This window comes from Corythoichthys intestinalis, chromosome 1 (assembly GCF_030265065.1).
Source record: "Corythoichthys intestinalis isolate RoL2023-P3 chromosome 1, ASM3026506v1, whole genome shotgun sequence".
NCBI classification, from domain to species: Eukaryota; Metazoa; Chordata; class Actinopteri; order Syngnathiformes; family Syngnathidae; genus Corythoichthys; species Corythoichthys intestinalis.
Genome location: NC_080395.1, coordinates 37,364,272 through 37,652,629, shown reverse-complemented (window position 1 = coordinate 37,652,629; position 288,358 = coordinate 37,364,272). Strand labels below are relative to the sequence as shown.

The following is a 288,358-nucleotide window of genomic DNA, read 5'->3' as shown; positions in this document are numbered from 1 at the left end:
GGTATCTGCTAGGCCTGAACGATATATCGTTTAAACATCGCCATCGCGATGTGCGCATGTGCAATAGTCCCATCGCAAGGACGTGCGATAGTTTTTTAATTTCATTTTTTTTAATCCACAAACGTTTGTTTTGAGGAAGGAGAGGGGAAAAAAGCGCAGTTTCTCTTTCTCTCCAGCAAGTCATCGGCTCCTCCCCCTCCCCCTGCAACAGCGGAGTGGAGGGAGGAGGGGCCGAACAGCAGAGCGGAGGGAGGAGGGCCCGTTCTCAAAGTGAAAGCAAGCAATCAACACGTTGGAGGAGCAAGGAAGACTGTATCCAAAAGGAGTTTTGGAAGTATTTTGGCAAGAACAAGACTATAAGGGACAAAAAACAGCCCTGTCGACAGTGCCTCGCCATGGTTGCCTCAACAAGAAGTAATCTGTCAAACATGTGGGACCATTTAAAACGCAGGTATCTATGCATTCCTGCTACGAGCTCCCCATCAGAGGCTTTTTAGCACAGGTGGGAACATTGTTAAATGCCAACGTTCTTGTCTCAAGCCTGCTATAGTGGATAAACTAATAGTCTTGGCCAAAAACCTATGAGACCCAGCTGAGAATTGCTGAGCAAGGAAGGTGGACGATATGCAGACAAATACATAACACAGCTGAAGGAATGTCTTTTCTTTTTATTCATGTGACAGCTATCAGGAAGGCAGGAAATTTGGGAGTTAAAATGGTTCTGTTATTCATCAGTTATTTGCAGTTATTCAGTTCAATTATTTACAAGTTCAATTGAGTTTGTTTCTTTTATATTTAAATTTATTGTAAACCGTATTTTTCAAATAACTATATATAGTACAGCTGCACATAAAGTTTTGATACTTAATATTTTTGTTGAAATATTTTTACAACTTTGTTGCCGTTTTGCAGTTTTATATTGTTATATTTTGTGTAAACAACTCAGGGGACTAATGCACTTGCACTTTTATTAGTCAGATTTAATATTTAAGTTCAAATATGTTGACAACTTTGTTGTTTAACTGAGGTTTTTATGTATTGTTATAGTTTGTGAACTCTTTTGTCATATTTAATATTTTTGTTCAAATATGTTGACAACTTTGTTGTTTTACTGAGGTTTTTATTTATTGTTATAGTTTGTGAACAACTCTTTTATTTGTCATATTTAATATTTTTGTTCAAATATGTTGACAACTTTGTTGTTATTTTACAGAAGTTTTTATTTATTGTTATATTTTGTCAAAAACTTAGGAGACTAATGCACCTGCTCTTTTATTTATCATTTAATGTATTTGCTGCTGTTGAAGTGTAAAATATTGTATTCAATAAATGATCTATTTTGTGCAGACATGACTTCCTGGATACCTTCATACAGAAATCTTCATCATTCACAAATTAAACGGTATTATATGAATACACTGTGGTCACGGTGTGTTATGTAAAGTATTTCCAAACAGCTATTCAAGTCATTTATTGAAAATTTCTTTAAAAAAGATAGATCTTTTTTTTTTTTAATATCGCAATATAATATCGCAATATATTGCAAACCTAAAAAAAATCGCAACAATAGTTTTTTCCAATATCGTTCAGGCCTAGTATCTGCACAAGACCTGAGACTGGGACGGAGATTTATCTTCCAACAGGACAATGATCCAAAACATAAAGCCAAATCTACAATGGAATGGTTAAAAAATAAACGTATCCAGGTGTTAGAATGGCCAAGTCAAAGTCCAGACCTGAATCCAATCGAGAATCTGTGGAAAGAGCTGAAGACTGCTGTTCACAAACACTCTCCATCCAACCTCACTGAGCTCGAGCTGTTTTGCAAACAAGAATGGGCAAGAATGTCAGTCTCTCGATGTGCAAAACATACCCCAAGCGACTTGCAGCTGTAATTGGAGCAAAAGGTGGCGCTACAAAGTATTAACGCAAGGGGGCCGAATAATATTGCACGCCCCACTTTTCAGTTTTTTATTTGTTAAAAAAGTTTAAATTATCCAATAAATTTTGTTCCACTTCACGATTGTGTCCCACTTGTTGTTGATTCTTGACAAAAAATTAAAATTTTATATCTTTATGTTTGAAGCTTGAAATGTGGCGAAAGGTTGCAAGGTTCAAGGGGGCCGAATACTTTTGCAAGGCACTGTATATATATTATATATACAGTATATATGGCGGAAAACACAGACAAAACTGAAAAAGCAGTTTCTGCTCTTACACCCTTCTTTAAAATAAACTGCTGCATTTTAAGCCAAAACAACTGTTGTGTTTGATAGAACAATATGTCTATATGCTGCCATAGCAGATTCATGGCGCACTAAGCCTCCGAACTATTTTTAATTTTTTCCATTTTACCCTGAAAACCCCCGTTTACAGATGTCGCGCAACCGCTTTTGTTTCAACCTAACCACAAAAAGAAGGTAAGTAATCATATTTATTATTCAAAATGTCTGACATTTTTAGCTTAGACTCATTAATTGATGTCTAATATTTGGTTTAAAAAAAAAAGAAAAGAAAAAAAGACTTTAAAAAATTATTCACTTGCATATTTTAAACTTTTAAACAAATTACCCCACAATGAAAAATTTGGCATCTGTAAAAAAGTCACAGATATCTACCTCATAACTATCGCTTAATCGTTTTTTTTTTTTTTTTGTTACTGTTGCATTTTCCCCGAAATGTTGATTGATGATAAATAATTGATCCAAACATACAAAAATTGAAAAATAACATTTAAAAGGGTAACTATATGAAAAAAAAATCTCAACCACTCCTTGTTGTCTGCGATTTTTGGATATCTTGTTATATTACCACGTTTCACCCATAAAATCCCCCCAAAATCCAGTTGTGTCCATTCACAGCTGTGTCTTGACATTCAGTGATACATGCTACATGGAGTTTTTGGATCGAAACAAGGTAAGTATGCCATAATATCTCATTAAAATTGTGGCGTCTTTAATTCTGCTCTCGCGTGCTCTCGCCTAGGGTTAGGGTTTTGCTGTTTAAATTTTTTTTTTTTTTAAATGCCCCCCTGTTCAAAAATTTTCTTCCCCCAGAAAATTGAGATTTTAAGCTTTCCAATGATGTATCACACATGCATATCGGACAATTTTGAGGTTGGCCAAATTGGGGGTCTCAGAGCGGAACTTCAAGTCACCTGAGTGTTTTCTGCTATATTCCGCTAGATGTATGTATATATATATATATATATATATATATATATATATATATATATATATATATATATTTTTTTTTTTTTTTTAAATAACCAAAAATAGGCACTTGCCCTAAACTTTTCGAAAGTTTTCGGCCCCCTTGAACTTTTCAACCTTTCGCCACATTTCAAGCTTCAAACATATGGGTATAAAATTTAATTTTTTTTGTCAGGAATCAACAACAATTGGGACACAATCGTGAAGTGGAATAAAATTCATTGGATGTGTTATACTATACGGATTCAATATTGAGTCAATATAGAGTCAATATTTTCGTACGTCAAAAAAAAAAAAATGTCGATGCATTCGTATGTAGAGGTATCACTGTATAAACAAAAGACATAGTAAAATTAAAGAATAAAAACTGAGTAACAGGTCTAAGTATAAGTAAGAGTATAGTATGAATAAATCTGATTTATTGAGCATGAAAATTGTATGACACAGCAATTGTATTGCACATGGTATGCCTCGAGTTTGTGTTGCGCAGTAACAAATTGTTTTACAAACAGCTGTAGGTTAAAGCGGTCTGCAAATCAGTTACCATAAAATCAATTCCCTGACTGCCACCATCCATCATGTTCATTTGGAACTTTCAGCAAACTACACTTTGAACTCTCTTTATAGGTGTGATCGCATTATTTGGGTCACGGGTCTTCAATTTTGACTCGTTGTATTGATGTGAAATGAAGTCAGAGGTGTTCATTGTTTCATGTTTCGCTGGTTGTAGCAAGCATTTTGCATTGTATGAGCTTAAATTTGAGAATATGAGTCCTTTGCAACTTGTGTTTAAGCAATGCAAAATTTATTTAGAATTATGAGAAAGGAGGATTGTGTTCTGTGAATTCAGTCTTCATGGGAAATGTTTTTGTGGTATTGAAAGATGGGTGCTCTTTTTATTAAATGTGTTTAGGAGAGCTGTGATAAAAGCATTTTAAAATGATATTGAATAATATAGACATCGGTTTTTCATTATTGGTTTTGTGCCAATATGCAAATGGCAGTGCGGCCATGTCCATGTATTGCCTCCCTCTGCTTCTGGGGTTTTGTCACCCCCTGCTGGTGCTGAGGTGTAATTAATTTTGATAGGTTTCAGCACTTTCTGCTGACGCAATCCTATGTCAACGTGAGACCATTGTGAATAGAGAGAGATAAATATACGACTTAACATATGCAGACAATGTACCAAAGCAATTCTTGCCATCTCACCACTTTGCTTGTGCCATATACAAGCATCGGTTTAAGTTATAATATTTGTTTTATATTCATAAGCATTGTGTGGTATACTATAGATGTGTATATTTGGTTTTGTTTACATTTGTGGTCAAATATGGTTACATTATTTCATTGCCAGTTACTATTCAAACTGACACATAATGTGTATATTTTACATTATTTTGTGACTTTATTTCATTTATTGACACATTTTGTTGTTTTCAGTTTTCAAAAAACTAGCAGTGCTCTTGTCAAGAGAAAGATGACCACAGCTAAGCCAATTCAACTTTATTCCAGCGTCTGACCTCTTTTTAGAGCCTTATTTGTTCGCTATCAGTCGATTTGTGTACCCACACACACATTGAGGACAGAATAAGTGCCTTATTGGCACTTTGCACTTGCACTCGATCCCAAAAATTGATGTCTGCACTCTTTTGATTTCAATAATAAATGTATTGGTGCAATATAGGCGATTAAAGGAATCTGACCGTCTAGTCAGACCGCCGGCGTTGCACCAGCCGAAACGCCAGACCCGCGCTGGTGCAGCTCTAACGACCTGGGCTGGCAGGACCCCGGCAAACCGGCCAGAAGGGCAAACTCTGCGCCTTCACCTTAGTCTAACCCTTTGTACTAAGTTTTGAAAGGTTTAAAGAAGGCTCACCCAAAACAAGTTGACAATTTATTCAGGTCGACAGCGATCAAAACGGCAAGGCAAAACAGACACAGACTCAGGCGAGGAGGCAAACTCGTTCCAAGGTCACCATACCAGAAGTCAGCAAAAGGTTCCCGAGAAAAATGACAATGATTAGTTAAATATTCAGTCTTTTGAAGACTCTCGCGGGCCGGGCCGTGGGCAGGAAGAAGGGTGTGTTTGGGATTATTGTCTGTTCATGGATTGGACTCGGGAGTTACTGTTGTCAGGGCAAAGAGGGTTGTGGATTCTGCCACTTCAGCGTCAAAGGGGCTCTTGGAGTCTTATCAGTTGAATACTGGTTGTTCTCCAGTGTTCCTTGTGTTAGGACAGAGCGTCCCGCCATTTGTTCTGGACTGTCTGGGAGAACTGATTGCGAGAGTTGGTCTTACTCAGTCAGTTGTATGACGCACGTGCTCTGCTTCTATGATGAGAATGCATTGTTTATCTCTTATGCCCTATATTCTGCTTGTATTCCTTAGACTATGGCATAAATGCTATTTATTTTATATTGGGTGTGTTACAGTCATACAAACACTTAGACGGTGCCTACGAGAAAAGGTACGATCTCCTTCACACTTTTTTCATAACTTCAGTTGAAGTTGTTCTCTTATTTTTCACAGAATGTTTATTTGGAAAACCTTGAAATTGTTACATTTATCATTATTAAAACATCCAGTAGGGCATCACGATACAATAAGTCATTATATGTTAAGTCCACTATCATTATTAAAACATCCAGTAGAGCATCACAATACAATTAGCTCATTTGGTTTAGTGAGTTGCATTTTGGGTTTTCGCAATTGTGAAAAACTGGAAAACCCAGAAATGCCCTGAAATCAACAGAAAATGATCCAAAATGTACAGGAAGTAACCCCGGAATTCTTTAAAATGTGCACGAAGTAACCCAAACACAACAGGAAGAGTGCCCTGTACATACCAAAAATTAATAAGGAAGTGACCCAAAATCTCCCCGCCAATGACAGCAATAGACATCCAATATATTTAAACTGGGTCGACTAGCTCTGAAAGCTCACATTTCAGTGCCAGTGACGGCACCAAACGTTCAATCCATTTTGACTGGGAGGGGGCAAATGAACGTTCGACACCCTATGCCAATTAGAAAGGGACCTAAAAATCCCACAGAATTAACAGGGAGTAACCCATGGGGGAGAGTATTGCATGTTCTACTTTACTTATTTCATCTTCCTCTACTTGATTAATTATTATTTTTTACACGTCTCCTGTTCGAGAAGCCCAACAATTTATATCGTAAATTAGAAGCACGACATATAGTTACAAACGATTGGAGATACAAATCACATCCATCCCCCTCATATGATGACAAGGTGTTCTACCACTATTATTATATCAATCAATTGATTGCCAACTGAATGCAATAAATTGGATGAACGAGAATATTCACGGACATATACCGTACCACATACGTAACGTGCCATTATAGCAATTAACAAATCCCTGTCTTTTAAGTGTTTTATTCCAAACTATCTATCTATTCTAGTTGGTAGTATTAATCCATTTTCTTTACTTCCATCCATCCTCATTATCTGGACTAGCCAGAGATGATTCAAGCAAGCACAGGGAGAACTTGCACACTTCACAGGAAAGAAATGGTAATGAGATTCAGAACTAGGGCTGCAAGATAGACGTGTGACCATCCGTCTACCATGCTCCCAGTTTTAGTCCCAGAGAGGAGTTGTAGTTTTAAAAACTGTTATTTGTGCTGTACTGTTGTAGACCAATAAAAAAAAAAGATAACTTCTTTAATTTCCAGCCTACAAAGAACACCTGACTATAAACTGCCCCGCCCAAATATCTTTAAGTCTATGATGTATAGAAAACATACCATGACATATAATGGAATAATAGTAGTATTTTACAGTGCATGGCATACAACACATTTTTTACATGCAAAAAGTATTATGGATTCATTTATGTCTCCGTTTTAGACTCAAAACCCCCCACCACCTGTGAACATCTCAGCACCATGAGCACTCACACATACAAACACACCCCCACATACACGAATGCCTTCAAGTGTGTGTACGCTGTGTTTGCGCAGCTCTGTGACTCTCAGGTGGATGCAAGATCTGCAAGCCGCACATTCCAGGAGCGGGTCCGAAAGAGAGAGTGAGCAAGAGAGTGAGTGGGGGCGTCTTGATGGATAGGTTCTGGTTATCCATCGCACCAAGGGACACTTAATTCTTGGCAGTAATTTGGAAGCAACTGGACAGACTGGATGACAGACTGCCCTGTTCTTGGCCATTAATACAAAGGTAAGAAAAACATTGCACTAATTTATCATGTGTTGATTGCTACCAAATAATTGCTGTGCACCTTGCAAAGACATTATGCTCACCAGAGAACGTATGAATGAATGAATGTTGTTTTAAAAATGCAATTATTCCAAAGTGATAATAGTAGAAAATGGATTTAATGATGTTTATTATAGGTTTTTTTTTTGCACATTTTATTGCACAACATTTTGGTTGACGGATATCAGTTTGAGACAGTGTGGATTTGCTTCAGTATTTACCCATTGGGAAGTAAGATGTTCGATGCAGCTTTTGTCTCGAAGCTAATTAGATGATTACCTAATGTTGTGACCAGTTCTCCAGTGATTTTCAGATGACCAGATGGGAGCAAAAGAATGTTGTAAAATGATTGCAAATTACAACACTAATCAAATAAATGATATTCTGAAATTCTAATTAATTCATTCACTGCTAGTCATAGAAATCAAATCCATTGAGTGCTCATGTTTCACTGCCATTGACAGCCATAGATGTCCAATCCGTTTTATCTGCCCTCCTAGTCACAATGGATTGGACGTCAATCGCATTCAGTGGCAGCCAGTGAGTTAATGTCATAAGTGATTACATTCAAATTACATTTTTTTTAATAACAATATATATCCTATTATATTGAGATTCCACCTGTGTTATAGAAGTGGCTTGAAATTGCTGAATGAGTGAGTTAATGGTTTGCAATGCATTGAAAGGAGTTTATTCTGCAATATACTGTAAATTGACGTGAGCAAAGAAAATGCTTGTCAAGAGGGCTATTATTTAAGCACCATGGACAGAGCTGCACACTCAAACGCTCCCTTAAGCAGTGCAATGTACAAGGCAGAAGCAATGTCCTGGATTTATTATTTTTTTTAACCAATTGCCTCATTATGCATGCTTCAATTTGTGAGAATCAGTAACCGTTTTTTTTTCATAGAGGCTTAATAAGTCCTACAATACCTATAGAATGTCGTTAGCTTTTGGAATGATTGTTACAGCCTGTTGTGAAACCAGAATGTTAAAAAAAGGGTACTTAAAACATTGACTCCTGAATTTACATTTTACATATATACAGTAAATAAAATAAACATGACATAAATACATGAAAATAGTAATAATAATTTTAAAAATGTATACATAGAAAATTGAATTGAAAAATACACTTAAAAATGGGGAAATCCTAAATTAAAAAAAAAAATCATTAAAAAAAAATTTATAGGGCAAAAAATATGGGAAATTCTTTTAAAAAATAAAATGGAATGGAAATAAATAAAAAGACTAATTTAATCACAATTCCATCTTATTTCTTTTATTTTTTTTTTGAATATAAGATTAATTTTAATAAATTTTCTTTTCTTTTATTGTTTCTTGATATTTCTTAACTTTTGGTTTTATTTCTGGATTTCCTCATACTTAGCTATATTTTTTTCATTTTCATTTTCTATATTTAGTATTTTTATATTACTCGTATTGGCCCGAATATAAGACGGCGTTTTTTGCATTGAAACAAGATTGAAAAAGTGGGGGTCGTCTTATATTCGCGGTCTAGACGTTATACCCGTTCACAACGCTAGATGACGCCAGATATCATTGAAGCGATGTTCTGTCATGACAGATCTCAGCTACTGTCAAGTTTAACCAGTTTTCATTATTTTATTGCAATGTTTTTCCTTATTCTGATTTGTTTCAAGACTACAGTTACAGTTAGACTTCACTTTGATGGTTGATGCAGTTTTTGCAATTTTGTCAATAGATTGGTTTGTTTACATTTCAAAAACCAGAAGCCATTCATTTACAAATGTGATTGCACTTTAGTTTACATATTTAAATGTTCAGATATTAAGAATTGAATGAGGCAAAATAACATGCTTTTTCTCTCAAATATATTGTTATAATCATTTGTTTCAAATGTGCTGTAATTACTTTCTGTATGAAAAATAATTTGGTGTTCCAAAAGTCTTTTTTCAAACTTGAGTCTTGAAAAAGAGGGGGTCGTCGTATAATCAGGGCCGTCTTATATTCGGGCCAATACGTAACACCATTTTTATGTAATTAAAGTTTTCTTACAATGTTTTATATATTTGCAATTGTTTGTTTGTTGTCAGCTTCAAGCCAGGCATCAAGGAGTTAAATGGTCTGCCACTCCAGTGACCACTCTAGAAAGTGGGCTGCCCAATATGAATCAAAATAGTGTAATAGTTATTAACTTTTTTTACTCTTCAGACCCAACATGTGAAATTAAAATTCAATTAGAAACTTACAAAAAATAGCATATGTGATTACCATAGAAATAAAATATTATATTAAAAATAAAATAATATATTAAAATGTTTACATCAAATAATATATAATAACATCATAATATATATAATAATATTAGTAGTATATAGGCATGTGCCGGTATAATATTCTAACGGTATGATAACCTTGAGCCAAAATATTACGGTTTCACGGTATTGTAATCACAGCTCTAAAATCTGTTACTTTGAGCCATCTGGGTTTAAAAAAAAAAAAAAATTCCATTGAATATGATTTTTATTTTTTAAAACATACTAGCAAATTGGAACATAAGCATAATGTTAATTTAAAATGAATTTTGAACAAAATATTCTAAATAAAATTAAAATAAATGCAGTCCTTTAGGTGAGCGTGAACCCACAGCCACACTATTTTTTACAACTATTTTTCCATAAAAAGCACATGCGTATGACCCGTATCAAGTTTACATTATACACACTCTCTCTTTCTCAAAACAGACAGTTGCCAGAGAGAAAAAAACACCACATGTTTTATCACCGCTAGACACACTAAACATGCTGGATTTAAATCTCGTAGCTGGTGGGAAACATTCATGACAGTGTTTACTAACATTTAATTTTGGGTAAATGCAAAATCATATTGGAGGTATTGCCTCCTCGGCAGCCACCCTCCGCAAACATGTTTTACACGTCAGTTGCCCCTACTCTAGGCCACAGCTGTCAGTAACTCTTCTGTAGCCGAAGTATTTCCATACCAGCTATTTCGTTTTCTTCGATGGGAGAAAAATTTCAGGAGTTTCACCTCCTCCAGCCATCGGGGAGCACAGCTGACTCACTGACACTAAGCAACAACCGGTGGAGGAGGGTTGAGCCTTGCAGCTGCAAGCGAGGGATTTCTCCCTGCATTTTTGGGACATAAAAAATGGCTAATACCTTAGGGACGGTATGACAGGAAATTTTTGCGGATTTGAAACCTTGACGATTTCATACCACTGTATACCTTGAAACCGGTAATCGGCACATGTATCACCCAAACAGGAAAACAATATCAGTGACAATACCTTTGAATCCTCATATTAATATGATTCTATTTTAACCAATTTTGAGTCATTTGTAGACCAGTTGTTGAAAAAATAAAATTTATTCTTCCTCTGTCCAAAACGCACCCTCCCAGTCTGACTAACTGTATATGGCCTCTGAATAAAACCGGACAGACACACAGAATAAGAGACAGTTTTTTATGTGATTCCATCCATCGCATAAGCCTGTTCACCAAACATGTTTTTGTGATGTACAGTGTATCACAAAAGTGAGTACACCCCTCGCATTTCTGCAGTATATCTTTTCATGGGACAACACTGACAAAATGACACTTTAACACAATAACAAGTAGTCTGTGTGCAGCTTATATTATAGTTAATTTATTTTCCCCTCAAAATAACTCAAAATATAGCCATTAATATCTAAACCCCTGGCAACAAAAGTGAGTACACCCCTTAGAAACTCGGTACATCACTAAATGTCCAAATTGAATACTGCTTGTCATTTTCCCTCCAAAATGTCATGTGACTCGTTACAGGAGTGCTGTCAGCATTGCTGCAGAGATTGAAGAGGTGGGGGGTCAGCCTGTTAGTGCTCAGACCATACGCCGCACTCTACATCAAATTGGTGTGCATGGCTGTCACCCCAGGAGGAAGCCTCTTCTGAAGATGGTACACAAGAAAGCCCGCAAACAGTTTGCTGAACACATGTCAACAAAGCACATGGATTACTGGAACCATGTCCTATGGTCTGAAGAGACGAAGATTCATTTGTTTGGTTTTGATGATCTCAAGCATGTGTGGTGGCGACCGTGTTTGAGTTCAATTGAAATCGAACACTAATGTAAATTTTTCCACCAGGGACACCAATAGACATTTAAATGCACTTCTATTTTGTGACAGTCAGTTTCCTACTGTGTGTCAACAGGTGAGGGATGCGAACATGGACACTGATAATCTGATTGAGCGAATTGAGCTACAGCTGAAGGGCACTTCATTTCCACTGCTCGTCACCAGAGACACGCTGGAGGATGCAAATGAGACCACAGGGAATCAATTTCAGCAGCCTGACTGGCAGGTAGAAAGCAATTCTTGTCTCAGGCTGAGCTCAGAGCAAGAAAGTTCTATCGATGATCAAAAAAAGTATCTCATTTCTTTTGCTCGTTGACCTCAGGTGGCACTGTGGGCATTGGCATACTCACTCATCATCCTGGTGTCAGTCACCGGGAACGTGACGGTCATATGGATCATCCTGGCACACCGACGCATGAGGACCGTCACCAACTACTTCATCGTCAACCTGGCTTTCTCCGACGTTTCAATGGCAACCTTTAACACCCTGTTTAACTTTGTCTACGCATTGCACAACGACTGGTACTTTGGCTTGGGCTACTGTCGATTCCAGAATTTCTTCCCTATCACTGCGATGTTCTCTTCTATTTACTCCATGGCTGCCATTGCGGTGGACAGGTAAGGGCAGGCGTTGTGTACCAGCATGTTATACATGCACAATTTTGCTGAATTGTGACGTTTTTGAGAAGCGCTGTGCAATACGACAGTATATAGCACATCTCCAAAATGATAGAGAATTTACAATCGAAATAATTTCCATCTATCATTACTATCGACATTTAGTCAGCGTAGATCATTTTGTGCTGACTACAGTGCTACAGTGAGGAGAGAATTCTATATGTTACAGTGGTACCACTAGACAGCCTCCAAATGTATCTTATCTCTCTGAAACTGGTCCTGCATGTTCTTTATTTACCTACCTTTGGTTGAAATTGTACCGCTGTATATTTAGATTGGAACGGCTGAATTTTCCCACAGTCATCACAGCACATTGAGGCAGATTCCAATTTAAACAGGTTGCTGATAATCCCCCAGACTCTGGCATTAGGTGGCAAATGATCTCAGACTGCCTGCTGCTAAAGCAGGCAAATCTACTGATATACCACAACCGAAACATTACTGACTCATGGTGCAGATTTAAAACAGTGGCTGACAATAAATTATGATGTGGGTGGCCAAGGGCGTAGGTTTGCATAGGGAAGGTAGGGACCAACTTTTCAGGATGCTCAAATTGTCCCCAACAACTTTTAAGCAACCTTATGTGCATGATTTAATGATTTCATATACTAGTAGGTGATTTAGATTGCCTTCCCATATATTGTAAGGCTAGCATATACCCTACCATAATTAAATGAACTATTTTCATTATGTTCAAACTTACATTTACACCTTTTCACTTGCTGAATATGTCAGTCCATTTTTCCCCCTCAAATGCACGTTTGATTGACTGGTGACTTGACCCACCCTGGACACACACACACATGCTCACACTCACAAAGTTTTTTTTCGTCCAGCAGCAGCAGCTACTTTAAGTAATCTAAAAAGACACCAATGTTGTGGAGGTAGGAAACACACCACTAATTTTGTTACTGAAAGTCCGACCTACATAAGAGTCAGCATAACATTAAACTGTGTGAGCTTGCTAACCTGTAAAACTCAAGTAGGAAGCTTCTTAGAAGTGTCCTCCTCTATGTGTTCTGTTAATGTTAATTAAACTGTGAGAAATCTAGTGAACTCTGATAGAAACTATAGAACTAGAAAAACGTGAGCAAGAAGCTGCTTAGAGATAGACCGGTGCTGCATAACCTCATATGTTGCTCACACAATGCAACATAATCATAATTAACAATGTACATAAAATATATATATTTTGGGGGGGATGCCGCGAGCTACCCACACTAGCGTTGTGATTTACTGGTCAATCGCGATCGGGGTAATGAGCACCCTTGATTTAGCCTATCAATTAATTAGGTTCATACAGAGGGGCAAATAAGTATTTAGTCAACCATCAATTGTGCTAGTTCTCCTACTTGAAAAGATAAGTGAGGCCTGGAACAGAAAATCACATTGTTTGATTTTTAAAGAATTTATTTCCAAATTAGAGTGGAAAATAAGTATTTGGTCACCTACAAACAAGCAAGATTTCTGGCTGTCAAAGAGGTCTAACTTCTTCTAACGAGGTCTAACGAGGCTCCACTCGTTACCTGTATTAATGGCATCTGTTTTAACTCATTATCTGTATAAAAGACACCTGTCCACAACCTCAGTCAGTCACACTCTAAACTCCACTATGGCCAAGACCAAAGAGCTGTCGAAGGACACCAGAGACAAAATTGTAGACCTGCACCAGGCTGGGAAGACTGAATCTGCAATAGGTAAAACGCTTGGTGTAAAGAAATCAACTGTGGGAGCAATTATTAGAAAATGGAAGACGTACAAGACCACTGATAATCTCCCTCGATCTGGCTCCATGCAAGATCTCACTCCGTGGCGTCAAAATGATAACAAGAACGGTGAGCAAAAATCCCAGAACCACACCATCCATCTATTTATCCATTATCTTCCGCCTAGTCCGTCAGAACCACACCATTCATGAGAAATGTAGCCTTTCCGAGCAAAAAGTGTGCAGGTTTTGCTGTTGTATCGTCCCCACCAATGTTGAGACCAAACCTACGCCCTTGTGGGTGACACATATCGACTACTACAAATACATTTTATAAATAATTAGCTACTAATAAAATGAATAATACGTGTAACATGAATACAGTACTTAGTACACAAATGGCCGCAATGCATTTTGGGGATTGGGGATAAGTGAATGATGCATTTCAATCATGAGAAACAGCAGTGTTAAAGCATAGAAAGACATGCAATCCACACAGAACACAGACAACCTAATTCAAGCCAATTTTTAAATTGATTAATCATGATATTGCGCCAACGTATATAGTCTCAAACACTAAAAACACAAGTATTGGTGGATAATTAGATATCTTACATTTTTGCAAGAATACAGTATGATTGCTACCAGGGCCGGCCCAGCCTATACGCAGACTATGCAGCTGCTTAGGGCCCCTGACCACTTGGGGGCCCCCAATCTGGCAATTGTTTTTTTTTGTTGTTTGTTTTTTTTACTAAAGCTTGCTTTATATGACTTTTGTGAGTTTTGATACTTTATTACAAGCTTTAAAAAAATAAAAGTTCTTCCTTAACTTCTTTCTTTCCTCTTAGAAAAAGGTTTGGCGCTATATATTGTAACTACTGACAATCATTTGGGGGGAAAAGTTTTAAGTATACAGTGCAACAAAATCTGATTAATATACAAAATATGGACGTATGGGTTGGATTGCATGTATGGGTTTCACAGTATACTGTGACAAAATGGCGGGCCAAAAATATGGGCCCCTTTGCATTATTTTGCTTATGGACCCCCAAATGGCCTGGGCCAGCCCTGTTGCTACTCTTCTGCTTCTATTCACATTGAATAGATTTACAGTGCCTTGCAAAAGTATTCGGCCCCCTTGAACCTTGCAACCTTTCGCCACATTTCAGGCTTCAAACATAAAGATATAAAATTTTAATTTTTTGTCAAGAATCAACAACAAGTGGGACACAATCGTGAAGTGGAACAAAATTTATTGGATGATTTAAACTTTTTTAACAAATAAAAAACTGAAAAGTGGGGCGTGCAATATTATTCGGCCCCCTTGCGTTAATACTTTGTAGCGCCACCTTTTGCTCCAATTACAGCTGCAAGTCGCTTGGGGTATGTTTCTATCAGTTTTGCACATCGAGAGACTGACATTCTTCCTTGCAAAACAGCTCGAGCTCAGTGAGGTTGGATGGAGAGTGTTTGTGAACAGCAGTCTTCAGCTCTTTCCACAGATTCTCGATTGGATTCAGGTCTGGACTTTGACTTGGCCATTCTAACACCTGGATATGTTTATTTTTGAACCATTCCATTGTAGATTTGGCTTTATGTTTTGGATCATCGTCCTGTTGGAAGATAAATCTCCGTCCCAGTCTCAGGTCTTGTGCAGATACCAACAGGTTTTCTTCCAGAATGTTCCTGTATTTGGCTGCATCCATCTTCCCGTCAATTTTAACCATCTTCCCTGTCCCTGCTGAAGAAAAGCAGGCCCAAACCATGATGCTGCCACCACCACATTTGACAGTGGGGATGGTGTGTTCAGGGTGATGAGCTGTGTTGCTTTTACGCCAAACATATCGTTTTGCATTGTGGCCAAAAAGTTCAATTTTGGTTTCATCTGACCAGAGCACCTTCTTCCACATGTTTGGTGTGTCTCCTAGGTGGCTTGTGGCAAACTTTAAACGAGACTTTTTATGGATATCTTTGAGAAATGGCTTTCTTCTTGCCACTCTTCCATAAAGGCCAGATTTGTGCAGTGTACGACTGATTGTTGTCCTATGGACAGACTCTCTCACCTCAGCTGTAGATCTCTGCAGTTCATCCAGAGTGATCATGGGCCTCTTGGCTGCATCTCTGATCAGTTTTCTCCTTGTTTGAGAAGAAAGTTTGGAAGGACGGCCGGGTCTTGGTAGATTTGCGGTGGTCTGATGCTCCTTCCATTGCAATATGATGGCTTGCACAGTGCTCCTTGAGATGTTTAAAGCTTGGGAAATCTTTTTGTATCCAAATCCGACTTTAAACTTCTCCACAACAGTATCTCGGACCTGCCTGGTGTGTTCCTTGGTTTTCATAATGCTCTCTGCACGTTAAACAGAACCCTGAGACTATCACAGAGCAGGTGCATTTATACGGAGACTTGATTACACACAGGTGGATTTATATTTATCATCATCGGTCATTTAGGACAACATTGGATCATTCAGAGATCCTCACTGAACTTCTGGAGTGAGTTTGCTGCACTGAAAGTAAAGGGGCCGAATAATATTGCATGCCCCACTTTTCAGTTTTTTATTTGTTAAAAAAGTTTAAATTATCCAATAAATGTTGTTCCACTTCACGATTGTGTCCCACTTGTTGTTGATTCTTGACAAAAAAATTAAATTTCATATCTTTATGTTTGAAGCCTGAAATGTGGCGAAAGGTTGCAAGATTCAAGGGGGCCGAATACTTTTGCAAGGCACTGTATGTTGCAGCATTACTTGATGCATTTAACATTTGTGACAGATTTGTATCATTTCAATTCAAAATGAAGTAGGGAGCAAAGCTGTATAATTGTGGTATCATTTTTCACCAAATAATTCAAATGTATTATATTGTGGCATGTTGCTATTTAAGTGGACCATATCGTGATGAGATTTTTTTTTCCATGTCACGCAGCACTTTTTGTTTGTAAAAGTAGACGAGATTACCTTTAAGTGAGTAGGTATTTGTCTTCTGACATTTCTGTCTGTTGGCGTGCCATTAGATTACTCGAATGGTAAACATGTACCTTGGCTCAATAAAGGCTTTCATAAGGTGAATAGTGAGTGAGAGAGGAAAGCAGAAAATGATGCACACAGAGCTCTACAAATAAACATACTTGCGCCAAATACTGTAATTTTTGAACAATGGCTATGTCTATGACACCTGACTATGAGATGCACCCACCAAATTTTACTAAACTAAATTGAAACTCTTGAAATGAGGTAATCACTAGAAGGCGTCCAATTCATTAGAGCTGAGTGGAGTGGCAGGGAATGAACTTAATTCCGCTGCCAACCCACCCATTTGTAGCTGTAACTTGTAGTTCCCGCACATAATTATTCATGTTTTTCCACCCCCACCCCGCAACCTCTAAACGCCCGCAAACCAGGCCCCCTAGACGGGTGCTGTAGGATGCGGCCTCCCTCACAGCACCCCCTAAGTTCTGCCCTTGATTCTTTGCTCGAATTCCATTGAAGTATACTGTACACACTCTCACTTCAGAACTTTGCATTCTCAAAAGTTGATAAAGTATTACTTGATTGATGATTTGTCGTTAGCTAAATATAACCCCCCCAAATTACATGTACTGTAGTATAATTACTACCTTGCATGTGGAACTCCTACCAATTGGTACGGATTCTTTTATTGTTCACAAAGTTGAATCATTCTGTTATCAAAGCAAATTATAATTAATAACCGTTGAATATTCCCACTCCTGTGGTGCTAAATGATTCAGCTGAATGATTCATGATTGTATTTGTTACACATATTAAGAGCAATGTTGGTAGGCACCAAGCTCTTGAAATGAGATCTTGCGATATATTATCCACTTGAGAAGAATAGAAAAATCATTCATGTAATAATGATGACAGACATAAACTGTATTGTTTCCTCTGTCTCATTATATGAATAGAACATAATATCCCAGGGTGTTTTAAAACCAGAATCTTTGATGAAAATTATCTGAAGCATATTTTAACTAATCCAGCTATTACACTGTCGCACAGACTTCATTCACAAGTCAATGTGATAATTCGTTCAAAAGTAAGAAAGCCTACATTCATTAAAATTTGCCTGGATGACATAGGAAAATACAATAGGCCTTTGAATAGCTGTTAGATAAAATGAGCCTTTCAGAAGACATTCAAAGATAAAAGTAATCATGCCACAGGTTGGCCCTCTACCATCAAAGAAAAAGCCAACAGTGGAAGTGTGATTCCTTAAGAAGGCTGTAGCCGTCCTTCGATCCCCATCATCTGGGTCACTGATTCTGAATAAAGGCTTGTCAAGATTGCAGGTTTCTCGGGTTGTAACAGGATTTTCACATTAATCAAAATCATGCACCAAGGTCTCCAAGGATTCCATTCACCCATTCAAAGGCTTTTGAAGTGTGCCGAGTACATTTTTATCATGATGAAAACCATTATTGAGCCGGGCTATAAATTACAGGTGCAGGATATTAGGACTGGTCGTAGGACTCTGCAAGAACCTCATTGAACCTCTGCTCGGGAAAAAAAATACACAGACAAGGGAAAGCCTTTAAACTCTTTAATGTTTCCAAATTCCGAGAGAGAATAAAATTCCATTCATGCTTTTTGCCAACAAATGAACTATGACAACCCGACTCGCTCCCTGAACATCTCATCAGCCCAGAGAAATTGGTCATGATAAGCTTACCCAAACAGTGTGTGGAGACACACATGCTTTACTGGCTAACTTGTAACCTACAGCCAACAATAAGTCTCCAATTAATCGATCTAATTAATCAGCCTTATAGTGCCTGTGACAGCATTATAAAAATCTGAAACGGCATTATTATGTGAATTAGAATGATATTTTGAGACGAATCGACTGTATACAACATTATGGCAAAGCGCAGATGACGAGAAATTAGTCCTTTAATCTGCCATTTAGCCCCGCCTGTCATTATAGCGCTCTCACGTCCCCAGCTTGAGGATGATGTCGGCAGGGTCACGATTTCATCTGATTTAGAATTCAGCCCATTGATGGGGAATTATTCAGAATGAACAAAACGCGACAAAGAGAGCAGCAAAATGTCATTGTTTCAATCTCTCTACTTCAATATTTTTACATGATCTTCTTTTCATCTAAGTATTTATCCTAATTGCTAAATAAATGGTATGGTCATGACAAATAACAGTCTTGCGCTAAATGGAATATGAAATATTCAAAATGCATGTATTCAGTAAGACGTATGAAAAATTACTCCATAATGGTTAAAACTGTCGACTTCTTGCACCTTCCGAACGATATTTTATGCCACCAGAGTTAGTCCGGCTTTTGTCATTTCCCTGCCACGGCTTCGGATAGAGTAAACAAACCAGGAGGCGTGACAGCTAGCTGACAGGATAACTCGAACGGAGCTGCATTTCAAAGTGTTATTCTCGCCTTTCGAAGCAAAAAATAATAACACAAAACTACCCCGGATCATATCACACTGCGGCGGGGTTGTCGATTGTCTTCACCGATCAGCAACCCCCCAGCTGCGGACAAGTTACAGCTCGTCGTTCCCCTTCTGCGGGCAGGAGAGCTCGTTTGGCGGGGAAGTAGCTGGAGAATGACTGCCGAACAAACCGGCCAACGTCGGAGGAGCACGTAGCTGCCCGAGCCCAACCCGAGGATAGTGGTCTATTGCCGGGCACACGAAGAGGGTAGAGGGGGCTGGATGTCTGGATGATAAGGAGAACCACACAAGCATAATCCAAGTATAGCGCTCTACAGGCGGGCACGCGAAGAGGATCGAGGGGGGTGTGCGACATGCCGCCGGTCGTCGGCCGAGTGGCATTCTTGGTGGACAAGTAGCATTGTCAGCAACCAAATGCAAGTCACCTCCGAATTAAAACGTGTGCCATGATCCCAGTATTTGACAGAATACAAAACATGATGTTTACTCACTTCCTCGTAAGTCCAATTGTCCCACAATTGTTGGACATGTTTTGGCCAATCTCGGGTTAAACAGGAACTTTTTGAAACCCAAAAAGGCTTACATGCCTCTCCCTGGTGCAGCAACAAAACTCTGCTGCCGGCTGGCGTGATGCGAAAAATAAACGAATTAATCCGCAAAATCGGCTGAATCCGCAGTCCATCTGCAGGCTATAAAGCAATGCTGTATTGTGAGATGCTGACCCGGGTGACATCACATTTGCATTCCTCCTCAATCCAGGAAGTCACTCATTTTTATGGCACAGGATTAAAAAATTGAATACACAAATCGATCGTTTCCACACACATCAAAGCGGTCCATTTCATTAAGGAGCAAAAATTACTGCGTGAAATTTGAAGTAAACATGCTTTTTGCTGTCATAGGCACTAAAATAAAATAAAATAAAAATGGCTATATGAGGATCGATGTGTATACATCCCTACACTGTACCAATCATTTTTTTATTCTGATCCATCCACGAATATCAGAGGAGTAGCAATTTTAGTTAGTGTGATCACCAACAAGAAGAACAACAGCAAAAAGAATATAGTAAGTGAGACCTTGAGCCTTCTCTCCAGGCAGTCTAAAAATGGCGCCAAAGCACCTAAACATCTGTATAGAAGCTTCCAGTTGAAGAAGTACCGTAATTTTCTGACTATAAGCCGCTACTATTTTCCCTCATTTTAAATCCTGCGATTTATAGTCCAATGCGGCTTATTTATTGATTTATTTGGGTTAACAGATAACACTTGTTTGACAGCGGCATCATAAGACCTTAATAAATATGACATGACACTATCATGGGCATTACTGAATGCTTATGACAGATGTCATTAGGTGTCATCCGGAAAATTATTACACTATCTCCATTTATGTCCAGCTCAGATCTTTTACATCCATTCAAAAGTGAGACACAGTTGTGGTCAAAAGTTTACATACACTTGTGAAGAACATAATGTCATGGCTCTCTTGAGTTTCCAGTTATTTCTACAACTCTGATTTTTCTCCGATAGAGTGATTGGAACAGATACTTCTTTGTCACAAAAACATTCATGAAGTTTGGTTCTTTTATGACTTTATTATGGGTTAACAGAAAAAGTGATCAAATCTGCTGGGTCAAAAATATACATACATGGATCTGAAAAAGCGAATCATTGACTTGAACAAGTCAGGAAAGTCACTTGGAGCCAGTTCAAAGCAGCTGCAGGTCCCAAGAGCAACAGTGCAAACAATTGTGTGTAAGTATAAAGTGCATGGCACTGTTTTGTCACTGCCACGATCAGGAAGAAAACGCAAGCTATCACCTGCTGCTGAGAGAAAATTGGTCAGGAGGGTGAAGATTCAACCGAGAATCACCAAAAAGCAGATCTGCCAAGAATTAGAAGCTGCTGGAACACAGGTGTCAGTGTCCACAGTCAAGCGTGTTTTGCATCTCCATGGACTGAGAGGCTGCCGTGCAAGAAGGAAGTCCTTGCTCCAAAAGCGGCACCTTAAGGCTCAACTGAAGTTTGCTGCTGATCACATGGACAAAGATAAGACCTTCTGGAGGAAAGTTCTGTGGTCAGACGAAACAAAAATCGAGCTGTTTGGCCACAATGCCCAGCAATATGTTTGGAGGAGAAAAGGTGAGGCCTTTAACCTCAAGTACACCATGCCTATCGTCAAGCATGGCGGTGGTAGTATTATGCTGTGGGGCTGTTTTGCTACCAATGGAACTGGTGCTTTACAGAGAGTAAATGGGATAATGAAGAAGTGGGATTACCTTCAAATTCTTCAAGATAACCTAACGTCATCAGCCCGAAGATGGGGTCTTGGGCGCAGTTGGGTGTTCCAACAGGACAATGACCCAAAACACACATCAAAAGTGGTAATGGAATGGCTAAATCAGGCTAGAATTAAGGTTTTCGAATGGCCTTCCCAAAGTCCCATTGAGAACTTGTGGACAATGCTGAAGAAACAAGTCCATGTCAGAAAGCCATCAAATTTAACTGAACTACACCAATTCTGTCAAGAGGAGTGGTCAAAGACTCAACCAGAAGCTTGCCAGAAGCTTGTGGATGGCTACCAAAAGCGCCTAATTGAAGTGAAAATGGCCAAGGGACATGTTACCAATTATTAGCCCTACTGTATGTATATTTTTGACCCAGCAGATTTGATCACTCTTTTCTGTTCACCCATAATAAAGTCATAAAAGAACCAAACTTCATGAATGTTTTTTGTGACAAAGAAGTATCTGTTCCAATCACTTTATCAGAGAAAAATCAAGAGTTGTAGAAATAACTGGAAACTCAAGAGAGCCATGACATTATGTTCTTCACATGTGTATGTAAACTTTTGACCACAACTGTAATTTTCTGGATGACATTACATAACATCTGCATTAAAGCTCATGATAGTGTCATGTCATAATTATGAATGTCTTATGGCGCCACTGTCAAATAAAGTGTTACCAAATACCATAACTAGCAATTAATGAAACAACTGGAACAGTAACTGAAGAAATAATTAGCACAGGAGATGAATGTTGATTGTTATTTATATCTGTACCGCTCAAATACATGCTAGGAGGCATGTTTGATGACAACAGTATTGACAGCAGGTGGCAGCGGAGGTTGACGCCTAGAGGAGCAGTGATGGCCAAATGAAGCTTCTTGAAGCAATGAAGCTTTGCAGCTAATTGGTTCAAAGCTTCATGGTGGTTCATTTGATCTTCTGACAGTTTTATGATGCCGCTGTCAAATAGTGTAAAAAAGTGTTACCGATTATTATTTTTTGGTGTAATACATTGAGGACAGTTGCGACTTATAGTCCAGTGCGGCTTATCTATGAACAAATGTTGTTTTCGAGTGAAATTTTGTGGATGGCGGCATATACTCAGGTGCGCCTTATTAACGTAATTTTCGTACTATATCATAAATAGTATGACCGTAATGACCAAGTGCTCCAAGAAACAACAAACTCCAGGGTTCTCTTGAATTTCCGAAGAGCACGGACACAAAAAGATCCCCATCATTTAAATAAAAAAAATTCTTTAAAAGAACTAAGACCACTGTGGGCATCAGGAGCAACTAATTGTCATTGAAGGCGACAAACAAACCAGAGTTGTTCTAAAAATGTGCTGTTTTACATTAACCACACAGTAACTTTGTCAAAGCACCACTTATAACACTGAAACTAAGGAAACAAATAAACAATCTTCCTACTGTTCTAACAGCTTCAACATTTTTTATAAATCACTCCACTTTCTGTGATTGAGGGGTTGCAGCGGTCGACCGATCGATGGATTGGATATATGAAATGGATTGGACATCTATCATCGTCAACAACAAAGAAACAAGATCCTACAATGCCAACCATCCTAGGTCAACTGGATTTGATGTTTATCGCTGTCAATAGCAGTGAATGACTTAAGTGTTTGACCTTCAACAAGACATAGTCAATGATCACAAGAAAACCCACCCACTGATCAAAGCGAAGCAAGTAAGAAAGATTTCAAAGGCTGCGTCAATTCTAGCTTGAAAAGTGGTTCTATCGATTGGACCAACTACAGAGGGCAGGACAAAGACTGTGGCACCTGGGGAATTTGTGAAAAACAGGAACTCCAACACACACAAAAAAGGGTGACACTGTAATAAAAACCACTAGAAAACAGATCGCCGGAGGCTACCTGACACCATGTCATGTATCGAAGAGAAGGATAAAATATATAATAGTATAAATATGCAGTAGATGATCACTTCAAGCCTGAGTAATAGATTACTTTATCAGCGCTCTCATACATGTTGCACTTGTGCGTGAGTAGTGTCTGCTCAGAACGCTTAAGAATTAATTAACCTTTCCGTACTGGTTTAGATACATGGCCATCATCCACCCTTTGAAGCCTCGCCTGTCCTCCACCTCGACCAAGGTTGTAATCGCAGTCATTTGGACTGTGGCTGTCTTGCTCGCATTCCCGCAGTGCTACTACAGCGTGACCAGATTTTACTACCCCAGGACTGTTTGCATGGTCGACTGGCCAGACGACTACGGGGGAACACATCAACTCAGGTAGAACATTAAGGCATAGATTCCATAGTGATATAGAAGGGACACATTCCCCAGACACTGCGCAACGCCTTCAAGTAGGGGGCCTTCCCACACTCCGCTTCAGTCAGTCGAAGTCTGTCGCAGTTATCCTCAAACACATGCAGCGATCCAATGCCAGATTTAAGTTGAAAAGTACGAAAGCTATACCGCATACAAACAGGAAGGATTGTCTCAGAAATGATTTGTTCAAGGATTCAAGGTACTTATTATATTTTTCGTACCATGCATACATTTTGAAACATTGTGAAAAAAATCAATGGGAGAAATTAACCACTACGGCATTGGCATCATAATTTGCAATATTCACGTAAAATAAATGCTAACTACCCGTTTTTTTGCTTTTAACCAAGAATCGAGACTATTGTACGTTTATACACAGCATATATATATATATATATATATATATATATATATATATATATATATATATATATATATATATAAAGAATTCAGGTATTTAAGCATTTATTCACAAGAATTTTCAATGTAAAAAGCTCTTTGTGGTGATAAGGTGGCACCACAGTGGCTGAAAGACTAGCTGCATATTCGACCTATTTACGTAAAATAAATGCTAACTGCCCGTTTTGTTTTTCTTTTTTGCTTTTAACCAAGAATCGAGACTGTTTTACGTCCATATCTATAAAGAATTCAGGGATTTAAGCATTTATACACAATAATTTTCAATGTTAGAAGCTCTTTGTGGTGATAAGGCGGCGCCACAGTAGCTTAAAGAGCATACGACACGAGAAAAAAAGTCTTAAATTGCATTATTATGTGAATTAGAATCATATTTTGAGAAGATTCGACTATATACAACAATTTAGCAAAGCGCAGATGACGAGAAATTAGTCTTTTAATCTGCCGGTTAGCCACGCCTACCATTATAGGGCTTTAGCGTCCCCAACAGGTGGATGACGTCAGTGGTAGACTGGGCTCATCGGTTTTACTATTCAGCCCATTGAGGGGGAATTATTCAGAACGAGGAAAACGCGACGAAGAGAGCCGCAAAATGTCATTGTTTCAGTCTCTCTACTCCAATATTTTTACAGGATATTCTTTTTATCCAAGTATTTTTCCCCAATAGCTATATAAATGGCTTGAGAAGGACCAGTCAGCCCGTCGAGGGGGAACTATTCACAACGAGGAAAACGCGACGAAGAGAGCGGCAAAATGTCATTGTTTCTGTCTCTTTACTTCAATATTTTTATATGATATTCTTTTTATCCAAGTATTTTCCCCAATTACTAAATAAATGGCATGGTCATGACAAATAACAGTCTTGTGCTGAATGGAATATGAAATAATAAAAATGCATTTATTCAGGACGACATGGCAAAATTACTCCATAATGGTCAAAACTGTCGACTTCACCTTTACTGTCGCACCTCCCGAACGATATTTTATGACACCTAAATCGGACATACGTCATTTCCCTTCCCCGGCTTCGGAGAATGTAAACAAACCAGAAGGCGTGACAGCTAGCCGACATGCTAACCTGAACCGAGTGATGTTTCAAAGTCTTCGAAGCGGAAAATCACACATAACTAGCCTGGATTATTTGACATGACGACCCGGTTGTCGATTGTCTTTGCGGATCGGCAAACCGCCCGGCGGAGAGCAATTTACAGTTCGTTCCACGGAGGAGAGTGGCTGGAGTTGTTGTGCAGCTAACGTGCTGCTAATGAGCATGAGGAGAGCTTTTTACATGCCTATCAATGATCAAACGTAAGTAGTCCTTTATTTAAAGGAAGTTTGTAGTATTTACTTTGTAATCGCTGTATTCGTATTTGACATAATACAAAACAAGATGTTTACTCACTTCCTCGTAAGTCCAATGGTCCCATAGTAAAAATATCCACGGTGAATGGGAACCTTTTGAAACTCCAAAAAGGCGCATACGCCTCTCCCTCATACAGAATGATTTTTCTGCAGCCTTTTGGCTGGCGTGATGCGAAAAATAAACGTATTAATCCGCAAAATCAGCTGAATCCTTCATCCTCATACACAACAGTACACTGTATAGTGAAGAGGACGTCTTCTACCGTACACGTCACATCGCCCTCCTCAATGCAAGACCGAAGCCGGAAGTCAATCATTTTCATGGCACGGGATTAAAAAAAATAAATAAATATAGCGATCGCTTCCACACACATCCAAGCGGTCCATATCATTCAGGGGCATAAAATACCGCGTGTATTATGAAATAAACATGCTTTTTCGTGTCACAGGCACTTTAAAGACTAGCAGCACATTCGACATATTTACGTAAAATAAATGCTAACTGCCCGGTTTTTTTTGCTCTTAACCAAAAATCGAGACTGTTTTACGTCCATATCTATAAAGAATTCAAGGATTAAAGCATTTATTCACTAAAATTTTCAACGAAAAAAGCTCTGTCTGTGTTTCCACTCGGTCAGCTTTGACGGAGATAGGCCCCCTATTAATCGGCCACGCACCCCGTCTATATATTATGAAGTCTATGATTGAGGTGTGGCAAAAATGATTTATTTGTTTTTGGGGTACAGTGAGAATTAAAAGGAAATCATTAATAAAATCAACATGTTATTGTATTGTGTTGGGTCACTGGCAGCCATACTGTCACAAATTTAATGGAAATCAAGTTCACGTGTACTCCTGCTAACAAATAAACCTCTTACCTTGTAGCTACCAGTTTGCAGTGATATTGCTGATCTACTTGCTCCCCTTGCTGGTGATGCTTGTGACCTACAGTTTAGTGGGGCAGACCCTATGGGGGGGCCACATCCCAGGAGAGGCATCAGACCACTACCACAGCCAGATAACTGCAAAGAGAAAGGTCACTTTTTCTCACTTTATTACTGCCATCCATCCCACTGCAATCTAAATAAAATTTGTCAGGTGGGTTGACATATGCACCTTTGTCTCTTAGGTAGTAAAGATGATGGTTGTTGTGGTGGTGACCTTCGCGCTCTGCTGGTTACCTTACCATATCTACTTTATACTGGGATCAATCAACACGGACATTTACAAGCAACATTACATCCAACAGGTCAGCAATTTCCATTGTGTCAATATTGATCTATACAAAATGTTTTCAATTCTGTGTGAATGCGCAGTGAAGAAAATAAATATTTGAACACCCTGCTATTTTGCAAGTTCTCCCGCTTAGAAATCATGAAGGGGTCTGAAATTTTTATCACAGGTGCATGTCCACTGTGATGGAGATAATCTAAAAAGAAATATCCAGAAATCGCAAAGTATGATTTTTACCAACATATTTGTGTGATACAGCTGCAAATAAGTATTTGAACACCTGAGAAAACAAATGTTAATATTTGGTACAGTACACTTTGTTTGTAAAAACATAGGTAAAACTAGAGATGTCGATCCGATCACGTCATTTTCAAAGTATCGGAATCGGCAAAAAAATATCGGCCATGCCTTTTTTAAAATTTTTAATTAAATTGTTTTCTAATTGTATTTAACGTTACAGACATAATATGTTACACTCATCCAGAGTCTTTAGTTTAGGCTTAAGATAGGGTTATCAAATTTATCCCGATAACGGCTGTAATTAATTTTTTGAAAAATGTATCACGTTAAAATATTCAGCACAACTAATGCATGCGCTGCACGACCCACTCACGCACTGTCGCGCTAAATCTGTAATGGTGCCGTTTTACCCATATAGAGAGATAAAAGGCAGCGTAAAATGAGTAGAGTGAATTTTGGCAGCCTCTGGAGCCTTTTTTTAATTGACTAAAGCCTTACAATCTCTCTCCCTACGATTAGAAATATCATGGGAAGCATTGTGGGGAAGCAAGGTAAGAATTGATCTTTTTCTTAACACCTTATGTTATTTCCAAACGCAGAGAAAATATATCAATTGGTAGCACTACGCACAGTCATGGTTCCACTTCCCATCATGCATTTGGGCATGGCCACAGTATCATTTACTGAAAGCTCAACAAATACACTAGATGGCAATATTTAGTCACAATATACAAAGTCACAAGTCTTTCTATCCATGGATCCCTCTCACAGAAAGAATGTTAATAATGTAAATGTCTTGAGGATTTATTGTCATAATAAACAAATACAGTACTTATGTACTGTATGTTGAATGTATATATTCGTCCGAGTTTTATTCATTTTTTTTCTTAATGCATTGCGAAAATGTATATGATCGGGAAAAATTATCGGGAACGATTGGAATTGAATCGGGAGCAAAAAAAAAAGCAATCGGATCGGGAAATATCAGGATTGGCAGATACTCAAACTAAAACGATCGGGATCGGATCGGTAGCAAAAAAACATGATCGGAACAACCCTAGGTAAAACGTTTCCTGTAGTTTTTTACCAGGTTTGCACACACTGCAGGAGGGATATTGGCCCACCCATCAGTCAGGTTTCAGGTCCCAGTCATCCTCACTTTAATACAGTGCACCCGTCCTGTCCCATGCACAGAAAAACACCCCCAAACGTGATGCTACCACCCCCATGCTTCACAGTAGGGATGGTGTTGTTGAGATAGTACTCATCATTCTTTTTCCTCCAAACACTCTTAGTGGAATTATGACCAATAAATAAGTTCTATTTTACTCTAACCTGACCACAAAACCTGGTCCCATGACTCGTCTGCATTATCCAAATAGTCATAGGCAAACTCAGGATGGGGCCTTGACATGTGCTGGTTTAAGCAGGGGAACCTTCCATTCCATTCATGATTTCAAACCATGACGTCTGGGCGGTAAACCGAAAATTTACCGTCACCGAAATTCTTCACGATGACCGACGTAATTTTGACCATGTCGGTAAATTCGGTAAATTAATAAAACAAGAAAATAGTCTTTTCATCCCGCTTTGACTCTGTTGTTCGTCTATGCTCATTCCCCTTTAAGAAAGCAGTGAATGTACTTACGTAGGGAGTCACGTGATCATCAGGAAGCCAATCAAACAGAAGCCCGGTAAGCTAACGCTAGCAGCTAATGCTACAAGCAAAACGTGATGGAGTGTGGCTTAAGGGAGGCTCGCCAAACTTTCACCCGACATCTAATAGACTCTTGGTGGCATCCAGACGGGCTTTCACCAGTTGTCCTCCCTTGTTCTCACAATTTCCGGAGATGGTGCTTTCAGTGCTTTCTACCGGTAGCCAGGCCACAGGCTAACGCTAGCCGCTAACGCTAGCGGCTAACGCTACAAATGAACGTGATGGAGTCGGATAGCGGCTCTAACCTTGTCGAAACGGCTGAATTTAATGAGTGGATTGGGCATGGACTGCATCTAGCAATTACTATGTCGCGTTATTTTGTATCTGACTGTGTGTGATTTCTCTGATAGCTTTTGTGATGGTAAAGCATTCAGCATAAAGCACAAATGGCCCCAGCTATTTTTCTGTATGTGCTTAATTCTGTGTCATTATTGCTATCATAAAATCTTAAGTGTTTCATTTGCAGAAGATCAATATAGCTTTAATGTGTGTGTGTGTGTGTCTGTCTGTCTGTCTGTTTGGGGGTTCATGTATGTGTGCATTTATTTAAAAATGCACTGGGGGGGGGAGACCCTGAAACCATAAAGTAAACACTTGTATTGAATAATTATGTCACAGCAGCCATTAACAATAAATTGTCTTTTTGAAGTGTACTGTTCGAGCTGCAAGTCATTTGTGTTACAATGACATGTTTGCACAAGCATATCGATTTTGACAATGTACATTGTTCAAGCCATACACTCTGTTATAAATGCTCATACTTGAATTCTTATTGTTTACAATTCATTTGTATAAACCTAATGTCTAGACTGCATGTACATTTGTTAAATATATCAAATTGAATGCTGGTAACTAAATCAACAAGAAACTGTTAATCTGTATTTCATGCATTGATTCAGATTTTCAAATTATATAACAGTCCGCTTGGACGACTTTATCGTCATTTATCGTTATCGAGATAAATCTGCTCCATTTATCGTGATACATGTTTAAGGCCATATCGCCCACCCCTACCGGTCTTAGTGTATTACCATTAGTAACCTTGGAAACAGTGGTCCCAGCTCTTTTCAGGTCCTTGACCACTCCTGTCGTGTAGTTCTGGGCTGATACCTCACCTTTCTTGGATCATTGAGACCCCACGAGGTGATATCTTACATGTGGGTCTACTCCAATTGAGATTGACTGTCATGGATAGGTTCTCAATTTTCTAATGATTGCCCAAACAGTGAACCTTTTTTCACCAAGCTACTTGGCAATTGGTCCGTAACCCTTTCCAGCCTTGTGGAGGTGAACAATTTTGTCTCTGGTGTCCTTGGACAGCTCTTTGTTCTTGACCATGTTACAAGTTTGAGTCTTACTGATTGTATGAGGTGGACAGGTGTCGACCTCAAACAGGGACATCTGATTCAGGATAACAAATCGAGAGGGGATGGACTTTTATTAAGCGGACTAACTGGTCTTTCAGGGTCAGAATTCTAGCTGATAGACAGCTGTTCAAACTTATTTGCAGTGGTATTACACAAATAAATTGTTAAAAGATCATGCGTTGTGATTTCTGGATTTTTCTTTTTAGATTATACCTCTCACAGTGGACATGCACCTACGATGAAAATTTCAGACTCCTTGTGATTTCTAAGTGGGAGAATTTGCAAAATAGCAGGGTGTTCAAATACTTATTTTCCTCACTGTTCTTCACGGTTCTTCTGCTTTCTCTTCTAATGTCTAAAAAGAGCTGCAGTCATCTGTGGGAATAACTGAAAAATGAAGTAGAACTAATGTTAAATTGTTGAGTGAAAAGTTATACAGAAGCTGAATACTGAACTCCGGACTACCACAGTATCGTGTTAGTTTATCTGTTGTTAGCTTGCCGTGGTAGCTAGCAGGCTAGTTCTTAATTCATCGAGAATGATGTAAAACATTGTCATTGGATGGGCATTAACATTATTAATTAACATTTTTTTAGGGCTGTCAAAATTATCACGTTAACGGGCGGTAATTTTTTAAATTAATCACATTAAAATATTTGACAAAATTAACACACATGCCCCGCTAAAAAGGATTAAAATGTCATGTCCATTTGTTACTTGTGTTTTATTGTGTTTTGTTGCTCTCTGCTGGCGCTTCGGTGCGACTGATTTTATGGCTTTCAGCACCATCCATGAGCATTGTGTAATTATTGACATCAACAATGGCAAGCTACTAGTTTATTTTTGTTTGAAAATTTTAAAAATTTTATTAAAACGAAAACATTAAGAGGGGTTTTAATATAAAATTTCTATAACTTGTACTAACATTTATCTTTTAAGAACTACAAGTCTTTCTATCCATGGATCGCTTTAACAATGTTAAGAATGTTAATGCCATCTAGTTGATATATTGTTATAATAAACAAATACAGTACTTAGTATGTACAGTATGCTGAATGTATATATCCGTCTTGTGTCTTATCTTTCCATTCCAACAATAATTTACAGAAAATATGTATAATTAATCAGGCCTGATACAAAAAAACAAATCTAAAAATCAGGCGCAAAGGATCGATGCATATACATCGCTGGAATATACTACCAAATTCCATTGTAATCCATCCATGAAAAACAGAGGTGTAGATCAAAATGATGTTGTGTACACATGGCCAACAACAATAACATGCGTGGCACTTGACAAGCCTTCGGCCTGGAATAAGAAATGGGCTTAGTCTAGCCTACTTTGAGTGTAAAAATAGTTTCTTCACCCTTGAGTTAGTCTGGTGTCATGTGACTCATTAGTGTGACAAAGAGGTTGTTCAGACTCGCAGCCAAAATCCAATTTTTAGCCCATCTAGATTGAAATTGGATGGCTCTTTTGTAGTCTCAACAGTCACAAAGCACAGAAATCCAATTTTTGCGAGGCGGATTGAAACCACATTCAGGAGGTAGTTTCATATCAGATATGGACAAGATGCTTCTCAGTCTGAACAGCTCAGATGGGTTTTGACGTTACTCAATGTTGGATGACGCCTTCGTTGCCACGGCAACCTATCAGGTTGGTCAATAATGTGGCCCTGTCTGAACAGGTCCAGATCTGATTCTGACACTTGCTAAAAATAATGCAATCAGTCAGCCGTAAAAATCAAAGTTGAGGACGTATCCGACTGGAATCGGATATGCCTGTAGTCTAAACGCACCCAAAGTCTCAAGTGTGAACAAGGAGCAGGTGTGTAAAATTTGGTATTGACATGACAGACATGTTTGTACACACTAAGGACCAGGATCTATTAAGATGATTATGGGGGTAATTGTGGCCTGGCATTTCACAATATAGAAAACCAGGGGTCCCCAACCATTTTTGCACCACGGACCGGTGTGATTTGGGTCTTTTTTTTCACGGACCGGTGTTCCGTCAAATTTTGCACACTTTTTGCACACTTTTCTGGCAGTGAAAAAGTCCTCTTTTATATTCAGTTGGACTGTTATCCAACGGTGCTAAAAAAAACTATTTACATCATAAACATACATGTGCAACACGAAAATGGCGTAAATTAATGCTTAACGACACGGCGAAGTCGTTAAGTGAGAGAGCTGCGTGCATTTGTTGTGTGCAGCTAACATGGCAAAAGTTAGTTAATATCCCTTTCTTTAAAGAGAGTTTGTAGTGTTTACTTTGGAATCGCTGCATTCGAATCGCGGCCATTTTTAACGTTAAGTTTTAACGCGCATGCAAAATTTGTCAGAACACCAGCAATGTGCAGCAGAAAAATACAGCAAATAAAAAATAACATTTGTTTTTAGCCCCGTCGTGTTAAGTGCAGGGAAAATATAACTCACCCGCTGAATCAGTGGGAGGCTTGAGCTTGTTTCGTTGCGATGGGATGGTCCCATCAAGAAGCCCGCTTCACAAAGATACGATGTTGGAAATTGTAGCATGGTTTTCAATGCTCTCCTAGCGATGTCAGGATACTCCGGAATGACTTTAATCCAAAACCTCGGCAGAGTTGATGTCTCAAATGTACGTTTAAGGTCACCGTCATTTGTGATCTCTACAAGCTAATATTCTTGTTGCACAGAAATGCTCGAATCACTTGGTTTATTCACAAACGGGTCACGAATCCACTCCTTCGCAGTTTGTAGGTCTTTAGTGATTGGGAAGTTGCGTAGATTTTGTTTTCTCCAAGGTTGTAGGCTCATCTTCTGGCTCGTCAGGTGCCCTTTTCCCCGTAAAAAATTTGTCCAAAGACAAATGTGATTCGCCCGCCCTATGTCCGACATTATTATCGAGGACAAGCGCACATGGATATACAAAACAAGATGTTGACAAACTGCTAGCAGTCTAATCAATGGATTTCTATGACGACATTCCATCTTGTAGTATTATATCTAGAGTAGACAGGGATAAGGCCAAAAGTTAATTTGGCCATTATGCAGTTGTTAATAAATTATTATTTCTTTCGCGGCCTGGTATCAAATGCACCACGGACCAGCACCGGTCTGCGGCCCGGCGGTTCGAGATCCTGTTGTAGACTATTTACAACAGATACAATATTATAATTCTTAACACTTCACGATCATCTTATGTTTTTTTTTTTTATGAATTGATGTCATTATATTCCTTTATAGTAAAGGGAAAGGAACTTGCTTTCATTGACAAGCTCTAAATGTCCTCTGTAGATGACAAAATAGGTTAACTTTGTATAGTTACATACAGCCGGCGTGAAATATAAGAAAGGTTGTCTCTGGAATTTGAAAAGTTGCCAGAAGGGTTAAAACGGTGTCATCTCAAGAGAACGGCTTCATATTATCATTTATGGTCATAGGCGGACTTTAAGGGGGGGCCAGGTCAGGCCCTGCTGGTGGCCAAAAAGTGTCATTGCATGAAATTGACTTTCCTATACCAGTATATAAAAGATGTAAAGCAATAAAACTGCAACAAAAATGAATGAAATGAACAAAAAAATATATTTTTATAATGGGTCAAAATGATTTTTCGAACAGATCATGTGACTAGCACCTTAGACGATCATTATATAAGTTAAAAATAATAATAATAATAATAATAATTAGGGGAGGGCAATTATATTTTTCTAATGATTTTTTTCTTTGATTGAAAATATTTTTTTTTTATTGAAGCACCTTTTTTGGGATTGAATGATTTAGACACAAATGTAATACGGCCCAAACACAAAAAGGATTGCTTCAATCAAAGAAAACTTTTTCAATGAAAAATTAAGTGTTCAAATGCAAATTTTTCAATCTCGAATATTTTTTTCACATTCAAAAACGTTTTCTGTGATTGAATTTTTTTCTTTTGATTTAAGGGATTTTTCTTTTGCAAAATATATATTTTTGGAAGCAACTTATTTTTGATTGAATAATAAAGACAAAAATGTCCTAGCCAAAATGTGGCTCAAACACAAATCAACATTACTTCAATCAAAAACGTTGTTTCAATGAAAAAAAAAAAAAACAAAACAAAAAAAAAAAAACCCGACTCCAATCAAAAAAAAGATCATTTTTGCATTCCAACAACTTTTTTTTTTTGATTGAAGCGACTTTTTTTTAATTGAAAATATATGTTTTGATTGAAACAACTGTTTTTTTTAATTGAATAATAAAGACACAAATCTACCTCCATATGGCTCCGCCCAGGGGATACAATTTTTGACTGGGGTAACGACATTGGCACGACACCGGCGGGCGTACCATATTTCATGGATGACGATCTTGGCAAAAAGTATTGCCTAAGCAGCCTGATTTAGAATTCCCCTAAAGAATGATGGGAAACAAAAAAACGCTTATTGTCAATTTATATTTTTTAAGTTAATTTTATTGCTGACACTGCATTTTGGGGTCATCAACATGCTGTGCCCCCCCTGCCCCAAAAGTCAAACTCCGCCTATGTTTATCGTGGGTTAACAAATATGGATAATTTGCCAACAATGTATTTATACCACATATGTATCATATCTTGACAGGTTTACCTGGCCATATTCTGGTTAGCAATGAGTTCGACCATGTACAACCCTATCATTTACTGCTGTCTAAATCAAAGGTAAAGCTAGCAATTCCATTCCTATTTCGACACGCCTCTCACCTTAGTAGAACTGAATAATTTGAAACTTTCCTCCTCTGTTGCAGGTTCCGTGCTGGTTTCCGCCACGCCTTTTCCTGGTGTCCCTTCATCAAAGTTTCAGAGGAAGACAAGCTAGAGCTTCAGCAGACACACACCTTCAGAGTAACCATGACACGCAGCCTTTGCAAAAACAGTGAGCATGCCTCCACCCATGCAAATAGCACAATTAGTGCAAACAAAAATTCTGGGCCAGGTTGATGCCAACACGACTACGTGGACATTCATGGTACAATGAAGGTGTTTGTGCTCTCATGCTTACTCATTTGCTGCTATTGATCGGGATAGACGCTCAATCCATTTGAGGTACTGTTTGTTGTGAAGAGTCCATTTCAGACAAAATTAAGCAAAATGAATAATTTCCCTCAGTCCTGCTATACAAAGCATGAATTGAACAAAAGTCTAATCATTGTGGGTAGCTTTTGTGGAAGGCATATTATCAGTCGTATTAGCCACAGACGAGCACACATCACAAAAGACGTGCTGTTACTCTACCAATTTTGTGGCCATTGAATGCAAGAAGACATTTTCACATTGGCTATTGTCATCACTGTGGTTAAAACCATGCTTTTATTCCTAGTAATGTATCCACCACAGTCTCTATTAGCAGACGACACTAACTCCTTGATGTGTGAATTTACATCAAATATACATCAATACGCATTGGGGAACAGATGAGTACATGAAAATAATAATATAGAAATTTTAATTGAAAAATCGGAAAATCCTAAATAAAAAATCCAAATAGATTTTAAATATATATGGCGGAAAACACACAGTTGACTTGAAGTTCCGCTCTAACACCCCCAATTTGGCCAAATTTAGAAAACTGTCCTACAGTGGGGAGAACAAGTATTTGATACACTGCCGATTTTGCTGGTTTTCCCACTTGCAAAGCATGTAGAGGTCAGTAATTTGTATCATAAGTTCTTTTCAACTGTGAGGGACGGTATTTGATACATCACAAAAATCGAACTTAATATTTGGTACAGAAACCTTTGTTTGCTATTACAGATACCAAACATTTCGGGTAGTCCTTGACAATGTTTGCACACACTGCAGCAGGGATTTTGGCCCACTCCTCCATGCAGATCTTCTCTAGAGCCTTCAGGTTTCGGGGCTGCTGCCGGGCAACACGGACTTTCAGCTCCCTCCATAGAATTTCTATCGGGTTCAGATCTGGTGACTGGCTAGGCCACTCCAGGACCTTAACATGCTTCTTACGGAGCCACTCTTTGGTTGCCTTGGCTGTGTGCTTTGGGTCGTTGTCATGCTGGAAGACAGCCACGACCCTTCAGGGCTCTCACTGAAGGAAGGAGGTTGTCAGCCAAGATCTGGCGATACATAGCCCCATCCATGCTCCCCTCAATACGGTGCAGTCGTCCTGTGCCCTTGGCAGAGAAGCAGCCCCAAAAAATGATGTTTCTTCCTCCATGTTTCACGATTGGGATGGTGTTTTTGGGGTTGTACTCATCCTTCTTTTTCCTCCAAACACGACGAGCAGAGATTAGACCAAAAAGTTCCATTTTGGTCTCACCCGACCACATGACCTTCTCCCATTGCTCCTCTGGATCATCCAGATGATCAGTGGCAAACTTCAGACGTGTCTGGACATGCACTGGCTTCAGCAGCGGGACCTTGCAGGATTTTAATCCATGACGGCGTAATGTGTTTCCAATGGTTTTCTTCGAGACTGTGGTTCCAGCTCTCTTCAGGTCATTGACCAGCTCCTGCCGTGTAGTTCTGGGCTAATCCCTCAACTTCCTCATGATCAATGATGCCCCACGAGGTGGGATCTTGCATGGAGCCCCAGAACGAGGCAGATTGACCATCAACTTGAACTTCTTCCATTTTCTAATAATCGCTCCAACAGTTGTTACCTTCTCACCAAGCTGTGTACTTATTTTCCTGAAGCCCATCCCAGCCTTGAGCAGGTCTATTATTTTATCCTTGATGTCCTTACACAGCTCTTTGGTCTTGGCCATTGTGGAGAGGTTGGAGTTTGTTTGTTTGAGCATGTGAACAGGTGTCTTTTATACAGGTAACAAGTTCAAACAGGTGCAGTTACTTCCGGTAATGAGTGGAGAACAGGAGGGGTTCTTAAAAAAGAACTAAGAGCCGAAATATTTACTAGTTGGTAATGTATCAAATACTTATTTCATGCAGTTAAATACAAATTTATTATTTAAAAATTATACAATATGATTTTCTGGATTTTTGTATTAGATTCCGTCCCTCACAGTTGAAGAGAATTTATGATACAAATTACAGACCTCTAATGGCTTGCAAGTGGGAAAACCAGCAAAATCGGCAGGCAGTGTATCAAATACTTGTTCTCCCCACTGTATATGCATATGTGTGACATCATTGGAGAGCTTAAAATATTTTCTGGGAAAGAACATTTTTGAACAGGAGGGCATTTTTTGACACCTCAAAAGTTGGCCAAATCAGTTGAGTGAAAAATAGAGATTTTTGAGACCTATGAAATTATAGTTTCTCATTTACAAAAAAAAAAAGGTTTTGGACACCCATCTTGGTACACAATAAATAATGAACACCTCAAGATGATCCCCCTTTGTCTACTCAAGTCTTTAATAATCAATATGCATGCACTAAGACATGTGGGTGGATGTACAGTAATAAAGGAAATTGGTGTGTGAGTAAATGCAGATTTAATTTAGCCCTGTTTTATTTCGTGAATAAACATGGCTAAACGGGGAGTTAGCTGTATAGTTAATCATAACTTTACTGCATACAGTTTTTGATTTGACTTCATTTAATTTGTGCAAAGAATACACATTTCCAGTGGAATTTTAGGGGTTAAACTATCCCATAATATTTTAATTTTTGCAGTGGGCTTTTAAAATATTTTTCAATTATGATTAAAGAGTGTGAATGCGAGATACTGAGAATAAAAGGCTCCATATGCATAAAGGGAACATACAAATGTGAGTACATAACACAATTTATTGTATAAGTATTTAGCCTTCAAGTCTAGGACCTACGCTTTATGATTTATCATCCTATAATAAGCAATCCCAAATGGCAACAAAGGTCGAAAAGATAATGGACAGCATGCTAGTCAGTTAGCCTGCTATGTCCATAATTGTCGCGCTGGCGTTCAATTTCAATGTATATCTGTTTGTGGCCATGTTTTTAACGAGATATTATCACATACTTGTTTCGATCCAAAAATTCCGTGTAGCATGTGTCAAGACACAACTGTGAATGGCCACAGCCGGACTTTGTGGGGATTTTATGGGTGGAACACTGTAATATAACAAGGGTCGCGATGCAGAATTCGCAGACAACAAGGAGTGGTCGAGATTTTCTTTTTCAAATACCCCTTTAAATGTTTTTTTCCCCAATTTTTCTTTGTTTGGATCGATTATTTATCATCTAAAATATCCGGGAAAATGCTACAGTAACAAAAAAAAAACAAACAAAAAAAATACAATTAAGCAATAGTTACGGGGTAGATATCCGTGACGTATTTACAGACACAATTTTTTTAATTGTGACATAAAATGTTAAAATATGCGAGTGAATAATTTTTTTGTCGTTTTTTTTTTTTTTTAACTAAATATTATCCATCGATCCATTAATTAATGATTCACAGCTAAAAATGATACACATTTTGAATAATACGTGTAATTACTAACCTTTTTATGGCTGGATTGAAACAAAAGCGGTTGCGCAGTGTTTATAAACAGGGGTATACAGGGTAAAACAGACAAATTAAAAATTTTCCGGGGGCGTAATGCGCCATGAAACTACTATGGCAGGATATAGACATAATGTTCTATCAAACACAACAGTTCTTTTGGGCTAGAATACAGCAGTTTATTTTAAAGACGATTGCAAGAGCAGAAACTGCTTTTTCAGCCTTGTCTGTGTTTTCCTTCATAATATATATATATATATATATACACAGTGGGGAAATAAGTATTTAGTCAACCACCAAATGTGCAAGTTCTCCTGCTTGAAAAGATTAGAGAGGCCTGTAATTGTCAACATGGGTAAACCTCAACCATAAGAGACAGAATGTGGGGAAAAAAAAAAAAAAAAACAGAAAATCACATTGTTTGATTTTAAAGAATTTATTTCCAAATTAGAGTGGAAAATAAGTATTTGGTCACCTACAAACAAGCAAGATTTATGGCTGTCAAAGTCAACTTCTTCTAACAAGGTCTAACGAGGCTTGACTCGTTACCTGTATTAATGGCACCTGTTTTAACTTATTATCGGTATAAAAGACACCTGTCCACAAACTCAGTCAGTCACACTCCAAACTCCACTATGGCCAAGACCAAAGAGCTGTCGAAGAACACCAGAGACAAAATTGTAGACCTGCACCAGGCTGGGAAGACTGAATCTGCAATAGGTAAAACACTTGGTGTAAAGAAATCAACTGTGGGAGAAATTATTAGAAAATGGAAGACATACAAGACCACTGATAATCTCCCTCGATCTGGGGCTCCATGCAAGATCTCACCCCGTGGCGTCAAAATGATAACAAGAACGGTGGGAAAAAATCCCAGAACCACACGGGGGGACCTAGTGAATGACCTACAGAGGGCTGGGACCACAGTAACAAAGGCTACTATCAGTAACACAATGCGCCGCCAGGGACTCAAATCCTGCACTGCCAGACGTGTCCCCCTGCTGAACTTGCACAATTGGTGGTTGACTAAATACTTATTTGCCCCACTGCGTGTATATATATATATATATATATATATATATATATATATATATATATATATAAAATATAGAAAATAAAATTTAAAATTACAAAAAAAAAATTTTTTTTTTTATATATTTGACCAAAATAAAAAGATTTTAAAAACTAATAGGAAAATATACAAAATATAAATAAAAAATTAAAATAAAACACTGAAAAAATGTAATATTCTTGGAGGGGTTTCTTTCAATAAACAAGGAGGAAGTTATCCTTCCTTTTAAATTTGTAATTTTTTAAAAATTAAAATACATATATACAGTATATAAAGTAATTGTCTATGCAATATTTTCTTTCTTAAACCCTTTTCACACACATAAATTCCCATGTAAGGTGACACGGGATTTACCCGCGTCATTGATTTCACACAATGAGATATCCCGGGAATGACGCGGGTTGGACGCTTTCACAAACTCTTCCCGTTTTGCCGACTCGGCGCTCTCTGTGCAGGGAGGGCTGCTGGCGTGATTTTATAACCCGGATATTATGTCATTTTTGGGAGGCATTGGCTGTCACATTGTGCACAGTGCCCTATGACTGACAGGCGACCAGTATAGGGTGTAGTCTGCCTTTCTCATGAAGTCAGCTGGGATATGCTTTCACGGCCCTAACAACGGTATGGATGGATTTTTAAAAATCTTATGAGTTTGTAATTTTATATTTTAAGACTTTAGTATTTAGAAGTTTATTTTTAAATTTATTTTTACATTTTTGTTAACTCTTTGGCTATCATCGACAGCGCTAGACAAATGTGGTAGGATTTGCAGTGAATGAACAAATTTTCATTCGCTGCCACCCTCCCTCTTCAAATGGATTGAACGTCTAATAAGGATAAACACATTTCAATTCACAGAAGAAGGATGATTGGACAACACTTGATTAAACAACAAGCATAATCACATTGAAAGACTTACTGGTGAATGTAAATTCAGCCATCAAGCAGTTAAATATTGTGTACATTCCATTTAAGGCAGAATCAAGATCGCAATCATTGGTGTAAATGTATGCAGTTATCAATATCAAGTAAAATGTGAAAAGTATCCTCTCATTTCCACACAATACTTTCCTTTCGCTCACTCAGCACTTTTCTTCTTTACGCTGTGCTTGGGAAGCAAAAGATGTGTATTAATGTAAAACAAATGCATTTCTGTCATGGTGTGAAGAAATCAATGGTTATTACCCTGAACTGATTAAAAGTATTCTCAACATTGTCAACAATTTTTGTCAGTGGTTGAAGGCATCAACATCGTTCATGTATCTAATAAATGTGAGTATTTTACAGTAAACTGAATATTGTGGTTTTTATTTTGGCTCGGGAACTCTGTGAACCCATTACAAAGACCAAAGAGTCAGTCATTTAGACATCAGTTTAATTGTATTTCGTGGATGATTGACAGTGTTGGACAGAGACAGTAAAGGAATTCAAGTGTTTATGTCATCAATACTGACAAGAGTAATAATGGAGTGATTATTTGGTTGACTTTTACTTTTGGGTGCTCACTGGTATTTGGTTGGGATTCTCCTGCCCACATAAACCTGATTTTATACTTATGTACATTACTGTAGCAGCTTTACATGTTCTAAAATTAAAAGCATGTACATTAAACCTCAGTATGTCTCTTCTTGAAATCTTACAATACTTAATTTTTTTTTTTATATATATCTTTGATATTGTGAAAGCGGACTCACCAACTGCATAATAATTCCAAACGACTATGGACCAAAAATTGACCCCTGAGGGACACCAGCGGTGGTCAACATAAACGGGAAACAAAGAAAAAAAAAACATACAACTTTTTAAATACCATGATCCTGAGATTCAGGAAGTGGGGATATTTAAAAGCCTCTTCAGCAGAAGCTTTTAAAATCTATTTAAAGTTTCTGAGAGCATAATTTGCCACTGGCACCCTTGATAACACCTCAAACACTTCCATTGCTCTAGCTAATTAACTGATGGATTCCCTCTGTGTAGGATGCAACAGTGCACATATACTTTGGAAAATACAAGTGTTCTTTGGAGATTTTTACAGTAGAGTACAGGAGATTACAGAATAGTGATCATGTCACCGCAGCAGAGATTGAATGTTCCGTGTTCATGAATACAGGAATGAGATGATTAAAAAAGAAAAAAAAAAAAAGGTTTCACCATGTGCCTCTGTGGGTGTGCGTGCATCATTATTGCAGCATTTAATCATCTCCAGATATAAAAATAAAATAAATAACAGCACTACATGTGTCAAATCTGTTGTATGTGTTAAATCTGTTGTATCCTGAAATAACATCTGAAAAGCTTTAAATCAACAACAACAAAATTCCCTTTTACATATTGTGTTCATGTCTTTTTAGGCTGACATATTCTTACTTTGGTACAGAATGTTCAAATGATCCTGCAGCTACTAAAAATCACCCTGGAATCAGACATTCTTTACTGTTCCCAGCCTGCCATTAACTGGAAAATCCTGATGGTGGCAACATTACACACCACAGAGCAGAATTTCAGGAGACATGTACGAGCCATTATCATTTCTGTATTGTTTAATATTATGGTGATTGTAGTCTATTTTTCTACATTAAAATAGCTCCTGGACTTTGACGTTTGAGTGGGTAAGAGCATCAAGGGGCCATTTAGCATTCAAGTGAAGAGGTCATAGAGCAACAATTATTAGCTGTTGAGCTCTTGTCTCAAGCGGACTCCCACGGCCGTGATGAGCGCTGCCCCTTTGCCGCTGCCGTCCTCCGACAGCAGGAAGTTGACATGGCAGTGAGGGGCCAGTTCCTTGACAGTTTGGTGCATTATCCGAGAGAAGCTACACACATAAGGTTAGTTAGTTGGGATAATGTTAAGTGCAAAGTTTTGAAAACATGCAATTTAACAGAGCACTAATTTAACTCGTTGGCTGCCGTTGACGGCGATCGATGTTCAATCCATTTTAACTAAGTTAACAGGTATCATTTGATCAATGTCAACCCTCTCACCTCAAATGGATTGGACATCAGTGGCAGTGAAACATGATTACTCAATGCCAGCCTTCCCAGCTGAAATACATTTGATATCTAGAACTTTCACTGGCAGTGAATGAGTTAAGGGCTAAAAGCAACAAAATAATCCAAAAGTATAAGGATATTTCAACTTAGTAAATACAGTGCCTTGCAAAAGTATTCAGCCCCCTTGAATCTTGCAACCTTTCGCCACATTTCAGGCTTCAAACATAAAGATATGAAATTTTATTTTTTTGTCAAGAATCAACAACAAGTGGGACACAATCGTGAAGTGGAACAACATTTATTGGATAATTTAAACTTTTTTAACAAATAAAAAACTGAAAAGTGGGGCGTGCAATATTATTCGGCCCCTTTACTTTCAGTGCAGCAAACTCACTCCAGAAGTTCAGTGAGGATCTCTGAATGATCCAATGTTGTCCTAAATGACCCATGATGATAAATAGAATCCACCTGTGTGTAATCAAGTCTCCGTATAAATGCACCTGCTCTGTGATAGTCTCAGGGTTCTGTTTAAAGTGCAGAGAGCATTATGAAAACCAAGGAACACACCAGGCAGGTCCGAGATACTGTTGTGGAGAAGTTTAAAGCTGGATTTGGATACAAAAAGATTTCCCAAGCTTTAAACATCTCAAGGAGCACTGTGCAAGCCATCATATTGAAATAGAAGGAGCGTCAGACCACTGCAAATCTACCAAGACCCGGCCGTCCTTCCAAACTTTCTTCTCAAACAAGGAGAAAACTGATCAGAGATGCAGCCAAGAGGCCCATGATCACTCTGGATGAACTGCAGAGATCTACAGCTGAGGTGGGAGAGTCTGTCCATAGGACAACAAGCAGTCGTACACTGCACAAATCTGGCCTTTATGGAAGAGTGGCGAGAAGAAAGCCATTTCTCAAAGATATCCATAAAAAGTCTCGTTTAAAGTTTGCCAAAAGCCACCTGGGAGACACACCAAACATGTGGAAGAAGGTGCTCTGGTCAGATGAAACCAAAATGGAACTTTTTGGCCACAATGCAAAACGATATGTTTGGCGTAAAAGCAACACAGCTCATCACCCTGAACACACCATCCCCACTGTCAAACATGGTGGTGGCAGCATCATGGTTTGGGCCTGCTTTTCTTCAGCAGGGACAGGGAAGATGGTTAAAATTGACGGGAAGATGGATGCAGCCAAATACAGGAACATTCTGGAGGAAAACCTGTTGGTATCTGCACAAGACCTGAGACTGGGACGGAGATTTATCTTCCAACAGAACAATGATCCAAGACATAAAGCCAAATCTACAATGGAATGGTTCAAAAATAAACGTATCCAGGTGTTAGAATGGCCAAGTCAAAGTCCAGACCTGAATCCAATCGAGAATCTGTGGAAAGAGCTGAAGACTGCTGTTCACACACTCTCCATCCAACCTCACTGAGCTGGAGCTGTTTTGCAAGGAAGAATGGGCAAGAATGTCAGTCTCTCGATGTGCCAAACTGATAGGAACATACCCCCAAAAGACTTGCAGCTGTAATTGGAGCAAAAAGTGGCGCTACAAAGTATTAACGCAAGGGGGCCGAATAATATTGCACGCCCCACTTTTCAGTTTTTTATTTGTTAAAAAAGTTTAAATTATCCAATAAATTTTGTTCCACTTCACGATTGTGTCCCACTTGTTGTTGATTCTTGACAAAAAATAAAAATTTTATATCTTTATGTTTGAAGCCTAAAATGTGGCGAAAGGTTGCAAGGTTCAAGGGGGCCGAATACTTTTGCAAGGCACTGTATATACACCAGGGATGTCCCTGATAAGATGCTAGCTGCCACGCGAAGATAATGTTAGATAGCATTATGCAAGAGTCATAATGTCTGAAGCATGGAAATATTTTACATTTGGATATGCTTCCTCCCTCCCTTAATACATTGCCAATAAATGAGCTAGGTATTCGGTATTGGCAGATCCTCAAAATCAGGTGACTCGAGCTCGGGTATAAAAATATGTGATGGGGACAACCCTAATATATACATAGGCCTGTTGCGATAACAGATCTTAGTGGGCGCTAAATTATCTTGAAAAAATATTGTGATATTATTGACAACCCCCCCTTTTTTAATCAATTTACAATAACACAGTGAGAATTCAGTAGACGTTCATAGATCAAGTACACCCATTTAAACGCAATGTTTACTCTTATTCAAAAATACTTTTTAAGAAATCACAACCAAAAACAATAGACCATGCTTCTTTTAAGTAATACCGCACAGAAAAACAGAATAAATAAAATTTATTTTTCAAAAAAATGTAAAATTGCACTTCAATAACTTAAGCATTTAGGAACAGAGGTATTAAGTTGTAGTGACACAAACAATTGCACCTCAACAACAGAGAAAAACAAGTAACAGCAACAAAAAATTGGCTTCAATAAGTATCTAACAACATTAAACAGAGGTAAAACGGTCTCAATTCTTCAGCAATTTAGCGAACTACACCTTTACGTGAGGGAACGCCACTTTGCGTGGTCTAGTGTGTATTTCACACATCAATCGAACAATTCAGTAATTGTCGATTGACGCGACGAGGAAGGCTCTGCTTGTTGCAATGCAGTTTGCTTACCAAGCAGTGAAAACTAAAGAGGGTGATGGTGTTTCAAATGAACATGTAGATTTTTTGTGTTGGCCCTCTTTGTTGAAACAGCCTGCAAACAAATTTTGCAGACTGGTTCATCCTTTTTGGTTGCCTCGCCATTTTCCTTTGGTTTAAAATCAGAATATTCTCACACCAGGGCTGCGGCGTTTGGCTTGGAAATCGGGATTTTTCCGTCCCTTTCGTCTTCTCCACTCTGCTCGCTCATTGCTGTGCGCCGATTGTGCACTCGGCCCCGACTCTCCATTGAGTGATGGTCACTCAAACTCAAATGTATAAAACGGACTTACCCAGAAGTCAACAAAATGGAGTGAGTCCTGGTCACAGCATAATGCGTAGCTGGTAACAAGGAAGCCAAACTTTTAACAGTACGTCTGCCGCACGCGCGGGCGAAAAATCGCAGCAGGGAACATTATCGCCTTCATTTTTATTTACCGTGCGATAAATGGATTTATTGCATATCGCGACAGGCTTATATTATACATACAGTACATTTTTATACCATATAGTATATATTTAGTGATCCCTCGCTACTTCGAGCTTCAAACTTCACGCCCTCAGTCTATTGCGGATTTTTTTTCAGTTTACATTTAAAAAAATGCAAAAAAACAGACGAGCTGTCCCGAGCTGATCGAGTACTCTCACTCTCCCCTCCCTCCCTCTGCTCTTTGTTCGTCAGGCGGTGCACTGGAGTTGCTTATTAGAGTTAACAATGATTGACAGATGTTTGGGTTTGAACTTGCCACTCGGACTCACATGCAAAAATATAAGAATATATGATAGCTCTTTAACGGGTTATGTTATTCATTCACTCATTAATCTTCTGAACCGCTTAGAAATTCCACCTGAAAGACCTTCAACTTTTAGTGTTGCCACTGTATTGTGATGTAGTTACTGGACCTTGTAATGATTGTGGTTAAAATATAGTTAAATCAAGGCTGAAACATGGAGGTACAACATATATTAATATGTCTCTGAAAAATAAATTATATCACTTCTTCACCGGCCCTTCAGTGACTGATTTATCTTGTTATTTTTCATGTCGTAAAGCACATCCCAATACTTCCTTAGGTCTCCTTATGAACAATTTATGTGCATTTGATGAAGCAGAGAATTGCTTTGTAATAAATAATAACACAATACTAGAACTTACTGTGGATGCAGTTTGTAAAGTGTGCCATCCACCCCTACGGTGATACGTAAATGGTCCAATCCACGGTTTTCTCTGATCTTATCAACTACTGCCGCCATCCCTGCCCCACAGAGCTGAGCAGCTCGGCGTGACACAGTTCCACATACCTGTATAACAAGAAAAACGCCTATCATCATTGTGACATTATATTGAATCTCATACCAATTCACAAAACCTTGAAAAGAGACATTGCTACCCATGAAATTCACAGAAAGTTCACAGCTCTTTCACAGATTACAGTTGCGCAGGTTTTTCGCAAGGTTCAAGATTTCCTCACAAATGTGCAAAGACTGCATTTTCGGATGCAATCAAGTTCAAGAGTTGAGTTGATAATCCTCTTTGTTGAGACAAGTAAGGAAGTGAAAGTGCAAATGGAAGGGGTACATTTACTGGGACAATGTTAACTCGATGGCTGCTATTGTCAGCAACAGACGTCCAATCATTTATTCATTTGCTGCCAACCCTCCCACTTCAAATGGACAGGACCAAAGACTTCACCATCAGTTGACAAGACATTGCGCAACGCCTTCCCATTGGGGGCCGACCCAAACAAAGCATTTGGCTTTCACTGTGATAAACACGCGAAGCGTTCAAACGCCAGATTTAGGTGGAAAAGGAAAGTTTTAATGCATACAAGCAGGACGGTCTCAATAGGTGGAAAAAGGAAAGTTTTAATGCATACAAGGAGGACGGTCTCAAGAGCGATTTTGTCGAGGATTCAAGGTATTTATTATATAAAATAGCCCCATACATGCACTTTGAAACGTTGTGAAAAAATTAGGGGTGTCAAACGATGAAAATTTTTAATCGAGTTAATTAAAGCTTAAAAATTAATTAATCGTAATTAATCGCAATTAATCGCAATTCAAACCATCTCTAAAATATGCTTTATTTTTCTGTAAATTATTGTTGGAATGGAAAGATAAGACACAAGATGGATATACCTATTCAACATACGGTACATAAGTACTGTATTTCTTTATTATAACAATAAATCAACAAGATGGCATTACCATTATTAACAGTCTGTTAAAGCGATCCATGGATAGAAAGACTTGTAGTTCTTAAAAGATCAATGTTAGTACAAGTTATAGAAATTTTACATTAAAACCCCTCTTCATGTTTTCATTTTAATAAAATTTGTAAAATTTTCAATCAAAAAATAAACTAGTAGCCCGCCATTGTTGATGTCAATAATTACTTACACAATGCTCACGGATGCTGAAGCCTATAAAATCAGTCGCACCCAAACACCAGCAGAGGGCGCCAAAACTCCAAAAAACACAAGTACACATTTCACTGTGCTGTCATTTTAATCTGTTTGAGCGGAGCATTTGTGCGTTAATTGCGTCAAATATTTTAACGTGATTAATTTAAAAAATTAATTACCCCCCGTTAACGCGATAATTTTGACAGCCCTAGAAAAAATGCATGGAAAACATTAGCGTAACTTTAGCTCTAAACATTTACATAAAATGAATGATAACTGTCTGGTTTTTTTTGCTTTTAACCAAGAATCTAGACTGTTCTATCTTTATATCTATAGAAATTCAGGGATGTACGCATTTATTTACAGGAATTTTCAACTTGAAAAGCTCTTTGTTTTGTGATGGCTGCCATGTTGTATCCATACACAGTAGGATGAGTTTACATTCAAATGATCAGGTAATTTTTGGCTAACTGCCCGTTTTATGGCCAAAAAGTAGTAATTTAGACATTTCTGTGTTCATACAAAACATATTTGCCCTTTAAGTGTTTTATTTTATGTAACATTGCAATCTAAAAAGAACAAGAGCCAGATAGCCAGCAAGAAGTGTCTCCGTGCTGAGGCAATAATAGTAACATCGGAATTCAACCTAAATAAGTTATGATTGTAAATAGAAAAATGCAAATTTTGCTTTTGTTGAGTTAATCATTAAGATGATTCTGCATGCTTTCCTCAAGTATTAAGTTTCTGATGTGAAAATCTAGTGATCTATTAGCTGTTGAAAACTTGCACTAAATTAAAAAAAATTAAGTTGCTATTTTGGGCAAAAACCTATATAATATGTTAAATATTGCTATTGATCCTGAAAATATAGGTGATTATCTCTGCATTTGGCGATTATTGTGCATGTAGCGTAATATTTGAGAATTTTATAGCCATTGTAAGTTTTGTTATACTCGTATAAAAAATAATTTATCGTGATTTTATTAGGGAATGACTGAATTTTTGGATGTCGCTGCTCACGGAGACTCATATATGCCTAAGGGAAGTGCCTGTTTTTGTTTTAGGTCGCTAGCAGCTTTGGTTTTGAAAATATTTGAATTGTATTTATTTGAAAATAGGCCCCCAACGGATCGGCCCCGAGCCTCATGTCCCGTCAACTGATAGTTAAGTCTATGATAGGACGTCTACGAGTGATACACCTATTTAAACTCACAGCAGAAGGATGAAAAGATCCTAGTGATTGCTTACTGAAAAAGTGCTACGAGTACTTTTACTATAATTTGTAGTAACTAGGGTTGTTCCGATCATGTTTTTTTGCTCCCGATCCGATCCCGATCGTTCTAGTTTGAGTATCTGCCGATCCCGATGTTTCCCGATCCGATTGATTTTTTTTGCTCTCGATTCAATTCCAATCATTCCCGATAATTTTTCCCAATCATATACATTTTGGCAATGCATTAAGAAAAAAATGAATAAAACTCGGACGAATATATATATTCAACATACAGTACATAAGTACTTTATTTGTTTATTATGACAATAAATCCTCAAGATGGCATTTACATTATTAACATTCTTTCTGTGAGAGGGATCCACGGATAGAAAGACTTGTGACTTTGTATATTGTGACTAAATATTGCCATCTAGTGTATTTGTTGAGCTTTCAGTAAATGATACTGTAGGCGTGCCCAAATGTATGATGGGAAGTGGAACCATGACTGTGCGTAGTGCTACCAATTGATATATCTTCCCTGCGTTGGGAAGTAACGTAACGTGTTAAGAAAAGATCATTTGCAACCTTGCTTCCCCACATTGCTTCCCATGATGTTTCTAATCGTAGGAAGAGGGATTGTAAGGCTTTAGTCAATTTAAAAAAAGGCTCCCAAGGCTGCCAAAATTCACTCTACTCATTTAACGCTGCCTTTTATCTCTCTTTATAGTTAAAATGGCGCCATTACAGATTGAGCGCGACAATGCGTGAGTGGGTCGTGCAAAGCGTGATACATTTGTAAAAAAATTAATTACCGCCGTTAACGGGATAAATTTGATAACCCTACCTTAAGCCTAAACTAAAGACTCTGGATGAGTGTAACATATTATGTTTGTAATGTTAAATACGATTAGAAAATGATTTAATTAAAAAGTATACAGTACTGTGCAAAGGTTTTAGGCAGGACACCTGCCTAAAACTTTTGCACAGTACTGTATATTTTTATTATATTATGTATATACAGGATATACTGTATGTATATATTTTCTCCAAGTGGAAGCTTCCATGAGCCTAATAAATTTAATAATTAAAAAAATATATATACAGTACTGTGCAAAAATTTTAGGCTGGTGTCCTGCCTAAAACTTTTGCACAGTACTGTATATATATTAAAAAAAGGCATGGCCGATATTTTTTTGCCGATTCCGATACTTTGAAAATGACGTGATCGGACCCGATCGATCTAGTAACCGTACAAGAAATTAATGTTGCGAATGTTAGTGTCAAGCAATCAAAGTCATGAAAAATTCTCTTTCATTTTCAATAACAAAACAGTAAACCTACAGTATTTCAATATTTCTACACAACTTCAAAAGACGATTAAAAGAATATTTATAGAGTACACACTTTCCAAATAGAAAAGTCACAATATCGATCTCCATTTCGAGTACAACATACCTCTTTGACAATGATACTGTCATCACAAGTGCTATCAAGCCCCAAATGTTGTAAGATCGACCTCACTTGAAGTAACGCCAATCGGTCACTGAAGAATAAAGACACATAAAGTCACCAAGATGTCTGAAAACACTCCGTTTATTGAAATATTGAGGATATCGTCCAATTAAAAACTAGCAAATTTGAGGTGATTTCTTACCTTTCAATCTGAGAGAGGAATTTTGTTTCAAAGATGCCTCTAGTCTTGAGTGTCTCTGAAATTTGCCCTCTGAAGAGGAAGCCCCTCTTGGTCAAATCTATTAGAATGTTCCGCACTATTTCTCCGAGGTACATACCACTGCACATTTTCTCGTATCTGTAGCGTACACATGGGCAAGGTAAATGATACATACAGTAAAGACAATAGATATTCACAGTGTTTCCATTTATCCACAATTTGTTTGGTCATTGACGTATTTCAAAATCTTTGAAATTTTAAAAATGAGTTTGTGAATGTGCTTGAGTTGCCCAGCCTGAGCCCAGATTTTGAATCCAACTGAACATCTTTAACAACATTTAAGAAAATGTGGAAAAAGTGAAGCGCCGTGAATACTTTGTATTAGGTGTTCCACTGATACCAGTATTAGTATCAGAAAGGGCCCCGATACGATAGTCTTTATTTAGACTAGCTTTTTCTCCTGACATGGGTAGCCTGGTTTTTAATGTGTTCGGATTTTATCTGATTTATTTAGTTTTATTTGTTATAATGACTTTTAGCGCTACGCCTTTTTTTCCCCTTTGTTATTTTTTCTTTTTCTAAATGTTATCGTATAGTACTTTGCTGCCTTTTTTTTTATTAATTTACCATATTTTGCTTTGTTGTAGAACACTTTGAGGACCTTTCGGGTTTTTGTAAAGGGCTATATAAATAAATTTGATTTTGATTTGAAAATGAAGGCATCAGTATCGGCTAGTAGTAAAAAATAACGCGCCAATGGTGCGCAATATTCTGAACTAAATCTTTGAAATTTAGTTTCCAACCGCCGAGCAGAGCATTTGGCTTTCACCGTGATAAACTCAAACACACGATGCGTTCAAACATAGGATTTAGGTGGAAAACGCAAAGTTTTAATGCATACAAGCAGGAAGGTCTCAAGAGTGATTTGGTCGAGGATTCAAGGTATTTATTATATAAAATAGCCCCATACATGCACTTTGAAACGTTGTGAAAAAATGCATGAAAAACATTAGCGTAACTTTAGCTCGAAACATTTACGTAAAATGAATGATAACTGTTTTTTTTGCTTTTAACCAAGAATCTAGACTATTCTATCTTCATATCTATAAAAATTCAGGGATGTACGCATTTATTTACAGGAATTTTCAACTCGAAAAGCTCTTTGTTTTGTGATGGCTGCCATGTTGTATCCATACACAGTAGCGTAAGTTTACATTCAAATGATCAGGTAATTTTCAGCGAACGTAGTAATTTAGACATTTTTGTGTCCGTACAAAAAAAAATCGCCCTTTAAGTGTTTTATTTTATGTAACATTGCAATCTAAAAATGACGACAGCCAGATAGCCAGCAAGACATGTCTCCGTGCTGAGGCAATAGTAACATCGGAATTCAACCTAAAGAAGTTGTGATTGTATAGGCCTATAGAAAAATGGAAATTTTGCAACCGCCAGTCGCCCTTCCCAAGATTCCCAGCAGTAACAAACTCCGCTTTAATAGAAGCAGAGCTTGTGGCCCTTCCCAAGATGGCCCCTGATTACGAACGCCGCCAAAGAAAAAGAAACGGAAGACGCAGTGCCTTTTTGAGCCTCAGAGAGTTTTTGTTCAGATAAGTGCTGTTGCTCATTTAGCGATCATATTTTCAATTTATGGGCCTGTACTTTAAATGGTGGATAAATGGAAATGTTAAATGGTAATACCAGCCAGGATTTTATGAACACTAACATGCACATGAGAATCTGCAAAGATGTTAGCTTGGAACGAAGGAAAACTGGAAAAATTAGGCTAGCAAATGTGTGTCCTCTACTAGCATAAGTGAATAGCACATAAGCTAAGTTAAATTGTGAATGTCGACTTATTTGGATGGTCAGACTTGAAAACAGATTGAACAAACAGTGAAAAAAATTAAGCCATTGAGAGCGTTTTAAGTTATTTGTTACCCATACCCAGAGGTGGATATAGTAGCCAAAAAGTTTACTCAAGAGTAGCGTTACTTCAAAATAATATTACTCAAAAAAATTACATGTAAAAAAGTATTTGGTGAAAAGAATACTCAAGTAATGAGTAACTGCTTACATTTCTGTTGGATTTTTTTTTAACAATGGTACATATCTATATGGACTATTGTTATAATGATACTGTACAATAACCCATTTCATAAAAACATTAAGCCAAAGAAATAAGAAAAAAAAAGAAAAAAAAAACAATGAATTCCGACAAGTGAAAAAAAAATTACACAAATGAAGCATTATTCGCCCAAAGTGCATGACTGCCCTCTGGTGGAGAAAATAGTTCTGAGTTTGAATAGTGAAGAGTTCCTTCATAACTACAATTTTGAAATTTTCTGTGGCGAATCTGTGCCAAATGAAAACTGGGAGAGAGGTTAAAATCTGCATTATCGAGTCATGTTGAGGGCAGCGCTCTATACAGTATCCAATACTTCATTTTTTATGGACAACACATGATTGAACAGCCTGGCGTGAAGATAGAACGGCAAGCTTGCATCCGATTGGATAATAAAATCGGGAGAGCTACCCCAGTAATACACCAGGCACATCTCTACTCTTGGCATCGCTGGGAAAAAAAAAAAAAATCTAATATGAAGAATAAAGAGGAAAAATGCAGCGACTCTTGTGTAGCCCAAAGTAGCGGAGCAAGAGTCGCGTCTTTGTCTTCCCAAATCAAAAAGTTTAGCTCAGTAAAACTACTCTTAGTAGTACATTTTTCTCAAAAAGTTACTCAAGTAAATGTCCATACCAGCTAGGCACAAAGGTTGTTAAGCAGTGTATAACCAAGCCATGATAGCAATTATTATTATTGTAGTAATTAATTCACATTCAAGTGAGTATGCAGTAATTTAGAAACTGAAAAGAAAAAAACAATGTTTCGCATAAGTTATCAAAGGATATCGTATTAGTGCAGTATCGGCATCAACCAAAACCACATGGACTCGGTATCGGGAGCTAATAAATCTGGTATCGGTGCAACACTACTTTGTATGAACTTTTACCTTTGTTTGCCTGGATTAAGAGAGAAGTCATCCACCATGACATCATACTCGGTCCTGATGTCATCTAAGCATCCATTATCACCAAAGGCTCCCCATTCCATATTAACACACATCCGCCCTTCGTTGGAGTCGATCATCTCAATGTTTCTCATCTCCTCCATGTAGCACGCATTACTTCCAGTGCCTAAGCAAAAGATATCACGGCATTGTATTTTCATATGCATGATCTAGAAGTTGCATTCACAAAATGTAAACTGACCAGCAATGAGTCCAACTTCACAAGTGGGCTCTTCGTACGCACAGGTCATCATGGTGCCTACTGTGTCATTGACTACCGCTACAACATCCAGGTCAAACTCCTTTAGAAGAGATAGAGGTTAAAGTGCAGTAGTTAGAAGTTACAGTAACTTGACTAAAATGAGCACGAATGGAAATTTTGGTGTGGATCACACCATAGTAATGGTTTCCTTTGTAGGGCCATACTGTATGCCAACTATGACTGACACAAATCATTGCTAATAAACAACGATTGGATAAGCAAATGAATCGAAGTATTTTGAAAGACTACGAATCATTTCGAGACATCAAAATTGTCCAAATCTTTGGGGGTGGGGGGTGGCTGAGGGTTGACCCTATAATAGAAAATATTTGGGTATTCTTCATTTTTTTTTATTTACAGTATTATTATTTTTTTTATGATAAAAAAAAGGGGAACAATAAAGTCTCCTTTTTAAATGTCTTTTTAAATTCTGTTTTTCCAATTTAAAAAAGGTCAAACTAAATACTTTTTTAATTTTAATTTACATTTTCCTATTTATTTACAGTAAAAACACTGGGTTTATATTGTTTTCACTTTTTAATTAAAAGAAATTAAATGAAATTTTTCAAAAAGTAAAAGGGGGAAAAAAAACAGTATAAAAATATTATAGGTGCACGATAATTATCGGTCCGATAATAGGAATTATGACGTCATTCCAATAAATCCAATAACATTATATATTATCGGGCCTATTAATATTAATTTTTGCATGATGTCGGTGGATTGGATTTGTTCCCACTCTTGTTTGGCCAATATGCAAAGTTTTGTAACTGTTCTAGAGGCCTTATTTTTCCATCACTGAGTGATGAACCTTACTATGGCAGTTAGCAAATGTTTGCATTTTACAGTGTTATGTTTACAAGTTATTGAGAGGCCTTTTGGTTATGGATAGGCTTGCTGTCCTATAATAGGTGAAGAAAGTTGTTTCATGGACCAAGATGACAGAAGTCTCCTCTCCTGTTGCACCAAATGTTTTATCTGCTGACAAAGCACAATACCTGTTGGGTTTGTGTTTGTTTTAGTTCTGTGCTTATTGTTCAGGGGAACACATCATCAATGATATTGACTGATTGATTGTGATTGACTCAAATTATATTTATTTGAAAAAGTTAATATGGGCACTTTATTTGAAGTCAAAACTGTTCTTGTCTTTGTTTTGTTCATTATCATAATGTTCATGTCATCACGAAAATTCTGGTTCGATCAAAGGCAAATCTATGCTGAATCCACCACTAGTATTTTTGACCTACAGGTGTTCAAAAACTCAGGTGAATATACATTGAAAAATTATGTATATTTTATCGGTTATCGTATTGGTATCGGCATTAAGGAGCAGGAAGTAATCGATATCGGTATCGGTTTCAAAAAATTGATATCGTGCTTCCCTAAAAAATATCTTTCATTTGAATCAATGTTTATCTATTTAAACTGTTTAACTCATTGACTGCCACTGACAGTGATTGGCGTCCAATCCATTTGATGTGGGAGAGCAGCACTTCAAAGCTAATGGATGTACCTGCGATGAATTTTCATTTTAATTCACAGCAAAAGGATGAAAAAAACAGTAAAAACAACAATCATCATCAATGTCAGTGAAAGAGTTAAAAAAAAAATTTAAAAAAGGATGGAAAATACAGTACATATTCCCTGAATCTGCTGGCCACACTAAAAGATGTGGAGGGCCACCAATTCCGTGAAGTTTACGGTTTCAACAACTCTGAAATTATTGCTACACCCTTACCCCCATTCCTACCTCTCGCCTTTTGATGGCCTCTCGCAAAAGCCCCACCACATCTTCGCCTTCACAGTCTGACGCCTTGAACCCTTTGGTCCATGTCACCAGGATGCCCTGTTTACGAAAACGGGGATTCAGACAATTCCCCACCAAGTGCGTATTGTGAAAACTCCAAAGAGAAAGGTACTTACAGCATCCAAGCTTGTCTGAAGGCAGGGGAAGGAGAAGGTGAAGCCAAGGGGAAGACGAGTGTTTTTCATACCCATGTAGTCCAGGAAGTCGCTTATACAATGCACAATGTGATCAAACAGCTGGAAGAAGAAAGGCATGACATGTATGTAAATTACGTGCAACTTCTGTGTTTAGATTATTTGGAAACACCACGTAACACAGAATAGAGTACTTATGAAGAACCTTATAGATCACCAAAAATAGTCACTTGCTCTATAAAGGGTGAAGGTCTTAGGTGTGGGACAACTTTTGAAAAGTTGTCCATCTTTCACATGAAAGTTGAGAGAGCGAGAGCAAGCAAGAAAGAGAATTGCATGCAATTAGGTGTGTTCTCCAGCAAAATAACTGGAAACTGTTCAAAAAGGTCATAAGGTAATAGACAGGATTACCTTGGCAATTACAAAGTCAAGTTCCCACTAATCCATACGCCGATAGTCAACATTAAACCTGCTACTGTACTAATTACAAGCTTATCACTAAACTGGCTGCTTCTTACCATCCACCTGGTTACTTCCACCTTTCCTTTAACACCAGGGACAGTTCGCAGATTCATTTGACTCTCTTCTTTTACTGTGTCATCATAATCAGACTCAAGTAAGCTTACCGTCTTTTTTGTTATGGTTATATGCTGCCCCCTATTTGTTTGGCGTATAATGCTTGAGGTTATACAGAACCAGGGAAAAATCAAGTGGATTATAAACTCACCTCTTCACCTGTTCCTTGCATCACTTCTAGAGGAATGGCGTATATCTTGTTGTGCATCTCCACTGTTCTTTTCTTTCCAGAGCGAATTTTGACCATCAGTACTCTAAAGTTAGTTCCTCCTAAATCCAAAGCCAGGAAATCACCATTTTCTGCAGTCACACAAAAACATTTGCACATAAGGAATAAGCATTCAATTTAGCCTAAAAATGCACCTTAGACATTTATAGTATGGCAAGGGTGTAGGTTTGAATGGGGACGGTAGGGGCATAACACTGCCAACTTTTCAGGATGCTGAAATTCTCCCCACAAACTTTCAAGCAACCGTATTTGCATTATATAATGACTTCAGTTTTATAGGTAATCTAGATTGTCTTCCCATATGTTATAATGATAGAATTGACCCGACCATTATTAAATGAATTAGAGTACTTTAATTATGTTCAACTTACATTACCCCTTTTCACTTGCTGAGTGTGCCAGTCCATTTTTTTTTTTTTAGTCAAACGCACATTTGATTGGCTGATGACTTGAAGCCCCCTAACTCCCTCACACGCATTTACAGCCCGGCAGAAATAACACATGCTGCCTCCTCCTCTGCCCCTATCGAAGACTAGGGATATTAGAAGTTTTTTTCCCCCACTGTAAAGTAATGTAAAAAGACGTCAATGTTGTGGAGGGGGGAACATACCACTAAATTTGCTACTGAAAGTCCGACCTGCATCAGAGTTAGCATAACATTAATCTGAGTGAAATTGTCGAACTCCAGGAAGAAGCTGCTTTGAAAGAAATATCCTCCTGTATGGTTTCTACTGCTAACGTTAACTAAACTGAAAGAAATGTAGTGAACTAAAGTTTACGCCCTCCTCCCCAGTGTTCATTTTTATTTTATTCATGTGGTCTTAAAGCAGCCCAAAGGAGCTTTCATTTTTTATTGAGTTTGGCTGTGTTTGTGGACAAATGCAGTAGTGGTTTACTTGAAGGAAGGGTCCGTTTTTATTTGTTTTTGTTATTCGCTGACTAAGACATTTTTTTGTGATATTTAATTTATTTAGAGAAACAATTTTGAATGGTATCAAGACAAATTTGTATTTTTTTTTGCATTCCTGGATATAGTTAAGAGATGATTAAGAAGTTTGTATTTCTTGCGTATGTTAATATAATTTTTGTTCAAATATTGCAATTTAAATTTGCGAATCTAATCCAGAAATTTATTCTGGAAGTTTTCAAAATGTTTCTTTAGTCATTTTTGAAAAAGGTTTGAATCAAACGGTGTATCACCTGAACCAATATATACATATGCACTACAAAAACTCCAGTCCTTAAAACTAGAAGAACAAAAAAATTACATTCCCTTGTTTTCAGTGTAAATCTACGAGAAATAAGTGAGATTATCTGCCAGTGCTTCAAGTAAATTTTCCTCAGACTTCTTGAAATAAGAAAATTAGCTAACTAAAAATATGCTTAACAGACTTATTTTACGCAAAAAGTTAGTATACTTAATCTTTAAAAAAAACTGTCAGAAATGTGCTTAATTGAAGAATAGATATTCATTATTTGAAAGCATTTTTTTCTTCATTTAGGTGAAAAATTACAGACTTTTAGATGTATGGGCTTAATAAGAAAAAATGTAATATCTACTTAAAGTGGAGCAATATGACGCATTAATCTGTTAACTACCCTTTAACACTTAGAACAAGATAGAGAAAATTATTCGGCTAGATTTAAGAAAAAGTATCAGATTAAGCCATTATAAATTTGCAGTGTGAAAGTTAGTATAAATCAATACATATTTATTTTGCATTAATCATTTAGCCTATTCATTACCCGTAATTAGGTTCATATTGGTGAGAAATGAGCCCTGACCACCGTTCACCCAATCTGTTTGGTCTTATTAATGTCCCGTCCCTAGCAAAAAGTGTACATTCAGGTTATGCTGTTATATCGTCCCTACCAATATTGAGACCAAACCTAAGCCCTTGTAGCGCGGCGTACCCATACGTGAACAACATATTTTGGGTCACACTAGTATTTCAATTGACGTCTGATGCAGTCATTGGCAGCCATTGAGTTAAATCAGCACCCTATTATGGGTTCATGCTCATGCTGTGTGAACTTTGATTTTAATTACACCAACATTTTGAAGTAAAGATTTTAGAGTGCACCGTTTCAATGACAATTCATGAGGCGGATAAGCTTGTGCAACTAGATTAAGACGTTCTCCTTGCATATCTATTATTATGAAAGTCGGGTCACAATATGTGTGAGAGTACAGAGTGACATGGCACAACTCTTGACGCTCAAGATAGCGCCTTTTCTATTTGCTGCTACTGTTCCAAGTCATGACCTTGGTTATTGGATGTTATCTACTGTAAGTACTAAGCTTTCTGACAGTGCCAAAAAGCATTGTAAAGAACTAATAACTTTTCATAACCTCACATGGCAACAATGAAAGGTGGCACAGGTTGCTAGCCAATCAGTGATAAGTAGTGGACAGACTTATCGAACTAAATCATGGGTATTAAATAATTAAGAAATCATTAATTAAGGCAGTGGGCTGCAGAAAAGGTTTTTAAAAAATCATTTAAAAAAAGGAGACCAACTGGTAATTGCTTTTATCTTTCTCTAAAAATGGGCAGAAAACTATCATAGACCTCACCATCAGTTGACAAGACAGCTCCTGCAAACATTGCCCCAAGCCTGCCCATTGGGGGCCGACCCAGGCAGAGCTGAATTGGCTTTTACTGTGATAAACTACCGGTAATACACGCTGCGTTCAAACGCCGGATTTAGGTTGAAAAAAATTAATAATTTTTTACGCAAACAAGCAGGCAGGAGTGTCTCAAGAGTGATTTGGTCGTGGATTCAAGGTAATTATTATTTAAAAGAGCCCCATGCATGCACTTTGAAAAGTTGTGGAAAAAAATGCATGGGAAAATATTAGCCTAACTTTAGCTTAAAATATTTACTTAAAATTAATGATAACTGCCCAGTTTTTTGCTTTTAACCAACAATCTAGACTGCTCTATGTTTGTATCTATAGAAATTCCAGGATGTACACATTTATTTACAAGAATTTTCAACTTATAAAGCTCTTTGTATATTAATAGCCGCCATGTTGTATCCATACACAGTAGCGTAACTTTACATTCAAATGATCAGGTAATTTAAAGCCAACTGCCAGTTTTTTGGCCAAATGGTAAATGGTGTTATACTTGTATAGCGCTTTTCACCTTTCAAGGTAGTAATTTAGACATTTCTGCGTCCATACAAAAAAAAAAAACGCCTTTTATGCGTTTTATTTTATGTAAGATTTTAATCTAAAAACAACGAGGGCCAGATAGCCAGCATGACGTGCTGAGCCATTAGAATTCAACCTCCGTAAATAAGTTGGGTTTGTACATAGAAAAAATGCAAAATTTGCTTTTGTTGAGTAAAATTAAGATGACTCCGCATACTTTCCTCAATTATTACGTTTCTGATGTGAAAAATGAGTGCTTTATTAGGTGTTGAAAACCCCAATTAAATTAACTCTTTCACTCCCAGCCATTTTCACCAGAGCAAGGCCCTTCGCTCCCGGCCGTTTTTTCTGGATTTTGACTGATTTTGCAAGGCCCACAGAAAATTCTGTTCTATTGCTATATAAACTTTGAACCCACCAAAAGAACGATTGGACTCTCTTCTTTCAGCAGAAAAAAAAAGTAAGTTCGTATCTTTTTCCATTCTTTAGAAATCAGCATTAGAAAATAGCTTAGTTTGAGCAATTTTCCAATTTCTGATGAAAAAACGGAGAAAATGAGCTTTTTGTAAACGCATACATTTCAAACATAACTTTGACTTTAACAAAGCTATTTTTTGCATTAGTTACATCCCAAACATCTGAATAATGTTTTCCTTTTACAAAATACTATGAACAACCAGACAAATAGAGCTTTAGATAGAATAGTAACAATTTATTCACACACAACGACTGAGAGATGACGGTTTGTCGCCGAGATGACGCCGTTGTCGCCACGTCAGCTGTGTAAACTTTTCCCTCATCGTTGTCTGTCTCACAAAGATGGATTATTTTTGCATTTCTGCGGGGTCTGCTAGGCGAGCCGCTCCACGGGGGGTTTCACTCGTTTTGCACGATCGTCCAGCGCCTGGTGTCCCAGGCGTCCTCTCGTTGTTTTGTCCGGTCGGAGCGCCGCCTGGGCTCAATCCGCCAGCGCTTTGACAATGCTGGCCGGCCATTCACTGCTGTTGAATCGGCTTGTCTAGTCTTCCAAAATGCGCTACTGCCCTCCAGTGGCCAGTTTTATTGCTTTAAAATTGGTTTGGAGCGTTTTTCTTTGTTTCTCAGATACAGCGGAAGCTATATATGCTTCTTATAAAAAAAACCCGCAAAAGACGTATAAATACGGTTGCGGGACAGTTGAGCATTTAAAAATAAAACGTATTTATACGGTTCCGGGAGCAAATGAGTTAAGAAAAAAATAAGTTGCTATTTAGGGCAAAGACTTATATATGAAATATTGCTATTGATTCTAAAAATATAGGTGGTTATCTCTACATTTGTTGATTTTTGTGCATCTAGCGTAAAAGTTTGAGAATTTCATAGCCATTTTAAGTTTTGTTATGTATGTATAAAAACTAATTAGTTGGGATTTTATTAGGGAACGACTCTGAATTTTTTTATTTTGCTGCTCATGGAGACTCATATATGCCCAAGAGAGGTGCCTGTTTTGGTTTTAGGTCGCTAGCGGCTTTGGTTTTGAAATAGGCCCCTACGGATCAGCCCCGGGCTCCGTGTACTTATAGTGAAATCAGTGACACAATATATATTCTTTTCTTTATTTTTGTGTTTTTATATGTGTGATAAGGGTGATTAATATACTATCCTAAATATGAATATTAGGACGGGAGTGATCTGGCCCAAAAAGATTACATTTTCATATCAGCCAATTTCAGTTCTTTTCACAATTTAGTTTTAACTTGGTTTTTATGTTGCTTAACTGATAGTTGTGTTTTACCTATGTATTTTACCATAAGTCAATCAATAGGACACCTTTTCACCAATTCAATGTCTTACAAGTGTAATCCGTTGATAGCAGTCATTTACTGCTTGTTACAGCAGAAACCTAATTGGTAAAACTGTCTATGTTTGGAACAAAAACTGCACCCACTTCAGACCTTTGTAGAATAATTCCCCACCCCTGGTCTAACCTGTTCCATCAGGAGTGCTGCACACAAACGTCGGCAACATTTTGACAGTAGCAGATTCCTGAGTTGCCCTTGAAAGGCCATTTTGCATCTCAGCCCTCATTCGCCTCTTTACCTGGAAAAACATTCAACATGTTCATTAATACAGCCGAGCTTTACTCTCACACAACTCCTTCATTTTCCTTTATTCGTCCCTCCTTACCTCTAGCAGCTGATCGGTCGTCAGGCGGAATTCCGATAGTGTTTGTGCGATTTGCCGTGACTGATCGGCGAGTCTGTACGCCACAGCCGTCACCATGGCAGCTCCTTTGCCACTACCGCTTTCGGACAGGAGGAATCGCACATCCGAGTCCGGGACCAGCCGACGAACAGCCTTATGAAGACGACGGGCATACCTAAGGTTGATTTGTCAGAGTGCTAGTCATTATGGAGTTCAAAAATACTTGTTTTTTTCTAATTGGTAAAGATGTAAATTTGTAAACAGTGGCCTACAAATAAGCAGGCCATTTCTATAGACCTCATGTATGTTGTAGTACAGTGTTGTTTTCGTCAACGATGACGATAACGATAATATTTCTTCAACGAACACTTTTTTCATGACGGTGACGAGACGCTAAAAACATGTTTTGGGTGACTAAAACTTAATGACACGGATGCCAGATTTCGTGTGACGAGACAAGAACGAAACGAAAATATGCAATAGTTTCCGTCTTGTTCAGAATGTGTGACATTTTATGTGTATTTGCCTGAATCGTAGCAGTGTCTAGTTGTGTTACTCGTGACGTGCTGCACCTCCCCTGACTCACCAGTGTCGTCTCCAGTCACTCCAGCTTGCACACTCGTTAAGATTTGTTTTCTTATCTTGGCCAGAAAGAATATACAATGTTGCTTGAGCCTTTAAAGGTCTGTGCTGAGTGATCATCACAAACGAAATGTAACTCGAGGCGTTAGCATAGCATTCACGTTAGCATTAGGCTAATCCTAACGGCGAGCGTCCTATTAAACTCTCGGGCAACTTTTTTTACATACAGTTTGTGGCATCCAGGTGGGTATATTTCATTGAAAATAATGTACTGTTTCCTTGCTGAGTGTGTATTATCACCAAGTTGGCTTTGGCCTTGGTAGATGTTACAATATGTGCTCGTCTGTCAATGTTCATTCAAAATAGTTGGACACATTTATTTATTTATTTTGGAGCAATTAAAAAAAAAAAATTACAGACAAAAACATTTGTAGTAAACATAAACAAAAACTAGACGAAGACAAACACATGACTAAAGAAGACTAAAATATGACTAAGACTTATTTAATAGCTATTATCATCCAAAAGACAAAGACAAAAATTAAAAGGGCTGCCAAAAACAACACTGTTGTAGTGTAAATAAAAGAAATAAATGTGTAGCCATACACATGACTCACTGTGGGTGCATCTTATAGAGAGATCCGTCAATGCCAACAGTGGTGCGCAGTCGGGCCACACCTTTGTTTTCCTTGAGTCTCTTGAGGATGCCCGCAAGTAGCGCCGCTATTAGATTGGCAGAGCGGAAAGACACAATGGTACAAACCTAATGGAGCGGATGAGGTAGAAAACACACATTAAAAATCCATCCTAATTTGAAACCGCTTATTAAGCGGTAATGTAAAACTGGAATTTAATCCCAGATGAGCTGGCATTGTAGGCGGGTTCTCCCTAGATTTATCACCTGTCAGTCTCATTTTACCAGAGGTGGGTAGTAACGCGTTACATTCACTCAGTTATATTTACTTGAGTAAGTTTTTTTTTTTTTTTTTTAAAGTACTTCTTAGAATAGATTTGTGAAAAAGAAACACTATTCTTACTCCGCTACTTTGGGCTCCACTAGTCATAACATTTTTCCTCTTTATTCAACATATTGACTTTATTTTTGGCAGAGATGGACACAGTGGCTGTCTCCGTTTCATCAATGAGACCTCGCAACAATAACCACATGACTCCATTATACCAATTAGAGGTAACAATGTTTTTTCTTCACTTGAGAGTACACATGCCCATGGGGCGGGTGATGTTGCATCATGTTGTTATCGTCTTATTGATGATTTTGTGTCATCTTTTTGGCCTAATATGGTCATGTAATAGGTTATAGTCAGGGGTGCACATAAGTGGTCCGCATGCGCGCATGCGTACTGGACGTAGACAAGCGCGCTGGCCCTCGATGGCTTCCATACGCTTTTGCATACCGATGGCTGACCACTGTATTTGCGGCGGACACGAGAAAATAACTTCTCAAAATGTCGAAGAGGCAGGCCACACTGAGTAATTACTTCCGTGTTCCCCCACACCAGTCAAAAGACAGACAGACGACAGAGACGTCACCGGAGCTACCGAAAAAAAAGGACTTTTGCTGAAAAGTGGCTACAGGAGGTACCATGGCTAGAAGCAAATGATGCTCGCACCGAAATGCGGTACAAAATGTGCCATGAGAATCCCAATGTCGCCGATAAGAGCAGCGCATTTTATGTAGGGTCAAAGAATTTCAGCCATCCAAACTTCGAAAAGCACGAAAAAAACAGAGCATGTGGCAATGGCGTACCGCACGCAGGGTATTTTTAGACCCTGACGTCGCATCGTAAAGCGGAAGTAAAGCCGAAGTGGGACATTATAGACCCGCCCTCACATATACTTAATGTAATTTGTGCTACTTTTCGCCGGTAATCTTTCAAAAACGAAAATGCCGATCACGCATTGCTTTTTTGGAACTTGTAGAAACGACTCTAGACATTACGACACATGAAGGATGTTTCTTCTTATGTTTCCGGAAACAAAAAACTCGGGAGGAAAAAAAACGAAAATGCCGATCACGCATTGCTTTTCTGGAACTTGTAGAAACGACTCTAGACATTACGACACATGAAGGATGTTTCTTCTTATGTTTCCGGAAACAAAAAACTCGGGAGGAAAAAAATGTGAAGACTGAATCAACTTGCGCGGACTTTAACACCAACCCGGTGAATCCATTCACATTTCATATGCAGCAAACATTATGTTGGATTGGCATGGGCTTTCAGAGGACAAAGAGGTAAGCCATTTTTACATTTTTAACTTATTCTTTTAGCGTAACGTCGTGCTGTACTGCTTCTGTCTGACAATGAATGACCTGAAAAGAATTACAATAGTATCTGACTGCCACTATTACCGTTTCTGTTATATATATTAAAAAAACAACTTTAGTAAGGGGGAAGTGTAAATAAATTATAGAATTAAGATGTGTTATCAATGAAAAAATTAAAAGTGTTCGTTGGCTGTCACTTAGTAGCATTTGCGATTGCTACACAAAGCTAACTAAATTACCCCCAAGAACGGTAAGAGACGTAGGACAACCAGAGGATATATAAGAAAGACAGGGCTGATGGTAAAGGATAGCTTGTTGAAACAGGAGAATGTCATTGTCAGTCGCGTCGATAAAAAAGCTAAAGCTATGCTTAGGTCGGCTCGTTTTTTTCGTCTTTTTCTGCCTTCGACACGCAAGCCATCTCTTTAACTGAACATTTTTATGTTCTTCCACATCTTTGCCTGTCAATTTGGCACCAGGCACATCATTTTTGGAGAGAATTGGTAGGTTTAGCGCTGTAAACATCTCCTTCGTACACGATTTCCATTCATTTCCTATTAGGGACAAACGGTGGCTTGTCCCTACTTAGCAACAGTAGCTATTGAGTGAATATTAATGAGTGGAAGTGATGTGTTGCTTGCGGTACGCCATTAAGCAAACTATCGATGTCAGACAGGACCCCACTCGCCCTATGGACAAGTGGCGGAATAAAGGTAATGAAGAACAGCGACATGCACTGACAAACGTGTTTTTGCTCGCATTTTACAAAGCTAAACATGCACGTTCAATGAGGTCTTATGAGGAGGACATCCCACTTTTAAAAAGGCTTGGAGTTAATGTGGGAGCCGCATAATGCCCTTTATTTTGAATTGGTGCTTTTATGTTTATTTCTTTACATTTCACTTCAAAGTAATGGCAATTTCGTTGTGCCAGTTGATGTTAATCAACATTAATTGTTAATATAATTAATTAAAGTTAGTTGGCTCTAAGTAAAGCTTGTCATAAATTTATCTCATCAGGTGGGTCGGCACTCAAGCTCAATGAGGACCAAGTCACATCTCCAGGTCCTCCTCTGAGAACCTGGGCAAAAAAATTATGTGCACCCCTGGTTATAGTACACTATAATAACAACAGCAATTCTTATAGATGAAGTTGTGCTGAGAAAAATAATATACCATTATTTTAAAAAAAAGATCTGACATCTGAAGCAATTACTCACAATGTTCTTTTCAACAAATACTTGGACTTGAGTACATTTTTGGAGGACTACTTTTACTTTTTACTTGTTTTTACTTTTTAATATTATTTAGAATTAATGCCATAAGCGGATTTTAGGGGGAGGGGGGGCTGGTGGCCGAAAAGTGTCATTGCATATAATTGACTATGATTTTTATATTCAGAATTTTCCAGTAAAATATTGTCTATAAAAGTTATAAAGCAATAAAACAAACAACAACAATGAATGAAATGAACAAAAAAATTATAATGGGTCAAAATAATTTTTCAAACAGATCATATGACTATTGAAATGATATGAGCAAATGCATGCTCGATTAGTAATGTCTGCTCGTCACATCACACGGAAGTCAGAGAAACGCAGCGAGCTCGAGACACCTGATAAAAAGCCCGCCAGTGGAAAGTTAATGTTGATGCCTCGCTTCTGTTCTGTAACTAAAAATCTGTCAGTAAAAAAAACGTCAACTCTTTCAGTAAGTTGTCTTATTCAAGAAAGCCACAAATACAACAACTACTGAGCAAGAACCAGGGATTGAATATGTGGACCATGAAAAGCCAAAGAGCACCACCAAAATGGTGAGCGGAGTTTAAATTTACCCCACTAAAGTACAACAGAGCCACAACCGGTGTTCTACCAAATTTTGTACCCTTATAACATTTTGCTCCCAACGCTGTTGTGTCGATGAATAAGCCCTCTTTTACATTCAGTTGGACTCTCAATGTTATCCACAGGTGCTAAATAAAACAAGTAACATCGTGAACATAAATGTTCAACATGAATATGGCGTGAAATAATGCTTAACTACACGGCGAAGTCGTAACCAGTGAGAGAGCGTCGTGCAGTTGTTGTGTGCAGCTAACATGGCAGGATATGTCTGAGGAGAACTTTTCTACATGTCCATCCATGATCAAACATAAGTAAATATTCTTTTATTTAAAGAAAGTCTGGGGTGTTTACTTTGTAACCGCTGTATTCGCTAGAGGCGTGCAAAATTTCTGGTTCTTAGATTATTCGCGATTCGGCCGTGGAAGATTCGAGAACGTTTCACAAACATCCAAATTCCGATTATTGAATTATACCAGGTAAAGCAGACTTAAAACACAGTCAGCGCGGTCGTCGGGATGCAATGAGGAACGGACAGAGAGTAAATATCATGTTCAACGCATGCCGCTAGATAAAAAAACAATAATACCTGACTGCGGCCGACAGCTGGTTCAAACAACGCCCAGTTGCTAGTTGCTACAAACATACGGCCGCATACGGCTTTAGTCGATATCACAAACTAGAACTAGATGCAAAATGACAGACGACGGCGGAGTTTAAACATATAAAAAGAACTAGATGCAAAATGACTCGCCGTTTAGTAAATGCCGCGTTGTTAACAGCCGCCATCTTAAAGCAGTAGACTTCTCTAGAAGGCTCTGTTGTAGCAAACCTAATAAATTTTTTATCTAAAATACACCTAAATCGGCAAAATCTTAACTTGAATCCATCTTTAAATAATGAAACAGTTTTAAAACTTTGACATGTCGAAAGTAGACAGAAGGGAAATTATGGAATAACGGGAGCAATTTTAACAACTTTAACGGTTGATTCACATCCTTAAATTAATTGAATGTAGTTTAAAGCTGCTGATACAGAATGGGACTTGAGTATTTTATTTTCTGTTTTTAACTGTTAACTTGATACTGAAATATTAGTTTGGTTTAGCCTGAGAGGATTTTTGAACAATTTTGAAACTAATGTGCAAAAAAATTAAAAGTGGGGGGTTTGGGGGGGTAACATCAATAATCGATTTATAATCGAATTGGAGCCTCTGAATCGTAATCGAATCGTTAGGTGCCAAAAGATTCCCACCTCTCGTATTCGCAGCCATAACACAAAGTTGCAATTTCAGATGGGGTGAAAAATTTGACAGAACACCGGTGGGCGTCCCATATTCAATGGATGACGTTCTTGGTGAAAAGTACAGCTGTCCTAAGCAGCCTGATTTAGAATTCCCCTAAAAAATGATAGGAAACAAAAAAAAACTTATTTTCAACTTATTATTATGAATATTCTTGTAAGATAATTTTATTGCTGACACTGCGTTTCGGGGTCATCAACATGTTGTGCCCCCCCTGCACCAAAATTCAAACTCCACCTATGAGTAACGCTACTCTTACTTGAGTGAAATCTTTGGCCACTCTACCCACCTCTGCATCTAACACATGAAGCCATTGAATTGGCTTCATGTGTTAGATGCAGAGGTGGGTAGAGTCACTCACTTTTACAGCAACTGTCCCCAAAGAATTTAGTATATACTGTATGTTTTTAACCGAAATGGCACTCAGATTAGGCCTCCCCCTATTCCAGGAAGTAGCATCTATTTTGGCAACAATACCCACATGTTGAACGGCAGAGCAGTCATCATCTGAGGGCTCCACACCAAGTCTGGTTAAAATCTCTTTGGCCTTTGTTAATCCCTCCTTACTCCTAAACAAGACATGGACAGAAAGAGCAAGTGTTGCAATCCTATGAATTAGGGTGTAAAAAATGTTTTTGCATTGTCCCCGAATACTTTCCAAATTGCAGCTTTTCCACGTGGATTAAATAGAATTAGTTTTGTCCAAATAAAATTTTAAGTCATCTGATACAGGTTCCAACTTTAGAGCATAGGCCCATGCGCTACAGATATCATGCCTATCGAAATAGCAAATACAAAATAGTTCATTTGATTGCTTTCAGCCCCTTCAAGTTAAAATGGATTGGACGTATATTGCTTTCAATGGCAGCCAAAGAGTTAAAATAAAATAATTAAAATTTCCAGAGCAAAATACACACCGGTCAAACTTACTGTATTTGAATTTATGTCTCCATTATCCATTTTTCCCCATTTATTACAATTTGTTTTCTTTTTTGTTTTGTTTTTTAAATGTATTTTGAATTTTGTATATCTTATTTAGAATTTTTCATATTTTTAATTACCCTTGGCTTTATTTTAAATTTGCGTTTTTTTTAAAAATTTTTTTTACTGCAAGCAAAAATATTACATTCGGATGTCAAATAGGGGCTGCAAAATATTGCCCGTGGGTCTCAATTGGCCACAAGTTTGAGACCTCTGTCCTATTTGAATAGACATTTAAGAAAAAAATCATAATCCGTGCATGAAAGTGTTAAATATGACTTACTTCTCAATGGCAGAAACGTGCTTGGTCTCAATCTTCCCTTTAGTAAGAAGCTCAGCAGTGATCCTTCCTTCAAACAGCAGACCCTCTCTGGCCATCTTGACTAGAATTAGACGAACCAGCTCTCCCATGTACAGTCCGCTAACCATCTTTTCAAACCTGGAGCCCAAAAATGTCAAAAGAAATGTTTCATATGAGCTATTACGTAATCATGGTATATATTAGCACAATAGCATGAGTTTTCCAAAGTGGCATACAGCTGTTTGCCGGGGTTGAGTGAACCTCGATCGATCTCTCGATCAAACTCCGTCCGAATGTCCTCCAGCAAGCCATCGTCTCCAAAGGCCCCCCACTCCGTGTTCACACACATTCTTCCTTCGTCGCCCTCTACCAGATCGATGTGACGCAACTCCTCCATGTAGCATGCGTTAGTACCGGTTCCTAAAAGTAATACATTCATTAATTCCATTGAGCAATCAGCTCTTGTACGATAATACTGTTAACACTAGGGTTGAGCATCAAGCATTGATGGGATGTAATTCTAACCCTCAGCTGCTCCCGGAACCATTCCAATTTTTTAATTTCGATTCCATGTTTCGATGCCCTGACCGTCGAGCGGAAAAAAATTGCTGCCAAAAACCACGAAGAAGAAGCCACAAGAAGCGTGTGTTTGTGCATTGCAACTTGATTACAACCATGGACACGGTGCAGCGGCGCTCAAAGTTTGGCTCAACTTTACAAAAAAAAAAAGACCAGTCAGCTCAGTGCAACATTTGCAACACAACTCTGTCATGCAAAGGGGGCTGCACGACCAATATGATTAAACACCTCCAGTTTCATGGAATACAAGTGCTGAGTGCCAAGTGCATAGCCATGCGCCGCGTATTTGATACGCTATGCCGGCCCGCTCACCAGTCAGAACCAGGTGGGTAAAACAATAAATTATGTCTATCTTCTGCTGTCCCCGCAACCCGACCCATGATTAAGCAGTAGATGATGGATGGAATAGTATGAGAATAAGTCGTATTATTACATGGAGCAACGGTAGATATCACTTGTATATAGAACTAGATGTAGAATAACAGACTCAGCTGCATTAGCACATGTATAGAGAACTAGATGCGAAATGACGGACTCACCGGCATTAGTAAACAGCCGCCATCTTAAAGCAGTAGACTTCTTCATCTATATAGACCCTACTCACCTGACGTCACAGCCACGCCCCCGCGCCATGTTGTCCGTATACTCGTCATGTTAATGCATTAGCGCTTCGTAAATTCCTCCTATTATGGCGTGTTTTTCCTGCTCGTTAACATTAATAATCAAAATGGTGAAGTCGTGTGTGGCGGTCGGTTGCAAAAACAGAGAAGATAGACGGAGAGACTTGAAGTTTTACCGTATTCCGAGAGACCCAGAGAGGAGACCGAGATTGACTGCTGCAATTCGACGAGAAAACTGGGCTCCAAACGACTACCACAGATTATGAAGTAGTCATTTTATATCTAGTAAGATGCATTTAATATATATTTAGAGGGTTTTGGGCTGACAACCACAATTAAGATCATTGCTAGGCTAATCGCCGACAACATACACTCAGACGTTGTGAATGAACTACCTGAAAATATATAATTATAAGGGGATAATCAGACAGTTGTCATACAATTAATTTACAATTTCACTATTGAGGTCAAAAGCCAAAAAATAAATTCAACTAGGGACAATCTGGAGTAGTGCTATCGCACTTCATATTTATTACATATTCTATATGTATGTAGTTAGAGTGCTATCGCTAAACCATATAAACATTAAAAGCCTTAGCTCCATTGACAAATGACATGAAATACATTAGACTTGACAGTGGATGTTAGCAAGAACAAAAGATTTTGAATTGAAAATTTCGTAACTCACCTTCCCGAGCACACGATAGATTCCTGCCGAATTTTCGTGGACGAGGACCTGTTTCACCCAACCAGCAACGAAGTATTTATAAGCCTCCAAGCTCTTAAAGTTTTTCAAACTTTCGTGAGAATAGGCTGATTTTGTGTGGACAAGATAGTTGTAAATATCAGGGTAGCTAGCAGATGTCAGGCAAAGACGGCGAAGACAGCGGGTCGAAAAACATCGATTTAGGCATCAAATATGGATCTGGCGAATGGATAAACTGAAGCTTTTCCACATAACGCCTTTTATGCAACGCATCCAATGAGTTTACAGCGTCAGATAACACCGGGGCTTCCATGAATTGCTCTATAACTTGCACGACTAATTGAAAACAATGAGAATAAGTCTAAAAAATACGGACAATATGGCGGCCGGATACAGCGACACGTCATTTTGTGACGTAGGTGAGTAGGGTCTATAGCAGCTACGTACTTTACGTAGCGTGTTGCCGCCTCCGTTAAATTCAACAGTATTAAAAGATCATCAAATAATAATGAATAGACAATTTTATACTAATGCTTCGTCGTAGCTTCCAGCTAACGTACTGTACATGTATGGTAAAAGAATATGTGTAAATGTTTTCTCAGTGAGGTTTTGAAAAATAAACATCTTTGTGAAAAGTGCACTCCGGTGGAAAGAAACTTCATCACAATCAAGTTCAAAGACTGATATTTATGTACAAGTTAAAAATAGCCCTGTGAGAAGAGAAGTTCATATAATTTTTTAAAAATCATGGAGAAGTTAAGACTTTAATATAAACTATGGAATTTTTTTTTCTACCCTGCCTCTTAAAAGCGGAATCGAACCGTGGAATCTGGATTGGAACCGGAATCGTTCAATTTCAAACGATGCCCAACTCTAGGTAACACTGGTGATGAAATACCGATGATAATTCCGACTTCACAGCGTTGGTCGTCAAAGCCGCAAGTCATCATAGTTCCAACAGTATCGTTCACCACAGCCATGATATCAGCTGCATAGTCCTGAAAAGGAGATTGAAAAGACTTAAGTAAAGACTTCTACTTGGAACTAAAGGTTGACTGATATATCAGGTCGATATATGGACTTTTTTCAAGATTGGCTAATATACAGCCGATATAATAGGATAACTTATATTCACTGTTTGGGTGATGATCTTTGTTAATTAAGATTCTGCACTACCTAGGCCGGAACTGGTGCTCGTTCTGTGCTCGTGCTTGGGTGAGCACCATTTTTTTTTGTTCCTATCTCCCAAGCATTAGCACCAGCCCCTGAAAACGGGTGCTCAGCAGGACAAACTCATTGCTGGGCCAGACAAGACCTAGAGAAGGGCTAACTACGTCAGGGGGCTGGTGGCGGGTTCATCAATGGCACAGGGGCGTGAGGCCAGTTGTTGTGCAGGTTAAGATGCGTAAATTCATACCGAATCCAACCCTTGAGCAGAATGGACGTTAAACCCATGCTTGAAGCATGACATGACCCCAATTCGGGTTCCTTTGCACATGGAAAGCCAGTCTGGGAAGCAGTCAAAACGAACCAACAAAGCACGAGCACCAGCGCCGAACGAGCATGCTTATTCTTTGGGAGGAAAAGGGATACTAGTGGCCAGTGTGATAAAAGAAGAAAGTTGTGAAAAGTTGAAAGTTGTCAAGTATGAGAGAGTGTGAGTGTGCAGGACTCAATTTGGATATTTAGGGATATAGTTTCTAAGGAGTGTACTCAATTTTGTTGCCAGGGGTTTAGATATTAATGGCTATATTTTGAATTATTTTGAGGGGAAAATAAATTAACTCTTCTATATAAGCTACGTACAGAGTACTTTTCATTGTGTCAAAGTGTCATTTTGTCAGTGTTGTCCCCATGAAAAGATATACTTAAATATCTGCAGAAATACGAGGGGTGTGCTCACTTTTGTGATACACTGTAAATCTACATTTGTATCAGGAGTGTTTCGTTTCATAATTAAATTAAATTAAAATTAAAAATATCGGCTTTAGAAATTGGGAATGAGCTTTTTTATAACAGCATCGGCACCGGCCTTAGAAAATCCCCTATCGGCCGACCTCTACTTAAAACTGCAAAGGTGACGAAAGCATGACTTACTCCTCGTTGTTTGATGGCTTTGTTGAGCAGCTGGACGACATCCATGCCCTCCACTCCACTCGCCTTGAAGCGCTTAGTCCACGTTATCAGAGTACCCTGCAGACAAAGCAAAGATTGTCATTAAAGCATCAACAACGATACAAAAACGGCATTCAGTGAGGTGCCAAAGTACAAAATTGGTGGTGTGGTGGCTTACAGTTCAAAATGGAGCTCTCGTATGCACTTAACAAAGATTCTCACTCAACCAAAAACTTCAAACACTAAAGAAAAATAAAATCTCATGCACAGAAAATAAACTCAAAAACCTCTAATACTAATGTCCAAATCACATTTACCCAAAATAACACTCATACACCCAAACAGACTAAAATGCACTCAAAAAGCTCACTTCTCTCCACAAAAAAAAGAAAAAACCTTGATAAAAGAAAAAAAAATCCAAATGCAGCAATCTGGGTTTTTTTTTTTTTTTTTTTTTTTTTTTTTGCGGTAGACCTTTATCGTCCAAGTGTTAAAAATTTCACGTGTGCAAGTCAAAAATATACGTGTGAATTAAAGTTCATAACACATAATCTATTTTTACCTCGTCAAGTTTGGTTTGTCGGCAAGGGAAGGAGAAGGTAAAGCCAACTGGCAGCTTCTTGTCCTTAATTTTCTGTTTTTCCATGAAGTCACCCAGACACTCTGCAACATGGTCAAATAACTGGAACAAGGTGGAGGCAGGGGTGAGAATGAAGGTGTGTACGCGCAAACATGTGCGTGTCTGTATATACTGTGTACACACACTTTTGTTCCACTCCCATGCATTATGTCCTCCGGCGTGTCGTATGTTTCACTCTCCATCTGAACGGTCTGCTTCTTCTCGTGACTGACTTTGACGCGAAGGATCCTGAAGGCACTTCCTCCCAAATCCAATGCGATGAAGTCTCCTTTCTCTGTGGGAAACAAGTAAAAGCTTATCACAGAGGAAGTACTGATACACAGAGAAAGGGCAAGTGGTGTAAGAAATGTAAAATAACTTTAAAATGATTCAGTGGTATAGTTTATCTGATCTACAAATGACAGCCTCTCTGTGCCTCGGTTTTTGCCGTTTTACAGTAACCCTACGTTACTTTAGTGGTCCATAATATTGGTGAACCCTCATAAACTACGTTATTCTGACTTGACACTGCTATTGAGGAGCTTGCACTTTTATAATAGAGGGAAACAGCCACTTGGGTGTCAACGAATAAAACAATTAAGTTTTTTTTTTTTTTTTTTTAAACGAGGTCATAAGGCACCACTTGACCCAAACTCATAGTGCATAAATATACAAACAGATAACTAAAATTAATAAATTATGAGGCGAGTGAACACAATAGCAACATCTACAACACTGAGAAAGAATTACCAACTTCAAAAAGCTAAACAAGTATTTGTTAATAACGTTCTACAAAAAGTCACCGCAAAGCATGCTGAGAATTCCATCAATTTCAACTTAAACATTTTCGCATCGACGTGTCAAAACAATTGGAAATAGCATTGTTTTCCCGTGCGTCACAATTGGAAATAGCATGTTCAACAAAACACAGCAAGATGTGTAACCTACACAGAAAAATAATTATCTCTCACTCACAAGTACTAGTGGATAATATCTTTAGATTTGTGGAAAAATATGTAAGTTATTCTGCCAATTCCATTTACATCAAATACTTTTCTGTTGCAGCCCTCATTCATGCATATCACATTTGTGACAGGTCCGCTTAATGTTAATTCGAAAATAAATGAGGGAGGGAAACTGTCATCCTCGACAGCACATTTTCCTTCTGCTCCCATCCCCATATCAGCCAATCAACCCATCTTCGCAAGATTTCCCTTCTCCGCCCATCTCCGCCACTCTGCTGCCACTCTTGTTTGCAGCCTAGTCACCTCCCGGATTGACTAATGCAATTCACTGTTCTTTGGTCTCCCTAATAAATCCTTCCAGACACTGCAGCTCTTCCAAAACTCACAAGAACCCCCACCACACACAGCATCACCCCCTTATTCTACGTCAACTTCATTGGCTTCTGGTTAAAAAAAGAATTAATTGTATAATCCTCATCAATTTTAATGCTATTCATAGCCTGGCCCCACCCTACATATTTGACCTCATTTGCACTAACACTCCTCCCCAACCTCTTCGCTTCTCTTCTACTCTCCACCTCTTTTTCCCATGTCCATTTGACTACCTTCGGTTTCAGAGCGTTTAGTCATTCTGACTCCCAACCTCTGATTTTCGTATTTTAAACTCTTCTCACTTTTCAAATCTAGACTCAAAACATGTCTGTTTAAATGATTATAATCCATGTTGATTCTCCGTTGTTTTGTGTTATGATTTCTTTCTTGTTATTTTGATCTAATCTGACTATGCTTTAAATCTGTGTTTACTTAATTTCTATGTCTTGTATATTGAGTTATTAAGTGTCTTTGAGTGTCGTGAAAAGTGCTTTGAAATAAAATGTATTATTATTGATAAGAATTTTTCATCAAATAATAAAAATGTACTATATCATCATCATAAAATAAAACAGCGTACATCATTTTTTCCCACGTTGCCCAACACTACAGCATGCTTTTTTAACGATCCACTTTTTAAAATGTAGCTTGCAAGTTAATCATAAATTATAACTAACATAAAAAGTCCGGAAGCCAGCCAATGTGTTCCTTATTGGTATATCAAAAGCCAAGATTCCAGTAAATGACAATAAGTCAGTGTGATAGGGATTGTTTTTACAATGTTACAAAGCAATTTAGACTCAGTAAATTCAGACAGACATTTAATGCCAACGTATTTATTGCTCAGATTAGATAAAACAGCACCTGTCATACTTGTATCTAATCTCATTTGTAGCAGGATTCTGAAAGTTGCCTGATCTATTCTTCATTTTTAAACAATAGCTAATATTCATGCACTACACACAAAATAATGCTGTTTTTACTTTGTGATAATGCAGAACAAACTCTAAACCACAAATGCAACTCAGCACTTTTCAAAAGACGCCCAGACATTACAGCTTTCAGTTCAGGTTGCGGTGAAGGATAATGCAAAACAGAAAGACTGGCAAGTAATCATCTAACTAATTCAAACAAAGATGGACTAATGTAATATGAATATAAGAGTTTCACATTTAAAATGTGTAGAACTAAATAGCTGGATCATCAGGGAACATTTGCTTTCACTGTAAAAATTATCTAATCCAATGAAGCACTTACCGGAACCATCGGGAATGGAGCGCACAAACGTCGGCAGCATTTTTAAGGATGAGGTAGTGTAGGTATCACGGCTTAATCCCTTGACCAGCTCCATGCGGAAGCGCTTCATGATGTCCAAAAGCGTCTCATCAGAGAATCGCATTGCGTACAAGTACTTGTCAATCTAGCAATACATACAAAAGCAACTCTTAGTATGACAACGAAGTATTTTTTAAACAAAGCACTTAAGCAGTCACAGCTAATGATGGCGATAGACGTCCAATGAATTTTGACTGTCTACCGCTTACAATGGCAGCCAATTAGTTAATCAATTGAACCTGAAATGGGAATGAAAGTTTCAAAAGTCAAAATTATCGCATAATCTCCCATTGCATAATAAGATAAAACAGCGGCGTCAAACTCATTTTTGTTACAGACCACATCGTAGTTAGGGTTCCTTCAAAGAATCTGTCAACTAGGGTTGCCAAAATTAAACAAATAATAGATAATCAAATAGACAGCCACTTTTATAGTCTTATATTTTATATGTGTATGTATATTAGGAGTGTGACAAAATATCGAAATGGCGATATACCGTGATACTTTGTATCCCAAAAGGTTATCGATATGCTCCTGTCAAGAATCGAAATATCGTTTTAAAAAGGTGTCAGTGTTAAAAAAATAAATAGGAACCATCAAGTTGCTCACAAAATTTTCCACTATAATAGTGTCTCAGTTAACTCTAAGGCTGCTATTGAGTGAGAACGTTAATTCAAAACCAGAGCATTCACAGTCATTCGGTCCGATTCTCTGGGCATTTACAGGTCACTTGCTGTTTATTTTAGGGCATTTACAGGTCATTTCCTGTTGAGTTTGAGTCACTGCCTATTCATTTGGGTTATTCCCAGGTCACTTCCTGTTCTGTAACTCAAAATCAAAAGGAAGTGACCCATAAAATACCCCAAAATCAACAGGAAGTAGCTGAAAATCAACAGGTAGATGACCTTAAAAGGCCCAAAATTACCTCACTGCCGCATTGGCTGCCACAAATTTTGGCTGCCAATCCATTTGAAGCGAATGAACGATAGTTCATCATTCGCTGCCACCCTCCCAGTTCAAATTAACTGGACGTATACTAGTGATAAACTCATTCCAATTCACAGCAGACACTTGTTTTTCTGTTTATTAGTTGTTTGTAGAAAATCCTAGACCAATGTATCGATAATCGCTGTATCGCTATATTTATATTGTTTACATCGTTGATAAAGAAAAAAAAACAAGGGGGGGGACAGTAAATATTGTCTCTTAATGTATTTATTGTCATTTAATTTAAAAAAGGGGAACAACAGTAAATATTTTCTTATATTTTACATTTGTAATCATTTTTAACTTTATCTAAGATTAAAAAATGAAAATTGTCTTTTTTTTTTTTTTTAAATCCCTTGGCTTTAATACAGTTTGACATTGTACACTTGTTGTGTTACCTATTTTTCTTCATTGATTCATATACTAGTAGCTACCTCCGCCAGCAAGTGAAATCTTCGAAAGGCGGAGGTGATGCGTTCGGTTTCGTATGTCTGTATTTTTGTGTTCAAGATAACTAAACGACAAGTAAAGGCATTACAGTATTATCAAAACTGCAGAATATGTTTGTAATATGAAACGGAAGAGGTGATAAAATGTATGCTAATGAGGACAAAGGTCACATGGGTCAGACACAAAATTTCGCAATAACTTGAATTTGCCTGATTAACTCAAATTTGCAGAGTAGGTGATACGGATGAGGAGAGAAAGGTAGCATAGAATAGGATGTCAATATAATCACACTTACAGATGATTTACATTAATACAGTGATCCCTCGTTTTTCGCAGTTAATGGGACCAGAACCCGCCGCGATAAGTGAAAAACTGAAGTATCCCTTCTCCCCACTCACAATTTTTTTTTTTTACTTTTTTTTTTTTTTTGGGGGGGGGGGGGGGGGTTCAATGTATTTATTCCGATTTAGCATTGGAATGAGCAACAAGATACAAGACATGTTTTTTCACTTTTTTTCCCCAAATTAAAAAACAAACAAACATATATATATATTAATACATGGTTTTTAAGCACTTCAAATGTAATAATTATGATAACTTTTAAACATGTTACTGTCCCACCATATTATTTTTAACTAAGAATAAAGTAGTAGTAGAAAAATGCTTGGTTTATTAAACGCTTCACTGAGTGAGTCTACTCAAATCTGCTCAGAGCTGCTCACTTACACAAAATGAGTTGCCACAGCAATTGTTTAACAAGTTAAACAATGCATCGCTTCAGAAGGACGCGACTCTGGCAAGATCAATTCATTCATCAACATTCATCTGTTAATCATCATTAACTTTAATAAACAACTCCAGTGCACATGCACTGCCTGCCTGACAAACAAAGAGCAAGGAGAGGGAGGAAGACTGCACGATCCTCGGGACAGCTCATCTGTACGTTTTTTTTTTTTTTTTTTAATTGAAAAAAAAATCTGCTATAGACTGAGGGCGCAAAGTTTTAAGCACGAATGAGCAAGGGATCACTGTCCTGGGTTCCCCACCTCACATTGCTGAATTGTGTTTACTCCACCCTCCATGTCTCCTTTTGACTCACCTTCCCTCCTGTTTTTCTCTTTTTCCGCGATTATCAGGACCCCCACATGGTGTTCACGGGTAAATAAAATTGGGTAACGATAGCACCACTATGTCCATAGGTAGCATAGGCATGTAATAATATTTTGTTGTTGTTGTTTGTTCTTCTCCTCTTCTGTCTGCTTCCTTCCTTTCTGTCCCCCCATAACCCCTACTTGTTCGCTGCTTTTGCCTAATAAATAAAACATAATGAGCAACCATAGTGGGAGTATATCAAACTCCCATGTGATACATTAAAACTCTTCAGACCCTAACAACACTCAAATTCCTATTCTCCATATCTAAGCAACTGAACAAGACAGGTAAAAAAGGATGAGGGGAGAAAGGGCCAAAAGTCAAAGGTCACACAGGTCAGAAATATGGCAATGGTTTTAATTCATCTGCTTGGTGAAGGTCTGCTCTCTCAGAGTGCTCCTCTAGTTATATTTATTTTTAATTTATTTTAGGCATTTTTCCATATATTTGGTATAAGCTTTAGATACATTACAGTTCATGAAATGAATCATATTGTTCAATCATTAACATCATGTCCTTTTAAGAAAGGAAGTGAATGACATCAACTCAGTACAGAGACTACATGTGTGGTGGTTACCACATTTGACTAAATCATAGTTGCTACATCGCTGTAGCACATCCCTCTATTGACAAAAAAATTTCCCACAGTGTCGACACACACGCAGCCTTTGGCAAATGTGAGGTGTAGAACAGGATGTCAGACAAGCTGGTGTTGCGTCACGGCAAAGAATGAATATGCTCATAGCTTTGTAGAAGATTGTGGTACACCCATCATATTTCAACTCTCTTGGCTTTGTGTAACAGAGTCATTAGATGTCATTGAGGTGGTGTGAGATAACAGGAAATAAATTTGACAGACAGTATTTGTTTTGTCATACATAGAGATGACCTTTTGGAGATAATGTAGTTCCTGCTATGGAAGCAAATAATTAACACTAGTTAAATAAAAAAGAAGTATAATTTTTTAAAAGATGCAACATTTTCATCATGATACAACTTTGTATTTGGTGGGCTATGACTAAGCTAAAGATAAAACAGTAATTGCAACTAGTAAAATTTTAAATACAAGTCTTCCCCTCTGTGATCTGGTGTACTATTCGTCACAATGAAATTACATCTGTCCTGGAAAATTATTCTAATTGAAATGTGGCGATGTGCAAACAAGCTATAAGCAAGCTGATGGGCATTGTGTTTACCAGAGTGTGCATACTTTGCAGGTGTTACATTCCCTATAACATTTCTACATGTGGAGACTGCCATGGAAGCTCATTAGCACTTACTTAATTGTCACAATAATGAATCATGACAACAGTCAAATAACTTACATTATTTGCTTCAAAAAAAAAATATTATATGTGTATATATATATATATATATATATATATATATATACAGTACTGTGCAAAAGTTTTAGGCAGGACACCTGCCTAAAACTTTTGCACAGTACTGTATATTTTTATTATATTATGTATATACAGGATTTCTGTATGTATGTATTTTCCCCAAGTGGAAGCTTCCATGATCCTAATAAATTTAATAATTAAAAAAATATATATACAGTACTGTGCAAAAGTTTTAGGCAGGTGTCCTGCCTAAAACTTTTGCACAGTACTAAAGCAGTTTCTGCTCTTGCACCCCTCTTTAAAATAAATTGCTGTATTTTAAGCCAAAATAACTGTTGTGCTCAATGAAACAACATGTCTATATGCTGCCATAGTAGATTCATGGTGCACTAAGCCTCCGAACTATTTTTAATTTGTCCGTTTTACCCTGAAAACCCCCGTTTACAGAAGTCACGCAACCGCTTTTGTTTAAACCTAACCATAAAAAGAAGGTATGTAATTATATTTATCATTCAAAATGTCTGTCATTTTTAGCTTAGAATCATTAATTGATGTATAAATTTTAGTTTCGAAAAAAAAACGACTTTAAAAAATTATTCACTCGCATATTTTAAACTTTTAAACGAATTACGTCACAATGAAAATTTTGGCGTCTGTAAAAAAGTCACGGGATATCTACCTCATAACTATCGCTTAATTGTATTTTTTGTTATTGTCGCATTTTCCCCGATATGTTAGATGATAAATAATCGATCCACACAAAAAAAATTGAAAAATAACATTTAAAAGGGTAACTATATGGAGAAGAAAATCTCAACCACTCCTTGTTGTCTGTGATTTCTGCATCGCGACCCTTGTTTTATCACCATGTTTCACCCATAAAATCCCCCCGAAAACAGGCTGTGGCCATTCACAGCTGTGTCTTAACACTTGGTGAAACATGCTACATGGAGTTTTTGGATCGAAATAAGGTAAGTACGCGATAATATCTCGTTAAAATCGTGGCGTCTTTAATTCTGCTCTTGCGTGTTCTCGCCTCCAATTAGGTTTTTGCTGTTTAAAAAAAATTTTTTTTAAATGCCTTCCTGTTCAAAAGCTTTCCACTGATGTATCACACATGCATTTCGGACAATTTTGAAAGTTGGCCAAATTGAAGGTCTCAGAGCGGAACTTTGAGTCACCTGAGTATTTTCCACCATACATATATACAGTGCCTTGCAAAAGTATTCGGCCCCCTTGAACCTTGCAACCTTTCGCCACATTTCAGGCTTCAAACATAAAGCTATAAAATTTTAATTTTTTGTCAAGAATCAACAACAAGTGGGACACAATCGTGAAGTGGAACAAAATTTATTGGATCATTTAAACTTTTTTTAACAAATAAAAAACTGAAAAGTGGGGCGTGCAATATTATTCGGCCCCCTTGCGTTAATACTTTGTAGCGCCACCTTTTGCTCCAACTACAGCTGCAAGTCGCTTGGGGTATGTTTCTATCAATTTTGCACATCAAGAGACTGACATTCTTGCCCATTCTTCCTTGCAAAAACGCTCGAGCTCAGTGAGGGTGGATGGAGAGTGTTTGTGAACAGCAGTCTTCAGCTCTTTCCACAGATTCTTGATTGGATTCAGGTCTGGACTTTGACTTGGCCATTCTAACACCTGGATATGTTTATTTTTGAACCATTCCATTGTAGATTTGGCTTTATGTTTTGGATCATTGTCCTGTTGGAAGATAAATCTCCGTCCCAGTCTCAGGTCTTGTGCAGATACCAACAGGTTTTCTTCCAGAATGTTCCTGTATTTGGCTGCATCCATCTCCCCGTCAATTTTAACCATCTTCCCTGTCCCTGCTGAAGAAAAGCAGGCCCAAACCATGATGCTGCCACCACCATGTTTGACAGTGGGGATGGTGTGTTCAGGGTGATGAGCTGTGTTGCTTTTACGCCAAACATATCGTTTTGCATTGTGGCCAAAAAGTTCAATTTTGGTTTCATCTGACCAGAGCACCTTCTTCCACATGTTTGGTGTGTCGCCCAGGTGGCTTGTGGCAAACTTTAAACGAGACTTTTTATGGGTATCTTTGAGAAATGAGTTTCTTCTTGCCACTCTTCCATAAAGGCCAGATTTGTGCAGTGTACGACTGATTGTTGTCCTATGGACAGACTCTCCCACCTCAGCTGTAGATCTCTGCAGTTCATCCAGAGTGATCATGGGCCTCTTGGCTGCATCTCTGATTAGTTTTCTCCTTGTTTGAGAAGAAAGTTTGGAAGGACGGCCGGGTCTTGGTAGATTTGCAGTGGTCTGAATCTCCTTCCATTTCAATATGATGGCTTGCACAGTGCTCCTTGAGATGTTTAAAGCTTGGGAAATCTTTTTGTATCCAAATCCGGCTTTAAACTTCTCCACAACAGTATCTCGGACCGGCCTGGTGTGTTCCTTGGTTTTCATAATGCTCTCTGCACTTTAAACAGAACCCTGAGACTATCACAGAGCAGGTGCATTTATACGGAGACTTGATTATACACAGGTGGATTCTATTTATCATCATCAGTCATTTAGGACAACATTGGATCATTCAGAGATCCTCACTGAACTTCTGGAGTGAGTTTGCTGCACTGAAAGTAAAGGGGCCGAATAATATTGCACGCCCCACTTTTCAGTTTTTTATTTGTTAAAAAAATTTAAATTATCCAATAAATGTTGTTCCACTTCACGATTGTGTCCCACTTGTTGTTGATTCTTGACAAAAAAATTAAATTTCATATCTTTATGTTTGAAGCCTGAAATGTGGCGAAAGGTTGCAAGATTCAAGGGGGCCGAATACTTTTCCAAGGCACTGTATATACACATATATGTGTATATATATATATATATATACACATATATATATATATATGTATATACATACATACATACACATATATATATGTATATACATACATACATACACATATATATATACACACATATATACATATATATATATTATATATATATATATATATATATATATATATATATATATATATATATTAGGGCTGTCAAACGATTAAAATTTTAAATCGAGTTAATTACAGCTTAAAAATTAATTAATCGTAATTAATCGCAATTAATCGCAATTCAAACCATTTATAAAATATGCCATATTTTTCTGTAAATTATTGTTGGAATGGAAAGATAAGACAAGATGGATATATACATTTAACATACGGTACATAAGGACTGTATTTGTTTATTATAACAATAAATCAACAAGATGGCATTAACATTATTAACATTCTGTTAAAGTGATCCATAGATAGAAAGACTTGTAGTTCTTAAAAGATTAATATTAGTACAAGGTATAGAAATGTTATATTAAAACGCCTCTTAATGTTTTCGTTTTAATAAAATTTGTAAAATTTTCAATCAAAAAAATAAACTAGTAGCCCTATTCTGTCCTCAATGTGTGTGAGTACACAAATTGACAGATAGCGAACATAAGTTCCAAAAAGAAATCAGACGGTGTGGCAAAGTTGCATGGGCTTTACTGAAGTCATCTCTTTTTGAAAGGAGCACGTTTCTTGTATTTTTGTAAAACTGAAAATAACAAGGCAATGTGTCAATAACTTGCATAAATCACAAAATAACATAAAATGTACACACACGTGTCCATTTGAGCAGTAGCACTAGCCAATTAGCTCACAAGCATCTAACAATGTAACTGCATTTCACCATATATGTGAACAAATTCAAATACACATCATCAATAACTATCTAATGCTCATGAATATAAACAAAGGAGGAATATAACTCACAAGCGATGCATGTATTAGACACAAACAGTGTGATGGGGCTATGAGAACTGCCACTGAATACTGGATGCGGACGTTACTGTTGTATCGGTCGTGAACGATTCGTTCTTTTTGAACGAATTGTTTGGGTGAACGAGACCGAACTAATCACCTTCTGCACTGATTCGTTCTATGAAGTTGGGGCTTGCCTTGTTATCTGCGTGGGAGGGCGTTGAGCAAGCGGCAGCGTCTACTGACATAGCACACGACCAATCAGACGCCAGCCTCATCGCGGGCAGGGGAGGGAGCGGAAACAGAATCAGGGCGTCTGTCACTCACTTCCACGTGTGGCCAATAAGCAGCCAGCGTGCAGGCAGGGGGCAAGGCTGAGTTATGTTACTTCCCGTTCACTGACTCTCCGTCCTACCGAGAATGCTTAGATGATTCGTTCTGCTAGACGGCTACGCTAATTTATAGTGCGCCTACACCGGCAGTCACGCAGCAGCGCTGCGGCAGTGAACGAGCTAAGGACTGAAAGGAAAGGGCTTTATCACATATTCTTTCATGTTGAGCCTATCATATGCTACTCAAATGCACAAAAATCACCACATAAACACAGTGAGCAAAGTTTACTGTGCTTTTATCAACAGACTCGAGACTACATATGACGACATTGTATCCACTTTACAGTACGTTAAAACTTTCGCCAGTAGCTACAAGGCGATAAGGCTGAGCTATGGAGACGTCGCGGGGGCGGGCGAGAAAGCTGTCAAGAGACTCTAGCTGGACTTCATGGCAGCGAAATTTATCTAATCTGTGCCCATGGAAAATGACTATTTAGTATGATCACCATAATACTGATTTGCTATGAAACGGTAGTTTCATGACATATTTTTCCGAGTTTTTTTTTTTTTTTCTTTTCCGTGTCACAGCTTGTCGGGTCGGGGCGCAAATTAATTAACGTTGAGTCCATCAGTCCATCCTGTGCAACTAAAGCGTCCAAAAATTAAACGCGGGGACGTAGGATGGTCTTCTGCCCTCAGCCGAGCGTATGGCTACTCGACTTTGGCAGCGAGCTAAACCGACAAAGAAACTTGCAGGCCCGAACTCCTTCCTCTCATTTATTTCTTTGTGTCAACGTGTGTGCGTGTGTGTGTGTGGTAAAACTGAAACATACATAAAACACCAATGTTATACACAAAATAAAAGGTTCTATACAATAACATGTTTATGTAAATAACAGAAAACTGGCTCCATTATGAGCAAATGAAATGAAGTGGCTACTTTAGCTTAGCACAAAAACGTGTGGGTTCGCGCCACATAAATAACAACAAAATAACAGAATAGACACACCAAAATTACATCTAACCCACTGTTAAAACGTACAAACTTACAGATTTTGTTTTGTCAAGGGTTCCCAACGATGTATGGTGCAGAGGAGGTGTGCAACGTCTTAACACCTCAAGGCCTCTTTTCCAACTGAAATAAAAAGTTCTTTCTGCCTGCTGCTTACAGCAAGTCGCCACCAGGGGAAGCCGAGCGCAAACAGCAATACCAAAGAAAAAAAACTTAAGATTCTGAGTTAGAATAGCGACATCCTGTGGACGGATGAACAATGTACAATCTTAGAAAGAAATTAAACCCAAAAAGTAGTCAACATAAGACCAGAGGACATAACACTCCCCGCCTGACATCTGCAAGATGTCAGCCCTTAACTAATGAACGATACAAAACAACAACTCGTTTTACATGCTACCCTTAGACAGCAAAAGCACAACTTCACGAATTGGGCGAATGTAAAACCTATTCTCGCCGTTTCGGCAAATCTTAACCTCAACTTTTCTGACATTACCGTCCTCACTTGGGAAAGATTTTGTGATCAGTCCGAGTGGCCAATTATTCCTATGTTCTAGAGACTCCCTCATTAAAACAACGTTGCCCATTTGAAGGTTTGGCTTTTTTGTTTTCCACTTGTGACGAACCTGCAGGCCTGCGATGTATTCTTTCTGCCAACGACTCCAGAAAACATTAGCTAAGTACTGCACGCGCTTCCATTGGGCTTTGAATAGGTCACCGGACTGAAACTGCCCTGGTGGAATCGGTGGTGTGCCAACCTTTTGCGTGAGTAGCATCGCAGGAGTAAGAATGACTGGGTTTTCGGGATCTGTAGAAACAGCCGTTAGTGGGCGTGCATTTACAATTGCGGTGACTTCAGCTAACAATGTCACGAGTACTTCATGTGTGAGCTTCCCATATGGATGTTCAAGGAGCATTGCATTGAGGATTTTTCGGGTGACGCCGATCATGCGTTCCCAGGAACCGGCCATATGGGATGCATGTGGAGGATTAAACTGCCATTTGCACGCACTGTCTTTCAAGAATGTGCCTATTTTGTCATTGTGACAGCCTAGTTTGTCTATTTGGAGCTCTTTGCAGGCACTCACAAAATTTGTCCCACAATCAGATCTCAAGAGTTTGGCACCACCTCGGATGGCAAAGAAACGACGCAGTGCATTAATGAACGACGATGTGTCCATTGACTCAATCACTTCAATATGAATTGCACGTGTACTCATGCAGGTGAATATGACTGCCCATCTTTTAGCATCTGCATTAGCACCACGCGTTTTTCTCACTGTAACGGACCAGGGACCGAACACATCAAGGCCTACATTTGTGAAAGGAGGGTCCGTGGACAGCCTGTCCTCAGGAAGTTCAGCCATTATCTGTTCAGGTTGCCTGCCCCTTAATTTGCGGCATGTGATGCACTTGAAAATCACACTGCTTACTGCTCTTTTTCCTCCCACAATCCAAAAGCCCCCTGCTCTGACTGCTCCCTCCGTGAAATGCCTTCCCTGGTGACATAATTTTTCGTGAAAGTGTCTTATTATGAGCTGAGCAAGATGGTGCTTTCCAGGGACGAGTATGGGATTGGTTTCTTCTGCAGACAACTGTGCTTTCTTTAGTCGGCCTCCAACTTTAAGGAGCCCTTGCGTGTCAACAAATGGATTCAGTTTGCTGAGTGGACTTGAGTTTTTTAAAGCTGTGCCTTTTTCAATGCATCCAATATCTTCTGCGAAGACCTCTCTTTGAACGGTGCGAATGATCGTGGTCTTGGCTAGTTGCAGTGACTTTTCAGTTAAATGTTTGTTGCAGTTGTGCCAGCCACGACAGGAAACCTCAGAGTTGTTCTTGAATGATTGAGCTATATGTTGGAGTTTGGCAATAGCCTTTTGCAGCACCTTCCAACTTGAAAACCTTTCAAATCTGGCACTATTAAACTGGCCTTTTGATAGGGTGGTAGTGCAAGTTGTTACCTCAGGACGCAACTCACAGTCAGTCTCTGGGTCTATGAGATCGAAGGTTTGACTTCGAACTTGACTTTGGTCCAACCTGGAGAGGAAAGCTGGGCCTCTGAGCCAGGTGGAGCTGGAGAGCTGCTCAGCGGGCAACGCTCGTGTGGCATGGTCTGCCGGATTTAAGTGTGTGGGCACGTAATGCCACTGGTGAGTTTGTGCAAAGCGCCTGATGCGTTCGACTCTGTTGTGCACATAAACGTGAAAGCGTCTCTTGGTGTTTGAGATGTACCCAAGCACTACCTTTGAGTCTGTGTAAAGATTCACCTGATCGACTGTGACATCCAGCTCCTCTAGAACCAACTCTGCTACTTCCACGGCCAGGACTGCTGCACAGAGTTCAAGTCGGGGTATGGTGATGTCTGGTTTAGGAGCTAAACGTGCTTTGCCGAGGAGGAATCCCACTTCGCTGTGTCCGTCCTCATTTGTGAGTTTGAGGTATGCTACAGCACCTACGCCTTTTGTGGAAGCATCACAAAAAACGTCAATCTCTATTCTTTGGGCTGCAGACAGCGGTATTGAAGTGTACATTCTGGGAATTTCAAGATGTTGTAGGTGTTCGAGGGAACTTTTCCACTTTTGCCACTGTTCTAATTTGTCTTTTGGCAGTTCAGTGTCCCACTCTGAAACATTTGTGGAAATGTCTCTGAGTATGGTTCTACCCCCTACGATTACTGGAATAGCAAAACCAAGTGGGTCGAACACACTGTTGATAACTGACAGAACTCCCCTTTTTGTGAACGGCCTTTCATTTACTCTTACTTGGAACTTGAATTGGTCAGTCGACAGCTCCCATCCTAAGCCCAAACTGCGCTGCATTGGTGGGGTAGTCTGCCCAATGTCAAGACCTTGCATGCCTACAGCACGATCTTCGGTTGGAAAGGCTCCTGTTATGAGAGGACAATTGGATGAGATTTTGTGCAGGCGTATGTTACACTGAGCCAGCATCTTCTGTGCCCTACTAAGAACATCAATGGCCTGCTCTATGGAAGAGAATGACTTTAGCCCATCATCTACATAGAAGTGCCGTTCAATGAATTCTTTTGCGTCACTGCCAAATTCCATTTCTCCTTCTATGGCTGTTCTTTTCAGTCCAAAGATGGCGACTGATGGGGAAGGACAATTACCAAACACATGGACAGTCATCCTAAATTCTTGCACTTTTCCATCAAGGTCATGATTTTGGAACCACAAGAAACGAAGGTAGTTACGGTGGTCTTCTCGTACTATAAAGTTGTGAAACATATGCTCCACATCTGCCATAACGGCGTATGGGTCGGACCTAAACCGCATCAGAACTCCTACGAGAGTGTTGTTAAGATCTGGTCCCTTGAGGAGCACGTCATTGAGAGAAACATTGTCAAGTTGAGCACTCGAATCAAAGACTACCCTAATTTTTTCTGGCTTTTGCGGGTGGTAAACGCCAAAACTAGGGAGATACCAGCACTCTTGATCTGGCGCCAGTGCGGGCGCTGGTTCGGCATGGCCCTTGCTGAATATTTTCTCCATAAACTCAGCGTAATGCGCTCTCATTTCAGGCTTTCTTCTCAGCGTTTTGCGGAGCGACATTAAACGATTGTAGGCCTGCTCCCGGTTGTCAGGTAGGCGCCGCCTAGGTGAGCGGAATGGGAGTGGAGCTACCCAGTTATTCGCCTCATCTTTAGCAAAGTTGTTGTGCATAATGTCTAGGAACAACGCATCTTCTGCCGAAAGTGCAACTTTGTCGTCATTTGTTGTTTGTTGGAAAATATGTTGTCCTAGTTCCGCTTGTGTGTTTAGTGGATCGTTTTTGGTGTATTTCTCTTTGATAACGATTGTGTTTTCGCAAGGACTGAGGAACGTGGGACGTCCACTGTTTAGAACGTTCGTCTTAAATGAGTTCAATGTGGGTTTATGAGCTCCAGAGAGACAGACATCACCTATGACAACCCATCCTAAATCGAGACGCTGGGCATGAGGTGCATTGTTTGGCCCATTTACCTGACCACGAACTTTATGAGCCTGAATGATGTCCCTTCCCAGGAGCAGAAGAATGTCTGCCGATGGGTCGAGAGGAGGAATCTGTGAAGCGATTGATCGCAAATGAGGGTGAGCTGCTGCTACCTCAGGGCTGGGAATTTCGTCTCTATTATCTGGAATCTGATCACATTCTGTTATTGTAGGCAGCATCATGGAGACCTTACCATCTACATCTTCTACAACAAAGCCATCAGCTTTGCGACCTCGTGTCTCTGATAAACCTGCACATGTTCTCATGGTGTATGGGAATATGGTACTTTGCACATTAAACATGTCAAAAAACGCAGATCTGGCTAAGGATGAATTGCTCTGATCATCCAACATGGCATATACCCTCTTTTTCTTTTCTGGAGAAGTTCGGCGATATACATTAACTAAACAGATCTTTGAGCATGATTTTCCTTTTACGCCTTGCCCACATACTTCTGTGCAACTGGCTGTGTTCACAGGATTTGGGCCCTCAGACTCCCCGCCGTGACTCTGGGTTGGGGGATTAAAGTCTTGAGGTGTCCATGGAGGTGGACCGACATGCATGGCAGACACATGAGCATCGCTATCACATTCTGAGCATTGGATAATAGCTTTACAGTCTCGAGCCCTGTGATTTGTGGACGCACAACATTTAAAACAAATGGCGTGCTCTTTGAGAATGTTCTTTCTTTCGTCTAGTGTTTTCATTCTAAACCCCCTGCATTTGACGAGTGAATGAGGTTTTTGGTGGATAGGACATTGTTTGTCTGGATCGAGTGCTGTCAATTTAGCCGGACTGATCTCTATTTTATTCACTGCTAGTGGAACTCTGTATTTGTCTCGTCTTACTGATGTCTTACCAACCCTTGGATTTATTACGTTTGAACACTGTAACATAAAGCTAGGGTCTGTTCTCATTTCAGCGTAGTCATTTACGAACCGCACAAAATACGAAAAAGGTGGATAGACTGCACCGTTTTCCCTTTTGTATTTGGTACCTTGTGTAACCCATGACTCCTGGAGTCCATATGGGAGTTTTTCAACTATCGGGTTTATGCCCCTTGGTGTGTCGAGAAAGCTAAGACCCGGCAAATAACTTTCACTTTTGGCATACGATAGCTCTAACAGAAGATCAGCAAGCTCCTGCAGTAAGTGAGTGTCTTTGTTGGAGATTCTTGGAAAAGTCTGCAACCGTTGGAAGAGTGAGGATTCAATTACCTCTGGAGAGCCATAAGTCTTGTCTAGCCGCTGCCACAGACGTTGGAGACCTGCCTGTGGATTACTCACGTGGACCGCCCTGATCCTCTGAGCGTGTTGAAGAGACTCCCCGCCGAGCCACTTGGTGAGAAGGTCGAGCTCTTCGCTGGGCTTGAGATTGAGGCCTTCCGTCGCGTTGCAGAACATGGACTTCCAGGACAGGTAGGACTCTGGCCGGTTGTCGAAAACCTTGAACCCCGATGTCAGCAGATCACGCCGTGCTAGATAGGCTGCTAAATTGGACAGTTCACTTTGTGGGGTTGCTGAAGGTGTAGGCTGGTGTGAGATGTCCGTTCTCGCACGATGAGATTGGAGATGCTCTTCGTCAGCGATGTCGATGTGACGCACATGTGGAAAAGCACCAGCTGATTTTGGGCTATTTTCTGGTTGTTGAGAGTCATTGTGCCTAACCAGGTGCTCATTGTTTGGCGTTTGTGTGCCATCTGCTTGGACACGCTGGTCGTCAAAGTGAGCATGCACATACTCTTGTGCACGCCTGATGGAGGGGGGTGTCTTGGAAAATACCCCTTGCTCGCTGAGGTCGACTTTGGCGCGCTCCTCTTCTTCGAAAGTCGCCTCCCAAACTTTAGCTGCGGCGAGCGCTGCTTCTGCTTCACCTTCCGTCTTCAGAGCGTGTAGTGTTGCCTCGATGCGTGCCTTCTCGACCTCCATGTCGATTTGGCGTTTGGCGTACCGTGCTCTGGCGTAGGCAGCTTCGGCGTCTGCTCGTGCTTGTGCAGCAGCTTGACTCGTTCTGGACCGGCGTGAAGAATGAGAATGACTGGCCTCCGACCTGGTGACCACTTGGCTGATAGGTGGTGAAACTTCTTGCTGAGACATCTTGGGTGCTTGATGTGTTGAAAATCTTTTTACTCTTCTGCCCTCAGCCGAGCGTATGGCTACTCGACTTTGGCAGCGAGCTAAACCGACAAAGAAACTTGGAGGCCCGAACTCCTTCCTCTCATTTATTTCTTTGTGTCAACGTGTGTGCGTGTGTGTGTGTGGTAAAACTGAAACATACATAAAACACCAATGTTATACACAAAATAAAAGGTTCTATACAATAACATGTTTATGTAAATAACAGAAAACTGGCTCCATTATGAGCAAATGAAATGAAGTGGCTACTTTAGCTTAGCACAAAAACGTGTGGGTTCGCGCCACATAAATAACAACAAAATAACAGAATAGACACACCAAAATTACATCTAACCCACTGTTAAAACGTACAAACTTACAGATTTTGTTTTGTCAAGGGTTCCCAACGATGTATGGTGCAGAGGAGGTGTGCAACGTCTTAACACCTCAAGGCCTCTTTTCCAACTGAAATAAAAAGTTCTTTCTGCCTGCTGCTTACAGCAAGTCGCCACCAGGGGAAGCCGAGCGCAAACAGCAATACCAAAGAAAAAAAACTTAAGATTCTGAGTTAGAATAGCGACATCCTGTGGACGGATGAACAATGTACAATCTTAGAAAGAAATTAAACCCAAAAAGTAGTCAACATAAGACCAGAGGACATAACAGATGGTTATATATACATGTATGTCTCCATTTTCTTAACATACCAATGAGAGTGGAATGGTTACATTGTAAAGAGCAAACGATTCTTTTTTTCATCAGCATTTGGCGATCTGAGATCGGGAGGGGATGACTGCGTGGAGTTGATGGGATTATTTATATATTAATACCAGTACAAAAATGACATTTCAACACGATTTTTAGGTAATATTTTTTCGAGTGTTGTTTTATTTATTTACTTTCGTGTCAGAGAAGCCAAATAATAATAATAATAATAATTTTTATTTATAACGCTGATTGAATATTTATTCATATACGTTCTAAATTGATTATTTATTAATATTTTTTATATTTTCTTATTTGTGTGCAATAAATATCACTCAACCGGAAAAAATAGCCGAAAACAGTTTATTTAAATTCCACATTTATTTGTTCTTCAGCCAAAATGATTTGGTGGTATATCAAATGGCTTTCACGAGCAGCCAGCTCACGTAAACACGCGTTTAAGCTACGAATACGGAAGGGAGCGTACACGCAATTTAGCGTGATTGAAAAAGTTTGTGCTTAAAAAAAAAGGGGATACGTTTAACCGTTTCCCTATATCAAAGTGAAAGCACAAGCCATGGCTTTAATCCCATAGAAATATGATAGACGCGGAAATTCTCATTGCTGCAGCGGCTGGGGAGACCCGGGCGCCGGCAGAGACGAGGCAGTGAAAAAAAAAACACAGAAAAACACAGTCTGTCACTCACTTCTGAATTTACGAAGAGAGCGGCCTATGAAAAGCCTGTGTACTGTGTAAGAGGGGGAGGGACCAAGCCTTCCTGTTCAGTTATATATGCTAAGCGGTCTTTTGGTGATTCGTTTGGCAACGTCACTTCCCGTTCACTGACCGAACGATTCATTTGGGCGGTTGTGGGTGGGGGGGGGATGAGGAGGGCGAACGATTCGTTGAACGATTTGTTTGAACGAATCTTTTTACTGAACAAACCGGAATTGATTCGTTTCCTCAGGTGAACGACTTTTCCCGTCACTAGCGGACGTTAGCTGGTCTGAATAGCACTGTCTATTAGTGTGAGTTCGCGTCGACATATAATCACGTCAGAAAAGCGCGCCGAAACCCAAATAATCAGCTGCACTGAATCGCCAGCAGAGGGCGACATTACGCCACATAACATATGCAAGTCACACCCAAGCGCCAGCAGAGGGCGGAAAAACTCCATAAAACACAATTAACAAGTTGGCCTTTCATTGTACTGACATTTAAATCTGTCTGAGCGGGCCTAGTGCGTTAATTGCGTCAAATATTTTAACGTGATTAATTTAAAAAATTAATTAACGCCCGTTAACGCGATAATTTTGACAGCCTTAATATATATACACAAAACTACGGCTAATACAATAACTGATCAAATATTCAATTTCATTAAATTGGTGTTATTGTGTGTCCACGAAACAAAATGTATAATTAATCAACAAAATAGGGACCAACTTCTGTATGTCTTTGCTAGAAAATATAATCATAATGGATAATACATTAATTAAATATAACCATTAAAATCCGATAGAAATGTTGCATGTTTCACATACTTGTGTTAGTGCTCATCCCAATTATACCAGATTTTTAATATCGAAAATAGTTTCAATTTAGCAGTTCTTTTCCAAAACATATTTTCCCTTGGGAATATTTTAGTATAATTCACAAGTGACATGGTTCACAGGAAGCTGCATCATTCACATTCAGTAGTTACACAAATGAGTGATTTCAGTACATTGAAACAATGACCTAAAAAAATGCCTGATATAGGCTAATATATTTTTTAGTAAATTAATATTTGTTAACTCATTGGCTTCCAGTGACTGCAATAGATGAATGACCTTGTTACGTACACTAACCTTCTGCTGCTCTTTCTATTTAAAGTATATCTTTGTTTGATTGAACAACTTTGTGTCAGTGCTGAGCAGCTTGATGACAGAAATACAAACGTAATGTTCTATTATTATTGTATTAGTGCACTGACAGGTTTAATTGCACAGATGAGCGATGACGCAGCAATAATGTCAACGAATTGCCTCTGCAGCATGAAGCTATGACAAAGCACTTTATTTAAACCGTCAAGGGGAAGAGGAGAGGCCGCATATTCAGCTCTGACGTCACCTGGAGCGTTTGCTTAACTTTCAGGTTTAAGGTCACACTCTGCTTCTATTGCTCTTCTCTTTTTTCCCTGTGACTGCCTCACCCTTCCTCACACACACTCCAAAAGCCAATAATATCCTGCTCTTCTGAAACCTGAAGCGAAGGTGTGTGCTGTGCCGCTGGTCATATGAAAAACTACTTTCCTGTGCTCTGCCTTGTTCATGGTAAAACACACAACAATGCCCAGAATGTACCATCAAGGACACTGCAGTGGCTGGAGGGGCGATACAGCACAACTGTAAAAGTCCAAGGTTGCTCAAACTCCATTTTTTTCAAAGATGGTTTTTTTGAGTTACAAGTTTAACTTGTTTCGTGACCATTCAACTCTACCTCCATTTTTTTTTTTTTTTTTAACCCAAACTATATAATATTTAGTGCTCGCTGAGTGTTTCATACTCAGTTGGCATTAGAGTTGGGTGATACGAGAAAGTTCATCACGAAAACTGTTGTAAATCTACGCACAACATAGCCAAGTAATTAGCCAAAACACCAAATTATTAATAACGTTTTAAAAAGACCACAGTAAGGAATGCTGGAAATTCCAGCATCAATGGCGTACTTCAAGCAACGCGTCACTTTTGCTCATTAATATTCATGACTTTAGCAATTGTTTCTAGGCGGGTCAACCTCCCGTTTGTCCATAATAGTTAATGCATGGAAATAGTGTACGAACGAGATGTTGACTGAGCTAAACCTACCAATTCTGTCCGAAAATGATGTCCCTGGTGCCAAATTCACTGGTAAAGATGTGGAAGAACATACAAATGTTCAGGTAAAGAGATGGCTTGAGTGTCAAGGGATGAAAAAGACGGGGAAAAGAGCCGACCTGATCCAGAGATAGCATTTTTATCGACACCTTTTTCTTGTGTACATTGCGTTACGCAACTGGCTATGACATTCTCCTGTTTCATCCTTTACCACCATATACCTTGTCTTTCTTATATAATATATCCTCTGGTTGTCTTAAGTCTCTGACCGTTCTTGGGGGTAATTTACATTGCTATTTTCGTGTAGCGATCGCAAATGCTACCCAGTGACAGACAACAAACACTTTTAATTTTTTCATCAATAACAAATCTTAATTCTATAATTTATTTACACTTCCCCCTTGCAAAAGTTGTGTTTTACAACAGAAAAGGTAACAACAGTGGCAGTCAGATACCATTCAATTTTTTTCAGGTCATTCATTGTCAGACAGAAGCAGCAGGGCAAAACGCCACGCTAAAAAATACGTAAAAATTACAAAATGGCTTGCATCTTTGTCCTCTGTAGGACCATGGCCCCCAACAAAATGTTTAATGCATATGAAATGTGAATGGCTTCACCTTGCTGGCGTTAAACTGGTCTTTTGGACGTCCACACAAGTTGATCCATTCTTCACATTTTTTTCCCTCCAAGTTTTTGGTTTCAGGAAACGTATGAAGAAAACATCCTTCATATGTCGTAATGTCTAGAGTCGTTTCTACAAGTTCCATAGCAGCAATGTTTACTCGGCATGTTCTTTTTTGAAAGATTACCGGAGAAAACAAGAAGAAATAACATGGATTGTATGCAACAGCGTGTCTATGATGACCCACTTCCGCATTACGACTAGAGCTCGGAATCTTTGGGCACGTAACGATTCGATTACGATTCAGAGGCTCCGATTCGATTATAAAACGATTATTGATGCACCCCCCTTCCCTATTATATTTATTTATTTATTTATTTTTTTTTAAATGTTTTTTACATTAGTTCCAAAATTGTTCAAAAATCCTCTCAGGCTAAACCAAACTACTATATCAGTATCAAGTTAACATATAACAGTAAACAAATACAAAAATAACAGTAAATAAAAAACTCCAGTCCCCATTCTGTATCCGCAGCTTTAAACTACATTCAATTAATTTAATGTTGTGAATCAACTGTTAACAGTTGTTAAAATTGCTCCAGTTATTCCATAATTTCCCTTCTGTCTACTTTTGTCAAAGTTTTAACACTATTTCATCATTTAAAGATAGATTCAAGACAAGATTATGCCAATTTAGGAGTATTTTAGATAAAAAGTTAATTAGGTTCGCTACAACAGAGCCTTCTAGAGAGGTCTACTGCTTTAAGATGGCGGCTGTTTACTTACGCCAGAAAGTCTGTCATTTTGCATCTCTGTTCAATAATACATGTTCTAACACTGACGTCGTCTGTCATTTTGCATCTAGTTCTACATATATATGATATCTACTGTAACCGTATGTTTGTAGCAACTAGCAACTGGGCGTTGTTTGTAGCGGCTGTCAGCCGCAGTCAGATATGAGTTTTTTTATCTAGCGGCATGAGTTGAACATGATATTTACTCTCGGTCCGTTCCTCATTGCGCCCCAAAGATCGCGCTGACTGTGTTTTACTTCCGCTTTACCTGGTATAACTCAATAATCGGAATTTGGATATTTGTGAATCGTTCTCGAAAATTTCGCATGGGCAGTTACGACGGTGACATCACGGTCTAGAAATAGCATTCGTGCGGTACGCTATTTCAGCTACAAAATATTAAATGTAATGGTTCAATTACTTATCCCCCCCCCCCTGTCATTGTTTGCACACTATCCTCATTAAAATATCAAAACCTATAAATGTTTGGGTGATTTTAGTTAAAGCAGACAGTTTTTTCATCTGTGTGATTTTTGCCAAAAATCTGAACATATTTGATGGTGATTTTATGCAGAAATGTGAGAAATTCCAAAAGGTTCAGAAACTTTTTCATACCACTGTAAGTACCCTAAAATTAACAAGGAACTGACCAAATATTAAATTATCGCCCGCCTTAGACAACAATAGACATCCAATTCAAGTAAATCGGGAGAACTGGCTGTGAACGCTCATCTTTCAGTTCCACTGATGGTGCTGGACGTCCAATCCATTTTGACCAACACAGTCAAAATGGATTGGAAGTCTAAAACCATCAATGGCCGCTAATGAGTTAACAAGGAAGTGACTCGGAAATGCCCCAAAACTAAAAGGAAGTGACCAAAGCAGTCTATTTTCTAGTTAATTATCATTAATCATATAATGGTAGCTTACTACAGTCCTAAAATCACTCAAAGGTTACTTGCAGATAATCATATAACTTACAATTGTGCAAAAAATATGTATGATACGCTGTCGCTTCTGTTTACATTGGATAGGTTTATGATATTGTAATTTATATAATAAGCCGTATTGTGAGCATTTTCATTCATACTACCCAGTATTAGCTGACAGGACATGGATAATGACATGGGGAGATTCAGAATGGATTAGACAAAAACCTTCCATGTCAACGAGCTACACAACAACCGCACACCTGGCCGGTGTCTTGCAGGAGAGTGTGTAAGCCTTACTCGTGGCACTTATAATCACATGCCTCAAAGCTGGCCTATTTTAGGGAGGCCTGGAAAGGACAGCAGGGAGGGAGGGCGATGCGCCACATTGCATCAGATCTCCAGTGCTGGTAATGTGTTTTTATAACCGTGGGCTGTTGTTCAATACCACCAGACACGCAAATGGGTAGAGTGGTTACGAAAAGGAAGTGTGACAGGCCTACATGTTGCTCAGTTTATGGAGGAAACCCCGGGTCAAAGACAGGCTGGTGACATCATCAATGAGCGACCTTAAAGGGGCCCCCGGCTTTGAATGTGAATCACTAAGCACGTGTTGGGGGAAATTGGAATGCATTTGTTCTGATTTAAGGGAAAACAAACATGTTTTTGTCTTAGGATGGCATTTGCCAGGCAACAGTAGGAAACCAAGACATACCGGAACACTTTAAAGCGGGGTATTATAGATGGGAAGACAATCTTTTCCTTAAAGATGTCCTGAGGCCCACTAAAACAGGCAGTCATATTTTACCAAGAATGTAAATAAGGGTGTTGTGCATTGGGAAGTTGTGTCATGTTCACAAAATGCAGATGTGGGCAAACATGTTTGTTCAAGGACAACATTTGATTTCTTTACAGTTTGAAGTTACAATGTCTGAAGTATCGAATATTTTGAGCATTCTAGGAGGCCTGGCAGTGAATGATCATGTTTCAAATCCATTGACGTCAATAGATGTCCATTCCATTTGAACTAGGAGGCCTCCCAGTCCAATTGGTCAAATGGCACCCGATGAATTAAGAATGGATATCAATGACATTAACTCTCCATGTATGCTTTACCAACTTTTCCTCTTTGTAATAACTTGTCCTTTCATCTTCACCCCTCCTCTTCGAACTCACAAGGAACCACCGATGCTACTTCTGAGTCATGACTTTCACACATTTTACAAGCCACAAACAGTAGTGTCACGTGTGCACGCTGCCAGGTTACCAAGCCGGAGAAACAACAACTGTAAGCTGACACTCACAAAGCAATATTGATTTTGTTATTGTTTTTAAATGGATCACCCACCTTTTTAATGTGGTCATCCTTGAGTTCAGTGAAGTAGTAGGCTAGTAACTGAGCTGCAATCATCCTGCTCCTCTTCTTCTCGCACACTCACACACACAGATGGAGGGAAATGGGAAGGAAAGAAGCCCTAACGATGACCTCTACTTCATTCAACCCTCAAAGCTTATTAAAACGGCAAGATAAAGAAAAGTCCACAAACGAGTCAGCTGGGTCAAATGAGGCACTTCTTGCTCTCTCTGCATGTGTGTGAAAGTCGGAAGCAGTAGTGAGGGAGGGAGAGCAGGAGCAATTTTGGAGGCAGGAGGGTTTAGACAGCAAACCACGCCCACTATCAATGCAGACTCCGCCTTAAAAGGTTGGCTCGCGCTTAGATATAAAAAAAATAGATATCTGATGCGCGCTGTGAGGCAACGGGGACAAGCGTCGTCACTTAACGGCCATTTTGCGTCGGTGCCTATCGATGACTATAACATCATAGTCAACGGAGCGTGTACTTTGAAATAGTTATAAATTGCTCGGTTTTTAAACAGTTTCTACACGGATCGATTTTTCATACATGTCAACGATGTTACATTAACACTTAAGAATAATATATGGCAGAAAACAACAATTGATCCTGACCCCATAATTGCTCTGTTTGGTTTCTCTGAAACATTGCAAAAACTGGGTCATGATAGTACTTTTGTGATTGCTTATGGCAGGGGTCCCCTAACTACGGCCCGCGGGCCGGATACGATCACATTTGGCCACATTTGGTCCGGCCCCCTGAACAAAAAATTTGAGATTTTTTTTTTTTTTTCCCAATAATGTTATTTATCCTGGCTTTTTTTTCTGTGAAGAACCCAGAGAGGGTTATTTGGTTATTATCTATTTAATTAATAGTGTTATTATTATTTATTATTATATTATATTATTATTTTATTTACTTTTGTTCCGTGAAGAATCCAGAAAGGGTTATTTGATTGTGGCTTTCTGAAAAACAAGAAATCTTTACATTTTGGCACTCCTGCAATCGTCACACCTTTTCTGTTACAAACTGACTCTGGCCCCTCATCAGAGAAGGGAAAAGTTATGTGGCCCTCACAGGAAAAAGTATGAGGACCCCTGGTTTATGGCATGATAATAGCCAAAAGGTGTATCTTAAAATTATGGAAGTCTGACGTCCCACCCGACTTTGAAACCTGACTCAGGGAATTTACAGGAGTGTTACATAGAGAAAAACTAAGATACGAGGTATCAGGCAACCCTCAAAAGTTCCTGATTGTATGGCAACCAATTTTAGAACACTTGAATTTATAGTAGACCTCTACTCTTCTCCTCCTGTCATCATTTAATGTATACGTGGACTTTGGTTTAACAAAAAAAAAAAAAAAAATGTGATGAGTACTTCAAGGTGTTTGTGTTTTTGTGTGCATGTATTGCAATATGTATAGCACATATTTTGGGGGAAAAGTACTCGTGTAGAGTATACAGTAGTATAGTTTGACATACATTTCTTCATGCCGTGAATTTTATTGTATTTTTTTATTTTTGTTGTTGTTGTTTTTTTATATTTATGTATGTGTGTATCTCGTCTCCTGTAGGTCAAGGTGACAGTAGAATATGCCAACAACTGATAGAAATTGATAGTCACTGTTTGTTGTTTATTGAAAACGTTTGAAAATAAACATGGTAAAGAATAATATATGGCGGAAAACACTCAGGTGACTTGAAGTTCTGCTCTCAGACCCCCAATTTGGCCAAATTTCAAAATTGCATGTGTGATACATCATCGGAAAGCTTAAAATCTCAATTTTCTGGGGGAAGAAAAGTTTTGAACAGAAGGGCATTAAAAAAAAAAAAAAAAAAAAAATTTAAACAGCAAAACCCTAACTGGAGGCGAGCGCACGCGGGAGCAGAATTAAAGACGCCACGATTTTAATGAGATATTATAGCCTGCCAACCTCTTTTCTATGCAAAAACTCCATGTAGCATGTATCACCGAGTGTCCAGACATAGCTGTGAATGGCCACAGCCGTATTTTGGGGGAAATTGAGCGTGAAACATGGTAATATAACATGCAGAAATCGCAGACATCAAGGAGTGCTCAAAATCTTCATTTTTATATCTTTACCCTTTTAAAGGTTTTTCTCATTTTTCTTTGTTTGGATCGATTATTTATCATCTAAAATATTGGGGAAAATGCGACAGTAATAGAAAAAAATACAATTAAGATATGTTATTAGTTATGAATTAGTTATAAATCTCCGGTTTTCCGCGGTCAATCGGTGCCAAATAAAAACTGGGAGAGAGATTAAAATCTTGCACTTTCGAGTCATGTTGAGGACAGCGCTCTATGTCACATACTTTTTACTATATTTTTTAACTACATTGTTTAAGGTGCTTTAAACACGGCACGTGATTGAACAGGCTGGCGTGATTATAGACTGGCAAGCTTGCGTCAGATTGGTGTAGTGAAGTTATGTGATAATTGTTGCTATGTCTCATTGGTGAAAAATGTAGAGCTACCTTTGGCACCACTGGCAATAAATCTATCTAAAAAAAAAAAAAAATCTATAACATAGAATAAAGAGGAAAAATGTAACGACTTGTGTAGCCCAAAGTAGCGGAGTGAGAGTAGCGTTTTTTTTCCTTCACAAATGATACGGAGCGAGGACGGACGAGCGGTGTGGACCCAAAAGTAGGGAAACAAATGCGAAGCAAGACAGGGAGGCATGGCCGGGTGGCAGTGAACTCAAAAAATGGTTTAATGATAATTAACAAAAACACAAAATAACAACAAACGGCCAGGGGATCAAATAAAAGGCATCAAAACTTACTCCAACAGGGAATGCAGGAACACAAGGGATTAGACGTAGATATCAACTACATTGGGATAGACATCGACAATGACGCAACAAGGAGTGAACAGAAACTGGGAGCTTATATACATACAAGGACAAGGGGTAACGAGACAACAAGGAAAAGTTGGGTGACACAGGAGGATGGAGGATACACTAGGAGCAGGCAAAACAGGTGAAATCGATGGGCAATCACAGGGGACAAGTCATACTAGGAGGGAACAAACACAAAACCTAACAATAAATCTACTCAAGTACAAATAAAAAGTATGGCTTAGTGAACTACTCTTAGAAGTACATTTTTCTCAAAAAGTTACTCAAGTAAATGTAACGAAGTACATGTAACATGTAACTACCCACCTCTGACTGTGAATTTAAAGTATTATGAATACAGTGTATTTCATGGTATCAGCCACAGAATCTTCAAATTCCATTCACAGAACAATGTTAGCATGTCAAAAATACAAAAACAACATCATCATTCTGTCTTAATCCCATGGATTTTAAAGCAATTGCTTGATCTCCAAGAATCAAATAACTCACTCCACTTTGAACCATTCAACATGGCGGCGACATTTATGAACCAGTCCGAACTAAAGAGGACTAAATTCTTGTGGAAAATTGGGGTTTCTAAATTCCCAAATCAGCTTGTAGAACGCCACATGAATTATATCTCAATTATTGTTTTATGTCATCAATTATAATCCTAACATGTCTGAAGCACATGTTTAGTCAATGGCAAAATCTTTCTTTTAACTCACTGGCTGCCATTGACAGCGATAGATGCCCAGTCCTATGGCTAGCAGCGATCGGATCCATATTACCCGTACTTTTCGGACTAGAAGCCACCACTTTCTTCCCCTCATTTTGAATCCTGAATCTTATAGTCCAGTGCGGCTTATTTGTTGACTTATTTGGGTTAATAGGTAAGACTTTATTTGACAGCGGTGTCATAAGACCGCCATAATTACGACATGACATTGTCATGTGCATTAATGAATACTTAGGACAGATGTCATTACGTGTCATCCGGCAAATTTTGTCACTAACTTCATTTATGTCCAGCTCGGATCTTTTACATCCATTCAAAATTGAGATAATTTTCCGTATGACACTTAATGATATCTTTCATAAGCATTTATTAATGCCCATAACAATGTCATGTCATAATTATGACGATCCTATGACAGTCTTATGACGCGTCTGTCAAATAAAGTGTTACCGGTTAATATCGTTTGGTGTAAATATCCCATAATACAGTGCGGACAACTGCGGCTTATAGAACAACTGCCGTTTTCATGTCAGATTTGGTGGGTGGCAATTTGTAATCATGTGCGCCTTATAGTACTGGACGTCTATCACTGACAATGTGACTGAAATATGATTCAATGCCAGCGATCCCAGTTTAAATAAATTTGATGTCTATCACTATCAAAGTACTATTTCTTAACATACTGTGTATGTGCCTCAAAAGAGCTGCTCTTTCATGACTTTGTTGTTAGCTATGTAGCATCACACTTGTGTTTGTGTGCGTGTGTGCGTGTACTTCCTTCAGACCAATACCACCACAAAACATGAGTTTAGTGCTCGCCAATTCCATTAATAATAGTGATTATTAATATTTGATAGTTGAATTTAAATTTCGTCAAAAGTGCCAGAGCAAGACGCCTTCTAGAAGACCTGAATTTGATCTGAGACACTTCAGTTAGTGGCAGTATTGTTCTCTGGTCCTTTGGTTGAAAACACCCACACGAGTAAAAGACGATGGGATCAATTGTGGATTAAAGAGATTAGCATTTCATACAAACAAGATTAAATAAAATCCTCATCAAATAATCCGACCCGTTTCCAGAATATGATTAAGAACAAAATTCACATTTTTTTTTAGACTTTTGCTATGATCCATATACAGACGCGAGCGTACAAGGCCGTAAATCAACATCATAATGCAAATCGCCTCGTTTCAACATTCTGACAACTAAACCAGAATCATATTTGTGTTTTTTGATTGTCAATTGACACGTTTTAACTGCTCGCGCAGTGATTTTTCACCCATTTTTTGTCAGTATTAGCACAATGCAAATAATAAGAGGGAAACTTGGCATTGGGACAGGTTGATCCTCTACAGATTAGGTGCCGGTTCACCCGCGTTGGCACGCAATTGCTCTCTCTCTCAGCGCTTCTGTCGTGCCATCCTCTAATCCTCTCTAATTTGTTGTCTTTCACATTTACTGTTGCGAGCACATTTCTGGCATAACTACTACAACAGATATTATTAATGAAGTCCAGAATTGTCACACTGGTGGCTTTCGGTCCAGTGCACTTCATCAAGTATCAGATTTAACTGAATTGGATTTTCTGTGTGCGTGTGTCAACCATGCAAGCAGACATGTGACTAAACTGGCAGGGATCCAGTCTGGCAGATAAAGCAGACGGATCAAAATAGAGCAGACAGGCTGACCAACAGGGGAAATCCAGATGTATTAACACTTTTATGAGCAAATTATGATTTTTTTAAACCCTTACAACAAGGTACTCAATGAACTCATTGACTCATTCACCGCTAAACATCCAATCCATTCACACATATTGGATGTCTAGCCCGTCAATGGCACTGAAAGATGAGCTTTAACAGCCATTATTATTCCAATATTTGATGTATGTTCCATGCCTGAATGTGCGTCTTTAGTTGTATGGGGACGGGAAACTGATAAGCATATGCTTCATCCCATCCGCCTTTGTCTTCTTCTTCGGTTCCTTCGGGCAAATCATATCTTGTAATTGTCAATGATTATCAATGATACCGATGATGATGACAATAAAATTCCATTCATTCATTCATTCATTCCTGGTTTAAAAGAATTGGATGACTATCACCATCAGTGGCATGCAATGAGTTAAATACTATAAAGAAAAAAAATAGTGTTACTTGGGACCGTAACCATTTTGTATTTATTCATTTTAATTACCGTAATTTTTGGACTCTAAGTGGCACCTGACTATAAGCAATCACTCACCAAATTTTGCAGCTGTCCTTACTGTATTATGGGATATTTACACCAAAAGAAATTAACCGGTAACACTTTATGTGACAGCGGCATCATCAGACTGTCATAGGACTGTCATAATTATGACGTGACACTGTCATAAGCATTAATGCTTATGACATGTCATTTTGTGTCATCCGGCAAATTACCTCACTTTTGAATGGATGTAAAAGCTGGACATACTACGAAATGGAGGTCGTGACAAAATTTGCTGGATGAAACTTAATGACATCTTTCATAAATAGGGGTGTGACAAAATATCGAAATTGTAATACAGCGTGATACTTTGCATCCCAAAAGGTTATCGATATGCTCCAGTCAAGAATTGAGGTATCGTTTTTAAAAGGTGTCAATGTTTTTTTTCAAAAAAAAAAAAAAAAAAAAAAAAAAGGAACCAACAAGTTGCTACCAAAATCTTCCACCATAATAGTGTTTGAGTTAACTCTATGGCTGCCATTGATGACCCTCGATGCCCAATCCATTAAGACTGGGAAGGGGGAGTAAAGTTCATTTGAAACCGGAGCATGCACAGTCACTCTTTCCGATTTTCGTGGCATTTACAGGTCACTTGCTGCTCATTTTAGGGCATTTACAGGCATTTACAGGTCACTTCCTGTTGAGTTTGTGTCACTTCCTGTTCTGTAACCCGAAATCGAGAGGAAGTTTCGAACGAATGTTTTCTGGGTCACTTCCTGTGCGAACGAACATTCATTTGCCTGTTTTCTGGGTCACTTCCTGTTCTGTAACCCAAAACCAACAGGAAGTGGGTCACTTCCTGTTCTGTAACCCCAAATCAACAGGGAGTGACCCATAAAACGGGTGAACGAACATTTGTTCGTTAGAAACCAGAGCATTCACAGTCACTCTTTCCAATTTTCGGGGCATTTTAGGGCATTTATAGGTCACTTCCTATTCTGTAACCCAAAATCAACAGGAAGTGACCCGTAAAGTGCCCCATAATCAACAGGAAGTGACCCTGAAATGCCCCAAAATCAACAGGAAATGACTGAAAATCAACAGGAAATGACCTGAAATGGCCTGTTTTATGGGGCACTTCCTGTTGTGTAACCCAAAATCAACAGGAAGTGGGTCACTTCCTGTTCTGTAACACAAAATCAATAGGAAGTGACCCATAAAATGGATGAATGAACATTCATTCGTTTTAAACCAAAGCATTGACAGTCACTCCAATTTTTGGGTCACTTCCTTCTCTGTAACTCAAAATCAACAGGAAGTGACCCATAAAGTGTCCCCAAATTAACAGGAAGTGACCCTAAAATGCCCTAAAATCAACAGGAAGAGACTGAAAATCAACAGGTAATGACCTGAAATGGCCCAATATTATCTCGCTGCCTGGCATTGGCTGCCACTGACAGCCATAGAAGTGTGAGTTCATTCGCTGCAACCCTCCCAGTTCAACTGGATTGGACGTCCACTAGTGAAAATTTACAGCAAAACGATTGTTTTTCTGTTTATTAGTTGTTATGTAGAATGATTTCCTGACCAATGTATCGATAATCGTCATATCACCATATCGTGAGAATATCGCTATCGTGAGCTTTTTATCATATATTATATACAGGGGTGCACATAAGTGGTCCGCATGCGCGCATGCGTACTGGACGTAGACAAACGCGCTGGCCCTCAACGACTTCCATACGCTTTTGCGTACCGATGGCTGCGGCGGACACGAGAAAATAACTTCTCGAAATGTCGAAGAGGCAGGCCACACTCAGTAATTACTTCCGTGTTCCCCCACCCCCGTCAAAAGACAGACAGACGACAGAGACGTCACCGGAGCTACCGAAAAAAAGGACTTTTGCTGAAAAGTGGCTACAGGTGGTACCATGGCTAGAAGCAAATGAGGCTCGCACGGAAATGCGGTACAAAATGTGCCGTTAGAATCCCAATGTCGCCGATATGAGCAGCGCATTTTATGTAGGGTCAAAGAATTTCAGCCATCCAAACTTTGAAAAGCACGAAAAAAACAGCACATGTGGCAATTAAGCAAACTATCGATGTCAAACAGGACCCCACTCGCCCTATGGACAAGTGGCGGAATAAAGGTAATGAACAGCGACATGCACTGACAAACGTGTTTTTGCTCGCATTTTACAAAGCTAAACATGCACGTTCAATGAGGTCTTATGAGGAGGACATCCCACTTTTAAAAAGGCTTGGAGTTAATGTGGGAGCCGCATAATGCCCTTTATTTTGAATTGGTGCTTTTTATTTCTTACATTTCACTTCAAAGTAATGGCAATTTTGTTGTGCCAGTTGATGTTAATCAAGCATTAATTGTTAATATAATTAATTAAAGTTAATTGGCTCTAAGTAAAGCTTGTCATAAATTTATCGCATCAGGCGGGTCGGCTCTCAAGCTCAATGAGGACCAAGTCACATCTCCAGGTCCTCCTCTGAGAACCTGGGCAAAAAAATTATGTGCACCCCTGATTATATAGTACCGTGAGTTACCAAGAGGTTCCCACCCCTGGTCATAGGCATTCATTAATGCCCGTGTCATGTCATAATTTCTCACACTGGGCCCTACATTAACCTGCAAAATTTGTTGGTAGTCTTCAGACTTCATAATGCCACGCACACGGTCAAGCAGTCCAGTGACAGAGGTAGCAAAACAACCCCAAAACATCAGTGAACCTCCTCCATGTTTAACTGTGGGGACCGTGTTCTTTTCTTTGAAGGCTTTGGGTTTTTTTTCCTGTAAACTCTATGTTGATGCCTTTTCCCAAAAAGCTCTACTTTTGTCTCATCTGACCAGAGAACATTCTTCCAAAACATTTTTGGTTTTCTCAGGTAGGTTTAGGCAAACTCCAGCCTGGCTTTTTAATGTCTCTGGGTCAGAAGTGGAGTCTTCCTGGGTATCCTACAATAGAGTCCCTTTTCATTCAGGAGCCGACGGATAGTACGGGTTGACATTGTTGTACCCTCGGACTGCAGGACAGCTTGAACTTGTTTGGATGTTAGTCGAGGTTCTTTATCCATTATCCGCTCAATCTTTCGTTGAAATCGCTCGTCAATTTTACTTTTCCGTCCACATCAAGGGAAGTTAGCCACAGTGCCATGGGCTTCACACTTATTGATGACACTGCGCACGGTAGACACAGGAACATTCAGGTCTTTGAAGATGGACTTGTAGCCTTGAGATTGCCCATGCTTCCTCACAATTTTGCTTCTCAAGTTCTCAGACACTTCTTTGGTCTTCTTTCTTTTCTCCATGCTCAATGTGGTACACACAAGGACACAGGACAAAGGTTGAGTCAACTTCAATCCATTTTAACTGACTGCAATTGTGATTTAGTTATTGCCACCATCTGTTATGTGCCACAGGTAACTAACAGGTACTGTTATTTACACAAATTAGAGAAGCATCACATGATTTTTCAAAGGGTGCCAATACTTTTTTACGGCCCATTTGTGGAGTTTTGTTTATAATTAGGCTGTCAAACAATTAAAATTTTTAATCGAGTTAATCACAGCTTAAAAATTAATCGTAATTAATCGCAATTCAAACCATCTCTAAAATATGACATATTTTTCTGTAATTATTGTTGGAATGGAAAGATAACAAGATGGACATTAATATTCAACATACTGTACATAAGTACTGTATTTGTTTATTATAACAAAAAATCCACAAGATGGCATTAACATTATTAACATTATTTCTGTTAAAGAGTTCCACGGATAGAAAGGCTTGTACTTCTTAAAAGATAAAGTTGAGTACAAGTTATAGTAATTTTATATTAAAACCCCTCTTTATGTTTTCATTCTAATAAAATTTGTAAAATTTTCAATAAAAAAATTAAAAAACAAATAGCTCGCCATTGTTGACATCGCCGAGCGGGACGTCACACGGGCTCCCTGCCGTTCTTCAACAGTGTCTTTAACTATGTAAGGTAGTGATTGAAATACACCACAAGGTGTCAATGACGAGTTTTGAATTAATTAGAGATCTAGCCAAGACAAAGTCTGAGTAAATTTTTCATGAATTTTGAAATGCTATTTTGTTTGGGAATGCCAGTTCTCTTTGCACTGAGCGCTTTTCTTTTTGTGAACATTATTTTTTTGAGAAATAGGAATATTATTTTTGTTGTGCTTTCACTAAATGATATTGCAGCGACTTAACTGTTCTGCCCAAATGCATGATGGGAGGTTGGGCAACCATGACTGTCAGTGGTAGCTGCAAATGGTATACAGTATGTTCTGGGTTGTGTTCAATTAGGCGTGTTAAGAAAAAGATCATCTCCTGCTTTGCCCAAATGCATGATGGGAAGTTGGGCAACTATGACTGTCAGTAGTGGCTACAAATGGTATACAGCATGTTTTGCATTGTGTTCAAGTGTGTTAAGAAAAAGATTGTCTTTGCGCCGTCCAAATGCATGATGGGAAGACGGGCAACCATGACTGTTGGTAGTGGCTGCCAAAGCTTAAGCCAATAAGAGGCACGGTCTAATGAATGTGTTAATTGCCTCAAATGTTTTACCGTGGTTAATTTGAAAAATTAATTACCGCCCGTTTACGCGATAAATTTGACAACCCTAGTAATGATACTGATTTTTTTCCCATTCTCTTTTGTGTTTTTTTCATTGCAAGCAAAATAAATGAAGATATTACTACCAAAGCATTTGTAATTGCAATCTTTTTGTGGGAGAAACAGAGCATTATCTGAGAGAATTGCAGGGTGTCAATACTTTTGGCCAGCACTGTATAAGCCAAAATTAGGGAAAAAAGTAACAGCTTATAGTCTGAAAATTACGGTATATTAATTTCTATTTTGTGAACATTAATTTATAAATTATTTATAAGTATTAAAATATTTTCAAAATGATGATTAATAATTTGTCTTTTTTTCGTGACCAGAAGTAGTCAATTGTCCTATAAAGGGTTAAAAGACTTAAGTGTCCACTTTGGAATCACTGTCCACTGTAGCGACCATTTTCCCTGAAAGTTTAAGATGTCACCGTAGATTTTACCTGTTTTTTTATACTTTTTTTTTTTTTTTTTACGCTTTATTCGTCAAGGAAAAATGCATTTTTTGTTTGTTCTTATAGGAATAACCTTGGGGCAATTTCCAAGGTATGCTTTTGGATACTAAGACGTGATCGTTCATTCTCAATTGCATGTTTTTGAGTTGAATGCCTTTCATTGCTTGAAACCATGTTTGAACCACACAACATAATAACAGAGCAGCAATAAAAGCTTTATCAGTATTGAGGAAAAAAAAAAAAAAAAAAACATGGTCTGCCGGCGCCAAATACTATCGTAACACACTTTACAGTCTTACAAAATTCAGGTTGCAACATGACTGTCTGCTGGGCACTGGGTCACTGTTTAAACTTTTTTTTTTAAAAACTTTACCACTTCTTGATATTTGTAGACCACAGCAATACTCATTGACTTCGAGTCGTGTACAAACATATAGAATTAATAACATTACTGCTACCACATCCACATATCATCATTTGTGTATATGGGGTATTCAAAACTATCAAATGTCTTCATCGTTGTTTTTATCTCTGACACAAATGAAATGCTAATGAGAATCATCACAGTTGCCAGCCGCACCCCACCTACACACAAATTATAGCTTCAAAATCAAAACAGAGCAACTGCCGAATAAATACCTAGACCAGTGGTTCTTAACCTGGGTTTGATTGAACCCCAGGGGTTCGGTGAGTAAGTCTAAGGTGTTCGGCGAAGGTAAAGAAACGCAAAGCCCTATTTTCGTACGCCGATTAAATCTGGGCAAAGTGGCTTTTTCTACCAGGTTTTGGACTGGTTTGCTCCGAATTTAGTCTTCATCCCTCAACACAAATTTATATGAAATCAGAAGAATGAAATTGAGAGAGTTCATGAAATCAGCAGTGCACGATAATTATCGGTCCGATAATAGGAATTATGTCATCCTAATAAATCCGATAACTATATGTTATCGGGCCTATTAATAATATTTTTGGCACGGTGTCGGATTGGGATATGTGCATTTGTTTCTACTCCTGTTTTGCCAGTATGGAAAGTTTTGTTACTGTTCTAGAGGCCGTATTTTTGCTTCACTGAGTTATAAACGTTACTATGGCAATTAGCAAATGTTTGCATTTTACAGTGTTATGTTTACAAGTTCTTGAGAGGCCTTTTGGTTATTGGTAGGCTCACTGTTCTACAATTCCCAAGTTAAGAAAGTTATTTCATGGACCAAGATGACAAAAGTCTCCTCTCCTGTTGCACAAAATTTTTTTATCTGCTGCCAAAGCATAATACCTGTTGGGTTTATGTTAGTTTTAGATCAGTGCTCATTGTTCAGGAGAACACTGAGCCAATGATATTGACTGATTGATTGACTGTGATTGACTCAAATTATATTTGAAAAAAATAATATGGACTCTTTATTTGAAAACAAAACTGTTCGTCTTTTGTGTTTTTCATTATAATAATGTTCGTGTCATCATGAAAATTCTCGTCCTTTCAAAGGCAAATCTATGCTGAAACAACCACTAGTATTTTTGACCCATGGGTGTTCAAAAACTCAGGTGAATATACATTGAAAAATTAAATATATATTATCGGTTATCGTATCGGTATTGACCTTGAGGAGCAGGAAGTTATAGATATCGGTTTCAAAAAAGGGATATCGTGCACCCCTAGAAATCAGGTTTTTGGGGGTAATTATTGATGAAAAACTTAACTAGAAACAACATAGCAAATATACACAGGGCAAAATCTCACGAAACATTGCTATAATAAATAAAGCAAAGAGAGTATTAGATTTCAAATCACTTCACACTCCATACCAGGGGTCCCCAAACTACGGCCCGCGGGCCGGATACGGCCCGCAGCCACATTTGGTCCGGCCCCCTGAAAAAAAAATAAATAAATAAAATTTGTAAAAAAAAAAAAAAAAATTTGTAAAAAAAAAAAATTTTTTTTTTTTTTTCCCAATAGAGTTATTTATGTCCTGGCTTTTTTTCTGTGAAGAACTGAGCAATGGTTATTTGGTTATTATCTATTTAATTAATACAGTATTATTACATTATATTACATTACATGATATTATATTATATTATATTATATTCAGGGGTGCACATAAGTGGTCCGCACATGCGTACTGGACGTAGACAAACGCGCTGGCCCTCAACGGCTTCCATACGCTTTTGCGTACCGATGGCTGACCACTATTTGCGGCGGACACGAGAAAATAACTTCTCAAAATGTCGATGAGGCAGGCCACACTGAGTAATTACTTCCGTGTTCCCCCACCCCCGTCAAAAGACAGACAGACGACAGAGACGTCACCGGAGCTACCGAAAAAAAGGACTTTTGCTGAAAAGTGGCTACAGGAGGTACCATGGCTAGAAGTGAATGATGCTCGCACGGAAATGCGGTACAAAATGTGCCGTGAGAATCCCAATGTCGCCGATTAGAGCAACGCATTTTATGTAGGGTCAAAGAATTTCAGCCATCCAAACTTTGAAAAGCACGAAAAAAACAGAGAGCATGTGGCAATTAAGCAAACTATCGATGTCAAACAGGACCCCACTCGCCCTATGGACATGTGACGGAATAGGGCGGAATAAAGGTAATGAACAGCGACATGCACTGACAAATGTGTTTTTGCTCGCATTTTACAAAGCTAAACATACACGTTCAATGAGGTCTTATGAGGAGGACATCCCACTTTTAAAAAGGCTTGGAGTTAATGTGGGAGCCGCATAATGCCCTTTATTTTGAATTGGTGCTTTTATGTTTATTTCTTTACATTTCACTTCAAAGTAATGGCAATTTTGTTGTGCCAGTTGATGTTAATCAAGCATTAACCGTTAATATAATTAATCAAAGTTAATTGGCTCTAAGTAAAGCTTGTCATAAATTTATCACATCAGGTGGGTCGGCTCTCAAGCTCAATGAGGACCAAGTCACATCTCCAGGTCCTCCTCTGAGAACCTGGGCAAAAAAATTATGTGCACCCCTGATTATATTATATTATATTATATTAAGGGCTGTCAAAGTTATTGCGTTAACGGGCGGTAATTAATTTTTTTCATTAATCACGTTAAAATATTTGACGCAATTAACGCATATGCCCCGCTCAAACAGATTAAAATGACAGCAGTGTCATGTCCAATTGTTACTTGTGTTTTTTGTCTCCCTCTGCTGGCGCTTGGGTGCGACTGATTTTATGCACCATGAGCATTGTGTAATTCTTGACATCAACAATGGTGAGCTACTAGTTAATTTTTTTGATTGAAAATTTTACCAATTTTATTAAAACGAAAACATTAAGAGGGGTTTTAACATAAAATTTCTATAATTTGTACTAAAATCTATCTTTTAAGAACTACAAGTCATTCTATCCAGGGATTGCTTTGACAGAATATTAATGTTAATGCCATCTTGTTGATTTATTGTAAACAAATACAGTACTTATGTACAGTATGTTGAATGTATATATCCGTCTTGTGTCTTATCTTTCCATTCCAACAATAATTTACAGAAAAATAAGGCATATTTTAGAGATGGTTGAATTGCAATACGATTAATTTTTAAGCTGTGATTAACTCGCTTAAAAATTTTAATCGTTTGACAGCCCTAATTATATTATATTATACTATATTATATTATATCATTTTTATTTTATTTACTTTGGTTCCATGAAGAATCCAGAAAGGGTTATTTGATTGTGGCTTTCTGAAAAACAATACATTTTTACATTTAGGCACTCCTGCAATCGTCACACTTTTTCTGTTACAAACTGACCCCGGCCCCTCATCAGAGAAGAGAAGGGTTATGTGGCCCTCACAGGAAAAGGTTTGGGGACCCCTGCTCTATACGGTTCACCAATCTCTCCGTTCTTGCAATAAATACAGTGCCGAGGTTTTGAGCAATAATTACAAAACGTCGCTATATTTAGTAAATATACTGCGGAAAAGGGATCTTTCACAAAGCAGGTTATCAGGATCATACAAACGCAGTATTTTTTAAGTCAAAATTGCTCAAGTGTCCTCATATCGTTCAATACCAAACAGTACAAATAATGTTCAAAGCCATAAAAAAATTATTACCACAGAATATTCAGCAAATATTTATAACTATGAAAAAAGTTACAATTTATGGGAATATTGAGACTTCAAAGACCCCAGATTTCGGACGACAAGGAAAAGTTTTTGCTTATCAGTATATGGGGTGGGACTACTAAAAAAATTTAGTGTGGACTTAAAAGAATGTACATATATGGGTCAATTTAAGAAACTATATAAAGATATGATTTTCAAAAATATAAAAATGAGGCAGATATGGATAACAACTTGTGTAATTGTAACACACATTGTGATATGGGATATTCGGTTTTAGAGATGTCCCGATCGATCGGCATCGATCAGGTCCGATCCCGTCATTTTCAAAGTATCGGCAAAAAAATATCGGACATTCCTTTTTAAAATTTTTTATTATTTTTTTAAAATAAAATCGTTTTCTAATTGTATTTAACGTTACCGACAAAATGTCTTACACTAATCTAGAGTCTTTAGTCTTTGGCTTAAACTAGGGCTATCAAATGTATCGCGTTAACGGCGGTAATAACTTTTAAATATTTAACGCAATTAATTCATGCGCTGCACTACCCACTCACACATTGTCGCGTTCAATCTATAATGGCACCGTTTTACATATACATAGAATTAAAAGGCAACGTTAAATGAGTAGAGAGAATTTTGGCAGCCTTTAAAGCTTTTTTTTAGATGGTTAAAGCCTTACAATCCCTGTCTCAACAATTAGACATATCGGGGAAAGCAATGTGGGGAAGAAAGGTAGTAGTTGATCTTTTTCTTAACACCCTATTTTATTTCCCAACGCAGAGAAGATATATCAATTGGTACCACTACGCACAGTCATGGTTGCACTTCCCATCATGCATTTGGGCAGAAGTTAAATGGCTACAGTATCATTTACTGAAAGCTCAACAAATACACTAGATGGCAATATTTAGTCACAATATACAAAGTCACAAGTCTTTCTATCCGTGGATCCCTCTCACAGAAAGAATGTTAATAATGTAAATGCCATCTTGAGGCTTTATTGTCATAATAAACGAATACAGTACTTATGTACTGTATGTTGAATGTATATATTCGTCCGAGTTTTATTCATTTTTTCTTAATGCATTGCCAAAATGTATCTGATCGGGGAAGATTATCGGGAATGATTGGAATTGAATCGGGAGCAAAAAAAAAGCAATCGGATCGGGAAATATCGGGATCGGCAGATAGTCAAAACTAAAACGATCGGGATCGGATCGGAGCAAAAAAACATGATCGGGACAACCCTATTCGGTTTATTTATTTATGTTTTCTGGGCTTGATTTATTAGTGTTAGATAAGAATGTATATGTTTAAATGTAAGGACTGGAACTGATATGTCAGAACTTGAGGACAAGGGGTGGGAGTAAATAAGTTACTTCTTCTCACTCCTTTTTGAATACTCAAAATCAGTTCTTTTGATTACGGTCACTTATTATACCTATGTATTGAATATTCGAAATAAACATGTTCAATCAATCTAATCCATTTTTTATAACTGCTAGTCTTCAATTTAATGGGAGCAACAACTGGTTTGCTCAGTGGAAGGTTGACTTGCACTTGGTATGAGGGAATAAAACAGACCAATGGGCAGGGTGGTCTAAAATTTTGATCTATCTACAGTCGCCGCAAATATTGCAGGAGACCTACTGGAGCCCGCATGGATGAGATTCACTCAGAGAACAGTGAAGTTTGGTGGTGGCAAAATCATGGTCTGGGGTTACATCCAGTATGGGGGTGTGCGAGAGATCTGCAAAATAATCCAGAGGTATAAAGATATTGCAAAACATAATACAGAAATTTTAGTTTCCCACATTGATTTCAGCATGTTGTCCGGTGTTCCCCCGAGCTAATGGAGAGGCACTGTTTAGTTTAAGTGACTAGCACTGTCTAGTGTTGAAGCTGGGAAGCGCGACAATATCAACTGAACTCAAAGCTTCTGATGTGGGCTGTATTCAGTATTTTCATAATTTGCTGCCAGTCAATAAAAAAATGATTTGTGGGCCGCAGTTGGCCCACGGGTCGTAGTTAAGAGACCACTACCTTTATACATCTGTGTCTCAAAAAACAATGTTTATCAGTTGGACATATCAAGTTTAGAAATACATTGTCAGTTCTGGTCATACTCAAAACCTGTCAGATTGATGGATGGGCGACCAGTGCACTTAATTTTAGGAAAAGTGGAAAACAACTGTTTTTTTTGTTAAGCTCAGAGCCATTCCGACATCGTTTATGCGCAGAGAATGTTGCAAAATTCAAGATGTCATTACTGAACTACAAGATCCAATCTCTGGAGAAATGTTTTGCTTTCGATCCCGTGGATCACGTCCTGTTTATATTGAGTGACTTAACCTACTTATTTTGCAGGTTTAAGGGTAACGTCTAGAGGGCGAATGATTACGCATCAGAAGAAAGAATTAAAAAAATAAAATAAAATAAATTACCGTAATTTTCAGACTATAAACCGCTACTTTTTTCCCCTCATTTTGAATCCTGCAGCTTATAGTCCAGTGCGGTTTATATGTTGATTTATTTGGGTTAATAGGTAACACTTTGACAGCGGCGTCATAGGACTGTCATAAGACCCTTATAATTATGACACAATCATGGCCATTACTGAATTCTTATGACAGATGTCATTCAGTGTCATCCAGCAAGTTATGTCAGTAACTCCATTTATGTCCAGCTCAGATCTTTTACATTCAAAAGTGAGATAATTTGCCAGATGACACCAAAATACATCTGTTATAAGCATTTATTAATGCACATGACAGTCTTATTGCGCCACTGTCAAATGAAGTGTTACCAAATACCGTAACTAGCACTTAATGAAACAACTGGAACAGTAACTGAATAATTAACACAGAACATGAATTTCGATTGTTATCTACATCTCTAGCGCTGCAATGTATGCTAGGAGGCATGTTCGATGACAACCATGTTGACAGCAGGTGGCAGCAGAGGCTGACTGTCTCCCCCAAGGGAGCAGTGGTAGCCAAATGAAGTTTCTTCAGCTTTGCAAACAACTGGTTCAAAGCTTCATGGTGGTTCTTGGTCTAATGAGTCTTATGATGACGCTGTCAAACAGTGTTACCTGTTAATATCTTTTGAGGGAAAACATTCCATAATAAAATGAGAACAGCTGCGGTTTATCTATGAAAAGATGCCGTTTTCGTGTCAAATTTGGTGGATTGCGGCCTATAGTGAGGTGCGCCTTTTGGTCCGAAAATTATGGTATTAAACTTTTTTTCCCCCCACTAGGGTACACATGACAAAGGTGTTCTGTTTAACTTGAACTGAAAACTGAAATTAGGAAGAAATGTCTTGCTGGTCAAACAGACCATGAAAAGCATACTGTATCTACATAGAAAACAATACTTTTAATACATTTTTCTAAATATTGCATTTTTTCATGATCATTTAATTCACTATTTTTCTATCAAGTAGAGGAAAGCAAAAAAAATATATACTGTATATATATATATTGCAAGCAGTCCAGACCACATGATGTCATTGATGGTTCATTTCCTCTTTTTTCTCTTGTCTTTGTTGGTGTTAACATTCAACTCAAAACGATTTGTGGACTCCTCCTGTCCTTTGGACCACTCCCTCTGCAGCTGCTGCAGCATCTCTGACGTCAAGAGTCCGTCTCGCACCAGGCGGTCTGCTAAAGAGCTGTCCGCGGTCTGCAGAAAGCGTGTGGAAGCGACACCCGACGAACGGCCGACGTGGCTTTTCGGCGTCTGGAGCGGGCTAGTGATGGCCAGGTCCGTAGCTCGAATTAGACGCGTGATGTTTCGGACGCCCTCCTGGATGGTGGCGTCTAGTTCTCGTTGAATTTCCCGGACGAGGGCGGTGTCGGGAAACATGTCCATGAAACGGTAACTAGAAGAGAGACACCACTGACTGAAAGGCTAAGTGGTTAAATTGATTAGAAACTATATATGCTTTCTGGAAAATGCTAAATATTTATTCCTAGAATTTGTTGTATGTGGTGCCACAGGTGCAGTCGCAATTTCGTCCAACATCGCCCTCTGCTGTTGTCTAGGAATACCTTGATTCGTCAACTAATCACCAATTCATCGATTATGTAATTAACCCTTTAACACCTAAGCCTATTTTGGCTGAATTTGCATGCATTTGATGTTGCCTTTATATTTTAAAGAAAAAAATGTTTACAATGGCCAAGTTGGGTCCCTTTTTTCAGGGCACCTTGAACTTCATGTCCAAACTGTTGTTTTCTTCACTGACCAATTATAATCCACATTTTGGCATAAAGCCAAAAAAGCGGACCAGAATAGTCAGAGCCTGGAATTTTTTCAAGGAAAATATGGAGGGTGCCACTGTGTATACTCTTAGCTAAGCTGAGCTCGCATACCACGGTAGCACTTCGGCTATGAACGAACACTTGAAGCGCCGTCACCCAAGTATAATTTTCGAAGACAACAAGAAACAACAAGCTAGCGGATTGTAAATCCATACAACTTTCTAACGATTTTTTAAAATGGAAGTTACCGTTATGTGCGTCGTATCAACGTGCAATTTTATTTAATAAAATAATCAATATATATAATTATATATATATTTTTAATTATTATTAAATTTATTAGGATCATGGAAGCTCCCACTCGGGGAAAATATATACATATATCCTGTATATACATAATATAATAAAAATATACATGGAAACAGCACTGGCCTGCTTACTTGTAATCCATGATATAACGTTAGTTACTTTATATTATAAAGTATCATTGTGTATATACATATAGTAGTATACTATAAAATTAATACTATATATTTAATTTTTGTTACTGTGAGTATGTGTGCCTCTCATTCAAAATAATTGTGGTAATATTTCAGTGTGCCCTCCACTTTATCTATTGATAAGTTGAACAGTTTTTCCCCTCCCCCAAAAATGCGGAATGCACACCAGAAAAAGCACCTGAACTCACACAAAGTATTCTGAAAATGGTTGTCCGGGACATTGCAATTCATTTTAACATTTAGAACAATATAGACAATGGCATACCACAAAAAGAGTAAGAATTGTTTTGACTCCTATTAAAGAGGAAAGATTATCCTATTAAATTATTAATTAAATTATCCTAGATCCTATTAAAGATCTCAGTGTTTCCGTTTACATTTTTTTGCACTAGTTAATGCCGGCAGCATTTGACCTCATTGTTTGTGATTTATTATTGATATTTATGTTATTTATCTATATATCAATAAAGAATGGAGGTGTTCCAAAATGTTTTTGTGAATTAATAAGCTTCAACAAAAATTTCATTATTAAAGTAGATTTTTTTTTTTTTTTAATATTACATTAGTCGACTAATCGTAAAAATAGTCGGCTGACTAATCGGGAGGAAGTTAGTCGTTTGGGACAGCCCTAAATGAAACCATTTTGATTTCACGTCATCAGCCATCTTAGTTACCTTAACCATAGGTAAAGATCCAACACGTCGTGAACGGCCTCCAGATGAACCAGGTCTTTTATGTTTTTGGGCGGGGCCAGAGGCCAGTTGACATGGCGACAGATCCAGTCGAAAGTCAAGGGCTCGTCTCGGCTAAACTGACGGGTGAACTAAAAAAAAATGTACAAGAAGCTGAATCAGTGCAGTGGCTGTGCGATTCTTACAATATGGCTAGGTTCATACTACAGGTCTTAATGCACGAATCCGATTTTTTCGTGTTTTTCCGACTCGAGTCAGGCATTAACTTGACAATCTGAACGGGAACGAAGTCGGGACGAAGTCGCATAGAAGTGGACCATTTCAAGTCCGATTTGAGTCACTTTCGTATGTGGTTCAAATCCGATCTGGGCCACATTTTTTCAGAACGTGACTGGTGGTCTTAACTGTCAAGACTCCCAAATCGGAATTCATGCAGCAATTACGTCAGCAAAGCGCAAGAGGCACGGAGGACGGCAGCCATGTAGGCATTAGCGCCTAGCCTGAACTCTCCTTTTAAGCACAAAGCGGGCTTGACCACAGTCATAAAAAAATAAAATGAAGAAAAGAATAAGCCTTACAATTTCCGATTTTCATTCTGTGCGCCGATTGAGCAGTATTTCATTATTGCACATGGCCGAGTCGAGGCAAACTGACGCACCCACGTCATTTCACGCACACACGTCAAGGCTCATGTGTGTGCGTGTATGTGTTCTATCCGTCCATATAAACTTTGAAAATAAGACTAAACGGGGATTATTAATGTCTTATCTCTCCAAGAGTCCTCTTTTTGGAAATCAAAATATGATCACTCTGGAATGACATACAGCTAGCATGTGTAATTTGTTTTGATGCTTCTGCACATGCGGGTCTCTTTGCTGAGTGCATCTCGGACTGCGAATTAGTGCGCATGCGTAATACTTGAACGGTCACAATGGACAAAGGCAGTCTGAACGGGCACGCCAAAAAACGGCTATGACAAAAAATCGGATTTGTGCATTTAAACCTGTAGTATGAACCTAGCCTATGTGACATTAACCCGTCATTTAACTCATTGCTTGCCACTGACGGTGCTAGTTGTCGATTCATTTTGAATGAAAGGGCTAGAGTCGTCAATGGCACTGAAACATGAGCATTCACAGCAAGTCTTTCCGGCTAAAGAGAATTGGAAGTCCATAGGGGTCCTACCTTTAAGAAAGATGTGCACACAAAAGGCTGCTTTTTGTTGATGGGAGCTGTGCAGAAAACGTAGCGTGACCTCAGGTTGAGTGGGATGTGCTGAATCATGTCAGCCAGGAATTTGAAGTCGTCGATGTTGCAGACGAAATAGAGACCGTCCACCTGGGAGAGGCTGACAAAAATGTCCTGAAGCAAACAAACAATCAAACAAGAAAAATGAATACAGACGTCATTTCACAAAATATGAATCACTTGTTTCATAACTCACAACGAGGTTAGAGAGAGTCGCATCAGGCAGATGATAAGCAAACATTTCAATCTGCTCTGCGGTGGGATGAAGACCAGCAGTCTGAAAAGGAAGTTTTATTGTCACTTAACCAATTCTGATCATCTCTAACTTTCGGCATAACAACCTCAATGGGCTCCACAGTGTGACTGAGAATCTCCTTTAGGACTGGAAGATCATCTCTGTGCATGGTGGTGACCTGTCCTTCTTTGAACTTGGAAGAGAACCTGGAGAAACGACAATGTGAAAAGGTATCATCTGAGAGAAGAGTTAAAAAATATATATTAAAAAAAACATATCTAACAGGTGTCTCAAACCTGTGGCCAACAGGACAATCCTTAACATCTAAGTTATGTGTTTGTGCAGCCCACACCATTGCACTGATTTTTATACATCACTTCCAGTACAGTTCAGGCTCTTAAGTTTTCAGCTGTGTTTGTCAAAACTCAAGAAGTTGGCCAAAGTGAATGGAAAAAAAAAAAAAAGGTAATTGACATTGATAGGGAAAGACGACACCTCGTATGTATGACCTTCAAGTAAAAGCCGGTTACTCAAAGCATTTAAGAATGCAAATTTTGAATTTCTTTTACCTCTGATAATGGAGAAAATGTTAAAATACAAAAAAAATGACAACACTTACGGGCGCAGCCATTTTGTGATGTCAGTTATACACGTTCTCAATAATACACTCAAGCATATGTTGTACGTGTAATAATTAGGGTTGTTCCGATCATGTTTTTTTGCTCCCGATCCAATCCTGATCTTTTTAGTTTGAGTATCTGTCGATCCCGATATTTCCCGAGCCGATTCCCGATTCAATTCCAATCATTCCCGATAAGTTTTCCCGATCATATACATTTTGGCAATGCACTAAGAAAAAAATTAATAAAACTCGGACAAATATATACATTCAAGATACAGTACATAAGTACTGTATTTGTTTATTATGACAATAAATCCTCAAGATGGCATTTACATTATTAACATTCTTTCTGTGAGATGGATCCACGGATAGAAAGACTTGTGACTTTATATAGGGAATAAATATTGCCATCTAGTGTATTTGTTGAGCTTTCAGTAAATGATACTGTAGCCATTCCCAAATGCATGATGGGAAGTGGAACCATGACTGTGCGCAGTGCTACCAATTGATATATCTTCTCTGCGTTGGGAAATAACATAAGGTGTTACGAAAAAGATCAATTGCTACCTTGCTTCCCCACATTGCTTCCAATGATATTTCTAATCATAGGGAGAGGGATTGTAAGGCTTTAGCTAATTAAAAAAAGGCTCCAAAGGCTGCCAAAATTCACTCTACTAATTTTAGGCTGCCTTTTATCTCTCATATAGGTAAAATGGCGCCATTACAGATTGAGCGCGACAAATGAGTGGGTCGTGCAACGCATGCATTAATTGCGTTAAATATTTTAACGCGTTACATTTTTTAAAAAATTAATTACCGCCGATATCGGGATAAATTTGATAACCCTACCTTAAGCCTAAACTAAAGACTCTGGATGAGTCATTATGTCTGTAACGTTAAATACAAAATGGAAAATGAATGAATGAATGAATATATATTTAAAAAAGGCATGGCAGATATTTTTTTGCTGATTCCGATACTTGAAAATGACGTGATCGGACCCGATCGATCGGGTCCGATCACGTCATTTTCATCTCTAGTAATAATGGGTATTAATGACAGAGGTAAGGAGGAAGGGCAAAAAATTTGGGATATTCACATTTGATCAGCTAATATAGTACCGATTAATCAAATTTCAGCTCCCAAATCCAATGGCGGAGCGGGCACCACGAGTCCTGGCCACCCCATTGGCCACCCCGTATGGACTCCAACCCGATCCAACCACCGCATCATAGCTGTCACCGACGTGCGGAACTTTGCGACGGCACTATCGGACACTTAAGATAAGTATCACACCCTACTGAGTTATGCTTTTGCGTAATGCCTACACCGTCAATGAGCATTCGATAGTTCTGCGGTAAGGGAACGCGTTGCTCTGTAATTCACCGCAAAGCCACAAGAGGAGTGTGGTGATGTGTTTGTACGGTTTGGGACTTGTCGACTTCCTGTAGTTTTCTTCCATCTACATAACAATGCGAACGGAGTTGAAACGTTTGAATGTGGATCTTCAGCTCATCAACATTGAACAACAAATGTTGATCATACAAATGTTGAGGCGCAGGCGATGCAGATGACGGTTGCGGAGGTGGTCTGTCCGACTGTTGATGCCGCACAGAGACTTGCAGTCACATTACGAATTCTAGTCTCAGGTGGAAGCCAGCAAGCTGTGGCGACTAATAATAGGGAAATTGACCAGCATCTTTGTCTGTTCATGTTTAAAAGTAAGATAACTCCCCCAAATAAGTTATATCAAACATAATATGTCAGTTTGATATGATGGCAAAGTATCAAACTGACATTTATTAAAATTGACAGTCCAACAATGTCAGTTGTCATTCGAAAATTTTGGGGCTGTTAATTTCATTAACTGTATTAATATTCTGCATTTAGCATTGGTGTGTTAGGTCAGAGCAGACAGAAAAAGATGAAGAGAAAGACAGCCGACATAGTTCCCTTTTGTTTATCCTGTCTGTTAAACAAATCATGCAGAAACTGTTATAAAACCTTTTGGAAAAATATGCACCTTAAAATCTGACACTTCAATTTTTAGATGTTAGTGAAATACCTAATCAGCAGGCAGACTCTGATAATGAGGGAGAGGAGCCCCCACTGCCCGGTGGACCAATATGACCTCCGGGTATAGTAACGCCTGATAATTCATGAATAGGTCTAATTCAGTCATATAAACATCTCAGTCTGTATCAGTTATATAAATGGTCACAAGTCTATTACTTTTTTCAGCAGAATGAAGGGACTAGATCCTCTTTAGATCATTAGATGTAGAATGGAACAATAGTACACTTTTTGCGTGATCTTGATTATTAATCTGGTCTGAAATGTAATAATTGAGGTTCCTTTTTTTTTTTTTTTTTTTTAAATAAACATATCCAAATCAAGAACTGATGGACCGGTCCAGCCACATCTGAAGCTGTATCCTAGACAGTGTTGGGCACGTTACTTTAAAAAAGTAATTAGTTACATTACTCACTACTTCTTTCAAAAAGTAACTGAGTTAGTAACTGAATTACTCTATAGTAAAAGTAACTAGTTACCAGGGAAAGTAACTATTTCCGTTACTTTAACAAGAACTTGTTGTATGTCAAAGAATTTGAAATTTTCTGAGCAGTATTTGAGTCAGTGGAATAGAGAAGAACAGACAGGTAGTTAACTTGTTAGGTGCTTCAGCAGATTTGAATTGCTTACCACAGATGTCGACAAAAGCTTTGCCCTGGGACATAAATTACACATTACATGCTGGTTCTTTCCTTTAATTTCGACAAACTTGAAATAGTGTCTATACCTCCACCTCTTAAAGGACAATTTTTCTTCTGAATGCTCTGCCATCCCGACCCTGTGCATCTGTTTTGCGTGTGTGTGTTTGCCGCACGCGCTGTTCCGGTTTGCTTGTGAAATCACCGGCTCTGATTGGCTTATCACGACACATGACTCTAACCCTCAGCCAATCACAATCACTTCCATCGCATCTCTCGAGGGGCTGCATTCAGGTAGGCTCGTTTCCCGACAATTCACGTCACCTTCATGCCGGTAACACACTAGAAACGTCAACGTCGCGTCAACGATCCCGCCGCGATAACGCACCAGTGACGCTCGGCGTCAATTTCCATAGGACGCGTTTCACGAGCAGCGCGTCTGTGGAGCGGCTCGATCGGTTCACGCAAGGATTGCAAGATCGCGTGAGAATTGCGGGTATTTAAAGGTAATAAAACAACAACACTTTGACTTTCAGACCCCGCGTATTGGCCAGCTTTCTTTTTGAAAGAAAGAAGAAAAAAGAAGTCATGTGCTAAAGCAAAAAGCAATCCCAATGACAAAGATTTTAACATGTATCTTACAAATTAAATGCCTCAATCAATTTCTTTCTTATGAACATTTTTCTAAGCTTTATTGAGGTTTTTTCTCAAGTTAAAGCACCACGCAGAAATTAATAAATTTAATTGTGTAGCAGGATTTGTGTATTATTTGTGTTTTAGCTCATTTCAATTTATTTTATTTATATAGTAAGTTACGATTGCATAATATTTTGAAAATCGACCGGATCCACCGTATTTTTACACGAGTGACTTCCGGCCTGCCCGATCCTACCTAGTAGTATTGACCCAGGGGGGCCGGGTCTCGCGTAAAAAACTAACTCTGCTGTTCTTTTCGCGTGCGTCGCGTTTAGCGCTTCTGGGACGCGTCCAACACGCGACCGCACTGCGACTGGTGTGCATTGGCTGATTGACTTGAACGGCCGCGTTTCACTGCGTTATCGCGGCGGGATCGTTGACGCGACGTTGACGTTTCTAGTGTGTTACCGGCGTCAAAGCGTCTGCCGGCCTAAAGATGGAAGCAGAATTATTGCTGGCTGACAGTGGGAGATGAGAACGAGGCTAGCATCAGGTGTAGCAAACACAGAAACGTTACCAAACTTTGGAAAGCATTGTCTAATTGAATGAGCAGGGACAAACAGCTTGGAGTCAGAAGTACGTGCGCTATTCTCGAACCTGAACGCACCCAAAATCTTGGATGACAAATCAACAGAGCAGAGAGTCGACTCGACACGGCTGGTAGTTTCTTCAATTTATTCAGAGTAAGTAACGCACCGCTTTTGACCGTCAGTAACGGTAACGGCATTGTAACGGCGGAAAAAGTAATTAGTTAGATTACCCCGTTACTGAAAAATAACGCCGTTACGTAACGGCGTTATTTATAACGGCGTTACTCCCAACACTGATCCTAGAACACTCCAAAGTGACAGAAGGAGAAACTTTCAAGCCTCGTGGTACCATAAACACTCATAGCTTGAATACTCGCAGAGCCAAGACTATGCATACTGTTTTGCCTGCAGGTATTTTGGCCTCCCTAACATAGTCAGCATTTACTTCAGTGTGGGTTTCACCATCGATGATGATAGACTGAGCTATCTGGGTGTTTGAGTATGGAGTCCAGGTGAGCAAAGTCGCTGGACATCAAAGACTTTGTAAATCGCCTTAGTGCAAACCACCACAATCGCAGAATACAGCTGTTGTGAGAGGAATGATAAAATATTTTATATGTCAGATAAAATTCTTCCAGTCATGTATTTTTAACAGAAAGCTGCACTTCAGGTTTTCATATATTTTGCATGAGTATTTCACTTTTGTATGTTCTTTGTAATGCACTTTTGAGCGTTTTGTATATAGTTATATAGTGTCATTTGTAACTTACATTTTGCTGGCCATTATTTATAAGTTTGTGTATATACCTTGTTCAGGCTATAATAAAAAGCTATTTTTCCTAATCATGTTTGTGTATTCCTAACTAGACTGAGTTCAGAGTAATCACTAGATGCTGAGCTGAACATCGCCCCAATCCTTTCAGCACAGTATGCAGCACTTTGTCAGTATATTGTGTTACACTTGCATAGTGAAAGCATCTTTGTTATTTTACTTGCTGGAATAAGAAAAAAAGTTACATACACTGAAGATTATTTGATCTTTTCCGCAACTACCTGCATTTCAAATATTTTAGAGGTGTGTGGTTTAGGTTCCCTAAATACCCCTAGAGGTAGTGGCACCCTAAAATGATCACATAACCATACTGGCCACCACACCAAAAATTTTTCTGGCTTCGCCACTGCCCAGATCAATTGAGTTTGAGACCCCTGCCGTACATATACAAAACTGACCTTCCGGCTCGCCCGGCGATTTGTAGAGCGTGCGAAGTGCTGATGGTGTCCATCTGCTTCTCCCCTTTCTCGTTAACATTTGGCTTCACCAAGCTGTTGAAGATGATGCGTTTTATGCTCCTGCATGGAAGAAGATGATTGAGCTACAGTGAACTACACTGGAATAACTCAATGTATGTCGCATTGAGAGGGATAAAACTTCCTATATCCTCCCGGTTCAAATGGATTGGACGTCTATCTATTGCAGTCAATAGGAGTTTTAAATATCAATTTCCCTCTTTCACCAAGTGCCAAAAAACAAACTCCGTGACCTGAGTTAAACTAATGATAACTGTTGAAGTCCGCTGTCAAGTGACCACAGTCCAGGCCCGGATCTAGGTTTACCCACCTGAGTGGGCACTAAGAAATCTTGAGGGGGCACCCCCAATGCAGGCTTTTTTTTACCCACTGCATTTATTTAATTTTTCTTTAATTTAGTCGAATAATTTTCTCCATCTTGTTCTGAGTGTTAACGGCTGGTTAACACATTAATGCATCAGATTCTTCCACTTACTTTAAGTAAATATTACTATTGCTACAGTATTTGTTCTTATCAAGACCATACAACTACAAGTTGGTCATTTTTCACCTAAATCAAGAGAAAAATGCGTTCAAATAATGTTTTGAACAATATCTATTCTTGAATTTAAAAACATTTCTGACAAGTTTTTTAAGCTTATTTTCAGCTAGATATTTTTCTTATTTCAAGAAATCTAAGTGAGTAAATTTAATTGAAGCACTCGCAGATAATTTCACTTATTTCTAGTATATTTACACTGAAAACAAGGGAAGCTTTTCATTTTTTTTGGTTTGGGTTTTGCAGTGCATATGTAATGGTTTCATTGGTACACCGCTTGATTAAACCATTGTTTTTAAAAACTACTTAAGAAACATTTTGAAAACTTCCAGAATAAGTGTCTGGATTTTATAAGCAAATTTAAATTGCAATATTTAAACGCAGAGGTGGGTAGAGCAGCCAACATTTTTACTCAACTAAGAGTAGTGTTACTTCAAACTAATATTACTCAAGTAAGAGTAAAAGTAGTCATCCAAAAAATGTACTCAAGTACAAACAAAAAAGTATGCAGTGAAAAGAATACTCAAGAGTGACATTTTGAGTAACTGCTTTTTTTTTTTTTTTTTTTTAACAATGGTATATGAACCGTTGTTATAATGATACTGGACAATAACACATTACATAACCGCATAAAGCCACAGAAATACAATAAAAATGTATTCCAATGAGAGGGAAAAAAACATATACGAGGCATTCTTCGTCCAAAGAGCATGAGTGCCCTCTGGTGGAAAAAATAGTTCCTAGTTTGAATAGTGAAGAGTTTCTTCATTATTACTATTTAGAAATTAAAAGGAGCATATATCCGGTTATCCTTGGTCAATTAATGCCAAATAAAAACTGGTATAGAGGTTGAAATCCGCACGTTTGAGTCCTGTTGAGAGCAGCGCTCAATATAAAATACTTCATTTTTTTACGGTACTAAAGACCACATGATTGAGCAGGCTGGCGTGAAGCTAGGACGGCAAGCTTGCGTCTGATTTGTATAATGGAGTCATGTGATTATTTTTGCGACGTCTCATTGGTGAACTCGGTAGAGCTACTTGGTACTACTACAGCTTTTACAGCGACTCTGCATCGCTGGCAAAAACACTTTTTTTATGTTCTGTCGGGAGGAAAACGGCTGCCCACCCAATAATATGGTATTGGTAAAGATATTGTGATATCTTTTTACTTTCTTTGACCGAATATTTAGTGTAACGACCCCGCAGTATTATTGCTGTTCTATCAGCTTCCTACCGTCAGCGAACGCCTCTGGTACGGATGGGTGTGTGTGGTTGGATGAGTAGGAGTGGGCGGGGCGAGCGGAGGGTGCGTGTGTGTATGTGCCTGGAGGAGAGAGAGGAGGCGCGCGGATAACAAACGAGGTTGGAAAAACAGCTTGTTTAGGTGATTGCTTGTTCGGCGTTGTTGCGGCCAACAGTAACCGTTAATCCGCTATAAAAAAGTAGGTGAGACCAACTCTCCGTGCGTTCTCTATATCCAGTGCGACGCTACAATAGATATTCCCGACATTTTGATTGGGTGGGCACGACTCACGTCTGGGTGGGCCGTGCCCACCCCGGCCCACCCATACATCCGGCCCCGCCACAGTCCCTGAAAGAGTTTAACTGAAGTCCAGTTTAAATCAAATTAAGAGTTTAATTTACCATAATTTTTGGACTATAAACTGTGACGCTTTAATTATCTGCATGTCTTTGTGTAAATTTCCAATGATACAATGTGGAAACATAGTCTAGTGAGGCCTATATTGCAACAAGTACATTTTGGTGGGTGTTACTTATAGTCAGGTGCACCTTATAGTTAAAAAATTTAACAGAAGTTCAGTTTACCAAAAATGTTGAGTTTTAACTGATAACTTGTTTTGAGTTTTCTATCAAAACTTGAAAATTCAATGGAATTGTACTTCCTCTTCTGCTTTTTCCAGGAGTGTTATGGAGTATAAAGCATATACGGTATATTTTTGTATCTTTTGGCAATGCCCTTGTATTTCTGGATTACTTTGTTACTTTTTTAGCCCTTATAAAGGTAAAAAAATATATACAAATAAATTAGGCAATATATTTTTCATTAGGCAATTAATTAGTGTAATAATTAGGCAATTAGGCAATATATATATATGTTGCAATATATATTGCCAAAACGCCACTTACTTATTGCATTGGTTGCACAGGAGCGCCTAACTTTTTTCGTAAGGTGCACCAGCACAAAGTGTAAGCACACACCTTTTTTCATTGACTCACCTTTAACGTCATACTTTTATCACTGTCCATAACAATAATATTTTTTCATATGAGGGAGTCCACTCAAATTCACTTGCGCTGCTGAGAACAGCCTCTATACAATGAAGATTGACTAAACAACAATTAACAAATTTGTGCCTTTGATCGTAGAGCTACCAAGCAGTCACTCGACAAGGAACAAATCTGTCAATCGTCGCAAATAAATCGCATGTGAGAGGATGTATGAGCATAAAGCAGAAAAACAAACATATTTTTTAAAATTAAAAACCCGATCCTTTCCACTTGATTCCGATCCTCTGAAAAATGGTGCGATCGGCCCGATTTCTGATCATGTTTTCAGATCAGGACATCCCGGGTATGTATCATCATAAATTTCATCTATTGTCAATAATATTGTAACTAAAAATTCTTTTCATACAATTCTTCCGAATCAATAAAGCAGGCACTTACAAATTCAAGCCCATCCCAATAGCGTCTGTCGCCACCAATATTTTGCAGGGGTCGTCGGGATCGTTAAACTTCTTGGCCTGTGAGAGTTTGGTACCTAAAAAAAATATTAGTTTAACCTTAAGACTTCTCATAAATTAACTCGTGGGCTGCCATTGATGGCAATAGACGTCAAATTTATATTGACTGAACCCTTCCCAGGCATGAAAACGGGCCAGGGGTTAAAAAGGTGAGAAGGGTGTGGAGGAAATATGTTCCGGTAAGGCTGCCCCAAACGACTAATAAACTAATTTAGCAATTTAATTTTTGTTGAAACTTATTAATTCAAAAAAACATTTTAGAATTCTTTATTAAAGTGAAAATAAACATGTAAATAATCACACATAAACAATAAGGTCAAATGCTGATAGTAAGCCTGAACAATATTGGAAAAAACAATCATTGCCATTTTTGGGGAGTGAGCGATATTAAGACGAGAACATTTTTCACCAAATAACTTTAATAGCTACGTTTGGGATAGTTGTACTGTTGACCAAGAAAAACAGTTTGGTCGCTCTGCCAGCAGGAGGGAGAGTGAGACGCTGTGGTGCTGTACGAGCATGAAGCAGAAAAACAAGAATGTATGTTGTTTTTAAATAAAAACCCGACCGTTTTCACCCGATTCCGATGCTCTGAAAAATGGCGCCATCGGCCCAAATTTATATAACTCAGTTTAATCCAGGATCTGCACACTTGCTGCGTTTATGAAGTAAAACAAAAGTTTAAATGTTGAAAAATATTAAAACAATTGCACGTCCTGCGATGTGACTATTGTGCATGCGCACATTGCGATGGCGTGTTCAAACGATATATTGTGCAGGCTTAGCTGATAGCATTTACTAGTGCGAAAGAATGGAATGAAACAGATTAAAAACACTGACTTCGCCTTTCCAACATGATTCAAAACAATTCTTAAAAAATAATATCACCATTATTATTAATGTACTACTACTACTATATAAGTATTATAATAATTATGATATTGATTGCCAATCATATTTTCAAAAAAGGGTGTTATTTTAAAGTTATTCTTAGTGTAGAATCTGAATTCTGTAGTATTATAGCATTTTCATATTATAGTATTAATTCTGAAGTATGTGGAATTAACTCCAGTAATCGTTATTTATATGACAAACGTGACATGCTTTTATTTTTGAAATGTTCACCGGAAGTACGTTCGCTAAACCGCTAACAACTTTACATGCCGCAAAAAGCACTTTTCATCATTGCTTGTGGTGTCGCTAATAGATTTTGGCTACGTTCATACTACAGGTCTTAATGCACGAATCCGATTTTTTCGTGTTTTTCCGAATCGAATGAGGCATTAACTTGACGGTCTGAACGTGACAAGTCGCATAAAACTGGACCATTTCAAATCCGATCCGGGTCACTTTCGTAAGTGGTTCAAATCCGATCTGGGCCACATTTTTCCAGACTGTCGCGGCGGTCTGTACTGTCCAGTGTTTCAAATCGGAATTCATGCAGCAATTACGTCATCAAAAAGCGAGAGAGACGCCACGGTAGCGGTGCAGCTGTGCGTTATTAGCGCCTAGCTTGCCTTGAACATGGCTTTTTAGGAAGGGTCGGACTTGACAACAGTCATTAAAAAATATAAATGGGTTGAAGATGAGCCTGAGAATGATCGGTTTTCTGTCTGCTCCATATAAGCAATATTCCAACATTGCTTACACGGCCGAGAATCGGGGCAAACTGCGCGTATGTGTGACATGCACGGACAGTGCGTGCATGCTATTGATCCATATACTTTGAATATAAACCTAACCTGGGATTATTTATGTCTGTTATTTGTGTCCTCTTTTTAAAAAGCAAAATATGATATCCCTGGAATGACGGATGACAGCCAGTGTGTGTGGTCATTTGTTCTGATGCTTCTGCGCATGTGGGTCGTCTTGCTCAGCGTGTGTCGGACTGCGAATTAGTGCGCATGCGTAATACTTGAATGGTCTCAATGGACATAGGCAGCCTGAACGGGCACGCCAAACAAACAGATATGACAAAAAATCGGATTCGTGCATTAAGACCTGTAGTATGAACGTAGCCTTTTTCATTTTTTCGTTTGCAAATGCTGTTAACCAGCGATTTTTCATGTTTGATGTGTCACCTTTTAACCGCAAGTTTGCGTTTTGGAAAAAACTGCCAATGTTTTATAGCAGGCTAAAGTAAGTAGTCTTTTTTTCCCCTTTAGTCTCAATGTAGCAATGCTAACGTTTACAGTAAGCCTGAGCGATATATCGTTTAAACATCGCCATCGCGATGTGCGTGTGCGCAATAGTCCCATCGCAAGCACGTGCGATAGTTTTTCTTTTTTTTGATCCACATACGCCCCACTTTCTGGTCTGCGCACAGCCTCCTACCCTCCCTCTCCCAGCCTTTTGATCCTCTCAGTCACTGCGGCACAGCGATGGCTTTGATCTGGCCAAAGAAGCAGACTTCACACGGGCATCTGTCAATCATCGTTTAACTTGTTAAACAGTTGCAAGGAAGCCGCGCTGGAATGAATGTGTGTACTGTGGGGACGTTGGAGACATTTAAATGCCAGAAGTGATCATGAGGACTTTGAAATTTCTACATGTCACTTCAACGGTCACAGCTAAAGTAGATAAACAGAAGCATTTAATAAAGCCAAGCATTTATCTGCTACAGTACTTTATTCTTGTTCAAAAATGATTTGGTTGGACAGTTATGTTTAAAACTTATCATAATTATGAAATTTGAAGTGCTTAAAAAACATTTATTTATATACATTTTTTAAATCACTTGGGGGGGGGGGGGGGGGGGGGTTGAGAAAAAAACATGTCTTATACACGGTGACCCAAAAAAAAGTTTACACTGCCATAATACAACTTAAATGCCATGTTTATTCAGCTTAGAATTGAATCACAAATTATACATTATTGTAAAGAACATGTACAGTACACCCTATTTTTCAATGTGTCCTCCCTTAAGTGTCACAACAGCCTCCAGGCGCCTGCGGAACGCTTCTTTATGTAGGATGCTGTCATCTTTTCCCAAGATCTAACAATGGACCTCTCCAAGGCTGCCACAGAAGTTTGTGGCTTCTTACAGGCACTGTCCTCCACAGTTGCCCATATGCTATAATCCAGGGGATTGAGATCTGGACTCTGGGGTGGCCACATATCACCTTGTCAATCAACTTTTTGGTCCGCACAGATCGGCACTTCCAGACCCAGGTTTTCGTGAGGCTGTTCCAATATCTTTCAGCTTCTTTTTAACTTTGTAGACTGCACATCTGGATATTCTCAGATTTGCTGCAATCTCAGTAGGTGTCAGACCGGCACGCAGCAATTCAGATACAGCTAAAGTTTTCTTCATTTTCAGCCGAAGCACAGGAATTGTAGAGACGAGAGATTACCAGCTACATTGAGTGACCTTAATGAATCACTTAAGCATGACAACCTATTTAGATATGTTTCAATGGCTTTTAAACAAGCAGTCAACTGAGTGTAAACTTTTTTTTGGGTCAACCTGTATGTATCTCTTTCCAATGCTAAATCTGAATAAATACATTGGGCACAAAAAACACACACACAAAAAAAAATTGAAAATGGGGGGGTGGGCTACTTCGCGGTTTTTCACTTATCGCGGCGGGTTCTGGTCCCCATTAACCGCGAAAAACAAGGGATGACTGTACACTGTGGTGATCTAAAGTCTTTCCAAACAGCTATTTAAGTCATCTTGTGAAAATATCTTGAAAAAAAAAAAAAAAAAAATTTAATATCGCAATATAATATCGCAATATATCGCAAACCCCAAAAAAAATCGCAGCAATAGTTTTTCCCAATATCGTTCAGGCCTAGTTTACAGTGTTTAAAATAAATGTGTTTCCTTATTTTGTATGTGTGAACTGTAACTCTACGGCGTGTCGATGATCAATAAACATCTGGACACAACAACTGGAGTCGCAAGTCATCTACACGCACGCACAAATGTATGCACGCACGCGGTGAAAATTACCGCCCTCATTTTTATTTACCTTGCGATAAATGGACTCATTGCATATTGCGACAGGCTTAGCAACTTCAATAAAACATGTTAGTAAGATGGTATTACGACACACCCCCCTAACAAATTTCTCTTCAGATCTACACATTTCACTTAGGTCACCCTTTTCTACTTCAAAACGGCGAATTTCGCCAAAAGGTGAGTGATTTTCATGCCTGCTTCCAGTCAATATGAAGCTGACGTCTATTGCCACACGCTTACCTGGAGGTAAACTTCCATAGATGACAGCACATTCCAGCCCTCTGGCTTCAATCTGCCTGCTTATGGAGTAGATGTCATTTTTGCTGAAGCACACAATGCAGTCCCCTGCTCTAAGGTTATCTAGCGACTCCACAGCGCTATTCAGGATAGAAAAGGGCGTTAGACGCTGATAAGTGTGCACCTGGAGAGGAAAGACACTTGATTAGCCATAGATAACCACAGTTTTTCATACAACTCTTTTTACATTTATGTCCAGTGAATGCAAACGGGTAATTCCAGAATTGGAGGACATTTTAGGTCCCACTCTGCAAATGTTTTAAAATATTAAATAAGTCGGCAGTATTATTGGTGCGTATGTAGCAGAAAATCAGAAAGTGAAGGCTTATTTTTAAGCGTTTCGAAGCCAAAATGTCCCCATTTCTAGAATACCCATACGTCATGTCAAACAGTAAGTCATGTCACTCACCTCCACCTCTTCTCCAGTGGTGTACATCAACTCCCTGACAAAGTTAATGGCTGCAGTTTCCCCACACAAGTGAATCTCTTCCGCGCAGAGACCTGTGCACATACAAATATCAAATGATTGAACAAAATGAGAAAGTTGCATATAATAGTTTTATAGTATGGAATTATAAATATGAACAGGAATGAGTGTGTATAGGATGTGAATTTAATAAGTAATGTGGACATTTACTCAATTGAATGAGGAGGGATTTAAATGTGTCTGTGGGTGATTTGTGTTTTCTAGACCGTACGGGCTCAAAAGGCCATTGAGTTTTCTTGTTCAATTGTTTAAAAGGACAAAACCCAACATTCAAAGGACAATAAATTGTAAAATTGTATTACATTTTTGTGTTCTGTCAATTTCGTTTGCATTTCCGCATTATATTTGAGTGACCATTTTTGAAACTTATTGGTGAGGGGACTTTGAACGCACCTCAGTTTATGTTTGCACTTAAAAAAAAAAAAAACTTTTAAAACACGGCCACAAACACACACAAAAGAAGGCTGAGGACCATAAGGTCTAAATTACAGTTTTATATTAACCCTTTAAGGTCTGGGCCTATTTTGTCTGATTTTGCATGCCTTTGAAGTTGCCTTTATATTTCAAAGAAAGAATTGTTTACGATGGCCTGGTTTGGTCCCTTTTTTTGTGACACCTAGAACTTCATGTCCAAACTGTTGTTTCCTTCACTGACCAATTATAAATCATCATTTTGGGCCCAAAAAGACCAAAAATTCCAAAATCATTTTGTCAAAATTTTTAATATTGATGTCCAATTGACAACCAAACATGCGTAACGAACAGTTTCGAAACTTTGTAATATTTATTCAACATGTTAGGATGAACATTCAACCAAAAAAATTTAGAATAAATAGTCTTATATTTGACAATTCAACATAAACAACAGGTATAGCCATAGGTGTTTTTTGCCTTTATACATGCTCTAGTCAAAACAGGTTATATACAGCAGACCAAACAGTGAAGAACATTGAAAAAATATATACCATCTAACACAAAAAGTGTTTAGAGGCCATCTCTTTATGAGTTTAGGTATTGCGGCCCATCACTTGATGAAAACTATGTATACACAATCAAGCTTCTTGAACACACATTTATATACACAAATTGAGAAGACTGATTGTAGGGGAAAAAAATATATATATAACATTGGGGGGGAAAAAAGTATTTTCAAAAATATTTACAATAAACAATTTTTTTTCAGGCATGCCACTCCGAAAAGCAGTTTCGCCCTGGAATTAGACACAGGGCTACATCAGGCAGCCCACACTTCCATGGGGTGTCGGTCCTCTTTCCACCCTTCCATTTTCATTTCACTTTACTTTCATTGTCACTATAAATGTACATGAAGAAAAAGTCAGTATTTATGAAAATAATAAAGTATAAAATAAAAATATATACAGCAATAAATAATAATGGAAATCTATATGTATGACAATAGAAAGAATACAATAGCTGAATATGTGCTACATCCCTAATCTTCATATAGAAAGAACACCACAAATTATAAATTCCTGCCTGGCATACACACAGTGCACGTACGACTTTGATCTGATATGCACATTTTATTATTATATACACGAACACACACTTATATTGCATCAAAATTAACTTTGTCTTGCAATATCAAAAGAAACTTTCAAAAGAAACTTTTTCAGCATTAAAAAAAAAAAAGTGAGTTGGCTTACCTCTGCTCGTCGATGGCGTCACCCACGTGTTCAAATCAGTCACTATCTTCACTCGGGGACTCTTCCGAAGAAGACGATGATGACGAATTTGGACCATCCTCTTCCTCAAGTTGATCAAAAAGCACAATTGCTTGCGCTAAATTTAGTTTTCCGTTCATTCTCAAAGTCACACAAAGTCGCTGCTCGATCCAAACGGCCGTCGCTCGCCACCTCGCTGCTTCAGAGCACTCCTCCCCCTCGTTTGGTGGAACCTCGCACGGCAGTTATATTTATTTTTTTTAAAAACGCATTTTGTGCTTCCACTGTGACTTCGAAAGGGTTCGTTTGATTTGTGTTTTTTTCATGGAGCTTCCGTTTTGAAAAAGGACAAGAAATGATGGAAATATAGACATAAACAAATGATCCATGCAGCGTTTTAATGTTTTTTTTGAGAGGACAATAAAACTATAAAACTTAAATGACAATATCTCACGTTTTAGTTGGTCGATTGACTTCAAATAATAACGAGAGTAAACCGCAACTTCCGCACTTTAAAACGAGACTAACCAACGGCATGTGGGTGACATAATTAAAACGTGAGGGCGCTTCAAAGACGACGTGCGCTGAGGACGCGGCGGCGCGTCCTTCGACTCTCAAGGGTTAAGCATGACATATGTTATTGTAGTGTTTTTTTGTATTAAAAATACATTGCCGATAATTGTTTTTCCATATGCTTATATCACTCAAATATGCACCTAATTAATGCAAGTTTGAGTAAAATTATTATTTTACAATTACGAATTTTTTCAAAAAAATCACTTTTCACATACAAAAAAAAAAAAAAAAAAAAAATTGTTGTGAACGTTATCAGGCCGGCAAGCTAACGTTACTGTTCTGACACTGGGCTGCTACTGAGGTGTGTGAACACCAGAGGCGTGCAAAATTTCTGATTCTTAGATTATTCGCGATTCGGCCGTGGAAGATTCGAGAATGATTCACAAACATCCAAATTCCGATCATTGAATTACACCAGGTAAAGCGGAAATAAAACGCAGTCAGCGGTCTTCGGGACGCAATGAGGAACGGACCGAGAGTAAATATCATGTGCAGCTAATGCCGCTAGGTAAAAAAAAACAATAATACCTGACTGTGGCCGTCAGCCGCTACAAGCAGCGCCCAGTTGGTAGTTGCTACAAACATACGGCAACATACGGCTATGGTAGATATCACATATATCTAGACTAGATGTGAAATGACAAACATTTCCGCGCTAGTAAACAGGCCCCATCTTAAAGCAGTAGACTTCTCTAGAAGGCTCTGGTGTAGAGAACCTAATTACTTTTTATCCAAAATACCCCTAAATCGGCAAAATCTTGACTTGAATCTATCTTTAAATGATGAAACAGTTTTAAAACTTTCACGTGTCGAAAGTAGACATGAGGGAAATTATGGAATAGCGGGCGCAATTTTAACAACTTTAACGGTTGAATCACAACATTAAATTGAATGTAGTTTAAAGCTGCTGATACAGAAGGGGGACTTGAGTATCTTATTTACTGTTTTTAACTGGTAACTTGATACTAAAATAGTAGTTTGGTTTATTTAGCCTGAGAGGATTTTTGAATAATTTTGGAACAAATATACAAAACGTTTTAAAAAAAAATGGGGGGAGGGGGCATTAATAATCGATTTATAATTGAATCGGAGTCTCTGAATCGTAATCGAATCGTTAGGTGCCCAAAGATTCCCACCTCTAGTGAACACCCCAGTAATGGTGGCCACCACTAGAGGGTGACATCAACAAATCTCTACACGGATTAGTCAATGCAGTAGGATGCATTGATCCTCCTTTTATCTTAGGGTTGATTAATTTTATTGATCGTTAGCACAAATGTGCCATCCAGGCGGTAGTAGGAGAGGGGTTCAAAGACTACAATTTTTTTGTTGTTGTCTTGGTTCACTATTCTTCATTTCCACTTGACAAATTTCAAAATAATATCGTTCATACCTGTGATGCTGAAGCTTGCGAAGCCCTACGGTTGCGAGCATGTGAATGTTGTGAAATAATATTATGACCTTTATCATTTGGATTTAGGGGGCCCAGCCATATTCCTTGCCCCCGGCCTGGGTCTAATTTGTTCTACCATTGTAATAAAGGACACTGGCTAGGAGGAAAGAGTAGACGTGATCTTGGAATTTGTTGACTAGGGGTGTGACAAAATATCGAAATGGTGATATATCGTGATACTTTGTATCCCAAAAGGTTATCGATATGCTCCTGCCAAGAATCGGGATATTGTTTTGAAAAGGTGTCAATGTCTAAAAAAATAAATAAATAAAAAGGAACCAACAAGTTGCTACCAAAATCTTCTACCATTATAGTGTCTGTTAACTCTAAGGCTGCATTAACGGTGCTCAACGCCCAATCCATTTAGACTGGGAACGTTCGTTCATTCGAAACCAGAGCATTCACAGTCATGCTGTCCGATTTTCAGGGCATTTACAGGTCACTTGCTGTTCGTTTTAGGGCATTTACAGGTCATTTTCTGTTGAGTTTGAGTCACTGCCTATTCATTTGGGTGATTCCCAGGTCACTTCCTGTACTGTAACTAAAAATAAATAGGAAGTAGGGTAGTAGGGAAGTACGAAGTAGGCTGCAGCTATCGATTATTTTAGTAGTCGATTAATCGATGAACCATTAGTTCGAATAATCGAGTAATCGGATAAGGAACATGAAAAATTAAATTACCTGAGCTGAGCCTCAAACGGTATAAAAAATAAATAAAGGAGGATCTACGTACAACAAAAGAACAATTGGCTAACTTAGATAGCAAAAGTCGACTAGTTCAAATGCTAACAATGATCTTAAGAAATGGTTCAGACACATATTCCACAAAAATAGGCTAAATATACCTACAGTATAAACTAAATTACAAATGCATTAAAAAAAAAATTTGCTCAAACAAAAACGTAGCTTATGTTGGTCTTCACAGGGAGCACCATGTGAAATGAGGCAGACTAGAAGGCAGTGTATCCACCCAAATCAATCAAACTAAATGCAAACACTTTCAAAATAAACCATTACAACGCCACTTTAACTAAACGAATACTCGAAGCAGAGAAAATTCAATTTGAATTTTCTTTTCTAATCGAATACTCAAGTTAATCGATTAATCGTTGCAGCACTAATAGAAAGTGACACATAAAATATCCCAAAATCAACAGGAAGTAACTGAACATCAACAGGTAAATGGCCCAAAATTACCTCATTGCCCGGCATTGGCTGCCACTGATGGCCATAGATGTTCAATCCGTTTGAAGTGGGAGGGATGGCAGTGAATGTTCTTTCGCTGCAACCCTCCCAGTTCAAATGGATTGGACATCTACTATTGATATTTTTTTCCAATTCTCAGCAGAAGCTTATTTTTCTGTTTGTTAGTTGTTTGTAGAATATGCTAGAATGATTTCCTTGCCAATGTATTGATAATCCTTGTATCGCCATATCGTCAGATCATCGTTATTGTGAGCTTTGTATCGCAAATCGTATCGCATCGCGAGTACCAAGAGGTTCCCACTCCTATTGTTGAGTTCTCTTAACTTGTATTCTGACACGTTTTAGGGGCAGTTTACATGGCGACTCTGCGACACAAAGACGCAATGACTCGCGTGCATATGGTGCCGGCGAAGACGGAAGGCGAAAACGAAAAATTCTGAATCCTGCCTCCAAAGTGACAGAATCCGATTGCGGGGGGTTGAGGGGGGGGTTCCTCGGCATGCATATCAAAGGCTCCTGCCGCGCGAGACCGCGTTGTTAACGTCAGCACTCGTACACGTCACATTCGGCGTGCGCAGCGCTACTACTAAACATTAAAAACAGCAAATATGGCAGAATGTCAGCTTTAATTTACTGTTTTAATGATATTTTTATATTAAATAAGTTGAACGTTTCAATTTTTGTGCCTTTTTGAACAAAAGAAAAATGACATCGCTTCGAATGGGCGGGCATATTTTTTTCAGGGCTGAGGGAGCTTGGTGGGGTCAAAGTGCATCATTCTCTGTTGCCCGGTAAATCTGCACTGCCCCCTAGGGCTTGGCATGAATACTACATCGTTTTCATACGGAATTTGCAACATTGTTCAAATGGAGACGCAAATGCAAATGCAAATTTGAAATTGTTCGTATTCTCAGAGAGTCACCATGTAAACGGCCCCTTAGTTACTTGACACTTCCAGGCAAGAAATATGCAAACAATGATTTAAAAAAAAAAAAAAAAAAAAAGCCACTCAAAAATTGGCAAGCATATTAAATATTTTGTTTTTCACAGTGCACTAATGATTTACATTTACTGTCTTTTTGTGAGGGCACACGTCTTTTTATACATATGCTTTAAGTAGAGAATGACACTAACCAAGCAGAGCTCTGGTCCAGGCCCAGCCTCGTGAAGTATCTCTGATCATTTGAATTTCATCGATTACAGCAACTTCATCTACGAAACATTGGTAAAAACTGTTAAGGAGACACATTTTGTATCTTGTGTATGCATGCACACTCACATGGCGTTGTGACGCTGCACATCTCAATGGTGCAGGCTACATGACCGGACACTCGACCATCCGTGTTCACAAACGTCCTCTCCTCGCCGGTTACTAAATCACACGGCACACCCTAAAAGGAAACAGTTACCGGTAACGTGCTGAGAAAAAGCACACAAATACATGAATTTGAGAGACACAGGAGGATATGCACAGCCTGGTTGCTCTTCTCAAAAATTTCATGGGCGAGAAGTTTGAGGGGTCCGCAGTAGACTCCCGACTTTGCAGCTAGATAGCGCTGGATGGCGTGGTAGGTTTTGCCGCTGTTGGTGGGGCCGGCATGGAAGATGACCTTTCTCTGAATGGCACGGGCCTCTGGGTACCTCAAGAATACATACATGTAATGTTAGGCCATGTCTACAACTAGCAGGGTTTTTTAAAACCTAGGATCCTGCCCCAATACAATTTGAAAAAATAATTACGTCCACACCAGCACGTTTGTAGAGAAAAAAAAAGCTTCCACAGCCAACTGCTATTCATAACAATGCGCAAAAAATAATTGTCCATAATAACCCCATCCTTTGCATGTGTTCTTCAATATGAAGCACTGCAAAAGTTTGTAAATAAGTGGAAGCAAAAAAACCACCCGTCTAATTTACTCCAAATGTAAACATTGGTCTCATGTGTGACGTAGGGACAAAGTTTGTCCAAGTCAGTGACGTTTCCACAGTTAAATCCTCGGTTATCAGTGCCCACATGATGGTGCCACAAACACAGAATTCGCACATCTTCAATCTGGGCGCAGTTTTCAAGAACCCTCATTTAAATGTGCCTGTGGATGATAGGCCAAACCGTAGAAGTTCTTTTGCCAAACATCCTGCTATGTGTAGAAATAGCCTTAGTTTAGCCAGCCCAGGTAAGTGTACTGTAAAGTATTCACAGAGTAGGTGTTGTTGTAGTTAGTAAGAGAAGAAGAAAATATATATTAAAATGATCATCTAACTTAAATACATGTAGGCTCTAATAAACCACAATTGTTCTCTTGTACTAAAATATGTTGTTAGAAACACATAAAATGTTAAATCAATGGCAATATTTTATAATATTTAGTCCATATTTTGACCATTAGTTGGCGCCATGGTTTGCGGGCTCGCAGTGATGACGATCATGACGTCATTGGTATCTTGCGTGTTCAACAATTGCTTATTGCTGCCTAAACTCGCGAAGTAAAATGCCACGATGTGCTGCTTTTGGATGCAATTTCCAGTCAAATGGAAACAAGGGGAGTGAAGTGAGTGGTCAAGGTGGAATTATTATTTTTACTGAATAAATGTGCACAAGTGGAAGCTTCTCCCCCTTTTTGGTCCCTGTATGCACGCATCGTACCCACCACGCGTTACAACTAGCGCCCGAACATTTTTCCTGGGTCCTCAGTCAAGTAAGGGATCCGTCTATTTTCTGGATCCGACGGTCCCACCGCGTCTGCAATATTGGTTTCGGATCTGTCCATTTTTTTTATTTGTCGGTCCCACAGCGGCTTTTCGGATCAGTCTATTTTGTGGAATCGACGGCCTAATCGCGGCTGCGACATTGCCATGGTATAGGTCTAATTCCTGGATCTTCGAGTGAGTAAAAAAGGCAGATTTGGATTACTATTGCTATCTTTTTTGTTGACTATTCTTCGTGGGAGTTTTCCCCAAATCATACTAAATAATTAAAGCACTATGGAACGCTACAGTGACGACAGTGACTCTGACGTGGACCTTACAACAATGTTGGGAGTTCCTCAGGGAACGCGTGTTTGCGTACTGCTGAGCTCCCGAGTGAAAAGTGGTCAAGGTGGAAATATTATTTTTTGTGAATAAATGTGCATAAGTGGAAGCTTCTCCCCTTTTTGGTACTTTTATACACGTATCCTAGCTACCATGCGTTACAATGTACAAGACATGGATTACACAAGGTGTGCTCTTTGGCCTGTACTGTAAGCACACGACAGCTCTGGATGCTAACAATCTACATAATTATATTGGGATAACTTTGTAACGCAATATGTTTACCTTGAATATCTGTTAATAAAACCGGACAGCATACACTCTCGCTCCCAACCGGACTTCCCAACAGGACTCTCTCGCATCACCAGTTTTGCCCAACTTTTGTCTTATCAGGTATTTTCTGCACGCATTTTTCCCTGAAGCTCGTCTTGTGAACGACCGACAGTGCTGTCCTGCTCTTCACTTTTCAGATCTGGTTCAAATGGGAAGGGTAGAACTGACGATATGTTGGGAAAGCTAACGAGTGACGCGCTGGGATTTCCGCATAGGGACCAGTGACGTCACGCACTGCGACGTAACAAAAATGGCAACCTATCACTTAAAATAATTTTACAAACTTGATTAAAACAAAAACTTTAAGAGGGGTTTTAATATCAAATTACTTTAACTCATACTAACGTGTATCTTTTAAGAATTACTTGTCTTAAAAACAGAGGATCCCTTTAAAAACACCCAAGGACACAAAAAGGATGCTCTTGTCAGTAGTGTCATTTTTTTTTTGTTTTAACATAATTTTCTTCATTATAAGAGGTTTAGGAAATTCATAATTTACATATTTAAATACTTTTAGCATTTGTCTTTCACATTAAGGTCATCTATATACAAGGTGTTATCTGTCCCTTTAATGAGTTTAGCCTTCAATGCTCTGTAAAAAATAAAATTTCCTTACGGTCATCCTCATTAAAAATTTGAAGTAGACAACTGAAATTCTTAAAATCGAATAAGTGACTTGTTTTGTTGTTTTTTTACCAACTTTATATTCTGAACTTGATTACCTGACAATTAACTTGCTCGGTCAAATTTGTGAGCATAATTTTTAATTTCTTAGTAAACTGAATTTGAAACTAGAGGAACACTCAGTGAGAGCAAACCTCCACCTATGCAGCCAAATTCAAATAATAGCGATATTTGGTAGAGTAGGCATTCCCTTTACGTATGAAAACAGTTGGAGCGAAATTCCCTTGTTGACCTCTATGACCTTAGAATTCAAATTTAATCACCTCTTCGGTTTTATACTACAAACATAACCTGTAAGTTTGATAGTAATTTATTCGTTCTTGAGTTATCATAAACACACAAAAAAAAGACACAGAACCAAATGCATAACCCCGTTCCTTAGATAAATTGTGTGAAGTTAGCCTTCGGCTCACTCCCAAAGCCTTCACAAGAGCTCACTGGCAACTGGGCAGTTGGCCAGGGTGATAACCGGAGTTCAGTTATCAGCGCACTCTGCCACTATGGTGGCTGGGATTTGACTTGGAGCATCTTATTATATTTTGACTCAAACTGAAGTCCAGTATACTTAAAATTTTGATTTTAAACTACTTAACTGAATCCCACTAGACTTAAAATGATAGTTTTTAAAAATTATTATTAGTCTTCAATCAAAACTAGAAAACTGACGTGAAATTGAATGACTTGAAATTTCAAGTTCTGACAACGGGTTGTTTTTTTTTTTTTTTTTTTTTGGAAGGGGAGTGTGTGTCTGCTTACCAGTTGGCAGGGACTCTGAGGTCGGAGATCTTCCTCAGGTCGTCCATACAATCAAGCATGGGAAAGACCTGCTTGGCGTGTCTCATAAAGTATGGGTAAATATCATCGATGTGACCTTCATGTCAACACAAACACAAAAAAAGTTGCTCTTTAATCTATCCATGCATTTTTGGGGAAGGAACATTTTTCAGGGACGAACCTGCGCCACAACAAATGTCGCTGAGAATGATGTGCAAATCGGCGGGTAGCGACGCCACCTCGAGGATGTATTTCCTGAAGTTGATGAAAGCCTGGTGGAAGAGTCGTGCTGCGTACACACAAATGGCATAAAAAGCAGCATATGATGCACTAATTGAAGAATTTCTAATACAAGTTAAGGTTTTCCTGTTAAAATGTGTGGAATAGTGTTGACATTAGAGATGTCCCGATCGATCGGGTCCGATCACGTCATTTTCAAAGTATCAGAATCGGCAAAAAAATATCGGCCATGCCTTTTTATAATATATATACTGTATATACTTTAATTAAATTGTTTTCTAATTGTATTTAACGTCACAGACATAATATGTTAACACTCATCCAGAGTCTTTAGTTTAGGCTTAAGGTAGGGTTATCAAATTTATCCCGATGACGGCGGCAATTAATTTTTTAAAAATGTGTCACGTTAAAATATTTAACGCAATTTATGCATGCGCTGCATGACCCTCTCACTCACTGTTGCACTCAATCTGTAATGACGCCGTTTTACCTACATAGAGAGATAAAAAGCAGCGCAAAATGAGTAAAGTGAACTTTGGCAGCCTTTGTGCCTTTTATTAATTGGCTAAAGCCTTGCAATCTCTTTCCCTATGTTTAGAAATATCTTGGGAAGCAATGTGGGGAAGCAAGGTGGCAACTGATAATTGTCCTAAAACCTTACGTTATTTCCCAACGCGGAGAAGATATAGCAATTGGTAGCACGTTGCACAGTCATGGTTCCACTTCCCATCATGCATTTGGGATGGCCACAGTAACATTTACTGAAAGCTCAACAAATACACTAGATGGCAATATTTAGTCACAATATACAAAGTCACAAGTCTTTCTATCTGTGGATCCCTCTCACAGAAAGAATGTTAATAATGTAAATGCCATCTTGAGGATTTATTGTCATAATAAACAAATACAGTACTTATGTACTGTATGTTGAATGTATATATTCGTCCGAGTTTTATTCATTTTTTTCTTAATGCATTGCCAAAATGTATATGATCGGGAAAAATTATCAGGAATGATTGGAATTGAATCGGGAGCAATAAAAAGCAATCAGATCTGAAAATATCGGGATCGGCAGATACTCAAACTAAAACGATCGGGATCGGATCGGGAGCAAAAAAATATGATCGGAACAACCCTAGTTGACATTTAAATTCAAAGTTATCATTAAATAATTAATGGAGTCTTTTTCTCAGGTCTCACCATCCAGTCCATTATCCGCAGCCAGCTTTTGCATTTCTTTCCTCTTGTAAAACCTGTTGACAATCTTCAAAAGTTCACCTAAAAAATAGAACATATTATGTAAATACCATTTGAGGAAAGCCTTTCGACCGCTAATACGAAATGTCCCGAGAGTAGGGAAGGCACTTACAATGTTTTTTTCCATGCATTTAGTCAAATAATTTAATTTCCAAATTTATTGCAAACGACATTTAATAAAAGCTAAATTGTCGTACATAAAAATACAAAAAATTAATAACTTCAGACCGATTTTAAATGTGGCCCTCAAGCCAAAAGGTTTGCATGAAATGGCATGATTCCCCATGAATTCAACTGGGTTTACTTTTATCCAGATTCTGCGTCAGCTCTGCTCCCACACTCCCTTCAGCAGACGGCTCATTCTTCAACGTGACGGGGATGAAAAGAGACGTGTCCGGAGTTCTGGAGGATGAAGAATTTCTGCTGCTGACCGGGCCACACAGGGGCTGCTCTCTATGCAAAAAAACGGAGCTAGAACTAGAAGACCCATGACAACTACTTCTGGCCATACGAACAGTTCGAGTGTTAAGATGGCGACGAAGCCGAGAAAATAAATGCAAACAGCGGTTCACCGACATGTTTTCCCCACTCTAAAATGTATGCAATCCAACTGGAAAGGTGACAAAATACAACGTTAGCGAGTCGCCATAGGTGTTGAATTCTGATAAACACACCGATGACTTGACCGGAGGACGGTCAACACATTCTGCTTCCTGCTATGCGACAACGTGGAATAGGACCAGTCTGAGCGTAGCTGTCCACAAGCATGCCTGTTGAAAAAAGTAACTACAAATGACCGTAACTAAAGATTTCCTATGACAAATATTCAGTGTTGATAGTTTTTTTTTGTAAAAGTATATTTATGCACAAATATTTCAGTGTATTATCCATGTCACGCAAAATGAGCGATTTACAAACTGACAACCTCATGGAAGGTAAAGTCATAGACAGCACATTTATATAGGTCTAGATTAGAAGATTGCTTCGCGCTGTGAGTTTACGAAGATAGACGTTGTCACTTGACGGCCGTTTTGCGTCGGGGCCATTCGACACATACAGTTACAATCAATGGCGCATGCACTTTGAAGTAGCTATGGATTGTTTTTTTTAACCGTTTTCAAACAGCTTCGTTTATCATATACATCCGAGATATGGGAATTTTACTAAATAACAAAAATTAATTTGAACATTTTCTAAAAAAAAAAAAAAAAAAAAAAAACTGCCGGATAATAGCCACGTTAATATTGTTTCTTGTAAACCAACCAGTTTGTAAATCGTTTGATAACTCAGCAAGAGTATTTTAGAAGAGAAAATCACTCACATCTGTTGCAGGGGAATCCGTCAGAGAAATCATCCGACCCAAGATGGCCGCCAGTTACATACCGCACCTACTCCGCCCTTAGATATCTAGCCTTAATTTATATTTCTTTTAGAATCACATAACTGCTGAAAACACTCAGGTGACTTGAAGTTCAGCTCTGAGACCCCCAATTTGGCGAAATTTCAAAATTGTCCTATATGCATGTGTGATACATCATTGGAAAGTTTAAAATCTCAATTTTTGGGGGGGAAGAAAAATTTTTGAACAGGAGGGCATTTGGAAAAATAAAAAAAATCAACAGCAAAACCCTAACTCGAGGCGAAAGCATGAAAGAGCAATATAAACACGCCATGATTTTAATAAGGTATTATCGCGTACTTATCTCTTTTCAGTCCTAAAACTCCATGTAGCATGTATCACTGAGTGTCATGACACAGCTGTGAATGACCACAGACGGATTTTGGGGGGATTTTATGGGTGAAACATGGTAATTTAACAAGAGTCGCGATGCAGAAATCGCAGACGTCAAGGAGTGGTTGAGATTTTCATTTTCATATATTTACATATATTTAAATATTGGGGAAAATGCGAGTCACGAAGAAAAAAAAATACAATTAGGCAATAGTTATGAGGTAGCTATCTGCATTTACAGACACTAATTTTTTCATTGTGACGTAATTTGTTTAAAAGTTTAAAATACACGAGTAAATAATTTTTTAAAAGTTTTTTTTTTAAAACAAAATATATGAGACATGAATTAATGATTCTAAGTTAAAAATGACAGACATTTCGAATAATAAATACGATTACATACCTTCTTTTAATGGCTAGGTTGAAACAATAGCAGTTGAGCGACATCTGTAAACGGGGGTTTCCAGGGTAAAACGGACAAATTAAAAATAGTTCGGGGGCTTAATGCGCCATGAATCTGCAATGGCAGCATATGGACATATTGTTCTTTCAAAAACTACTAAAGAAACATTTTGAAAACTTCCAGAGTAAATGTCTGGATTTTATTAGCAAATTCAAAATTCCAATATTTGAACATAAATGATACTAACCTACTTACCATAATTTTCAGATTATAAACTGCTACTTTTTTCCCTCATTTTGAATCCTGCGGTTTATAGCCCAGTGCGGTTTATTTGTTGATTTATTTGGTTTTATTTAATAAGTAACACTTTATTTGTCAGCGGCTTCATAAGACTGCCTTAAGACCGTCATAGTTATGACATGACATTATCATGGGCATTAATGAATGCTTATGACAGATGTCATTCAGTGTCATCCGGCAAATTATGTCACTAAATCAATTTATGTCCAGCTCTGATCTTTTACATCCATTCAAAAGTGAGATAATTTGCCGGATGACACAAAATGATGTCTGTCATATGCATTCATTAATGCTCATGGCAGTGTCATGATTATGATAGTTTTATGACAGTCTTATGGCACCACTGTCAGTGTTACCAAATTCCATAACTAGCAATTGGTGAAACAACTAGAACAGTAGCTCAAGAAAAAATTAGCACAGAACATGAATTTTGATTGTTATTTAAATATGTAGTGCTGGAACGCCCGCTAGGAGGCATGTTGGACGACAACAGTGTTGACAGCAGGTGGCAGCAGAGGTTGAATGTCTTCCCCAAGAGAACTGATGAAATGAAGCTTCTTGAACCAAGGAAGTTTGCAGTCAATTGGTTCAAAGCTTCATGGTGGTTGATTTGGTCTTATTACAGTCTTATGATGCCACTGTCAAATAAAATGTTACCGGTTAATATCTTTTGGTCTAAATATCCCATAAAACAGTGAGGACAGCTGTGGTTTATAGTCCAGTGCAGTATCTATGAACAAATGCCATTTTCATGTCAAATTTGGTGGGTGAGGGCTTATAATCAGGGACGACTTATAGTGAGAAAATTACGGTACATACATACTTTTTACCTCGACTATGATTATTTATTGATTACCCGAAGAAATGTCCGCATAGGCTGCAAATAAAAATATTTTAAAATAGATAATACATTTTTAAAATAAATGCAAGTCATCAGCCAATCAAACGTGAATTTGAGGGGAAAAATACATTTATATTGGGGCTGTTAAACGATTAAAATTTTTAATCGCGTTAATCACAGTTAAAAATTAATCGCAATTCAAACCATCTATAAAATATGCCATATTTTTCTGTAAAATATTGTTGGAATGGAAAGATAAGACAAGACGGATATATACATTCAACATACTGTACATAAGTACTGTATTTGTTAATCATAACAATAAATCAACAAGATGGCATCAACATTTTGTTAAAGCGATCGATGGATAGAAAGACTTGTAGTTCTTAAAAGATAAATGTTAGTTCAAGTTATAGGAATTTTATATTAAAACCCCTCTTAATGTTTTCGTTTTAATAAAATTTATAAAATTTTTAATCAAAAAATAAGCTAGTAGCTTTCCATTGTTGATGTCAATAATTACACAATGCTCATGGTACTTAAACCCATAAAATCAGTCGCGCCCAAGCGCCAGCAGAGGGCGACAAAACACCAAAAAACATAAGTATCATGTGGACATGACACTGTGCTGTCCTTTTAATCTGTTTGAGCGGGGCATGTGCGTTAATTGCGTCCAATATTTTAACGTGATTAATTTAAAAAATTATCGCCCCATTAACGCGCTAATTTTGACAGCCCTAATTTATATTTAAGATACTGTATTTTTTATCTTGATCATGTTCCGTCCTGAATTTGTTGTAATACTGTATTTATAATTTGATCATTTCCCTTTACAGTAAACAACTCAATATATTGTCAATATAAATTTGCTTTATTCGTGATTCTTTTAGTATTTAACGGTTTAATGTATATACTGTACAAACACACACTATTCTTACATTGTTGTTGAGTGAGGACACAAACATGGATGTGATTGTTTCAAAATCTATGAAACTTGCGGAGTCAAGGTTTTTTTTTCCACATGAAAGAGTCTAAACAATAATTCAATTAAAATATGTTGTAATGCAGTATATAAATGACATTTGAGTTTCCCATTGTAGCTAAAGTGGACAATTTAGCACCTTTTAATGACAAAAAGTGCAATAAAGAACTCGAGGGCTAATTCCCCAACAAGTGGGTTTGCTGACACCATATAACCGTTTCAATGTCTAAACCAAAGCATCACAGTGAACTACAGGTAGATTTTAGGGGATGTGCATTTGTTGCAACAGTAGACTTGAATTATTACATTGTATGGCTGTATGTCTACATTGAGAAAAAAAAAAATGTTAGGCATTTGTTTTTCAGTTCCAAACGCAGGCAACATCTCCGAAGAACGAGCAGCTTTTTATATGCTATACTTATTAGGGCCGGTGTCTTCCGACAAGATTTCTGAACAATAGTGTCGTAGTGTCATTGTAGTTAAAATGTCACATATTGTAAGAGCACAGTTTGTGTGTCCATCAAAAACAAAACAACAGCAGTGGATGGTTCCACTGTAGATGCGAGCAAAAAAAAAAAAAAAAAAAAATCCAGTTAGCAAAAAGGTGTAAGCAGTTGCCATCTTTGCCCTTTTCATGTCAGCGTGTCATCAAGCATTCCACAGGCAGCTCACGTTTGAGCATGAGGGGGAGATGAATCATTCTGTGTGTTCATGTATACGATCCGAGCAGAGAGCGGCGCAGTTGCCACATCTCTGACCGCTCAGCAGTGAACAGTCCGGCTGTGTGTGATTCTTTCAGTTCGTGGCCTTGCAAGCTCTCACATTTCTGGCTGCTCAGCACTAACCGGCTGAGTTTGTGAATCGGGGGACTCGTAGCGCTGGTGGAAGTTCCGTTTCCTCATCTTTTCTGGAGCTTTCCTCCACAAAACAATCTCCTGAAGACACGGGGGAAACGTTGACATAAGCAGGGAGCATTGTGATAAATGTAAAAGCTGTAAGTGGATGATTTACCTGCTGCTTAAAGTATCTTCTATCTTCTTCGTCAACTAACACAAGATTAAGGAAGTAGCGTACAGAGAACTTCTTGTTGACGTCCCTCATAGTGGCTGTCAAGTCATATCCTGGTCAAAAATACCACATTTAAAAACTCAAAGTAAAAATGGGATTTTTTTTTTTTTTAAATATGTTTTTTGCAGATCTAGACCACAGGTGTCAAACTCATGGCCCGGGGGCCGAATTTAGCCCAACATGGCCGGTAAATCTTGTAAATTGTACAAGTAAATATGTGCATTAAATTAATTTTTTATTTTTGCTAAAATGACATTTCAATAAAATTTATGAAGTCCTCAATAAAAAAGGTTGACTAGAGAAATCAGAAAATATTTACGGTCAACTTTTTTGTATTTTTAAACAAAAAGAATTCCGTTTTTTTCTTTGTATATTAAAAATGAAAAAAAAAAAAAAAAAAAAGAATATCTATACTTATATATAACTACGACTTTGTCTGTTTTCCTTACCTCTTGTAATAGCTGGGGGGATTTTGACAAAATTTGACATAGTTGCACTTTGTTTTTGGGAATGTTCTTAGATGAGTTTGATCTCTGTAGGGCTCCATTAAGTGCGGAATATTAATGTGAAACTCCAAAAATTAGCATAGAAAATCCCTGATTGTGGCGGCGACAGCACCATCTTTTGAACAAAAGACGTGTCCTTTTCAATTGCAACATCGCAGTTGGCTTTCAAACTTACGGTTTTACAAATTTAAATGTGCTATGATGATACGTTGGGCTTTGAGTACTCCACAACAAGACGCTGGATCTCAAAATATTATACAATTTTCCGAAATATTACTAAAGGATTCATTTAGGCTGGATATTTTAAAATCTCTATAAAAGGTGAGTTTGTCTGTGTGGCGTCGTGTTTTATGGACATCGAAATGGCTGGGCGGATTTTGAAGAAATTTTACACAGTTGTACTTTATGTGTCTGGGAGTGTTCTTAGATGGGTTTGAACTCTGTAGGCGTCCATTTAGTGCTTAAAATTCAAAACTCAAAAAATCAGCAGAGAAAATGCCAGTTTTCACTTAATAACCTGAGCAACACATACAGCTAGTTTTCTATATTTCCCTTTTTAAAAAAAAAAACTTTTTTCCTCATACATAAAAAAATACAAATAAAGAATATATACTGTAAGAGAATTTTTAAAAAAGATTCTAACGATTATTAGGTCAACAATCTCTCAAAACAATGGTTCGACCATCACAATAGTTGTCGATTCATTTGATAATTGTTTAGTCAATTCATCGTGTCAGCCCTAGAGGGCAAACATAATAAACCTGCTACGGAAACCATGTCTCACATGTGGCTCACAACAATAAATGAGTTTGACACAGAGACAGATAGGAAAAAGCAGAATTACCTGCAAGAAAGAGTCTAATTGGAATTGATTCTCCCTTAACTGGTGCACCATCCATGATCTCATACTTGGCTACCGTATCAGTTTCCGTTGTCGTACTCGGACCTGGCACATTGAACAAAACCATTCATTATTTATTATTTGCAATTACATTATTTCGATAAGAATCTTTGATGGTCACCTATGCCTGTTATCTCCTTCTTAATGAGCTGCAGCTCCATGTGCTGGATTTTGATCCTAACCAGCAGGAAGTAAATCTTCCCAACAATTACATCCTTTAGGTGGTACCTAGCCACAAGACAGGTGTACAGAAACTTTTTTCAAAATAAAAAAACAAAGTCACCAAAATTTGATTATAGCAATGTTCATCTTACTTCGATTTATTGTATTCAAACTCAATATGAAGGCAGTCTTCAATGCCGACCTCCATTTTAATAGAATTGTTGACGTCTGGGTAGGTGGCCAGCTGGTGGACGATCAGCTCGTACTCCTTCACCAGATCTGACAGTCGACGAACTATCGTCACCCTTAGAAAATATCTACACCAACACGAAAGAGAAGCTACTTTAATTGTCTGCTTGTTTGACCACATTTGTCAAATCTTCCATCTTCTACCTTAATCTGACGTTCGCGCCGGTATACGACTCGTAGGGCTTCTCCACCTGCATGAACTCAAAGTCGTAGCTTCTGTTCTGAGCAAGCTCTCCCGGCAATGCCAACTCTTTCACCAGATCCACAAATTCGTGGGTGTTGCTTTTGTCTGAGAAAAGCTCTGAAATCAAGCAAATAAGTTAAGAAAAAAAAAATCATTCAATGTTGAACATAAATAACAAAAAAAAAAAAAGCTCGAAGTTAAGCACGTCACGATTGCCTGGGGCAAGAATGACTCAAAAAAAAAAACAAAACAAAACAAAAAAAAAAAGACACTGCCAAACGCCCTTAATTATAATACATGACCGATTGGGTATGCGAATGAAAAAATACAGTATTTTGAACTACCGTAAGAATTGGCAGTGAAAAAACATGAACTGCCCAAGATTTGTCATTTGAATGGGAGTGAGTGGAGAAGCGATCAGTGTATCAACATGAGATTATTGAACCGTCTATTTAAGGGATGGAGAGCAAGTATCTCATCCTTGCAGTTAACGTATGCGAGGATGGACCAACAGGATCCTTTCTTAAAAATAATAAAAATAAATAAAAAACACGACAGTTGTCTATGTTGATTTGGAAATAAGAAATCTCCCATGCGAGGCTAGCTTAGCTTTAGCTATCCAGGGTTACGTTATGATTAGGGGTGTGACCATAAGCGGGTTTGACTTTTGGGGCAGGGGGGCACAACATGTTGATGACCCCGAAACACAGTGTCAGCAATAAAATTAACTTACAAGAATATAAATTGACAATAAGCGTTTTTTGTTTCCCATCAATCTTGAGGGGAATTCTAAATCAGGCCGCCTAGGCAATACTTTTTTCCAAGATCGTCATCCAGATTCAGATTCAGAGTTTATTTGTCATTGTCAAGATAACAACGAAATTCAGATTGGAGTTCCAACAATACTATGGGTTAGTTTCCATTAAAGTGCTTGGTGCAGAGCAATATAAAGGTAAAGTGTCCCCAGTGCCCCCACAATCCCACCATAAATAATAATAAATATTGATAGATTTACATAACCATTTATGCCCCCCCACACCCCACAGTGTCAAGTGCGTACTAAAGACAGCATAGCCATAATAACAATTTCAAAGTACTTGTGAATTCAGCTTTCTTATCGCCTGAGGGTACAGACTGTTTGCAAATCTTTTAGCACGGCTGCTCAATGATCTGTACCTTCTACCTGAGGGTAGAAGGAGGAACAGGCGATGGGCAGGGTGGTATTTATCCTGCAGGATGTTCAGCACTCTGTTAGACAGCGTGTGTTGTATGTGTTACTTATCTCTGGGAGGGGGGTCCCAGTGATTTTCTCTGCTGTTTTTACCACCCGCTGGAGTGCCTGCTGGTCTGCTTTGGTGGAGCCTGCGTACCAAGCTAGAAATGCATAATTTTGAATACGGTACGCCCGCCGGTGTTGTGCCAATGTCGTTACCCCATTCAAAAATTGTATTCCCTGGGCAGGGCCATATGGAGGCAGATTTGTGTCTTTATTATTCAACCCAAAAAAGTTGATTCAATTAAAAAAAAAAAAAAAAAATTGTTTCAATCAAAACATATATTTTCAATTAAAAAAAGTCGCTTCAATAAAAAAAAATGTGTTTGAATGCAAAAATAAATTTGAAACTAAAAAAAATTCATGTGAAAGCGATTTTTCTTTGATTTTTTTTTTGATTGGAGTCGTGTTTTTTTGGATTTAAGCAACTTTTTTGATTGAAGTAATGTTGATTTGTGTTTGAGCCACATTTTGGCTATTACGTTTTTTTCTTTATTATTCAATCAAAAAATAAGTTGCTTCCAAAAATATATATTTCCAAAAAGAAAAATCACTTAAATCAAAAGAAAAATTTCAATCATAGACAATGTTTTGAATGCGAAAAAAATATTCGAGACTGAAAAATTTGCATTTGAACACCTAATTTTTCATTGAAAAAGTTTTCTTTGAATGAAGCAATCCTTTTTGTGATTGGGCCGTATTATGGGTAGGTCATTTTTGTCTAAATCATTCAATCCCAAAAAATGTGCTTCAATTAAAAAAAAAAAAAATTCAATCAAAGAAAAAAATCATTTGAAAAATATAATTGCCTTCCCCTCATTTTTTTTTTTTTTTTAATTACCGTATATGCAAAGCAAATGACCGTCTAAGGTGCTAGTCACATGATCTGTTCACAACATAATTTTGACCCATTATAAGAATATATTTTTTGTTCATTTCATTCATTTTTGTTGCAGTTTTATTGCTTTACATCTTTTATATACTGGTATATAGAAAAGTCAATTTCATACAATGACACTTTTCAGCCACCAGGGGGGCCTGGCATCACCCCCCCCACCCCCACCCCACCCCCTTAAAATCGGCTTATAGGTGTGACAATATATCGATATGGTATTACTATCCTAATAATATTCCACTTGAAACATAGCGTCTATGTTAACTCATTGGCTGCCGTCGATGGCGTTAGACTACCAATTCATTTTGACACGGACCGGCAAATGAACGAATGTTCGTTCATTTCAAATGGAATGGATGTCTAGTGTCGTCAATGGCAGACCATGAGTTAAGCAGTGTCTGACCAAGCCATGATAGCAATGACTTTACATTCAAATGAGTATGTAAGCAGTAATTTAATATTAAAAGAAGAGTTTTTTGACAAAACGTGGGATTAGTACCAGTGTTTTCCACAGGATTTTAGGAGACTGTGGTGGGAGGGTCTCTGACCCTCGGGGTAAGGTGTGTGTGTACATTTTCAAGCCTGGTGTATCTCTTTAGGGAATTTTGAGACCACTGAATGTAATATAAATTGCTGTATGCGGTGTCGCCGGATTGCGCCAAATGCAGCAGAATGCAGCAGACAGTAGTCCCGTAGCCTGGTACACCAGACTCAGCGGCAATATGTTCCAATCCACGGTAAATTCGGTTTTACATGACCAAAAACACATCAAGTCGCTAAAACCAACAGTCTGTCTCGCGCTAGCCATGTTGAATATGTTGAAATGTCTCTCGCTAGTTTCTTGTCGCTTAACCGACGTCGCGTCAGCCCGTCGCTGATTGGCCCGCTCCGCTGTCTATTTGCTGTGGCTGGCTCCGCCCTGGAAATTTTTTTCTGCTTAATGGTGGCCAGACTCATACTCTCATAGCGAGGCATGAAAATGGGTCAGGGGTTAAAAAGGTGAGAAGGGTGTGGAGGAAATATGTTCCAGTACACTGTACACCCCAACAAAATATTGAGCTCTGTCGACCCACACTGTGTTTCAGCAGGGCCGTGCAGAGACCGGTGGAGGGGCGGGTGCTCGTAGATCAAAAGGGGCACATGAACAAGTATTTAATACACCTTAAAACAACATAACTTCAATTTTAACCAGCTTTAGATAATAATTGGCTGCAACTGTGACATACTTTAATTGGGAGGGGGCAACAATGAATAGAAATCAAAACTGTCATCAACACTTTCTGGCTGTGACTCAGTCAGTCTGCCTCTTTTCTTCCTTCAACCTCTGCATCAAAACTTCCTTCCTCAACTTGTTCATCTGAGAACAAACCACATCAGATGGTCACTGACCCACCAACAGCACAGTTTTCTTAAAACTATTATTTCATTATTATCCATACTTAACAACTCTAGCACCTAATGATTAATAAAGCAATGACATAAAAATCTTATAGAAAAATAACATTGTAATTGTGTTTATAATTGTATTTAATACCCGACTATGCTTGCAAACTTGTTCTTACCAGGTCTGCTATTCACCCAGCTGATGAGGTATCCACTGCCTTTAGCAGCCTCATCTAACTCCTTTTTTATCCCTCAATCTCCCAAATTCAATCTGCTGGCAAATACAGGCAAGTGTGTATGCTGCGCTCTGGTCTGCCCCGGTGTGGATAAGGCCTGCTTTTTGTTTTCGCAGCTTTGCAATGCAACCAAAGGCTCTCCAAGCACTCCATGTACACGTAAGGAGTGCGCGCGTTTGGAATAATGGAACGCAGCTTGGGCCAATGATTGGTTCTCGTCAGCGAAGCATCTAGAACAGGGGTGGGCAAACCGGTCCTCGAGGGCCGCAGTGGGTCCTGGTCTTTGTTCCAACTGATTCAGCACAGACAGTTTAACCAATGAGGTTTCAGTGGAAACAAGAAGCACCTGACTGCAATCAACTGATTGCACTTGTAAGAAACCAGATTGGTGAAAGGCTGTCCTCATGATGGGTATGAACAAAAACCCGCACCCACTGCGGCCCTTTGTGGAATAGTTTGCCCACCCCTGATCTAGAAGGATTTGCTGACTGTCCAAGTGTCACTTTTTTAAAGAACCGATTTCTTAAGTGCTTAGTTTACGTTAATCACATGATGATAATAATAATAATAATAATTAAATAAAACCTCACAAACCCCCCCCTCCCAAAAAGAATTTTTCCTCGGATCTACGCAATTCACGTAGGTCGCCTTTTTTGATTCAAAACGGCGAATTACGCCGAAAGGTGAGAGATTTTCATGCCTGCATAGCACAGCTATGAGTCTGGTGTACCAGGCTAGTAGTCCGTCTATGAGCGCGACCTGTTGGCGCGTGTGTCTGTGTGTGTGCACGCACGCACGCACGCGCGAACGAAAGTAGAGTGGAGTGGGCTACAGCTGTGTAATCGGCTGACTGGCGCATCTGATTATTATCTTTTTTTCTTTTTTTTTTTTCGGCGGTGGGGCAAACGAGACTGTGGCGGGCCCAAACGAGACTGTGGCGGAGACTGTGGCGGGCCACCACAGTCTCGTTCATTGGTGGGAAACACTGAGTACAGTAACGGCACATGTCTATACCACAAAGCCAGCTGTCGGAATCGGGAACCCAAAAAATTGTATTGGTGCTACACTAATTCTTACATTTGTATCAGAAAATACAGTAAGGAAAATAAGTATTTGAACACCCAGCGATTTTGCAAGTTCTCCAACTAAGAAATGACGGGTAGGTTTGAAATTTTCAGGGTAGGTGCATGTCCACTGTGCCGGACAATTTAAAGAAAAAAAAATCCAGAAATCACAGTGTATGATCTTTTAAACAATTTATTTACATTATACTGCTGAAACTAAGTATTTCAACACCTGAGAAAATCAATGTCGATATTTGGTGCAGTAGCCTTTGTTTACAATTACAGAAGTCAAACATTTCCTGTAACTTTTTACCAGGTTTGCACAGACTGTAGCAGGGATTTTGCACCACTGCTCCACACAAATCTTCTCTAAATCAATCAGGCTTCTGGACCGTCACTGAGAAACACTTAGTTTGAGCTTCCTCCAAAGATTTGTATTGGGTTTAGGTCTGTAGACTGGTTAGGCCCCTCCAGAACCTTGATATGCTTTTTACGAAGTATTCCTTGGCTATTCTAGCTGTCTGCTTCGGGCCATTGTCATGTTGGAAGACACAGTCACGACCCATTGTCAATTCTGAGGGAAGGCGGTTATTCCCTAAAATCTCACAATATATGGCCCAGGTCATCTTCTAAATACAGTGCACTCGCCCAGTCCCATCTGCAGAAAAACACCCCCAAAGCATGATGCTACCACCCCCATGCTTCGCAGTAGGGATGGTGTTCTTGGGAAGGTACTCATCATTCTTCCTACAAACACAATGAGTTGAATTGACACCAAAAAGTTCCATTTTTATCTCATATTAATACATGACTTTCTCCCATGACTCCTCTGGATCATCCAAATGGTCACTGGCAAACTTAAAAACAGGTCTGGAAATGTGCTGGTTTAAGCAGGGGAACCTTCTGTGACATGCATGATTTTAAACATGACGTTTACCAACAGTAACCTTGGAAATTGTGGTCCCAGTCCTTTCAGGTCATTGACCAGTTCCTCCTTTGTAGTTCTTGACTGATTCCTGACCATTCTTAGGATCATAGAGACCCTAGGGGGTAGATCTTGCATGGAGGAGCCCCAGTCCGAGGGAGATTGACAGTCATGTTTAGCTTCTTCCATTTTCTACCAATTGCTCCAACAGTGGATCTTATATCACCATGCTGCAAGGCAATTGCCCCGTTACTCTTTCCAGCCTTGTAGAGGTCTGCAATTCTGTCTCTGGTGTCTTTGGATATGTCTTTGGGGTGTACGGGGTGGACAGGTGTTTATATGCAGCTAACCGCCTCAAACAGGTCAAAAAGTCAGACTCAGAAGTCTACCTCCACACTACTTATTTAGGAGAATAACCGGCATGGAGGTGGACTTTTTAAAGGCGACTAACAGGTCTTTGAGGCTCACAATTGTAGCTAATAGACAGGGGTTCAAATACTTATTTGCAGCAGTATAATACAAATAAATTGTTAAAAAAATCATACACTGTGATTTCTGGATTTTTTTTTAAGATTGTCTCTCACAGTGGACAAGCACCTACCATGAACATTTCAAACCCGCCCATCATTTCTGTGTGGGAGAACTATCAAAATTGTAGGGTGTTCAAATACTTATTTTCCTCAATGTATATACTCACATATATTTTCACTCTGTACCAGTTTAACGCTTCAGTCCTTTAAATAGGCGTATATATTTTTTCCTCACATTAGCTTGTCGTAGTTGACCGAGTTGACTTTGGCACGTGTCACTTTTTCCATATTGTTAGTCTCCTGTGTCGGCACTGGCAGTTTTTCAACACATGGCATAACAAGTGTTATTTTGCCACATAATGTTGGTTTTAGACTATTTAAAGTGCCAGGTGTAAATCGACTTTGTTGAAATTATCGCAGTGAAATAATTTTGCATTGGACAAAAAAATTCAATCGACTTACAAAAAAAAACAAAAAAACTAGAGCTTACAGAAAAAAATAAGGTCAGATTTGGATTCACCATTCTAAAATTAGGTAAGAGCAAGTACTTGCATCAATGAAACATTTGCCTCGGGCAAGCAAAATTTTGGGTGAAACGTGACCAAAGGAGGCTTGCTGAAGTTTGCCACAGGCAAGCAAAAAATGTTAACCTGAAACCCTGAATGCTTACCAATCTGTCCAACAAACTCAATGCGAATGCCCTGGTGCTCCAGTCGTTTTCCACCCTGCTTCACATTTAGATTGACCTGCAGGACAAACATTTTGATTGACTATTTCGATGCAAAACGGCGATCGATAAAAAATATAAGTGACACAGCAGCTCAGTTTACCTTGCCAGCCACAGATTCTCCGTCGTAGAACATATAATGTTTCTCCATCTTTCCATCTTCTGTCTTGAGTTCAGCCATCTTCCGGCTCTCGGCATCGTTGAGCAGGACATCAATTTCACACACCGGCCCGAACAAACCCCCCAGGAAACTCTAAGTACAGCAAGCAACCTTAGCAGTCATTCAATAAAAAACAGTAGTGACTCAGCCGTAGTATCCAAGATACAGTATATGAGCTGGAATTATTTTAGATTACTTAATCTTGCTCAAGTACTGAGTTTATTAGTGTATATCCAAAAAATAAATAAATAAAATTTTTAAAAAGGGCCTTTTCATTCATGTTGCAACGATTAATTGATTAAATCAAGTAATTCGATTAGAAAAAAGCTTCAATTTTGCTGGTTTGATTATTAAAATAGAATTATGAAAATGAAAATTAATGAAATTAAAGTGTTTGTTTTCAAAGTGTTGGATTTAATTTTACTGATTTGGTAGATACACCGCCCTGTGGTGGCAACAGTGAATATTAGATGGCTGAATCCAGCCGCTTCCTGTAAAGGCCAATATAAGGCTGTAAGTTTTTTGTTTAGGCTAATGTGTTTATTAATTAGAGGTGGGAATCTTTGGGCACCTAACGATTGGATTACGATTCAGAGGCTCCGAATCGATTATAAATCGATTATTGATGCACCCCCCACCCCCGCTTTTAAGGTTTTGTACATTAGTTCCAAATTGTTCAAAAATCCCCTCAGGCTAAACCAAACTATTATTTTAGTATCAAGTTAACAGTTAAAAACAGTAAATAAAAGACTCAAGTCCCCATTCTGTATCAGCAGCTTTAAACGACATTCAATTAATATAATATTGTGAATCAACCAGTAAAGTTATTAAAATTGCTCCCGTTATTCCATAATTTCTCTTCTGTCTACTTTCTACATGTGAAGGTTTTAAAACTGTTTCATCATTTAAAGATAGATTCAAGTCAAGATTTTGCCGATTTAGAGGTATTTTAGATAAAAAGTAATTAGGTTTGCTACAACAGAGCCTTCTAGAGAAGTCTACTGCTTTAAGATGGCGCCTGTTTACTAGCACTGGAAAGTCACATCTAGTTCTTGGTACATGTTCTAACGCGACAGTCGTCTGTCATTTCACATCTAGTTCTAGATATATGTGATATCTACCATAGCCGTATGTTTGTAGAAACTAGCAACTGGGCGCTATTTGTAGCAGCTGACGGCCACAGTCAGGTATTATTGTTTTGTTCTTTATCTAGCAGCATGAGTTGAACATGACATATACTCTCAGTCCGTTCCTCATTGCGTCTCGAAGATCACGCTGACTATTTTATTTCCGCTGTACCTGGTATAATTCAATAATCGGAATTTGGATGTTTGTGAATCGTTCTCGAATCTTCCACGGCCGAATCGCGAATAATCTAAGAATCGGAAATTTCGCACGCCTCTAATATTAATTAGAGCTGGGAATCTTTGGGCACCTAACGATTCGATTACGATTACGATTCAGAGGCTCCAATTCGATTATAAAACGATTATTGATGCACCCCCCTCCTTTTTTTTTTTTTTTTTAATTTTTGTACATTAGTTCCAAAATTGTTCAAAAATACTCTCAGGCTAAACCAAACTACTATTTCAGTATCAAGGTAACATATAGCAGTAAACAAATATACAAAAATAACAGTAAATAAAAAACTCCAGTCCCCATTCTGTATCAGCAGCTTTTAACTACATTCAATTAATTTAATGTTGTGAGTCAACCGTTAAAGTTGTTAAAATTGCTCCCGTTATTCCATAATTTCCCTTTTGTCTACTTTCGACATGTGAAAGTTTTAAAACTATTTTAAAGATAGATTCAAGTCAATATTTTACCGATTTAGGAGTATTTTAGATAAAAAGTTAATTAGGTTTGCTTGGAAGGTTCGCTACAACAGCCTTGCAGGGAAGTGTACTGCTTTAAGATGGCGGCCGTTTACTAACACCCGAATCTAGCTTTTTGTAGGTGTTCTGCTAACGCAACCTAATTTATATTGCATCTAGTCCTATATAAATGATATCTACCGTAACATTATGTGGATGTACTTTGTAGCAGCTTTTCGGCAGCAGTCAGGTATGTTGGTGTGTTTTTTTTATCTCATGGCATCAGTTGAGCTAGAGCCGTGAGTTGAGCATTGGCATTACCCGAGGGGCCGGGTAATGAGAAGCATGATGTTTAGCTACTCTCGCTCCGTTTCTCACTGACCGCGCGGCGCGCTGAGTGTGTTGTACTTCCGCTTTACTTGGCATATTTCAATAATTGGAATTTGGATGTTTGTGAATCGTACTCGAATCTTCCACGGCCGAATCGCGAATAATCTAAGAATCGGAAATTTTGCACACTTCTAATATTAATACATTCGTAATTTAATTTCGAGAGATATATAGCTGTTCTTTGTGGAAATATGTGTTTGGACGATTTTTTTTTTAAAGAGAATTTTTTTTAAAAGTTAGCATTTTATATAGGGCTGTCAAAATTATCGCGTTAACTCGCGGTAATTGATTTTTTTAATTAATCACGTTAAAATATTTGACGCAATTAACGCACATGTCCCGCTCAGGCAGTATTCTGCCTTTTAGTAAGTTTTACAGCAAGGTTTTTTGTGCTGTCTAACAGCGAACTCTTGTGGTCGCTTTGCGACATGGTTTATTGCTTTCTTGCCAGTTCAATATGGCTGCACGACGTCTCGGCCTGACGCCAAGTTGTAATGTTGTGCTTATATGATCCTTGGACAAGATTTGTCCATAAGTATGGTTGTTGTAAAGAATGTACATATTATGTTAGTAAGCGAAATGTTATATTTTTTGTATGAGACGCTTTTTGTTATGTTTAGTGAACCTGTATAGCGTGCTAAGCTAACGTTGTTGCTAATGCAATGCTTGTGTACTTTTTTTGTAGTTTCACTACGGTCTAAAGAGGACAGTGGTTTGAGGCCATTTTATTAATAAATCAGATGAAAAAGGAAGACGTCTGATTATTAAGGCGTCGTTCACTAGCTGTCTAGCTTTGGAAAAAGTAGACGCTTCGGAGTGAGGACAGCATAGACAGATTTAAATGACAGTAGAGTGAAATGCCCACTACAGTCCTTATGTACCGTATGTTGAATGTATATATCCATCTTGTGTCTTATCTTTCCATTCCAACAAATTACTTTACAGAACATATATATAATTTACAGAAAAATATGGCATATTTTATAGATGGTTTGAATTGCGATTAATTACAATTAATTAATTTTTAAGCTGTAATTAACTCGATTAAAATTTTTAATCGTTTGGATAGCAGGCTTTGGCTATGCAAGTTATGTAAATTTAGTAGATGGAATTAACCTATCAATTCGTCTGATTAGACATTTAAACTCCATTTGTTTTGTGTTAAGTGTTTTAAAATTCCAAATGTGTGTCGTTTTTCCCATGGTCGTACATGTGTTTGGGTTACAGCTTTACAAAAAAATCCAAATGTGGAAAAAATGAAGGAAGTCAACTAAAGAACTGCAAAGAACAACAAATTGTCTTGCTGTCTAGCTGAATAACGTCACATTTAGTGAGGACAGAACAGGCGTATGAAAATGCTTCCTAAACTGTGGCCGCTTGAGACTTTTTTGGTGGTTGGGGTGGAGGGGCAAAATTAGTAGCAAATAGCTAAATGGTTATACTTGAAAACATTGCCAGTTCTCAGAAAATATTATTTTGTTGTACTTAGAATCCTCATTTATTTTTGGATATCATTTAAGGCTAAGCACTTTAAGCACTTGTTTCTTGGTTTTACATCTCCTAAAATTATTCTGCAACGCATTAAATGTTATCAGATTACTCGATTAATCGAATTATTCATTCAATAGATTGATCGATTACTTAAATAATTAATAGCCGCACCCCTACTTTTAATACATGTTTGACTAAAAAACAAATTGGCACACAGCACTCTCAAGAAAAATGCATGGAAAGACTCCTCAATGAATCAAAAACATATAAGCAGTTCCTTTACAATGTTGTGACGTCACTTCTGGAGATTTTGCTGCTCAACCTTTCCCGGTGTTCGGTTTCCTACAACCACCGCTGTTCATTTATGGTTGATATGCGAACAAATCTATGTAAAACCCTAGCCTCTGCCGTTGCACTGAAAATTCCTATATACTTTAGAGAAATTTCTTGGTTATGAACAGGCTGAACATTTTGTTTCCACTACCTTAAGCCTGTCGTAATATGCAATAATTCCATTTATCTAACGATAAATATAAATGAAGGCAGTAATTTTTCCGCTGCGATTTATCACCTTTCGTGCACGTGCGTGTGCGGCAGACATGCTGTTAAAGTTCGGATTCCTTGTTACCAACTACGCAAAATGCATCTTCGTTCGAGGTCCGGCCAATCGTTCCCATTATATCCTTTTGTTCAATGTATACCGGCCGCATCAGTGCTCCGGATTGACTGCGGACCATCTCCGGAGTGCCGGTGTTGTTGACTGTGGGCGCTCCCGTCCGGGGTGGCCTTTCACGCGGGGCGGCTATTTTTCGGTACAACACCGGATATTTACAACGAAGTCTGCCAAAACATTGTTACTGACTTGGCTGCTCCGAACAACCTCGCTTTGACAACGGACAGCTGACATGATGAACATTGAGTGGCAAATTAAGAGCGCTATGCTTCAAACTCATCCTGTTTATGAACGTCGATTGTCATATGCTGGTGTTGTGCAGTAATGAGCAGACGTAGCTTCTGTTCTGTGGCGTTTGCCAACTTTTTTATGCGCGCACACACTAGATACCATGAAATAGCAAACTAAATGTGCTACGTCCCGTGCCATTGGCTACGTGAGCCCAGAGTGATTATGGGACACGTAGTCCATATACTACATTACCATTTAATGTGACTTATGTCATTAGATTGCATGCACTGATCTAACCTGGACCATGTGTGCAGTAAAAACATCTCATTTTGAAACAAATGCCAAAAGAATATATTTAATAATACTAAAAAACTGTTGACAATATTTTTTTTACTATAACACAGTACACATTAATTTTCACAAGGTGGATTGTTTATGAGCATACTGACAACTTACTATCCCTACTGCAAGTAAAACAAACTACCGTATACTTTAATATGTAAGGTTTATTCTTAACATCTTCAAAACCAGCTTTAAATTGCTTGGACATATCGGTGTAACACCACTTAAAATAAATAAATAAATAGATAAAATAAAAACGAACAGAATTTGGACAGTTCGGGTGATTTCGTGAAATTAGCCCATCAAAATGATGTGCGCATGTGAGAGTGTGACTGCGTGTCACAGTCACACTTTTCATGTTAGTTTGCAGGATTGTGGTCAAAACAACAACAACACACATTAGCCAGCTCATACGATTTGAATCATCTCGCTTCCATCCAAGGGCGTAGGTTTGGTCTTAATATTGGTAGGGACGACATAACAGCATAAACTGCATGTACACTTTTTGCTGAGGACGGGACATTAATAAGACCAAACAGATTGGGTGAACGGGGGTCAGAGCTACATTTCTTACCAATATGAACCTCTTTAATTGATAGGCTAAGATTGATGTGTCAGATTTTTCTACGTACTTTAGGTAAATACTACTATATGTTCTCATTAAGACCACACATCTAAAGGTCGGTCATTTTTCACCTACATCTTGAAAAAAAAAATACTTTCAAATAATGTTTTTAACAATATCTTTCTTGAATTAAGAACATTGCTGACAAAAAAGATTTTTAAGGATTAAATATACAATATGGTCAAAATAAGTCTGTAAAGATTATTTTAAGATAGCTATTTTTCTTATTTCAAGAAGTCCGAGTAAAATTTATTTGAAGCACTGGCAGATAATTTCACTTTTTTTTCTTGAGGACTTACACTGAATAAAGGGAAGTTTTTTTTTTCTTCCAGTTTTAAAGGGGTGGGTTTTTGCAGTGCGTATGTATTTGTTCAGGTAATACACCATTTTATTCAAGCCTTTGTTTTCAAAAACTACTAAAGAAACATTTTGAAAACTTCCAGAATAAATGTCTGGATTTTATTAGGAAATTTAAATTGCAATATTTGAACACAAATTATATTAACATACACAAGAAATACAAACTTGTTAATAATCTCTTACCTGTCCAGGAATGCAAAAAAAAAAAAAAAAAAAAAAAACATTTGCCTTCAGACCACTCAAAATTGTCTGTCTAAATAAATTATATATCACAAAAAAATGTCTTAGTCAGGGAATAACAAAAATAAAAATAAATAAAAATGGAGCCTTCCTTCTGGTAAAACACACTGCTTTTGTCCACAAGCACAGCCAAACTCAACAAAAACGAAAGCTTCTTTGGGCTGCTTTAAGACCACATAAATAAAAATGAAAACCGGGGAGAAGGGGGCAAATCTTGGTTCACTACATTTCCCATAGTTTAATTAACGTTAACAGTAGAAAACATACAGGAGGATATTTCTCTCAAAGCAGCTTAGCAGCTTCCTCCTCGAGTTGGAGAAATTCTCACATATTAATGTTATGCTAACTAATGCATGTCAGACTTTCAGTAGCAAAATTAGTGCTGTGTTCTCAACCTCCACCACATTGACAACGTTTTTTTTACATTGCTTACAGGCGGAAAAAAAATATCCCTCGGTGGAGGAGGAGGCATATTGTATTTGGGGGGGTAGGGGGTCAAATCATCAGCCAATCAAACGTGGGTTTAAGAGGAAAAAATGGACTGGCACATTCAGCATGTGAAAAGGGGTCAATGTAAATCTGAACATAATGAAAATAATTCACTTAATAATGGTAGTGTCAATTCTATCCTTACAACTTATGGGAAGACAATCTAAATGACCATCATAACTGAAGTCATTACATAATGCAAATAAGATTGCTTAAAAGTTGGTGGGGACAATTTGAGCATTCTGAAAAGTTGTCCCTAGCGTCCCTAAGCAAACCTAGTTTTTTTTAAATATGTGCCACCATCAGGTCAGTGAAGGATTAAATAGTGATTCTTTTCTTGGATGGAGTAGGACAATACTCTTTCAAATAAATTTGACACAACGCTTAAATCCCGCACGCCCAATCCAAATGAGTTGGACGTCTATTTCCGTCAATGGTATTCATTAAGTCAATTTCCTTAGAAAAACTACAGTCCGAAGAGGGCCTGTGTCAGCTGGGTGTCTGGGGTCCTCAATCAATGACAGGGTGGAGTGGGCGTGGTTATTCCAGCTAAGAAAATATGTCCGTCAAAATTGGCAGTTTAGGAGGGAAAAAATAACACAAAAACACAATCTTGGATGCAGACTGGCCATCCAAGTGGATTAATTGGTGGCTCGCATGCGTCCACATTTGAGGAAAAGACGATAGTATGCGAGTGACATTTCAACTTCGACAGCTAACGGCGTCACCACAAGTGACGTTGGAGCTCACACGTGGCCAGTAGAAGCCCTCTTTACTAGTTATCTATTAACTAGAAGTAGCGGGTTACTTTAAAGCAAGAACCCAGCTGAGACGGCCTCGCACTTGGCTCACTCGAGCAGCCCCGCTAGCTTCTCCTGCAGCTTTCTCAACAACCCGCCGCTTTCACGCCAAACCGGAAACACTGCTGTTCACAGAATGTATCTTTTTTTGTTGTTGTAAGTCAAAACCAAGTTAGATTCGTCACTCACCATGTCGGCCGTCTAGTAGACAGAGCTAACAGCTAGCCTCGCTCGGTTGAAGCGCGTGCACGTGGACCGGGAGGCGCGTTCTCGAGGCATGCGCTCACGTGACGCCAGTCAGGTGGCTGTGGGTGGGGTTAGACACTCACGTGACCCCTGCCTGTAACCTGTCACTAAGGCGTGGCAGGTCATTTGAATTTTATTTGAAATGTTAGAAATAATGAATACAGCTTCTGATTACGATTACAACCTATTGACGCCAAGATAATAATAATAACATACTGTATATGGCGGGAAACAGTCAGGCAGTGGCGCCTCCAGAATTTTTCATAGGGGTGGCCAGATGGGGCCTCTTAAAATCTTGGGGTGGCCAAAACTAAAAGCCATAATTTCAGGTTTTCATTATATTATTGCAGTAAAAATGTCAGGGGTAAACTATCAGAAAGACTTAAGGACACGGCTACTGATATACTTTGGTGTATTGTGTAATATTTGATGTTACTAAGGATTTAATGTGCATAGTCCATAACTGTCCAGTCAACATTTTGAGTTCCTCAACAATTCTGTTTTATTGCGTTATGTATATATTAGGCATAAGGTGTACATTTAACTAGGGCTGTCAAACGATTAATATTTTTAATCGAGTTAATCGCAGCTTAAAAATTAATCGCAATTCAAACCATCTATAAATAGGCCATATTTTTCTGTAAATTATTGTTGGAATGGAAAGATGAGACAAGACGGATATATACATTCAACATACTATACATAAGTACTGTATTTGTTTATTATAACAATAAATCCACAAGATGGCATTAACATTATTAACATTCTTTCTGTGAAAGGGATCCACGGATAGAAAGACTTGTAATTCTTAAAGGATAAATGTGAGTTTGTATATTGTGACTAAATATTGTCATCTAGTGTATTTATTGAGCTTTCAGTGAATGATACTGTAGCGACTTAACTGTTCTGCCCAAATTCATGATGTGAAGTGGTGCAACCATGACTGTGTGTGGTGGCTGCAAATGCTATATCTTCTCTGCGTTGGGTGAACTACAGGATGTTAAGAAAAAGATCAACTCCTGTCATTCTTCCCCACGTCGCCTCCCACAGTATATATAGTTGCTGTGGGAGAGATGACAAAGCTTTTGCCAATTAAAAGCACGGCCCCAATGAATGCTTGTATCTACTGCACTCTGCCTCTTATCTCTGTATATAAGTAAAACGGCGCCATTGTAGGCTGTTTACGGCAATGCGTGAATGAGTCGTACTGCGAATGCGTTAGTTGCGATAAATATTTTCACGTGATTAATTTAAAAAATTACTGCCCGTTAACGCGATAAATTTGACAGCCCTACATTTAACAAAACAAAATAAATGCATTCATTTGGGATGAAATGCATAACTGATGCTACAACAATCTAACTATATACTGGCAAGCGGGGTGGCCAACCAATTTATAGGGGTGGCCGTGGCCACCCCTGGCAACCCCCTGGTGGCGCCACTGCAGTCAGGTGACTTGAAGTTCCGCTCTGAGATCCCCAATTTGGCCAAATTTCAAAATTGTCCAATATGCACGTGTGATACATCATTGGTAAGCTTAAAATCTCAATTTTCAGGTGGAGGAAAAATTTTGAACAGGAGGGCATTTTAAAAAAAAAAAAATTAAACAGCGAAACCCTATCTGGAGGTGAGTGCACAAGAGAGCAGAATTAAAAACGCCATGATTTTAACGAGATATTATCGCGTACAAACCTTGTTTCGATCCAAAAACTCCATGTAGCATGGACCACTGAGTGTCAAGACACAGCTGTGAATGGCCACAGCTGGATTTTTTGGGGATTTTATGGGTGAAACATGGTAATATATATAACAAGGGTCGCGATGCAGAAATCGCAGACATCAAGGAGTGGTCGAGATTTTCTTTTTCATATAGTTACCTTTTTAAACTTTTTTTTTCAATTTTTCTTTGTTTGGATCGATTATTTATCATCTAACATATCGGAGAAAATGCGACAGTAACAAAAAAATACAATTAAGCGATAGTTATGAGGTAGATATCCGAGACTTTTTTACAGACACCATTTTTTTTCATTGTGACGTAATTTGTTAAAAGTTTAAAATATGCGAATAAATAATTTTTTAATGTCGTTTTTTTACGAATTATTAGACATCAATTAATGATTCTAATCTAAAAATGACATTTTGAATAATATAATTACCTTCGTTTTATGGCTGTGTTGAAACAAAAGCGGTTGCGCAACATCTGTACACTGGGGTTTCCAGGGTAAAAAGGACAAAAATAGTTCGGGGGCTTAATGCGCTATGAATGTGCTATGGCAGCATATAGATATGGCGGAAAACAGACAAAACTGAAAAAGCAGTTTCTGCTCTTGCACTCCTCTATCAAAGAAACTGCTGTATTTTAAGCCAAAACAACTGTTGTGTTTGATAGAACAATATGTCTATATGCTGCCATAGCAGATTCATGGGGTATTAACCCACCGAACTATTTTTAATTTGCCCGTTTTACCCCGAAAACCCCCGTTTACAGACATCGCGCAACCGCTTTTGTTTCAACCCAGCCATAAAACGAAGGTAAATAATTATATTTTTCAAAATGTCTGTCGTTTTTAGCTTAGAATTATTAACTGATGTCTTATATTTTGTTTAAAAAAAAAAACGACTTAAAAAAATTATTCACTCATATATTTCAAATTTAAAAAAAAAAATTGTCATAAAAAAAAAAATGGCGTCTGTATAAAAGTCACGGATATCTACCTCAAAACTATCGCTTAATTGTGTTTTTTTGTTACTGTCGCATTTTCTCCGATGTTAGATAATAAATACTCGATCCAAACAAAGAAAAATTGGGGAAAAAAAAGTTTAAAAAGGGAAAATATATGAAAAACTAAATCTCGATCACTCCTTGATGTCTGCGATTTCTGCATCGCGACCCTTGTTATATTACCATGTTTTACCCATTATATCCCAAAATAATCCAGCGGTGGCCATTCACAGCTGTGTCTTGACACTCAGTGATACATGCTACATGGAGTTTTTGGATCGAAACAAGGTAACTACGCGATAATATCTCGTCAAAGGCATGGCGTCTGTAATTCTGCTCTCGCATGCTCTCAACTCCAGATAAGTTTTTTAAACAACAAACCCCTTTTTTTTTTTTTTTTTTTTTAAATGCCCTCCTGTTCAAAACTTTTCTTCCCCCAGAAAATTGAGATTTTATGCTTTCCAATGATGTATCACACATGCATATCGGATCATTTTGAAAGTTGGCTAAATTGGGGGTCTCAGAGCGGAACTTCAAGTCAACTCAGTGTTTTCCGCCATATATTGTTCTATCAAACACAACAGTTTTGGCTTAAAATACAGCAGTGTCTTTTGGAGAGGAGTGCAAGAGCAGAAACGGCTTTTGCAGTCGAGACTGTCTTCCGCAATATATATTTTAAAAAGTATTAATAAAAAACAATTTTATGTATTTTTTTTTTTTTTTTTTTAGCATTGAGGCTGCATTTACGACCTTCAACCCTTTAAGGGCAAGTGACCCATTTGGTCATTAAATAAAACTTGGAATATTAACAAATATTAAACTGTTAATCATTGCTGTATTTTTATATAATCATAAATATATAAATTAATACAATGTTAATCAAAGTTAATGAAATGAAAACAACTAGAAATACACTCTGGTTAGGGCCACAAGTACTCTCTATAGTAGATGTTTTTCATATATAATTTAACGAACAAACTCTCATTCGCCCCTTTTAGTCAAAATGGATTGGACGTCTAGTACTGCCAATGAGTTAAATGAGTGTTCTGTAAGGGTTAAAAAAAAAAATTGTCAGATTTTTTGCATGAAAGGGTTAAAGTGATAATGCAAAGTAAATTTCCCAGGTTCTGTCATTTAATTTTATATATAGTCAAGTGTGCACAACAGTGCAGCACAAAGGTTGTTGCCACTTGCCAGTCCTCCTCGTCAAAATGGATTAGACATCTATTACTGTCAATTGCAAGCAATGAGTCAAGGAAACCATATGTGGGATTTTCAGAATCTTTGAATGCCTGCTTAGATGTTCTTCGGGTATACTTTCTCCCAAATCCCCAAATATGCACATCAGGATAAATACTCATCCAAAGATGTGAATGTTAGTGGAAATGCTTGTTTGTCCATATGTGCCAACCATGCAGTTGAATTGTCAAGGCAGTACATCTCTCTCTCTCTCTCTCCCTCTCTCTCTATTTTTTTTCAATCAAATATAGAGGCAAACTCAGCAAATACAAAGGACTCTTGATAATGAAAACTGCTTAGTGTGCTAGACAGTAGATAGCAGCTTTACCTTTAGGCGATTGTTTTCAAACTGCTGTAAACCAAGCTTTCCATTAAAAACATTAAATCATTCAAAACTTTTTAATTTCCTTGAAATATATTATGTCAAACATTGAACAAGATGACATGGACTGTCACAAGATACGGCGGGCGTTTCTAAAAACATGAGGTGTAATGTCAGAATTTGTGCGATCAAAACCAAGTCCAAGTCGAAAAGCACATTTGATTCATTGTACGGCCCACAAACATCGAACTATATAAAAATGTGAAATGCTCAACTAAAAGTATACAGTACAGAAATCATATTAGATCAGCAAATCTGAGATATTTTATTCTGGACTTGCTACTGTAATAAAGCCATTAAAAAAAGTTTCGCATGTATACATCCTCGAAATTTTCCAAGCGTGACAATGAACAAAAATTCTACTTATAAAATTGTCTTCAAGCATACTTGAAAACTTTCAACTGCATGATGCTTTAGTAGGTTTTCAATCATGCAGGTCACCACATTATGAAGTGTAGTTTGCCACATTATAGAATATGATAGTGGTCAATTGTTCTGCTGTATACATTTATGGTAGTTTCACTTTGTTTGATATTATAATCATCGTTATATTACACTGCTTATAAATTATACAGAGGTTTTACAGTTGACTGAAAACATTTACTTGGGTACAGACAGACATCAGCCCCATCCTTCTCTCTCCGAGTTCTCCATGATTTCTTCATAAAGCCAACTCTGAGTGAACTCCTGACTCTTGTCCATTAGCTGGAATAACTGAAGATATTGCCTGGCGTTAAGGTGACCAGTCAGGATATCCTCCGGAAGTGCCATCTCGAACAACAATTTACTTCCACTGTCAGGTGACCAGAGACTTTAAAAGTAAGGGGAAAAAAAAGAAACATGAATATTACAAGAGTAAAAATCAGGGATACACCGAAATGAAAATTGAAAACCGAATGAGAAAGCTGAGGTCGAAAACTTAAAACAATTATTCAAGCTTTCTTTTTAAATAGAAACACAATTATGGTAATCCAATTATTATTTAAATTTGTATATAAAATGTATAAATATACAGAAAAAAAGATTCATTTTTAATGCTGAAAATTACAAAAGTATATATTTGACACTGACATTTCATGAATGCACAACATGAAATAAGATTAAAAAGAAAAAATGTTGGACTTGATCATCTACCGGGTCGCGGACCGGTACCGGTCTGTGGCGCATTTGCTACCGGGCCGCACAGAAATAATAATTTAATAACGACCGCATTCTGGCTGAATTAACCCTGTACCCCTGCTTAACACACCAATATCCCTGTCTACTCTAGATATAATACTACAGGATAGATTAGAATGTCGTCATAGAAATCCATTGATTGGACTGCTAGCAGTACATCTTGTTTGTGTATATAATATATCTATGTGCGCTTGTCCTCGATAATAAGGTATTGCTAGGCCGCGGGCGCAGCACATTTGTTCCCGGAAATAATTAGCCCCCACACGAGCGAAGATGACTGAAAAACAGACGTCTTTGGAGATATTTTTACGGCGAAAAGGGCACCTGACGAGCCTACAACCTCGAAGACCCACGAACTGCGTAGGAGTGAATTCGTGACCCGTTTGTGAATAAACCGAGTGATTCGAGCATGTCTGTGCAACAGGAAGATCAACTTGTGGAGATTATTGAACGTACATTTGAGACAACAACTCTACCAAGGTTCAGGATTAAAGTCATTCTGGAATATCCTGACATCGCAACAAGAGAAAACCAAAAAGAAAACCTTGCTACAATTTCCAGCATCGTATCTTTGTGAAGCAGGCTTCTGTTTAACGACAAGGCGAAGTCGTTAATGGTGAGAGCGGTGTGCAGTTGTGTGCAGCTTACATGGCAGGATGTATCCGAGGAGAACTTTTCTAAAAGTCCTTCCATGATCAAACGTAGGTTAATATTCCTTTCTTTCAAGAAAGTTTGTAGTGTTTACTTAACAATCGCTGCATTTGCGCATTTTGCGGCTATGGTTAACGTTACGCGCATGCGCAGAACCACATCGTTGCAATTTTTGATGGGTTGCAAAATTTGTCAGAACACCGGTCCGTGAAAAAAAGACCCAAATAACACCGGTCCGTGGTGCAAAAAAGGTTGGGGACCCCTGTGCTACAGCACACTTCAGGCTGAAGGCTGTGAAAAAGAGTGTGATGCCCTCTACTGGCTTACTGGTTACCTACATACAAATATAAGTACGCAATTAACTAATCAGCACAAATACAAAAAATAAATAAATAAAATCGGGATCGAGGATGGATAGATACTGGCCAATGCTACATAGCTACCAAATTTCAAATTTAATGAAACGCAGCTTCTCTGCTTTATCACACCGATGTCTATTCTAGGGCTGTCCCAAACGACTAATTTTCTCCCGATTAGTCAGCCGACTATTTTTACGATTAGTCGACTAATCTAATAATTAAAAAAAAAAAATTTTTTTTTTTTTTTACTAATTTAGCAATGAAATTTTTTTTTACGCTTATCAATTCACAAAAACATATTGGAACACTTAAATTATTTATTAAAGTACAAATAAACTCGTAAATAACAATAATAAATCACAAATAAACAATGAGTTCAAATGCTGATAGAATTAACTAGTGCAAAAGAATGGAATGTAAACAGATTCAGAACACTGACTTCACCTTTCCAACATGATTCAAAACAATTCTTAAAAAAACACCTAGCATTAATAGTATAGCATAGTACTATATAAAATAGTATTATAATAAATATTCATTGCCAATCAGATTTTTCATAAAGGGTGTCATTTTAAAGGCTTAGTGTAGAATCTGAATTCTGAAGTATGTGGGATTAACTTCAGAAATCGCTATTTATATGACGAACATGACATGCTTTTATTTTTAAATGTTCACCGGAAGTACGTTCGCTAAACCGCTAACTTCAGCTTTACATTCCGCAAAAAAAGCACTTTTTGTCATTGCATGTAGTGTCAATAATAGATTTTTTGGTCATTTTTTTCGTTTGCAAATGCTGTTAACCAGCGATTTTTCATGTCTGAAGTGTCACCTTTTAACCGCAAGTTTGCTTTCACGAGACGACTGCCAAAGTTTTATAGCAGGCTAAAGTAACACCTCAGTGTAGCAGTGCTAACGTTACAGTGTTTAATATAGATGTGTTTTCTTATTTTGTATGTCTGAACTTTAATTCTACAGCGTGTTGATAAGAGAAAGGAACTCGAGACTCATATGCCATCAGCACGCACGCACCAATGTATGCACGCACGCGCGCAGCTATAAAAGGCAGCCGTGAAAATTACCGCCCTCATTTTTATTTGCCGTGCGATAAATGGACTCATTGCATATCGTGACAGGCTTAGTAACTTCAATAAAACATGTCATTAGTTAGTTAGATTGACTTACAAACTGGGTGACGGCGCTTTGGGTGTTTATTCACGGCCGACGTTCAGCCAAGCTTGGCATTGAAGAGACAGGACACAAGAGTGTTCCCTCCTTTGTTTCTTTGAAATAAGTCAATGTTTTGGACACTCTGGTGCGCTTTTTTTGGCTTTGTGCCGCTTTCCCCGCTTGCATACAGAGTGTCAAACATTCTGAACTTTCCACACATATATTTATTAACCCTTCATTAACCGTCGACGGGATGTTGTGCTCGTCGACGGATTTACGTCATCGATGACGTCGACGGATTTACGTCATCGATGACGTCGACGATGTCGACTAGTCGGGACAGCTCTAGTCTATTCAGCCGCTCATCCAAACCATGAGCTGCAGCACTGCCTTTCACAGATCCGGCTGCTTCTTTATTCCCAAATCCAAGTAATACTCTCAAATTAATAAATTGTGTGAAATTAGGTCGCTACAAAATACACAGGCTCCGATTAGACCTCAATGAAGTGTGCTCTAGGAGACTCCAATAGTTTCATTTTAATTTCGTGGTTTAGTAACTTATTTGCTTGGAAGACATCGAGTGAGTGTCATAATTAGGGATGCCCCGGGGTGCTTATTTCTTGAGTTAACTACTCAAAGGGGGCAAGGAGAGAAGATAGGACTGGTGGAAAGTGACTCCCACAGGGAGCTTGTCATTTCCGCAGTACTACTGTATATGTAGCCAAGACTCTCTTGCGAAAGCACGCATTTTGCACAGTAAGTAAGAATAGCTAAGCCGAGCCAACATACACTACCGTTCAAAAGTTTGGGGTCTAAGCGACTTTTGAACCGTAGTGTATAGAGGTGGGAATCTTTGGGCACCTAACGATTCGATTACGATTCAGAGGCTACGATTCGATTATAAATCGATTATTGATGACACCCCCCCACCCCGCTATTAGCTGCTTTTAATGTTTTGTACATTAGTTACAAAAACTGTAAAAAATAAAATAAAAAATAAACTAAACAACTATTTCAGTATCAAGTTAACAGTTAAAAACAATAAATAATATACTCGAATCCCCATTCTGTATCAGCAGCGTTAAACTACATTCAATTAATTTAATGTTGTGAATCAACCATTAAAGTTGTTAAAATTGCTCCCGTTATTCCATAATTTCCCTTTTGTCTACTTTCGACATGTGAAAGTTTTAAAACTATTTTAAAGATAGATTCAAGTCAATATTTTACCGATTTAGGAGTATTTTAGATAAAAAGTTAATTAGGTTCGCTTGGAAGGTTCGCTACAACAGCCTACTGCTTTAAGATGGCGGCCTTTTACTAACGCCCGCATCCCAGCTTTCTGGACATGTGCTGTTAACGCCACCAAGTCTATTTTGCATCTAGTCCTATCTAAATATGATATCTACCGTAACATTATGTGGACGTACTTTGTAGCAGCTGTCGGCAGCAGTCAGGTATGTTGTTGTTTTTTTATCTCGCGGCATGAGTTGAGCTAGAGCCGTGAGTTGAGCATGCATGATGTTTAGCTACTCTCGCTCCGTTCCTCATTGCGTCCCAAAGACCGCGCGGTGCACTGAATGTGTTTTACTTCCGCTTTACTTGACATATTTCAATAATCGGAATTTGGATGTTTGTGAATCGTTCTCGAATCTTCCAAGGCCGAATCGCGAATAATCTAAGAATTGGAAATTTTGCACACCTCTAGTAGTGTATCATATGGGATTTTTCATTATGTACACTACGGCAGTGTACCTTTATTCAACAGACATGTTGTTTCTAGTAGAAAGAGAAGTGCACGCTACCAAGCTATTTACTTGCGCCAATGCAACTTCCGGATTTGGTAATGTTGTTTTGTGAAAAAAAGTGTTCTGGACTGAAACCGAAAATAAATTTTTTGCCATCGAATTTTCGGTGCTTCGCCACTAAAAATGGTTCATATTTTGTATAAAAATACTTTCACAATCGCGAAGGCTGCATTTAAAGACGCGCGTAAAAACGGATTAAAAAAAAAAAAAACTTCATTCATTGTCTGAGCCGCTTATCCTCACGAGGGCCAAGGGGGAACTGGAGCCAGTGCCAGCTATAAATATAATATTTTACTCACAAATTAAAATGAAAATGCAATTCAAATACTGCTGTGTGTTGGCTGTGAAAACGTGTGCTTACTTCAGCTTTTTAATGAGCTTTTCCTTCCTTTTGGCCAAACACTGTTTGACCATCACCATCAGGGTAGAGGCATTTGCAGGCGTCAGCCCCCCAGAGAACAAGTTGGCTCGTGGACGCAGACGAACTAGGCACATGTGATCGTTGGGAAGCTGCGAGAAGAAGAACGAAGAAGAAGTAACCTTAACTGTATTCAAATCAAATACTATGTTCCAGTCAAACTTTATTCAGTAAAACAAATCAATAATTACAAGGCCTTTGGAAGGAGGTACACTCTGTCTGGATGTCACAAACGACTCCCAGGGCTCCTGTGAACACAAATCAAACGTGTTGCTTGCTTGTCAAACACCATCAGTTGGATAATTTCATACAGTACCTTGTGAAGTAGTTCAATATGACAGGCCATCTGCCAGAGGACGCTGAGCGCTCTGTAGTGCCTCATTTTACCAGGAGGGGCCACCATAGTCTGACAAAGAAATGACACAGTCCAGTGTAAAGGGTATGACAACACCTAGAGAAATGCTAATATTCCATCATTTATCCATAAATGTATGCCTTTTGGATTCATATCATGCCACTTCGTGCAATTACACACATCGTAAACCAAGTAAATGATAGAAATTTGGATTGATTGTCAAGCTAAAACGACCCGCCCCCGAGATCCCGGAAATCTAGCATATTGTGTGCAAGACGTCACTACAAGAAAACAACCGGCTAAGTGCTTAGTACTGAATGGCGGCGATGATAGCGGACAATTTTGGTTCTAGTTGCAGCGACGAATCTGACTTAACGAACATTCTTCTACTGGTGACGAGGAGAGTTATGAACCTTTCTTTGGTGTTTTGGGTTATCAATTTGAGCCCAAACGAAAGCCAATGCAGCTTAATGAAAGGATCATTGAGGTGAGCAATCACACTGATGAAACACCGGCAACAACAGATTGTGTGGGAAACACAGAATGGTTTGTTTTGCATTTCTTTTTGTGAAGCTGATACACCGTGACCGCAAAATAATGTATAGAATAATTATCATTTAATGTGCTATCATCGGTTTTCGCTCTGCCAACCGACACAAATATGAATGGGATTAGAGGATTTGTTCTATATATTTTACGAGTGATAATTTATACATGTGTCCAGTCCTATATCCAAAGCGTGATATGTTTTTTATTACAAAAGAGTACTCACTCTGGCCATTTCCCTCCTTTGCTTTGCCTGGGGTGGTGGGCTGGTCTCATCAGAGCCAGTCAATGTCCTCTTTCTTGATATCTCGGGACATTTAGGTGGCTGCGCGTGTACATGGGCACCGCATCTGCTTTCAGCAGCAATTTCTTAGCAAAACCTGATTTCATTTGACCATAGTTCGAATAGCTTTCAGGTGTAAAATGCGCACTACACAAAACCGTGCCGGAGGCTGGGTCTGCAAAATTAGCCCTCTTAGCACTGACGAACTTTACTCATTGTCTGCGTAGTCCAGCTCTTTTTCTCGCGTTCGGGAACTCATGGATACTACATTGCGACAGATGGCTATTTGTACGCCACATAGCATGAAAGGTTTGAACCATTTTAGCAACTTTTGTATAAAACATGAATGCAACTCTCATCGATAAACAACGATGGCACCTGCCTCGACCTATTGTTTCCTTGTTATGACGTCTCCGCCCCATTCGGCTGTTTCCGGAATACTTTCGGAAATGTTCGTAATTTTGGGACTATTTTCGATAATTTCTCATGAATGTGATTTATTTTTTTGTTAACTTAATATTTGTTATCTTGCCACATAACGGTTCTGTTGATATCTCACAGCCCCTTAGTGTTTTAATACCCTTTAACTCATTGGATAGATTGAGTTGACTCCGATAAACAATCCAGTATGAATGGGAGCCTTGCAGTGCAGCTGGCATTCAGCGATAGTAATTCCAGTGCATTACAATCCTCTTACCATGTATTCGCGCTCACTCATAAAGAGGTTGAGCTCTATTCTTCCATATCTGTAGATGGACAGTCGTTCAAACAACGCATAAACCAACTTAAGCAGGGTGGCACGCTCATTGCGCTGCGGCACGATGGCCACAACCTTTACCGGGAAATCTAAAGAGATACAAATGATATTAAAACAAATTAGAACATGAAGGATGCAAAAATAATCCCTAATTACTAAGGTATATGTACTCACCTTCCGTCCAATTGGCCTCTGTTATTCCCAGGTCAGTGAAGAGTTTGTCAGAGAACATAACTGGCGGTTTGTTGTTTTGAACCCAGACTGGGTCAATTCTGAAGAAGTCGCAATGTACGACTTCCAGCTGACCATCAAGACTGCATTCCAATGCCTAAAGTGATGAAACATGATCATTCAAGTTCGTTCGCTTGTGAAGACTGATTTGTTAAGTATGCTGTATGTAGTAACTACTAGAGGTGGGAATCTTTGGGCACCTGACGATTCGATTACGATTCAGAGGCTACGATTCAATCATAAATCGATTATTGATGATCCCCCAACCCCCCCCCCCCCCCCCCCCCGGCTATTAGCTGCTTTTAATGTTTTGTACATTAGTTGCAAAAACTGTAAAAAAAAAATAAAATTAAAAAAAAAAAAAAAAAAAAAAAAAAAAAAAGCCTCGCAGGCTTAAATAAACGACTATTTCAGTATCAAATTAACAGTTAAAAACAATAAATAATATACTCGAATCCCCATTCTGTATCAGCAGCTTTAAACTACATTCAATTAATTTAATGTTGTGAATCAACCATTAAAGTTGTTAAAATTGCTCCCGTTATTCCATAATTTCCCTTTTGTCTACTTTCGACATGTGAAAGTTTTAAAACTATTTTAAAGATGGATTCAAGTCAAGATTTTACCGATTTAGGAGTATTTTAGATAAAAAGTTAATTAGGTTCGCTTAGAAGGTTCGCCACAACAGCCTACTGCTTTAAGATGGCGGCCGTTTGCTAACACCCTCATCTAGCTTTCTGTACATGTGCTGCTAACGCCACCGAGTCTATGTTGCATCTAGTCCTATATAAATACGATATCTACCGTAACATTATGTGGACGTACTTTGTAGCAGCAGTCAGGTATGTTGTTGGTTTTTTTTTTATTTCGCGGCATGAGTTGAGCTAGACCCGTGAGTTGAGCATTGGCATTACCCGAGGGGCCGGGTAATGACATGCATGATGTTTAGCTACTCTCGCTCCGTTCCTCATTGCGTCCCGAAGACCGCGCGTCGCGCTGAGTGTGTTTTACTTCCACTTTACTTGACATTAGGGCTGAAACGAATACTTGAGCAACTCGAGTAACTCGAGTTTAAAAACTGATCCGAGTAATTTTATTCACCTTGAGTAATCGTTTATTTTGACAGCTCTAAGCATCAAGTTTAGCTCAGACTACTTTTAATGCGGGACAACGCGCTGATGCGTAGAGGAAGAAGCAAAAAAAAAAAAAAAACTTACTGCAGCCGCTACAAACGACGCCGACGTTGCTAAATACTAGCCCGCACGATGCTACGTTGGTAGCAGGTAGCATCTGATGAGTCTCATAGAGATCACATGTATGTTGAACAAGATGCGAAATGACAAGACTCGGCCGAGTCTGGGCAGCGTTAGTAAACAGCTGCCATCTTAAAGCAGTAGAGCGCTAAGGGCTAATAAATAAGATTAACGTTACTGTCACTAGCTCAAGTAACGTTAGCCCTGCGGAGGGCTAGGTTTCTATTAATTATGACCACTCTCGATGCGTGGCTAACGTGTCTTACATACAGGCTTTAACATAACATAGCGTTGTGGAGTGATGAGGGTGTAAAATAAAAACTCAATAATGCTAACTATCAATTTTAGCTCAGTAGTCATTGCTGGATAAAACACCAAGTAGCACTGGTCCCTAATGTGCTCCAATACAGCCTGTATCATACATTTATTTTGAACACGGCAAAAACTCAAAATCCTATCAGGACTTACAATTTAGACTAACTTAAAACTTAACTAGAACTTAAAAATGGCTTGACACAAATAGAAATTCAATTGAAACACGTGTGAAAAAATCCTAACTTTTAAGTGATGTGTGTTATGAAGCGTAACAGCATTTTTGGATATATATACATACATATATATATATATATATATATATACATATATATATACACATACATACATACATATATATATATATATATATTTTTTTTTAATAAGATCTAAAGGTTTTTTGAGTGAAAGCAGTGAATTGGTCTTTATTCTAGTTACATCTGAGATGCAATTGTTGGCTGTTTTCAACAATATACATCAAAAATAAAGACATTGATTGACTGAAAATGGTTCAAGATTAGATGAAATGTCTTGTTTTCTCATGTATATTCATAATTGCTCTTCACCTAAAAATATATTTGTTTTATCCGATTACTCGATTAATCGATAGAATTTTCAGTCGATTACTAAAATATTCGATAGCTGCAGCCCTACTTGACATATTTCAATAATCACGGACGTTGTGAATCGTTCTCGAATCTTCCAAGGCCAAATCGCGAATAATCTAAGAATCTGAAATTTCGCACACCTCTAGTAACTACGTAATGCTGTGTGTTAATACAATGTCATTGTCAATCACTAGGTTTTGAACAAGATGCACGTTCAAAGAATTGGTTTTTCAAAAGGTGTCTTATTCCTGAGAGGGCAGTTTTAGTTATATTTACCTCTAAAAGTGATCCCTGTTTGTGAGCCATATCTATTTTCTACTTTCTTGCAATGTTGAAGAATATACAGTGGGGCAAATAAGCATTTAGTCAACCACCAATTATGCAAGTTCTCCTACTTGAAAAGATTAGAGAGGCCTGTATTTGTCAACATGGGTAAACCTCAACCATGAGAGACAATGTGGGAAAAAAAACAGAAAATCACGTTGTTTGATTTTTAAAGAATTTATTTCCAAATTAGAGTGGAAAATAAGTATTTGGTCACCGACAAACAAGCAAGATTTCTGGCTGTCCAAGAGGTCTAACTTCTTCTAACGAGGCTCCACTCGTTACCTGTATTAATGGCACCTGTTTTAACTCATTATCTGTATAAAAGACACCTGTCCACAACCTCAGTCAGTCACACTCAAACTCCACTATGGCCAAGACCAAAGAGCTGTCGAAGGACACCAGAGACAAAATTGTAGACCTACACCAGGCTGGGAAGACTGAATCTGCAATAGGTAAAATGCTTGGTGTAAAGAAATCAACTGTGGGAGCAATTATTAGAAAATGGAACACATACAAGACCACTGATAATCTCACCCCGTGGCGTCAAAATGATAACAAGAACGGTGAGCAAAAATCCCAGAACCACATGGGGGGACCTAGTGAATGAACTACAGAGAGCTGGGACCACAGTACCAAAGGCAGTAACACAGTGCGTCGCCAGGGACTCAAATCCTGCACTGCCAGACGTGTCCCCCTGCTGAAGAAAGTAGACGTCCAGGCCCGTCTGCGGTTCACTAGAGAGCATTTGGATGATCCAGAAGAGGACTGGGAGAATGCGTTATGGTCAGATGAAACCAAAATAGAAATTTTTGGTAGAAACACAGGTTCTCGTGTTGGGAGGAGAAAGAATACTAAATTGCATCCAAAGAACACCATACCCACTATGAAGCATTGGGATGGAAGCATCATGCTTTGGGGCTGTTTTTGTGCAAAGGGACTGGGACGACTGATCTGTGTAAAGCAGGGGTGTCCAAACTTTTTGCAAAGGGGGCCAGATTTGGTGTGGTAAAAATGTGGGGGGCCGACCTTGGCTGACGTCCTTTACGTAGAACAATATATTTAAACAAATTGTAGCAAGCCATTCTGTGTGTCATTTGCTTTATTATTTTTTTTTTTAATTCATAATTTCAACAATCTCGCAACTAGCCTTTGTGGCGTTCTCTTTCGACTCTCGGGCTCATGCGAAATACTGCTGCTCTGAAATTAAACTAGCTTCAAGTTGCTTCAATTTCTCGCTGCGTATCTTCCCTGTAATCTTTTACATGTCAGCGTGTCTTGTTTGGTAATATCGCCTCACATCGAAATCTTTGAAAACATGGACTGTCTCTGCAAATGAGGCAGACACAGTTGTTGCGTATTTTAGTGAAGAAATAGTTCAATTTCCACCTATCCTTGAAGCGTCGGCAATCGCAGTCAACTTTCTTTTTTTTATAGATTGTCGCCATTTTAGAAAATTGGAAGTAAAGGGTCACACGGGGTAATGTTGCTTAGAGTGTTGCTGGCTTTTAGTGGGTAAATGAGGAGCAGCATTTAGTGTGTAAGCTACTTCATATGTTTGTAGCAGTACTGCTGACCAATTTATTAAGTTTGTGTGCGGGCCAGACGTTACTGATTTTATGACAGCGCCTGGGGGCCGGATGAAATTTGACCACGGGCCGCATTTGGCCCCCGGGCCGGACTTTGGACATGTCTGGTGTAAAGGAAAGAATGAATGGGTCCATGTATCGAGAGATTTTGAGTGAAAATATCCTTCCATCAGCAAGGGCATTGAAGATGAGACGTGGATGGGTCTTTCAGCATGACAATGATCCCAAACACACACCCAGGGCAACAAAGGAGTGGCTTCGTATGAAGCATTTCAAGGTCCTGGAGTGGCCTAGCCAGTCTCCAGATCTCAACCCCATAGAAAATCTGTGGAGGGAGTTGAAAGTCCGTGTTGCCCAACGACAGACCCAAAACATCACTGCTGTAAAGGAGATCTGCATGGAGGAATGGGCCAAAATACCAGCAACAGTGTGTGAAAAGCTTGTGAAGAGTTAAAGAAAACGTATGGCCTCCGTTATTGCCAACAAAGGGTACATAAAGTATTGAGATGAACTTTTTGTATTGACCAAATACTTATTTTCCATCATGATTTGCAAATAAATTCTTTAAAAATCAAATAATGTGATTTTCTGTTTGGTTTTTCCACAATCTGTCTTTCGTTGTTGAGGTTTACCCATGTTGACAATTAGAGGCCTCGCTAATATTTTCAAGTGGGAGAACTTGCACAATTAGTGGTTGACTAAATACTTATTTGCCCCACTGTATCTATTATAGTTTTCCATTTCATTCACTTTATTATTGACTTTGTAGTTTTTTCTATTTTGTCTAGTTTCAAATATTGACCAATAAAAATATTCATCATTGCTATTTTTTTTAGTTAGTATTTAGGTCATACTTGAATGAAATGTTGAACTTGACTTACTGGTTTATGTTTTCATTGCAGATTCTTTTAAACTCAGGGGGGAAAAACAAATCGGAACAATAGGAATTGAATCGAGATTTGAGGGAATTTGAGATTTGGGGAGAAAAAAATTGGGATTTTTTTGGTGGGGTGGTCAGATCAAGCCGTAGTCTAGTCATAATAACAGTGGTTAAATTATTTTTATTATATGAAATTTAGGAATGTTAATTTAAAAAATTAACTGGAAAAGCTCATAACCTTTGATGTTTGCGATAGTTTGAGGCTGAGGCATATAAATTGACTATGGAGAATTGTTTTTAAAAATTGATCTTGGAAGTCAACCAGTGTCAAAAAAAAACACTGGGTTTGACTTGAGAAATTCCACTGTACTTTAATTCCTCAACTGATGTATTTACCAAACAACTGTAAAGCTGCTAGCAGGCATCACTTACCTGCAAATCGTTAAAGAAGTTTTTATCAGACTCAAGAGCCACAACTCTTTGAGCGCCAGCGTTGAGCAAGGTCTTGGTCAACACACCAGGGCCTATGTCCGACAAATAAACTCATGGATCAAATAGTTCCAATCCACAAAAACCATACATGCAATTTAAGAACCCAACAGGAGAATCCAAAACATCACTTTTTCACAACAAAAAAAAAAAAAAAAAAAAAAAAAAAAAAAAAAAAAGCAGATTCTGTACCTGGGTTACATTCGAGGACAACAGTCTTGGCGCTTTGTAAGTCAGGTCCAAGGTGCTGTGCTACCAGCTTAGCCAACTCTGGGTCCACTATGAAGCGTCTGGATTTTTTACATGTTCGAGCGTGACGTACATTGTCCTCAGCGTCACCGAGATCCAGAAAATCATAAAAGCTTAGAGGACGACACTGACCCTGAAGAGAGAAATTTACAAGAAGGTCTCTTTTAGTGCTGCAACGATTAATCGATTAACTCGAGTATTCGATTAGAAAAAAATATTCGAATTAAATTTTGTTGCTTCGAGTATTCGATTAATTAAAGTGGTGTTGTAATGGTTTATTTTGAAAGTTTTTGCATTTAGTTTTATTGATTAGGGTGGATACACTGCCTTTTGGTCTGCCTCTTTTCACATGGCTCAATCCAACTGCTCCCTGTTAAGACCGACATAAGGTAAGTTTTTGTTTGAGCTAATGTTTTTTTAATGCCTTCGTAATTTGGTTTCTAAGTATATTTAGCTGTTTTTTGTGGGAATATGTGCTTGAAAGATTTTTTTAAGAGCACTCTAAAAAAAGTTAGCATTTTATAGCATTTAAGCTAGCGGACTTTGCAAGTTAGAAAATTGTTCTTTTGTTGTACTTAGATTACATTAATGTATTTTGCTGGCTCGAGTATTCGTTTAAGTAGTGGCGTTGTAATGGTCTGTTTTGAAAGTGTTTGCATTTAGTTTGATTGATTTGAGTGGATACACTGCCCTTTAGTGGAAACAGTGAATATGACATAACTCATTTAACATGGCTGAATACAGCTGCTCCCTGTTAAGACCAACATAAGCTAAGTTTTTGTTTGAACTAATGTTTTTTAATGCATTCATAATTTAGTTTATTGGTATATTTAGCCGTTTTCTGTGGGAATATGTATCTGAACTATTTGTTAAGAGCATTGTAAAAAAAAAAAAAAAAAAAAAAAAAAATAGCATTTATAGCATTTAAGCTAGCGGACATTTTTCTATGTAAGTTGGCCAATTGTTCTTTTGTTGTACATAGATCCTCATTAAAAAAAAAAAAAAAAAAAAATTATACCGTTTTGAGGCTCAGCTCAAGTATTTTTCATGTTCCTTATCCGATTACTCGATTATTCGAACTAAATAGTCCATCGATTAATCGACTACTAAAAAATTCGATAGCTGCAGCCCTAGTCTCTTTACCCTTGTATTGTTATTATTATTTAGTTTGTTTTTTTTTTTAACCTGTTCTGTTCAGCTGCTTGACACGGAGAATGGAGATCTGAGTGCCCAATAGATCTGAACAGTTTTAATGTATGACATAGGAGGATGACATACACCCTCCGTTGTGATCATGCAATGTACCTCGTTTTCCTTTAACCCCTTGATATTGACAACCTTAGACATCAAGTTTATTCGAACTCGGAGACCTGAAAGTGAATCTCCATGTTTCTAAAAGCTTCAAAATATCTTACTAATGAAAATTAATGGACATTGTTAATGGAAAACATTGTTAAACTACCTTAATAGCCACAGCAGACAGGTTTCTGTGTGCAAGCGCTGAGGAGGACACCCTGTCAACTAAGGGCTGCTGTGAGTTTGCACCAAATGTTGGTCGACCGGGACCGGAGGCCAGCGAATCAAGGCTGTAAACTCTTCTGTGTATCACGGGGCCCCCGGGAGCCACACATTGTGCCCTTGGTAAACAAGATCGACTTGTGATGATCGGACAACAGGAAGCACGTGTGGCCAGCTCCAACAGTCTATAGATGTAGGTTGACATGTATGATCTACAGACAGCCATAAATTTTGGAGGGATGTCAAGAGACCCTGAAGATCTCTGCCTGGAAACAAAACACAGGGATAATAAAGTTTTTTGTTATTACCGGTAATATCAAATTAAATGTAGGCTGTGTCTTAAACCATAAAGGTCATTACATCACTTGAGTACATTAATTTACTACATATTAGACACATTTATATTTCGTCGTCACGACGGGTCACGCTGCTGTAGTATTTAATACAAATAAAATACTTAATGAATATGCAGTAGTGTACTGCAGTAGGATAGCCTCCGAGCACGTGGAAAGACTAAAAACTGCGTAATGCGAAACAAAACCCATCTTTGTCACCAATATATTATTCGAATTTAACGTTTGCTTTAAATTAATAAAGTAACTTTAGTCAAGTGTTAAATTATTAACAACGTTTTTGCATCTAGTTATGAGGGGGCGCCGAACACGTTAGCAAAAATGCTATCTGTACGCTTTGACGCTAACTATAATTATTACACAACATTTAACAGAGAGTGAGTCACACCTTACTGTGGATCGCTTCTATAGTTTCAACTGTAACGAAGGCCCCGTTTTAAAGGTGTTTCATTGTGGCCCGTTTGCCCGTAAACCCCGTGACATTGACTTTCGAGCATTCTGACCCCACATTTGTTATGTTGCTGCGAGTGGAGTGCTGCTTGTCGTGGGAGCGCAGGCGCATAATTAAGACGTCATAGGCAGTTACGGAAGACTCCACCTTAGCTTTTATAATTAAGTTAACACCACACGGTTTTACACCACTACGAACTACAATCACACACGAACACTGGTGTTAAATTAGAGTGATACTTCAAAAGGTGTGTAATTCTAAAAGATTATGTGACCAGTGAAATACGGACGTCAACTGTACCGCCATATTGAATGTGGCACGGGAATAGAATAGAATAGAATAGAATAGAATAGAATAGAATAGAATAGAATAGAATAGAATAGAATAGAAAGCCTAAATTGTCATTATACAGAATACAACGAGATTTAAAGCTTCCCTATAACAAAAGTACAATAAGCAGGGGTGAAAGTGGTTAGAATTTCTTGCCGGAACTCCCTGACGTGAAGGTCGCCACAGAGCCAGATTTTTTTATTATTTATTTATTTTATTTTTTCGGGTGGGGGGTGGGGGGCATAAAAACAAATGAAATGCAAAGAAAACCCTTTTGGTCAGTTATTTGTATAACACATAAAAAACTGAGTTTCATTCAAAATTGTATTTTTTCAATGATTTGCAAAATAAAAGTTAACAAAAACAGCTATAACACCAACCTCCATCTCCTAATTTTTATTTTCCCTCATTTCCTTACGTACTAAATGCCAAATCTCAATTTTAACTACTTAAGAACATAGGATGTATATTAAAATTGAAGATAAATGTAAACATTTACTATTAGTTGTGTTTTTTTAATAATAAAGATATAAGTAACATACATTCCGAAAAATAAGTACAAATGACTTATATTATGCAGAGTGAAATGGAATATATTTTGAAGATCGCGCAAACATTGACCTTTTTAAATAATAAGGAAATGAATCAGTAGTCTAACATAAATGAACAAATATAAGTCCAAAGTGCACATTGACAGCTAAGATGTTCTGAACCTCCCCATCAGAGCAAATAAAACTAAATATGATAAATAAGCCACCTTAACTCTTTCCTTGCTTTTAAAGATTTGATCCATTTTCTGTTGGATTGCCCTTGCTTTGTTTTTTTGCTGTTTCAGAAAATATGCACATTTGAACCAATCAGAGCTAACTATCTCTGGTGATCACATGTCAGTATGTCAGCCAATTGAACGGATAAATGAGTCCAGGCGTTTTGCTTTGCTGCGTGCATTCGCACATTGACGTGACTCGTCATCGTCAGACTCAGATAACTGCAGCAGCTGGGGAAACCTCCATGCCGTCCGTGGAATAAAATAAATAGTAAATATCGGTGGAAATGGATTACGCTACACAAGCACTTTATTATGCTTGTTGTTAACACTTGTGTATGTAAATCTGATTTTGGTAGATTGTTTTCTTCTTGGAGATGAAATGCATGTGTGGCAGCTTTGTATTTTTTAAATTCTTTTTTACATAGCGTTTTGACAGTTGCCTTCATATTTTCGGAATTAAAGCACTGTATACCGGAACAGCGTTCCGGCCCTGGATCTTATACCGGAACACAGTTCCGGCCCTGAATCTTATACCGGAACTGCGTTCCTGACCGTTCCTGCCCACTTTCACCCCTGACAATAAGGTTAATATAAAACACAAGTTTCAGGGTACACTGTTGGGAGAAATGTTTTGTATTCATAATACTGTTTAATACTGCTGTTTGGTGTTCATGATTGCTACGCCTAAAACACTAGTCTTCATGTGTGCCATCGCATGTTTATGATTGTAGGATCAATTGATAATTGTAAAGTTCCTTCACTTTGTTTTGTTCCTTTAGAAATGCAGAAATGATTAAGTGACAAAGAAGCTTTCTCGTCTGAATTTGCAGTGACCAGATATTACATAAATAAGACTAGGTTTGCGATGTGCGCTGTAAGAGAACGGGGACGAGCATCGTGAAGTGTCGGCCATTTTGCATCATGGCCATTTCTTCTTTCTTTCTATGGCTTGTTTTACTATAAAGAGATGCAGTAAATTTAATGCATACAGTACTTAAAAATTATTTGAATAGATTTTTTTTAACTTCATGTCACTGAACATCCAGCCAGAATCCCAGCCACGTTTAAATATATATACTTTTTAAACATATATAATCCAAATCGTTTGTAAATACCTCATGAATTTAGCGAGATATGAGTATTTTAGTTTACCAAATCACTTACATTGCGCCCGCTTCAGTGAAGCCCGCAGAAAAGTCCCCCGACGCAAGATGGCCGCCAGTAAATTAACGCCGCCGACACCTCCTTTAGCATCGAGCCTTATATAAGGTATTTCTATGATATCGCACGGAACTTTCTGCTCTTCTTCCGGGTAGGAAGGTGCAGTCAGGTGTCGACTCGCCTCGCTCTCCCACACGCGATTTGTCTGCTCTGCTGTCATCATGGCGAGTGTTCAAACTTCATCCAGCAGACCTTACCATCTGGTCATTTTCGGAGCCTCCGGGTTCACGGGACAGTTTGTGGTGGAGGAGGTGGCCCGGACTGCGTCCGAGGGTCCGCGAGGCAATCTCAAATGGGCCGTGGCTGGAAGGAGCAAGCAGAAGTTGGAGCAAGTTCTGGAGCAAGCGGCCTCCGTCCTCGGTTTGTATTGGGATTACTTTTTAAACGCTTTACATTTGTGTTTCATTGACGCGTTGATAGTGAATACATTGTTCATGTCTTTGATTTGAGTCCCATCCTTGCAACATTAAACTGACACGCTCTATCTGATCTTTATCAAGTTCACTGATAAATCAAGCAGTGACTAGGACCTGCTAGACTCCAAAGTACAAGCAAATGATCATGCAAAGCAATTTTGTTGACGAAAAATCTAATTCAGATGATTTATTTTATTTTTTAAATGTGTATTATACTGGAACATAGCCTGCATTGCACTGAGATTACGTGTGTCATTTGGAACTTGTTGCAAGGTATGACTGTAATTTTCCAGGGCAACAATGGTCTCCATGCAACATTCTAAACATGGAAAGTAAAGCCCATCACTAGATTAGAACCTGGGAGCATTTCTGTATGAATGACATGATTAATTGGGTATGTTTTCATCTTTGAACCCCCACCCCCACCCGTCTGCCTTTGTCTTTCGGGAGTGTACAACAGCTGATGGAACATACCAACTCTCATTGTTCAAGCCCACTTAGGAACACTTATCATTTTGTTTTGAAAACTTAACACATTGTTGGTACATTTGAAAAATCACAAGTCATCGCTAACCATTGAGTCACAAAAATTGTAAATGCGAAAATTCTAATCTTTTCTCCGTATAGTTGAAAATATATCTACTATGTCTGAAACCTGGGCTTGAAGTCTGTTGAATAATTGGCAACAGGTGTGTGCAATCATTTCACGCATTGGCTGCCAATGACGGTGGTGGCTGCCAGCCCTTAAAGTTAAAATAATTAGATGTATGTGGCCTTTTAAATCTAAACGTGTAGGGAAGTTGTATATATTTAATCTTTAGTGTTTTTTTTCCTAAGATGAAATAAATAGATATTTCACAATATTTGATTTATTTGAACAGGCATGAAAATCTCTCGCCTTTCGGCGAAGTTTGAAGTCAGATATTTTTTTTTTAATATCGGACGCTTGGTCTGCAAGCGGGGAAAGCGGCACAAAGCCAAAAAAGTGCACCATAGTGGCAAAAACATTGACTTATTTGAACGAAACAAAGAAAGGTACACTGTTGTGTCCTTTCTCTTCAATGCCAAGCTTGGCTGCCCTTCGGCCGTGAATGAACACCTAAAACGCAGTCACCTAGTTGTAATTTTGGAAGATGACTGGAGACAATTACAAGCTGGCAGATCGTAAGTCCATCTAACTAACTAACGACATGTTTTATTGAAGTTGCTAAACCTGTCGCGATATGCAATGAATCCATTTATCGCACGATAAATAAAAATGAGGGCGGTAATTTTCACGGCTGCGTCTTATCGCCGCGCACGTGCACGCATACATATGTGCGTGCTGATGGTACATGAGACTCCAGTTCCTTAGTTTAACAGATGTTTATTGGTCATCAACACGCCGTAGAATTAAAGTTCAGACATACAAAATAAGGAAACACATCTATATTAAACACTGTAAATGTTAGCATTGCTACAATGAGGCTAATGGGGAAAAAAGACAACCTACTTTAGCCTGCTATAAAACATTGGCAGTCTTGTCCAAAATGCAAACTTGCGGTTAAAAGGTGACACTTCAAACATGAAAAATCGCTGTTTAACAGCATTTGCAAACAAAAAAAATGGGGAAAAAAATTTTTGATTACTGACACCACATGCAATGAGTTGTTTTTTGGCAGAGTGTAAAGCTTACGGTTAGCGGTTTAGCTTACGTACTTCCAGTGAACATTTCAAAATAAAAGCACGTCATGTTTGTCATATAAATGACGAAATCTGGAGTTAATCCCACATACTTCTGAATTCAGATTCTACACTAAGAATATGGTAAATGGTAATAGCTTTAAAATGGCACACTTTATGAAAAATCTGATTAGCAATGAATAATTATACTATTATTATATATTGTAGTGGACTATAATAATAATGCTAGATATTTTTTTTAAGATTTGTTTTGAACCATGTTGGAAAGGCGAAGTCAGTGTTGTGAATCTGTTTACATTCCATTCTTTTGCACTAGTTAATGCTATCAGCTTTTGACCTCATTATTTGTGATTTATTGTTATTTACGTGCTTATTTGTACTTCAATAAAGAATTTAAGTGTTCAAAAATGTTTTTTGTGAATTAATAAGCATCATCAAAAATGTCATTGCTAAATTGGTAAATAAAGGGGGGGGGGGGGGATTAGTCAACTAATCGTAAAAATAGTCTGCTGACTAATCGGGAGAAAATTAGTCGTTTGGGACAGCCCTAGTTGTACAGCGTACCGGAACATATTTCCTCCACACCCTTTTCAACCTTTGACCTAGACTCTAAATCTACAAAATGAAATGATGAATGCTCTTCTCTCACCAGCAATAAAACATTTGATTCAACCTTTTCCCCCCCCTTGTATCGAAACAACAGTTGAATATGGGTAGGTTTCACAAAATGCAGCCATTTCTCCCAGAAACCTCTCAACGTGTACTCAAACTGATGTATCCCATCGCAACAGTCGCAAACAGCTATTCAAAAGTTGACACTTGTGACCTTCACCAGGTGACCATTTTAGGTAATTAAACAAAATTAGAATTTATTACTTTTGAAAATTCTAAATCATTTAATTATTTTCTATAGCATTTTAAATGTAAAAATGGATTGATGTCTAATGCCGTCAATGGCAGCCAATGAGGGCCCAGATAGTTAAAAAAAAAAAAAAAAAAAATCATGATCTGTGCATAAAAGGGTGTAAATGGTGCTTTGCTGACATCTAGTGACAGTTGTACCTTATTGATGCTGTTCTTGATATTGAAAACCAGACACTTTACTGTCAGAAAATTGGAATTGATATGCAGGGTTACGCCCAATGCTTTATAAGCCTGGTGGGCTGCCAGACTTTTCTTACTTCCGGTAAGCTGCTTTATGACTAGGCTTTGCAGGTTTTCTGGAGGAAACCCCGACATGCAAATGTGTATTTATATTTACTTGCCTTCATTGACCGTGAGGAATTTACATTTTCTGCAATATTATCAGTTTTTCTCAGTCGTCAAACTTGCTTAAAATGGCGTATTCGGATGGACAACTTGGTCACATTTGTGTTGAAAGTCTCTGAAACCCCTCTCTCGTTGCAGGAAAGCCCGAGCTGAGGACCGAAGTGGACATCATAGTTGCAGATGTGGAGGAACCAGACTCTCTGGCGGCCATGTGCAAGCAGGCTGTCATTGTCCTCAACTGTGTTGGTCCTGTAAGTAGACACCAGTTTTTGGCCAATAATTTTGCCTACTATTCATCATTTTCCACCATGACTGTGTCATTCTCTTCCTCTGGCCGCCTTGTACACTAGGGCATTCATTTACACAATGAAGGCCGCAGACTTGCAGCACACAAAAGCGCGTTTTGTCCAGCATTGATGCTTTGCATCTGGTGACTTATACAGGTTCTTGCTTGGAACCAAAATTCACCCACCACGGGTTAACAACAATTGTACCAAACAGTGAACATTTGGATATGCACTTTGTGGAGAAGTTCAAATATAAAGCATTGAGTGCAAAAAAGTTGTATTGCTTTTTAGGATTTAGTATCTTGATTTTTAATTTTCGAGGGGATATCTGTGTGTTTCTGTATTCTATATACTAGGAGTGGGAACCTCTTGGAACCTCACGATACGATTTGCAATACAAAGCTCACGAGAACGATGATCTGACGATATGGCGATACAACGATTATCGATACACTGGTCAGGAAATCATTCTAGGATATTCTACAAACTAATAATAATCAGAAAAACAAGCTTCTGCTGTGAATTGGAATGAGTACATCACTAGTAGACATCCAGTCCATTTGAACTGGGAGGGTGGCAGCGAATGAAAATTCCTTCATCCGCTGCCTTCCCTCCCACGTCAAACGGATTGAATGACTATGGCCGTCAGTGGCAGCCATTGCCAGGGAATAAGGTGATTTTGGGCAATTTAAGATCATTTGCCTGTTGATGTTCAGTTACTTCCTGTTGATTTTGGGGTATTTTATGGGTCACTTCCTGTTTATTTTGAGTTACAGAATAGGAAGTGACCTGGGAATCACCCAAATCAATAGGCAGTGACTCAAACGCAACAGGAAATGACCTGTAAATGCCCTAAAATGAACTGCAAGTTACCTCTAAATGCCCTAAAAATCGGACAGAATGACTGTGAATGCTCTGTTTTCGAATGAACGAACGTTCCTAGTCTATCTGAGACACTACTATGGTTGAAGATTTTGGTAGCAACTTGTTGGATCCTTTTTTTTTTTCGACATTGACACCTTTTTAAAATGTTATTTCGATTCTTGGCAGGAGCATATCGATAACCTTTTGGGATCCAAAGTATCACGATATATCACCATTTCTATATTTTGTCACACCCCTACTTTATACAGTACAGGTTCTTTGGCGAGCCAGTGGTTAAAGCTTGTGTGGAGAATGGAGCCCATCACCTTGATATCTCAGGAGAACCTCAGGTAGGTGCCAGTTTTGACTACTTTATTCCTGCTGTGATAACATGATTCAGTTTTCTTTTCAATACTTGAGAGATGCTTACAGGAAAACGGCTTTCTAAGCTTAAATCTCATTTTTAAATCATTTAAATGCTGACAGACCATTTTAAATTCAATTTTAGATTCCAAATTATGTGCACAATTTTATCATTAATCAGGCCACCAGTTCCAGGGAATTCTGAAAATTGAAATAAGTGCTAATGAAGCAGTTCCTAATATTCTCTTCAGCTGAACCTGTTGAGAAAGTTGCTCTCCAATGTCATATCATCAGTTTGTTCGAGAAGGGTGATTGGAATATTGGGATTAAAATGTTAGTAAATCTAGTTTTGGAGCATTAAAACAAGATAAGATGGCTTGAGTTTCAGCAGCTCTAAATTCTTCATGATGTAAATCTTCTTAACCCTCTGAGGGAAAGTGGTCATTACAGTGGAAATCAAGTTATTTTTAGCTTAACCTGTTCGCTGGCAGCCCAGGTCACAGATTATGTTGTTGTTGTTGTTAGTAAAAGAGGGAAATTGATAATGAAAACACCTACTGACTACAATGGATGCCCAATCCATTCCAACTGGGAGGGACTGGAAGCGACCACTCGCTTCGAGCCCCTCCCAGTTGGAATGGATTGGATGTCTATAGCAGTGTTTTTCAACCTTTTTTTGACTCACGGCACTTTTTTACATTGGAAAAAATCTCGCGGCACACCACAAACCAAAAATGTTCCAAAATTATTTTCTGTATACTATATTTAATTATAAAATAATTTCTCAGTATGTATACCTACTCAGTGTGAAACTTGAGCCTGTTTAGATGAACACAAAGTCGATATCCTTATTCTTCAACAGCTCTGTCTTTCTGTTTTTATTTATAGCAGTTAGGCTTGAAAAAGCTCAGAATTATCAGACAGTGGGCCTTTAGCAATGTTTTTAACCACATCAGGGCAGAGCATCTTGCAGACAATGAATTTGCAGGCAGGTAGTATTAATGTCTCTGTCACGGTGTGGGACTTTTTGGACTTAGCAACAAGGTAATTGACTTTGAGGGCTTTCTCATTTACCTTTGTAGTTTTTATCAAAAAAGTTGCCTGTTTCTCTGTTTTCACGAAGGCAAACAAAATAGTCCATCGAATAGTTTTGAAGTGACGGGTGTTTCGTTTGGAGGTGACGTTTAGGAGAGCTGCTCGTGTCGCATTCAAGTACTGCTCGGATTTCTAGCCGTCATCCATTTTTCTGTCCTTGACAATGTGTTTGAATAAAACACAGGGAGGAGGGGAGGATTGACTGTAGTCACATATGGATGAAATATAAAGGAAACTTTCGAGTATATCGACACATGATCAGTCTAACCAAATAATGTCCAGTAGATGAGCTGGGGTCCACATTGTCGCGAACAACAAGGTCGTTGATGGCTAGAAATCCGAGCAGTTTTTGAACCCGACACGAGCAATCCTCTGTTCATCTGCACATGACCGAGAAGTTTCTACCTACTCCTTCCTACTGCAACTCCGCCCGACGACGTAAAAAAAATATTGTAATAGCCCCGAATGGGGAAATAGAAAGGCGAGGAGTCGGTGATGACTTTCCCACTTTATTGTGGCAACAATGGAAAATAATAAACAAAATAACAGCGGCATCCGCAACATGCGACCATTAACTGCGCGCTCACGCCGTTCTTCCTCCTTGCTTGCTTCCCGCTACGTCACCACTATGCAGTCTGATGGCCCCTTCAAAGGCCCAAACACTTACGGACATTACAATATTTATATACATAAATGCGACATTAGATAATTTCTCGCGGCACACCTGACGATCTCTCACAGCACACTAGTGTGCCGCAGCATGCTGGTTGAAAAACACTGGTCTATAGCGATCCATGGCTGCCGAAGAGTTGAGCAACGTATTTGAGGTCACAAGAGATTTATACAGCAAAGAAAAAAAAACCTAAAATTCCCAGAGCAAAATAAACACAGGTCACACTTATTTAAATGTTTCTTTATTTTTGTTTTATTTTTTGTAGTAGCTTTTTTTTTTAATTTATATTTTGAAGTTAATTTTTTATATAATTTCTATTTATGATTTATATTTTAATCATGGCTTTTGTTTTAATTTGCATTTAAATTATATATATATATATTTTATTTTAGTTCCCCCACCCAAAAATGGATCCTTCAGTTGATTTTCTCCAAAATTATATATATATATATATATATATATTAGGGCTGTCAAACGATTAAAATTTTTAATCGAGTTAATTACAGCTTAAAAATTAATCGTAATTAATCGCAATTCAAACCATCTATAAAATATGCCATATTTTTCTGTAAATTATATATATATTCTGTAAAATGTTGGAATGGAAAGATAAGACACAAGATGGATATATACATTCAACATACGGTACATAAGGACTGTAGTGGGCATTTCACTCTACTGTCATTTAAATCTGTCTATACTGTCCTCACTCCGAAGCATCTACTTTTTCCAAAGCTAGACAGCTAGTGAACGACGCCTTAATAATCAGACTTTTTCATCTGCAAACCATTGTCCTTTTTAGACCGTTGTAAAACTACAAAAAAAAGTACACAAGCATTGCATTAGCAACAACGTTAGCTTAGTACGCTATACAGGTTCACTAAAACATAAACAAAAAGCGTCTCATACAAAAAATATAACATTTCGCTTACTAACATAATATGTATAATCTTTACAACAACCATACTTACGGACAAATCTTGTCTAAGGATCATATAAGCACAACGTAGGCGTCAGCCCGAGACTTCGTGCAGCCATATTGAACTGGCAAGAACACAATAAACCATGTCGCAAAGCGACCACAAGAGTTCGCTGTTAGACAGCACAAAAAGCCTTGCTGTAAAACTTACCAAAAGGCAGAATACTGTCTGAGCGGGGCATATGCGTTAAATGCGTCAAATATTTTAACGTGATTAATTTAAAAAATTAATTACCGCGCGTTAACGCGATAATTTTGACAGCCCTAATATATATTAATCGCCCATCGCAAAATACGAATGGGCAACACTAATATCAAATGGGGGCCGCAGGTTTGACACGATATGTCCTGTACAGTCCTAAATGGGGGGGAGGGGGATCATTCGTCCATGAAAGGGTTGCTCTTCGGGCTAAAAGATGGCAGCTGTCATAGGGTTTTTTTTTTTCTCACGCAAAATCCACCTGACGTTGTTTTCTCCCACATGCTCTATTCCACATAATTGTGTGCAGTTTCTGGAGGGCATGCAACTGAACTACCACAACCTGGCAGCTGAAAGGGGCGTGTACATTATCGGAAGCTGTGGATTTGACTCCATCCCTGCAGACATGGGGGTGCTGTACACTCGCGAACAGTTCAAGGGTATGCTGATGTTCTTGAGTGATTGTTGAACTGCTGGAATAAATACTTTGTCATGTCGTCATCAGGTACTCTAACTGCATTGGAGAGCTTCCTGACCGTCGCTTCTGGGCCTGAAGTATGTTAAAATTCAGCAAAGGATTTAATCCCTTTGACTATTTTATGTTTTTTCCCCCCCTTCCTCCTACTTTAAGGGTGGATGCATCCACGACGGCACGTGGCAGTCGGCCATCTATGGCTTTGCTGACAGCCATAAACTTCAAAGTCTCCGCAGGAAGTTTAACCACAAACCTTTGCCTTCCGTCGGTACGAAGCTTCAACGCAGGTACGTTACAGAGTCAACTATTGAATTTTTACAATAACTTATTTTTAAAGTTGTGGTGTCAGTGGTTGTCAAAATGTTTACACAAAGTACCACCTCCAAAAATAACAGATTCTCCAAGTACCACCAATATTTCAGGTACAATTTTGCATGTAAAATGTGATTTACACACTAATTACTGTGAAAAAGTGACTTAGAGTATTTTCATGACCATAAGGCGCACTTAAAAGCAGAGGTGGGTAGTAATGCGTTACATTTACTCGAGTGACTTTAAGATACAGAATCCTATGTTGCTTCTGGTACTGTCATCAGTAGGTAAATTAGGATAAAGTGTCAAAGCGCTTTGAGTACATTGAAGATACTGATGTAATACTTCAATAAAGTACAGTACAACCAAACTGTTTTGTACCCGCTGCCTTTTTTAAAACCTTGTATGCTAGCGTACTGTAATTACCGTTAATGCTGCCGCATGTTTTAAGCTAGTTTGTTTTATCATGCCTGCGCCCAATAATACAGTGTGCCTTGTTACTGTATATCTTAAATACAGAAATGACTGAGATTGTGCCTTTTAAAACAGTGCGCCTTGTAATCATGAAAATACGGTACTCCTAATTCTACTGAAATACACAAAGCGGCTTAAATACTCTGTTTTTAGGGAATATTTAAATGATTTCAATCTCAATGTATCCTTCTAGATCAGTGGTGTCCAAACTTTTTGCAAAGGGGGCCAGATTTTGTGTGGTAAAAATGTGGGGGGCCGACCTTCGCTGACGTCCTTTACGTAGAATATAAGCAAATTTTAGCAAGCCATTCTGTGTGTCACATTTGCTTAATTTTTTTTTTTTTTAATTGATAATTTCAACAAGACTCTCGGGCTCTTGTGAAATACTGCTGCTGTGAAATTAAACCTGCTTCAAGTTGCCTCAAATTTCTCGCGTATCTTCCCTGTAATCTTGTCGTTCATGTCAGCATGTCTTGTTTGGTAATATCGCCTCACATTGAACTCTTTAAAAACAGCTACTGTCTCTTTGCAAATGAGGCAGACACAGTTGTTGCGTACTCTAGTGAAAAAATAGTCAAATTTCCAGCTATCCTTGAAGCATCGGCCGTCTCAGTCAACCTCTTTTTTTTGTTGATTGTCGCCATTTTAGAAAATTAGAAGTCAAGGGTCACACGGGGTAATATTGCTTAGAGTGCTGCTGCCTTAGTGGAGAAATGAGGAGCAGCATTTAGTGTGTAAACTACTTCATATGCTGGTAGCAGTACTGTATGTGTGCGGGCCAGACATTATTGATCTTATGACAGAGGCTGGGGGCCGGATGAAATTTGACCACGGGCCGCATTTGGCCCCCTGGCCGCACTTTGGACACGTCTGTTCTAGATGTACTCTAACCCTTCATAAAAGTGACCCAAATATTGTTTAATTTAGTAGTTATTTAAGCATTCCCAAATGTACTGAAATCTCTCATTGAACTCATTGACTGCCATTGACGTCTAGTGCGGTCAATAGGAGGAAATACTTTAAAAAGTAAATAAAAATGAACTTTAGTTGTGATTTTGAGGGCCATGACAAGGGTATTTTTTTATTCCTTATTTTATTAGCATTTATTAGTTGATAAATTTAAAATGTATATATATATATATATACATGACACCCATATTGTCATTAAAAAAAAATAATTACCAAAAACAAAAAACTAAACACAAATATAGAAGAAAAAAATCTGTACTTAATGGTTTGAAATGTACTGAAATTAAAATCAAATACAAATTGCATCTGAATAAATGTTTGAAATAAATATTCTTATGGGTTGCAACAACAAATGTACTGTACTCAATCTTTCAAAGAAAAGTTGAATCAACTCTAACATGATTGAGTTTGATTAAATTTAGTCATACCAGATCGTTTCCACCCAATGGCACTCGAACCACAGTTTGATTTTCATCATGATTTTCGATGGTGTTCATCAACCCATGCCTTCTTTTTTAGGGGCGCATTGTTCTACAGTAATGAGATCCAGCAGTACACGGTACCTTTTATGGGTTCTGATCCGTCGGTCGTCAAGAGGACACAACGCTTCCTGGTGGAGGAATATCAGGACACTCCGGTCAGTTTTTGTTAATTATAATTGTCTGATAATGACTTTTTAACTGACAAATTATATCCTGATATTGTGCTACTCCAAAAATCCGATACCACTATCAAATCGATACTGATATATTAGGTCGTGATCTTAACATATTATGGCTAATTGTATTGTGATGCCCCACTGGATGCTTTAATAATGATGATACTGTAAATGTAACAACTTCAAGATTTTCCAGATAAACATTCTGTGAAAAATAAGAACTGCTTCAACTGAAATTATGGGAAAAGTGCCTATTTTGCACCACTATACTTGTTGTTGAAATCAAAACACCAGAAACGTAGGCGATAAGTCGACATGACAGCGCCGCCATATGCATATCGGGCCAAAACCGATGTCGATATTATCCGATGTCATTTTAAAATGCATTTATCTGGTACCTGATAATATCGGTTTCCGTGCCATTCATGGTGATAAATGTCCAATTTCATTTTGACTTGGATTACTCAGATTTACTGTTTAATATGCCCTACCTGTAGCTCATTTCAGTGCAATGAACACTTGCGAACATACTGGAGCATGTTACTTTAAAGTGTAACTCCAAAAGGGAGGACAAAAAATGTGTTCTGCTCGTCGAGGCTGCGGAGATCACCGGACGAAGAATTTAAATTGACCGTACTGCATTCGTTAGAACAGTTGTCAAATGTTTTACCTTTTGAGTGAGGACATTTTCAGTCCAAACCGGCAACATGGGGTAAATCAACTCATTACGCACATTTACCTGCTTCAGGTCCAGTATGGCGCCTATGCAGGCATCGGCGGGATTGGCAATGTCATCAAGTTGATTTTTGCCGGAATAATGTTCTGGTTTTTGGTCAAGTTCAGTTTTGGACGCAACCTTCTCATTAAGGTAATGTGACAAATATTGAACTCTCATACGGAATGTTCCTGATTGTATGCTAAAGTCTGTTGTGTTTCAGCACCCAGAGTTCTTCTCCTTTGGAATGTTCTCCAAGGCTGGACCAACTCGCAAGCAGGTGAATGTGTATGGACATTGAATGAACATTCAAGTACAGTATTCTGGAATTATTTTAGTTGTAGCATGAGCTCACTTTATAAACTAGTGTTTCGCAACCTTGTTTGAGCCAATGCATATTCAAAATTTGGGGAAATATTCTTTGGTTCTTTTGCGTACATGCATTATTGATAACACTGGGTGACACCATTTTTGTTGTTTTTGGTGTGACAGATTTTAACAAATCTTTTTGGTGCAGATTTCAAAATGAATCGTTTTTTCCTCTTGTACTTGAGAACTTTTTTTCCTTTCCTATTGACATCCAAAATGAAAATTGGGCACGACTACAATGTTTAACACTATTACCATAGTTTTTGGTCTTTAGCGTCTTGTAGTCTGAAAATTATGGGATGTTTTACAAAGGATGAGGTTAGTAGTATGCATGTAGATATAGCAAAATTTAGAAAACTAAGGAGGAAAAAAAAAAACTTCCAACGGTGAAAAACGGAGATCAGCTTTTGATTCTGCTCCCAAAAGTAATAAAGCAAGTAAAAGGCATTCCTAACAAAAACCGCACCCACAAGAAAACCATATTTGTCCACTTGACTATAAGCTGTACATGCCTACAGGGTATTATGGAAAATTTACACCAAAAGGCATGCAGTTCAATTCAATTCAATTCAATAAACTATTTATCCCTTGGGAGAGTTCCCTCTGGGAAATTAGTTTCCAGTGCCCATAACAACACAGCAGCAAAGATAAAAAGTATTAGGTGCAGGATGGTAAAAAAGTGCTAGAGTAAAATGGATTTAAAAAACATGAAATTAAATTTAAAAATAAGTACAATATGCTACTAATTAAGACGTACAATAAAAGGAATAATAACACCAGGCGGACACTAGCAGAAGGACCAAGTTACAGAGGTCCTTAAGTGCTAATAGTGCATTACTGTCCCTCCCACCTAAAGTGGAGTTGTGGAGCTTGATAGCTCGTGGGACATCAGTCTGTTAGTTCAGCACCTGGGGAGGAGCAGCCTATTGCTGAACGAGCTCCTCTATGTACTGATGATAGCGTGAAGAGGGTGACTTGCATTGTTCATAATAGCCAGGAGGTTTCTCATTGATCTCCTCTCTGCCACTGACACCAGAGTGTCCAGGGTCATGCCAACCACAGAGCCCGCGTGCCTGATCAGTTTGTCCAACCTGTTGGAGTCCCTCTTAGCTATGCTACCTCCCCAGCACACCACGGCATAAAGGACACTGGCCACCACGCTCTGATAAAAAACTGCGGTCTTCAAAAACAACATAATTTTTGAATTTTGACCCAGTGTAATCCCTGCACTGGATCACAGATCTGATTTATATATTTTAGATGGAATCGTCCTCATTTCGCTTTGCTTTCTTCGGAGAGGGTTACACTGAGGGACTAGACCCCACCCAGGGGAAACCTAATGGCAAGATTTGCACTTTGGTTCAAGGACCAGGTAAGTGCATGAATACTTTATGGGACAAGAGACCATTTTTGGTCATTTAAAAAAAAAAAAAACTCAAAGACCTGGTGTCAACACATCATGTTTTGGGTAGGGGTGTCAAACGATTAAAATTTTTAATAGTTAATTACAGCTTAAAATTAATTAATCGTAATTAATCTCAATTAAGCGCAATTCAAACCATCTATAAAATATGCCATATTTTTCTGTAAATTATTGTTGGAATGGAAAGATAAGACACAAGATGGATATATACATTGAACATACGGTACATAAGTACTGTATTTCTTTATTATAACAAAAAATCAACAAGCTGGCATTACCATTATTAACATTCTGTTAAAGCGATCCATGGAAAGAAAGACTTGTAGTTCTTAAAAGATAAATGTTAGTACAAGTTATAGAAATTTTATATTAAAACCCCTCTTCGTGTTTTCGTTTTAATAAAATTTGTAACATTTTCAATCAAAAAATAAACTAGTAGCCCGCCATCGTTGATGTCAATAATTACTTACACAATGCTCATGGGTGCTGAAGCCTATAAAATCAGTCTCACCCAAGCGGCAGCAGAGGGCAGCAAAACTCTGAAAAACACAAGTACACTTTTCACTGTGCTGTCATTTTAATCTGTTTGAGCGGGGCATTTTTGCGTTAATTGCGTCGAATATTTTAACGGGATTAATTTTAAAAATTAATTACCGCTCGTTAACGCGATAATTTTGACAGCCCTAGTTTTGGGTTTTGTTGCCTACAATATTTGGGATATTGCAATAGTGTAATAAAATATTAGTATAAACAAAAATAATTTAAAATGAATCATTGCTTGCTATTGACAACAATCGACATCCAGTTCATTTAAACTGGGACAACTGACTGTTAATGTTTCATTGCCATTGTCGGCGCTGCAGGTCCAATCAGTTTTGGCTGGGAGAGGTTGGTAGCCAATGATCCCTGCGAACCTTCCTAGCCAAAATGGATTGGACCTCGAGCATCGTCATTGGCAGCCAATAAGTTAAAGGGGAAGTTCAGAATTTTTGACATGAAACTTTGAGTTAGCAGGGGTTTAATTGGTCGGTCGTATTGGTTTCAACAAATTATGTGCAGTTTGTCAGTTATTTGATAGTTTCAGGGCTCCGGAGTGGCTAAGCTAGTGCAAGTCAATGGTGCCTGCTGAGCATACCAATAAAAAAACAACATATGTGCGAATGAGAATCACCATGCAATCAATAGTGTTGGCTCTATTTTCAGGATGAAGTTATTAGAATTTACCATTGCATGTCAATAATTGTAGTACGAACAGAAACATTTGAGTGATATCACTTTTTTTTTTTTTTTTTCACCACAGACAGAGCACTCTCTATTGTGGTCGCATTACGCATCTAAAAAAAAAAAAAAGTCCTGCTTTAGAATGAAATGAATTACGGCAGTTTGATGTGACATTGTTTTGGTTGCGTATTTCGAACAATGATTTGCATTTTGAATTATTTGACTGTTACATCTGGTAATATTGTTTTTTTTATTGGCATGCTAAGCAGGCATCGTTGACTCACACCAACTTAGCCACTCTGGAGCCCTGAAACTAACAAAAAACTGACAAACTGCATGGAATTTGTTGAAATCAACTCCACCGACTAATTAAACCCCCGCTAACTTGAAGATGAACCCTAATGTTAAAAATTCAGAACTTCCCCTGTAAATGAGTGCCCTTAACATTGTTTTTCTCACTGTAGAAGCCGGTTACGTAGCCACGCCCATTGCTTTGGTGCAGGCAGCTCTGACAATCCTCAATGAGTCCACAGCCTTGCCTAAGAGGTAGGTCGCCAATCTCTAAAAATGCTGATTTACAAGTTTTAATTAAACTCTATTCCTCATTTTTTCTAGTGGAGGAGTGTACACTCCTGGTGCCGCTTTTGCCAAAACCACCCTGATCAAGCGACTCGACAAACATGGCATCAAGTTTTCTGTCATCTAGTAAGGTTTCTTGCACGACGATGGACTACAGGTTTCACGCCAAGCATTTGAAAGCATCACAGAACAACCGTAAAGTTTCAAATTTGGGAAAGCTCATTCATCATGCCAGTCTGAATGAAGCACTTTAACAGTTTGAAAGCTTTTGTAACAATTATTTTTTGCAGATTGTAACATTACTAATCAAACTCACTATTCAAAAAGGTTAGCTATTTTTGGCATGAGCTTAAGTAAAAAGTCATTGCAAAAGTCAATTTTCTTTCAACACAACAGTGGTCTAAGCACTCGCAAGACTGTTTAATGTGTGCTGTGTAGCAAATAGCAGCCTCATGTATGTGTTTATGCTTTAGTTAAATGCATGTTCTGCCAGTTTTAGGTAGATAATGCTTGGCTTGTCATTATGCTTGTAATAATGAGTGTTAAGATTGTACAAAACATTATTTCCATGAAGCTCTTGCAAAAGTTGCTTTTGTGGTCTGGAAAGACGTCCAAGCTCACGCCGGAATTGGTTTTGCATCCATATGTAAGTGGTGTGGGGGTAGTGGGTGAAGTAGGTTTTGTGAATGAGCCTCTTGGTTTGATGCATTTTGCTTTGTGTGGGCCGCCTGAATAAAGCCAACTCATCAAATAGCGGTCTCATGGCTTTTATATCATTGGATGTGAGAATCTCAGGGTTTCCCCAAGTTCTTTAAAAACCTGGCGGGCTGCCAGTCCCCCCCTATAGAATAGCGGCAGGCTTAGAAAGTGCTATAAAAGAAACTACAGGTTTTAACTGCGTCTGCCGAACAATTTAAAGTGCAATAGTGAAATCTGATGGTTGATACAGAAACACACCTATACCTAGTGTTGCCAACTGTCGCTTCAAAAACGGAATCGTCCCATATTCAGAAACAAAAGTACGCGTCCCGTATTCTTACAAGGGCTGTGCTCTGTCCCATATCATCATGAAAAAGTGTTTTATTTGTAGAGCGAATGAATACTGGTACGGTGCTTTTCAAGAATATGTAGGAGACTCATTCCCATGCCTCTCCTGCTATCTGCCCAATGAGCTGACAGAACGACAATCCCGTTCATCTCATTGGTTGAGGAGGTACTGTAGCGTGCCATGAGGAAAACTGAAGGCACCATAAGAGTGGGAGATAAGAGGTTTTAGTAAAATGAGAGTAAAAGCATGTTCAAAATGATCATTTGTTTTGTTCTCTGTGTACTTTCTTTGTATTGTGTTCTATCAATATTATTTTCATTTCCCACATCAGAGGTGGGTAGTAATGTGTAACGTTTTGAGAAAATGTACTTCTAAGAGTTTTACCACACAATACTTGAGAACATTTGTGAAGAAACGCTACTTTGGGCTACACTAGTCATAACATTTTTTCGATGAGAAATTATAAGATTTTTTTTTTTTGCCAGAGACCCCAACAGTGGCTCAACCAGTTTCACCACTGAGACGTCGCAATAATAATCACATGACTCCATTATACCAATCAGACTCTAGCTTGCCATTTTATGATGAGGCCGGCCTGTTTTCTCCACTTGAGGGAACTCATGCTCTTTGGACAGATAAGGCTAAAATTCTGTAGATTTTTTCTTCTCTCGAATGAATTCATCCATTATCTGCTGCTTAACCCCGGGTCGGGTCTCTGGGGCAGCAGCTTTAGCAGGGACGCCCAGACGTCCCTCTCCCCAGCCACTTCAACTAGCTCCTCTAGCGGGATCCCAAGGTGTTCCCAAAACAGGAGAGTGACATAGTTTCTCCAGCGTGTCCTGGGTCGTCCCCGTGGCCTCCCGCTGGTAGGACATGCCCGGAACACCTCAACAGAGAGGTGTCCGGGAGGCATCTGAACCAGATAGGTAGCTTGTGTTGAAATTTGCCTGGCCCAAGTTTAGCAAATGTACCACTTCCAAAATCACCCCGTGCTGAGTTAGAGTAAAAAAATAAAAATAAAAAAAATTTGTTGTAACTCCAGTTATTTCATATGCCTCCTGAAGGAGAAACGATATCGTCTTCGCACACACCATATAATTGTCTGCATTAGTCTAACACATAGTCTAACACATACATATGGTACAGGTTTTCGTAGGCACCGTCTAACTGTTTGCATTAGTCTAACACACGTAATATAATTAATCAGGAAATAGTATCATTTTCATATTTACGGTAGGACTACACTACTAATATAAAATAAATAGCACACCATAGTTTAATGAGAAGAAATAGAAGAGATACACAATGCCGTCTTATCACAAGAGTGACGCACCAACTCGGGTAATCTGCTCTCCCAGCAAACTCCAAGGACAAAGCGCTTTGTCCTAAAACAAGTACAACCAGCCTGGGCAGCAAAGTTGATAGCGGGCGTCCCAATCCGCGCACGAACCTAAGCCGCCCAAAACCGGCCACAGCGGGGGCGGCCCAAAAGCAACGCCCAGAAACTCCTTCGACAAGACCCGCGTCAGCAAAGACTTCAAAAAGACTGGACACTGAGATAAGACAGATTTCTTCTGCTCGGAAACATGTAGCCTTGTTTTGGATCCAGAATTGTCCCTCCGTCGTCTGTTTTTGCCTTGTTTTTTACCATTGTCGACGAATAAATTGTCAACCTGTTTTCGGCGAGTGTTCTTCAAGCTTTTGAAACATGGAGTCAGTGTGCAAAGGGTTAACACAGGAACGCGCGGAGTTTGGCTTCCTCCTGGCCTGGCTCTTCGGGGGCGTCGAGCGGCGGAGCACATTTCCGTTCTGTTGCCGGCCTCCCCCGTGGGGTTTGGGCTGGGAGGACTAAATTCCTTCAGTTGGTGACCCTGACGTCTAGTGACAGGACCACTTGGGGTGGATGTTTGATGTTTTTCCACTTTGTGCATTATAGTGAAAGCACAGAGCTAACCTACCTAATGCCAGAAGCAAGACATGTGACTTGAGAGAAACATTAAAATACAAATATTTATTTATAAAAATAGTACATTTCTTATAGAAACGGGCAGTGAACCCTTAAATTGTCATCGTCATATTCATTTACAAACAATACTTTCCCTAGGCAAATCTGTGCTTCAGCTCATAATGAACCTTCGGTCGCTTGATTGAGAAGCTGATGAGAGTAGATGACATCCTGATAATGGTATTTTTCAGCTATGCTCATGATGGCGTCATGGCATCGGATTCTACTCAGAATTTGTAGCACTTCAACCACGGCAAGCCTGAAATCAGGGATTGCATTAATAAATTTCCCAATGATATTTCACTAAACCTTCAATACCTTGTGTCTGGAGCTTCGGGAGGATGCTGTTTACAAATGTTATGAGCCTTCTGTACGAGATGGTTTTTGAAAGACTGGAGCTGAGGCAAACATCCATTCTCTCCTCCGAACCAACTGGTTGGCAAACTATCAGCAATCTTAAACACAGACATCACAGTGCGATTTTAGACCCATATAAAGTGGAAAACCAACTTTTTATATATAATTTTTGGAATATAAGGCACATCTGACTAAGCCGCACCCACCAATTTTTCACACACACACACAAAAAAAAAATCGAATCGCTATTTTGATACTTTGTATCCCAAAAGGTTAAAATCAGGCTGTATACCCTTTTGCATGCAAGAAGTTCATTGTCGGACAGCATCTGGCTGCACATCGTGACCATCAAATACCGGCAGAGCAACTTGTCCAACATCAATTCTTTCAGCGTAGATTCAGGCAGCAGCAGATCCCATTTCCCCATGTTTCCAAGCAACTAATAAAGCAAAAAACAGTAATGAAACACACTTGTGAGAAATAATAGAAAATATGTATACAGTATGTAAAGTAGCATTATAATACCTTAATGGCCATCCAGAACTGTTGGTTCCTAAACCGACTCTGAGGAGACAAACTGTCTTCCAAGACCCTAAAAAGTCGTGATGAAACAGAAGTAATGTTAATGATAATGTAATGATCTAAAACATGGGTTTCAAACTGAAGGCTCACATTTTTATGGCCCGCAACATTAAATCATGTGCATTGATATTTTTTCTTGCAAGAATACAACTGAACTGAAAATTAGCGATGTCCCGATCTGGTCACGTGAGCAGAAATCGGGCCGATCGCGCCATTTTTCAGAGGATTGGAATCAGTTGAAAAGGATTGAATTTTTAATTTTTTTCCTGCTTCATGCTCATACAGTGCTACAGCCTCTCACCCTCCCTCCTGCTTAGCAGTGCGGCCAAACTGTCCAGCTTGCATTTAGTACTTAAAGTTAACGATGATTGACAGGTTTTTAGCTTTGTTCTTGCCAGGGAACCTTAGAAGCTCTACGGGCAAAAGCACAAATCCGTCAATCATTGTTAAATTTGCGTAAGTGTGCTGTGGCAACTCATTGTGTGAGCGTAAAAGAGTGAGTGGATTTGAGTGGAGTCACTCATTGAAGCATTTAAGAAAGACAAGCATTTTTCTATGTTATTCTTGTATAAAAAAATAATTCACATTAACAGGCGGCATGCTGGGACAGTAACATGTTTGGAAACTTTGTTAAAAAAAAAAAATTACTATTGGATTGGGACTTGGTATTGGCAGATTCTCAAAGTCACGTTACTCGGACGCAAAATATGCAATCGGGACAGCCCTATAAAAAAATAGGGGTGTGACAAAATATCGAAATGGTGATATACCGTGATACTTTGTATCCCAAAAGGTTATCGATATGCTCCTGCCAAGAATCGAGATATCATTTTGAAAAGGTGTCAATGTCTAAAAAAAGAAGAAAAAAAAAAAACCATAAATGAACCAACAAGTTGCTACCAAAATAGTGTCTCAGTTAACTAAGGCTGCATTGACGGTCCTTGACGCCCAATCCATATAGACTGGGAATGTTCGTTCATTCGAAACCAGAGCATTCACAGTCATTCTGTCCGATTTTCAGGGCATTTACAGGTCACTTGCTGTTCATTTTAGGGCATTTACAGGTAATTTTCTGTTGAGTTTAAGTCACTGCCTATTTGGATGATTCCCAGGTCATTTCCTGTTCTGTAACTCTAACTAAACAGGGAGAGACCCATAAAATGCCCCAAAAGCAACAGGAAGTAACTGAAAATCAAGTAAATGACCTTAAATGGCCCAAAATTACCTCATTGCCTGGCATTGGCTGCCACTGCCGGTCATAGACGTTTGTTCATTCGCTGTCACCCTACCACTTCAAACGGATTGGACGTCTACTAGTGATAAACTAATTCACAGCAAAAGCTTATTTTTCTGTTTATTAGTTGTTAGTAGAATATCCAAGAATGATTTCCTGACCAATGTATCGATAATCGTTGCATCGCCATATTGTCAGATCGTTATCATGAGCTTTGTATCGCAAATCGTATCGTATTGTGAGGTACCAAGAGGTTCCCACTCCTAATAAAAAACATTAAAAAATTGTTCTAAAGAGGATTTGGATCATTTTTTGCATCAACGTCTCTATAAAATGAATCGACTCTCAAAACAGTAGATTGATTTGATAATTGATAACTTGCCACTAAGTCGAATAATTATAGGAACACTAATGGGCAGACATAACAGCCCTCCGAAGGAAACCATAACTGCGATGTGGCCCGCGACAAAAAGGAGTTTGACACCTCTGATACAAAATAGAGAGGTAATCTGGTGTAGAACTGACTTTTTTGGGTAAAGTGGGATGAAGACATCTTCATCTACACAGCTTCTCAGTCTGTCGATCACAGCCTTGATAAGTGCCTGTGGACATGAATGCACATAAAAAACACAGTTCCAGTGGTGCGACTCTGAACTATCACAAAATAAACAGTATGTTTCATATCATTCTTACCATAACGGGCTTACTCTGCTCTCTTTCAAAGATTGAATAGTCCTCCCTCAACCGCTGACAAAGCTCAGTTAAACAGGCTGACTGACGGAGAGACATGGGGTCCCAAACTAGCTCCACAAATGCTGAATACAGAAGTGGATAAAAATGGGAAGATTAGAGGAAGGACTAAATATTTTTTCCCCAAATCAGTACATCTGCTACCTGTTGTTTTGGGTACGACTGTCCTTTCGATGACATTTGAAAGCATCTCTCTATCTAGGTGCTCCAACTCCTCGTGACCGTGGCCGTGACAAAATGTCTCAACTGCAGGAAACCACGGGAGCTTTTCAAAGTCCGTGCTGGCGTCCTTCACAAACACAGTAAATTATCCAAAAGCTACTGATCAAGTGTAATAATGTGTTTTGAATAAACAGTAGAAGCACCTTTAGAGGGTTCCACGCAAGCAGCTGATGCCGTATGATGGGGCTTAGCAATTTGGGAAGACAAAGAGAGATGTAGGCCGTGTGGTAAGAATCTGTATAGAAGCTTCTCCATTCCTCGAAGTGGGACAAAATCTTTTTAACATCGTGAAAGTCATCGTGAACGTCAGAGAAGACCTCCTTGGACTTCAATAGGATGGCAGCTAAAGTGGGTTCACATACAAAAATATGTTTGTATCGGTTTCTTCTTTAAAAAAAAAAAAAAAAAAAAAAGAATAAATAAATTTTGGTTTTCTCCCCACCAGTCTCATTCTTGAGATGTTCCTCATCCTCACTGGAATGCGTTGTGTCTTCGGGTATATCACACTCTGCCGTTGCTTTATCGATGTTTCCTGCCACACTGCATTATGAGAATTATATTACACAATACAGTTCAGGTTTCAACAACAAAAAAAAGAAAATGTCCTAGTCTTGCTAACTTAAGATTTTAAGTAAACATAACTCAAATTCTTAAACTATGAAGTACTACAACAAGCATTTTAAAAATTATGCCGAACATTATTTTTGACACGCAAAAAAAGTGACAGAAAAGGCTTGATGATAAAAGTATATCCGATTTAGTACTCCTTCCTAAGCTACCGTCAGGACACCAACTAAAGATCTCCACACAAGTTGTCAGTTGATCAGGTTTTTAGGCCGTACTTACATTTCTGAGAAAACTGAAATTATAAATTGAGCACTTAGCATTAGGGCTGTCAGCCGCGGAGTTTAGCTCAGGACATGTTCCGCTGCCGTGGGTTTGAATTATTATATGTCCGATTAAGATGAACTCCAAATGACATAAAATGTTGCGTTCAAAGTACTTAACCAACGTCCAGTTTACTTTAAATGTTGAGTTTTAATTGTTCACTTTAGTTTCACATCAAAACCTGAAAGTATAATTGAAATTTTTTGACTTGAAATTTCAACTTGTGTCAACTTTTTTGTGTAACAGATAGGGTTGTTCCGATCATGTTTTTTTGCTCCCGATCCGATCCCGATCGTTTTAGTTTGAGTATCTGCCGATCCCGATATTTCCCGATCCGATTGCTTTTTTTTGGGTCCCGATTCAATTCCAATCATTCCCGATAATTTTTCCCGATCATATACATTTTGGCAATGCATTAAGAAAAAAATGAATAAAACTCGGACGAATATATACATTCAAGATACAGTACATAAGTACTGTATTTGTTTATTATGACAATAAATCCTCAAGATGCCATTTACATTATTAACATTCTTTCTGTGAGAGGGATCCACGGATAGAAAGACTTGTAATTCTTAAAGGATAAATGTGACTTTGTATATTGTGACTAAATATTGCCATCTAGTGTATTTGTTGAGCTTTCAGTAAATGATACTGTAGCCATTTAACTGTTCTGCCCAAATGTATGATGGGAAGTGGAACCATGACTGTGCGTAGTGGCACCAATTGATATATCTTCTCTGCGTTGGGAAATAAGATAGGGTGTTAAAAAAAAAAAAAAAACTACTACCTTTCTTCCCCACATTCCTTCCCACGATATCTCTAATTGTTGAGAGTGTTTTTAAGGCTTTAGCCACCTAAAAAAAGGCTCCAAAGACTGCCAAAATTCACTCTACTCATTCTACGCTGCCTTTTAGCTCTATATATAGGTAAAACGGCGCCATTATAGATTGCACGCGACAATGCGTGAGTGAGTCGTACAGCGCATGCGTTAATTGCATTAAATATTTTAACGTGATTAATTTTTGAAAAAATTAATTACCGTCATTAACGCGATAAATTTGATAGCCCTACTTTAAGCCAAAACTAAAGACTCTGGATGAGTGTAAGACATTTTGTCTGTAATGTTAAATACAATTAGAAAACGATTTAATTTAAAAAAAATATATATATATATATATATATATATATTTTAAAAAGGCATGTCCGATATTTTTTTTGCCGATTCCGATACTTTGAAAATGACGTGATCGGACCCGATCGATTAATGTATCATGTTTCAGAACAACTGAATTAAGCAAATTTAACCCACCTCTGAGAGTCTGCACCATTGGTAGAGTTGTCTATGGCTGAGATGAAACAGAAGGCAATAAAAAGTGGATAGTGATGTCTATGTCAATGGATATTAATATACACTGTTGGCCAAAAGTATTGGCATCCCTGCAATTCTGTCAAATAATGCTCAATTTCTCCCAGAAAATGATTGCAATTACAAGTGCTTTGGTAGTAATATCGTGAAAAAACACAAAAGAGAATGAATTTTTTTTTTTTTCCTATCATTATAATTTTACATAACACTCCACAAATAGGCCGGACAAAAGTATTGGCACCCTCAACCTAATACCTGGTAGCACAACCTTTTGATAAAATAACTGCGAACAACCGCTTCCGGTAGCTCTGCTGGAATTTTAGGCCATTCCTCTTTGGCCAACTGCTCTGCAACAGTCTCTGAGATTTGAAGGGTGCCTTCTCCAATCTGCCATTTTCAGATCTCTACACATGTGTTCAATGGGATTAAGGTATGGACTCATTGCTGGCCACTTTAGAAGTCTCCAGTGCTTTCTCCCAAACCATATTCTAGTGCTTTTTAAAGTGTGTTTTTTGGTCATTGTCCTGCTGGAAGCCCCATGACCTCTGAGGGAGACCCGGCTCTCTCACACTGGGCCCTACATTATGCTAAAGGTCGCCAGTGCTGTCTCTCAAACAATTTTCTAGTGCTTTTTTAAGTGTGTTTTGGGTCATTGTCCTGCTGGAAGACCCATGACCTCTGAGGGAGACCCGGCTTTCTCACACTGGGCCCTACATTATGCTGCAGAATTTGTTAGTAGCCTTCAGACCTCACAATGCCATGCACACGGTCAAGCAGTGCTCAATGTGGTACACACAAGGACACGGGACAGAGGTTGAGTCAACTTTAATCCATTTTAACTAGCTGCAAGTGTGATTTAGGTATTGCCACCACCTGTTGTGTGCCACAGATAAGTAAAAGGTGCTGTTCATTACACAAATTAGAGAAGCATCACATGATTTTTCAAAGGGTGGCAATACTTTTGTCCGGCCCATTTTTGTAGTTTTGCGTAAAATAATGATTTAATCTTTTTCCATTTTCTTTTGTCTTTTTTCATTGCAAGCAAAATATATGAAGATATAAAGCATTTGTAATCGCAATCATTTTCTGGGAGAAATTGAGCATTATCTGACAGAATTGCAGGGATGCAAATACTTTTGGCCAGCAGTGTAGCTCGATGGTATTGGAAAATAATGAAACTCACAGTTTAGCTGCTGCAGGTGCTGGGCATGCTCCTGGATCTTCTTTCTTCTCTGCGCACACAGCACCTCCATATGGCTGGAAAATAAAGTGTGCAGCTCCACCTCCAATGAATTGATTTCGACAATCTGAAGTCAAAAACAGCCTTGAGTAAGATAAATGCTGAAAACATAGTGAACGAACAAATTTGTCTATACATTACGGGTGTGACAAAATATCAAATCGATATCTTGATACTTTTGTATCCCTAAAGGTTATTGATACGCTCCTGCCAAGACTCGATATATCGTTGGGGTGCTTACAGTACACTTTTTGTTCATTTTAGGGCATTTGCAGGTCACTTTCTGTTAAGTTCTAGTCACTGCCTTTTTTTTTTTTTTTTTTGGGGGGGGGGGGGGGGGGGGCGTGGGTGGTTGTTCTTTGGTCAGTTTCTTTTCTGTAACCCAAAATAAACTGGAAGTGACTAAAAATCAACAGCAAATGACCGAAATGCGCCCAAATTAAACTCATTGGTTGCCATTGACTGGCATAGACGTCCAACCCATTTGAAGTTGGATTCGCTGCCACCCTCCCGGCTCAAACGGATTGGGCGTCTACCAGTGATAAACTCAATCCAATTCACATCCAAAGGATGAAAATAGCTTGTTTTTCTGTTTATTAGTTGTTTTGTAGAATATCCTAGAATGATTTCCTGATCAATGTCTCGATGAATCGTCGTATCGTGAGATCATCGTTATCGTGAGCTTTGTAGCGCAAATTGTATCGTATCGTGAGCTACTATACAAATAAAAAAATCCATCTTTACCTTCTCTCGCAGACACTCCACCAGGTTGTGGGCAAAGAGTGTCATATCTCTGTAAAACTTGAGCTGTTTCTCTGACGAGCTTTCCTCCAGAGATTCCACTGATGTTTTAGCACTTTCGGCATCTCCCTCCATCCGACTCAACTGGGCCCTCCTCGCACTGTGCACTTCTTTTAGTGAGTCCAGTCTGTAGACAATGAACAGCACATGAATCGAATAGCACTGTTTGCCATTGAGGGCAGAATACATTTAAAGGATATCAACTAGGGGTGTGACAAAATATCAAAATGGTGATATATCTTGATACTTTGTATCCCAAAAGGTTATCGATATGCACCTGCCAAGAATTGAGATATACCCTAATTTTCGCACTATGAGGCGCACCTGACTATATGCCGCAGCCCACCAAATCTGGCACGAAAACGGCATTTGTTCGTAGATAAGCCGCAGCTGTCCTCACTGTATCATGGGATATTTACACCAAACGATATTAACCGGTACAACCTTATTTGACAGCGGCATCATACGACCAAGTGTCATAAGACCAAATGAACCATCATTAAACTTTGAACCAATTAGTGAAAAGCTTTATTGCTTCAAGAAGCTTCATTTGGCCATCACTGCTCCCTTGGGGGAGACCGTCAACCTCTGCTGCCACCTGCTGTTGACATCCAACATGCCTCTTAGCATGCATTGCAGCGCTACAGATGTAAATAACAATCAAAAATCATGTTCTGTGCTAAATATTTCTTCAGTTACTGTTCCAATTGTTTCATCAATTGCTCGTTATGGTATTTGCTAATACTTTATTTGGCAGTGGTGCCAAGACTGTCATTGCACAATCATAATTATGACAGGTCTCTGTCCTGAGAATTCATGAATGCTTGTAACAGATGTCATTAAGTGTTATCCGGCAAATGATCTCACTTTTGAATGGATGCAAAAGATCCAAGATGGACAAAAGTTGAGTTAGTGACATAATTTACCAAATGACACTTAATGACATAAGCATTCAGTAATGTCAATGACAGTGTCATGTCATAATTTTGATGATCTTATGACAGGTTTATGACACCGCTGTCAAATAAAGTGTTACCTAAAAAAAAAAAATCAACAAATAAGCCACACTAGACTATAAGCCACAGGTATCAAAATGAAGGAAAAAAGTAGCGGTTTATAATCCGAAAATTACGGTACCTAGTTTTTAAAAAGGGTCAATGTTTAAAAAAAAAAAAAAAAAAAAAAAAAAAAGGGAACCAACAAGTGGCTATCAAAATCTTCAACTATAATAGTGTCTCAGTTAACTCTATGGCTGCCATTACTGGCGCTCGACGCCCAATCCATTTAGACTGGGAGGGTCGAACGAATGTTCATTCGTTCGAAACCAGAGCATTCACAGTCACTCTGATTTTCAGGCCATTTACAAGTCAATTTCTGTTCATTTTAGTGCATTTACAGGTTGCTTCCTGTTGATTTTGAGTCGCTGCCTATTAATTTGGGAGATTCCTGGGCCACTTCCTGTTCCGTAACCCAAAATCAACAGGAAGTGACTCATAAAATGACCTGAAATCAACACAAAGTGACTAGAAATCAATAAAGTAAGTATCTGAAATGCCCCCAAATTACCTAGTTGCCTAGCGTTGGCTGCCACTGATGGCCATAGACATTCAATCCGTTTGAAGTGGGAGGGTGGCAGCGAATGAATTCATTCATTCGCTGCCACCCTCCCAGTTCAAATGGATTGGATGTCTACTAGTGGTAAACTCATTCCAATTCACAAAAGAAGCTTGTTTTTTTGTTTATTAGTCGTTTTGTAGAATATCTTAGGTTGATTTCCTGACCAATGTATCGATAATCATTGTATCGCCATATCGTGAGAACATCGTTATCGTAAGCTTTGTATCGCAAATTGTATCGTATAGTGACGTACCAAGAGGTTCCCATTCCTAATATCAACAGTGAACCTACTTTCCGGCAATTCTCCTCTTCACCATTGAAACAGTAACAGAGGGGAGTGTTTTGGGGATCTTGTGTCCTGTTGATTTCTTCTTTTGTCTTTGACGTTCATCATCCTGGAAGCTACATCTGCTGGACTCACTGCCAGATGGGCTCTGAGTCCACAAAGAAACAAGAAAAAGGTACTCAATATACCATTGTATGTACATTTTAGCAAAATAGATTAAGCATACACTTTTACCTGTACACCAGGTGGTCTCTTGACTCCTTTCCCAATTTGCGTCTCCTCCCAAAGCTCCTGCTCCTCCTCGTCACTCCCTGACCAACTACCAACACTTCCTCCTAAAACACAAACGTCACTCACTTTAAATAAACCCATTGCATACTGCCAAATTTAATGAGTTTTTTTGTTTAGTTTTTTAACAACTCGTTTTTGGCCAAGTGACTGTTTTTGGTCATTTAATAAAATAACCGTGTTAAGACCTAATATCCACATTCGTTGACATCCATTTTGGGTCAAAAATGTATCTAAATATACAGTAAACTACTATTGGGTGGCAAAAGGGCTAAAGTAATAAAAGTCATGAGGTCCTCTAACTTTAAATCCTGCTTTGGAATCAAAACCGATTGGTCAAATTTTCAATGAAACGGTATTTGGTTTTTGTTAACAACCGATTACTGAAAAACTGCATATTTTCAATGACAATGTTTGTGCAAAATATGGAAATTCATACATTATCTAAGCTCTGTTGACCTGATATTGCTGATAAGACAAATTGTAGTAGTACCAAGAAACCTTAAGGTGTTTCAATTTTTAACTACGTGTATACAAAGTTAATTTGTTACCTTAATAATGTAAGTCATATTTTGATAATTAAGAAAAAAGTCTGTATGCTGGTTAGATTTGTTTCATGCTTAAATGTAGTGCCTACTCTACCAAATATAGTAATACTTTGAATTTGGCTGTTTAGACAGTGGTCTGCTCTCATTAGAGTAGTCCTCTAGTTATTCAACTTTTTCCCCCTTTTTTAATACATATAATTTAATTTTTTTTTATAGAATAAATATAATTATACATTAATAAAATGTCAATAAAAAATAAAATTAACACATTTAGGATGGAAACAAATACATTTTGGTTGTTGACACAATAACAAACCCACAAAAAGTTTTTTTTCCATAGTATTTAAACGAGTGCCCTATAAAGGGTTAAAATGGGTAATACTTTAACTTTTCCATACCAAGTTTCTCCGCAATCCTCTCCTTGACGCTTTTCAATCTGGGGGCAAACTCAATTCTTTTTTCGTGATCGTCTTCATCGTCATCTTCTTCGTCATCCCTGTCTTCAACATTGTCATCCATTTCTTCCTTGTGGTAGCGTTCTGGGGTGCTACTTGAGGAGTTTTGGCCATCTTTGTCCAAGGGGATGAACTCTTTCTGGGCTCGAGTGTTGCGGCGCTGCCTCTTGGCTGCTTCGATCGCTCTGGCATTAGGAATAATGACTGAAACAAAAGTAGATAATTATGACACAATCTCAGCATTTGCTCCAAATATCAGTTCTTCACAACAAAACCCTACTTTGTTTAACAGCAGAGTAGCTGCATTTTGAACTAACAGAAGAGGAACTGCTAGCTCCTTCATCATCATCGGTTTCATCATTTACCACCTCCTCATCATTGTCATCACTTTGTTGAGAACTATTTGGTGATGATGGGTTGTCGTTATCCTGCTTTGGAGAGTCAGATGCCAGTGCACTTTCTGGTTCTGGAAAAAGGAGACCAAAAAACTCATTTTTATTCAAGGTATTCAAGTTTTCGTCTTCTTTTACAAACTACCACAACACAGACTCTGGGACTACTACACATATACCTTGGCTGGCTGTGAATGAGTTTATTTATTTTTAACCAGCTGCTACTGGACAAAATGTCATGTCCAAATACAGAGATGTCGCGTCCCATTATGCAAACCAGGCAATTGCCTAGGGCCCCCAGCCAGCAGGGGCCCCCAGAGGGTCAACAGATTTAGCACACGCAGCTTTACTGCAGTGCCAGTGAAAGCCTTGTGTCTGAGTTCCCTGAAGGGGCCCCTTCACTCACTCTACACTCCCCCCCCTCACGTGACCCAGAGTGAAAGTGAGCGGTGATTTGGCTTTTTTTAAATTGGCGTATATCCAAAATGAAGAGAAGTTATCCTTCTGGAAGCGACAAAAGAAAGAAAGAAAAAGCAGTAGAGGAGAACAGGAAGCATGACAGCGGTGCGTGTATTATGTTACTGTAGTTTTATGTCCTAATGTAGTAGAAGCCGGGCACTTTGAGTGTCCTAATAAGCGCTCTATGAGACCAAGGCGTTATTATACTTTTATTAAATATACTATTGCTCCAAGTCCAGCTGTCCCCCTTACTTGCACACGCTTGAAGGGCCCCATGTTGCTTGTTGCCTGGGGCCCCCGGGGACCCTTGCTACACCTTTGTCCACATATGTGGATGCCAAATCTGAATTATAATTATATATATATTTTTTTTTTAAGCTATCATTTTTATATTTTTTAATGAATTTAAAAAAAATCTTATAAATATATATAACAACAACATTAATATAACTAAAGTAATAATAAATAATAAATAAAAACAAATATACTGTACTTTGGTTGCGGTTTAAATATTTTATGTTATTTTTTTATATTATTTGACTCACTGCCTGCAATTGAAAAGTACAGTGGTATCTGTACTTACAAACGTCTCTAAATACAGAATTTTCAGGTTAAGACACGCCTCAATGGGAAAATATTGCCTCTTGTTACCAAAGAAATTTCAGAATACGGAAGGCGAAAATACAGAATGGCTGGTACTTGCAGCTCCCAGTTTACTGAACGTAACATATTTATAAATGCTCTGCCATTGGCAATTGCCTAGCATTCCTGGAATCCAATTGGCTAAGACGGTATGTGTGTAACCCAGCGTCCTCTTCATTTGCCCCTCATGTTCCAACAGCGTTACATGAGTGTATTAACTTTTATTCTTTACTTTATTCTTGGTTTTTTACATGATGTATAACTCTGATTTTATGTTTATTGAGCAACAATATAATTGTAACATGTATTTGTGACATGTTTTGATGCATTTTTTATGCATTATAAAAGATTTTTTTTACTTTTGGGGGGCTTGGAACAGATTAGGGCATTTACCTGAAAAACCCATCTTTACTTAAAGAATTTTCAGGTTACGAAACTACACCCAGGACCAATTAATTTCGCAAGTACAGGTACCACTGATTGACATCCAATTCACCTATACTGGGAGGATTAACTGTGAATGCTTATATTTTAGTGACGGCACTAGATGTTCATTCCATTTTTACTGCTGTCTGCCCCTCTTCTAGGCAAAAAAGGTTTGGACGTCTAGTGCTGTCAATGGCAGCCGATGAGTTAATGAGTGTCCTATAAATGGCTACACTTGAGTTAATTACCAGTGTTGTTGCTGTTCTTGTCAGATGACCCTTCCCTTTTCCGTACTTGGAACAAAACTGTTTTATCAGCAGACTTCTTGAGTTTAAACTCGGGTTCCAGAGCTGAAAGAACAAGAAGATATTCAGTGACTAGGAACATTGATGAACCGACTTCACTGAAATCTACCACGTTTACTGAAGATATATTTACATTCTTTGTCGTCCGAGAAACTAAGAACGTTGCTGGTTTTCTTCTTGATGCCATCGTTGTCTTTCGTATCTTCGTTGTCTGTCGTCAGTTCGGGTATCTCTTCATCGCCCCCGTCACCAACATCCACCTTCGATGTAGTCGTTTCCCGCTTTGAACTGCACGATATTCCACGGGAGTGACCTACTCTGGATAGCTTATTTGCCACCACCCCGGGCTTCTCTGACGGGGTTCCATTGGCATTGATCACCGGCGTATCCTCCTCTTCGCTAGAGTCACCTTTTCTCTGTCGAAAATTTCTCCTGGGCTTCTTGTTAAACATTTTAAATCCCTGCACTTGACAGATAAACGTCAAAATTTCGGAGAAGACGCAAATCGAGGTACGTCGCGTCGAAAAACGTTTATAATTGTCGTAAAAATACCGGAAATTTACCTTCGTGCATCATGGGATATGTAGTTGAACGCATCAGCACGTTTCTCCAGACATATGGAGTGTGTGTCTGACTCTGACATGCCCAGGGGTGAAAGTGGTTAGAATTTGTTGCCGGAACTCCCCGAAGTGAAGGTCACCACGGAGCCAGAAATTTTATTTATTTATTTATGTTTTTTTTTTTGGGGGGGGGGGGGGGGGGGTCAAAACTAATGAAATACAATGAAAACTTTTTTGGTTGGGGGGGTGTAAAAACTACTGAAATGCAAAGAAAACTGTTTTGGTCAGTTATTTCTATAACACATACAAACACTGATTTTCATTCAAAATTGTATTTTTTTCAATGATTTGCAAAATAAAAGTTAACAAAAACAGCTATAACCCCATCCTCCATCTCCTAATTTCTATTTTCCCCTCATTTCCTCACATACTACATGCCAAATCTCAATTTTAACTACTTAAGAACATAAGATGTATATTTAAATGGAAGAAAATGTAAACATTTACTTTTTTGTGTTTTTTAATAATAAAGATATAAGTAACATACATTCAGAAAAAATAAGTACAAATGACTTATATTATGCAGAGTGAAATGGAATATACTTTGAATGATTGCACAAACATTTACTTTTTTAAATCGTAAGGAAATGAATAGGTAGCCTAACACAAATTAACAAATATAAATCCAAAGTGCACCTTGACAACTAAGATGTTCTGAACCTCCCCATCAGAGCAAATAAAACAAAATATGATAAATAAGCCACCTTAGCTCTTTGCTTGCTCTTAAAGATTTGATCCATTTTCTGTTGCATTGCCCTTTTTTTTTTTTTTTTTTTTTTGCTGTTTCAGAAAAATTGCACATCTGAACCAATCAGCGCTAACTATCTCTGGTGATCACATGTCAGTATGTCAGCCAATTGAACGGATAAATGAGTCCAGGCGTTTTGTTTTGCTGCGTGGATTCGTCAGACTCAGATAACTGCAACAGCTGGGGAAACCTCCATGCCGTCCGTAGAATAAAATAAATAATAAATATCGGTGGAAACGGATTACCCTACACAGCACTTTATTATGCTTGTTGTTAACACTTCTGTATGTAAATTTTATGTTGGTAGATTATTTTCTTCTTGGAGATGAAATGCATGTGTGGCAGCTTTGTATTTGTCTTTTTTTACATAGCGTTTTGACAGTTGCCGTCATATTTTCAGACTCAAAGCACCGTATACCGGAACAGCGTTCCAGCCCTGAATCTTATACCGGAACTGCGTTCCTGACCGTTCCCGCTCACTTTCAACCTTGGACATGCCCTGTCAACTAGATACACCGACAAGTACAGGACTACTTAATTCATCCACAACTTCCACAAGGGAAGTTATTTCACTTTTATTATCTGTTAATGCAAGTCAATGGCTTTAACTTAATTAAGTGACAACCATGTACAGTATATAGTGCTGGGCATTTTGGAGCAAAAGTCATATCCAGATATATTTAGGCTAAATATGATATATATCCGGGTATATTCCTTACAAAGTGAAAGCAAATGTTCAGTTTAAGTCCAAACCAAATATGAAAAATGATCATTTCAAATAATAAAATTTAAACATAAAAACTGTATAACAACAGGAGTACCTTAGTTGAAATTAAAACTCCGAAAGGTGTACATTTCAATTCATGGGTGGCCGATGTTTTTTTCGACCAAAAATTTGATTTACGATTTTCCAGACCCCCCCACCCCTGTTTTTAAAGATGAAAATACACAGTTTTGAGATAATTCACCATCCAGAAAATGTTTCAAAACATCATTTGACCGCAGAAACAAAATCAAAAGACAGAGAATGCTCAAAACAAGTTACAAAAATATTTTAAAATATTGAACAAAAGTAATATAAATTAGGGGTGAACGATAATGGAAAAAACTGACATTGCAACTTTTTGGGGGTTTGCGATATATTGCGATGTATATTGCAATATCAAAACAAGTAGAATTTTCACCTGATGACTTGAATAGTTCAGTTTGGGAAGATACTGTATTGCAATCAGCAGATTGGGCAGCTGATTAGATTGTTTTCCCCCTTATTTTTCTCTTCCTTTATCCTTGTATTCTTAATTTTTTTTGTTTATTTCAATAATTTATCATTTTCATCTTGATAAAAATGTTATCTTAGTTCATGTAAATTTTTTATTGTTGCATTTTAGATTTAAGGTGCTTCAATCATGTACTGTAATTACATTGTATTGTATAATAGCTATTAATAATAATAATTATAAAATCGTACATCCTGCATTAGGACTATTGCACATGCGCACATTGTGATGGCGATATTTAAACGATATATCGTGCAGGCATAATGGCGTACCGCACATGCTATTTTTAGACCGTGACGTCGCATCGTAAAGCGGAAGTAAAGCAATAGAGGGACATTATAGACCCCCCTTCCCATAGAAACAATATTAATTCTGCTACTTTTCTCCGGTAATCTTTCAAAAACGAACATGCCGATCACACATTGCTTTTTTGGAACATGTAGAAACGACTCTAGACATTACGACATATGAAGGATGTTTCTTCATACGTTTCCCGAAACCAAAACTCGGAGGAAAAAATGTGAAGAATTAATCAACTTGCGCGGACGTTTTAACGCCAGCTAGGTGAAGCCAGGGTGAAGCCATTCGCATTTCATATGCAGTAAATATTTTGTTGGGTTGGTACGGTCTTTCAGAGGACAAAGAGGTAAGCCATTTTGATATTTTTAACTTATTCTTTAGCGTGACCTTGTGCCGTGCTGCTTCTGTCCGACAATGAATGACCTGAAAAGAAATAACTTTAGTAAGGGGGAAGTGTAAATAAATTATACAATTAAGATTTGTTATCAATGAAAAAATTCAAAGTGTTCGTTGGCTGTCACTGACTAGCATTTGCGATCGCTACACAAAACTAACTAAATTACCCCCAAGAACGGTCAGAGACGTATGACAAGCAGAGGATATAATATATAAGAAAGACAGGGCTGGTGGTAAAGGATAGCTTGTTGAAAGTATCGATAAAAAAGCTAAGGCTATGCTTAGGATCGGCTCGTTTTTTTTTTAATCTTTTTCAGCCCTCGACACTCAAGCCATCTCTTTAACTGAACATTTTTATGTTCTTCCACATCTTTGCCAGTGAATTTGGCACCAGGGACATAATTTTCGGAGTGAATTGGTAGGTTTAGCTCTGTAAACATCTTCTTTGTACACAATTTCCATTCATTACCTATTAGGGACAAACGGTTCCGTGTCCCCCCTTACCAACAGTAGCTAACGTCATGAATATCAATGAACGGATGTGACGTGTTGCTTGCGGTACGTCATTACAAATAAAATTTAATAAAATATTTTCCGCTATCCCCTAGTTTGTATGCAGCCCCCAAATATTGTATATTATTATTGTACTGTTATCTCCAAATAGAAACACAGCCTTTATCATGGGGTAATTAAACAAAGTTAATCATCTTGAAATATTGCGCCACATCCAATATGGCGGCGATGTCAACGTACAATTCCGTAACCCACGAAAAGGACAGTTCTCCTTTCTCAGAAGTTGAATAACTTGTTTTTATCGTTAGGTTTAACCTGCCTTGCTAAATGAAGGGCGCAGTAAATAGTATCTTTTATTATATGTGATAATAATGAAATGTATAACTTTCTGAAAACGTTTGTCTTGCCCTGTCTCGCGCGAACATCACTACACCCATCATTCATTATTCCCTTTGGTTTACGTTGCACTATTTTCCTCCTCGTGCCTGGTCTCTCCCAGGGCGGTCCTTCCTCCCACAAACCTTGGCAGAGTCGGACAGAACGGGGGTTGTAGCAAGTTAGCAACTCACTTTGGGTTGCGACAGGGGCGAACAGCGCTGCGTAGCGGCCACTCTGTCTGCAACAGCGGGCCTGGCAGCCCAGACGTGGTCGTCGTCGTCAGCCATGTTGGTGTGACATACTCAACGAGCTGTCAGCAACAGGTCCTTCCGAGAAGTCGCAGGCAGCCTTGCTAAAAACGTCCAAAATTTCTGCTACCCTATCGAATTTCGCCAGACACGAAACCTCATCGGCGACGAGGATATTAAACTAAGAACATTTGAAAAACTCGGAAATGTCTTGTTTAACCAAGCGAGAGAGACAAGACACCGAAGGTAAGTTGAAATTCAGTTGTAACTATCTTTTTAAACATGCTAATTTAGCTCTCACCCTTAGTGTGGTGTGTCCTTTTTGTTTTGTTTTCATTAGTTTTGCAAATGAAGGCTAAAGCTGCTTTGAATGACGAATACTTGACTTGAAATTACATGGGATGAGATTGGGACGGCGGGCAAAATCGTCAATATTCTAAATTGCGTTTTGTCAGAGGAGCTGCTCAAATGCATATTTTACATTACGAACGTATCTATTCTGTGACGGCAGATTTGCACGTACCGTGTTTGAAACTAGTTGAGCAGGTTGCGGGCAGTACTTGAGATACCTGACTGGCACAGATATAGAAACATATATCAGGCTGGGTCTTGTGAAAGTACAGTACAGTACAGTACAGTATATCAAAAACCATTCTAAAATTACTGAACTCATCGCGAAAGCCCAAGAATTCATCAAGAACGAGACGGCTATTATTCCTGAAGTATATTTTCATAATTTTATACTCCAAAACAACAGTATGCCTAGTTTTATTTATACTTTTAATCATAAGCGGAGTTTAAGGGGGGGCAGGCCCCCACTGGTGGCCAAAAAGTGTCATTGCATGTAATTGACTTTCCTATGTATGATTTTCAAATTAAGAATTTTCCGGTAAAATATTGTCTATAAAAGTTGTTAAGCAATAAAATAAACAACAAAAATGAATGAAATGAACAAAAGTGATTTATATAATGGGACAAAATTATTTTTAGAACAGATCATGTGACTAGCACCTTAGACGGTCATATGCTTTGCATAGCTACAACTAGCCAAGGACCGAACTAGCAAGATGGATATACGTCCTTTTTTCAAACTTAAGCTTTCAAAAGCGACAACAAATACTGAGAAAGAACCAACGATTGAAAATGTGGACCATGAAACGCTAGAGACCACCGTCAAAATGATGAGTGGAGTTTCAATTTGCCCCACTAAAGACGCTAATTGTACAACAGAGCCACCACGGTGTCTTGCCAATGTAGTTACCACCGTCAAAATTTGTGTCCCCTGGCCGCGGGAGCACACACACACAGATTAGTTATGAGTTATGTCGACTTAAACAATTAATTGAAGACAGAAAAGAACCAAGTTATACATTTTGGACAGCAACGTTTATTTTAAACTGGAGACACTCCATGCAGGACTTGAATTACAGTAATAACAGTTAACAGTGAAACATTGCCTTTTTTTTTTACATTCAATACGTATGTTACCGTATGTTAAATGACAGGAAAAAAATGTTTTTTTTTAATGGATGGGCCATATCTTAAAACCTCATAGATAACTACATCACCAAAACACAGAAATCAAGCAAATCAGTGCAGCGCAGTGGCTCCGCCCGGGGGATACAATTTTTGATGGGGGTAACTACCTTGGTACGACACCGGCGGGTGTACCATATTCAATGGATGACGATCTTAGCGAAAAGTATAGCTGTCCTAAGCAGCCTGATTTAGAATTCCCTTAAAGAATGATGGGAAACAAAAAAACGCTCATTTTCAACTTGTTGTTATACATATTCAGGTTCATTTTAAAGTTAATAAATAAAGTCAAGTTAATTTTTTTGTTGAAACTGTGTTTCGGGGTCTTCAGCATTTTGCAGTTTGCCTCTACTGAGACGTCTAATGGCGTCTAATGACGTCTTACTAGAGGTGGGAACCTTGGGACACCTAACGATTCGATTACGATTCACAGGCTCCGATTCGATTATAAATCGATTATTGATGCACCCCCCCCACCCCCCCTTAATGTTTTGTACATTAGTTCCAAAATTGTTCAAAAATCCTCTCAGGCTAAACCAAACTACTTTTTCACGATCAAGTTAACAGTTAAAAACAGAAAATAAAACACTCAAGTCCCCATTCTGTATGTCATTCTGCTGTCGTCCGCAGTCAGGTATATGTGTTTTTTGTATAGCGGCATGAGTTGAACATGATATTTACTCTGGGTCCATTCCTCATTGCATCCCGAAGACCGCGCTTACGGTTTTTCTTACGCTTTACCTTGGATAATTCAATAATCGGAATTTGGATGTTTGTGAATTGTTCTCGAATCTTCCACGGCCGAATTGCGAATAATCTAAGAATTGGACATTTCGCACGGCTCTACGTCTAACCTTATTTTTGTTACGTAAAAGTGCTGTCCAGGTCAATGATGATCCTGCCGGTGTTTTCAGAGTTCACGTTCATGCTGCGGAGTACAGCCTCTCACTCACACAATGAATGAGTTGCCGCAGCACACTTAAGACTGTGTACTAGGCCTGAACGATATTGGAAAAAGCTATTGCTGCGATTTTTGGGGGGGTTTGCGATATTATATTGTGATATTTAAAAATATATATATATACTGTATATATATTTTTTAAAGAAATTTTCACTAGATGACTTGAATAGCTGTTTGGAAAGACTTTGGATGACTCTCAATGACCAATGTACAGTGATCCCTTGTTTTTCGCGGTTAATGGGGGCCAGAACCCGCCGCGATAAGTGAAAAACCCAAATTTTATTTTTTTGTGTGTGTGTGTGCTCAATGTATTTATTCAGATTTAGCATTGGAAAGAGATACATATAAGGCATGTTTTTTTTCTCACCTTTTCCCCAAAGTATGATTTTAAAAAATGTGTGTGTGTGTGTGTATATAAATATACATAATGTATATATTTATATATTAATAAATGGTTTCAAGCTCTTCAAATGTTATGTTATATTATGATCAGTTTTAAACATAACTGTCCAACCAAATCATTTTTTAACAAGAATAAAGTACTGTAGTCGAAAAATGCCTGGCTTTATTCAATACTTCTGTTTATCTACCTTAGCTTTGACTCTTTTTGGACATGTAGAAATTACAAACTCCTCATGATCACTTCTGGCATTTAATTTATATGTCTCAAACGTCTCCACACACCCTCCACACACAAACCCCCTAAAAGTCGCAATTTTTTTTTTTCCAATATCATTCAGCCGTAGGATAGACTATAAAATCTTATTGCAGGTTTACTAAACACTTACATGCCTTGGACTGAAATACATGTTTGACCACTGCAAAGCCTCTAGACCCACTATGTCATCTGGAACCCATTTGTTGTGTGTTCTAAGAACTCGAACCAAGCGTCAACCCATTTGTTGTGTGTTCTAAGAACTCGAACCAAGCGTCATAATTCCGTTATTATGCTCTACACTACCTGAAGATCTGAAATGTCCACAAACAGTTTGTGGCTTGAAACTATCTTGTTTACTGCAGCATATTCATAACTGCCCCTATTTTTCTAATTATTAATTGTATGTGTTTTGCTTTTTATCCTTTTATTTGTGTTTTTATCTCTATTTCCTGTTTTTTTTTGTTTTAACTGTGTCTAACTGAGTTTTACATGGCATGTGTGTATCCTTTTATTTGTTTTTATTTCTATTTCTTAATTATGTCTTGCCAATTTTTATATGATAGAATGCACTCGATTTACTCTTTGTTGAATTACACTACTCTACAAATAAATTTGCCTTGACGTGCCTGATTGCCTCAGCCTGACGATTGTACTGGACAATGTCCAAAAGAGGCACAATGAGGGCCTCTCAGATAATCACTTGCACTACAGACTGCAACCATTACATTACTCTGGATGATGTATCATTGAAAATAAACAAACATTGTACAATAAAGATTTAATGCTGAGTCAGTCGTGAGTAAATGGTGTGTAAATTGTGTGACATTTTTTTTGATGGTGTACCATGAGACATTTTGCTCATGCCTTGATAAATTCACCAGGTTTAAACTTGCCCTGTCAGTAAAAGTGGGATTTCTCCACTCAAGGCATATCCTCATTTGTGGACAAATCAGGGCAAGGCAAAGAAATGCAATTCATCAAGGTGAGCATAGCCCTGCCTTGCCCTGCAGCAACAATTCAGTATGTATGAATCACCTGAAAGGGCTCCTACAGGTTTTTGTAATGTTTTGGGGTGCTTTCACACCTGTGATATGTTTGTTTAGTTCCGAAACAGGTGTGTCCTTTTGCTTTCATGGCGTTTGTGTTAATAAGGCAACATTCTGTCGCGATTTACAAAATGTAAACAAATGCTATGCGCGACCATAGATGTTAGATCTATTAGCCTGATGTGCGCTGTGAGTGAAAATGGATGGGCATCATCTAGAGCTGGGAAAACATATCAACTGACAATATGTCAAGATCCGAGTTGTGACGCCGTTCCAAACGCGATGCTAGGTGGCTCCAATAATACCTGACTGTAGCCGATAGCCTACAAACTACGCCCACATGATAGATATCACATGTATATAGAACTAGATGCGAAATTGCAAACACGGCGGCGTTAGCACATGTATAGAGAACTAGATGCGAAATGATAGACTCGCCGGCATTAGTAAACAGCCACCATCTTAAAGCAGTAGACTTCTCAGGAAGGCTCTGTTGTAGAGAATATTCCTAGCAAACCTAAGTAACTTTTTATCTAAAATACTCCTAAATTGGCAAAATCTTGACTTGAATCTATCTTTAAATGATGAAATCGTTTTAAAACATTCACATGTCGAACGTAGACAGAAGGGAGCTAATGCAATAACGGGAGCAATTTTAACAACTTTTAACGGTCTTTTAACAACACTAAATGACTTCCAAACATAGCAAAGGTTACTATCTAGTTATCACCATATCTACAATACCACTGTGTCAAGTTAAGTTTAGGGTAAAGAACTGGGGTAGGGCTAATTGTCCCAAAAACCCTTTGAACTTAACATTGTGTGACCTATGTTTTTTTTTTTTTTTGTTGTTGGGGACGGGAAAAAAAAGATAAAAATCATGAAGATTAACATCAGGTACTTTGCCAAATAACTAATTACTCTTACATTTAGGTAACTGAGTTACTAACTCCATTACTTTTTGGGAGAAGTAATTTGTAACTGTAAATAATTACTTTTTTAAAGTAATATTAACAACACTGTGCGGTAGTATGAGTGGCAATTCATTGTGTGTGTAAAAATGTTCTGAGCACCGTGAGCAGTACATATATATACACAGTGTATCATAAAAGTGAGTACACCTCTCGCATTTCTGCATATATTTAAGTATATATTTTCATGGGACAACTCTGACAAAATGAAACTTTGATACAATGAAAAGTAGTGTGTGCAGCTTATATAATAGTTAATTTATTTTCCCCTCAATATAACTCAAAATATAGCCATTAATATCCAAACCCCTGGCAAAAAAAAGTGAGTATACCCCTTAGACAATACCTATATCCCTAAATGTCCAAATTGAGTACTGCTTTTCATTTTCCCTCCAAATTGTTATGTGACTCGTTACAGGAGTGCTGTCAGCATTGCTGCAGAGATTGAAGAGGTGGGGGGAGGGGTCAGCCTGTTAGTTCTCAGACCATACGCCACACTCTACATCAAATTGGTGTGCATGGCTATCACCCCAGGAGGAAGCCTCTTCTGAAGACCGTACACAAGAAAGCCCGCAAACAGTTTGCTGAAGACATGTCAACAAAGCACATGGATTACTGGAACCATGTCCTATGGTCTGATGAGACGGGCGGGCTTTCTTGTGTGCTGACCCCCCACCTCTTCAATCTCTGTAGCAATGCAGCCAGCACTCCTGTAACGAGTCACATGACATTTTAGAAGGAAAATGACAAGCAGTACTCAATTTGTACATTTAGGGATGTACGTAGTTTCTAAGGGGTGTACCGTACTCACTTTTGTTTCCAGGGGTTTAGATATTAATGTCTATATTTTGAGTTATTTTGAGGGGCAAATAAATTGAGTCTACTATATAAGCTGCACACAGACTACTTTTCATTGTGTCATTTTGTCAGTGTTGTCCCATGAAAAGATATACAGTACTTAAATATCTGCAGAAATGCGAGGGGTGTACTCACTTTTGTGATACACTGTATATACATACAGTATATATGTGTATTTTTTTGACAATTTTTTTATGGTATTGGATCGGGACTCTGTATAAAATGTAAATTGTTTTAAATAGTTTTTGTTCTATTTTGCACAGGAACAGTTGCTGCAACATTTAATGTACTTTTCTATGTAAAAAAAAAAATGTAAATAAATGTCAAATGGCATCTAGTTAAAACGGAGATACATGCTTCTGTGTTTTTATAAATTTTAGAGGGTAATATAGTTTAAGTATCACAATTAGTATCGAATTGCCACACAGGTATAGGGATCGGCTCTGTAAACAGAGCATTTCTTGAAATATGATTAGTCATTGACTAGTTACATTATTTTTTGCATTATTTTTATTGGTCAAAAAGATAGATATGGGATTGGTATCGGCAAAACATCTTGGGAAAAAAATCCGCGGCTCAGAAGTTAAAAAATCAGCAACGTCGTTTTATTTTGTGTGTAATTCTTGGGTTGACAATTAGATATATTTTCACAGGTTGTTAATTAGACCAAAGAACAATGAAAAGTATTTCAGCGCAGCCATTTTTCCTGAAGGTTGTTTAATGTCACTGTCCTCTGCAAAATACTGCTTTACTCTGTACTAGGGATGTCGCGATCTGATCATATGATCGAAAATCGGGCCATTTTTCAGAGGATCGGAATCAGGTGAAAAGGATCGGGTTCTTAATTTTAAAAAAATTCAAAAATTTTTTTTTTTTAGTTATTGGAACCGGACTCTGTATCGGCAAAATCTCAAGCAATATTATTTGGTCTTTTTCACCTGGCTCTCCAGATTGACAGGTTTTACTGATGGATCTGTAAGGGACAATTCTTCAGTTTTTTTTTTTTTTTTTCTTTTCATGACGGGCGGCGCACACTTCATCACTTGCCTTTTGACCGTCTAGTGTCATCCTACTCTCATGCACATTTTGGCATCAATGACTGCAAGCATAGCTATTGAATCCATAGTTTCACACTGTGGGTCTTGTAGTAAACATGAACAAAAACCAAAGCTGATTTACCACACATTACTTGAAGAATTCGTGAGGCGAGGACTTGGGGTGACAACTCTATTTTAGAGACAGAAAAAATGAATACCATAACAACTATTTGATGGTATTTCTTAATACTTTCTAGTTCAGAATTACCTCCTTTTCAACATGTGTGCACAGTTTATTATTAAATGAAGTATTGATTGAAATAACACTTCTAAGATGCATTGCTGCTTTTGCAACACTGCATATCAGTGCCAGGCAGTCTTATTTATCCAACACTACTGTGTTTTGTATATATTGAGTGAGAGAGGCATGACCTTTTGAACAGCGACTGAAGCCAAGTTGAAACACTTGAGATCTGACGAGCATGGGTAAACCCTACATGTAATGACAGACTGTCGCTTTCAGATGTGATTCACGGAACAGCTTGACAATCGATTATTGAAAAATGGCTTCACTGGCCTCTGCAGTTCCCCAAATTTGCGTTTCATCAGAATTGGTTTCATTTCATTACATTTCAGTTACCCAAAAACAGATGAACTAATTCCACATAACTTTGTAGGGAATTAGATCCAGGTACTATTAGTTAAAACTGTTTCCAGTGACATATTTGGATTATTCAACAATTTGGTGAATGTGAATATATTCAAAAGCGATAATGAAGTGGAAACCAAAGACGAAAAATCAAGTAATTGAGAGGACCTGACCCAGACAAACAAGTGGAAGGGAGTAGACTGACAGATGGCAGGCACTAGATTAGAGCTGCTTTGCCCATCTATCCTAGTGGATTTCTCCTATTAACAGCCTCACCCTGTTATGCCAGTCTTTTCCTCTCAAACAATGTTTGGACCAATGACTTCTGATGAGGATATGACTATCTCTGATTGCTTGGAAGGAAGTGTTGGGTAGAAACACAGGAATGTGTGCCCCTCCTCTCATTTCATTATTTGAATCTCACTAGCTGACGGCGGCAGGTGTTCAGTGTGAAAGCTGCAGAGACAACCACAGTATTTGTTTCACAACTAGGACCCCCCCCCCCCCCCAAAAAAAACTTTATTCCATCATGACAAACAGTCTTGTAGTATTTTTTTTTTTAATTTTACGTAGTCCATTTGTTTTTATCAATATAAAATAGCTAAGTTGATTTTTTTTTCCTTTCAAAATCAGTACTGGGAGAGGTAAACACTTTTTAAATAAGTTTAATGAGTTCTGTGACCACGTTAGTAACTCACTGCATGTGAAACGAATTGCATAGTCGTCTTTTTGTTATGTGCACCTTGGCCACCATGGTTATGTTAAATTTTATACACAAAGGATATAGAATATATGCCTGTGAGTATTGTTATAGTGCATGTCTGTAAAGGCTTTTAACACCTATTTATTACTTATTGTTTAGTATATTATTTAGCACAGTGTGTCAGCATTATGCTGACTGAGCTTTTTAATTTTTTTTTTTGTTTAATTCCTATTATGTCTTGTAGACATGTGCTGATGACCGGTTTCAAGGTATACCGTGTTATGAAAACGTCAAGGTTTCAAAACTGCAAAAATTTTCCGTCATACCGTCCCTAAGGTATTAGCTATTTTTTATGTCCCAAAAATGCATGGAGAAATCCCTCGCTTGCAACTGCAAGGATCAACCCTCCCCAACCGGTAGTTGCTAGTGTCAGTGAGTCAGCTGTGCTACACAATGGCTGGAGGAGGTGAAACTCCTGAAATTTTTCCCCCATCGAAGAAAACAAAATCGCTGATATGGGTATACTTCGGCAAAAGAATAGTTACAGACGACTGCGGCTTAGAGGAGGAGGGCCAATTGACATGTCAAACATGTTTTCAGAGGGTGGCTGCAGAGGAGGCAGTACCTCCAATATGATTTCACATTTATACAAAATTAAAGGTTAGTAAACACTGTCATGAACGTTTCCCACCAGCTACGAGAGTTAACTCCATCGTGTTTAGTGTGTCTAGTGGTGGTAAACCGTGGTGTTTTTTTCTCTCTGGCAAGTGTCTGTGTTGAGAAAAAGAGTGTGCGTATAGTGTAAACATGATACGAGTCATACACACGTGCTTTTTTGTAAGATAATTGTTATTTTTTTTCTGATGGTAATAATGTTGAGCTGTGGCTATGGGTTTCGGCTCACCTAAAGGACTGTATTTGATTTAATTTTATTTAGAATATTTTGTTATATTTTTATTCATTTTAACTTAACCTTATATATTAATGTTACAATTTGTTAATATGTTTTGAAAATTAAAAATCCTATTCAATGGGGGAAAAAAAATATCAACCCAGATATCTCATTGTCACACATTTTAGATCTGTAATTGCAATACAGTGATATTTTGGCTTACAGTTATCATACCGTCACAATATCATACCGGCACATGCCTAATGTCTTGTTTGACTTCATAATTAATTACTCTGAGTGTGCCAATAAACAGTATAAATATTTTTTAAATCTTGCAGGCTACTGCTTAAGTTATCCGAGTTTAGTTTGCTGCCACTATTTATGCCTAGGGCTTGTCTCAAATTTTTGCTCCCAAGTCAAAACTGAAAAAAATCAGTCAAGCGATGACTTGCATCTTGAAGAACTTTGGAGGGTTGGATTATTGATAACAACTATTTTGTACATTACAAATTAGTCCCCATAGAGTAACATACTGTATGTTGTATATCTGTCTGACCTCAAACACTTTCGGTTTGATATTATCATTGACTCTTGCCCATTTCTAAAAATTACGGTAACTAAGACAACCAAAAATGTCCACTTATGATCGATTCAATGCTCAGAGAATAAAATGATGTGGATGAAAGGGAATATTCAGTCTATGCATTGAATGCAAATGGACCTGGAAAAAAAAGGACTCTGAACAGTGTTTGAGAATCTCCTTGTGCGCTTTTAAAGGTTTGGGAGGTTGGCCAAAGTAGCCTAGACTGAGGGGAACAGGAGAAGCCCTGTTAGGCTGTGCTGACTGACCAAATTCTCCCTCCTGTTTCCTGCCTGCTTGGCTCCTTTCACTGCTGCTGTGCTGTCCTTGCAGCAGTGCTGACTGATGACTGGGCTGCCACTGTGTGTTTTGCAGATGGTTGTAAGCAGTAGCTGAGGACACTTTTGGGAGTAAACCCCTCGCCCGGTCAGTGCCACAAGCCAATATGAATGGTAAGCTAGCTTCTTGTCTGTTTGTGTGAGTGCTCTTTGTGAATGAATGAATACTGTTTGTGGAGTCAACTTCATTATAATACTTTCCACAACTACTGTTAGTTTAGTTTCGTTTGGTAGTATTTCATTTTCTCATGGGTTTTATTTGGTCAGAATTAATTTATGCATGTTGGATGAAATACTGCAAAATAAATGTGAGACAGCTCATAGTTATTATCATTAAATCAGTTTCTGTGTATACTTAGCATAGCACTTACTTTTAAAGAGGCAAGCTAAGGGAGTGTCCTGGGTCTCTGTTGTTTGTATGCCATCCTCCAAGTGCTTTTCTCAGGCGAAGGCTTCCTGGTAATGATCTCCACTATAATTTATCATCGCATGTTTTTTTAAGTGTTACAGTATTTCGCTTAATGCAATGCTTCTCAATTATTTTCTGTTACCCCCCGGAAGACATAAACGTTTCGTGCCCCCCCCAACTCTGCCAGTATCATTTGTCTATAAAATTATTCTTATTATAAGTATACCTCTGCATCACATTGTGTCATTTTTAATATTAAAAGGAAAAAAGTAATATTGATCAACTTACAATAAAGTATAACTTTATTAACATTGTTTTGGTTGTAAAAGACTTAAAGTGCACCAATTTGCCTGAATTAAAAATAAATAAATAAATAAATAAATAAGTCACATCCAAACTGTAAAAATACACTCAAGGTACATTTTTTGACCATTTTATTCTGAAAAATAAAATTTGATAAAATAAATTATAAAAAATTCAAATTGGTTAGCAACATGAACACGTGAGGACAATATGCCAAACAATTTGACCCCCCAAAAAATTGATCGAACAAAAATGACAGTGTCATTGTATAGAGGGACAGTTTTTATTTTTTTTGCAGGCAGTATGAGCTTCTTTGCTCTGGTGTGGTGTTATTTTGCACTGAGCAACTTGGTATGCCACCTGATATGATGCTAACAGTGCTCGCTGGTTTACTGATGTAACACTGACAAAGTGGGACGAATGTTGGCAATATTCGGCATGTTTTCGCTGAGGAAAAAAAATCAAGTGGCTTATCACTGTTATTAGGTTCTAATGTATTTCATTAACGTCTTGATTGATTTGGCTTCCTGTTATCTGCTGCAAACTTAGACACAGTAAACTATGGGGGGCCGTTAGGGACATAATTCAGGATTACCTTTCACACACACTTATCAAACGTTCTCACACACTCTATTGAAACATTTTCTGCGCACGTATAGATGTGAGATTCTCGCACGCATACATGTGATATTCACGCACACATACATACGAGACGCGTGCACGAATACATGTGAAATATTTTTTGCGCACGCATATATATGAAATCCTTGCACGCTTACATGTGAGACCCGCGCGCGCATATATATGAAATCCTTTCACGCTTACATGTGAGACCTGCGCGCGCATGTATATGAAATCCTTTCACGCTTACATGTGAGACCAGCGCGCGCGCATATATATGAAATCCTTTCACGCTTACATGTGAGACCAGCGCGCGCGCATATATATGAAATCCTTTCACGCTTACATGTGAGACCAGCGCGCGCGCATATATATGAAATCCTTTCACGCTTACATGTGAGACCAGCGCGCGCGCATATATATGAAATCCTTTCACGCTTACATGTGAGACCAGCGCGCGCGCATATATATGAAATCCTTTCACGCTTACATGTGAGACCAGCGCGCGCGCATATATATGAAATCCTTTCACGCTTACATGTGAGACCAGCGCGCGCGCATATATATGAAATCCTTTCACGCTTACATGTGAGACCAGCGCGCGCGCATATATATGAAATCCTTTCACGCTTACATGTGAGACCAGCGCGCGCGCATATATATGAAATCCTTTCACGCTTACATGTGAGACCAGCGCGCGCGCATATATATGAAATCCTTTCACGCTTACATGTGAGACCAGCGCGCGCGCATATATATGAAATCCTTTCACGCTTACATGTGAGACACTCACGCGCATGAATGTGAAATCTTTGCGCTTATACATGTGAGACACTTACGCGCATACATGTGGAATACTTTTTGCGCACGCACACATGTGAAACAATATTTTGGGTGCCATGTTTGTACTACATGTCGAATCCATTTTGACTGGGAGTGGATGGAAAGGAAGATCGGATGTCTAACACTGTCATTACCAGCCGTGAAGTTAAAGCTGGCAGTATTTTTATGCTCCTAAATGTTTCCCATTCAGGAACAGCTCTAACTGTCAACACGTTGCAAAAATGAAACCTGGGTGGCTCAGGGTGCGTCATTGAGATTCGGCGTCTGTTGTTGTACGGCTGGCGCTGCATTAACTTACCATCACTTCCAGCGAATGTCGACGGAACGCGGGTCCAGAGCATAGCTGCAATCAGCACGAAGTACCGCAAAATATTTGCATAAATATATAGAAATAATGTATATATATACACATACATATATACACACATACACTATACAGGGTGATGAAAAAAAGAATGGGCCAAAACCATTGCGGTAAATTGGGGGGGCAATAACTACATTGACACAAGTATTGTATATTTTTGTTTTTATTTCATGCTTTACAAGTGCTCAATGTGACCACCAGCAGCATCACGGACAATCAAGCTGATATGACTAAATTTGTTAACTTACTTGATAAAGAGACTTTCTTATCAAATTAACAATTTAATTAATCATTTCAGTCTATGTCAATGATTTTGAAAGGAATAAATGTGTGATTTTGGCACATTGTTTTTGAATCACCCTGCACATACACACATACATCATATGTACAAACATAAATTATATATACAAACATTCCTTATATATAATTATATTATGTACATATAATATGTGGTCAATAAACCTTACTGCGACATTTTATTCTTATACTTTAACACTGTCTTGCATCTGTGAATAAACACAATTTGCACTTCAGTCTACAAGGCATATATATTTGGCAATTGGAAACAAGGTGGGATGGTTTTTTTTATTTCAAAACAGTTCCAATGGACTTCTTCAAATCTGAAATTTTACCTTTTTCATCAGTCATATGCAAACTGATATTGACAATCAAACCACACTCGGTATAGTAGCTTAAGATCCATTTTTATATACATATTCAGTAACTTAAGTACTGTGGAGGGGGGGGACAAGTTAGTCCCTCACATGCCGTTTTACTGAATTCTCATCCCACATGCAAAACAAACATTATTTCTTTTACACATTTTAAACAACGAACCAACCACAACAATATTGCACTCAAACCAGTGTGGATAAAATAATGATTTGTTGTAGTGTGGGACATTTCCAACACCGTATATCCTGGTCTGCTCGCGTTGTCGTAGCGGAACTGTTGCCCCGATGCGAGGCTAGCTGCAAAGGCTACCCCAAGATGCATCGGCGTGCCCGGGCATCAGTCTCGGGGTTCCCGCGCAGCGTGCGAAAACTCTGCCACCAATACTTGCAATGGAAGACGGGCAGCACGCTGAAATGATTAATCACAGGGTACACAAAGAGACAGACGACCATTGGCACCCACATTCATACCGTCACTGAGTGGCAATTTATCCTGTGCTTCTCTTTGTCGATATCAGCAGGTAACCTGGACTCGTCCGGATACTGGCCTCCATTTAAATGTGCCAAAAGCCGGAGGAACAGTTGACGCCCACTTCAATTGTGTCATAAGCTACAATGTAGCTTATTGGTCAAACTAACGTCTTTTCCTCCACGACCTTAGAAAATAAAAGCAGGCAAATTAGGTTAAAGAGGAAAAAAGGTGATTATACAAAAATAAACAGGTCCATGACCCATATTTATATTATATATGTATTTATACTTTTAAGAATATTGCCAAACTTGACTGATCCTTCATACAAGTAAATACACTGCCAATGGGAAAACCCATTGGCAGTGTATCAAATACTTGTTCTCCCCACTGTATATATCCCTTCTGTCGCACTAACGTATTATTTGGAAAAGGCCCAATAATGAATCGTAATATGCAGCCCTTTTACACTGTCTACTAAAATACCGTGTACACTCATAACTGAGAACCTCACACAACTACACAAGTCTTTTTTTTTTTTCCGAAAGTAATGCTAAAAATAATAGAATTTTCCAAATATTACATTTCGGTATAAAAAATGATAGAGAAATACACACTATTATTTCTAGATTCATTTAACAGTTTTATCCAGGAAAAAAATGATTGGAAAGATTTGGTGTTATACATTGCTGCACACTTTTTAAAAGATAATACATTTCCTATGAATATTCAGAAACATTTTCAAAAAGGTAAGGCCACTTAGAACCCCAGAGGTATTGATATGTTGGTGAAAAAAACAAAAACTTGTAAAGACATAACATGATTTTTTTTTTTTTTTTTTTTTTTAAGGGTTGGAAAGGATATTTTTAACGTTTAATTTTTTAAAACCAAAGACAGAGACTTGTCACAGATAGCTTTGTTACAATGTAATAAAAAAAAAAAAGCAAGTCTGGTAGTTTTCAGATAAATTGCTATCGTTATTAATGCATGTGATAGAATATTTTATCCAAGCAATAATTTGCTCATCCCACTAGTAATTTCTTTTGCTTATGTGAACAAGAATTTTGTTTTGATGTTACTAAGTATGGAATAGTAATATACACAGGTTCAACTCAAGGAGCAAGGGCAGCTAGTAAGAAAATACAACAACAACATTTATTCAAAGTACTACAGAACTCACAAAATCATATAATCCCCAAAATATACACAAACTATCTAAATAAAAAATATTGAATTTGAACAGTCCCTTCAAAGTCTTTTGCTGCTGTGCCTCAATGTCTGTTGTACTATTCAGTGTATGTGTGTACTATCGGGATAGTGTGACTGTATATTGTGTGAAGAATTTTGTAGTGAAGGTGACCTTATCTGCTTTGGTTGATGCTCCAACAGTTGGCTGAAGTTGAAAAAAATTGGTCCTCAATCCCTCATTGAATCAGGCCGAATCCTCCTTGACATCAATTCTGTCTGTCAGATGTAGATCCAGCAATTAAAAACAAACAATCTGCATATCAAGAACTTAATTTTCAACCAACCATAGAATGTACAGCATGGCAAGTATAACCTACAATACTGGTCAAAATTGGTCGTTTCCCACATTTAACTATTTGTTCATGAATTGTACAGTGACTGATACTAGCCCACCTATCGATAATACTTTCCAAAAATGCATCAACATACAACATTAACTTATTTGTATTTGAAAAAATAACATCTTACTATATTTCCAATTTCCTCCAATTGTTTTTTTAGACAAAGAAAAGACACAATATCTTGTAACTCAACTCTACAGGAAAACGTGTCTATGACATATCCTCTTGCATAGTAGCATAAAGCATAGCAACTCACCAGACACTTGTATCACACAGAACTCAGATGTAATTCGCTGATTAGAGCAGTCTGGAACTCGTCTGCAACAAAATCAACCTTTTATGGTTTCGCGTACATGAAATTGAAATATGTTTTTTCGAAACCATTACCAGTTTTTCTTTGGTTTGAAAGAGGTCGCGTTAGCGTTTTCTCCATTAGCGTTCATAGCATCTTCATTTCCCAAAATGCAACGCTCATATACCTGGTTTTAGTGCAATGCAAGATCATATAATGCCATCTAGTGGACGTTTTAACTAACAGCAGTCATCAAAAATACAGTTTTAAATAAAAACCATAAACTATACCTTTATCAGTGTTCCACTTCATTATAGAATGTAGGCTAGTACTGAATGTGTGTGAATATGTAGTTCGATTTCATCCCTGCTGACCCTTATATCGATTATAATTTGATGTTGATGAGGCCGCACAATACTTTGGACTTCCTTACAATCTCAGCCAAGTAACATCTTGAAACATATTTATTCAGACAGGCTTTCTTCCTCATAATTCCATTATTCTTTTTAATTTAACATTGTTGTGGGTTTTATCTGTATGTGTGTATTTTAACTTATTTTGTACCTTTTACCTTGTACGGCAATCTTGAGTGTCCTGAAAGACACCTAAAAATAAAATGTAATATTATTGTTGTTGTTTTTTAATGCCACGTTTAAAACACACAATATAATTTATTCAATAATGCTAAAAAAATCTTAAACTTTATTTAGATCTATCTTTATCAAGCTTAAAATATATGTGCTAATGAAAATATCTTGCTTTCTTGATTATTCAACCATTCAATTTATTATAATTCAATGGCATGCATCAATGTGGATATTTATAATTACCCCCATACTTATAATTACCGAGACTTATGTCTGATAGCTTTTTAAGTCATACGTATCTGTACAGATGTTTTCACATGCATTTATACGAACGTTTGACCAAGGAATGTGAGATATTTTTCAGTCTTATGTGTGAGAGGTTATTCACTTGTGTGTATAAGAGGCTCTCAGTAATGAGACTGCACAGAATCTCACTTGTGTGTAGAAGAGCATCTCACAAATGACAGTGCACGGCATTTCAGTAGATAGTATACGAGGCATTTTATAGTAGGAAGCTGTACTGGTCCTTTTCAAAATAAAAGTATTTACGGCGGAAGCGATATATTTTTACTTGTATAAAGCATCATTCAAGCTTGGCAACATTCTTAATAGAATAAATACATATATATCATCTAAATATGTGTCGTGGACCTTTTTTTGGTGTGTAAAATCACCCTTTTCCTATTTAACATAATGTGCCTGCTTTTATTTTGTAAAATCGTGAGGGGGTGACGTTAGTTTGACCAATAAGCTACATTGTAGCTTCTGACGCAATTGACGTGGGCGTCGACTGTTCCTCCGGTGTTTGGCCCATTGAAATGGAGGCCTCGGGACGCTATTGTGGACGAATCCAGGTTTCTTATCGATTTCGACCAAGGAAGCGCGGGATGAATTGTCACTCAATGACGGTATGAATACGATGTGGGTGCCAATGCTCGTCTGTTTCTTTGTGTTCCCTTTGATTATTCATTTCAGCGTGCCGCCCGTCTTCCATTGCAAGTATTGGTGGCTCGGTGGTATAGTTCTCGCACGCCGCGCGGGCACTCCGAGACAGATGCCCGGGCACGCCGATGTATCGTGGGGTAGCCTTTGCAGCTAGCCTAGCATCGTGGAACCAGTTCTTCAACGACAACGCGAGCAGACCTGGATATACGGTGTTGGAAATGTCCCACACAACAACAAATAATTTTTATTATATTTATTTATACCACACTGGTTTGAGCGCAGTATTGTTTTGGTTGGTTGGTTGTTTAAAATGTGGAAAAGAAATAATGTTTGTTTCGCTTCTGAGATGAGAATTCAGTAAACAACATGTGAGCTACTAACTTGCCCCATCCCCAGTACTTAAGTTAATGAGTATGTATATAAAAATGTATCTTTAACTTTAACTACTACACCGAGTATGGTTTGATAGTCAATATCAGTTTGCATATGATTGATGAAAAAGGTAAAATTTCAAATTTGAAGAAGTCCATTGGAACTGTATTTTGAAATATTAAAAAAAATAAAAGTGTTGCACCCCCCACCTCGTTTCCAATTGCCAAATAAATATGCCTTGGAGGCTGAAGTGCAAATTGTGTGTTTATTCACAGATGCAAGACAGTATTACAGTTTATGAATAAAATGTCGCAGTATAGTTTATTGACCGCATATTATGTGTACATAATTTTATATAGTGAATATGTATATAATATGTTTATATATATATATGATGTATGTGCAGGGTGATTAAAAATCAATGTGCCAAAATCATCACGCATTTATTCATTTCAAAATTATTGAAATAGACTGAAATTATTACATTTTTAATTAAATAAAGTACTTACTTTTTTTTTTTTTTTTTTTTTTTACTTTAACAAGTAAGTAATCTTAACGAATTAAGTCATATCGGCTTGATTGTCTGTGATGCTGCTGGTGGTCACATTGAGCACTTGTAAAGCATGAAATAAAAACAAAAATATACAATACTTGTGTCAATGTAGTTATTGCCCCCCCAATTTACCACAATGGTTTTGGCCCATTCTTTTTTTCATCACCCTGTATAGTGTATGTGTGTATATATGTATGTGTATATATATACATTATTTCTATATATTTATGCAAATATTTTGCGGTACTTCGTGCTGATTGCAGCTATGCTCTGGACCCACGTTCCGTCGACATTCGCTGGAAGTGATGGTAAGTTAATGCAGCGCCAGCCGTACAACAACAGACGCCGAATCTCAATGACGCGCCCTGAGCCACCTAGGTTTCATTTTTGCAACGTGTTGACAGTTAGAGCTGTTTCTGAACATTTAGGAGCATAAAAATACTGCCAGCTTTAACTTCACGGCTGGTAATGACAGTGTTAGACATCCGATCTTCCTTTCCATCCACTCCCAGTCAAAATGGATTCGACATATAGTACAAACATGGCACCCAAAATATTGTTTCACATGTGTGCGTGCGCAAAAAGTATTCCACATGTATGCGCGTAAGTGTCTCACATGTATAAGCGCAAAGATTTCACATTCATGCGCGTAAGTGTCTCACATGTAAGCGTGAAAGGATTTCATATATATGCGCGCGCGCTGGTCTCACATGTAAGCGTGAAAGGATTTCATATATATGCGCGCGCGCTGGTCTCACATGTAAGCGTGCAAGGATTTCATATATATGCGCGCGCGCTGGTCTCACATGTAAGCGTGAAAGGATTTCATATATATGCGCGCGCGCTGGTCTCACATGTAAGCGTGAAAGGATTTCATATACATGCGCGCGCAGGTCTCACATGTAAGCGTGAAAGGATTTCATATATATGCGCGCGCGCTGGTCTCACATGTAAGCGTGAAAGGATTTCATATATATGCGCGCGCGCTGGTCTCACATGTAAGCGTGAAAGGATTTCATATATATGCGCGCGCGCTGGTCTCACATGTAAGCGTGAAAGGATTTCATATACATGCGCGTGCAGGTCTCACATGTAAGCGTGAAAGGATTTCATATATATGCGCGCGCGGGTCTCACATGTAAGCGTGCAAGGATTTCATACATATGCGTGCGCAAAAAATATTTCACATGTATTCGTGCACGCGTCTCGTATGTATGTGTGCGTGAATATCACATGTATGCGTGCGAGAATCTCACATCTATACGTGCGCAGAAAATGTTTCAATAGAGTGTGTGAGAACGTTTGATAAGTGTGTGTGAAAGGTAATCCTGAATTATGTCCCTAACGGCCCCCCATAGTAAACAGACTGGTCTTTCCTCATCACCAACTGTATCAAAAGTGAAGCCAAACACTACATACACTTCGTCGTATTTCCTTGTCTTAGCTCTTCATATCTCCAGTGCGCTTTGCTGTGTGCTGTGTGTCATTTGTGAAGCCAGTTGCAGCAAGTCAGACATCCACACTTCCCTGTACCCAAAGTTTTCATATACTATAAAATTTAGTGGAAACGTTTCAACTCGATTAATGAATAGATTAAAAAGTGTGTCTCTTAGGTCAATCTTTTTGCGTTAGTCTTCTTAACATAACCACACTCACTTTCATAATATTTTTGCATATTTCAGGTGGTTTAAATATGTGGGCTGTCACTCCTGAAGAGAGGCAAAAGCATGACCAGCAGTTTGACACGCTCACCCCATCAATGGGTTATGTTTCAGGTACATCCATATGTTCTCCATGCTTTCATTGCTTCTAGCTTTTGCTCAATTTGTTATTAATGAAAATCGGATTACTCTTCCTTCACTCAATTTATTCTGCCTTTTATCTTATTGTAGGTGAGCAGGCAAGGAAGTTTTTTCTTCAGTCAGGACTACCTTCTTTAGTTCTGGCTGAAATATGGTAATAAACATTTGTCTGCAAAATCTGGAAGAAATGGTTCCCTCAAATCTGTTTTTGACTGAAGATTTTGTTGCTGAATCTCAGGGCTCTGGCTGATATGAACAAAGATGGGAAGATGGACAGGTTGGAGTTTTCCATTGCAATGAAGCTTGTAAAACTCAAACTTCAAGGAACGCCGCTTCCATCTGTACTTCCAGTCGTTATGAAGCAGCCTCCTGTGCCTGTTCCCACTCCCGCCTATGGTAGTACTCCCTAATGTAGTGTTTGAAAATACATATCTACAAATGTAAAAAATAATAATGCATGATAACATTCTGCATTATTATTCATTACAGTCCTGGCATTGAGGCACATTTTCTTCAGTTTCCTCACAAATACAATTTGTCACTTTATTATAGCCAGTAAAGTATTTGTGTTTATGCTTTAGGGATAATGCCTAGCATGTCGCTGATGTCTGGGAGCAACCCCCCCATGTACACATCATTACCCATGGCAACCCCAGGGTACCCGGGGCCACCAATGACAGGCCTCAACATGGGACTTCTCCAGCCAATGGCTGCTGGCACCTTGGCCACTGGTACACACCCTTTCTAGTTAAAATATGATTCTTTATGTGGTCCTGGTCCTATTTTAGTTAGAAATGCCCCCCACCCAAAAAGTTACCCGTGTGATTTGATTTTGTTGTAAAACACACACAGGCTAAGCCCCTTCTCCCTGAATCTGTGAGTCCAGGGGTGTCAAACTCATTTTGGTCACGGGCCACATTGTTGTTACAGGTTCTTCAGAGGGCCAATCTGTCTACGAACTACAGTGTATCACAAAAGTGAGTACATCCCTCGCTTTTCTGCAGATATTTAAGTATATATTTTCATGGAACAACACTGACAAAATGACACTTTGACACAATGAAAAGCAGTCTGTGTGCAGCTTATTTAATAAGAGTTAATTTATTTCCTCTCAAAATAACTCAAAATATAGCCATTAATATCTAAACTAACCCTAACCCTTAAAAACTACATACCTGAATGTCCAAATTGAGTACTGCTTGTCATTTTCCCTCCAAAATGTCAAGTGACTTGTTAGTGTTACTAGGTCCAGTTGTGCATAGGGAGCAGGTGTGTTCAAATTTGTAGTGCAGCTCTCACATTCTCTCATACTTGTCACTGAAAGTTCCAACATGGCACCACATGGCAAAGAACTCTCTGAGGATCTTAAAAGACGTATTGTTGTGCTACATGAAGATGGTCAAGGCTACAAGAAGATTGCCACCACCCTGAAACTTAGCTGCAGTACAGTGGCTAATGTCATCCAGCGTTTTAAATAAGCAGGGTCCACTCAGAAAAGGCCTCAGGTTAGTCGTCCAAAGAAGCTGAACGCACGTGCTGAGCGTCACATCCAAATGCTTTCTTTGAAAGATCATTGCAGGAGTGCTATCAGCATTGCTGCAGAGATTGAAGAGGTGGGGGGTCAGCCTGTTAGTGCTCAGACCATACGCCGCACTCTACATCAAATTGGTGTGCATGGCTGTCACCCCAGGAGGAAGCCTCTTCTGAAGACACAAGAAACCCTGCATACAGTTTGCTGAAGACATGTCAACAAAGCACATGGCTTACTGGAACCATGTCCTATGGTCTGATGTGACAAAGATTAATTTTTTTGGTTCCAATGGTCTCAAGCATGGCAACGTCGTCATGGAGGAGTGCAAGAGCATTCCAGTGGCAATCTGTAAAGCTCTGGTCAACTCCATGCCCAGGAGAGTAAAGGAAGTTCTGGATAATAGTGGTGGCCACACAAAATATTGACAGTTGACATGTTGTATGTTAACATTGACAACTTTCACTAAGGGGTGTACTCACTTTTGTTGCCAGGGGTTTGGATATTAATGGCTATATTTTGAGTTATTTTGAGGGTAAAATAAATTAGCTCTCTTATATAAGCTGCAGACAGACTACTTTTCATTGTGTCAAAGTGTCTTTTGTCAGTGTTGTCCCATGTAAAGATATACTTAAAAATCTGCAGAAATGCGAGGGGTGTACTCACTTATGTGATACGCTGTATGTTTGCCACTAGTATTCACCTAATCAGCAACAAATCAATAATAATAATATATTTTATTTCAAAGCGCCTTGTCGACACTCAAGGGCACTTTACAACCTAATATAGAAGCGTTCAAAGTAAAGTGAACAAAAATACTGATTGAAAGCAAAGTCAGTAGCAGGAAAGAAAGTATGGAATTGAAAAATGAGAAAGAGGTTAATTATTGACGATCAGAGGGTAGAGAATTCCAGAGCTGAGGGGCAGAATGACTAAACATTTTGGAACCTAATGGATGGAAACGGGGGTCAAAGAGGTGAAGAGTAGAAAAGGAGCGGAGAGGTTGGGGAGGAGCGTTAGTGCAAATTAGTTCAGATATGTAGGGTGTGGCCAGGCGGTGAATAGCTTTGAAAGTGATGAGTAGTTAGTAATTCTTTGTTTAACCGGAAGCCAGTGAAGTTGGCAGAGAATGGGGGTGATGTGGTGTGTGGTGGGGATTCTTGTGATTAGGCGTTCTGTGAGATTTTGGAGGAGCTGCAGTTTCTGGAGGTATTTATTTGGAAGACCAAAGAAGTGATTTACAGTAGACGATCTGGATGGTGACTAGGCTGCAAACGTGTGTCGGTAGTGTGGGGACTGAGGGCAAAGACAAGAAATATTGCGAAGATTGAAGATGAAATTGATATTGGAGCGGAAGGAAAGCGTTCTGTAGGGGATGACACCCAGACTCTTACCCTAAGTTTTGGGGGAGTTGGATAGATTGTTGACGGGAATTGACCTACTACAAGGACTTCTGATTTTAAACTGTTAACAGTAGGAAGTTTGAGGAAAGCCATTAGTTGATGTCTTGTAAATAGAAGGTAAGAGGGGAAGGTGGGAGGGAGGTGGTTGGTTACGAGGAAATGTAGGGCTGGGTATCATCCGCATAGCAATGAAAGTGAATATTATATTTAGGGAAAATGGAATTAAAGGGGAGGATGTAGATAATAAAGAGGAGCGGCAGACGACAGAGCCCTGGGGCACGCCAGCCAAGACTGGAAGTGAATGGGATTGGTCGGAACCAAATTTAATGAACTGTGTGTGGCTAGTCAAATAGGAGGTATGCAAACAGGAACCATGCATGAGGTATGTGGGTGATACCAATAGTCTGTCGAGAAGGATACTGTGGGAGATGATGTCAAAAGCAGCTGTAAGCTCGAGGAGAGCCAGAATTGAAAGTAGACCGTAATCAGGAGCTATAAGGAGGTTGTTGGTTATCTTAACCATTTATTTATCAAATAACTCGAGTTATTTTAACAGTTGAGTATTTGAAGACATTGTCAACCTCGAAATTGTCCATGTCCTCAATAGCAAAGTTTTTGATTTTTTTATTTTATTCTTACTAATAATTAAAACAATTTTTTTTTTTTTTTTACATAAATAAAAACAAAAGAAACATTATTCTCCTTTAATTCATTTTTATTTCTTATAATTAAAACCAATACAAGAAAAACGTATATTTTTATAAATTATTTTAAATTAAAAACTGGGGGGGGGGGGGTTCTATGAATATAAAAATATTCTTTCATTTCTCTAGTGAGAACAATGAAATCGATGCGGATGATTTATGTTTGCATGCCACACAAAATGATATTCAGGCAGTCCAGCTTTGTCTCCCGGCCAGCCAGTTTGACACCTGTTGTTCAAAGATAAAGGCGTCTCGGCCATGACTCGAAATATCATTGTCCATATACTGTAGATCCATTTTCCCCGCAGATGCAGGGTTCCAGACCTCCGCTGAATTGGTCATGCTACATTGAAAAAATAATTAATGGTGGTGATGTTTTTCTTTTTCCAGGTCTTCCACTCTCTGCGTCTCCCTATGGTTCTACACTTATACCTAGGTAGTGCACAAAAAAGCACAGAATTTTCAATGTTCAAGCAAAAGTTCTTCACATTAGCTGCTAGAGGGATGGATGTAAATTATACTAGATCTCATTTATTATTTATCCATTTGAAGACTGGGTGGATTGTGCCACAGTATATTAGTGCATTGAGCTTGTATTTTATATTGTTTTGTGTGTTTCAGCGCCACTTTGCCACCCCCCTCAATGACTGGCCAAATGGCAGCAGGTCCTGGGGATTGGGCAGTGCCAGTCGCCTCCAGACTGAAATACAGGCAGCAGTTCAACATCTTGGATAAGCAGATCATTGGATACCTCACTGGTACGATATATGAGCATGTGTGCGCTGTAAATGTAGGTCATACAAAAACCCAAATATGCGTGGCATGCAGGCGTGGATGTTCATGAACAACGGGTGATTTCATAATCGTTGCCCCCCACCCCCCATTTTTTTTTTTCTAATTTCAATTGCGTCAAGCCTTTGCAAACTTGGCCAGTGTGCATTTCCTTGTGTGAATGGTAGGCTTGTTGGACCTGTTTTTCTAAAATTGCTATGATGTAGTGAGAGAATGAGACACACCACTCACACAAGCCTGACTGGTGGGGTGGTCATCAACACTTCTGTTTTCAATCGTGGACCAACATATCCACTTAAAAAAAAAATGTCGTAATTGATATCGTAGTCAGACCCTATGAGATTTTCTTTCATACATGATAATTCTATTTACAACATGTTTACGGTTTTGTCACAGGACATTACTTGAAATGTCATCAGTATGGCTGTCATCAGGAACCTTTATTTACGGTACTTGAAATATTTACGTATGAGTATAGTTGAACTTTTTTTAAACATTTTTCTCAATGTGTTATGACATAAATGGAAAATAATTTCAATAAGTAATGTCTCATACACACCCTCCACACCCACACATCCATTGCATACTGCCATTCCCACATTGCTTCATACATTGCTAAGAATTGGCTTAAGCCATTCTTATGACAAAAGACTTTTTGTCCACTCCTGATACTCGTGTCCACCTTTGCTAAAATCATTGACATCCTCAATTGAGCTGGTGTTTCTGGACAAAAAAAGAAAAAATGAGAAAAACACTTGTGCAATTCTTTTTAGACCGCCTAGAAGGAGGTGCTGAAAAAGTCAGTCACTTTGTTGTTGTTATCATTATTTTTTTTCCCTTTTTTCTAGTTTTTCTTCGTGGGGAGTCAAAATAAAATAAGTGGCTACTCCTCTGTAATTTGACACAGACAAAGGATTTTTTTTTTGTCAAAGGGCTGATTAATTAATTGCGGATTGATTAATTGCAGACTTGTTATGTACGTACGCCAGTTGTCCAAAAGATGGCAGTTTTGTGTCGCATCTTTGTTGTTACCGGGTGGTTGTAGTTTATTTGAACTTGTTAAAAAGGAGACTGCTGCATGTAAAACATATTTTTCCCATAGGTCAGCAGGTGAGAGGGGCTATGACAAACACAATGCTCAGTCAGACTCAGCTAGCCTCAATCTGGTGAGATCATGAGTATTATCTCATTGGCTACAATTGTTGGCGTTGGGCGTCAAATCCATTTTAACCAGTTGAAATGGATTGGACGTCTATAGCTGTAGATTGCACTAAAACATGATCATTCACTTGCCGTTTTGGTTCCCAAATTTTAATGCATTAGTTTTAACTTTCCTACAGGAATTTGTCTGACGTTGATAAGGACGGCAAACTCTCAGCTGAGGAGTTCATCCTAGCGATGCATTTGGTGGATGTGGCCAAAAGTGGACAACCGCTGCCTCAAACCTTGCCAATTGACCTAGTGCCACCCACACAAAGGTAAATTTTGCCTTTAGATTATAAAAGAAGACAAAATATTACATGACCACATCAAAATGTGAGGTTGCTGAGGGTCTAAATATTACCCTTTTTCCCCAGGAGTGCTGTGAATGGATCCAGTGCGTCTCACTATGCAGCTCTCAATGATAATTTTGACATTGAACCACCACAGAAAGCCAGAAGCAACAGTTAGTTCTTATTGTTTTTACATATTGTTCATTATTTAAATAGGGCCCAAAGATCAATTTTGCATTAAAATTGTGAATTACGCAATTAGAATCACAATTTTGAAATCGCCAAGGCCACAGTTTTTTTCATGTGGATTTGACTGACCCAGGATCTTTTGTACTAATACATTTGTATTTCTGCCCCTTTTAACAGGAAATATTTCCATTTTACATTTTGAAAACACATTTAGTTTACAGGTAGTCCCCAGGTTACAAACGAGTTCCGTTCCTAGGCTGGCGATGTAACCGAATTTCTGCGTAAGTCGGATTTAACCCCTTTAAGTACCCCTAAATACTCTCCTGAATCCCAAAATAACTATTAGGGGTGCACAATATCCATTTTTTGAGACCGATATCAATAACTTCCTGCTCCTCAAAGCGGATACCGATATCGATAACTGATAATAAATATATATTTTAAAAAATGAAATGAAAATGAATTGAACACCTGGAGGTTCCAAAAAAAAAAAAAAAACTAGTGGTGGATTCAACATAGATTTGCCTTTGATCTCACCAGATTTTTCATAATGACATGAACAAAACTGTGTGTTTCACTTCTGCACTGCCCGACAGCCAGCTAAAAATGAATGCACTTCCATAAACCACAAGGCTTGGTCTTTTCTTGCTTTTATGGGAAGACACTCGTCTTAATAATGTGAAAGTACAACAGAAAAATACACATATTCAATACGCCATATGCAACAAACTGCACAATACACTTATATACACAACTATTATATGTACAGCATAGCACACTAGCTTGAGCTACTAAAGCATTGGCTGGCTTCTATAACACAACAACTTATTAAGTTCTGTACATATGACCCTTCCACACAGAAGTAAACATATAGTGCACATCCATATGTTTTAGTAAACATAAAATACTTACAGACATATTTCCGAGGCGGAAACGTAACAGAAAGCATTCACGATTGTCAATGCAACCGCTAGACACCGCAATGTGTATGTGAATGAGCTTGTAATGTGAACAAAACTACTGTGACAAAAAATAGATGCAACAAATTATTCTGACCAGCGGGTGGGAGCAATGCCCTGCAAATGGTCAACTGCTTTCCTATACTAGTGTGTAAAGTCACTGTAAACTGTAAAGCCAGCACAATACATATTATCGGTCCTATTATTAAATTTATTGGATTTATCGGGATGACGTCATAATTCCTATTATCGGACCGATAATTATCGGACCAATAATAATCGTGCACCAGTAATAACTATCCAAAAACCTGAAAGCGCTATAGAACTATAACAAGTATAAGTATTATACGTAATAGTACTGTCCTCGCCAAGACGTTGGAGCTAAATCGTAGCTAGACAGCGAGCTAAGCTGTAATCTTTCCCCTCGCTCTCACTCGACTGCACGACATCTTTCTGGAAGCAAATGCGTTCTTGCTCTTGTGTGCGCAAGCACTCTTCTTGGTGTGCGCAAATGCGTTCTTCTTCGTGTGTACATACGCTCTTACAAGCGTGCGGAAGAACTACCTACTCTACGCTTCCGGCGCCAAAATAAAAGCATACGCCACAAAACAAAAGTCAACATTATAATCAAATACACATTTCGTCAGAGGGCAGAATGGTCATATTCATAAATTAAAGTAAAAAAAATAAGATATTGTGAGGTACAATAAGGTAAGTGTTAACGCGACGGAAAAAACAAAAAACGACGGGAGACAAAATGGTGGACGAGATTCCGGCGTCATAAAGTCAAGATCATGTAAGTTGAATACGTTGTAACTCAGGGACTACCTGTAATTACATTTTGCGTTGCGTTTATTAACATTTTATTTATTTCCTATTTTATTTATCAAGAAAGAAAGTTTTGCATTGAAGCCTGAGTTGAAGAATCAGGAATCGAATTCGTAGTATCGTCGAGAAAAATGAATTAAATCAATAAGATATTTTTCTAAAATCGTTCAGCCCTCATGTGACCTGCCCTTAAAATTCACATATATTTGGAATTATTTAAATTAAAAACTGTTCATTTATTTTAGGTGGCTAATAGCTGTTGCATTCAAATTGTGTTACCATTCAGTGTCTTTCGAGGACAAGTACAAAGCCAACATTGAGCGCGGTAATGCAGAGCTGGAGAAAAGACGATTGGCACTGCTGGAAGCGGAAAAGAAAGAGAAGGAAAGACAAGCTCAAAAGGCACGAGAGGAGCAAGAGCGGAAGGAGAAGGAAGCTCGTGAAGCAGAGGAGAGGCGGCGGAAAGAGGAAGAGAGGCGCTTGGAGCGTCAGAGAGAATTGGAGAGGCAGAGAGAAGAAGAGCGTCGGAGAGAAATTGAGAGGAAAGAGGTGAGACTTGAAGCTCTCAAAATAAACCCTTTGCTTATCAATGGTGTTTTTTGGGCAAGTACTGTAGCGGCATTGTTCTCTCGTGTATGTGGGCTCACTACAGGCTGCACAGCGGGAGCTTGAGCGCCAAAGGAAGGAGGAATTGGAAAGGAGGAAACGAGCAGAACTCCAACTAAAGAGGCAGAAGGAACAGGACGACATCATTCAACTCAAAGCTAAGAAGAGGACTTTGGAGATGGAGTTGGAGGCAGTGGTTAGTGGTCAAGTGCTACTAATGAGTCAAGTGCAGAAGTATTAATAACTTGGCGAAGGTCTGGGCTCATTCTGTCTTTTAATTCTGAAGGGTAACAAACAGCGTCAGATTTCAGACCGTCTGCGTGACATTCAAAACAAGAAGAAGCTTCCTAAGACTGAGCTGGACCTTATCACTCAAAGGAAAGATGCACGTCAGCAGGACATAAATAATCTTCAGAAACAGATTGAGGTCAGATCTGTTTTGTTTCTTTAAACTGTTCATGATTACTATTTTTCTTCAGCCACAGCACATTAAAAATATTCTCTCCCTTCACACTTTGTCAGCTGTTTTTTTTTTTAAACTTTGTGATTACCATTTTTCTTCAGTCACAGCACGTAAAACATATTCTCTCCCTTCACACTTTGTCAGGAGTTCCAGAGGAAGTTATCCCAATTGATGCCAGAACAGAAGAGACTGACTGAGACACTCCAAAGCATGGCTGCTAATAACTTGCCTGGTTAGTACTGACACATCGCTCCTCAGATTTATTTAAAAAAAAAACAAAAACAAAAAAACAGTCACAGCACAACAGTCACTCTTTCATGTACAGAAGGGAAATATCAACTCCCATATTCTGATTCATCCTATATTTGTAGTGTCCACCATCTCCAACCTGAAGCAAAGTGTTACTCAAAAGCAGGGGACCTGCTCAAAACTAAGAAATCAGCTCCAGGCCCTTGAGAAAGAAACTGCTGCTAAACTGGAAGAGCTGGAACGGCACAGCAAAAACATGCAGGTAGAATACAGTAATATCAAAAGCAACTTGACAATGCATCAGTTAAAAAGCTGCAGTCACATGAAGCTGTGACTCAACTGTGATTGTGTTAGAGGTCACCGTCAGGGTGTCAAACTTAACTTTGTTGTTGGGTACATCGTAGTTTTGGTTTACTTCGGATAGCCACATGGCAGCAAACTAGAGCTGCCATGATTAATAAGCCTATTGACAAATAATTACACAATTATCAAATGAATTGACAACTATTTTGACAGTTGAATGGTTTAGAGACGTTGATCTAAAATTTGTTTAAATTCTCTTTTTTTTTTTTTTAAATATCTTAATAGCAATTATTCTCATATTTTTCATGTTTTGTTTTACATTATTCAGATTGTTTCGTTATAAAAGGGTGGGGAAATGGTAAATGTTCTTTTTTTAAAATGTTTTTTCTATTCCCAAATTTCTTTAATCCCTGATCTTGTATTAAGGACTTCAGAAATTTTATTTGAATTTTATTTTAGCGAGAAACACGATATTGGGGCACATGATTTGCCTTCGCTGAAAATTTGTCTCCAGACCTTGGGTTTGACAACTGTGCTAGAGATGGATTTTTTTCTTTCTCATCTCAAATGTGGTACCGTAGTTAATAGGTTTTTTTCCTTCACTATTACTGCGCATGTGAGCACTTTAACCTACCTTGCCTGTTGGAATTTTCCTTCACTATTACTGTGGCATGTGAGCACAGTAACCTACCTTGCCTGTTGGAAGTTTTAGACATAAGCAGCAAAAATGGAGAAACTTTTTCCCCTTTTTTTGTCTGCTATGTTGCCTATTCAGGATATACAGCCTTATTATAATGTTGAATATACTGTATACATAGTCTCACAATAATAAAATATTGAGAATCTACACTGACTGAGAACAAACAGCAAAAGCACTTAACAGAAGTAAGCTAAATGTAAAATAGTCTGTTGGTGAATAGTTTTTATTTTTTGTTTTTATGTTTGTCCTTTTGCAATTCCTGATGAATATTAGGTGGGCCTTACGCCGGTAACACACTAGAAACGTCAACGATCCCGCCGCAATAACGCACCAGTGACGCTCGGTGTCAATTTCCATAGGACGCGTTTCACGAGCAGCGCGTCTGTGGAGCGGCTCGATCATTTCACGCGAGGATTGCAAGATCGCGCGAGAATAGCGGGTATTTAAAGGTAATAAAAAAACAACACTTTACCTTTCAGACCCCGCGTATTGGCCTGCTTTCTTTTTGAAAGACAGAAGAAAAAAGAAGTCATGTGCTGAAGCAAAAAGAAATCCCAATGACAAGGATTTTAACATGTATTTTACAAATTAAATGCCTCAATCATTTTTTTTTCTTATGAACATTTTTCTAAGCTTTATTGATGTTTTTTCTCAAGTTAAAGCACCACGCAGAAATTAATAAATTTAATTGTGTAGCAGGATTTGTGTATTATTCGTATTAATTACAGGTGTTTTAGCTCATTTCAATTTATTTTATTTATATAGTAAGTTACGATTGCTTATTATTTTGAAATTCGACCGGATCCACCGTATTTTTACACGAGTGACTTCCGGCCTGCCCGATCCTCCCTAGTAGTATTGACGCAGGGGGGCCGCGTCTTGCGTCAAATAACAAACTCCGCTGTTCTTTTCGCGTGCGACGCGTTGAGCGCTTCTGGGACGCGTCCAACTCGCGGCCGCACTGCGACTGGTGTGCATTGGCTGATTGACTTTAACGGCCGTGTTTCACTGCATTATCGCGGCGGGATCGTTGACGCGACGTTGACGTTTTTAGTGTGTTACCGGCGTTAGGAAGTCAAGAGGATCTACTAGGGGTCTGCCAGAGTAAGAAAAAAACTAAATGAGGAAGACACTGAAGGAATGGGGTCAAAAGAGGCAGTGACAGAGCAAAAGTGACAGGAGGTAGAAGAATTTGCTATAGTTGCAGATACAAAGCCAAATCAAAATGACTGATACTGACATTAAAAAAACAAAAAAACAAGAATATCAATATTAATATTTTTCAAGCTGCACTCATATGGGCACTGATGGTGTTATAATTTTTGTCTTTATGTGAAGTCACCTGATGATCTGCTCACCTGTGAAAGAAAAATACAATACATTCAGCGTACATACATTATACTGTTAAATGGTAAATGGCTAGATAAAATTTATTCATCACAGTTCTAAGATCAAGGGATCAAACGCAGAATCCTGCCTTCCAGTGCGGCATTTACATGTTCTCCACGTGCAAACGTGGGTTTTCTCCAGGTACCCCTACATTGTCTGTACTCTACTATAGACTGTACCATATTCATAATTCTTCTGTAACTGTGGATTAAATCAAAGCCAAAATGTATCCGAGTGCAACGCTTTTTGTTTGATCCTTTTTTGGTTCAAAGCTGATTCCATATTTTATGCTTTTTATCTGTGTTGTTGCCAGCCCAATACACCGCAGTACTGAACAACATGCTCACCACTACGCACCTTAACTCATTTATTCAACTGCATGCGTGCATGTATTTAGGGATAGATGGTGAGAAGGGGTTGGTGTAAGTATTTGTGAGGAAAGTTATTTGTACAAAGCATTTTTAGCAGCATTATTTTGGTTGATATGAATGAATGGTTAATATAAAATACTGTGTATAAACTCGAACTGGAGGTGGCAACATAATAAAAATGATTACATTATAATGAATAATTGAATCAAGAACAGAGGTAGTGTGGGCAAAACTACCAAGTTGCTTTCTGTAGTTCACAACACCATTTAGCGTAGCAAACATGTTGAATGCTTATCACCAGAGCCTGATGTCGTCACCATATGCTTTGTTGCTGCTGCTGCTTTTTATTTACGATGGGGAAATGCCTATTTGTAGATTTTTTGCCTAAGATGTTCTTGCATATTATTGTGACCAAACGACTTCGTCTTTTTTAACTTTGTGATGTTCTTGCATATTATCATGGCCAACTTGCTTCCTCTTTTTTAACCTTTGTTGTCATTCCTTTTGCTTTTTAACCATTGATTCATCTGCACTTTCTAATGTCACCCTATTGAACATGTCTTCCTCATAACTTTGCAGCATATGGGCGCTAACAACAACGCTTTGCTTCACGTGGTCGTCTCACTGCTGTCCTGCCTGTGTAACCTCTTCTACCTGCTTAAGGTTTTCATTCTCTTAGTTGTTCTCAACTCTGAATTTCTTTTAGTGGCTGGTGTCATTGGCAATCCTCCCTTTTTTCTTTTTAGCTTTGACTTCCTTTCCTCTTCTTAACCTACTGTAGGTGCTCGTGCACGCATTGCTCAGCTTTTAACACCATTGCGTATGTCAACTCACTACTTCTTTTTGTCGTGTACGTCAGGAACTGAGGGAGAGCCAGCAAAAGCAGCAGGCAGCAATAGAGAAGCTGCGAAGCATCAAAGAGGAAAAAAGACAAGAGCTGATTCGCAGGAAGCAGGAGCATGAGGAGATGAGGAAACGGGAAGAAGAGAGGAGGCGGCAGGAGGAGGAGGCACAAAGGTTTTTGACACTTGCACAACTGAAATGCAATCTGAACGGAAGTCATTCCTTATCAAGTCACACAATTTCCCCAGTGCACCTTCAATCGTTAAGCCACGCCTCCTTGGAAAACTCTGACAACCCAAGGCTCTGTCAAATTCTCTCAGTGACTGAACGAACAATTTATGGACGATGGTGGGAGTTCAAATTTCTGAATTTGCACTAAAACGGCTGGCAATAGATCTGTTTTTTAAAAAATGATTCATTTTATTTATTTATAAATTTTTTAATTAATCAAGAAGCCGACAGAGAGGGTTGCAGTATGCAGTGGAGTGGTATGTCAATGGTATTAAACTTTACAGAGAGGAGACCATTATTATATTTGAGGCAAAATGTGACCACTCACAACTATAAAATGGGAAACCCCACTGGCCGAATATCCATCTAGCTATAACATTAGCTGCTTAGTAACATTGTCATGTGTTCTGCCAGATTTTGCTCCTGAAGCTTTTGTGGCAATGAATTAGCAGTCTTTTACATTCACTTGGATTGTCAATATTATCCACAAGTGCTACATACATACAGTGATCCCTCGCTACTTTGCACTTCAAACTTCGCGCTTCCAGTCCATCGCGGATTTCTTTTTCAATTAAAAAAGAAAAAAAATACAGATGAGCCGTCCTAAGCCGCTCACGTAGTCTCACTCTCCCTCCTGCTGCTCTTTTTTGGTCAGGCAGTGCACTGGAGTTGCTTATTAAAGTTAACAATGATTGACAGACATTTAATGTTTGATCTTGCCACAGATGCTTTGAAGCCTAAGCTTCAAAGCGCCTCATGCGTCATCAACTCATTGTGTTTAAGTAAGAAGCTTGAGCGGATTTCTCTCAATGAAGCATTTATTAAACACAATAATTTTACTACTTTATTCTTGTTTAAAAATAATTCGGTGGGACAGTAACATGTTTTGAAAATTATTACATTTGAAGTGCTTGAAAACCATTTATAAAAAGTGAGTTACTGTGAATTAAGTGAGCTACTTCGCAGTTTTTCACTTATCGCAGCGGGTTCTGGTCCCCATTTACCGCGAAAACAAGGGATCACTGTATTCCTTTCTTTATAGAAAGTTTGTGGTGGTAGTTATATTTTATTCTATTTGTGTATCCACAGGCTAGTAAACAAGTAGGCAGTCAAATGGTAGCAAACTAATGTTAATAGTTAAGTCTACATTTCTATCAAATATATATTTTTTTTTACAGTCAATCTTATACTTATCTTTGGGATTGTCTTGACATTCAGTTTTGTATGTGGTCGACGACAGAGCCTTATCCACAGCTTGCATTTGGCGAACTTTTCACTTAGGGTTTGAAAAAGGCACCAAAAAATTGCTCCCCCCAGTCTTTCAGGGTACCCCATGCACAACGTTTAACCATCAGGTTTTTGCAGTTTTAGTGTTAGACTTACGGTAAGATGGTTTAAGCCACGAGCACACAGTACATTTCTATGCAACTCTACGGTTGGTGTCAGCGTTTTCTGATTTGGGGGCGTGGTTTAGCGATAGGTCCATTGAATAATCAAAGTTCTTACACTGCCAGCCTCTCCCATTACAAATGGATGGGATGTCCATCATTGTCAATGGCAGGCAATAAGTTAAATACTATAAAACGTTTTTAGTTTTTTTTAATTACCAAAGGAGTCTCTTGCCCTATAAATTGTTTGTTTTTTTTAAATCCACTGTAAAGGGGTAATATCACTAAAAAATAGTACACCAATGCTATTTTTTAAAAATATATTATGATGGATGGATCCAAAATACATAGCTATAAAAATTAACAGGTCTGTACCTATCTTCAAACAACAGATAAGGGCCTCCAACAATGGTATAAATGTGTATGCACTGATAATGTTAAAGTCTTGAGCAAGGAGGCTCAAACTTCGTATTCTTTCATTGGACAGCTTCTAGCAGTAATGATATAAAAATCGGGCAAATAGAAGAGGTGTCGCTGGGGAGATTTTGGGGAGTTGTGTAAATTGACATGGATTGACCCCTCTGTGATTCTCACCGTATTGCTTAAATCTCTTTGTCAGGTTAGAAAAGGAGCGCCAGTGGAAGGAAAAGTTGAGGAGGGATGAGGAGGAGCGCCAGAGGAGGCTCCAAGAGGAACGTGAGGCCAAAAGAAGGGAGCAGGAGGAAAAAGAGCTAAGGGCAAAGGAGGAGGCAGAGAGGAAGCGCAGAGAGGAAGAGGCGAGGAGGAAAAGAGAGGAGGAGGAACGGCTGAGGCAAATTGAGAGACAGAGGCAGGAGGAAGAGCGGAGAAAGCTGGAGGAGGAGAGGAGGCAATTGGAGGCAGAGAGGAGAAAGCTGGAGGAAGATAAAAGGATGGAAGAAAAGAGAAGGAAAGAAGAGGAGGAACGACTCAAGCGGGAAGAAGAAAGAAGGAAGCTGGAGGAAGAGCAAAGACGGCAGGAGGCAGAGGAGAGGAGGAGGGTCGAAGAAGAGCGCAGAAAGGAGATGGAGCGGGTAGAGGAGGAGAGACGGAGACAAAGGGCAGCACAGGCTGCCCTTAGAGACACAGAGGAAAGGAGAAGGTTAGAGGAGGAGGAAAGGAGGAGGAAAGAGCAACAGGAAGAGCAGCGGAGAAAGCAGGAGGAAGAGAAGAGGAAGCTTCAGCAGCAACAGGAGGACGATAGGAGGAGGCGTGAAGAGGAACGAAAAAGAGCAGAGGATGAGAGAAAAAGAAAAGTGGAAGAAGAGTCAAAAAAGAGAAGAGAGCATCAGTCGAGTGGTGGCAAAATTGACATTCAAGAGAAGTTGAATTCTCTTCTGAGGGGACTGGAGGAAAGGAAAGGTGAGAAAACACTGGATCGATATGCAATCACGTCATCTCATATGGAGATGAGAAGGAGCTTCCTGTTTAATTTATAAACTCTCACCATAGGTCGGCAGCCCAGGACCATGCAACCCAGGAATTCGGTGGTTCTCACACCCTTCAGGGCACTTTATCCATTCACTGCACGAAACCATGAAGAGCTCACATTCAACGCAGATGAAATAATTGAGGTACGATTCCTGTACTAAAGCTAATGTTGGATCACGCTTATTATCATTAGTGTAAATGAACGAAATAACCATATAATAAACCAATATCGATATCGATAACTTCCTGCTCATCTAAACCAATATCGATAACCGATAATATACATTTTTTTAATGTACGTATATTCACCTGGGTTTTTGAACACCTTGATGTTTAAAAAAAAACAACTAGTGGTGGACTTAACATAGATTTGCCTTTGACATAACCATTTTTTTATGATGACATGAACATTATTATAATGAAAATTATTATAATGAAAAAAACAAAGACAAGAACAGTCTCGACTTCAAATAAAGTGCCAATATTTTTCAATTTTTTTTTGAGTCAATCACCATCAATTATTCAATGTCATTAAAGATGTGTTGCCTGAACGATGAGTACTGAACTAAAACATAAACCCAACAGGTATTGTGCGTTGTCATCAGATAAAAACATTTGGTGCTACAGGAGAGCGTACTGTTGTGGTCTTGGTCCATGAAACAACTTTCTTAACCTGGCATTTATAGAACAGCAAGTCTTATCAATAACCAAAAGGCCTCTCAATAACTTACTAACCTATAACTAACACTTTAAAATGCAAAAAAAATATAGTAAGGTTCATCACTCATTCATCATAATCAAAAATATGGTTGAACAAAAAGGATTAATGGCTTGCCTTATAACTATCCATATAAACGGCAGTGAGTGAACCCATTTTCAATAAAGCATGAGGTTTCTTCTCTGCACAGTACAAAATCCTTGTCCAGCCACTGCGCCGTCATACCAAGCATGCTGAAAGGACTAACATTACACGTCCATATGTCCGTAGTGAAACTTACGTGGTTGCCGAAGTATGGAAGCGTGTGGCAATCTCCTCATACTTTGCCGGTAAACATTCGGCTTGGAATGATGAACCTGCGCTCCAAATGACGAAGTAGCCGCCTGAATCCTATGTCTTTGACGAGGGAAAAGAGTTTGTAACGCCATCTTTTCTGTGATCATGTATGTGATCGCTATAGCCCCCGGTCATTTTTGTGAAACTTTTCAAAGGCCTCGTTAAATGGTACAACCCGGCTTTCTTCGCTGACTTTGGAATTGAATGGGCAGATTCATTCGCAGCTCACGCGTCCTCGGACTCTTTTAAAACACCATTGAAGTGACTGTGATCTTTTAAGTGGCTTATTAAGATGTGTTGTCGCGCGACACTTTTTTCCCTCCTCATGGAACTTCGTTTTTGCATTTGTTACAAATTACGAGTGAAGCGTTTTCCACTGACAACTTAAAAAAATCCCATACTACCGACACCATGCTTTTTTTTTTTTTTTTTAGCACACAGCCATCGTTTGAGCGTTACGTCACAGAAGGGAGCGCTTGATTTGTGGCACAACTCCCTCTTCTCCTCCTACACACAGTCACTGATACAATGGACTGGCAAAACAGGAGTGGAAACGAACAGACACATCCCAGTCCACTGACACCGCTCCAAAATAATTATACTGTTTATTATCGGGCCTGTTAGTAATGTTATTGTATTTATTAGGATGACGTCATAATTCCTATTATCGACCGATAATTATCGGACCAATAATTATCGTGTATCTACTAGTTTAACGGAAATAAAGACTATGATAAGAAGAAAAACGCCAAACTGTATTCTGTGTTCACAAAACTAACAAAACAATTGAAATTAAAGACACTAGTCCCTTCGTTTTTATATTTTATTGAACATTTTGTATTTTATCATTTAAATGTCAAAATGATAACATTTAAAATGATTGAATACATTTATTAACGAGCATTTTTAGTTTTTTTTTTTTTTTTTTATCATTTGATTCTTTGAATGCTAAGCCTTAAATAACCTAACTCATGAAAAACTAAAAGTAATACTAATACTAATAATATAAAAAAACAGTAACACTAATACAGTGGTACCTCGACATACAATCGCTTCGACATACAATCTTTTCAACATCTGACGTAAAATTTGACTCTGCATTTGTTTCTACATCCGATGACATGCTCGAAATACGACGATCTATGACAGCACCGCAGTTTCTTTGTTTTCCCGCAAGACAGACGCATGGCAGATTTTCTTGTGGTAAAAATCAACATGCGTTCAAACAATGTGAGATGAAGATAGATATGATAGAAAAATATGAGCATGGGGTGCGCATCCGTGATGACGTCCGCCAGTCTTTATTAGTTAAGGTGGCAATTATTATTGTGGTAACCTAGCCAAAGAAATCGCCAGCTTCCTCAAGTTTCTAATCATTTCCATCAGTTCCATCAACTTGTGCCCAGTGTCCCCCGCAGCAAGTAAACAAAAAGAAACTAAAAAGGCTCACTATATCAAGTCAGCCACGCGATGCGTTCAGGTACACCACCCAATGTTTGAATTATTATAATTATTTCTATTGTTATATTATTATTCCGATTGTTATTCATAATGTGTCTGTTTTTCTCATTTTAATAGATAGTTGCAATAGTAACATCAATATTTATTGAGAATTTAGTGTAGGTATTTGGGCTGTGGAACGTATTAATGGAATTCCAGTGTATCACAAAAGTGAGTACGCCCCTTGCATTTCTGCAGATATTTAAGTATATCTTTTAATGGGACAACACTGACAAAATGACACTTTGACACAATGAAAAGTAGTCTGTGTGCAGCTTATATAATTTAGTTAATTTATTTTCCCTTCAATATCACTCAAAATATAGCCAATAATATTTAAACCCCTGGCAACAAAAGTGAGTACACCCCTTAGAGAAACTATATACATCTCTAAATGTCTAAATTGCGTACTGCTTGTCATTTTCCCTCCAAAATGTCATGTGACTCGTTACAGGAGTGCTGTCAGCATTGCAGAGATTGAAGAGGTGGGGGGTCAGACCATATGCTGCACTCTACATCAAATTGGTGTGCATGGCTGTCACCCTAGGAGGAAGCCTCTTCTGAAGACGGTACACCAGAAAGCCCGCAAACAGTTTGCTGAAGACATCAACAAAGCACATGGATTACTGGAACCATGTCCTATGGTCTGATGAGACGGGCGGGGTTTCTTGTGTACCGTCTTCAGAAGAGGCTTCCTCCTGGGGTGACAGCTATGCACACCAATTTGATGTAGAGTGCGGCGTATGGTCTGAGCAGTAACAGGCTGACCCCCCACCTCTTCAATCTCAGCAGCGATGCTGACAGCATTCATGTAATGAGTCACATGACATTTTGGAGGGTAAATGACAAGCAGTACTCAATTTGGACATTTAGGGGTGTACATAGTTTCTAAGGGGTGTACACACGTTTGTTGCCATGGGTTTAGATATTAATGGCTATATTTTGAGTGATTTTGAGGGGAAAATAAATTAACTCTATCAGCTGCACACAGACTACTTTTCATTGTGCCAAAGGGTCATTTTGTCAGTGTTGTCCCATGAAAAGATATACTTAAATATCTGCAGAAATGCGAGGGGTGTGTTCACTTTTGTGATACACAGTATAATGTATTCTTATGGGAAAATCCTGCTCGACATATGACCATTTCGACTAACAAAAAAGGTCCTGGAAGGAATTAACTTCGTATGTAGAGGCACCACTGTAATTTTGAAAAAAAAAAAAAAGAAACGTAAAACTAAACTAATGAAAAACTTTTATAACCTCTCTTTGGATAACTATATACATTGATTAAAAAAAAGAGAGAAACTTGTGGAATTGAATCTTCCTCTCTTTCAAACTTTGCTCTCCTATATCAGGTGGACGAGACCGTGGAACCAGAGGAAGGTTGGTTGTATGGTAGCAGGCAGGGTCAGATGGGTTGGTTCCCAGAGAGCTATGTTGAGAGAGTGGGTCCGTCGGACTCGACAGCCCCCGTACCGCCTTCAAAACTGCCTATCCAGTCACAGCTCTCAAATGCCCTTGAAGCAGCAAAAGTAGCTGGCACTAAATCTGCTTTCACCCCTACACACTCTCCGAACATGACCCACTCTGATACATCTGGACAGGTAAGACTTTGGTTCCTTTAGTATGGTGTTTATATGTTTCTTGACTTGAAGGTTGAAATCACGTTTATGGACAAAATCAATCATAAGGCACATCGATTTTGTCTCTTATTAGCAGGTTGTAGGAAATCTTTTCGCACAAGCTTTGTGCTCTTGGACAGCAAAGACAGACAACCATCTAAACTTCAATAAGGATGATGTGATTAAGGTGCTGGAACAGCAGGAAGGCTGGTGGTCGGGAGAACTGAATGGAGAACGAGGCTGGTTCCCTAAGTCCTATGTCACACTTCTGGGTGAAGAGGACAGTTCAGAGTACGTGTTCAAATGCACACAAAATAATTAGATACCTTCTTCCGTGAATATTTTTTCCCCCCCGGGAATTAATTTAACTCATTGGCCCTGGACATCCAATCCATTTTGACTGGGAGAGGCTGGCAGCAATCATTTTAATTTTGTGGCCTATATGACCACCATGTCCACATATTAGGGGTGTCCGAATCGCATATTTTTGCACCAGAGCCCAAGTCACCTAATTTTGAGAACCTGATGATTCCAAGTCAAGATCCTATACTGAAAAAAAAAAAAGTTTTTGCTTTTGTTTTTATTTGAACGCAAATTCCAAATGTTACAGAACTGTACTTTTTACAGTACTTACCACTTGTGCTTTTTTTTAAATTTTATTTATTTATTTATTTATTTTTTATATCTTTTGGCAATGCCATTGTATTTCTGGATTACTTTGTTACTTTTTAACCCTTAAAAAGTAAAAACAATATTAATTAGGCCTGAACAATATTGGGAAAAATTAACATTACGATATACACTCACCGGCCACTTTATTAGGTACACCTGTCCAACTGCTCGTTGACACTTAATTTCTGATCAGCCAATCACATGGCGGCAACTCAGTGCATTTAGGCTTGTAGACATGGTTTAAGACATGGTTTCTCCTGCAGTTCAAACTGAGCATCAGTATGGGGAAGAAAGGTGATTTGAGTGACTTTGAACGTGGCATGGTTGTTGGTGCCAGAAAGGCTGGTCTGAATATTTCAGAAACTGCTGATCTACTGGGATTTTCACGCACAACCATCTCTAAGGTTTACAGAGAATGGTCCGAAAAAGAAAAATATCCAGTAAGCAGCAGTTCTGTGGGCGGAAATGCCTTGTTGATGCCAGAGGTCAGAGGAGAATGGCCAGACTGGTTCGAGCTGATAGAAAGGCAACAGTGGCTCAAATAACCACCTGTTACAACCAAGGTAGGCAGAAGAGCATCTCTGAACGCACAGTACGTCGAACTTTGAGGCAGATTGGCTATAGCAGCAGAAGACCACGCCGGGTCCAACCCGTTACTAGCATGGTGTACCTAATAAAGTGGCCGGTGAGTGTATATTGCCAAGGCTCCACACTTACTTTTTGCACTTGTTGCACTGGCGCGCCTAACTTTTTTCTTAAGGTGTACCAGTATAAAATGTCGGCTCACACACATTTTTCATTGCATCACATTTACTGTCATATTTTTAATCATTCTCCTTAACATTCATGTAATTCAGTCATTTTCTGAACCGCTTATCCTCATGAGGGTCGCAGAGGTGCATGAGCCTATCACAGCTAACTCTAGGCGGAAGGTGGTGTACACCTGGAACAGGTTGCCAGCCAGTCGCAGGGGACATAAAGACACGCAACCATTCACGCACACTCACACCTACGGACAATTTGGAGTGTTCAATTAGCATACCATGCATGGACCCTTGTTTATTTTTAAACAAGAATAACGTAGAAAAATGTTTCTTTATTAAATGCTTCATTGAGTGAGTCCACTTAAATTCACTCATGCTTTGACCCTCACGGTGCCGAGAACAGCCTCTCAACAACAGAGATTGACTAAACGATGAATAACCTTTCTCCCGCCAGATCAAATCTACAAACCTGTCAGTCATCGTTAACTTTATGTACCAAATGCCAGCTGCAATGGTGAGCAAGAAAAGCAGCAGGAAGGAGGGTGAGAGGTTGTACGAGCATAAAGCAGAAAAACATTAATATATTTTTTAAAATTAAAAACACGATCCTTTTCACCTGATTCTGATCCTCTGACAAATGGCATGATCGGCCCAATTTCCGATCACACAATCGGATCGGGACATCCCCATCACACAAGTTGCGCCAGGTCTTTGAAATTCAAAAATAGACACTTGCTCTATAAAGGGTTAACTCATTTTGTGCTAAACGCATCAAGTCCATTTGAACTGGTATCGCTGGCATTGAACAATCATGTTTCTATGCCAATCCCAATCCTGCCAGTCCCTCCCAATCAGAATGGTTCCCAATGTCAGCCAATTGGTGAATTTATCAAATAACATTAAAGCCGTAAGAACAGGAGGAAGGTTGTTGTGCTTTTTTTAGATTGAGTGTTGTATTAGTAATAGATCATAGGTACTTTGTGGTCAATTTAAAAACAGATCATTTTAAAGCAATTCTGGTTCATCCGTCAATGGCAGCTAATAGGCTATTTTTGTGAAAGCCTCAGTAACAAACAAAGTCATGCAATCAAAGTACTCCTCTTACAAATAGACTTACAACTCACTCTTAACCTTGGTAGCTTTTTACACAATGGATAAGTTCAAGCCATAACAGAGTATATTCCACCAACTCTACGACATAACATTGACACAACTTTGTAAGATTTTGAGCCACTCCTAGAGATCCAACATTTCCAAGTACTGTTTTAAGTTCGTATAAGACTTTAGAATTTTTTTTTTAAATTATTTCTGTGTTTGTGTTCACAGAATGAAGAGCTCCTCATCCAGTACTGCAGGGACAGGTGACAATCAGCAATTTGAAGGTGAGTTTATCTGATTTAACGTGTAAATATGGGCTTGATTAAGAGTTATTTAGCATTGTTGTGGTTCTTGCCTGATTGACAAACTATCTTGTACCAACTTTCATTATCTAGAGTATACAGCGTTATACCAGTACGAATCATCAGAGCCTTCAGATCTGACGTTCAGAGAGGGAGATGTTATACTGGTGACCAAGAAAGGTGGAGAGTGGTGGAACGGCACCATTGGTGACCGCACAGGTGCCTTTCCTGGCACCTATGTCAAACCTAAGGAGGCAGATGTAAGAATGTTAGCCTATATTTTAGCTCATGACATATATTGTGGTCCTTTGTTAACCTTTTCTTTCGTGTTCATTTATTAGTCGAGCACATCTGCTAAGAAGCCAGGTCAGTATCTTTACTTTTACACAAATTTTTTACAATTTTCATGTGTTACATCTCTGTTTTACCCTTTTTGTATTTTTTAAAGTTTTACTTTAGTTTTTTTTTTTTTTTTTGTTTTGTTTTTTGTTTTGCTAATATTTGTATTTACACAGAGATTGGCAAGGTGAGCAGAGCACATTTCTCCTCTATACCGGGGCAACTGAGCCTGGAGAATGGCCAACTTGTCGTAGTCCTCAGCAAGAATGCTTCAGGCTGGTGGCTTGGAGAACTCCAGGTCAGTAGTGATCTAATTATGGACAGTAGATGGCACCAAATTATTTAACTAGTATCCACTGTGTTGGCCATTTAAAAGGGAAGATCAACGTTTTGCCTGTTTGAAGTTACAACAATTTTTTTTGTGTATGTGTTTTGACAACAGGCCCGTGGTAAAAAACGGCAGAAGGGCTGGTTTCCTTCCACACATGTTACCATACTGGGGTCAAATAGTGGCAAATCTACACCAGCAAGCCAGTCAGGTAAAATGCAGAAACTCTCACAGTTGAGGGACAGACAACACCATTATCATGTGCATCTCAGCATTATACATTAAAAAAAACACAAAAAATGTATTTTTCTGATGTGTGGTTGTGGAGAGAAAAAAATTTAATACATAAAATAAAAGCCAGTATTTTCAGGAAGTGTGTTCCCGACGTGGGGGCAGACATCCCAGATAGCCTGCTTTTCCTTGTGTGTAATTAATCCCCATTTGTACATTCACCAGTGCTCGAATCTATCATTGTTTGTGTGTGTGTAGGTGTAACCACAATTTGCCACCCCTCCACTGTACTATTGCTGCTCTGTAATATATATATATATATATATATATATATTTTTTTTTTTCCTGAAGCACTTGGTATTGTATTTTTATGTTATGAAGCTGTTGGTGCCATAGTCAATCATTAACCTATGTCTTACCAAGTAATAGTTATGATCACAATAAATAACTTTATGAAGACACATAAGAAGGAAGACACTTATGAAAGAAAAACAAATTACAAATCTAACATTCTTTATATATTAAATTTTGGATATTTTGTATCGTTAAGGACATCACACTAATACCTATAATTCACAACTAATTGGTAAAGGTTAATAATGATGGGATTATTGACATTGTCCTTTTATCTAGGATTGTGCCAGGTGATCGCCATATACGATTACACAGCAGCTAACAAGGACGAGCTGAGCTTTTCAGCAAACCAGCTGATCACTGTTCTGGATAAGAACGACCCTGACTGGTGGAAGGGCGAGGTCAATGGGGCCACTGGCTTATTCCCCACCAATTACGTTAAGATGGCCTCGGGAGACGGTGACCCCAGTCATCAGTGTAAGTAATACACTTACACATGACTGCACCCTCGATTTGTCGTAGTACTAGTACATGGTGGTGAATCTTTGGCCTAATAAGCGTGTTTCAAGTGGCTTTTGGGAGCTTTTTCTATCACCGATGCACTTTGCATGCTGTCTACTTCTTGGTTTATGTTCTTTTGCACTGAACACAAACTGTTGTCATAGTTAAAAAATAGAGCCTAGTAATAATCATTAAAAAAAAAAAAAAAAAAAAAAAGATAGACTTGCTTATATACGTATAAGTGGACCTTCTGAAGCAGGAGTCTCGAACTCAATTTGTTCAGGAGCTGCTGGATTCCACAAAAAGATTTCAAGTACAGTGGTACCTCTACATACAAAGTAAATTCGTTCCAGGACCTTTTTGTAAGTTGAAATGGTCGTATGTCGAGCAGGATTTTCCCATAAGAATACACTATAATTCCATTAATTCGTTCACCAGGCCGAAAACCTACACTAAATTCTCAATGAATATTGATGTTACTTTTGCAAATATGAATTACATAGAGCGAAACAAATACATTATGAATAAAAATCGTAACAATAATAATAATAATAATAACTGTAATAATGGAACAAACCGGGTTCTAATGTGGGGAATGTGTTTGCGTGGTGTACCTGAACGCATCGCGTGGCTGACTTTATAGAGTGAGCCTTTTTAGTTTCACTTTCACCTTGTTTATTTGCTGCGGGGGACACTAGGCACAAATTGATGGAATAAATGATTACAAACTTGACGAAGCTGTCGATTTCTTTGACGATTTTACCACAATAATAATTGACACCTTAACCTATATTGACTGGCGAACGGAGGAAGACAGTCATAGACCGTCTATGTCTGTATTGTTGAGCGAGCCATATCACGGATAGCACCCCACACTCATATCTTTCTATCATATCTATCTTCATGTCAATTGTAATGGTAAGTATCACAATTTTTCCTTTTTTTTCCACCACCTGCACTATCATTGTTAGAACCCATGTTGATTTCTCAAGAAAATCTGTCATGGGTTCATTTTGCGGGAAAACAAAGAAACTGCGGTGCTGTCATAGTCGTATTTCGAGCATTTCGTCAGATGTAGAAACAAATGGCGAGTCAAATTTTACGTCGGATGTCGAAAAGATTGCGTGTCGAAGCGATTGCATGTCGAGGTACCACGGTATTTAAAAAACTACATGTAATCCAATCTTCTCATTGAGCTAACTCAACGACTACGTTGGACGCCAACCTTTCTCTTCATGGCAGTTTTTGAGAATATGACTGGGTGACAAGGTGTATTTACCTTCCACTCTGAGAGTATGTTCTAGTCAAGTGACTGTGAATAGACTTCTTGGGGGGGGGGGGGGGGGGGGGGGATGTAAAAAAAGCCATGGGCCGTGCTAACTTGTACTGTGAGTGATCTAAGAAAATAAATGGGGAAAACAATGCCTAGAGCGATGGCACGGATGCCACACAAATACTTAGATGTCAAGCAAGGGGCCACAATATACTGTCTCTTGGGCTGCATTTGATTCCCAGGCCACGTGTTTGAGACCACTAGCCTAATGAGAGATAAACCATTTCAAGAAGTTGCAACTTCTGACTTGTTTAGATTTAGACTGAAATTTTTCCCTTTAGAAAATAATGGTTACTTCAGTAAGACTATAGAAAAAGAGAAAACAAGAACGAGATTACATCATTGCTCACTGCAATCAAAAGATCTAATGTGACATTTTTCTGACTGTTACAAAAGTCCCATATTAACTTGTGTATCACGGCTTTTGTCCACCTTTAGAGTCTGTTTTTTTCCTGAAATGTTAGTTCCCTGAAATGCAAACTCAGGATCAGACAAATCTGGGTGTATGAGACTTAAGACCGTTTTAATAAAGTACTAGTACTCCCCACATCTTTAAGAATAAAACAGTAGGACTATCTCTTTAGGACCACTGTCAGTCACCAACATGGATACCACATAATGCAATAATACACAAAAACAGATAACACAATAATACATGATCTTCAAGGATATGACATTTGCGAAGTCTGGAGGTAGCGGGAATCTTATATTGCTAGATGGCCATTCTTCCCCTTCAATCAGTGCCACACAGGAAATCTTTCACCACATCAGCTCTTGTAGTAAATTTTGATAATCTAAACCAGATTTCTGTCTTCTTGTTTGCTATAATTCTCTTGTTTTCATTCCATTCTTCCTGTTTTGCCATTTCCTGACTTTCTCACCTTCTTCTTAATTTCCCACTTGTTGCCCTCCCACCCACTTGCCCTCTTTTCTCCTTCTAGGGTGGTAGAGTTGGTTCCACTTCCTCCTACACCTGACTTCAGAGAGACACACTTTTATTGCACATTGCTCTAATGGACTAGTGTTTTGCTTTCTGGACCATCCCACCCCATTCACTCTGACTAAAGTAATGTTTTGGAGGATTCTTGTAGTTTTGAGGGGCTGTTTTATAGTGTGATGCAATAATTCTTTGTGCCTTTTTTTGTAATGAGCACGCAGAAAAAGATGGGGAGTGGGTCTCTCTATGGTGTATTCGGGAATCCCAACTGAGTTCCTTCTTTCTTTGCTCCGTTTCATCTCTTTTTTTTATGAGAGTTCACACTTCTTAATTCACAAACACAAATGTTATCTAAAATTCTACCAGTTTTGCCTCAAACTTGTTAGTGCCTTCTTCAGATAATCCTCGATGGAAGTGGACGTTTTCCTACAGGAATACAATTTTGATTTTTATTAAGAGTGTGTAAGCTTGAGGGAAAACCTATGTCTAGTGCGCCGCTATGCTGTGCTAATGCTTAAAAGGAGACTTTTCTGCCTAAAGTTTTTAAAAATTGTTTCTGAATGATCTGGATCAGTGTACCACAAGCTCTTTCTATTTAAATCTTCAAGAAAACAGCGTAAAACACTTTGCTCGGAATGATGATGTGTATTTATTTCCTTTGGTTTCTGCCTTAAAACATTAAAGCTTTTTTGAATTTCACAATTAAGTGTTAGTGTTATTATTCCTGAATATTCCTTTGGTTCGAGCATGTGTGTCTGTCTGTGTGCATGTATATCAACAATATTAAGTTGGGATGAGCTTAATTTAGGAAACCTTGTAACTGTCCCCATCACCCAAAACTGACTAATAACATGGTTTTGTGAGGAAATTTTATTTTATTTTATTTTATTTTATTAAGTGTTTTATGAAAGAAAAAAACACATACATACCCAGAAACACCAAGTGTGAATGCTTGGAAACATTAAGCATGGCACCATGATCTGAAGAAAGACTTCCTCTCCCTGTTTTGGTACAAACAGAATTATTTTATATACATAAACATTTATAATCTGCTAGCAGCAACAAGAAGATAACACCCGGAAAGACGAGAGAGACAAAAAAGACCTCAGGCTGCTAGGTGTGATTTACTTGAACACGTGAAGACAGTAACCAAGGAAAATACATTTTTTTTGGTTTTCTTTCTTTCCTTTTTTTTTTTGTTTTTTTTTTGTTTGCTTTTTTTTTTTGTTTAAAAAAATACCTGTAGTTTCGATATCCAAACATCAGGTGATGACTTGTGCGAGCAGATTTCATTTTTTAAACCTCTGGCCATCCGGTAAGTATACAGAGGTTGTTTTAACAGACGTCTAAATGCTCACTGGTTAACCAGGTTATTTTCCTTTTTAAATACCCACAAGGAGGCAGTGTACGCATCGTTAATTACTCCTGTGGTTCTGAATTCACATAGAAAATGTTGGCAAGTTTTAAAATATTTTTTGCAACGTTTTTTTGCATCCAAAATACCCCGTCTTGTGTGTGTATTTTTTTGTGTGCTATAGGGTGTGCAGATCTAACTAGCCTGGACTCGCTGAGCCCCCTAGAGAAGAAGAGACAAGGCTATATCCATGAACTGCTTCAGACCGAAGAGAGATACGTGGAGGACCTGCAGACAGTGCTGGAGGTGTGACAAATTAAATTAGTTTAAAGTTAGGTTAAAGTAAAGGACTGCATGGTAATCCCCCATTGTGCTCATTGCAGGTTTTCTATAAGCCAATGTCTGAATCAGGACGACTGACAGATGAAGAAATCAGCATGATCTTTGTCAACTGGAAAGAACTGATTTCATGCAACTCTAAATTTCTCAGGTTAGTCCCACATCTTCTAAATTATCTTTTTTAAACTGCCTCTTAAATCCTTCCAATATGGATTCCTTGTATTTATTAGAGCATTGTTGGCTCGAAAGAGAAGCGGCGGGGAGAACATGCCGGTGCAGATGGTCGGGGACATTCTAGCCGCAGAGCTATCCCACATGCAGCCGTACATCCATTTCTGCTCTTGTCAGATTAACGGAGCCACGCTTCTTCAGACTCGCACCGACAATGACTCTGACTTCAAGTCGTTCCTCAAGGTAAAAGGCAGCTCTATTAACCATTTGTAGGGAACGCATTGGCAGCCATTGACGATGCTAGATGTCTGATCCATTTTGACAGGGAGGGTTGGCAGCCAATGGTTCTTAAACATGAGCATTCATAGAATAGAATAGAATAGAATAGAATAGAAAGCCTCTATTGTCATTGTACAGAGTACAACGAGATTTAAAGCTTCGCCATAACGTGCATCACGTAAAACAAACGCAATATAAGACCAATATAAAAACACAGGTTACAGTCTACACAGATAGCAAGTCATCGCAGTTTAAATGAAATGAACGTCCTAAGTTGTTAAGGGCTCCACAGTTATTTAAATAATTTGATAAACATCAATCAACTTCCTTTGTTTCACCACCTGTAACCAACCTTTTTGAAACTGTGTTGATTTCTCTCACAAGAAATTACGCTGTGCGTTTGTCTGCGGTGCTGTCATGTTGTCGTATTACGAGCATGTCGTCGGGTGTATAGAAACAAATGCCGAGTCAAATTTTACGTCGGATATCGAAAAGATCGTGTGGTGAAGCGATAGTATGTCAAGGTACCACTGCATATAAGTGACACCTACCGTACACATATGCGGACAGAACTTTGTGGGTCATGTAGGCCACACATCCAAATGGTAATATTGCGGCCTAAATGATGCCAGGTCTTTAAGGGGTTAAGTTTAGTTTGTTTTTAATTTAGGTTTTGTTTAATTACCAAAAGTACTTTTTTAGAACTGGCCCTAAGACAAGTACTGTACTGTAGATTTACACATAAAATGCATGTTTGAGTATTTTGTATGTGGATTATTTGAAATTTGAAGGGTTTGATGTAAAATGTCCAAATCTGGAATGTGACATTTGAAGTCCACTACCTCTCTGTTTTAGAAAATCGGCACAGACTACAGATGTAAAGGGATGCCGTTGTCCAGCTTCCTCCTCAAACCCATGCAGAGGATCACACGCTACCCACTGCACATCAAAAGTGTATGCACGTCCGCAGACTCTTTGTATGCAACAATGTGTCAACTGAAGCCTTTTCATAATTTGTATTGTTTCATTAGATTCTGGAGTGCACTGCGGAGGGCCACGCTGACAGAGGTCCTCTGAAAGAAGCTCTGGAGCGGGCAGAGGAGCTCTGTAAACAGGTTAGCAGTTCGTTGGATGGCGTATCATACATTACTGACCCACTGTACATGAATTTGAGTCTCTGTCAGTCACTATTTATGTGATTCTCTCGTGCCACTCAGGTCAATGAAGGAGTGAGAGATAAGGAGAACTCAGATAGGCTGGAATGGATTCAGAACCATGTGCAGTTTGATGGCACAGTCGAGGTAATAGGTTTAAACTTTTACCAAATCAGACTTGGATTTTGACTTCATTTGAATTAAGTGTTTTCCCCTTTGACACAGAATATTGTTTTTGACTCGATCACCAACTGTTTGGGCCCCAGAAAATTACTTCACAGTGGCAAGGTGATCTTGATCTTAAATAACTATCCTGACTATTTACATTACTATGCTGCCCCTGTTTCATAATTGGTTTCCTATAATTTGATTCCTTTTTCGGAATGGATATTATACAGTAATTGTGTCTTTAATGTGTCTGCAAGCTGTACAAAGCAAAGAGCAACAAAGAACTTTGGGCCTTCCTCTTCAACGACTTCCTGCTTTTGACTCAGAGTGGAAAGCAGTTCACCTCATCTAGCATTGACAAACTGTTCAGCACAAAGAACAACACCCAGCTAAAATTGTACAAGCCGGTATGAAACACTCCATCATCCTGTCTGTCCACCTGACATAGTTTTAATATTTTTGTTTCTTTTATTGAATTGTCATCTTTGGTCTGTGTTTTCATTTTTCCTACAGCCTGTTATGCTCAATGAAATCCTGGTAAAACTGCCGGATCCTTCCAGTGACGACCTAGTCTTTCACATCTCGCACATCGACACAGTTTACATACTGAAGACGGACAATATTAATGAACGGTAATCAAACACACAAAAATGCATGAAAGATAAGAGTAGGCCAAATTAACTCATTGGCCACCATTGATGGCGCCAGACGTCCTTTCCATTTGAACTGGGAGAGAGAGGGCGAAAGAACGCTCTGCCAGTCCAAATGGAATAGACAATCCAGTCAATGGCACAGAAAGATGTGCACATAGACTTCATGACCTATTGACATGACATGGGAAACGGGGCCAAATCGTACGGGGCCTATTTTCATAATTCCAAATTCAAATATTTTCAAAACCAAAGCGGCTACCGACCTAAAACCAAAACAGGCACCTACCTTAAAGTGCGTACGACAGGAAAAAAAAAGTCTCAAATAGCATTATTATGTGAATTAGAATCATATTTTGAGACTATTCGACTATATACAACAATTTGGCAAAGCGCAGATGACGAGAAATTAGTCTTTTAATCTGCCGGTTAGCCACGCTTACAATTAAAGGGCTCTAGTGTCCCCAACAGGAGGATGACATCGGCAGGAGAATGGTTTCATCTGATTTACTTTTTAGCCCATTGAGGGGGAATTATTCAGAATGAGGAAAATGCGACGAAGAGAGCTGCAAAATGTCATTGTTTCAATCTCTCTACTCCAATAATTTTACAGGATATTCTTTTTATCCAAGTATGTTCCCCCAATAGCTAAATAAATGGTATGGTCATGGCAAATAACAGTCTTGTGCTCAATGGAATATGAAATAATAAAAATGCATTTATTCAGTACGACATGCCCAAAATTACTCCATAATGGTCAAAACTGTCGACTTAAACCTTTACTGTCGCACCTCCCGAACGATATTTTACGCCACCTTAGTTAGTCGGGCTTTTGTCACTTCCCTGCCCAGGCTTCGGAGAATGTAAGCAAACCAAGAGGCGTGACAGCTAGCCGACATACTAACCCGAACCAAGTGATGTTTCAAAGTCTTCGAAGCGAAAAATCACACATAACTAGCCCGAATCATTTCACACGGTGGCTGGGTTGTCGATGGTCTTCGCTGATCGGCAATCTGCCCGGTGACGAGCAAGTTAGAGCTCGTCGTTCCTCAGCTGAGGGCAGGGGGCTTGTTTGTGGGGAAGCAGCTGGACAATGACCGCCGGACAAACCAGCCGACGTCGGAGGAGCGTGTAGCTGCCACATGGTCAACACGAATATGGCAAAATAATGTTTTACTACACGGCGAAGCTGTAAACGGCGAGAGAGTCATAGGAGACCAGCTAACATGGCAGAAAGTGTCTGGGGAGAGCTTTTCTACATGCTCATCCATGATCAAACGTAAGTATATAGCTGTTTATTGAAAGAAAGTTTGTAGTGTAGCTTCAAAGTGCCGCATGCGTCAATCATCATTTAACTTGTTAAACAGTTGCTGTGGCAACTCATTGTGTGTAAGTGAGCAGCTTGAGCGGATTTGAGTGGACTCACTCAATGAAGCATGTAATGAAGAGAAGCATTTTAATTTATTCTTGTTTAAAAATAATTCGGTGGGACAGTAACATGTTTAAAACTTATCATAATTATTACATTTGAAGTGCTTAAAACAATTTATTAATAATATACTGTATATACTTAAAAGTTTTTTTTTTTTGTTATATACTTTGGGAAAATAAGTGAAAAACATGTCTTATGTGTATCACTTTCCAATGATGAATCTGAATAAATACATTGAATGGGGGGGGGGGGCTACCTGGTGGTTTTTCACTTATCACGGCGGGATCTGGTCCCCATTTACCGTCAAAAACGAGGGATCACCATTATCATTTACAACACTAAAACTAAGGAAACAGATAAACAACTGAACAACTTCCTACTGTTGTAACTGCTTTAACCTCTTAATGCCTGCAACATGAAGCAATTGTCAGAAAATCCCAAAACTTAAAAAATAAGGTCCTAATGGTACTTTTTTTAAATTTGTAGAAAAAGACAAATCAAAATGAAAATGTGGAATAAGCGCTCGAATATCTATAACCCTTGCTAAATCCAGATTTTTTTTCTCATGGAACCTGCAGATGCATGTGTTGACTTGCATCTTTTTTTTTTTTTTTTTTTTTTTTTTCAAAATTCTAAATTAGTCTCAAAATAATGAAATTCTGAGTGTATCAAATGTGATACACTAGGCTAGAAGGGGTTTTAAAGTTATTGAATGATGAACTTATTGGCTGCCTTTGACAGCAATAGACGTCCAGTCTGTTTGGACTGGGAGGGTGATACGATTTGTATTGCTATTTGTACACTGTATTACTTATCACTGTATGATCCCAATATTCTTTTATCAATACGGGAGTTATTTAAGACCGAAGCAAGAGGAATGTTAAAATAAATTGCTGAGCCCAAACTCGATTTCGCCATTCGTTCTCTGGCATTGTGTTTCAGGCTTGTAAAGAAAACTGTAATAAAAGTACAGACTTGTTATTGTTTGCAGATGACATTGTGGTCTGTACTGAGAGCAGAGAAGAGGTGTAGGACAAACTTGAGTTATGGAGGTTTGCCTTGGAAAGGAGGGGAATGAAGGTTTGCCGAAGCAAGACTGAGTATCTGTGTGTTAATGGGAGAGCCCCAAGTGGAAGAGCTAGGCTACAGGGAGAAGAGACCAAGAGGGTGGAGGATTAAGTATTTAGGCTCAACATTCCAGAGTAATGGAGATTGTGGAATAGAAATGAAGAAGTGTGTATAGGCAGACTGGAACAGGTGTAGAAAAGTGTCAGGTGTGATGTGTGAAAGAAGGGTTTCAGCTAAAAGGAAAGGTTTATAAAACTGTGGTGAGACCAGCGATGTTGTTTGGTCGAGAGACAGCGCCACTGAGGAAAAGACAGGCAGCAGAGCGGGAGGTGGCAGAGATGAAGACGCCAAGGTTCTCTTTAGGAGCCGCCAGGATGGATAGGATCAGGAATGAGCATATCACAGGGACAGCACATGTTAGAAGATTTGTAGATATTCAGAGATGCTAGACTGAGATGGTTTGGGCATGTCCAGGGAGAGATAATGAGTATATTGGAAAAAGGATGCTGTATTTCTATATGCCAGGCAGGAGGACTAGAGGATGACCGAAGAGGAGGTTTATGGATGTAGTTAAAGAGGACATGAAGGTAGTTAATGTGGCGCAGAGGATGCAGAAGACAGGGTTAGTGAGAGCAGAGGATGCAGAGGACAGGGTTAGATGGAGACAACTGATTCGCTGTGGCGCCCCTGAAAGGAAAAGTTGAAAGGAAAAGAACAACATTTGGTATAGAATCCACTTCAAAGTGGTCTTAAAATGTTTTATATTACAGATGATGAACACCTTTAGGACACCTGGATGGCCTAGGCCCTAGATGATCACTCTGATTCTTTGTGTGTGCAGGACAGCCTGGGTTCAGAAGATCAAGGCTGCATCTGAAGAATGTCTCGAGATGGAAAAGAAAAAGCGGGACAAGGCCTACCATGGTATCTCTTTCTCTCTCTCATACATCTGTTTTATAGTAGATGGTCATTTTAGATTAATGGATTTTAACTTTTTAGCTCGCTCCATGAGGGGTACTGGAATTGGTCGACTCTTCGTCACAATCTTGGAGGCCACGGAGCTGAAGGCAGTCAAGTCCAACGGTAGGCAATAGAGACGCACCTAAAAATTTTAGGCCGAAATGTGGCTTGATTTCGCTCCGAAACGCTTTTTTTTTAACCGACATAACATGACCAAAACTGAAAGTTCTGTTGTTGCAAGCAAATAGTTTAGTAGGGTGCATTTCTTTTCCTCCTAGAAAGGCTTGGCACAGCTATGCCCACTTACAATGAAACAGCATGTATTACATACTTTCGCATATATAGTAAGTAATCCCGTATTTTTCGCAGTTAACTCATTCATTCCCAGCCATTTTCACTAGAGCAAGGCCCTTTGCTCCCGGCCGTTTTTCTGGATTTTGACTGATTTTGCAAGGCCCACAGAAAATTCTGTTCTATTGCTATATAAACATGGAACCCACCAAAAGAAAGATTAGACTCTCTTCTTTCAGCAGACAAAAAAGTAAGTTCATATCTTTTTCCATTCTTTAGAAATCAGCATTAGAAAATAGCTTAGTTTGAGCAATTTTCCCATTTCTAATTAAAAAAAAGAAAATGAGCTTTTTGTAAACGCATACTGTACATTTCAAACATAACTTTGATTTTAACAAAGCTATTTTTTGCATTAGTTACATCCCAAACATCTGAATAATGTTTTCCTTTTACAAAATACCATGAACAACCAGACAAATAGAGCTTTTGATAGCAAACTAACAATTTATTTACACATGACTACTGAGAAATGACGCTTTGTCGCCGAGATGACGCCGTTATCGCCACGTCAGCCGTGTAAACTTTCCCCTCATCGTTGTCTGTCTCACAAAGATGGATTATTTTTGCGTCTCTGCGGGGTCTGCTCGGCGAGCCGCTGCACTGGGGGTCCCACTCGTTTTGCTCGGTCGTCCAGCGCCTGGCCTCCCAGGCGTCCTCTCGGTTTTGTTCGGTCGGAGCGCCGCCTGGCATCATGCCGCCAGCTCTCTGACCGTGCTGCCCGGCCGTTTATTGCTGTTGAATCAGGTTGCGGGTCTTACAAAATGCACTACTGCGCTCCAGTGGCCAGTTTTATTGCTTTAAAATGGGTTTGGAGCCTTGTTTTTTTGTTTCTCAGATAGATCGCAAGCTATAGATGCTTCTTGTTTTAAAAAAAAAAAAAAAACGCGCAAAAGATGTATGAATAAGTTTTTGGGACAATGAAGCATTTAAAAATAAAACGTATTTATACGCTTCTAGGAGCAAATGAGTTAATGGGGACCAGAGGCCACCGCGATAGTGAAAAACCAAGAAGAACCCCCCCCCCGTCTAAAAAAAAAAAAAACTTTTTTTTTTTTTGGGGTGTTCAGTGTATTTATTCAGATTTATAATTGGAAAAAGATACTAATAAGACGGGTGGGCAAACCGGTCCTCGAGGGCCGCAGTGGGTCCTGGTCTTTGTTCCAACTGATCCAGCACAGAGCTTTTAACCAATGAGGTTGAAATGGAAACAAGAAGCACCTGACTGCAATCAACTGATTGCACTCATAACACACCAGATTGGTGAAAAGGTGTCCTCTTGATGGGTTGCAGCAAAAACCCGCACCCACAGCGGCCCTTTGTGGAATAGTTTGCCCACCTTTGCTATAAGACATGGTTTCACCTTTTCCCCCAAAGTATAATAAAAAAAAAATCTTTTATGTATATATATGTATTAATAAATGTTTTTAAGCACTCTAAATGTAATAATTATGACAAGTTTCAAGCATGTTATTGTCCCATATAATTATTTTTAAACAAGAAAAGAAGTAGATGCCCAATCCATTAAAAAAAAAAGTAAAAAAGAAAAAATGCTTGTCTTCATTAATGCTTCATTGAGAGTCCGTTCCAGCTGCTCACATACACAAAATGTAGAGCTGAAATGAAAACTCGAGTAACTCCAGTTTAAAAACTAATCCGAGTGATTATATTCACCTCGAGAAATCGTTTAATTTTGCCAGCTCTAAGCATCACGTTTTGCCCGGACAACTTTTAATGCGGGACAACGCGCTGACATCACGTGCGTAGAGGAAGAAGCAATAAAACAAAAAACAAAAAAAACTTACCGCAGCCGACAGCCGCTACAAACTACACCGACGTTGCTAAAAACTACGCCCGCATGATGCTAGTAGCAGGTAGTGTCCAATGCGTCTCATAGATATCGCATGTATTTAGGACTAGATGCGAAATGACACTCGGCCGCGTCTGGGCAGTGTTAGTAAACAGCCGCCATCTTTAAGCAGTAGACTTCTCATCGCTAATAAATATAACGTTACTGTCACTCGCTCACGTAACGTTAGCCCTTCGGAGGGCTAGGTTTCTATTGATTATGACCACTGTCGATGCGTGGCTAACGTGTCTTACATACAGGCTTTATTTAATCTGTAAAAACACTGCGCTATAGAGTAATGAGGGTGTAAAATTAAAACATAATAAAGCTAACTATCACTTTTAGCTCAGTAGTCATTGCTGAATAAAACACCAAGTAGCACTGGTCCCTAATGTGCTCCAATACAGCAGGTATCATACATTTATTTTGAATATTGCAAAAACTCAAAATCCTATCAGTACTTACAGTTTAGACTAACTTAAAACTTAACTAGAACTTAAAAATAGCTTGACACAAATGGAAATGAAATTGAAACACGTGGGAAAACACGTAGCTTTCAAGTGATGTGTGTTATCAAGCGTAATTACATTTCTAGGTAAGAAATATGTTTTTTTTTATAAGATCTAGAGGTTTTTTGAGTGAAAGCAGTGAATTTTTTTTCTAGTCACATCTTAGATGCAATTGTTAGCTGTTTTCAACAATGTACATTGAAAATAAAGACATTGATTGACTGAAAATGGTTCAATATTGGATTAAATGTCTTTTTTTCCTCATGTATATTTATAATTGCTCTTTACCTAAAAAAAAAAAAAAGTTTTTATCCGATTACTCGATAGAATTAATTAATCGATAGAATTTTCAGTCAATTACTCAATTACTAAAATATTCGATAGCTGCAGCCCTAACAATGTGTTGCCACAGCAACTGTTTAACAAGTTAAAATGATGATTGACGCATGCAGCTCTTTGAAGGTCGAGTCTCTGGCAAGATCAAAGCTTAACAGTCTGTCAGTCATCGTTTACTTTAATAAGCTACTCTAGTTCACTCTCTGACAAACAAGAGCAGGGAGAGTGAGACTACGCGATCAGCTCGGAACAGCTCATATGTTTTTATTTATTTTTAATTGGAAAAAAAATCCACAATGGACTGAGGACGCGAAGTTTGAAGCGCGAAGTAGCGAGGGATCACTGTGCAGCAGAATTGAGTTTCTCTCCACGAGATTAATTTCCCATTGTTGGCTTCTCTTATTTTGCCGCCTTTGAACAGCTAACTAAAGCAATAAACACCGTAGACAAACATCTCTAGTTCCGACACTCATTCGTTGTCTTCCAGTCAAATAAACTGGGAGAAAACGTATGAAAAGTTTGGCAGTGCACATTTCAGTTAGGTCTTTTTAGGAGCCTGTGTATTTCGTAGCGCCTTCAATTGACCTTCTTTACATAGAGCATTTCTTGGATGTGGGAATACAGAAGCAGCATTACGAGTAAGAGACAGTGCTGCAGTTCAATCTCGATGAGCAGAGAAACAGATGTCAGTGTGATAAAGCAGAGAAGCTACTTTGCAATAAGAAAAACAAACTGCCACATGACCTCAAGAAGTAGTTTTTTTATGCAGTTCATTTACATGTACATTATTATTTAATGCATGTAAACATTTAATTTTGTATTTAATCTTAAATTACGCATTGTTGAAATATCAGTATCACTTGCTTTTCTTCGTCATCTCACTCCAGGTAAAATGAATCCGTACTGCGAGGTGACCATGGGATCTCAGGTCTTCACCTCCCGAGTGATCAATGATACAGTCTCCCCCAAGTGGAACTTCAACTGTCAGTTCCAAATCAAGGATGTCTACCAAGATGTCCTCTGCATCACCATCTTTGAGAGAGACCCCTTTGCTCCTGATGGTCAGTTCTCACCTTCATCCTCCTGCTTCTTCACTAAGAACGACTACAAATGTTCCTGTTCCCTTTTCAGACTTCCTGGGACGAACGGAGGTTCCTGTGGCGACCATAAAGAAAGAAATGGAGAACAAGGGCGCTGTAACGCGACGCCTTCTGCTGCACGAGGTGCCCACGGGGGAAGTGTGGGTCCGCCTCGACCTGCAACTCTTTAATGGCAAATAGCTCAAAACGAGGACAGTTGGCGTGCCTTAATATTGGGATAGAGGAAGGCAGAAAATCTGTCTGATGTTACCACCATCCTCGAGGAGGGCTATACTATTTTTTTCCTTGGATGAAAAAGTGAATTTTAATGAATCCTAAAAGGAATGAGCAACCAGTTAAAGGCTGTGTAGATGTTACTGTACTACAGCTATTACCATGTGTTGCCCACTAAAAGAGTTTTAGTAGACTACAGGTCTCTAAATGTATCTAATGACTCAAGCCAAAGCATTTTGACCTGAAAACATATTCACAGTAGCACCAGCTCACCTACTACTGATATATAGAGATCTCGGGGTTTGTCGGTTTCATGTCCAGTCACTGTAATACACAAGGCACTATCTGCTTTGTGTCGGACTGCTGTTGTTTTCATATCTTCGAAATAATTATCGACTTCCAACCTTTTTATTGTTGGATGCGAGAAAATTTTGAGGTAAGTTCCTTTCTACTTGTTATTCTGTACATGTGTGCGACAATTTTATAGACTTGTTGTAACAAAGTGTAATTTTGTCAAAAACGCAAGAAAGCACATTTTGATCTCTACTTTTTGGCCGTGTTTAGGCTATTTTGTTTACATGCAGTTCTTAAATAGTAAAATCTGAGTGCATTTTGGTTGGTGGTTGATGGTTTGGTGATAACATCAACATCATTTGCAGTTTTATTTTTCCCTCTGGAAAATACTTTTGCTAGTTTTGCAAAAATAATGCCCTTTTCCATGGTTTACATGTTCTCTTACAATTGAATTTTGTTAATGTTTATTTTTAACCTTTTTCATGCTTGCTGTTTCACTTTAATCAGACAAATGCTCGGTGTGACTCTTGTTCTTAATTCCCACTGCAGATTTGAATGTCTCCTCACCTTCAGCATTGATTAATGCTCTAAAAGTCAGCTCCTGCTGGTGTTCTGTGTGTTCATTTTCAAATGTATTTATTCTTTAATTTATGTGTGATATTATCCAAAGGTCTGATGCAGCCTTGTCTGTGTCATCCTGTTTTATTTTCTTTATATTCGCTGGTAACGTTTTTAGGGTTGGTGAAGCTTGTTGCTACTTTTATTTCTGTTCTCTTATTAGGACAACCAGGTTGTTTTTGTTTTACTGTTTTTTGTTTTTGTTTTTGTTTTTTTTGTAGTTTCTGCATAAAGAGACTGCTTATATGCTCCGAATAGGCTTATGAAACATTTATTTGGTTATTTTTTTGTTTTGTTTTCAGCCATCTGTTATGTTATGCCCGCCTAGATTGTCTGTGTACCTGCTGTTTGTACTCACCTGGGCGTGAATGAGGCACTCGATTAGTGGTGCCAAGGTTAAATAAAATTCCTTCAAAATGGATAGACTCTCATATTTTTGTGAAACATTAGGTGACAAGTTAGAACAAAAGTTTGCTTCCATTCATTGTGCAAACTATAATCTTGCTATGTCAAAGCTAACTTGACTCAAATATATAGGAGTAGAATTTTTTTTTAAATGGTAAATGGACTGTACTTATATAGCGCATTTATCTGCATGGTTACCATGCCCAAATGTTGTTCCATGTTTTATTTTGAATCCGTTTTGTACAGATAGGAAGGGAGTTTTGACATAGGATGGTGCACAAACAGACCTCATTAAATCCTTCTTCACCCTCCACTTGTTCCGGGTGCACGGGAGCAACAGCGATTACGTAACAACACTGACAGTGGCTGAGAAAGAGGCTCGCACTTAGACACACTCACAGCTGTGCAACACAACATCAGCTGGAGTTGACTTCTGTAGTCCCCATTTGGAGGGGGTGTGTGCAAGGGTTCTGAAATGCTGCAGGGATAACATTAGTGACTCATTTTCTGTTTAGGACTGACACAGTCACTGTTACTGTATACACAATTACCTATTGCCAATAATGACAGTCCAGTTAATTGAGTTTGTGATAATGCAACCTCATCACATTGTAAAGCAAATTCTCAAAAAGTAATAAATTCTTGTCAGGCTGTAGCTGTTGTTCTATTTAAAAGTGCATTTACATTAGCTTGTGCTTATGCTTAAATGTAGTCAGTTTCAATGATGGCTTAAAGATGCCCCCCACCCCTCCCCCAGGCAAACTCATGGCACATGGTCCACATGGTTTTATATGACCTACAATATTATGAATCAACGTTACTTGCTAAAATACCAGTTTGCAGCTTGTTATGTTATGGTGTTACAGTTGTGGTCAAAAGTTTACATACACTTGTGAAGAACATAATGTCATGGCTCTCTTGAGTTGCCAGTTATTTCTACAACTCTGATTTTTCTCCGATAGAGTGATTGGAACAGATACTTCTTTGTCACAAAAAAACATTCATGAAGTTTGGTTCTTTTATGACTTTATTATGGGTTAACAGAAAAAGTGATCAAATCTGCTGGGTCAAAAATATACATAGATGGATCTGAAAAAGCGAATCATTTGCCACGTTTACATGCTGACTTTTATTCATACCGATTGAAATCATTCCGAATGGAAATTTCACATCAGCTGTTTACATGTCACTTCATCTATTCCGATCCAGCGTTTACATGTGTCTGCCTTTATTCCGAAAGGACGTTTGACAACTGCCGTCTGACATGCGCAGATTAATCAAAACAAAGCGTCACGTTGCAAAACGTGGAGATCGATCGTCAGATCAGCTGCTGTTTTAACTTTTCGAGTGGAAACAAAACTTCAGAATGATACGCCGTTCATTTAAAAAGTTGTGTGGGTGCGCTGTGCGTGTGCTTGGAAGCCATGTTGCAAGTGACGTTACTTACGTCACCGAGTGACGTCACCACGTCAGTACGGAGCATGCGCAGAAAGAACGCAACCAGACACCATTCTGCTTCCCTGTTTACATGATATAATTTTACTTCTAATCGGTTTGGGAAAAGGAATATTCCACCCCTGTGAATCGGAATGAAATTCTATTCGGTTTGGGCCTGTTCATTCCGAATGAGGTGTTTATATGAAACACATTTATTCGGTTTGAACAAATATTCCGATTGTAATTGGAATATTTGGCTCCATGTAAACGTGGCAATTGACTTGAACAAGTCAGGAAAGTCACTTGGAGCCATTTCAAAGCAGCTGCAGGTCCCAAGAGCAACAGTGTAAACAATTG

At 38.5% G+C, this 288,358-nt stretch overlaps 9 protein-coding genes and 1 long non-coding RNA gene across 17 annotated transcripts; 3 read left to right on the top strand and 7 right to left on the bottom strand.

The window, feature by feature from the left end:
• Positions 1-7,180: 7,180 nt before the first annotated feature.
• Positions 7,181-41,955, top strand: tacr2 (tachykinin receptor 2). 4 transcript variants are annotated; one of them, XM_057852883.1, is made up of 9 exons: positions 7,367-7,415; positions 11,265-11,397; positions 11,654-11,803; positions 11,900-12,195; positions 23,769-23,963; positions 26,667-26,817; positions 26,911-27,030; positions 34,922-34,998; positions 35,085-41,955. In XM_057852883.1, the coding sequence occupies exons 2-9, from the start codon at positions 11,395-11,397 to the stop codon at positions 35,275-35,277; spliced, it is 1,185 nt and encodes a 394-aa protein (XP_057708866.1). In that variant the 5' UTR covers positions 7,367-7,415; positions 11,265-11,394; the 3' UTR covers positions 35,278-41,955. The 4 variants fall into 4 exon arrangements, with proteins under 4 accessions (XP_057708841.1, XP_057708857.1, XP_057708866.1 ...); XM_057852858.1 differs by lacking the exon at positions 11,265-11,397 and having other exon boundaries at positions 7,181-7,415; positions 35,085-41,954; XM_057852874.1 differs by lacking the exon at positions 35,085-41,955 and having other exon boundaries at positions 7,181-7,415; positions 34,922-35,002.
• LOC130927195 (hexokinase-1) lies at positions 41,174-99,466 on the bottom strand. Its single transcript, XM_057852846.1, has 21 exons — positions 99,182-99,466; positions 76,681-76,843; positions 74,233-74,381; positions 74,030-74,149; positions 73,450-73,545; positions 72,251-72,350; positions 69,684-69,867; positions 69,430-69,585; positions 68,647-68,734; positions 63,353-63,498; positions 62,136-62,328; positions 61,937-62,048; positions 56,732-56,880; positions 55,987-56,106; positions 55,814-55,909; positions 54,001-54,100; positions 53,742-53,925; positions 50,716-50,871; positions 50,517-50,604; positions 46,600-46,745; positions 41,174-42,624 (listed from the first exon to the last, which is right to left on the bottom strand). The coding sequence occupies exons 1-21, from the start codon at positions 99,242-99,244 to the stop codon at positions 42,480-42,482; spliced, it is 2,754 nt and encodes a 917-aa protein (XP_057708829.1). The 5' UTR covers positions 99,245-99,466; the 3' UTR covers positions 41,174-42,479.
• On the bottom strand, positions 83,759-99,175 carry LOC130927189 (uncharacterized). The gene is made up of 2 exons (XM_057852831.1): positions 92,304-99,175; positions 83,759-92,075 (listed from the first exon to the last, which is right to left on the bottom strand). Exon 2 carries the CDS (start codon positions 91,903-91,905, stop codon positions 86,209-86,211), a length of 5,697 nt encoding a protein of 1,898 aa, XP_057708814.1. The 5' UTR covers positions 91,906-92,075; positions 92,304-99,175; the 3' UTR covers positions 83,759-86,208.
• Positions 99,467-113,928: 14,462 nt separating the features above from the next.
• supv3l1 (SUV3-like helicase) lies at positions 113,929-147,160 on the bottom strand. Of its 2 annotated transcripts, XM_057847694.1 has the most exons (17): positions 146,932-147,160; positions 146,562-146,710; positions 146,201-146,278; positions 144,942-145,049; positions 144,743-144,857; positions 141,412-141,580; positions 141,219-141,330; positions 141,074-141,151; positions 134,942-135,033; positions 134,476-134,656; positions 130,195-130,288; positions 126,889-127,008; positions 121,206-121,305; positions 121,061-121,141; positions 120,802-120,978; positions 119,599-119,747; positions 113,929-118,042 (listed from the first exon to the last, which is right to left on the bottom strand). In XM_057847694.1, the coding sequence occupies exons 3-17, from the start codon at positions 146,232-146,234 to the stop codon at positions 117,679-117,681; spliced, it is 1,974 nt and encodes a 657-aa protein (XP_057703677.1). In that variant the 5' UTR covers positions 146,235-146,278; positions 146,562-146,710; positions 146,932-147,160; the 3' UTR covers positions 113,929-117,678. The 2 variants fall into 2 exon arrangements, with proteins under 2 accessions (XP_057703677.1, XP_057703668.1); XM_057847685.1 differs by having other exon boundaries at positions 113,930-118,042; positions 146,562-147,160.
• A 3,213-nt stretch (positions 147,161-150,373) lies between these two features.
• Positions 150,374-168,586, bottom strand: vps26a (VPS26, retromer complex component A). The gene is made up of 9 exons (XM_057851312.1): positions 168,423-168,586; positions 160,722-160,871; positions 160,562-160,637; positions 153,546-153,702; positions 153,305-153,469; positions 153,112-153,218; positions 152,934-153,035; positions 151,527-151,636; positions 150,374-151,450 (listed from the first exon to the last, which is right to left on the bottom strand). Exons 1-9 carry the CDS (start codon positions 168,423-168,425, stop codon positions 151,334-151,336), a joined length of 987 nt encoding a protein of 328 aa, XP_057707295.1. The 5' UTR covers positions 168,426-168,586; the 3' UTR covers positions 150,374-151,333.
• Positions 168,587-172,828: 4,242 nt separating this feature from the next.
• tfb2m (transcription factor B2, mitochondrial) lies at positions 172,829-188,813 on the bottom strand. 2 transcript variants are annotated; one of them, XM_057852397.1, is made up of 10 exons: positions 188,548-188,813; positions 187,746-188,067; positions 186,227-186,416; positions 185,978-186,069; positions 180,523-180,676; positions 180,289-180,437; positions 178,724-178,813; positions 178,599-178,655; positions 178,351-178,499; positions 172,829-173,636 (listed from the first exon to the last, which is right to left on the bottom strand). In XM_057852397.1, exons 2-10 carry the CDS (start codon positions 188,025-188,027, stop codon positions 173,447-173,449), a joined length of 1,353 nt encoding a protein of 450 aa, XP_057708380.1. In that variant the 5' UTR covers positions 188,028-188,067; positions 188,548-188,813; the 3' UTR covers positions 172,829-173,446. The 2 variants fall into 2 exon arrangements, with proteins under 2 accessions (XP_057708380.1, XP_057708370.1); XM_057852387.1 differs by having other exon boundaries at positions 188,543-188,812.
• A 2,179-nt stretch (positions 188,814-190,992) lies between these two features.
• On the top strand, positions 190,993-206,699 carry LOC130923788 (saccharopine dehydrogenase-like oxidoreductase). Its single transcript, XM_057849774.1, has 12 exons — positions 190,993-191,285; positions 194,432-194,544; positions 195,714-195,794; positions 199,064-199,193; positions 199,259-199,308; positions 199,385-199,515; positions 201,503-201,620; positions 202,390-202,509; positions 202,580-202,636; positions 203,986-204,097; positions 205,834-205,915; positions 205,985-206,699. The coding sequence occupies exons 1-12, from the start codon at positions 191,087-191,089 to the stop codon at positions 206,073-206,075; spliced, it is 1,284 nt and encodes a 427-aa protein (XP_057705757.1). The 5' UTR covers positions 190,993-191,086; the 3' UTR covers positions 206,076-206,699.
• A 2,304-nt stretch (positions 206,700-209,003) lies between these two features.
• On the bottom strand, positions 209,004-222,386 carry gcfc2 (GC-rich sequence DNA-binding factor 2). Its single transcript, XM_057849759.1, has 18 exons — positions 221,996-222,386; positions 221,806-221,907; positions 219,919-220,104; positions 219,582-219,842; positions 218,582-218,682; positions 218,353-218,495; positions 216,388-216,571; positions 215,587-215,710; positions 214,347-214,383; positions 212,589-212,686; positions 212,290-212,489; positions 212,069-212,213; positions 211,868-211,989; positions 211,700-211,776; positions 209,884-209,950; positions 209,651-209,797; positions 209,320-209,456; positions 209,004-209,260 (listed from the first exon to the last, which is right to left on the bottom strand). The coding sequence occupies exons 1-18, from the start codon at positions 222,312-222,314 to the stop codon at positions 209,119-209,121; spliced, it is 2,592 nt and encodes an 863-aa protein (XP_057705742.1). The 5' UTR covers positions 222,315-222,386; the 3' UTR covers positions 209,004-209,118.
• Positions 222,387-226,158: 3,772 nt separating this feature from the next.
• itsn2b (intersectin 2b) lies at positions 226,159-287,501 on the top strand. Of its 2 annotated transcripts, none has more exons than XM_057833119.1 (40): positions 226,159-226,588; positions 236,609-236,685; positions 246,275-246,367; positions 246,485-246,548; positions 246,633-246,790; positions 246,976-247,125; positions 250,420-250,465; positions 250,651-250,787; positions 251,924-251,987; positions 252,162-252,299; positions 252,399-252,487; positions 254,577-254,839; positions 254,943-255,092; positions 255,183-255,323; positions 255,504-255,591; positions 255,731-255,870; positions 259,231-259,388; positions 261,453-262,213; positions 262,304-262,425; positions 266,192-266,440; positions 266,556-266,749; positions 269,221-269,276; positions 269,388-269,554; positions 269,636-269,660; positions 269,810-269,931; positions 270,076-270,172; positions 270,826-271,023; positions 274,856-274,977; positions 275,055-275,161; positions 275,241-275,424; positions 276,316-276,414; positions 276,492-276,575; positions 276,678-276,761; positions 276,840-276,902; positions 277,040-277,189; positions 277,296-277,414; positions 280,774-280,856; positions 280,932-281,015; positions 284,822-284,995; positions 285,066-287,501. In XM_057833119.1, the coding sequence occupies exons 2-40, from the start codon at positions 236,679-236,681 to the stop codon at positions 285,212-285,214; spliced, it is 5,379 nt and encodes a 1,792-aa protein (XP_057689102.1). In that variant the 5' UTR covers positions 226,159-226,588; positions 236,609-236,678; the 3' UTR covers positions 285,215-287,501. The 2 variants fall into 2 exon arrangements, with proteins under 2 accessions (XP_057689102.1, XP_057689093.1); XM_057833110.1 differs by having other exon boundaries at positions 226,160-226,588; positions 266,553-266,749; positions 285,066-287,499.
• LOC130914168 (uncharacterized) lies at positions 238,652-242,682 on the bottom strand. 2 transcript variants are annotated; one of them, XR_009062845.1, is made up of 4 exons: positions 242,231-242,682; positions 242,100-242,161; positions 241,615-241,718; positions 238,656-240,441 (listed from the first exon to the last, which is right to left on the bottom strand). It is a non-coding gene; the product is annotated as an uncharacterized LOC130914168 (long non-coding RNA). The 2 variants fall into 2 exon arrangements; XR_009062844.1 differs by having other exon boundaries at positions 238,652-241,718.
• Positions 287,502-288,358: the final 857 nt, after the last annotated feature.

Excerpts from the sequence above, each read along its gene's own strand:
- tacr2 (XM_057852883.1), top strand. Across the intron at positions 23,964-26,666 it reads GGGGGAACACATCAACTCAG|CTACCAGTTTGCAGTGATAT; the intron begins GTAGAACATTAA and ends CTTACCTTGTAG. Across the intron at positions 34,999-35,084 it reads TACTGCTGTCTAAATCAAAG|GTTCCGTGCTGGTTTCCGCC; the intron begins GTAAAGCTAGCA and ends CCTCTGTTGCAG.
- tfb2m (XM_057852397.1), bottom strand. The coding sequence starts at position 188,027 with ATGGCTGTCTGTAGATCATACATGTCAACCTACATCTATAGACTGTTG. Across the intron at positions 180,677-185,977 it reads ACTTCTTTAACGATTTGCAG|GCATTGGAATGCAGTCTTGA; the intron begins GTAAGTGATGCC and ends TCATCACTTTAG. Across the intron at positions 178,814-180,288 it reads TGAGTGAGCGCGAATACATG|ACTATGGTGGCCCCTCCTGG; the intron begins GTAAGAGGATTG and ends TTTCTTTGTCAG.
- LOC130927189 (XM_057852831.1), bottom strand. The coding sequence starts at position 91,905 with ATGTCTCAGCAAGAAGTTTCACCACCTATCAGCCAAGTGGTCACCAGG.
- supv3l1 (XM_057847685.1), bottom strand. The coding sequence starts at position 146,835 with ATGTCGGTGAACCGCTGTTTGCATTTATTTTCTCGGCTTCGTCGCCAT. Across the intron at positions 146,279-146,561 it reads GACGCAGAATCTGGATAAAA|GTGAACTTTTGAAGATTGTC; the intron begins GTAAACCCAGTT and ends TCTATTTTTTAG. Across the intron at positions 145,050-146,200 it reads TGCGGATAATGGACTGGATG|CACGACTCTTCCACCAGGCT; the intron begins GTGAGACCTGAG and ends GTGTGTACGCAG.
- LOC130923788 (XM_057849774.1), top strand. The coding sequence starts at position 191,087 with ATGGCGAGTGTTCAAACTTCATCCAGCAGACCTTACCATCTGGTCATT. Across the intron at positions 199,309-199,384 it reads CCGTCGCTTCTGGGCCTGAA|GGTGGATGCATCCACGACGG; the intron begins GTATGTTAAAAT and ends TCCTACTTTAAG. Across the intron at positions 204,098-205,833 it reads CACTTTGGTTCAAGGACCAG|AAGCCGGTTACGTAGCCACG; the intron begins GTAAGTGCATGA and ends TTCTCACTGTAG.
- itsn2b (XM_057833110.1), top strand. Across the intron at positions 252,300-252,398 it reads CTAGTGCCACCCACACAAAG|GAGTGCTGTGAATGGATCCA; the intron begins GTAAATTTTGCC and ends CTTTTTCCCCAG. Across the intron at positions 276,762-276,839 it reads AGTTTGATGGCACAGTCGAG|AATATTGTTTTTGACTCGAT; the intron begins GTAATAGGTTTA and ends CCTTTGACACAG.
- LOC130927195 (XM_057852846.1), bottom strand. The coding sequence starts at position 99,244 with ATGATTGCAGCTCAGTTACTAGCCTACTACTTCACTGAACTCAAGGAT. Across the intron at positions 69,868-72,250 it reads TGAAGTCGGAATTATCATCG|GAACCGGTACTAACGCATGC; the intron begins GTATTTCATCAC and ends TATTACTTTTAG. Across the intron at positions 62,329-63,352 it reads CTCTATAAGATGCACCCACA|GTATGCCCGTCGTCTTCATA; the intron begins GTGAGTCATGTG and ends AATCAACCTTAG.
- vps26a (XM_057851312.1), bottom strand. Across the intron at positions 153,219-153,304 it reads TTTGAATACAATAAATCGAA|GTACCACCTAAAGGATGTAA; the intron begins GTAAGATGAACA and ends TCTTGTGGCTAG. Across the intron at positions 153,036-153,111 it reads GAAGGAGATAACAGGCATAG|GTCCGAGTACGACAACGGAA; the intron begins GTGACCATCAAA and ends TCAATGTGCCAG.
- gcfc2 (XM_057849759.1), bottom strand. The coding sequence starts at position 222,314 with ATGTTTAACAAGAAGCCCAGGAGAAATTTTCGACAGAGAAAAGGTGAC. Across the intron at positions 216,572-218,352 it reads AAGAGGAGAATTGCCGGAAA|ACTGGACTCACTAAAAGAAG; the intron begins GTAGGTTCACTG and ends CATTGTCTACAG. Across the intron at positions 209,457-209,650 it reads AACTTCTTGCATGCAAAAGG|ATTGCTGATAGTTTGCCAAC; the intron begins GTATACAGCCTG and ends TCTGTGTTTAAG.